Raw genomic sequence first — 250,581 nt, 5'->3', positions numbered from 1 at the left:
TCCCCGACCCCCATCCCAGGGTGTCTCTCTCTCTGTGTCTCTGTGTCTCTATGTCTCTCCACATTTCCTCATCTTCCTTTCTACCTCTCTAAACTCTGAATTTCTCTCCCTCCTTTTGTCTTTGTCTCATGCTCAGCCATCTCTCGCTCAGGTCTCTTTCCGTATCTCTGATCTCCTCTCCTATCCATCTCTATCCCTTTGTTTCTCTGTATCTTCTTTCCCTCACTTCCCTCGCCACCTCCCTGCTCCTCTCTCTCTCCCTCTGCACCCCCAGCCTCCCAGCCCTGCAGAGCTTCCCACTGGGAGTGAGTGCTGAATCTGTGTTTCTGAGTGCAGTTGTGAGCTGACGAGAACCATCACAGTCTCCGGCAGCAGAGCTCGCCCGAGCAGCCTCCTCCCACTGTTTCCTCACATTTCAACACCTGGGTTTTAAACATCTCCTGAGTGCTCAGCTCCGAGTCTGCCTCTAAGGCGGGGAGCGGAGGGGAGAGGGCGCTCAGATGGTCAGTGCTATTTCGGCGCTTTCCATATGTTCTCCCCAGTCAGCCTCAAATATCTGAGGTAGGTTTTAATCTCCTCATTTTGCATGCAGGGAAACTGAGGCACAGAGAGACCACCCCAGCCAGGCTGCAGTTCAAACCCAGGTCTGCCTGATTCCAAAACCCATGGGCTTTCTGATCTTCATCTTACTGGGCCCAGAAAGCTGGGTGACCTAGGCTAGCAGTGTAGCCAGCATTGGAAGCTCCAGCCCTCAAGGCACATGTGGACTAGTTCTGAGACAGGAGATGCTCACCGAGACCAGTGTCACAGGGCACCCTAAGCCAGGTGCCAAACAAGAAATCGGAGGCGAGTGCTAAGGGAGGCCAGGAGGCAGGTTTGCTGGGGTGGGGTCAGGGAAGCCTTTGCAGAGATGGCTGCACTAGCAAGAGGAGGGGGCCCTCCAGGCAGGGGGAAGGGAGTGAGTCGAGGCTCAAGGTGGACCTGCATGAACCGGGGAGAGTCGGCAGAGCTGGACCGGCTAATTAGGACCAGGCTTGGGAGGCCCCAGCACAGCCAGACAGAGGAGTCTGGGGCCATGGATTGGGAAGGGAATGCTGGGCGTTATGGTCCTCCCCTGCAGAGCTCATGGGCCTTGGAGACAGAACCCTTTGATTTGTTTTGAGATTCCAGGGACTCACTCAGCTAGGTGAGAAAAGCCCAGGACAGGCCATCACAAAGCCATGGTCCTGGGTTAACCAGCTTCAGACCTACTGTGTGGCTCCAGGCAAGTAGCTTAACCTCTCTGGGACTCTCTGTAAATTTAAATGGTAGAGCCTCATAATATCCAAAAGCCTTGCTGCCCTGACATCCTGTCGATCCCACAAAGGACAAGAAGCTCTGGGAGGTGATGATCCCTATAAACTGAGGTTTATCTGGAGCTTGGCCAGCAGGGGCCCAGGCAGAGGCCCAGGCAAGCACACATTTGCCATCAGGGAAGCTGAGGCAGGCCCCGGCTGAATGTGGGCACTCAGGCTTTCCAAGAACTTCTCCTAGAACCTCCCAAGTGCTGATCTTAGTGGTACTACTGAGAGTGGTTTCATCTACCTCTAAGCAGTATCTTCTACCAGACACACCTGCTAATGCTCTCTGGGTGGTGCTGGAGCCCCCCTGGATCTTGGTCCTCTAAGAAATACATCTGAAGGATGAAGAGGAGAGGCAGTAGGAGTAGATAGGAGTGCTGGTCTGATACCTACAAAAGGAGAAGGAGAAGGAAGGGGAATTGGGAAGAAGGCTCTTCTGAGAAGGAAGAGCCCCAGACTCAGTGCAGCTCTGGAAAAGTCCTGGTCAGCCTGAGGCAGAACCTCAAGCAAAGATTGCCAGTGGGAGGAGTACCGCATTGGGCAAACAAGGCCTGGCCCAGTACCTCCGCTGTGCACAGCCATTAGCCAGGGGCAGCCCGGGGAGAGGAAGGACGGGTGCAAATGCCATAGCAGGTCCTGAAGTGCAGCAGCTGGAAATTGTCAGCTAACCGTGTTCCTCAGGGCAGCTTCTCTCAAAGGAGATCTGAGTGGTTCACCTCTATGGCCACCATGCTGACCTCTTGAGGCCAAAGTCTTCCAGGTGTTGGCAGATCCACCCCCCACATAGGAACAGGCCCTCCTGGAGCAGCCCCAGCCCATGTTCAGTAGCCTGATCTCCCCAAGGATGGGATAGAGATATTGGCAGAAAGGCAGACTTGCTGGCTGGAGCTGAAACAGCCTGGCCTCAGAGCAGGACCTGGGTCTCCCAGGCCTGGTCCATGCCTCAGGCGCATGGTTCCACAGGTCCTGGCAGGAGCCCTGGGCCTACCAGATGCCCAGAGACTCATCACTGTAGAACACAAGGTGGGCTCCGAGTCTCTGGTCATCTCCAGTCATCCCCAGCAGTGGCTTCCTATGATGCAGATGGCTCCCTACTTGGAGGGCAACCACCTTGGGTAAGGGGTGGGGACAGGCCTGAGACCTTGCCCCCCAGCTTCAGGCTTTCTGTCATAAGTCATCAAGGAAGGAGTGGAGGTGGGGGATTCAAACTCTTGGGGGAGGGCGAGAAAGGTGTTTAGCTGAACAAAGGCCCTCAGATAGTTGACCATGTCTGACCTAGCCCTCGTCCATCATCAAGGACTTCTGCTCGGATGGCTGGAGCAGTCCCAGAATGGAGCAGACTTAAAGAAGTTAACGTCCATGACTGGAGGCATCCAGTACCCCCCGGGGGACCCCTCATCCTGAAAACCAGTGGCCACCTCTGAGAGCACGCAGGACCCTTGGGTGATTCCTAAGCTGCCTTTTAGGCCTCGTTTCAATCAATAATATTTAGTAATATTTAGTCTGAGTTTCAACGAGTTGAGCCCCAGAGATGCGATGGTGACAGACCAGATGCAGCCCCAGCCCTTGTAGCGCGTGGCCACGCTCACAACAGGGTTCACCCGCCGGCCTGTGGCATGGGCTCTTACGGAAGACGGCTTGGTAGGGATAGCTGCTCTGACTGACTGGAGCTGGGGGGTGGGGCAGAGTGGGGACAGGAGACTAGAGTCTGGTGCTATCATCTCAGAAAGACTTGGAAGTGCCCTGAGTTAGGGCCGGTGAAAGAAATGGGTTGGTTTGAGAGTAACTTGAGGCAGAGTTGATAGGATACAGTGACTACTTGATCAGGAAGAATGGGGACACTCAGGAAAACGCCAGGATTCTGGCCTGAGCAACAAATAATCCTGGCTCTCTACTTCCTCACTGAAACCTACTTAACCCCTCTGTGCCTGTTTCTTCATCTCTATGACAGTGATCATACTACCTATGTCACAGACTTGTTTTAGGGTTAAATGAGCAAGTGTGTGTACACTGATTAGAACAGTACCTGCCACCAAGTAAACCCTCAATAAATATAAACTATTATCATCATCATTATTGTTGTTATGAGAAAGAAATGGATGGATGGATGGATGGATGGATGTGTGGATGGATGGATGGATGGATGTGATTTGGATGGATGGATGGATGGATGATGATAGATGACGGATGGATGGATGGATGGATGGATGCAGATGGATGGGTGATTGATGATGAAGATTGATGATGATGCATTGGATGGATGGATGCATTTAATATTTGACATTTGGATGGATGGATGGATGATGGATGGATGATGATATGGATGATGATGATGATGGTGATGATGGATGATGGATGGATGGATGGATGATGATAAGTGGGTGATGTGATGGGTGGTGGGTGGATGGGTAGTGGTGGGTGGATGATTGAAACAGTCATCAGGAACAGCTGATCAATATGTATCAGCAGTTGACAGCCAGAATCTCTTCTCTTTCATCACATAGTTCTATTTTCCCTCCCCAGGACTCCTCTTCCTCAAGCAGGCTCTCCTGTGCCAAGACACCGTAGCCCTAGTTACCATCCCACCATCCTACCGAGAGAAAACTCCTTTCCACCCAGCAAAACCCAGGACGAGCTCCCACGGCTGTGGCCTGACATTATTGTTAAGACCAGTTTAGAGGATCTGGCCCCACTAAAAATGATAGGACTGAGGGAGAGGGTGGGGTGGGGGGTCCAAGAAAAATCCATGTGTTGGTAGCCAAAGAAGGTAGAAGGGTGTTGGGCTGGTACCCCACAGCTATTTGCTTCATGGTTTGACATTGAAGGAATAGAGTGGCACCCCAAAGGCTTGTCTAGAAAGAGGAGAGGAGACCCAGTAGAGTTCAAAGTCTCAGACACCATGAAAAAATCAGGTTTCTAGGAGAAGGGAGTGGTCGCCATATCAGCTGTGGCCACTAGTTTAGCCACCAGTGATCAAGAGTGACTATTACCACCAAGGTGAAGCCATCCTGGACAGGGATGGTGTGTGTGGGGGGGGGTGCGAGGATACCTAGGAGTGGGCAGCAATAAGAGAGGGTGATAGGGGACAAGGACAGGGAGCCAGAGGTAGAAAGAGGATGAGAGGAACAGGGGAAGAAATAAGGTGGGACAGGAGGGCTGCCAGGGGGACAGAATAGACTAGCTGGCCCCCAGAGGAGGGCCAGAAAAAAAAAAATGAGACAAAGGAAAAGGAGAAAAGAAACGCCACCTTCCTCCCCTCCCCCAATGCCAAAGTTAAAAATAGATCGTGTGGTGAAAGGGAGACAGAATGAGAGCAGTCGTCTAAGGAGAAGGAAGTAAAGGAGCTGGGGACTGGGAGGAAAGTCCCCACAGGCCTCAGCGAGGATGAGAACGACAGCGACAGCACAGAGGCGGCTGCATCTCTCCCCTCCCAGGCAGTGACCCGAGGCTGAGGATCATCATTCAACCCAGCAGGGGCCTGGGAGGACCTCAGGATAAGAAGGCCCATCCACGCATGCTCAGCTACCTTACTGAGCCCGGGGTCTGGGCACCCGGACCTGGCAGGGAGGGAATTACAACCCCACTGTACAGTTAAAGAAACTGAGGCTCAGAGTCTCAACAGACTTACTGACCCCTGGATACTACCAAGGAAACCTGACCACAGAAAGGATGCCCATGGGATTCCCCAGGCTCGGAATTGAAGACACAGGAGTATGCTGAGTGCATTCCCGTGCCAGCACCCAGCATCAAGGAAAGCAGGAGAAAGGGCGGGTGAGGAATTCGAAGGTGATCTGGCCACACATCCCATGATGCCGCACCACCTTTCTGCACCAGCAGCTCTGGTGGAGAAACTGAGGCCTTGAGAGGGCAGGCGATCTGCCCACCTGCTCACAATAGCGGCAGAAGTAGGTGCTGAGAACTAGCAGAGCTTTCTGTTCCCAGCCCAGCCCCGCCCCAAACCTGCTGGGTGGCCAGGTAGACACCCCCTTCTCCTCTGAGCTTCAGCTTTCTCATCACCCTGTGTCCTTCCTGCCTGGCTCCTGGGCACGCCTGTGGAGGAACTAATGAGTGGTTGGTTTGCAGAAGCAAAGCCCCACATTAACAAACACGCAGGGTTATTAGCCCTCTGAGCCCGAGAGGAAGACCAGCTAGGAGCTGCCCTATGCTGACAGGGCTGGTTTTCCTGCCCAACTTCAGGGCGTCATTACTTTTGTTAGCAGACAGCGTGATTATTGGATGTTGTTAATTATCTCTTGTGTTTATAGATGGCCTTTCTTCCAAGGATCTTAAAGCTCTTTTACATTTAGCTTCCCCTCATTGCCAGGAGGTCAATACCACAGCATGGAGAAGCATTTCTCTCCATGTTTTTATGAGGTACAGAAAGGTTAGGCCACTTGTCCAGGTGCACACAGCAAATTGGCAACAGAGCTAGAATCAGTAGCCACAGTCTCCTGGTCCCAGGAAGGATCCATGCACGTTCTGGACACTCGCTGATTCTCTTGGCCTCACTCTGACCATCGCAGGGCAGGCCCACTCCTTTTACACTTGTGCAGTGTTTTCTTGCAGATTTGACCCCATTTGATCAAGACTTAGCTGGTGGAATTATTACCACATTGCAGGTGAGGACACGAAGGCCCAGAGAAGTGAGATCACAGGGTAACGGGCAGGGAGAGGACTCAGATCCAGGTCTCTGGACTCCCCATCCAGTGCGCCAACCCGGCAACAGCTGCCTCCACTCACCCACAATGAGCTGTGGAGGCTCCAGGAGCAGCGCTGAGGTGGGTCTGGTACCTATGGGAAGAGGAAGGCCCTGTTCTGTTAGTCCCATTAGTCCTTCCTACAGGGGACTGAGCCAGGGGCGGCCAGGGCAGCTGTCTCTCTCCCTTGGCCCATGGGTGGTACTGAAGGAGAGTGAAGAGAAATAGGGTGGCCCAGACTGAGAGGAGCTCCTCAGTGGCATGAGTGACAGGGCATATGGCTCCCGTCCTGTACCTCCATTTCCACAATTGCCATATGAGGATGGGGCTGGGCTAGGTGAGTCCTAAGGTTCCTTCCCGTTCTGAGGTTGCCGAGGTCTCTAAGAAACTGAGGTCTGCCAGCAGGGGCCAGCCCACCAGAACCCCTCTGGGACCTTGGGTAAGAGGTGGGTGGGACGGCCAGCCCTGCCCAGACTCTCACATGTCTAGATGGCCTACTGTAGAGGGAAGGAAGGACTCAGTGGTAAAGCAGGAGATCAGGGCCCTGGCCCACTATGCCACAGCTAGCAGTGACCTTGGGCTAGTCCCTCGCCCTCTGGTCATCTGCCTCCTCATTTATCGAATAAAGTATTTCCCTAATGTCCCACTCTAATGTCCCTTCTGGCCCCGGGGCAGTCACAACCAAAGCTCCTAGGGGAGCAGCCCTCACAGTTAGAGCTGATTCGAGTGTACATGAGTCTGATTCAGACAGTGATAAACATTGATCACACAGCCTCCCCAAGTCACTGGACTACAGAGAGACACCAGATAAGCCATGTTCATCTTCCTTCAAAGCTCTGAGCTCCAGGCCAGTGTCCCTGGGCCTTGGGAGGTTCAGCTGGGGAGGGCTGGTTTCTCTCAGGCCTCAGCTCTAGACCATGATGGCAGCCCAAATTCCTGGTTAATGAAGACAGATGGGCTCGCCTGGGATGCAGGGGAGGCAGGGCAGGCCTAGGACTAGAGGGAACTGTTGAATGGGCCAGGCTGGAGGAGAAAAGTGGTTAATTATTGAGAAAACTGAGAAAAAGAAACTAAAGCAGGAAGGATGATCCCAAAGCCTCCTCCTGAGAAACTTGCTGCTGGGGTATACAGGGCTGCAGCCCCAGAGGGCACCTATGTAGGGTCTCGGGGTGGACAGGGCCCCATATCCCTCTCCTCCTCTGACTTTGGGAAGAGAAAGAACAGCAGATTCGATCTCAGCCAAAAGTCCAGAAGTAGGGGGCGAATAAAGCTAGCCACGACTCCCTCATCGCCAGGCAGAGCACTACAGTTTGCCAATGAGCTTTCAGAGGACGTCGCTGGAGCTTCACAGTCACTCCATGATACAGGGGCTGCCACTTCATTTTACAGCTAGAGAAACTGAGGCCCAGAAATGGCCCAAGACCTTTACCACGTCACCCAAACTGGACCTGGGCTTGACTGTGGGCTCAATGACTCCCAGCCCAGGAGCCCCCACCCACGCCTGCCTTCTGATCTGTAATCTGAATAAGCAGGAGGTCTGTGTGCCGGTCGACAGTACAACCTCCCCATGGCTGCTTCCTGGGGAGAGGGATGCTCCATCGAAGCATCAGTGACCAAGAGCATTGGCCAGCCCTTTGTCACCCACTCTGATAACAGACAGGAGGTTCTGTGGGGGAGGAGGGAGGAAGGTGAAGGATAGGGGGAGTTCAATCTTTTCCTAAGGGCGTGTTACAAGGTCAACCAAAAATGACTGTGTCAGCCCAGTCGAAGTTGGATTCTGAGCTCAGAATCTAACCTCTAAGGCAGGAGCCCACAGATTGGGCACACACCTTGCTTGCTCCCCCACTCCTACAGAGAACAGAGATAGACAGTCCAGTCGAACCTACCTTGGTCCCTGTCTTGTACTGGGAGGGAGGGCTGAGCCTCACCTGGCTGGGGCCTGAGTTGGAGACCAGAAGAGGAAAGGGAGGGAAGGGGGAAACTTGGTTAGAATCCTTGGCGTGTTACTGGTACAGGTGGCACTCACCACCTCAACTCCCCACTGGGCACCCATGGGATCTCCGGACAGCAAAGCAGGCATCAGGAGAGCAGACAGCTCCCCCCACCACCCCTTATATCCATGAGGCTTCCATAACGCCCCACATCTGAGTCCTCCTCTCCATTCTGTGGCCGTGGGCTGTGGAAGGGAGCGGGGGTGGCGGTGCTGGCTGTCGGGGGGAGCCAGGGCTTCAGGAAAGCATCGGCCTGAGTTTGAATCCCAGCTCTGTGACTTCGGAGCTGTGTCTCTCTGAGCCATAGTCTCCTCACCTGTAAACAGGGACATAACACAGCCTCCTTCACAAGACCTTAGCAAGGATTAATTCAGACAAAGTATGTCATGTTTGGCACTTGGTAAGCTGGGCTCCTGCCTTCACAGATTGGCCTTAGCCAAGTTCAAGTCCTGGTTGCTTTTTCATAAAAATTCTCCTGGCTGATGTCCCCACTCCAGGCCTCTGTCTCCTCCATTTCTTCCTCCACCCTCTGCCAAGGTGGCTTCTTGAAATGCTAATCTGATCCTGGATATTCCTGGGCCTAAGAACCCATCAGTCCTGGATGAGGAATAAAATTAAAGAATGACTATTAACTTTGTTCAGGTGTGATCGTGGTGTGTTTTACAGAGTCCCTAATTTTTAGAGATACATCTGAAAGTATTTATATATGAATTGATACGCGATTTGCTTCCAGATGATCTGAGGGTGGGAGGAGGCAGTCAGGCTAGAGCTGACACAAAAAGCCGTTGAGCCAAGTGGTGCGCCTGTGAGAGTCCCGACAGAGCTCCTGCTTGTTATGTATGTGTGAAATTTCCTATAATAAAAAGTTTTTTAAATGTGGAGGGAGAATGGATGAAAAAATTGCAGACGGGATCGCTGTTGGTGGGCATATGGGGGGGCGGGTTACGCTACATACTTTGGTGTACATTTGAAATTTTCCCGAATGAAATTTTTCTTTGATTTTTTTTAAAGAACATCTGTCTGCTCCTCAATGTTGCCCCAGGATGAAGCTCGTTAGCACCACTCCAGAGCCCCCTGTGCGCCACGCCCACAGCCCCACCACACCTCTCACAGTCCCAGCACCCCTTCCGTTTATGCTCGTCCCTCCGTCCCTCTGGGATCCGGAGCTGCAGTGCAACCAGACTCTCCAGGCAGTGTCACCTCCATGCATCACTATCTGTCCCCTCCGGGTGGCGCATGTTCCCACCCTGTCAGCTGAGAGGGCAACTTCTCTTGGTCTCTCTGAAGAATCACCTCCTCTAGGCAGCGGTCTTACTTCTCTTTTGGCCTCCACCCTGAAAGAACTGACCGCTGCTCCTTGCAGTCCCCCAATCCATGTGGCCTGGGACACAGGTTAGAAGGGGTGGGGTTTGTCTTGGTGCACTCAGAGTCCAACATGAAGCCTGATGCTCAGTATTACAAGCTCTCACCGAACGCGGGACTTAAACCAGCAACCTAAATCCCCCCAAAATGGTTATCGTTTCCTGAGGTCGCCCTGCCCCCTGTTGGTGGAAAGAAGCATTGCAGGGATGGCTGGAAGCAAAACTGGATCCCTGCCTGTGCTGCCTGCCACCCCCACGCCCCACTCCCCCCATCCAAGTCCGCCCTGGTCATTAAGCAGAACTCTGAACTAGGCTCTATGGGGGAAGCCCGCCACAGAAACATACAGAGCCTGTCACCATCAGCCTCTCTTGACCCCTCCAGGCCCAGTTCCGACAAGGCTCCCACGGCAGCCCACTGAGGACTCGCCTCAGGAACAGGCCACAAGCCCTTACTCAGGACACTTGATATTTGCTCAGGCCTCCTCCCTGCCTGGAGTGCTCATACCCCACACACATACTCCCTGTCTGCTTGGCCGACTAGTGACTCTTCAAAGTATACACCAAATATCCCCTCCATGTGGATAACACAGTCATCTAAATGTAGTTACTCTGTGTCATTCTGTTACAGCCCACCTACGTGCCTCTATGATAGCACTTGTCACCTGCATTAGTGGCATGAAAAATAAAAAAAAATAAATGGAGCTGCCATCCCAGAGGAATTGCCTTGCATGTCTCAAACTTTCGGAATGTTAAAACAGTGCAAAATAACCTTTAGACTGGGACTAAGGCAACACTGTGTCCCAAACAACTGTTTGCAAGAATAACAAAAAAGCAGATATTATGACTGCCTGACTGATAACTACCAGACTGAAAATTAAAAACATTCTTTAGAACTAGCAACACTATGTTAGCTTATCTGCCAATGATGTAATTGTTCCCCTTCCCTTTCTCATAAATATCCCTTGCCTTATCTTCTAATCCGAGATCCATTTGGGTTTCTGCCTGAATCAGTGATTTCAGAATAGCTATTCTTTTTTATCTCCAGTAAATGTTTGTTGTCTCTCTCTTCAAAAGGCCTTTTTACTGCAGCCATGCTACCCTGAACAAGCCCGATCCCGTCTGATCTCTGAAGCTAAGCGGGGTTGAGCCTGGTAAGTACTTGGATGGGAGACCACCTAGGAAGACCAGGTGCTGTAGGCAAAAAAAAAAAATTTTAAATAAGGGATTGTAAGCTGACAAGGTCCTTGCAATCTGTGAGGTCAACCAAGGGTTGCCTCACCAAAAAAAAAAAAAGGCCTTTTATTCTTAGGTTGACAGTAGTATGCTCATCTCCTACCTGAGACTAGAGGGTCCTTGAGAGAAAACACTGAGTTTCAGTGTGGCTGAGACCGATTAAGAACTGTGTGTTTGGTTTCTTCCACTGTTGCCAATATTTCCCTTCTGTCCTTGGGAAGGAAGAATGACTCATCAGAAAGGAAGAGATGGCAGTTTTTGCCCCTCTAAGGAAGAAACTAGGACTTCCTATTTCTAATGTCTAGACCTGTGCTGTCATATGGCAGCTGCTAGTCACATGTGGTCCTCAGACAGTTAAGGGTCTGACCTCACCCTCACCTTTCATCTAGAACTTCTGCACAGAGGGCTGGAGCTGTCGCGGAATGTCGTGGACTTAAGGAGTGAGTGCCCCGTGAATGGAGGCATTCAGCGTACCTCAGAAGATACCTCATCCTGAAAACCTGTGGCCACCTTCTAGTGTGCTCAGGACCCTTGAGCTGTCTGTCTTTCAGGCCTCATTTAATTCAACTACATTTAGTAAGTGCCTGGCTGAGCTGAGCCCCAGGAACGTGATGGTGAAAGATCAACTGTCCCCTGGGGGAAAAAAATCACTGCCACAGCCACCACCCTGATTGAGAACCACCATTCCAGACTCTTCTAATAGGTGATCACGGTCCTTTGTGAGAGGTGGGTGGAAAAGAGTCATTTGTGTTGGGGGCGGAGGAGAGAAGCCGCTGCGGGGGGTGGGGGCTTCGAAGGTGGCCAGAGGTGGGCCGTTTCAGGGGTTCATCACCAGCTCTGGGGCTGTGTGCCCTTAGAGCACTGCTGAGAGGGCCCGAGAGGGGCAGCCTCAGTCCCCGGGCTCTCCTTTGGGGCACTCTCAGAGAAGGCTGGGTGCTGGAGCAGAAGCATCAGCAGCAGAGCAAAGGCCCAGGACCAAGAGGGGCACCCTCTGCAGGAAACAAACGGACAGCAGCCAGGAACGAAGTGGGACTCAGCTCACTGAGAGGAGAAGGCTTCCTTCGGTTCTGTGCAAGCTCCTGGGTTTCACGAACTGCCTAGGGAGGTAAGGTGGAGGAGGAGCCCTAAAAATATATATTGCCCTTCCAGCCATTTTGGGGGAGGCATCTCTGCCACATTCTAATTTAATTTAAGGATATTTTAAGTGATGCTACTTGCATCCCAAGGGTGTGAAGCATTTATACCTGCAACTATCACCTCAATATCTCCTTCTCAGCACTTGGCGCAGCCCTTGGCATGTAGCAATTAAACAAGTTCAGAAGAGGAAGCAAAGGAGGGAGGGAAGGAAGAGAACTTGCCATTGATTATCATGCAATTGCGGAGAAATGGCATGAAACAGACACAGGAAACAGAATTACGAACTTGTAGAAATTTATAGAAGAGATCTAAGAACTATCTGATTAAAAGCTCTGCCCACACAGCCGACAGCAGCCCTAACAGGGTTGGTGCATTCAACTCCCGTCACCCAGGTACCGTGGAGCTCCCTGCTCTGGAGGGGGATCCATCTTGTGTGGGACAGGAACGACTGAGTCAAAGTTCTTCTAATCCATGGAAAATATTAGAACTAAATAGAGAGTTAATCAGCACGACGGGAGACAAAATAACATCAAAATTCACACCTCCCCTATACACGCAGCAATAGCCAGTTAGAAATGTGATGGGAAAAATAGACCACGCACAAAGGCCGACCCAGACTATAAAACACCCAAGACTCAACTTAATGAGAAATGTCCAGATCCAATATTAGGAACACAATAAAACTTTACTGAAGGACATAAAGAAGGCTTGAATAAATGGAATGATATATCACACTCCAGGCTGAGAAGACTCAATAATATGAAGATGTCAATTCCTCCCAAATTAAATCTATAAATTCAATGCATTCCCAATCAGAATCCTAAAGAGATTTTTATAGAACTTGACAAGCTGATTTCAAAGCTCATCTGAAAGAGTAAACAAGTAAGAATAGCTAAGAACATTTTGAAAACGAAGAAAAATGAGATGAGACTTGACCTACCAGATATCAAAACACACTATAAAGCTAGAGTAATTAAAACAGGGTGGAGTTGATGGATCAAAGGGACAGAACAAAGAACCCAGAAACCAAGCCACAGGGGTTATGGGAACTTGGCATAATACAAAAGTAGCACTCGAATCGGTGGGGGAAAGATAGACTAGTCGAGGTATTAAAAAAATAGTACGTGATGATTGTCTAGCCACTTGGAAAATAAAATAATATGCGTTGTTGTTGTTATATTGCATATGATGTCCGAAAGTAAATTCCAGAGAAATTAAAAATATGAACACTTTTTACCAACTGTCAAAGTATTGGAAGGAGACAGAGATGTGGAAACTTTCACAGGTACTTGACATGAAACATCTCATCCAGTCCCTTAAAAAAATCCTGCAAGGCAACTATTTTTATCCCATTTTACAGGTGAAGAAACTGAGGCTCCAAATGGTTAGATAACTTGCTCAAGACCCCACAATTAGACATGGGGAGGAGCCAGACCTCAGAGCAGCCACTGCCCCCAGTTCCTGTGGTTGCCTCTGCATGGCGACTGGGCGTGTGCAGAGCGGGGTGGGGAAGTTAGTGTTTCCCTTTCATGCCCGATCACTTTATCCCTGCTTTTTTTGTTTTATTGTTGTTGTTGTTGTTATTATTATTATTATTATTATTATTAGCATGTGGTTTTTCTATAATTTAAAAAGAGGTGGTGATTTGTTTGTTTGTTTTTATTTTTAGACTCTTAGCCTAGGATCTGGCAAAAAAAGAATTAGTACTAATAAACGTTAGAGTCACAGAGTTGTCATTGTCAGACGGTACTTCTTGAGTACAGTGTCTACGTTGTTCAGTAGCCATTTCAGCTCCAAAAAAAAAACAGCACGCGAACATAGCTTTGGGAAACATTGCTGAGAGGGTATTAAGTATAGGCAGAGTGCCAGACACCATGGGGGATTCAGAGGTGCCGTTTTTTTCATCCTTTAGGATCAAAGGAAAGAAAAGAAATGAGTGCTGAGGAAAGAGAGGACATGAAGAAAGGATGGTCAGGAACTGGCGGCGGAGGGAGTGGAGGTGTTCTGCAGGGCAGGTTCCCTGGCAAGCAACAGGTTAAGCCCCTTGTCTTTTGTCACTCCAACTTTCCCTATGTCACACTATTCCCGTTGGTTGTGTTAGAATAAATTGTTGGGTGTGTTTGGGGATCAGACTAAGGGCAAGCTGAGTTGGGGATACTTGGATTTAGATAGATACATGAACGTGAGTCTCAGTCATGTCCATGTCTGGGTTACTTATTACTAGCCCTCCTGGTTATAGGAACGTTTTCCAGAAGTATCCCCACCTCCGGCAGTCCCGACTCGCCCAGCATTGTGACATAAAGTTGCAGGGCCAGCATTGCAAGTGGTATGAGTGTGTCCTGTGGTCCCAGACAGAGAAGCCTGTGGGTAATGAAGGGGAAATAAGGCTCGATGTGTCCAGAGTCAGCATCTACTCTCTGGAAAATTTTTCGAATCATCAGATGTGTAATATTTGTAAGCAGACAATTTCCTTTAAAAAAAAATATAGTTTGTGAAAAGCTTTTGAGTGTGGCTTCTGTCACTTAGCATAATGCTTTTGTGAGTTATCCATGTTTTTGCATGGGCCAGCAATTCATTCCTTTATGTTGCTGAGTAGTATTCCAGTGTCTGAATGGACCACCTTTGTTTTTTCATTCATCTGTTGATGGATACTTGGATTATTTCCAAATACAGCTGCCATACACATTTGCATACAGGTATTTTTGTGTGGATATGCTTTCATTTTTCTTGAAGTGGGACTGCTGATTCATAAGGTAAGTATATGTTTAACTCCATAAGGAATTGCCAAATTGTTTTCCAAAGGGGCTGAACCATTTTTTTTCCAACCAGCAATGTACGAGAGTTCCAGTGACCCCACATCCTCTTCAGTACATGATACCCTCAGGTGGCATTTTTTTCCCAGTCCTTCCATACTCGCCCTTCACCATTGGTAGACAGACTACTATTGTTGCAGCTGAGTGCTAAGTTCAAGGTCGTGGAAGGGGTGGGCTCTCTGTTGTCCCGGGCGCTGGAGCTTCCTCATTGTTCCTGACCATCTGCCCCCCAACCCACCCCACACATGGCAGCCAGACCACCTTCTCTCTGCGGCTCTTGTGCGGGAGTTTCCCACTCCTTCCGAGGTAGAAGACCTCTAATGGTATTGACATAGGATCCCCCACCCGGAACTGGAACTGTTTGCCGCTCCTCCCCCAGGGCAGAGGGACTTTTTTCTCTTACCAGAAATAATAGGATTTGCTGGCTCTCTCCTAGGAACTTAAGTCTTTTTCTCCTTTAAGACGAGACTCTGGAGAGAAAGGTGAGGTTTGGCAGTTTTCCCACAGCAGCAGCCAATCCCCTCTTAACCCTGCCTGCTTGGCTGAGGGGGTCTCATTCTCATCTCTTGCCCTTCCCCCATTCTGTCTCCCGAGAACCCAGTGAAGGCCTAGAAATAAAAACTGCTTATGTGTGCAAACTCTCCCAGCCATCTAGACTGATGCGCCAGCACACACCTGGCTTCCAACAATTTAACATTTTAACTGATTTCTTACTCACTCTTAGGGAAGCTGTGTGTCTTCCCCGCTCTCTCCTTGAGTGCTAGGGCAGGTGAGCCAGTCTGAACATCCTGTCTCTCTTCGGAGGTGCCTGCCTCTCTTGAATTCAGGCTACTTGGTTGTCCTGTGATCTCAGCGCCTTGGTAAGCTGAAGAAAGGTGGTGATTTTGTAGTATATCCAAGCTTTTCTCATCATTAGTGTAGGAGCAACACTCCAGCTTTCATACTGGGCTGAAGTGAAATCCTTCTTACTGTGTTTTAAAACTGCCTTCTGCCTTCTACCTGCTACCATTCCTAAGCTAACACTACATTTTAGGGTGGTCTTAACACTCTATTTCCGGGTACCAATTTTTGTTCAAAAATCTATTTGTCCTATTACCTATTTCTACACAACAAACCGCCTCCAAATGTGGTGGCTTAAAATAAATATGTACCATTTCTCGTAGCTCATGGGTTGCCTGGTCTCTGCTGGGCACTGATCCCCAAGAAGCTTGGCTGGCAGATGATTAGCAGAGGCCACAAGGTGAGCACTGAGCGTCAAGGTTCACTGGAGGGCCATCTTCAGAGACTAGCTAACATCCTGCCTAACACTGTATACAAAGGGGCACCTTTCACATTTAGCTCTTAAATTTATCTAATAATAAATTTAACAGAAGAAAAGAGAATATTTTTGTGGCAGGGGTGGGAGGGACTTATCAAATAAATCTTTAATAGCACTAAATTATAAAGTAGAGGGGAAAAATTAATCTTATCACACCAAAATACAAGATTTCTGACAACAAAAGACAAAAGACATTAGTATACAAATGGCTGAATGGAAGGAGATGTTTGCAATATCTAAAACTGATAAGCAATTAATGTCTAGATATAAACTCCTGCAAATCAACTAAAAAAGAGCACTGTAAATTCTAAAACATTTGCAAAGGATATTAAAAAACAATTTATAAACAGTAAGTCCCAAGTGCTAAGAAGCATATGAAGAGGTGCTCAGAGTAGTTAGTAATCAGCAAAATGCAAAGTAAAAAAGTGAGCTATCTATTAATGTGGCAAAAATTTAAAAGCTAGATAATGCCAAGGGTGAGGTGGGGAGTTGGAAGCAACCTGATTGTCCATCACTAGTGGATCAATAAATCACAGTGGATTCTCACCAGGGAATACTAAGCAGCAGGTACAAGCTACAGATTAAGGATATGTACAGTAACGTGAATGAATATTAATTGTCCGTCTGACTTCTGTTTTGAAAGAAACAGAATGAGATATAACATACAGTACCATTTACAAAAAAAAAAATACAGATGAAACAACAACACACATTTTTATAAGAACGTGTACAAACAAAACTCCATATTAACACATTAGAAAGGTCACTATTGGGAGAGGAATAAAAGTGGAGTGTAGGGATAAAGTTTAATACAAAAAAAGTGTTTTAATGTCAGAGGACTTATATTACCTGACTTTCAGCCTTATAAAGCTATAGTAATCAAGACAGTATGGTATTAGCATCAAGATGGATAAATTGATCAATGGAACAGAATAGAGAATCCACAGATAAACCTGCACATATATGGTCCATTGATTTCTTTTTTTTTACAAAGGTACAAGAGTAATTCAGTGGAAAAAGAAACAATTTAATATCCATAGGTAAAAAGTTATTTTGGATCCATAACTCAAAGCATATAAAAAATTAACTAAAAATGGATAATAGACCTACATGTAAAATCAAAAACTATAAAATATAGGAGTAAACATTGGAAGAAAATATAGCAGGAAATCATTGTGACTTGGGTCAAAGATTTCTTAGTGCCCGCACCAAATTATCAATCCATAAAAGAAACATTTGATAAATTGAATTTCATCAAAATTAAGAACATTTGTTCTTTGCAAGACATCACAAAAATGCAAAAGAAAAAAAATTTGCAAATCACATATCTGATTAAGGGCTTGTATCCAAAATAAAGAACTCTTAAACCCAACAAGAAAACAAACACTCAAAGTTGTTTTTAATGGATAAGAAATTTGAACAAGCACTTTACCAAAGATTTGCCAATGTCAAATAAGCACATGAAAAGGTGTTCAGTATCATTAGTGATTAAGAAAATTCAAATTAAGACATGGAGATACCACTACACACCAATGAGAATGGCTATAATGAAAAAGACCTACCATGCCAAGTACTGGTGTATCTGTGAGGATGCCAGGGAACTGTAACTGCCACACACGGCTGGTGAGGATGCACAATGGTGTGACCATTTTGGCAGTTTCCTAAGAAGTTGTAAACACACATCTACCATATGACCTAGCCATTCCATTCCTAGGTGTTTACTCAAGAAAAATTAAAGCATCTATCCATACAAACACTTGTATGTGGAAGTTCATTGCAGTTCAAAAACTGGAAACAACTCAAATGTCCACTAACAAGTGAATGGATAAACAAATCGTGATGTGTGTTGTAACATCCAAAACAATGTAATAGTATAAAATAAATTTTACTTAGCCATAAAATGAAAAAAACTACTGATAACATGAAACTAGATGGGTGAACCTCAAAAGCAATTATGCGGAGTGAAAGAAACCAGACACAAAAAGAATATATACTGTATGATTTCCATTTACATAGAATTCTAGAAAATGCAATCTGCTCCATAGTGACAGGAAGCAGATCAATGGCTGTGCGAGGACAGAAGAGGAAATTTTTAGAGATGAGGGATATGTTCATGATCTTGATTGTGGTGATGGTTGCACAGGAGCATACATATGTCAAAACGCATCAAACTGCACACTTTAAATATGTGCAGTTTATTGTAGATCAATACCTCAATAAAGTGTTTTTAAAAAGAAAAAAATAATATCGCCCCCAGGGTCACACAGCTGGTAAGTGGCAAAGCGCGATTCAAACGCCTAAGTCTGCATTTGTAGCCGGCTCCCTTAACCCCTGAGCTCCCCGAAACAAGGGCACGAAGGTAAGCGCTGGAAAGGAGCCGACGCCGGTCGCAGCTGGCGGGAGTTAATGATTACGGGTGGCGCTCCTCCCCGGCTGCGTGCCCGCCCCGGGGCGGCCCGAGCGCAGCCCCGCCCTACGGCCACCCAGTGCACCCCGCGCCGCGCTCGCCCTCACCGCCGCCACCTGCTGCTCGCCCACGTCCGCGCTGCGCCCCAATATGGTGAGGGGGGATAGCGCGCCCCCGCTACCGACGCAGCCCCGTTAGGAACAGGCGCGCAGTGGGGTCGGCAGAGAGTACGGGGGCCACACGGGGTCCCAGGCCTGGCCGGCTGCAAGGACAGGGCGGGGCAGGGTGGGGGAGGGTTCCTCTGATCCCCTCCCAGACAGGCGCGCGCCCGGTGGAGAGTCGGGGTCTGCGCTTTGCTCCCATCCCCGATGGTGCCGCAGGGGTGACTGAGCCCCGGAGAGGGCCGTGGCGGGTCCAGATAACAGCCAGGCCTGCCCCTGGCTCTCAGGCCAGAGCCCCTAGGCGCCACAGTGCCTCGGGCGGGGCTTAGTAATCGCCCTAGGCGGAGGTGGGGTGGTGGGACTAGGGCCAGGGGTTGAGGGACAGATATCGTTCCCCTCCGGTTCTATTCTGTATTTGGGGAAGGGAGGTGGGGTAGGCGGAGACACCTGTGTGTGTGTGAGGAGGAAAGACTGAATTTGTGTGTTCCTCTGCATGCCTGTTTACTGCCCTTCCGGCTTGCTCTTCTGGGCGCAGGAGCTGGCCAAGCCCTCTGTGCACCCGTGTTGTCCCCGGCCTCGGAGCCAGCCCCTGGGACCTAGTTTGAGGCCTTCACCTAAGCAGTGGGGACATGATTGATTGCTCAGAATCTTCTATCCTCCAGGCTAAGTTTCCCCCAACACCGAGGGTCCCAGGCCCTGTGCTCACCTGTGCTTCGGCACCCCCACCCCAGTTAGAGAGGTGAAGGTGAGACCTGGGGGCAGCCAGAAGAGGGGTAGGCCCCAGAAGCTTTACTTCATAGCCCATTTCTTGCTTGAATGTGTTAGGAGCAGTCCAGACTGCAGTGACACCTGGGAGGGCATTTTGAAGGCTGTGGCTCAGAGGCAGAGGAGGTACTGAGTGAGGCTGACTGTGAGGTGCACCAAGGACCCAAAGATGCAGGGTGTGGGTAATCAGTAACTCCTTACACACTCTCCCAGAGGCCCAGGCCAGGCAGGCCTGGTCTGTGATTTACTAAGTAAACACCACCCCTTCACCCTCTCTGAGGGGCTTGTCGGTTCAGCCCCAGGCTGTGAGTCTTGGGGGATTCCAGAAGACTCTAAAGAGAAAGGGAGCTCCCAGGAGTACCCACCCACTCCTTTCAGAGCCAAAGAACTAAACGGTGGGCTCTGATGCCTTGGCTGACATCTGGTCATCTGGTTGCCTGGATACGTGGACCAGGCTTATCAGCCACTGAGAAAGGGCCAGCTTTGGAATAAAGATGGGGGCTGGGCATGTGATGTGGATCTCTACTGCTGTCTCTAGACTTCCGGAGCCTAGGAGAGGAGACAGACCAAGTCAGATCTTCCAGAGAGAACACGGGTTTTCAGGAGGGAGAAAAAGACCGACTCCTCAGAGTGCTGCAGTACTTTTCCGATTCTCCCCAAATCTGCCCCGCCCATCATAAGCCTACTTGCCCCAGGAAGCCTCCTTTTAAAACTGCAGATGACATTCCCTTATTAAAGTGTCCCACGGGCTCCTCGCGCTGATGTGAAGTGGAAGTTCTGGTCTCCTTTTACCCATGAAGCCAAGGAGCTGAGTGTGTGGGGTCATCTGGCTGGAGAATGGCAGAAGTGGGGCTTGAACCAGTCCTGCCAACTCAACTCATGGCTTCAAGTCTGTGGCCTGCCTCATAAATGCTAAATTTAACCTCCCTCACATTCTCTCCCCAGACCTTCTTAATCTCATCTTTCATTTAGCACTCTACAGTTTGTCCTTGGTTAGTTCTACTTCAGGAGCCTAACTCTGGGATCCCTTAAGCTCCCAGACGTGGATCTTCCCAGAGGATGAGACCTTTACTTCCTTCTGTTCTCTGAAGGTTCTGCTCATGGCCTGAACTGTACCAATTTGGGCTGCCCCGAGGGCACTTTGCACAATAGGTAAATATATGGATGGGGCACCAGGTTTGCCAGCCACTTTGGCCAAGTTACTTCCACTTTTAACAGAGCTGTGTGGCTCCAGCTTCTCAGGCCAACAGAAAAGGTGGAAGTCTGAACCCTAGGCCTGGCAGCAGGGAACCAGAGGCTGCATGGGAGCATTCTGGAGTACCTACTAGGAGGTAGTGCCAGTGGTTGTCAACTGCGATGTGGCTAAGAATCACCTGGAAGTTAAGTGCTGGGTCTTTTGCTGGCCCCAGGGAGGCAGAGGCACAGACCCACTTTGGGAACAATGCCTGTGCTCTCACTGACTGGGGGTGAGGGTGGGGAAGAGCAGTGGTCATTTCCCTCTTCAGGCCTGTTTCCTTTTCAGTACACCTGACAGTGTAACAGTAGGGGCAGAGGGATGGACTGCATAGGTCCATAATAGGAAAAGGAAGGTTGGACAGTCAGGGGGTACTCTTTTTCTGAAAGGTTGTGTTGTAATACATAAACAGCTGGGATTGGTTTTGCTTGTACTGCCTCATTAATGTGAGAAACCTAGTTTTTTGGGGAGAGGGCTCTGTAAGGCTTTGGGGGCAAGGGTGAGGGAGAAGTGTTTGTCAGTCCCAAAGATTTACATCACACCTCAGGATTTTCTGTTCTTCTGAGTGGAATGTAAAATCTAAGAACCTATCAGTGCATGAGCCAGGGCCCCACCTCCAGGGCACGGTGCCACCCTAGACACCTCCCAGACTATTGCTTTAGACCAGCTGTCCTTTGACTGTGTCACCCCACCTCCAGAGCAGCCAGTGGAAGCCGGCTCAATTCCCCCAAAGGTCTGGGGCCCTCTCGTTTGTCCTGTACAAAGAATTGCCCTTGGGCCTCTGTTTGTTCCCTTTCCTAGGCTGGCAAAGCACACAGGCTAAGTACTGAGGAGAGGGACCAGCTGCTGCCAAACCTGAGGGCTGTGGGATGGAATGAGCTGGAAGGCCGAGACGCCATCTTCAAGCAATTCCATTTCAAAGACTTCAATAGGGTATGGCACCAGGGTGGGACAGAGTTTTCTGAGACTGGGGCTAGTGGGGTCACACTCCAGAACTTGTCCTCTCCCTTAAAGTCATGTTAACCAAGACTCTCAGACACTATATTAATTCAGGAAGTGTCATCCGTGGGGATTGGAGAGTGGGTAAATGAGTCTTGGGCTCTCCAAACCTGGAACTTTGAGAAACAATCCTTAGAGGATATAGTTAAGTAGGAAACATTTTAGTAGACAGAGAAAAGATTGACCAAGACTAAACACCTTGTTAGTGACTCGAGTAACAAGACCTCCTTCCTACTCCAGAAAGACCACCTTGAACTCCAGCCTCAGAGCCAGTGGCAGAATGCCAGGCAGAATGATTAAAGCTAGAAGGGGTTTCCTTACAGGAAGCTCATCCAACCTCCTGATTGAGGCCTTACACTGGCCATATAAAGGTGCCCAGCAGTCTCTTTCTCAAAACACTAACCTAGGTCTTACTTCACGAAATAGGCTTTTGGCTTCATGACAAGAGTGGCCCTGCAGGCGGAGAAACTGGACCACCATCCTGAATGGTTTAACGTGTACAACAAGGTGAGTGATGTGTGCCTGTTGTGCTCGGCCCTGTCCCAAGTTCTGAGAACGCCACCTCATTCTGAAGGCCCCTTCCTTGGATTTCCCTGTGCCCGCTCCTCACCCATAGGTTGACTGTCCTCTCCTGCTTCATTCATCTTCCTAGAATCAACATAAACAAATACTCGGTCTCACTCTACATTAAAGAAATGCAAATTAAAACACTGTGAGATAACCTACGGTTAAAGTAGACATTAAATAGACAGCAAGATGGCAAAATCCATGGAAGGAAAGCCCATGGGAATCAGACATATTCACTGTTAGTAGCTCTACATGACTTAAATCTTTCTGGATGTACAGAAGAATGAAAAAGTAATAAAACTGAACTAAGAAGAGCCATGCACAGCAAACAGATCGGACTGGCTGCTGAATGAACCGGAACAGTCATTAGATGCCTGCCATGTGCAAACAGCTATCCTGGATTCTTTCTAAAAACGTTAAGGCTGGAAAAGATGATCTGTAAATGGATAGTGTTTAGGAGCTGGAGTTGGTTTTGGCCTAGTCTTTCACTTTTAGGTTGCTGTTGATATTTGGATATTTCATTTACCCTATAGCTAAAGTCACCATTGTTTTTGGAGATGTAGTAGAAGATAGCAATGTTATAAAAACATGTCAGGATGGCAGACCCCAGGGCAGATTGTAGTATCTGGCTATTACAGGCAGGCCACACATATACTGCGAGTCAATTCCAGCCCACCACAATGAAGTGAGTATCACAATAAAGCAAGTCACACGAAATTTTTGTTTCCCAGTGCATATAAAAGTTATGTTTGTGCTACACTGTAACCTATTAAGTATGCAAAGCATTATGTCTAAAAAACCAATGTACATACTTTAATTAAAAAATACTTTATTGCTAAAAAAAAAAAATGCTGTCTGAGCCTTCAGCAAGTTATAATCTTTTTTTGCTGCTGGAGGGTCTTTTATTTCAACTGGTAAAAAAAAAATGCAGTATCTGCAAAGCACAATAAAATGAGGTATGCCTATTTTCTGGAGCTCTTGATGTGGCTGAGCTGAACAGCTGGTGCCTCTCTTTGCCCTGAGGGTAAGTAGTGGAATCAGCAGGCCCCGAAAATCTGCTTTTGTTTCAGGTCCATATCACCCTGAGCACCCACGAGTGTGCGGGCCTTTCGGAACGGGACATAAACCTGGCCAGCTTCATCGAACAAGTAGCTGTGTCCATGACATAGACCCAGCCTTTCCGCTTTGAATTCTTCAGGGAAAGAAGTGACTGAACTGGAAATCCAGAGAGAAGGAATGGGGGAGCCCCAGAATGTGGCTACAGTCAAAATTGCCAAGTCCACCCTGCTTCCTCCATGGAGGGGTGAGTGCTTGCTGTGGAAAGAGATGCCAGCATCACTGCCGACACCAGGAACTTAGACCTTTCCCCCGCACACCACACTCTTCATCCTTGGGGCTCTATTAAATGTACACTAATTTGAATAAGATCTTCTCATTCTTTATAACTTCCCAGCAACAGCAATGATTTTCTTTCCAGGCTGTGCCTTTGCTCCCTTTCTAATTCACTTCTCAGGAAGCTGTGATAGAAGCTATGCTTAAGACAAAATCTTATCTTAGAAAAAGCCAACCCTATCCTATGTGACAGAAACACATGTGCTTTTACGCCTCAAATAAAACTATCGTTTCACTTGGCTTCAGGCTCTAGAATCTTCTTTTCCACAGGTCAGTCCAAACAGGAGTCAAGCATTTAAAGCACTTACTATGTGCAAGGATCTGGGGAAAAGGAAATCAGACCACCCTGCCTTCAAGGAGTTCATTATCATCTAGTGGAAATAAACAGGAAAACAGTTAACTATTCCAAGGCAGGATGAATTCACACTAGAAGCAAGGATAAGAAATGAGCTATGAGCTAAGAGAATGGGAAGTGATTAACAAGGGTCAATCTGGTGGCTTCATTTGAGTTATGCCGCAAAGACCTGGATTCTTTTTTTTTCCCCCCTCTTTAATTCGCCTCCCGCCTACAACACACACTTCCACCCCTGACTTACGGGTGTTGCCCATTTCCCCTTGAGAGCTGGATCTCTGAAGGCGGGGTGTCTCTTCCTACATGCTCACAGCTTGCGCCTACATCCAGGTGCACCTGGGGGGCCTGGTGCACCCGGGGTGCGAACCCAGGACCTTCTGCCTGTAAAGCAGACGTGCTAACCACTACGCTATGGAGCCAGCCCCAAAACCTGGATTCTCAAGGCAGAGATGGCTGAGAGAGCATCATGAACAAAGATAAAGGAGTGCAGGGCACCTGCAATATATGGTGAAACCTGACTAGAAAGGCAATCAAGGGCCACAGTATCAGGGAGCTTTCTAATCCTGATGGTTTCTGCACTTGCTTATAAACTTAGCCGAAGTCTCAAGGCTTGCCTGCTTTTACAGTATAAGGGCAATGACTAAATCCACAGCTTAGGAAATGACAGGCTATTTACCTTCTGAGCAGTTAAGGAACAGAGTCACAGATTGGTCCTCCAACTCAGTAACTACCTAGGACAGATTACCACAGATGTGCAAGGACTGAGAGAGGGGACAAGATCAGTGTCATCTGTACCCCATGTGCATGCCACATGGATATCATTTCGTGAATGCCATTTCATTACGCAGAGTTCTCACCTATGACTCTCTAACCTGAAGCTGCCTGGGCACTCTGCTGACCTGCAAATGCTAGGGTCACTTGGAGTGGCATCTAGCAATGTCACAACCCAGTCACCATAGTCCTGCAACAAAGGCCAGAAAAGAGGCAGTTGGTGGTTGAAATTTAAGCATGCTGTTGGTAAGAGGGGCTGTAGCAGGACTCCCTTCCCAGCCTATATGTTAGTAAGGATTACTACCTGTTAAGAGCTAGTTCTCAGTAAAGCTTAATATTAAAACCAAAAAGGTTCGGACAGTGGTCCCCCATCAGCTCCATCTCCGACTTAAATTTTTCTCAATGTGTTTTGATCTGATGATTGTGGATAAGGGGATAGAAGCTACCAGACATGGATATGGACTATGTATTATATCACCTTCTTGCCTCTGCTTATTCTCATGGATCGAAGATTGAAAAACATCAAACTAGAGAGCACTAGTTATATAAAGCGCTTTTATGTGGGACAAAGACACAAGCAACACTCTTTAGAAATAAATGTTTATTCTAAAATTAATTCAAATAATTAAAATTATAGATGATATTGAGATTATGAAAAAGAAGAAATCACAAGAAAAATGAAGCAATTAATCTTAAGAAAAAGCTCTCAAACACCTGACTTGCTTGCCCAGGCTATAGTTGGTGGCTATCAAATTAGGCCTCCATCATTACTTCTGTGACAACTGGGTCTAGCTATAAGTGGTCTGTTGCTACCAAGAACCTAGAGAAGGCAAAGGGACTCCTGGCTATAAGAAGCTGGTACAAGCATCCAGACATCATTTCTTGGATGGGCCAGGCCTCCTAACCAAGCATATCCTGGTCCCTCTCTCTCTATTGTTTACCCCAAAGCAAATAGGTGCTCATGGAACTGAGTCATTTGGCAGAAAACTATAACCAAGACTACATTCCTCAGCTTGATTCTGGCAAAGTATGAATGGGCTGAAAGCTAGAATAAAAAGCTTGGTTATCTGAATGACAGCCTTTGGAATCTGAGTGACCCTTTGGAAAGACTTTTCATTTCTTAGTCATAAATGGAATAAGACATCCAGCAGTTACAGGTGCAATGACACTCTGAGGGTTTCTATCAGCTCCCAAACCAAATGCAGGGTTTAAAGTCAGTGTCCTTGGGTTAGACAGAGCCATTGTCCAGGTAGCTGAAGACTACCTCAAATGGCTCAATCCATCATTAAGGTGTAAGTAGAAGTTGGTGATGAAGATGACAGAAAACATAAGGCAGGGTCCTGGCCCTGGGGAATTAAAGACCTGAGTTCCAGAGCGCCTTAAAACAGGTATTACCATTACTCCTGGCAGAGCTATGAAAATGCTGGGAATTGGGCAGGAGTGCTGCTCATTCATTCACTTCTTTGGCCCTGATAGCCCCACAAGGGGGCGATCTCTCACCAGCAGCCAGTTCAAGAGCTGCCAGTACCCCATCTGGGATCACACATGTGTGCCTAAATAAATAAATGAATGCAACCATCCACAACAATTATGATTTGGGACATTTAATTACTTAATTGCTTTTTAAGAGATTATTGCTGCAATTAGGTGAAGGGGTTGGTTAAAGACAAAAGATTTAAAGGGGACAAGTACCATTTTCCAAGTATTAAACAATATTAAAAGTGTCATGGTAGTATGTACAGGGGACTACTTACTTCTAATGCAGAAACAAGACAGTACAGTTTTTGCAGAGTTTGTGACATCTGCTAGCAACGTGATATCACCTAGACATTCCGGCCACCTCTGCTAGAGACTGGGTGTTACTACGTGCAGATACACACAGAATGGAAAGCCCACAAGAGTTAAGCCAAACTAAGGCTCATGATCATAAATTAAAGTGGCTACAGTAGGTCCTTTGAAAAGTACCCCCACCATCACCAACCCTACCCCACCCTGGGCAGCAATGTTGTCATAGAACAGAGGAAGGTCACGGGAGACGATAGAAGCAATGGAACACTCTGTAGGGCACATGCTTCTCCATTTTAGCAGCTGACAAACCACAGTGGTGCCTGCTGGGTGGGTCTGGGGTCCCTGGACTTCCTCCAACATAATGAATGCACTGGAGACGCAACAGACAATTCATGTACAGCTCTAACCACACCTCTTCTCAAGAGGTACCCACCAGTTCACAGCAACTGGAGGGAACATTACCCCCAAGTCCAAAAGATCTGAGTTTCTCCCTCTAACACACACACACATACGCACGCACGCACACAGCGCCCAACCATTCTTGGAACCCACAATGGACAGGAGGAAACACACATACACACCAGCCCTGCAAAGACATGCCCAGTCACAGTTTTATGCAGGAAGTACAGTGCTAAAGAACAGTTCAGACAAAAGTGGTAAGGAGCTCGGGGAAACATCTGGTTGTCTTGGCTTTCCTGGCCACCAGCATACCAGTGAGGGAGGCGAGAAGATGCTAGCCTAGAGAGACTGAATATTCAAGAGTCCCTGAGAAGGGTAATGGAACAGAGAAGTTTTTCCTGACTTATCCTAAGTATTCCCTTAACCAAATAAAAATCTCAAAGACTGATCCATCCCCCACCCCCTCCATGGCCTGGGTTAGGAATAGCCTACCACTGCTCCCTGCTGAGGAAAAAGGCACACAAGAGATATGTCATCATTAGGACAGTGGCTCAACCTAGATCCTGGCCCCATGCAGGGAAGAAGAGGGTAGGAAGTGGGTGCAGGGTTTGGTCCTGTCCCTGCACCACCCTGAGCAACTAGTCTTATGGAGAAATCCCAGACTCTAGGCTACAACTGACACCATCATGGTTTCCTATTCCAAAATGTTTATCTCATCCTAGCCAGGGCTGAGAAGCGTCCAGTACCTGAGGCTAAACTGCCATAGTACCTTTGGGAGCTGAATAAATGGGGAGAAGGCAGGAAGAACACACTAATGGAGAGAGAAATTTTTCCTTGCCTTGGGGGCTCTCTGACGCCCTCCTTGCACCATCTAGGGTAAATCAAGGCAACTTGTGAAGGTGCTTTGAGTCTCATACACGATGGCTTAAAGCACTGGGTGAGGGGAGGACCACACCAACTTTGGTGACATATATTTGCATCTGGGTGCTCATCCTACTCTGATTACTCAGAAAAGTATAGGAAAAGGTCTGGTTTCTGATCATCTTCAGCTCCGGAGAGGGCTCACGTGTGCTCCGAACACTGCCAGTTCAGAGGCAGCACTAGGACCAGGAAGTCCTACATCCTCTGGGAACCACATTCTTTTCCTAGCCCACGGAAACAAGAACAAACCGGTGAGAGCACAATTTCAAATAAGAATCTCCAAAGATGGTGGCAACCAAGTATCAAATAAGGACTGCACTCCAGAAGAGGACAATGGACCACTCCATACCCTGCCTTGACAGGCTGACCACTGCTATCCTGCATAATAGCAATAATGGCCTGATCGGTCATGTCCTGGAAAAATAAAATGAGTTACAATAAAAGTCAGTCCAAGAGAAACAACTAAACTACTCAAAGAGCCAGGCTGAAAAAGCCTCCTGCTTAGAGTATACCTAACACTCACTGGAGGAAACGTGTTATGTGACTGCTTCCCATGTGACCATCCAATCTGCCTGAGATACCAAGGAAAACCTTTTTCTATCTCATAAACTGTATCCCAGCTTCCCTAAGAAATCAGGACAGGTCAGAACTGCCACACGATTCAGTGAGGTTGAAAGTTAGAGAGGTTAGAGAAGGAAATGGTTAAAACAATTCCTAGGATGACATTTAAACCAAGGGCAAAATAATTACGTAATGGAATCCTCCAGGGTCTTCATATGAAAAAAAAACACAAAAGGATGCTGAAAGGAGGAACAAGAGTTCTGAGGATCGAGCTGTCTCGTGGTCGGTCTTCCTGTGCTCTATGGAGCAAGACCAGATGTTGAAACTGTGTGGCCTCTTCAACACCCCTAGAACCTTCTGAAGCCAGAAGTTCCTCGGGGCTCGAAAGGGTCCGGGCTCAGCGGGGTTTTGGAGTGCCATTCATCTGGCTGCCCTGAGTTACAGTGTCTGTGCTGAAAAGGCTGTCCAAGAAGATGGAGGACAATTCTGCTACCTGGTTTCTGTCGACGGTGGTTTGGGCCATGCCGTAGATAGCACCCTACAAATGCAGCCAAAGAATCGCAGTCAGTGATGAAGGGACAGGAGTGGTTATGACCTCCCTCTCCCCCAGCCTTGCCCTCCATGTGCCCCGCTCTCCCCTACCCCATTCCCACCCCTGGCTGCATTTGATCAAAAGACAATGGCTTTCATTGGTACATCTTCACAAGTACTTGCCAGTCTGCCTTTCTGCCCAAAGGAACAATCCTATGGGATTTGCTATAGAAAAAGCCACTGAATACAGGTTTATTGTCATTCCTGTGTCAAATTTTTCTTTGCAAATGGACACTATCATCAACTGCCTTTGTATACCACTTCCAAATTTATAAGGTGCTTTATATATACTATACCTCATTTGAAACTAAAAAACCCTGAGAATGGGTAAGGCAGACATCATCAGCTCCAAGTAAATAAGGAAACAGGTTTGTGGATAAGGAACAGAGACAGGAACAGACTCAAGGTCATCTGATTCTTTCAAACCACCCCTCTCCCCAACACCTAAACTTCCACAGGAAGAAAAAACCCCACGTGTCCCTACCATTCCTGTGGTCTTTGCTTTAGGGTTCTTCATAATCTGAGTGACAGATTCCCGGATGTCCTTTAGGAACTGTATGGCTACACGCTTCCGGGTGTGTACCAACGTGACGCAGAAGTGAATACTACGGGTGAAGAAAGAGACACAGAGAGGTGAGCCTTGGAAAAAGGAAAAAAAAATTCTAAAATAAAGCAGCCCCCAATAAAGGAATGGACAGGTTGTTTCTTCATGTTATTTGTGACAAGTGTAGTCATCCAAATTATACCCAGCCCTGGGCATCAGGGTTCTCAAATAAATGGGTTGTGAAGCCCGGGCTGGCATGAGGTTTTCTCAGCGTGATCGAGAACCAACCTGATAGAATGAATACAGCTGGCTGTTTTGTCCCACCCCTCCCCTCAAGAACTGTTCACCAGTAGTCCTGCACCCATGTGACCACCAGCGGGATGCTTTTATCTTAGATGATAAACCCTCATGGTGATAGGGACAAAGGCTGGGGTCTTAAAGGATGTGAGGGCAAAAAATAAACTTTAACTTCCCCTGGAGAGAGATTGGGGTACAGAACGATTGTGAAGAGGAAAAAGCAGAGTCCAGATAGGACTGGCAATGGTGCCAACATGTGAGAGGATTAGGGGTATGTGGAGGAGACCAAAGTAACCTATTCTGTTGGGTAGAGTGTTTACTTAAAGGCATCAAGGAAGATTAGGTTAGAAAAACATACTAAAGAAGACAGTAGCAGGCCTGAATGATTAGAGGCCGACTGGAAGATTTTGAGCTAAGTACTACTCAAGTAACGAGTCAGTTTAGAAGAGCCACCCGATGACAGACTGGAGAGGACTGAGCCTAGAAAGAGAGTGGGGATGGAGGGATTTTATGACTGACTGCTGATCTCAAGAGGCCGCTACCTAATTTTGCCAGAGTCTAAAGCTAATGGTCTTATTTTGATACTGAATAACTCCAGGTGACAAGACAGAAATCCTATAGATACTACAGTTGCCACTACAGTGCTGGGCTCCAGCAGTTAAGCTCTACACTCAGGTCACCTTATTACCCAAGTTCTTCAAAAGTCATGGAGCAAAGGAAGGAAAAGAAGATTCTTCCAGCTTACCTGGATGGGAACTGCAACTGGTTCAAGTTCCACCCCTTAGCAGTCATCAGGTTAAATAGTCGGTAGATGTCAAAATCACGGGAACCCAGAGCAATGACTGACAACTGAGGATTCCCCAAAACAAAGATGCCTTTGATATTTTCCAGTCTTAAAACAAACGAGAAAAGGAACAAAAAGAAAATTCAGCCACATCTATTCCTCTGGTCATCATCTCTTTTAATCAACTACTGTCTCCCTTAGAACACAATCTAACCCTTCAGGGCATTAGTATTCTCATCTTCCAAAATAAGGTGGCTAGACTGCGATCGGTGGATCCTACACTGCACAAATATTCAAAGGCTCAGACCCCACTTAGATTCAGTGAATCAAATTCACTGGCTCCTAACCCAACTCCCAAATTATGATATGCCTACCAGGGGCATCTGAGGCATAGAAGATGTACTTTTTAAAAAAAAAACCTGCAAAAATAATCTATCTCCCAGTTTTAACAAGTCATATATATAATCCCTAAAGCAAGAAATGACATAGCAGTTCTCAACAGACTGGTATGAGACATGCCCACTGGTCACTTTCATTCACCCTCGAGACGCTGAAAAAGCCTCCCCAATCCTGGTGATACACAGAGAAACAGGTGGGTAATATGTAAACAGATGTGCTAGACAAAGCACGCAGCCTAGTTCTAGCCTTAGTTTAACCTGAGATTTCATCACCCTACTCCCTGTTCCTTCTATCTCCTCATCTCCTCAACCCTCAATTCTGTTCTTAGTCCAATGATTCTCCAAGTATGATTCCTAGACCAGCAGGCATCAGCATCCACTTCCTAGGGGACTTCCTAGAAATACAAATCCTCAGACCCTCCCCCACTGTTCCAGATGTACTGCATCAGAATTCTAGGAGTGGGGCCCAGCAATCTGCATTTTAACAAGCCCTCCTGGTGATGAGGGTGCATGGTCAAGTTTGAGAACCACTGTCTTAACCATTAAACTGTCCGTCAGCACTTGGTAAGAGCTGCCAGTTAAGACATCCTTGGAAACAAGGTGGCCTACCAATGAAGGCCAGATTTGAACCTCCAAGTCACAGCAGAGCAAGGGCTCTTATCCTCCCAGCCCAGCACCACACTCTACAGCTGTGGTCCTAAACCCTTGGTCTCTTAGGAGACAGAAAATGGGCTGGGACTAGGAGTGCTCAGCCAGGCAGAGGCCTTGAGCCCAGCAGCAGACGAAGCAAGAGACAAGGTAGAATCCCAATCTTCCACACATACTCTGACTTGAGGAAGCGAGCAGTTTTGATGATCTGTTTGGTAGCTTCAACATAGCCGCTCTCACCGAAGTGCATCAAGGTAGCCCAGCAGGCTGCACTAATGCCACCAGGCCTTGAGCCTGCAATGGTTGGGGAAGCGTAGATGCCACCCTGCCAATCTGGATCAACGAAGAACTGAAAGCTCCTGTACTTCTTGTCACCGTATAACAGCACTGAAGAGCCTTTGGGGGCATAGCCATACTGAGGAGGGAAGAAGCAGACAGGTGAGTGTATAGTGCTATATGGCAGACCTGTCTGGAAACTCATCACACAAATTTCTCCTTCACTTGTTAGTTTCTCTATGTTTCCCACTCACGTTAAAAATTCAAAGTTAGAAAGTTAAAGGGTAGAAGGAACTGAAAGGATGGAGCTGAAATTCTCTATTTTAGGGATGAGGAATCTGAGGCCCAGGAAGAACAGCACCTTGACCAGTTAATCGGTTTACTTCCCCTCCCCCACCCAGTATGTGGTTTTCCTTATTGAAAACATTACTCTGGAGTGGTATCTCAGTATGGACACAAAGATAACTTTCCCCTGGAAGCCAGGGAAGGATGGAATTCAAGTCTCTTGGAACAACTGAAATCACGATCTGACTCCCTTCTGATCTTTTTTTGCTTAGTATTACACTTTCTTTTTAAGAATATCATGGTGCTCAGAATCTAGAAGCTACTTAATTCAGCTTTAAAATAAACTGATCTAGACTTTACCTCTGTCCACAAAGTGTGGCAGGCATGGACATTTCAAACATTTGACAAGTCAAACATTCAAACAATGTTTGACAAGTCAAACATTCCTGAGCATGGTAAGTTCTTCCCTTTTTCCCAAGGACTCTTCCATCAACATACTCCTGTCACTTAGCTGCAGGAGCCCCAGGAGCATGGGAGCTGCAGCGCTAACATACCTCCTTCTCTCTCAGGAATTCCAAAATCAACCTCACTTCCACCCTCACCCAAACAACCTCGAGGCTTTAGGGAATTCTTTTATAAGGGCCACTGCACTAGCAGGTCCATTACATACAGAAATTCTCTCAGCCATAAGACATAAAGATAATAGGTTCCTTTCCACTACTGCTTTTCACCTCTATCACTATACCTTATCACTTGAATCAGCTGCCCTGGTGAGAACAAGGAGCCAGATTTAATTTTACATACTGGGGGGAAGCTAATGCTTTAACCAATTATAATAGTCAAAATAATCAATTGTCAACTTTGATTAACATTTGTTCTCTTCCATAGCTCACCTTATGGGTGTCCGCTGAAATGCTGGTCACACCTTTCACCCGGAAATCAAATGGTTGCTCCAGTGGGTATCCTGCTTTCTCCATGAAGATGATGAGGAAGCCCCCCAGACAAGCGTCTACATGAAGAGGTATTTTGTATCTGACAGCCAGCTGGTCCCCAAAAAACAAAGACAACGCGAGAATTTCATTTTAGCCCTAAAACAAAAACTCTGCAAGATGTGGGTGGAAACATGGCTATAACCATAAGGCTATCATGCACCATGTTTTAAAAAACTGGCTACTTTTGACATTCCTAATAAAAGCTCATCTTTCTAATGTAGTTAGCCTTTAAAATAATTCATCAGAAATGTGGTAGCTATTTTATATTTGAATATGCAAGGCTTCCAACTCATGGCAAAATCAAGCAGGAAATGAGTTGTACTGATTTAGGCTGCCTCTGGAGGAGGAAAAAGGTTCTGCTTTATTAACTGCAGAGTACGAAAGGACCCGGGGGCGGCAGGGTGCTATGGGGCAGCATGTTGAGTACCACTCTCTGGCAGGCATGCTCCTAAATGATGATTATTTCCTAACCTGAATCGAAATGTCAGTCCTATTTCGGAATATCCAATTTAAACAAAGGCTTCTTCCTTTTATTATCTCTCCCCCATAGCAAAAGCTAACTTTCAGAGGCTCCGAACAGAGCTATAGGCTTACCACAGAGCTAAGGAGAGCCATCCATCACTACTGTGTTAAAATCTAACTCAAAATCGCTTCTATCTGCCAAGTACTGTACCATGAGATTCTATTTAAAAATTTTAATTTGACTGCCTAGGAGCCCATTCCTCTCATGTACCTTGGCCACTTCAGGGACAGGATCTATCACACCGTGAGGAAACTGTGGGGTGGAACAGACGAGCATGGCAGTGTTCCTGGAGATGGCTCTTCTCATTGCCTAGGGTTTAATGTCGAAAGGAAAATAAGCATCCACGTCACAGTTACTCTTCCTATCACTGCCGAAATTAATCTAGGCTACTAACTTAGAATTTCAGTTCCGCTAGTGCCCTCTCCTTCACCTCTCCAACCTGGGAGAAGACCACCTCCCCACCAAGGTTGTAAAAAACAAACAAGGCCAGGTGAGTCCATTTCAAGAAAATGGTCTGAGAGCACAATACAAAAACAGCAAAATCATTGTGGAGATAAAAGAATACTGGGCTAAGAAGAAAAAGAGACAAATACCCCACCTACTAGCAGTGAAACCTAGAGTAAACCACTTCGCCCAATCCGTTTCCTCAGCTGTGAACTGCAATAACACTAACAGCTTCTATGACCTTCTTGGGTATCATAAGGTTCAAGTGCAATTCTGATAGCACTCTGAAAACTGGAAAGTTCTACACAAATGCAAAGCATAGAAATAATTACTAAAGGAGTATTATTCACCCTTAAAAAGAAATCCTGCCATTTGCAACAACATGGATGAACCTGAGGGACATTATACTAAGTTAAATAAGCCAGGGACAGAAAGATAAATATTGCATGATCTCACTTATATGTGGTATCTAAAACAGTCAAACTCATTACAGCAAGAGTAGAATGGTGGTTGCCAGGGGCCAGAGCATGAGGGAAATGGGGAGATGTCAGTCAAGGGATACCAAGTCTCAGTTACGCAAGGTAAGTTCTGGAGATCTAATGTATTGCCATTTGACTATTTAACAAGTATTGTTAATACTGCATTGTATGCTTGAAATTTGCTGAGAGATCTAGTCTTAAGTATTCTAACCATTAAAAAAGAAAGAAAATGGTAACTATGTGAGGTAATGTGTATGTTACTGATTGTGATTATTTCACAATGTACACTTACATAAAATATTAACTTGTACATCTTAAATATATACAATTTTTTCTTTGTGAATTAATTTGTCAGTTAATATCTCAATAAAGAAGAGGGGGATAATGCTAGTGCTAATAAACAGGAATAGTTCAATTCTGAAAAAAAAAAAAAGGTACTATTATCATAGCAATGGTACTATAATTCATGCCAATCAAAACCACAGTGAGAGTCTCGGGCCAAGTTAGTCCATGCTCATTTTACAAACAGAGAAGAGAAAGTGATGGTACTATAAGAAAGCCCAGGTCTTTAAAGTCTCCAGTTAGAGACTAGATCACCTTCTTATTAGAATTCACCAATCTATGAAAAGATGAGGCTGCAACCAATCATCACTGCCAGTGGTCGTTTTTGCAACTGTGGCTACTAGAATCAAAGGTATTTTGAGCCGATCTGCATGTGACACTGGAAAAAATAATCAATCGGGTAGCATTTCCTGCTTCTCACATCCCAAGGCCGAAAATGGCCTTTCAAAGGAACTCACCCGAACATCCACCTCCATCATTTTGTTCAGTGGAACCCGTATAATCTTCATCCCGAAATAATGGGCTGCTTTACTAAATGCAGCATGGGCACTTTGGGGGGCCACACTAAATGACAGGGAAGAAGAGAATAACAAAATCCAGATCAAAATGAGGTTCAAGAGAGAGCATAGTTAGCAGCTAATCTAACTCATCAGGAGTAAACTTCTAATAATTTTTCCTCAAATTTTAAAAAATGCTTATATATTTACTTTTTAAACATAAAAGAAGTCAACTGATACTCTAGAGAAATCTCCCTACTATTTAGGAAACCATTTTGCAATAGGAAGAACTCAGAAGTAATCCCACAGCAAGGGATCCAAAGCATAAATTAGGCTGACAGGTAAAAGGGACAGAAACTTTGGATCAGATCAAGTGGAACCTTCTAGTGGTTGTCTATCCAAAGATTAAATAGGTACCTGAGTGGAGAGCAAGCTTCCTGAGATGTTCAAGGAAAAAAATGTAAGGTTGTGTGGCAGGGATATTACAGCAGCAGCCAAGCATCAGGTCAGTGGTCCCCTCCATCTCTGAAAGACCATGACCCTATGAAAAACTAAAATCTCCATTTTCACTACACACTTGGAAGCAGCATTTCAAATAGTATTGAAAAAGAAAAGTGAGTCACAGTTAAGTATTTGCTTCCAGACGTCTCTCAGTTGTTCAACTTTTATAATTCATCTGTTCTCTTTAAGGAAGAAAAACCTCTAATACTGAGTAAGTACCAGGCACTAAAGATTTATGTTTGAAGAAAGATGGCAGCCTGATTTGTTTTCTTAGGCTAAGTATGAATCAGCATGAGATCATATGCAACAAAACCCTTAGTCACTTGCAGGAAAAACGTTAACCCAAACAACGTAGTATAAACAAACTGTACAAGGAGGGTCTAGAGAAAAAAAATGCAACCGAGTACCAAAATTATGTCCGTGGGTACAATATGGGTAAATCTCAAAAAGATTTTGAAACATTTTACTCCCAGAAAACAGCCCTCAGGCTAAAATTTTCTTAGGGAGCACCCCAAGGCAGCCTATTATATTTAACTAACTTTCACTGAACTAAGAAAAGCAGAGAGTTTTCCTTAGGCTCCAGGTAATTTATTATAAATATCACAGAATTCAAAGATATAGTCCTGTCATTGTCACTTTTAGAAAAAGAATCTCATTCTTGCTTACAGCATATACCATATAACAAACTGGGAGGGGGAGGGGGTGATCTTGAAAATTAACTGGCTGATCCACCTAGGATTTGCTAAATATGAAGGGATAAAGGTCAAGGGCACAGGACAGAAAAAAAAGAGGACTGGACTTGCCAGAGGAAGAGAAGAAGTAGAAAACAGATCGTCAGTCTGTTTCATACAGCAGTATTCCAAATAGACAAATTTAGCGGGGTGTGGATGTGGGAGAAGCAACCACACATACATACATTTCTGGAGTTTTGATCCCATTCTCTAAGGCCAGGTCCCGATAAGCTTTGCAGGCCATCAGTATGCTTTCTGTCCCCCCAGAGGTCACCTGTAAAAAAGAAGAGATGTCATCCATAAAAGGCAGTTAGAGCTGTCAGCATGCACTTCCTGCCCTGATATCTGATGCAGAAACAGTTAACGTCTTGCATGCCACAGAATAGACACTACTATGTCTTCCAGAAGGAAAATTCTGCTTTGTTGACTAAGCACAATCTTGGCACAGGAGAAGAGTAAAAACTACAAAATAAGAATGAGCAGAAGCTCTGCACTGTCTGGACAAACTTACGTCTGCCCAGATCTGTGCACAATCCATTTCTGCATTAATTTGTCCGGCTGCAGATAAGTTAGGGCATTTCACGCCATTCAAAAGCATCAGGATTACTGACTTTGATTTAAATTTTCAATGCCCATTGAAGAATGTAAAACTGTGAAGTTACAATTCTAGTAAACTATGTAATACATTAAAAGACCAACACAGGCATTCCAAAGTGAACCTGTGGCTTTTAACAAATTTGAAAGAGAGAAAAGCAGAAGCCTCTACTTAATTTATTATCTTACTTATCTGAAATCAAAACAAAATTCCTAATGTTTTTAAAGGAAATAAAATGGTTTCCTGAAACTAGGTCTAGCCTCTCTGACATAGGCAAATTTCTTTACCAGAGTTGAAAACAAAAAGGTTCAGAGATTATTTCATTCATCCTATTGTCCTCACTGGACTACAAACTCATGAAAGTGGGGACTAATCTGTTCATAGCAATATTCCCAGCACCTACCCTAGTAGCTGACACTTAAGAGACCCTCAATTAACATTTCTTAATGCCAGATTTGACTCTTAGTAACCCTGACTAACGAAGGCACATCAGAGTCTTCTGGCTATCTTTTGCTAACATCTAAAAACAAATAATTTTAAAACAAACAAGAAAAAAAGACTCATAGCACTGAGTTAGGTAGATATTTTCTTAAATTTATCGTTTCTGAAGATTCATACAATGTTACAAACCTTTTTCATTTTACGGATGAGAAAACTGAGCCACTGAGAGACTGAAGTAATTCACCTAATGTCACCCATTACGTTTTTGTATTTAGTGTAGCTTAATATGAGATGGAATGAGAAAGGGTGGTTACTGAAATTTCCCAGAATAATATCCACATGTAGGACAAAAAGAGCATTGGATACAAAATGCCAGTGGTCAAGAGTTACATGGAAGATTAGCTGAGAAAAGTTAGGTTTTGATTCCGGAAGTCTTCATGAAACAGGTATCCAAAGTAATGTAATGAACTTGGGCACAAGATACTTATTGTAGGTTTCTGCATTTTTATGCTGGAGCAGACAAAATTCTTACAGCTGTCAGCTCTGCAAATCAGTAGCCTATTCTGTGGTCTAGCATAAAACCTCAGAATGTCACATGAGGAACCAACCCAGTTATGAAGAAAGGCAGGAAAGGACCGACAAAGTCCAGCCTCCAGGACAACGTTTCTTACTGTAGGGCCAGTAATGACCTCAGGAAAAATATTTCCAAATCCTTAGTCACTCACCTCACATATCCTATTTTAATAACTAAACAAATCAACATCATTATCTGTAAGGCTAACACCAGTGTACTTGACTGTAAAAGCAGGAACACCTTAATTCTACTTCTAATTTTCATTTCTGATCCCCAAATTCTATGTTTAAATATGCTGCTACTCTTCTATTTCTCTCTACACCCTTTACACAAAGGAAAACAAAAATTTAGTTGTAAAGTAAGAAGGTACAGACCTCAATAACTACTTGTTATGATAGTCAACTTCTTTCAACATTTATAAAAACTCTCACTCTAACACAGGATATCTATGTCAGGAAACAAGAGAAAACTCTGACCTATTTGGAAATTTTTCTTTTAGATGCTGTTTGGCCCTAATGGCATTTGCATAAGCCAAGACTGTTTTCCTTGCCAACCTAATTTCTTTTGGTATATGAAGTCACCTCTCATCTATTCTGAGGCAAATGAAGTTAATAAAAGTAAAGAAGGTTGAAGAACTAAGGAGCAGAGTTTAATACCTTAATTGGGAATACTCTAAAAACAAGCCAGCCACTTGGCTTTGTCTTCATGTTTTCGACCTTTGAATTCTGAATTTTCTTCACCAAAAGCAGCGCATCAAGAGAAAGACCAAGACAGAGAGATGTACAAAGAGAGAGGAGAGACACTGAGGAGAAACTCGAATAATCTCTGAGGTAATTAGCTATCATATAAAAGTCCTTTAGTATTAGCAGAGACTGGGGATCTTAGACTTTATCCTTCCCAATCCCTGATACGTCCATTAAAAAAGATCAGAGTGGGAGCAACATAGCTTAGCTGTACCAATACCACACACACACACACACCAAAAACAAACAAACAAAAAACACCCTAGCATTGGACTTCTGGATTAAAATTAAAAACTAAAAATTAAAATTAAAAACTTCACAGATCTCTCTCCCAATACCTGTAAGGATGAATAAAAATAAAATTAAAAAAAAAATAGTAAAAATTTGCAATAACAACCGCCAAACAAGGAAAGAAGAGGTAATCTAATGCAATAAACTTCAAATACTGGTAATGAAACAAAACAAAACAAAACAAAACAAAACAACAGAAGTTTTCAAGCCATAGCAGAGAGCAAAACACAGTTCCTAAAAACAAGCCCTAAAAATTGTCCTGGGTGAGTCATCAAAATCCTGAGAATTTTTATTAACACCCCCCCAAATCTTCAAAGAAGCAGGTGGAGGGGCCTTTCCTTATCTTCTTTCCTGATCTTCATATCAGTGAGTGGTGGACATGATGGTAAGGAGAAACAAACAAAAAGGGAAGAGAGAACATCTGGACTGATACTTTAGAATGAAGACTTCAACGACGCAGGATAGGTTAAAGAAATAATCAAAGACCAAACTAGGCAGAGTAAACTCTGGTAGATAACTTTTAACAAATTTCAAGATGAGACCTAGATATGTTCTAACACAGGTGGAACAAAACTTTAGTTGAGCCCTGCCCGCAACCAAATTCTCTCAGACAAGAAATCACCCACCATCCATCAAAACAATTAGAATGTCTAGAGAAAGCCACCTGAGCATGAGCCAACATGAAAGAAAATGGCACAGTAACTATGCAAACACATACAAAGAAAAAAAAATGGTGTGCAAAATAAAAGCTTAACTCTGAAGGTAACCACCCAAGCAACAGAAAGAAATTCCTCATAACTGTTTCTCCCTATAGGATAATATCATAAGAACATGAATTCAAGAAAACAAGAGTTGAAAGATGGGACACCGAAACAACAAAATGAGACTGCAGACTTAAAAAAAAACAAAGTACCAAACAGCACCAATACAGAACTAATTAATACATTAGGAATAGCAAGGAATAAAATTAAACACTGCTTAATGAAAGGTTCACTCAGAGGAGAGGTTTAAGGTAAGTTTAGTGAAACTAGATAAACAAGAGAGAGACTGAAAGATCAAAGTCACTACATGCTAGGAGAACTGTGTCCATCTGACTAGTTGTAGATAATCAAAAAGCATTCAAAGAATGACAAGGATAGATGGCAATTTGTGGAATCATATTCCCTAAGAAGAGCTGAGTAACCTAGGAAAAATGTGGGAAGAGACAATTCAGGGAGAGAGAGGCTTTCAAGTATACAAAGGTCTCACACACCGAAAAAAAAATTATGGAAGTTCTATTTCCAGAAATGTAGATTATATACCTCGGGCAACCCTCTTACCTCAAACAACTAAAGCCTAACAAAACATTTAAATTTTTTTTTACTTCTGCCACTGAGATAACATAGAGGAATATACCGAACTCCCAAACAAAGCAAAATCAAGAATCCTAAAAGGTAAAAGGACTGCTAAAGCTGGCTTTACCTCTTGAAGGTTGCTACCGACCCCTAGAGACCTCAAATTCTTACTCTGACAAATGAACAGGAGATAAATTTAGGGCCTGCCCAAAGTAAGTATTCTCATGGGAAATGGCTGAAAACACTGGAACTAAACCCACACTCTGAGGGGTACAAAAAAGAAACCCCACTAGTACAGAAGAGGACAGCAAGAATAATTGCTTTTCTTGACTCTGATGCTCAGGTAAAGAAAACTAAGACTCTCTCAAGAATGTATAACAAGACAGCGTTTCTGTGAGTCTGTCGTACGAATTCATACTACCTCTGCAGTAAAAAACTACAAGCTGAGAACCGAACTTAAGTTGGTTCCCATGTGGTAGCACTTCCCAGCAATTCTCCAACAACTGGCCGAATAATTACAAGTCTTCTTTGGAAGAACTTTGAACTATGCCTCAAGATTAAATTCCCAGGAAAATGAGTGGCTCGCAGTAAAAAAAAAAGTCACAACTATAAGAATATAAGACAACATAAGTGAAACCAGCAGAAACAGAAAGGTACAGCTCATAAATAATGAAACTGTCAGAGAATATAAAATAATTACGTGTAATACATTTAAACAAAATATAAGCCAAGGAACAATAAAGGACAACCAAGCAGATTAAAAAAAAAAAAAAAAAAAGAATTTTCACAAATGAAAAATATAGTAAATGAAATTGAAAAATGCAATGGAAGAACTAAAGTGTAGATTAGACACAACTAAAGAGGGAATTAATAAAACCCCTGTACTTATCACACAGCTACTGAGAATACCAGTTGTTCTAGGTTTATAGGTTAATCTATTTTTTCTGACTGCTTTAAACACCAATTAAATGTGTGTTAGCCCGTCTCATTCCATCCTTCATGTTTCTTAACCTCTCTTTTGTACTTTATATTTTTTGTCTCTCTGGATTTCTTTCTGGTTAATTTTTTTTTTTAATCAGTCTTGTTCCACAAATTTAACTAAGGAACAATGTGAATATTTTACATAGTTATAAATGAACCAGGGCTCCTTGGACAAATGGCTGATTCTGTGTCTGGAGCAAGAAATGTAGAGTGAATGTGGAATATTTCAGCAAATAAAAATATTTTGTCAAAAAAAAAAAAAGAAAAAAAAGAAAAAGAAGAAAAAAAGGAAGAAGAGGAAAAGAAAGAAAGAAAGCTTTCAAAGACCGCACTGAGTCTACAAAAGCATCCAGGAGCCAAAATTAGTAAGCTCCCACTGGCCAAAAATGGAGCAATTTGGGCATCAATCTGAGTTAACAACTACAACAGTCTGTGTACTTGTGCAGTGTGTCCACTCTACTGTTGACAGGTATTTGAATTACTTCCAGTTTTTAGCTCTCGTGAACAATGCTACTATGAATATACTTCTATCCTGATATACACAGATACTAGTTTTTCTAGGATATATCCTGAGTAGCAGAATTTCAGGGTCATAACCCACGCACCTTCAACTTTACTGGATAAGGCCAAACTGTTTTGTGGTTGTTTAACCTACAGTCTCTTAAAAGTTCACATAGTCTAATGGCACAGAAGAATACCTATGTACTGAAAAAATATCATCTCCCCTCTATGTTACCCTGTTAGTCTAATGCCGTAAGGGAACCCGTTGCTAGATTATAATCGGTTCAGTTTTTAACAGTTTTGGAATTATTTTTTGGAAAATGAATGCTAAGAATACCATTTTTATTAGCTACTGAATATCTGAACATGTCGATTTTCATGGTGCCAACATAAAGTAAAACAACACCGCTTATTGGAAAAAACAAAAAGTAACTATAAAATGTTTTTGTCTTTGGATGGGGCCTTCAATACATCTGTAGACTTTATAATGATTATAAAAGTAATTGATAGAGTTAGCACCTCTAGGTTACCATTACAACATACTGAGATTAATCCATCTATTCTGCATAAGCCAAGATTTAATTTTTTCTAGAGAAGATAATATCAGTTTGTAGTAACAAATCTTAACAAGTTTATTAATCGCAGTTCAGGAAAACTAACAAACATCTACTGGAAAGAACAGCTGAAACAAGGGATCCTCATGTGTGTCTTTAAATATAATGATACCCTCTTCCTTTATTCTGAAAGCAATGAAATGGGATACGATTTATAGCAAAATTGAAAAGTAAACTTCCAGCTCAAGTAAACTGAGAAGCTTCTCAAAAAACTACAAGATGGTTCAACAAAATTACATAGATAAGTGGGTAGAGAGGTAGGTGGGGTGGGTAGACAAAAAAGAGGGAAGGAGAAAAAGAAAGGAGCTGAGAGAGCAGATGTGGCCAAATATTTATGTTTAGTGACTTTAACATGTTCTTTAATCTATTCCAGCAACTTTACGTAGGTTTAAAGTTTTTAAAATAAAAAATCAGAGAGAAAATATCTAGAATATATGCCAAAACGTTGATACTATATGTATTACAAAAATACAGGTATTTTAAAACTGCTCTTACTCTGAATCTTTCTACAATAATCGTGTATTATTCATGTAATTAAAAAAAGTAAAATGACTTTAATAAACTCTTCTATTTTAAGCTAAAAAAATGGTTAGATGCCTCTTGCATATACTTACACATCCACAGGAATTTGGCCCCCCATTGAACAGGGAACAAGCTATCCTCACAATCTCTGCCTCTATCTTCCGTAGTCCTGGGAAGATATCAGGATGCAATGGATTACTCCATGCAAAATCGCCATAAGCCTGCAAAGAAATGCGAGCAGATATGAAGTAAGACAATTACAGCGCATAGGATCAAGAAGCACACACTAAACAAAAGTTTCCAGGTATCAAGCACAACATCAGAAACTAGAAAAATGGTAAGATATGTTTCCCAACCTAAAGAAGACCAAAATATAGTGGAGGAGACAAACTAATTTACAGTGTGGTAAGAGAGGAAGTATAAATGTATGTAGTTAAAAGCACAGACTAAAACACCAAACAAACCCAGTCTTAGCTTTGCCTGTCCCTTCAGCTGTATAATCTTAGGTTGAATAACCTCTCTGAGGCTCAGTTTCCTCATATGCTAAAGGGGATAATTATGGGACTGATCTAATAGAGTTCTAGCAATAAGCAGATAATATATAACATATGCAAAGCACTTAGTAGAGTGTCTGGCACAAAGCAGCTATTTTAAGTGCAATACCAGATGTGTATACATGACAGTAAGGGGCCTTTAAAAAGGGAATAATGAACATCCTGAGTGGTCTGGAGGTGTCTATTGAGTGGAACCGTGAGAGAAGAATGGGAATTCATTACTGAGAACAGGTGCAATAAAGGCGAGACATGAATACAACATAAGAGCAAGGTGTACTCTGTAAAGAGAAAAGGCAGGAGTTAGTGTTTATGGAGGACAGTAATAAGAGTGGTTGAAAAAAACTAGGTAGGAGCTGGCTCAGGAAGGCACTTGTATTTTGTGCTACAGAAGCAGCTTGCATTTTATCCTGTATATTATGGGAAGCCACTGAAGGATGTTTAAGCATAGAAGATTAGAAGATTATGTCAAGATATAGCTAAGCAAAACCTGTAATATTTAGCAAGGTATGAGCAGTTTCATGATTATAATAATCAAATACAAAGACCTTAGAGACCATCAGTCAATGCTAACTTTATATGACAAAATGGAATTTCAAAAATAAATTTGACTAGAAATGGAAGATGCTAAAGGCAACTGTAAAGTCAACAATGACAACAACAACAAAAAATTATTTTATAAGTGAGACTACTGCTCATCCTCAGATGATTTGATTTGAAATTCAGGTAGTATAAAAAATTATAACCAAGTATCTATCCCTTGTCTCTTCTTATCAAATGAAATGTCTTATCATTAATAATCTCAAACAATAGGACTACCTTCCCTGGTAATCTGCCTTCTACACAGAGCATCTATAAGCAATATTTTACTTTATTACAGATTAAAGATGTCTTTGACAATATTATACATATTTACCTGTTTGGGTGAAGAGAAATTTTCTAAACCGGTTTTATTTTAACAATAAACTTTTCTTAATTTTTAAATTATAAAAGGAGAAAAAGTGAGGTAATATAAACTGGCATAGACCACACACACTCTCTCTGAGTACAGGGCATTCACCTTCACCAAGAGCTCGGTGAGCTTCTCCTCCCCATTATACACCGCGCCAGAGGCTCTCCCTTCTTGCCAGAAGATATCTACAAAGAAAGTTAAGATCACTGGGTCAGTAAGCAGGAACTTTTGGGAAGACAAGTTCTCATAAAGAAATACAAGAAACCCCTCTGAGTACAAAAGACAAAAAAGTCGAGTGGCAATCCAAAAGTGGTTTTTATTTAATTACATCAAGAAAGAAAGAATTCCATTAGAGTTATCTCAGCAAAATAAAGATGAAAGATCATCAATTATAACTAACAACAGTGTGTTCATCCCCAACTGCCTTCTAACAGCAGAAGTTTTCTTCTATCTAGACACTCATTTTCTGTTCTCTGTATGGCTTAGGTTGACCTTTTTCTGCAATGTTTCCTTTGTCCCCCCCCCTTCCTATGTAATCACAGAAAGTGTGAGAACTATTATGAGCAGAGTTGGCAGAAAAGAGCAACACAAAAGTGAAATTTCAGTACACTGTATCAGGGTTGGAGTCAGGGAACTGAATCTCCGACTAGACAAGCCACAGTGACATCTTAGTCTCTCTTAGGGACTCTCTTCCAGATGAGCCCAGAAACACATACAGAATTAGCCACCTGCTTCCAGCAACATACACTATAGCATTCAGATCTGGACTACAGTCAACACTGGGATAAAGCTCTGAGGAAAGGTTCCTGAGAATATAAAGGTCTACTTTCTACTTTCTACTTCCTGGCTGAGATTCTAAATTCTACATTGTACCAACAAATCTGTTAATGTGGGCATCTTAGGTCCTTCTAATATCGCATGGCTATGCCCTATTAAAAGTGGGTAGTAAGAGCTATTATAGAAACACACTAACTGAAAACTATAATCATGGGCTCTACAAAGCAAAGATTTTTTAACTCCAACAAGAGAGCAGAGGACTGAGTAGTGAATATCCAGACTAATCCTTCAATCTCACACAATCTGCCAAACTCTGGCTTGCAGCCAGTTTGACTTTCCCACTTCTCTTAGAGGACACTGACCTACACCAGACATGTCTTCAGACCAGAGGTCATCAGACTTTCATAAATAGGATACATAGTTTCATTTCCTATTCTTTTACTGGTGCTACAGAGTACGGCAATGGACAGTGACTTAAAAATGGAAGGGAAGAAAATACAGTGGTAGCAACCAGCCCGCATAAACACAGAAATTCTTACTATACAGGTCTCGAAGTGCTAATCCCTGCTTTATATAATCTATAAATCCTGGGCTGTATCTAATTTTGTACCAGCCAATGTCAAAAACTCAACATATGTCAATTCAACATTTTAAAATATATTTGTTGAAATGCAAACGTGGTATCTTGTGTTGAGTCCCAGAACTTAAAAAAAGGACATTAGTGGAAAAACTGGTGAAATAGGAATAGAATTTGTAGTTTAGTTAATAGTACTATACCAATGTGTATTTTTTAGCTTTGATAAATGTACCAAGATTATTTTAAATGTTAATATCAGGAAAAGCTGGGCAAGGGGCACATGGGAAATCTCTGTATTATCTTTGCATTATTTTCTATAAATCTGAAATTATGCCAAACTAAAAGGCCTACTTTAAGAAAGTATTTCTAATATGACCTTAATCTGTAACAAAATTAATGATCACATTAATTTCTATAATCATTCTTTCAAGTAAGTATTACTATTATTATACCCATTGTAGAGAGACAAATTGAGGCACAGAGAAATTAAGTAACCTACCCAAGATCATATTTTAAGTAGCCAAACCAGGATGTGAATCCAGGCTGATTCCATGAGCTGTTCTCTTAAGCATTAAACTACTTGGTGCATTTGTCTTTCCTATATGTGTGCTCATGTGTGTGTGTTTATTATACAAAACACTATTAACATTCTGATAAACACACATACACACACATCATCTGTGTTTATCTTTTGATGAGAGAATTATAGTGACTTTTCTTTTGTGTCTTTATGAATATTTCACAATTTCCATAATGGATCTGTATTTCAATTAAAAATTATTTTTGTATTTCATTTTTATTACACATATTCTCTTTTAAAAAACAAATGCATCTGTTTTAGTCAGGCTCACAAAAGGAAACAAAACCAAGTTCCACTGTCTTTGAGAATTGTTTGCTGTAAGGATGAAAGATGAATCTAAACATAATTTTTAAAATATGAAATTCAACCTCTGAGACAGGAAGTGGGCCTTGCTGAGCATGTAAGTACCAGGGATGAACTGTTCTTAACCCACGCAAGCATTAAACAACCGCCCCAGCCAGGTTAATGAAGTAGGTGGTATGTATTTGTCGAGAACCGTACCCATAGAGCTGTACTCCTTGAGCTTCTCCAGAACTGCAGATGGGCTCAGACCTTGAGAAGGCAGAACTTTCACATACTCTTTATCCACTTTCAGAAATGACATGTTCTTGCTAATGTCATTCTTGACCTTGTTCAACTCATCTTGGATCTCCAAAGATAAGAAAAACAAAGTTAACGAGGAGATGGAAGAAGACAGTATACAGAGTAGAAGAACCAGTTAAGACACCAAGTCGACCGCCAAAGGCGGGGCACCACACGAGTGCTACAGACAACGGTGGTTGGTATATTTTTTTTTTCTCAAAGAGATATGGTGACAGTTTGTTCAGGCATTTTCTGGCATGTGCAACATTTTCTTAGAAGTCTGAAAAGTCACCTTTCTAAAGGTTAAAGATGCACTCAATTTCTGCCCCCTCCCAGCTCCTTCCTCTGCCAGGTCAACATCACCACTGCTTTACTCAGTTTACATTTGCTAAAGTCAGCACTTCTGTGAGGGAGATATTTGGACCTTGTTCTTGCCCTGGCAGCAGCAAGAACATGTGTGATAAAGAAACTAAGGCAGAGCCATGAACAACAGCCAGAAAACAGACCATACAACAGTAAAAGAGATTCTAGTGCTTGTGCAAATGATGAGGTCCTTCAATAGATGCACAGAGCACAGCAGGAATCTTGAGGCCCTGCATAAGTCCCCACATATAAGCTCAAGACATCCTGGGAAGTGCCAGGAAGACTGCATTCTATCTCCTCAGGTTACTGACAGCTTCTACTGTTTGACTCTTAAGTTCTAGGAGGACTATGGTCCTTTCTGCTACATAATTAATCACATAAAAATAACTGTGGTTATTTCTTTTCCATCCTCACAGCAACAACTTCTGAGACATTTTCTTTCAGTCATTCACTCAATAAATATTTGTTAACTACTACTGTGGACCAGAAATACATGGTGAACAAAACAAACTGAGGCAGTATACAGTGGAAAAAAAAATTCCTGTTCTCATGAAGCTTATTTTCAGCAGCAGCGGCAGAAAATAAGTCAGGCAATAAAAAGTATTGGGGGTGGGGAGAAAAGAATAAGGATGGTAGACTGGCAGGTGCTGCTATCTGTGCTAAGAGATGCTTGACTGGCACGTCTGGGGAAGAGTGGCTCTATGTCACAATTTGTGTGTGTAAGATCTCACTCCAAACATTTAGATTTTTCTCATCTATAGCTGTAAATGACTATACAAGAGGATCTTCTTAGATATGGCCCTCAATGAAATCATAGGGAAATCCACTTCTTTAAAAAATGTCTACAATAGTCTACTAGGCAGGCGCTGGCAGGTAGCAGAGTCCACAGTCTTGGGCAATGCCGGGACATGTGATGAACATGAAGATATTTTTTAAGTTGTAAATAAAGAATTATGCTGTATAAAGGGTGACCATGCAACAGGAACGAGCTATAAAAGCTGAGTTTGCATGCAGACTATGCTGTCGTAATAAAATAAAATGGATAAAAAAAAAAAAGATAATAAGAGGTGTCTTAGAAAGCAGAGCAAGTACTTTCCACCTCAAATTCTTGCCTCAGGACCTCTATCACACTTTAATTTCTTTGCAGCATGTATTTCAAAGTGAAATTCTTATGTACTTGTTTAATTATTTATCTTTCCTACTAAAATGTAAGTTCTACAGAGGAAGGACTTGGTCTTGTTCACGACTATATCCCTAGCATCCAGAATAACACCTGTCACTGAGCAGGTACTCAATAAACCAGTGCTGAAAAAGGAAATTTAAGTGAATGAACGAGAGAGGGGTATACATGTAATCACTCGAAAATAAATAACTTTCTGTCTCTGAGCTTCGAAGTCTGTTTCTAAAAAAATGAAAGGTGATTATGCAATTTCTAAGTCCCTTCCATTCTGTTATTTTATAATAAGATAACAGAATGGGTTCTGAAACTCTATCACTGTCTCGAAATCTGAAATTGAAGGAGCAAAGTGTAAAGAATACAGGCCAAAAAAATACAGGGCCTGATAAAAAGATATGCTATTATCCTTTGTGATCCAGTCAATCCTTTACATCTTCCTTCTTCCTTTACCCCTTACTCAATTAGGACTTAATCTTAGAACTTAATATAATTTAGGGTCAAATAAGAGCCTATCTATCTACTTTCATGCCCCTTCTCTACTCCAGTTACTACTTCTACTTCCCCAAAGGAAATGAACCTGAAAATACGGAGTTTGGAAGAGTTAGCACAATGGTGTGAACGGATTTCAGTCAAAAGCTAAAGATAACTGACATCTTTTCTGCTTTGGCCAGGAAAGGAGAAAGGGAATTGAAAACCAAAAGTAAAGGAAAACTTGAGGAAAGTTGAGAGGCAGAAAAGGGTATTGGGGAAGATAAAGATATTAAGGACTCGTTTGCCTCCCTTAGAACTCCCTTAGGCCTGCCCTGTTTATCTTCATCTGTGATAAAGAACCTGTGGGAAGGGTACAAAGGTGACTGTCTTATCCTCAGCATGGGTGAGGGTAGAGAGGATACAGGAAGGGAATACACTAGACTATGGATAGATACAAAAAGCAAGAAAATAGCCCTTCTATCTAAGTTTCTGAACCTGAGATCGGCAAACTACAGCCCAAATTTGGACTACATCTATTTTTATAAAGAAAGTTTCATTGCAAACAGCCAGGCTCATTCTTTTACCTATAGTGCCATCTCTGCGTCCCCTCTGTAAGGGCAGAGGTGAAGAGTTGTGAGAGACACGGCATGGCCTGCGAGGCCTAAAATGCTTCTTATCTAGCACTTTACAGAAAAAGTTTGCCAACCCTGATTCAAACCATGTAAGCACCCAATCCTTGGATAAATATCTAAATTCAGCCCAGCCAAATAGTGCTCCAAAGCATCATGTGACTTGTCAGGTTTTCTAATTTCAAATTCTTCCTTAACAGACATCGCCTTTCTCTTTTGGTCACGTATGTTGGAGAAAGGGTTAGTCAGGTTTCTCGGTCTTGGAGCTTCTGACGTGTTGAGCCACATAACTCTCTGTTGTGGGGGGGTTTCTTGTGTATTGTAGGATGTTTAGCAGTATCTTGGCCACTATCCACTAGATGCCAACAGCACTCCCCTCAGATTGTGATAACCAAAAGTCTCCAAACATTGTCAAATGTTCCTTGAAGGTGGGGAACAAAATCATGCCCCCACCAAGAATACTAGGTTCAGTAACTAGAAAGAGGTATTACCATGGGGGTGGGGTAGAGGAGGAAGATGTACACAGGTTCCATTTACCTTTCGACCAATAATAGGCATCTTCCTGATGAGCTTAAAGCATTTCTTTTTAAACCTTGACCATAAACCTAAAAAAGAAACAAATGGCTCTATTATCCAAATAAATTTCCATAGATGTGACAAGCCAGTCACAACGTATGAACTACTCAAATACGTCCTCCGCAATCTCACTTGCTTTCAGATCACAAAAGTAGTGTTTCCTTCCTTTAAAAAAACCTTTTAAATTTAATTTTTTAATAAGTACTGTATTTACATGGTTCAAAAAGTAAAAGAAATATAAATACACACACAGAGTTACAAGTTTCTCTCTCATCTACCCCCAGACTTTCATTGTACTCCCAGGTAAACACCACTATTAGTTTCTAGAACAACCTTCTAGAATTTCTTTATACATATACAAACAAGAATAGGTGTTCTTATATGTCTATCTTTTTACACAAAAAGTAGCATACTCTAGCACTGTACTAGACCTTGTTTTTCTACTTAGGAATATTCTCCTAAAGATCAGTGCTTCCTCATTCATTTTGTAGCTGTAGAGTATTTCACTATATAGATATCTCATAATTTATTTAATCTGCCCCTTCCTGATAGACACTTTTCTAATATTTGCTATTACAAACCATGCTGAAATATATAACCTGTAACACACACCATATCACATATATAAGAGAATACCTACAGGATAAATGTCCAGAAAAAGAACTGTTGGGTGGAATGACATATGTGTAGTCCAGAGTTCTGTACCATCCCAGGGTTTCCAGATGCCAAACATTTCTCTTCCTTCCCCCAAAACAAATGACCAACCATACTTTTTTTCCAGAATCTAGGCTCCACATATCCTAAAACTTTCTGGACCTAAAAAGGCCTTCAACATCATGAACACCAATCAGATTCCATTCTGTTTGTCAGAATATAGGACAAATATGGAATTCTGACCCTGTCATTACAATAATTATAAATATATGGCACTGAAAGACTGAAATTCATTATACCTTTAATGAATTCACATTCAATATATCTCAACTGACTCTGATTTTGAGGCTGACATAGAAGGTACTATATATACTATCCAAAGGCAACAAAGAATCAAAGCATTAATAACTTGCTCAAGGCCACAGATTAAATCAGTGATGGAGCAGGGATTTAAATGAAGTCTTTGTTTTTTTAGTAGACTCCCAAGAGTCTACACTGCTTCAAATTCACAATAGGAATTTTCAGTTATCCAAAATGTGTATAAGACCTAGCTTTCATGCATGACATGGACTGAATATGAACTGTTACTACATTCCTAGGAGATCTGGGCATTCCAATTTCTCTGGCCAGAAAAAGTGTTCTCTCAACAACCATAGAACGTATATGTGTGCGTTCTTTTGGTATTCATTATATGGATGCCTTTCATCGTTACTAGTTTTTGCTTAGGTTGTACTCGTCTTTCTAGCTCACCCTATAGTGCCTAGCACTGTAGTCAACACTCTATAAATGTCTGGGACAAAACCAGGTAACTAAGACACAGACTGAGTAAGATGACAAAGGGACTGAAACCACTTATTTGCAGTTACCTTTCTGTTTAAATTGTGGACTATTTCCTTTCAGTCTTATGTTCTACACATTGTAATACATAGCTGATATCTTGCTGTACGTACAATATTGTATACTCTTCTCACTCAGAGCACGTTCTACATTAAAAATTTTTCCTAAACATATTTTTAAATGTTACCATATAATCCATCAAGTGAGTATAATTTAGTATTGAATATTTAAGCTGCTTGTTATTTGACTATAGCACACCCTTGAACAACATGAGTTTGAACTGCGCAGGTCCAGTGACAACACGTGGATTTTTTTCAATAAATCTACAGTCCCCCACATTCCAGGTTTTCATATCCACGGGTTCAACCAACCACAGGTCAAAACCAGTGTTTGCAGTCCGCGGTTGGGAGTCTGCGGGCAAGGAGGACCAGCTGCACACACTGCTCTGTGCTATTTCACATTAAAGAACTTGAGCTTCCACACATTTTAGTACCCACAGGGGATCCTGGAACCAGTCCCCCATGGATACTGAGGGACTGTCGTTAAGTTTTTTGGGGGTTCAAAAGTTATACAGGGATTTTTAATTGTGCAGGTGGTCAGTGCCCTAACCCTCACATTGTTCAAGGGTCAACCTCATTTCTAACAATGTTAAAGCTATAAAAGATTCAGAACCACTTTCTTATTTAATAGATGAAATAATTAATTCATGAGGTAAAAAGAGGACTAAAAACCAGCAGACTGAGGCAGGTGTCCAAAAGTTCAGTAATGTGACTAGGGTGGAGGAGGAAAGAATAGACTAATTTGGTGAAAGTGATGGGATAAATGATACAGAGTAAAAAGAACAGAATACAGACTCATAGGTTCAAAAAACAATCTGATGGTTACCAGATGGGAGGGGAATGAAGGAGGGGCTCGGTGAAAAATGTGAAGAGATTAAGAAGTACAAATTTGTAGTTACAAAATAGTCATTGGGATGTAAAGTACAGCACAGGAAGTATACTCAATAATATTGTAATAACTATGTGAAGTGTCAGGCGGTTACTAGACTAATTGGGGGATTACTTCATGAAGTACATAAATGTCTAACCGCTATGCTATACACCTGAATCTAACATAAAATAAAACTGAATGTAAACTGTAATTGAGAAAAAAAAGAAGAATATAGGATCAGAGATTGAGAAACTAAAGATGAAAAGATAATGTGGTTATGACCTAAAAATATTACCTCAAAAGTCCCCAGAGGCATAGAAAGAAAAGTAATTAGAATGTTTTAAGGTAATAAAATAATACCAGTGTAAGAACAATCATGTATGGCTCTTTACAGTTTACAAATTTCTCTCATACAAATTATGCCACCTGATCCTCATACTACCCATGACTAGGTAAGGCAGCTAAAAACAGAGAGAGTTTACAACCCGCTCCTATCACATAACTGATTTCTGTTGATGAACTACAGACAATCCCAGTTAAAATCAACACAAGTTGTAGGAATTTGAGCTGATAATCACAGAGCAGAATTCGGGAAAAGAGAACACCTTAGGGAGCTGCTATGCTAACTCCTGCCCATCCTCCCACGCCCATCCTCCTCCTGCTTCTTCCCCTTCTTACATCCCCTGGCATCCATTCTGTGTTCCAAAATCACCCTTTCCCCTTCAGAAGGGTATTCAGAGTTTCAAGATCAGCAAAATTTATCATTAGTCCAGACTTTAGACTTCTCTAGGGCAATATACTAAAAATAACTCAACTATTTAGTGATGTATAGAATACTTCTACATGAGCAAGGTGCTAAAAAAAACTGAACTTTTATCAAAATGATCTCCGATGTCTGGAGGGAAGACGTTTTTATCTGAGTCTAAAATTCAAGTTGGAAGTTACAAAAGGAGTGTGCTGTGTGTGTGTATGTGTTAAACTATATAAAATGGGCAATATTCAACAATTTTTGACCTACAAAAACTAAACTTTGGTTCAACTTGATTCAGATTTAAAAAGGAATATAGACATGTAAATAGTGGTTATCTCTAGGCAGCAAGATTTTAATTTTGTTCTTATGGCTTACCCATATGTCAATTTTCTACAATAAACATATACTACTTTTGTAATAAGAAAAAATGTTATTAAAAATAAAACTGAAATGGTTTGGAGTTCATTCAGGTCACAAAGTTTAGATGGCACACACCATTTACATACTACTATTAATTTTCCTCATGGAATACTCAGAGGCAACCATATTCTTTTTTGAACACTAAAGGCGCTAAGTACCAGGACCAAAGATAGCTGTGCTTCTTCTCTTCTACCAGTTAAGCAAAATGCACATGGGCACCATGGGCCGCAGAACAGAAATAGAGGTAAATACCTAAAGCTAATACTAATCATAGCAAAGGAATATAAATTTCAAGATCTCTAACCTTAGTACGGTTTTACAAATGCACCACTCTAAGAGGAAAAGTACCTAGAATAGTGGGTGTCAGGAGCTGGGGAGAGGGGGAAATGGTTGTTATTGTTTAATAGGTACAGAGTTTCAGTTTAGGATGATGAAAAGTTCTGGATGGCAGTGACAGCTGCACAACAATGTTAATATACTTAAGGTCACTAAACTGTACACTTAAAGATGGGTAAAATGGTAAATTTTATCTTATACATATCACGATAAAAAAAGAACATTTACTGATACTCCTTAGAGTCCTCTGGAATAAGTCGCTTCACCTAGAAGGACAGGATGGTGGCACCACTGAATCAAATGCTACCCAAGAAACGAACAAGCATGAAGAGAAAGACAATGGTTGCATCCATTTTGAAACCACAGGGCAGATGCAGCAGAAGCGTCAGTCAGTCTAATTTGTCAGTTTATGAGAAAATCTTGCAAGGACTAGGAGCAGGAACTGAGGACAGGGTTTTTAAAGCTGTAATGAACTAAAATATAGATAGGGCACTCATGTCTTATTTCCACTTTAAGTGCAATGTTTACTATGCAATGTTCCTAGAATGGTTCAAAGGCTATCTGCATGGTAGAGATAAAATAGAGTCTAACTTCTAAGTTGACTTTCCTAGGAGAAGAGGAAGAAAAGCAGAAAATAGATAGTTAAAGAGCCCCTTCAAGCAGATGTTATCAGGGAAACAAACAGCTATGAAAATTTTAAACAAATGAGAAATGACAAGCACATCTCTCCAATGTTATTGGTTTCTTATCCCAAAAGAATGTTAACTTGGATATCCCTACTAAGGGTGGGCAAGGAGTACAGAGCAGTGTTACAGAACAGCCACCAGCACTCCTACCATTTACTTACCAAGCACAGCCTGTGGGGGAGAAATAATTCACAAGGAGGAAACATGCAACCATGTCTTTTTGATGCGCGGAGCGGGACCTTAGGAAGGGTAGAGGATTTACAAACTGATCGCTAATAGACTTCTCATCTTCTGCACATTGAGAAGTGGCCTTCTCTTCCTGTCAATCTGGCCCTCTGAGGTACTTCCCAGGAAGCTCAAAGTGCATTGTCCCGTGACATCAGAAGTTCACTTCCAAGAAGACAGGGACTCTCTATCACTTGTGTAGATAACTCCAGAGCTTAGCACAGTGTCTGGTACATGGCAGACATTTAAGTGATCACTGCATGAGTGCTGTTCCAATTTTACATAGTCTTCAAAGGATGTCCTCAAATGAAACAATAAAGTCCTGCTTGGGGAGTTCCAGGTGGTGACATAATTACGTTCTAGGCAAGAAACTAAAACTGAAAAAAGTTTAAGCCAAACTCTGAGATATCTATGGATCCTTACAATGACTAATTTCTCAGGAGTTTTTATGTAAGCTACAAATGCAGAATAATCAGCCTAAGCAGTAACAGTTACACAAGAATCCTATTATAACTTTACCAGTCAGAAGACAATGTCCCACTTCCCATTTAAACAGTTTAAAAAAATCAGAACCAAACAAAAAGGCAAGAAAATTATTCTAATTCATCAGTCATGAGTTCCAAAGCTAGTGAACCTCCATTATACCTTTATAGAGAGGATAGTATACTTACTCTCTGGCTGGAAGACAAACTCATATATCCAGACTATTAGCAGGGTCCACACGACACTCCATGCAATTAGCTGCCAGGGCTCATACTTAGTGCAATGCCCATTTACATAATTCTTGGCTTTTGTGAAATATACTTCCAAAATCTCGAAGTAGGGCTCAAAGGCCTTCTAGAAATATAAGGGGGGGAGAAAAAAGAAATATTACATTCAGAGAGAGAAAGGAAGATTATTCTTAGTTTGTTCTTCAAATCTCATTTTTCAAGGGCAAGGCCATTCATGATCTGGCCCTACCCTGGCAATAATCTTATCATCCTCTAAAGTCCTAAAAGCTTCTGTTTCAGTCTCTCCAGTGTACACTGCCCCTTACAAGTCATGGAGACTTTGACAAGATTTTGATATTCTGCTTATTTTGTGAAATAAAAAGTTGAGCTAGATCATCCTTTCAGCTCTAAAGCTTCTATATAAGTGTAGCAGTCACTGTCCCACTCTCCTAACTCCAATCAAGCCTCTCAATGTCTTTCTCTTCTCGACTTTATTTGAATCTTTCCCATCCTCTACTCCAGGGGTCAGAAGACTGTTTCTGTAAAATGCCAGAGAGTAAATACTTTAGGCATTGCAGGCCAAACAGTCTGTTCCAACTACTCAACTGCTGTCATAGCACAAACGCAGTCATGGGCTATGGGTAAACAGATGAACGTGGCTGTGTTCCAACAAAATTTAATTATAGATGCTAAAATTTGAATTTCATATAATTTCACGTATCACAAAATATTCTTTTTATAAAAACAATTTTTAAAATGTAAAATATCATTCTTAGTTCATGGGCTGTTCAAAAACCAGCAGCAGGCCCAATCTGGCCCATAGGCCATAGTCTGCCAATTTCTGCTCTAAGGCCTTATTTAACTAAAAAACACTTGTCAAGCCAGGGACAATACCTGGCACAAGTAAGAAAAAATCCTCTCATCTGAAAATTTACTAGAATACCTCACTCAAGACATTCATCTCTATTAAATTCTCCTCAAATACTCATTTGTGCCTCTACACAAAGCTTATCACGATGTGCCTTGCAGTCTACTCATCTGTTTCTTATCTCCCTGCTTACATGGTTAGTCCTTAAAGACAGATCTTAGTCATATTTATAAACCCCCATAGTGCCCTGTACAAAAAAAGTTCATCTGACAGTTTGTTATTCATTCACTTACTCAACATTTATTAAGCATCTCCAGTGTTTCAGGCATTAAGCTGGAGGAGCATTAAGGTAAAGACCATCGGTTCTTTCCCTTACTGAGCTTTAATCTAATGGGAGAGGTCTATAAGTGTACATGTGTATGCACATACACACACATGCATACATGCATACACAGGCACAAACATATATAAACAAATCATCAAAACTCTTCGGCATGCACACTATAAAAGGATGTAAATGAAGTGTTAAGAGAGATCACTAAGGAAGGCCTATCTAAGTCTACCTAAGAGGAGATGAGAAAGATATGACAGAATAAAATCTAAGCTGGTTAAAAGGGTAAAAGAATGATCAAAGAAAATTCTCTAAGCAGAAAAGTCAAAGGAAAAAAAGCTATACCAAGAAAGAGAAAAGCAGCTGCCAATGCATTAAAAAAAGTCTGAGAAGGGCAAAAGGCTCTGTGTGGTAAGAGGCTAAGCTGGATGAGGGCTGGGACCATACCTGTCTAATCCAGCACTAAATGCTCAATATACAGGAAAGTCCTGGCACAGAATTTGTACTGAATAAAAACTAAGTGGTTGACAATGACCAAGTAAATGAGTAAATACATCAGAGTACTGAGGCTGGGAGAAGTACTCTAAGTCCAGACTGAAAATGATTTTTATGGTGCCAGGTGAGTACTCAACTAATCAGGGGATCACTTTGTAAATTATATAAATGTCTAACCACTATGCTGTACACCTGAAACTAATACAAAATAATACTGAATGTCAATTCTAATTGAAAAATAAAAATAAAACTAAATGGTCTTGAGAATAATAAGCATGGGAGTATAAATCAATAGGTACTTTTTGTTAAGTGATTTGTCAGTGTCTGCAACATTTTAAATGTATATTTATTTTAACCCAGAAATTCCACTTTTTCTCACCTACAGACTTGCACGTGTGTATAGAGACACGGTCAAGGATACTCACTTCAGTTATAACAACAAAAGAAAAAATATAAATGTCCATTCATAAAGGAATGGTTAAATAAACTATGATACACACATTTTATATACCCATACTAGGCAGCATTAAAAAGATAGATCTAAATAAACTACATGGGAAAATTTCCAGAATATAATGTTCAGTAAAAAAAAAAAAGCAAATTACAAAACAATAATAAAAAAGTCATGAGTTATTATCAGGAGAGTAACTTTTTTTTTAACATAACTTGGTGAAAGATGAGAAGCAGGGCAGAAATTAGGGGAAAAAATTCTGTTAAGATGACTGTTGAAAAAGTCCAGGGAAAAAATAAATTGGGTTGACCTTAAACACTATGACATTAGGGACAAAAAGCAGTATCTGTTTGAAAAACATTTTTGGAGGTGGAACAAACGGGGTTTGATAACTAGTCAGGTATTGGAAGTATAGAGTGGGAAGAGTACAAATAATTCCAAATTTTCAAGTTCAAGGTTGAGAGACCAAGTAAGTGTATCACAGTTAACCATGATAGACCAGGACAGGAAGGGAAGCGGAAGAAGGTAGGAAAGATTTGAGAAAAAGATAATAATATTGGTTTGAGTTCCTGTTGGATATCTACACACAACATTCTAGCAGGAGCATGAAAGCTTAGGAGGAGGACAGGTGTTCAACAAATGTTTGTTGAAAACATGTATACCCTTAGCAATTAGGCTGCGGTATAATTAACATTAGGCAAGTACTGGGTTCCCTAGGGGGCTATCCATGGAAACACAACTTATCTACAACCCTCTCCTAGCTCTTGATGGCCATTCCCCAGAGCCCACTATTGCTATCAACAATCTCAATCCTGCACACCAGAGGCAGTGGCAATGGCAATGGCAATGGCAGGGCTGGTCAAGACCTGAGAAAAGACCAGAGGAGTCTATCACCATCGAACAAATGTCATGATTGCCATCATTATAAAGAATCTTCTACTGTTAAAGCTGTGATCAAACCAAATGGTTAAATAGTATATATGAATGGGACCATGGAAGAACAATAACTCAGATCAAGCTTTTTCTCTGGTGATACTATTTCCTAATTTACCCAGAAAATAGAGGTTATTACCAATGTCAAAAGATGACTATAGATATTATCAACTCTTCACATCTCTGAACAATAAAGTAATATAACTAGTATTAGGGAGGGAGCAAAGAATCAGCAAATGAAAATTAATATAATTTTTTTAAAGCCTATTAAGATATGAAGGCATTCCTTGCTAACATTTATAAAAGTATATTCAGCAAGAATATATCTTCTTGATAAGTGATACAAGAAGATAATGGGAGTCCTTGAATTCAAAGTCCTTGAATATACCTCCCTAAGAGGAAATATATTTTATATTCTCTTACTCCAAAGACAAAATGTTACTGTATTTGGATGGGTCCTACCAAGCTTTTTGAATAGGCAACTAATTAGTCACAGAAATTATATCTCCTGGCCTCATACCAAGGTCCAGCCTAGGCTCAGTCCCTGATGAAAAAGCAGCTTACAACACTGACAGCTCATTGCGTTATAGGGATTGGTGGGGTAATGTATGCTATCTCCTTGGAAAAAAGAATGAAGCAGTTCCTTGGGACCTTGCAAACAGCACAAATCCCAGGCTGGGTCCTGATGCAATACTCCAGCCCTTGGGAAGCATACAATATAAATACTGAAGGTAACTTCAGAGATCAAGCCCACATTTTCACTTTACAAACAGAGATCCAAAATGAAACTATGTGCCTAAGCTTCTACAGGCAGGCTTGTGTTAGAGTGAAGATTAGGAATCGAAGCCTCCTGTTTGACTCTTCCAATTCTTTATTCTCATAGGCAGAGAATTACCTAACGCATTATATTTCAGTGTCAGCCCAAGGGTTTTCTTTTCACAATTTATGTTCTTGGCAGAATCTACCTTAAACATATGGTATGGTTCATAACAACTAAAATTGTATAGCTAGGTCATGACTACTGATAAACACCCAAATAAAGATGGGACAAGAACTTATTATAATTACTATTTCCCACCATGCATTTTTGCTTACAGTAAAACATCTGTCTATATATGCCTGTATATATATTTATAATTACACCTGTATATATATTTATAATTACTTAAGCTTCTGTTTATTTCAACCTAATCTACATATTGTGTTTCTGGAAATACAAGAACTATAAATGAAGGCCACTAGCTTATTGTGTAACTCCTGGCAAATTATTTCACCAATTTGTGCCTACAATCCTTTATCTAGAAGGGACACAAAATAACAGTCACAAAGTAAATAAGGTGTGTCTGTGTATATGTCTGTAGGTATCTCCAACCCTCGTTTAACAGACAGTAGTTTTGGTAAAACTCCCACAAGTAAATAATTCCTTCCTTCACACTGTTATAAAATTGAAAATGTACTCCTCTAGAAAAAACATAACACTTTGCCCAAAGAATGTATGTCAAATGATAGTAAAGAATACCATAAGTCTTTTGAAAGTATATTATTAAAGGAAAAAACAAGATAAACCTTAGTATTATGAAGAATCAAAATTTTACCTACTTTAAGAAGCTATTACCAAATAATGATTACTAAATGATCAGACTTTCTCTTTTTATTCATTCTATTTCCAATTTAATGACTTAGGTGTTAGCTGATGCCTAAAAGACATCAAAATAGTACTCAATAATCCTAATCATTATTAGACAAAAGGCAGCTACTAGAATTTATGGGAGTTTAGTACTCTACTATTCCCAAACATAATGAACGCTTTCAGCACCCAAAACACTTTAAGGAAACAAGACACTTTCATGAATGTAACATGATAGTGGAAGTCCTCAAATTCTGTAAATTCGGGGCATGTTACTTGTTAGATCCATGAGTTTCAAACTTTTCCAAAACAGTTCCACAGAAATGTATTTTACAACACAATCTAGTACACATATCAAAAGATATAAAACCAAAAGTTTCCAAAATAATACCTAACACCTTACCTTATCACTTGCGATGCATTCACATTTCTATTCCTTCCTTCCTTCTTTTTTCAAATGCTTGATCTCACTAAATTGATTCTGCATCCATCTAAACGGATCATGATCTGGTTTGAAACTAGTGCCTTAGAGTGAGTTTGCTGCTGGCTTCCTTAAATTTAGAATGTGGTTGTGTAACGCAGTGAAGGGAGTTAATACTAAGTTTATTTTCCACTCTACACAATCTCAGTGATTTTTATACTTATCATTTATTCTCTCAACATTTTTATGTGGGCAGTAACTAAGCCCATGGAGACTCAGAATTCTTCAGTCACAAGTTACTTTCCCTATAGGTACTAGCCCACAGCTACTGCCAATGATTTTAAACTCTTTCAGTCCCTAAATCACTCCAAGAGAACAAGATTCTGTAAGCAAACTTCCATAGTGGCATTATCCACACAACCCTTCCCCCCCAAAAAAAACCTCTTTGAGAATTAGTACTGCAATTGACCAAGTGCTAGTTAGGCAGTAATATCCCCCCAACCCCATTAAATTTCTTAATTACCAATTTATACCAGGAAAAAAAAAATTCTAAAAATGAGTATCACTAAAAGAGAAAGCCATATGGCAGACATTTCCAGACCCACAGAGGATGATACTTCTTTCCCTGGAGCTGATATAAATTGTAATAATTCTTTCCCTATTGTTTAACAGAGGTTAATCATCTGTGTGTTTTATTCAAAAACAGTGGCATCTCCACTCAGGCAGCCCCTAGAGCTGCTTGCCACACCATCCTAAGAAGAGATCTGCCCTGCAATGCTGCCACTGCTACAAGCCTACCGCTGTCAAGTGTTCCCATCATGGGACGATTATTTCCTGCGTGCCCACTAGTGCATGGAACTATTTTACAGGGATGAGAGCTCACCAGTTTGTCTCGCTTAAAACTTTCTCTTCCCTTTAAACTCCAAGGATTAGATGATCATGTGATTACAGAGGGAAAAGAACTAATTAATAAAGGAGCCATAACAAACATGCATGCCAAAGGGCAAAGCACTTAAAAAACAGTATTTATTTGCAGAGGATATATGGCAATATTTATACAACTTAAAAAATTTAAACATCTTTCATGTTATTTTATTTGTACCTTATGACCTCATGAGGTTCTTAGGTTAAGAATAAACGGTTTCGCTTTATGGGTGGGGAAAACTGAAGTCAAGAAAGGTTAAGTGTCTTGCTCTATGGCAAACTGAGTAGTAAAGAGCAGAGTCAGGACTAAAACCCAAGACTTCACACTCATAGTTGAATTCCAAGACATCTGGAAACATCTCTTAGGGCTTCAAAACATTATAAGTATCTAAACATAACTGGAAGAGTATGGCCTATAAGAGTACTAAGGATCTGTAAAGCCAAGCAGAGAAACCAACAAGACTTCCCAAGGTATTTACTCCTCCCCGCTCTTCTCAAACTAAAAAAATTCAGGCTAAAGATCAAAGAAAAACATTCTCTGTCACTGATCCACTCTACTAATAATCCCTGAACTGCCACAGAGACACAGACTCCATGCCAAAGAAAAGGTAGTAATTTTGCTCAGCTGAGGATTATACAGCATTAAGTCTTCTAATGTTCTATGGTCAAAACTAAAGTCCACACAAACTAGTTTCCTTCGGCTCCAATAACAACTTGTACCTCTCAAACTTCCTGCTTGTCCAAATGCATATGGCTAGCCACAACACAGATCTGAGTTCCAAATATAAGTCACTCACTACAGAAAAGAATTCACAACAGTAATGCCTAAAAATATGACTGGAGAATCAATGTAAAATCAGCAATTCCAGGAAAGCTACTTCCTTACAAAAAAAGTTTATATCAAAGCACAATGTAATCTCTCATTTCTAATATGCCAAATATCCATATGTCTCAATTCAGATTATTTCTCAAGAGTCAATCAGGGCCAAACTGCATTGGCCAACTGAGTTGAGTTCACTTGTCCTAGAGAGAAAGCACCCTACCCCGGTGAGGGAGAGAAACAAAACGATTGTTTTAGTATCTGAACTTTCTCATGGTACCAAGTGCTGATAAGAATACTAACAAGAGGGAGGACATAAATTTTGTATCTCCTACACAACCTAGAACAACATTTTCAACATGGTAGGAATTCAACAAATATTTAACTAAAGTGAAATAATTACAATACTGCATATACTTATTAGTTTGTTTCGTAAGATCCTAGGAAGACTCTGCCTCCCCTCGATACCTCTCCCCTTGAGCCTACAGAGGAGAATGGTTTGTTATATGTCACCAGACTCTGCATACACCAGCACCCTTCTGATGAGCTCACAATATAGATCACATCATAGGCCATCTCAGCTGCAAAGGACGTTAAAGATCAATCAGTTCATGATCACTTTCTGTCCTTCATAGATACAGACACTAAGACACAAAGGTCACACAGCTCAGAACTGGCAAAGCCAGGACTCAAACCTTTTGGTTCAAAGTGTATTGTTTGTTTGTTTTTTTTCATTACATTTTCCACAGCCCAAGTTTCCAGAGCCAAACTCTCAGTGCCACAAACTATTAGAGACAAACAGATTCAAAACAATTTTCATAGTCACGTCATTTAGTTTATTCCAGGAGCCAAATTAAGAGCCACAGCTTCTCTATGGCTATCCCAACTAAGACATCATTGCCAGATTATCTGAACATTGTCCTACAAACATCAAGTACTTTCAGGGTGTGAACTGCTATTCAATGCTGCCCCTCAAACTGCAAACCTCATTCTTTTCTCAGCAAGACTTACACACGCTATTACCTGCTTCCAAAAGAAAGACTGAAAGAAATTAGTTTGAAAAGTATTTTAAGAGAGTTGTCTTCAAAATCATAAAATGCTGCTGTTCGAAGGAACCTTAGAGACCATCTAGTCCAATTCTTTTCAATCAGGAAGAAATTGAGGCTCAAAGACTTATAGTAAAATGTGCCTTCCCTGGGGTCAAACTAGACACAGTCTCCATCAGAATCTAACTTCTTGTTCAATACTATTTCCATTAAACCAGAGCAGTGCATCAAAATCATCCAAGGAACTTTTCTGAGAATACCCCACCGAGAAGTTTAGTAAGTATAAATATATATTTCTGGGCTCCAATCTGTGGAGCCCAGAAATATATATTTATACTTACTAAAATCCTCCCCAACATGATTCTGATCAGCATTCCTGGTTAAGAACCGTTTCTCTATATTATAACCTTCTCTCCCCATCCCCTTCTTTTGTGAAAATAATAATAATAATAATAATAATAATTACCCAACAGTTGATTTAATATATTATTGAAACGCAATCACCAAACTTAATGGCTATCCATCTTGGACGGGGGCTACCAAGACATCGCCAAGCTTTCCTCAACGTGTTAAAGTCAGGGCCCAACCACATCAATCAAGGAGATTAACTCACTGTTCCTGGCTAAAATATTTATTCTTTGGCCAGATACTAATGAAAACCAAATCTTCCACCCTGCGATGATGCAGAGAAGAATTTGTTTTCCTCTTCCTTCCACTTTCTTCACTTCTAACACAACTGCACAATTCAAGTCTTGGCTTTTCTAGAAGAGCCAGAAATCCAAGTTTTAAAGCAAGAAAGAGTGTTGAGGAAAAGAAAAAACCTGTTTTACCCAATTCACTCACTACCTTAAAGTCAGCAGATCAAATGATAATCTAAAGACTTGAGACTCGGGTTAGGGAGTGAAGCTAAAATATAGAAGAGACCCAAAGAGTTAAATTATTTAATCTTACTACTTCTGCCCTAAAAACACAGAAAACAAAGCTAATTGAATCTGATTCTCTTTCATGTATCACATTCTGTAGAACTTCAAAGTACAAAGTAAACAAGTAAGAAAATGCTACAGTCTTTAGAGCCCCAAAAGGCATTAAAGTTCATGGCAAAAACAGATCACAAGCCCAAAGGGAAAACACCCTTGGGTCACTGAAGTAAGAATTGAGCAACAAAGCCAGACAGACTTCCAACCAACAGTGACTGTGACATAGAAATGTGTGAAGGGACTGAATCATCATTTTTTAGGAAGTAAAGAGCAAACCATATCCCTCCCCCAAAAGTCAAGAGATCGAGTACCTGAGTTCATCTCAAAAAGTTTTACTATCTACATGTTCCCTTGCAGGCATGCCTCCTGAGTCCGACATACAAGATCAGTACTATTCCACAAACACGTGTAAGTCTAAGTGCTCTACAGTTGGCACTGGAATACTCAGGTAAAGCACCTTACCTTACCATCACTGTGATACAATCTTGGCTTCAGAAAGGAAACAGATATGCAATTCTCCAGTCATTAGGAGGGCGCTCATGGAAAATCAAAGCTTCTGAGCTTATAAAAGCTGATAGCCCTAAATACTGTCAATTAATGATTTAAATTTATTTATTTATTAATTTGTGGTTAGGACAAAGCATTAAATGAAGATGGATGTCGATTTTCTTAACTCATCACTGAGTGCCTCTCTTCTAAAATACAACAAGAAAGGCACAACAGGGAGCTTAAACTAGAAGACTAAAATACATAAAACGAAGTTCAAGAAACAGAAACAGGCTGAGGGATGTAGTGGTGAGAGCAATAATGGGTTTTCTTGGTAAATACTTTCTCAGCTCAAGACAAGTAGGTAACGTGGGAGAAAAGCACTATGCAAACTTGAAGGTATAATGTTGCAAAATTTGTTGCTATGAATTCCTAGAATCTCTTAAAATAAGTAGCTAAATGACTTATTGTGCATATGCATAGAAGTTACCCTTCAAAGTACAAAAGATGTTCATTAACCTCTGAAGACAGAGAAATGATAACTCCTTGATAACAAGCAAAGTCTAGTGGAAATAATCCCATATTCTTCCCACAAAGGAGAAGTTTTGACTTCCCTGAGCTTACCACCATCAGAGAAGAAGTCATCAGAGCTTTTCCCTTCCCATACTTATCTTAATAGGATTATCTGCCTTTGTCACTGAGTCACTAGACTTTCCAAATTATATTTAGAAATCTCCTCTTCAATAGTCATACTGTTACCAGAGATGAGAAATACTGAATATGTGCCGAGAAGTGTAACCTAAGTAAACTGCAAAAGCTACTTCTTTGGAGATCTCTAACACGTAATCCTATGCAAAAAAAACTACAGACCCATCTCTGGGTCTCTGACTGACCCTCGACTGATACAAACACTGGAAATTCTGCCTTCTAAATCTAGTCAAAAAGGAGCTACTTTTTAAAACTGAAGTAAGGCTCTAGAATTAACACAGAAGAGTTTCAGACTTTTTTGATAACCTGTTGAAGGTGCAGGAAAAATATGTGTATTTCCAATGGAAAATTATGCACTGGCTAGGACATGCCTCTGGGTTATATGATTATGATCATATAAAGTTATTTTACAACTCTGAAAGTTGTAGATAATTGATAGCGATGCAAACTAATCTTCATCTATAAACAGGCAAAATCTGCCATGTTCAGTAAAGGTTCAAATGACTTCCCTCTCTACTATGGAAAAAACTAACTTTGCCTCCATTTCATATTCATTTCATATTCATTCCTGATCTATAAATATGTCTGTTCTTTGGACATTTCCTTTGAACCAGTTATACAATGTCTCGATTCCTCACTCTAAGTAAAATAAAATCTTTAATGTGTGTTCATCTTATATCTGTGTGAGTGTCATGATTTTACCTTTTTTTGAAAATTATCTTTTAACAAAAACTAAATCTTCTCAGTCCCCTAAACTCCTGCACCAAAAAATATACTTGGGAACATAAAATCTTGCAATTAATTATACAGGGTTCAAGACATTCTGAAGGCCAGTCACTGGGGTCTATATTCCAAATAATAAACCCTTCTCTAAAAATGAATCCTAGAAGTAGCCTTAATATAACAAAATATCCTATTATATGTAAAGTATGCCAAAACCCCTATATTCCCTATGAGAATAAAAATGAAACAATACTGGATAAATCCATTACTTAAAGTTCTCCAGGAAAAGCCTTATGCCTATAATAAAAAGGAATGAAGTTCTGATCCACGCTACAACATGGATGAACCTTGAAAACATTATAAGAGAAAAAAGCTAATCACAAAAATCACATATTCTATGATTCCATATATATGAAATGTTCTGAATAAGGCAATCTATAGACAAAAAGTCATTTGATGTTGGGCTAGGGAATTGGGAAGACAGAGAAGTGACTGCTAGTAAGTACGGGGCTTCTTCTAAAAATTTTCTAAAACTGATTGTGGCGATGGCTGCACAATTCCACGAATATACTAAACATCAAAGAATTGCACATTTAAAAAAAGAACATTATGATGGAGCAATTCCATTTATGTTCTCCAAATAGTCTCTTCGCTAACACCAACTACATAGGATTATTTGGATTCGCTGACTTTCTTTAAAAAAAAAAAAAAGAGAGCCTTTCTGAAAAAAGTTCCCAAATGGGCCAAAGACAGCAGAAACTTTGCAATTCCAGAAAGAGAAGGTAAAATTTGGACTCAAATACAGCAACCAAAAGTATCTAATAACTTAGAAATTTGTAGAGCAATTATATACAATTATAGACAAAGAGGATCATTATTGTTTAAAGGTATGTACTTTGAAGAGTCTACACGTAGAATTACTAAGCACTAAAATGCTGACGTTTTTTGAAAACACTATTTTTCCTTTGGCAATTCATAAACACATACTCCAGCCACTTAACGCAGGATACCTGAAAAGGACAGCCATCTCTCAGTACTGTCCTGAACTGACACTTCATCACTACTCCTTGCGGACTCTCCGAGTAGTATTAATGCTGTTCTATAGGCAGCTGTAGTGTCCTAGAAAGTCTGAACTGGTAATCAAAGACTAAGATTCTAATTTCAGCTCTCACCTAGAAGCTGTGTGACCTTTGGCCATTACTGAACATCTATGAAACTGGATTTTGGTCATTTGCAAAAAGAGATGCCACTGTTGTAATTCAACGAAAAGTTCACAAGAAAAAAAAAAAAGATACCAGCATCCACTCACAGGGTTATTGTGAATATTAAACAAGGTAAGGTAATAAGAAAATGACTGCAGATAAGAAACACTAAATATTTAAAGAATATGAGTTCTCTGATGATAAACATTTTCCTTTCCTCTTTAGTAAACAGCAAGGGAAATAACCTTCGCAATGTCCCAGTCACACAGGTAGAGCTGGGAAAGGTTTTCAGGAGTTTGATTTATGCCTGTGTTGTATTTTCTTACACATAATGGTAATAAAATACATGTTAATAGTGAGCTGTTTCTGAATTTTGTTAGACAGATGTTAAGTCAACTCTGCCTTCGATAATCTAATTCAATTGGAAAGTTGCAAGTGACGCTTTACCCACCTACAAAACAGGATTATATCAGTTACCTACTTATGTTTACAGATCACAAACCTGATTTCAGTCATCCAGATAGATTGCTGTTGACTGCAACAGCCATGATTCTTGAGAAAGCATTTGAAATCTTAAGTTTATCAAAAACAGCTGGAGATTTCTGTAATCCTAGCCTTTCTTCCAGCCTTCCTGCAATACAGCTACACCAGGAGCACACCATGGCATTCTCATATTTGTCCAAGATTATTTCCTAGTAGATTTTGAAAAGAGAATTTTCTATTTGCCTGAAATGTCTCAAAGATTTCATAACATTAAGACTGGAACTCAAGACAGGACAGATGTATTCTTTTTGGAAAAAGCTTCCAGAGAAGGTTTCCCCAGTACTGAGCACAAAGTGTAAATATACCACGAGAGCTACTTAGATTCCAGAGTTCCAGAGTATTAATTGATTTTAGTCTTGGAATTAAATGCTACAAATGGTGTCTTACAAATCTAAATTCTGCCCTTCTAATACTCGAAAAGAACCAGGGTTGCATTGTTTCTATCAAATGTTTATTAATAATTATAAGCCAGATAAACAAGAATTAGGAAGGCTTTCATTCTCCAGGGAAATTACAGAAAAAGGGCATTTCACATTTTAAAAGTGTCTATATTACTTCAGGAAAGAATTCTTAATGCTCTCTCTAATGCTTAGTGGGGAGAAATTTAAGATCTGCTGCCTTAAGCTAAATCAAAAAGTTATGTAGTAAGAAAACTCTAGAGTAGCGTAAATTGGTACAACCACTTTGGAAACGTGTCTGGCAGTATACGTGTGACCCAGCAATTCTATTTATGTTTACCAAAAGACATGTTCAAGAATGCAGCAGTGTCACTCAACTGTAGAATGAAGAAACTGAGAAATTGTAAACATTGTAAAACTACATTGCAATATTTAAAAAAAACTATTGCTCCATAAGAGCATGGCTGAATCTCACACACAAAATGTTGAGTGAAACGGACACCCACAAAAATATATATACTGTATGTGTCCTTTTAAAGAAAGCTCAAAAATAAGCAAACTAACGTACAGTGAGAATGACAGTTTTTGGTGGGTGTCACCTGGAAGGGATATAAGGAGCTTGCTGGGATGCTGGACATATTTCAGCCTTGATCTGGGCAGTGAGTACAGTATATCCATATGCAAACATTTACTGACCTGTACAATTAAGATCTGTGCCCTTTTTGCAAGTTATACCTCAAAAAAGAAAAATGCTGTGTTTTTTATTCCAAAATGATTTATTCACTTTGTGAGATAACAGAACACATAAATAACAGTGCACCAGAAGAAACCTGCAGTTTCTGCCTATACAAAAGGGAAGTAAGTCATTTATCAAACATTTACAGTTTGCCTATTTCATAACAAAAAGCTCATGTAACTACATTAAATCAAAAAGCATTATCAGATAAAAAGACAACTTATTATGTAAGACGTAATAATTTTAAATCTATATGAACCTAGTAACAAAATGTCAAAACATACACAACAAAATTTAATAGAACTACAAAGAGAAATAGATAAATAATTGATAAGGCATAAGACTTGAAGAAGTACCCACAAATCTGGAAATCCAAATAGTCAATAAACAGTTAGACAGGACACATTAGTAATCAGGGAAATGCAAATGGAAATCAATTAGATTTCACTCCTACCGAATTGGCAAAAAATAAAAAGCCTTATAAATATCTAGACTGTCAACCTGTGTAGTTACAAAAACTCTCACATACTGTTGCTAGGAATATAAACTGTATTAATCTCTTTAGAAAAGTTTGTCATTATCTAATGAAGTTAAGGACGTATACCCTACAATCCAACAATTCCACTTCTTGGAATAAATCCCAGAAAGTGTTTTACACTTGTGAACACTTGTCATGTGCAAGAAAGTTCACAACGGTAATGTTCAAGAAAGCCCCAAGTCAGAAAAACCCAAATGTCCATCATCAGTGGAATGGAGAAATAAATTGTGGCAATCATACAATGACTTATTATGCAGTAATAAAAATGAATGAACTGAACTACATGTAAAAACATGAATAAATCTCACAAATATTGAGCAACAAAGGAAAAATCACAAAAAATACATATAAATCCATTTATATCAAGTTAAAAAAAAAACTGAATTTAGTGTTGCATACATAGGTGGTAACAATTTTTTTAAAAACAGCACAGAAATAATTATTCCAAAAATCAGAGGGGAGGGAATGTGATATAATCAAAGTAAGGCACATGGGGTGCCTATTTCTTAACCTGAGTGGTAGATGATTATTTTTATTATTATTATTAAAAATATAGATATGTGCTTCACACTTTCTGTATAAGTTTCATATAAAAACATTTTTAGTTAAAAAGAGGAGTAGGCCCTTTTTCTTTTCTTTCTTCTTCTTGCTGAATGAAACATGAACCTGATAGCTCAAGCTCAAAGCGGCTAGCCTGGACTATGAGTGGTAGAACTTTCTCAAAGACCTAGTAATGGCCATATCTGTCAGGAACACACTACTCTGGATTTCTCTTACTTTAGAGAAACTTATTTCTATCTTTTAAAAATCTTTCTTAGATTTTTCTTTTATGTGCAGCCAAACCTAACCCAAACTGATACAGTCTGTGATCTGGACAAATAAAAAATTTTCTAACAATTAAAGCTGCTCAACAATGGAAAGAACTCCCTGAGCAAGTATTCTGCACCCACTTCTGACAGAGCACTGTGGATGGATGGGATTCCTATGCTGCAAGGGAAGCTGGACTGCAGGATTTCTAAAGGCCTATCAGGCGATTAAGATTCTAAGGCTTCTACTGGAACAAAGCAGCTCTGGCCTTGCCAAAGCTGTGGCAACACTCTGCCTCTGAATCTATCCTTCTGTTATCAGCGAGAACACGCCTTTTCTATAATATTCCAGACTCTGCTCAGATACTATCTTCTCACTGCCTTTCAGAACTAACTTGACCTTGACTTCAGTATACTGGGTATCCTCCCTTTGCTCCTCCAGGTCCTCCACCCAACCTGCTCCAGCTCTGCTATGTGCTTCACAGGGCCGCCCTCTATGAATTAATTCACCCAAGGTCCCTTATCCTCTGGCTTCCAGTTAGGCCTGACCAATGAGAGGCTCTGGCAGGAGATCAGAGGTTAGAAAAAGAAAGAGTTTGAGTATTTTGTCCCTGATTCTCTTCCCGCCAGGCCACTGGTTGGCAGTGACTATATTCCTACAGGTTACCCTCTCCTTCAGCTAAGCTCTCTCAAGGTTCCGGAAACTACTCTCCTTCCTGGCTCCTTCAGGCCTTAGAGTGATAATGGCTCTTAGCCCTGAGTTGTTTCATCATGCCCTGCTGTGTCTTCCTTAACCCTGCTCAGCTTTGTAAAGAGTCCCTTTACCTCCTCAATCACATTGTTGGAGTATGCCAGGAGATAACTGATATACCCAACAAACTACTTTCTGCCTTCCCAGATGGCTCCCATCTCCCCTTACCCCATAACATGGTTTCTCTCTCAGTAATTGGATATGTTTCCACATATGGATTGAATCACTACCAATCAATTCCCTACGGAAAATTCTTAATCCCAGGTTGACTCTCAATTCTCTGCCACCAACATGTACAAACTGTGTGTAATATTAGAATGGACAAAGTCTAAATAAGAAGGTAAATGTTACTAAAAATTCCTGACACACAGTCTGCACAGCCAAGCCAAATACTGGGAATGGTAGCTATCCATTTATGACACCCCTTTTCTGTAGATTAAAAGATGCGGAAATTATCATACTTATTAGTTTTGCTTTATTTATAAGATTGAAACAATGCCAAATACACTGTTCATCCTACAATGGCCGCTCAAATTGTCAACAAAATTTTAAATGCCCTACCAGTCTCAATTAATTTTCCCTTTCTTTTAGACAATCCTACAAATAAGACACCAGAATCAAATAACAGAAATGAGCTTTTCACGTCGCCCTTTCAGCTTATTACTTAAATCCCAATTGAGATTCAGAAAAAAAAGTATCCCTGAAATAGATTCAAAGGTCAAAAATAAAGTTCTAGGATCTGGAAATATTCGATTTTTGAACCTGAAAAAGAAGACCGAGACAGGCTTACTGTTTCCAAATCAAGGAAAGAGTGCTGCAGGAATGTTGCATTTCTTAAGAATTTTACTCTAGTACAGAAGACACTGGTGTACACTGTCCAATATGTATTCCAAAGCAGCAGGGCTTGATCCACGAGTAAAATAATCCCAAGTAACACTCCAATAGACTCATTAAATTTAATGAAAAGACTCATTCCACCACGTACACAAATGCCTGGTCTATACAGATACTGTTATCTATGTTAAGGAACCCTAACCCAGGGCTTCTCAACCTGAGTTCTACTGACATTTTAAGCCAGGTAATTCTTGCTTTTGGGAAACTTATGCATATTAGAGTGTTTAACTGCACCCCCGACCTCTAGCACTCCTCAAGTGTGCCAATCAAATATCTCCAGACATTGCCAGAAGTCTGGCAAAATTACCCCTGGTAGAGAACCTCAGCCCTAGATAAACAATTATCACTCAAATCCCAACCAGGCCCAAATGGTAAACTCAATTCACCCATTTGAATGCGAAAGAGAAAAGCCACCTAAAGAGTAGACTGAGCTTTATGAAGTACTTTCTAAAAAAACTACAAGTATTTGGTAATTTGCAACCCTAGCTTAGGTGGAAGGAGAACATGGATAAAAAGAATCGTTGCCACAGTGGAGAAAGATCACTAAAAAACTGCCTGACTTGAATTACCTCAGAAAGTATGGCAATTCTCAGATGAATATACTCGCTCATCTTTTTCTCTGAGATGTAGGTAGAAAGCAGTCCGTGACATGTCATATATGAGTAAAGAGAAAAAGGCAGACAAACTACCCTAATCAAATGAGGGCAAAATTAAGGGCAGTAACACACAGAGGGCTAGCAGTCCAAGCTCCTTATTCTGAAGTATAAGGTTTGTCAAATACAGACTCCAGTTGATCTTTAAATTTTATTATCATAACATACAGTCTACGCAGGTCATTTTCAACCTTATCAAACCCAATGCCCTCTTTTTATAACAAATATTTTATAATACCCCTTTATTACTATAAAATGAAATTCAAAGATTTTAACATTATACCTACAGATAAAACTTTAAAATTTTCATAATGTCCTAATGAAATGGCTGGATATCCATTTATCAGAGATATTCTAAAAAGGATTCATGCAAATATTAGTAAAAAGTTGCATCATATGACTTCTAGGATTATTTCTAATTCTTAGATTCTACTATACACTGCCCTTCATGGAAATTATTTTTTATTAACTAGGGTCCTTTCTTCCAAGTTAAAGGGCCAAGAACGTGTCTTACACATCATATAAAGTAGCTAAAGAAACACCTTGAACTCAGATCATAAAGGTTTAGTGTACTCATTGAAAACCCAGCTCTGGTCATTGGTTCTTTACTGTTTAGACTCAAACAGCACAATACAGTCAAGGAAGGAATGACAACTTTTCCAGGTAAAGCACCTCAACTAACATGTACAGCATCTTTAGAGAGTGATGATTCTCGAGGGCCAGTCATTATTCATGTGAATAATTCCTTACACCAACAAGTAAAGCCAATATCCCTAAACATTCTAGATTAACAAATGAAGAAGTGAAAAGTAGTGGCAACAGCTAAGGAAATACTACAAAACAAAACTGATTCCAAAGTTAAGATTCTGAATAAAACCACTCACTGCTCAGGCTATTGAAGGAAACACACAGTCCTTAGAAATAATAAGCACATCTCTGGGCATGGAAATATATCCTATCTACATACTGGGATCTTAATTTACATAAACATATTGATCTATAAGAGGAAAAATGGAACGTGCCAATTGTTACAAATCACTCTGCATTAACCTTCTAAGGTGCTAACAGTGGTTATCCCTGAGTACTGGATTATTAGGGGTTGCTTCCTTTTGCTTACTTACAACTTACAGTTTTTCTAACACATTGCTCTTGTAATAAGAATTTAAAATTACATAAAGCTACTTATTAACTACTGATAATGCATGAGATTTGAGGCAAGAAACTATTTTAGGTGAAATCTTCATGGATAAACCAAGTATTTATCTACGTCTCTAAAATCATCCTTGCTCCCTGCCTCAAATCAAAAGTAGTCACAACTTAGTTCCCTTCTTTATCCCTCCCATAGACCTTACAGGTTTCAACAATATAGGAACTAAGCACCAAGTATAACAAAACCCCATTGTTATCAGATTTTGCCAATTTCCCAGTGACTGCTATCAACTCTCTGGGCTAGTGAGATAAAGAGAGGAAAAAGAATTGTTTTTAAATCCATGTTTTTGCACAAAGAGACATCAGACTGAGAGAAGTGACTTATTAAAAACTAAACACAGACACTTTTTCTATATAAGTATTTTCTACATAGAAGCCCTGGGCTCCCCACAATTCTCACACTGAAGAGACCCCATGGAATCATAAACATTCCAAGAATAAAATATCATTCTGGTAAACACTCAGGGAAATGCTATTCTCTCTGCTTGGTGAAAAAACTGCACAGAAATACCTCAGAAGAAGAAAAAGCAACCTCTACCAAAGCAGATATACTCCTCAGCCCAAGAAAAAAACTTAAATTCAAACTAGTTTGTTTCAAAAAGCAAGTGTTAAGCACTTACTATATAGAGCATCATGATAGGTTTTTATTCTTCTCTATAAAATAAGACATGCTATATGTCTTCCAGAGAATTCAGTCTGGGAGATGCTTATAAACTAATATATGGCAAACCCAGAAAAAATGTAATAGAAATTTTAAAACTGTTATAGCAGTACGGGAAGGGAGAGATTAAAACTAAGAAATCTGAAAAAGAATCTTCCTCGTTTATATTATTATATATTCATTCATTTAATTGTCATTTATCTATCTTAATCATTAAGCCCAAAATAAAGGTGGTAGAATTGCTCAGCTACCAAAAGCAAGCATCAGACGTGAAATCTACACATTCTGATCCTATGGACTAAAAATAAAACTTAAGGGACAAGTGCCTTACAACGAGGAGGATGTCTGGAAAAGACTCACCAGCATCAGAAGATCTGTACTCGGCATCTTCCTCTTCCAGCTGTACTTTCAGTATCTCCCCTCTGCAAAAGGGAATCAAGTTTGTTTACTTCTAAAGCTTTAAACTATCGCGTTGGCCCGCCTCGATTCACCAGAGCAGTCAAGAAATGGTTCTCCCCGTCCTTTGAAAGCTCGGATTTCAGTAATAGTTATCACACTCCACCCCCAGCGCCTCATACCAGCGAATCAGAACCTTGCTGGCACTGTGCTTCCCTCCGACAGCTGATCAAACGAATCCAGACTCAGCCTTCCACAAAGCAATGCCCCCAGGTAAATACCAGGGGCAACGCCCCAGCCCGCCCCCGACCAAGGCCCGGAGCCCCGAAGCTCAGCCCATACAACCTAACCCCTCGGAGAATCCGACATTAAAGGAAGCCCAGTCCCAGGGTCCAGCCACCACTAGACTCCTTTTACAAACGGGCTGGCCTCGCGCTCTACTTCATCCCTACCTCCCTAAAACCCTTTCCTCTCTGGTGAAGGAGCAGCAAATTCCGCCTGCCCCAATCCATTCCCACTCCGCCAAGGGAGTGGAGTTTCAGATCCTGCTCCTTCTCGCCCTGGCGCCCTCCGCCATCCACTCGCAAACCCTGCACTCACTCAGACCTCGGAGGTCGGCACCCCCACCTTCTGCCCGAACTCGAGCTCGCCCTTTCTCCTCTCCTCACTCTTCCCACCCAGAACCCCCTCCCCCCAAGTCCAGACCCTCCTCCCCTATCCCCTGCCAGGACCCGCTTCCCACTCAGTCCTGACTCTCCCCAGACCACCACCTGAAATCCTCCTCCCCAGTCCGGAACCAGCTTCCTTGCTTCTTCCCTCCGACGCTCTCGCCCGCCAGTGTCCCCTTCACTGCGCGACTGCCTCGTGAGTGGCGGGGCGCGGGCTCCCCCTGCCGCTGCCGCCGCCGCCGCCGCCGCTGAGATTACAGGTCCGGCCGCGAGCGGCCCCACCCCTCCCGCCGCCCGGAAATGGCTTGCTGGCCCGGCGTGCGCGGTCCCGCTGCCCGCCGCGCGCGCGCCTCGCCCCGCGGTCCACGGCGCGTGCGCGTCGCCTGCTGGCGGGGCAGGGGCGGGCCCCAGGCTCTCCTGGGAAATATGAACTGCCTTCCCCAGACAGTCAGTAGCTTCGTCAGCTGTCTTTTAATAGACCAACTTCCTGGCTACATGTGGTCACTTGTAGCCCCCGAGAGAGTTTTTCCCTGAGTTGGCCTGCAGAACTGTACAAGCTGATCTAAATAAAAACCCAAGATGGGACTCTAGAGGAGGCCTTAGGGATTTTAATGAGTGGCCTGGGGATTTTCCCTTTGTCTTTTTCCTGAAGACTTCCATCAAGGTCAGTGATACCCAGCGAATAGGGACGTGAAAACTCCCTTAATGGAGATACAATCCCCCATCCTCCCTCCTCCCGCCCACAAAAATGGAGAACGGAAACTACAGGTCTAATAATCAAACAGACATGAGACAAGATTAGCAAAAGAAAATGACCAAATTTCATTACATATATATGCATGGGAACCCCACATACTTGAGAGAGTCAAAGACCCCGTATACATGAGAGATTCAGGGACAGAAAGAGAAAATGGGTATATAGACAGTTCTGAGCTAAAGATGAGGTAAGGCACCTTAGGGCTTCAGAAGGAAATTGCAGGGAGAGCACATGTTCAGTAATTATAAGTTTGCCTTGCCATATAAATAGGTCATAAAAAGTTATTTCTGGTGATAACTGTTATCATGGGTCAGGCTCGTAACTTAAATTCTTCTGGATAGTTGAGGAGGGGAAGACATGTTTCTCTTGAGCCCACAGAGTCTCAGTTGCTTTTAGCTCAAAATCATCCTCATACCAAAGAGACACATCTTGGGATAACTTATTCTGAACTCCTACAAGGTGTTGGGCAAAATACTACCTGTACTTTATTTTTATGAGCGATGTTGTGAATAATCTAATATTTAAGTGAAAGTGACCACAAGGATCAGAAAAGTTAGCCTTCATTTCCAGATAAAATAACTAAATCTAAAATATATTTTTCATGATTTGCTTATGTTGTCATTACACTAATTCAGCAGAAGCAGAAGGCAGTGTAGTTACACTCCAGGCATGTCCTCCCCATTCCCCATCCTCCACCTCTCTGCTTTATTTTTTCTTCAGCTCCTAATATCTGCTCTCCCTAGTCTCCATCTTAGATGCCACCTCCTAACCTTTAATCTAGAATCTCTGTGCCAGCTGACTAAAGGGCAGGGCCCACATCTAATTCCTCTCTACACTTCTGCAGTACAACTTCACTGCTCCTAACACATGGTGGGCGATCTGTTGATTGTTCCCAGATGAATGAACCAATTCTATCATATTGACTAGTTCTTACTGTTATGAACTCAGGTTTGTCCCCGCCCCCTGCAAATTAATATGTTGAGGCCCTAACCCCCAATGTAATGCTGGGGCCTTTAAAAGTAATTAGGTTTAGATGAAGTCATGAGAATAGCGCTCCCATAATGGAATTATTGTCCTTGTGAAAAAAAGAGACACCGGAGTTCCCTCTCTACACACCACACACTACACACACACACACACACACACACACACAGAGAGAGAAGGTCATATGAACACACAATGAAGTATTGGCCTTTTGCAAGCCAAAAAGAAGAACTTTACCAAAAATCAAATCTGCCAGAACCTTCATCTTGGACTTCCCAGCCTGCAGAACTCTGATAAATAAATGTCTGTTGTTTAAGCCACTCAATCAACTTTGTTAGAGCAGCCCTAGTTGACTAAAACACTTCCTTTGCCAAGAACTACCCTAGGTATCTTTACATCTAAGGTCCTATTTATGTCCTAACTTGCTGAGATCAGGTGACCCTTATTATCACCCAACTTGTAAACAAGGGCTCTAAGGCTCAGAGAAAGTAAATGATCATCCCACAGACACTCAGAAGGATAGGATGGAGTTCAAATTGGGTAATTAAGGCTTCAGATTTTGTATGGAGGACCTAAAATATATTTGTCAATTAACTAGAATCAGAGAATGTTAGAGACAGAGGAGCCTTTAGCTCAACCCCATAGTATAGGCATTAAGAAACCCATGCCCAGAGAGGATCATGACTCTCGACAGCTCCTGGCAGAGCCCAGGTACCCCATACTCCCTCTGGCTGCAGAACAACACCAGGCATTACAAGAGAAGTGGCCAGAGACAAAGGATGCATGAGGATTAAGGGAGAAAACTAGCTTCCACAGGAGAATCACATAGTAGCAAAATGGGACAAAAATTCCCACTACCTACTGGTCTTACATGTCCTAGCTGTATTGGTGGGCCCTTGGGAGAAAGCAAGAGAGGAGAGAGCAAAGGAGATATAAATAAAAGACAGAGTTATAGTTCAGAGAGAAGAGGGATATGAAAAAGCAAGAAGTATTGGCTAAGGAGGGGACACATGTCAACATCCTTTCCCTCTCTGTCCAGAGACTCCCACAGGTGGGGCTTCCGGAGTTCTAGGAAGGAGGGACCTGAGAAGAGAGAGAGTAGGGCTGCCTGGGGCTTCGATACTCAGAGTGGTTTCCTAGTGAGCAGCACTGGCATCATCTGGGCGCTTATTAGAAATACAGAGTCTTAGAGCCCCACTCCAGACCTACTGAATCTGTATTTACAATTTAACAAGATCCCTGGGTGATATATATGCACAATGAAGTCTGAGAATTACTTCCTTCACCCTGCTTGCAGAGAAAGCAGTGTTTTATTAGGGTTATGTGTGTGAGATGGTGTAAGGAAATTGATGAAGAAAAGGTATGGGGGACGAGGAGGACAACTAATGCTCCCCAAGTAGGCCTTTAGTGTCATCATGGTGCCTTCCAGGATAATGAAAGATTGGGAGAGACTGGAAATGCCTATGGGGAACCAGTGAGAGACTAAAATTCCTGCTGAAGACAGGGCTTGAGGGTGGGGATTTGGGGGTGGGGCAGAGGAAGATGGTCTAGGATTTATTTTCCCCATGTGTCTTTTTTAATTTATCCTGAAAGGGTCTCACTGCAATGCTCATATCTACCAATTGTTAAAACAATCCGTGCCAGCAAATTCGGTTCTGCTTAAAATGGCTGCTATCCAGAGCTAAGTTAGTGACACACACATCCTCATACATTAGCACACACTCTCCACTCTAAAAAGCCAGCGAACGCTACCCATGCCTCCATTCCGATCTCCTGACACCCCCTACCAATTGGGGATCTTTATGGTAGCTCACTTCAGGGCAGGACTGTAAGCAGATCTTAGGAGTTTGTAGCTTCTGAACCCTTCTTGGAAAGGAATGGCCCACAGGAAAGCCCCCTGCAAGATCTCCACTCATGGAGCCTAGAATGCCCTGCCCAAGTCAGACAGGAAACCAGCCAACAGCAGCAAGCTGAGTCGATTACAACAGAACTGACCACCAGGGAAAGGAGAAGCTAAGGGCCAGCCAGATGTGGGCACACGCACAGAAAGGAGTGCATGCCCGTCATCTGCGATGAACAGCAAGATGCAGTGGATGACAGAGGTGCATGTCCCAGGTGCCAGTTCAGCCAAAAGTCAGAGTGGCCAAGCCTGCAGAGAACTAACCGTTATTTCCCAAGGAAGCCCCACCTTTCCCAAGGAAGCCCCCCCATTGCTACCCAGGATGCACAATCGCTCCTAGAAAGGCATCAAAAACAGAGAGCCACTGCGCCAAAAACCAAATAAATACAAACTTTCTTGGGCAGAAAGAAACCGCTGGGACCTGCAATAACAAAGCCCCTTTGAAAGAAGTAGACAGGCCTCCACCTAGAGATCACTGTATGGCCTCGGGCAAGTTAGTTTAACTGTCAGAGCCTGAGCTTCCTTGGTTGTAAAACAAGGGCTAACAGCCCTTAGGCCTGTGGTGGCAATTGCAGGTCCCAACCCACTGTAGGCACTTAAGAACTACTAGTGCAACCCTTACCTCATATGTCCAAAATGAGTTTGGATAAGATTCGAAGCTGAGCTCTGCGACCTGCTCACCCAAGCCCGGACTTCTTACCTTGTTTCTCTAGGTCTGATTTCATTCCCCATTAAGATCTGATTCTGACAAGTTGGTTTATCCTTCCAACATGTCCCATGTTCTATCTAAGGCAACCTAGGCCTTTGCAAGGCTTGTCTGAGAACCATGGATCTATTGTTTTCCTATAGGATTTGTTGTTTGTAGATCAATAAGTCCCAAAGCAAACAGACCCAGTACCCACTGTTAATGGTAAATATATAATGGTTAATATATTTATTAAAAATATATTTGTAATAAATAAGGAGTGCACTTCCCTACACATATAATTCTCTTACAATGCAACAGACTGTCCTAACTTTAAAAGTGAATGCCATGACAGTAAAATCATACATGAAGTTACAATGGGTAAGTATGCATTGAAGAGTAGACAATATTTGAAAACTGTCACTTTTCATTTATATTTGACATTTTGAAACAAGGGCTAAATTAAGATTTTTATATAGCTATATACAATCATCATCAATGGGAAAGCTACATGTGCAGACTAGGATAGAGGTGTTGTCTTAATGACTCAATTACTATGTGAGCAGCATTGCCATGGGTGGCATGATTTTCCAAAATGGTGGATTAAAGGTTGATAAAGTTCCAAACAAAATGAATGACTACTTACATGCAACTTTCAACATTGTAGTTGCACTCCAGGAAGAGTGTGTAATAAAACCAGGTTTAAAAAAAAAAATCCATTTCTTGTACATAAAGTGAAATGGAGTTTCTAGTTCATGTAACTATGAACTGACTCTTCATCTACATGAATATTCTGGCAGGATATTCAAAAGATGTGTAGGACTCAAGACAGTTCTTTATTGTGAGGGGCTACCCTTGCAATGTCTGCATTGCAAGATATCTAGCATCCAGCACTGAATACCAGAGGAACTACCACCATCACTGTGACAAACAAAACTTTAAAAACTTTTAGGATACATTCTAGGGAGCCAAATTGCCCCACTGAGATTTGCTATTGTGGACTGATATTAGGAATATGCCCTAGCACAAGACTCATTTTACTATCTGTAGCTGGATATCTGTCAAGCCAGAAGGGACTTAAGCATTATCCAGACCCTTACTTCCCACCTAGCAACTGAGCATCAAAATCTCCAAAGAGGTTTTCAAAACGTGCATGTCAGGGCTCTCCTACAGACCTAGCAAATAAGGACTAGGGCCCAGACATCTGTATTTTGAACACCCTCAACAAAAGCTGCTAAAGTCCATTCATTCTCATCAATTTCTATGCTTTGGTCCCACAGCTGGTGCAGACTAAACCTAGAATTCCTGACATTCCAGCCCCAGAAGCCCAGGCCCAGAAAATATAGTGAAACCTATGGGTTCTTGTGCTGGCTTTGGGACTCATGTGCTGTGTGGCTTTTTCTTGCACCCTTTACCCTCTCTGGGTCTCAATTTCCTCACCTTGAAATTGGGTGGAGAGAGGAAGCTGCTCTCTAGCTCTGTCAGTCTAGAATTCTCTATGCCCTGCTTGGGTTACACTTCCCAGAAGCCTCTGTTTGAAAATTTCACCTCTGTGTCTCCAGGTTACCAAGAAGGGCCCTCTATCACAGTCATTTGGTTGAGGAGGGTATCTTTCTGGTTCTGCTTGGAGGTTGAGTGGTGTTGCCAGGATACCCTGGGAGGCCAGGACACCTCACTCTTTCTTCCACCGGTATTGACACAGATGGGATGCAATAAAAAGGCCCAGTGTAATATAAGTCCTGGATAAATAGATGACCGAGGGGGTAATTACAAACCTTGGCCCGTGTCTACCCCTTGCTTGGCCCTGCAGAACTGGTTTCCAGACTGACTCAGAGGGGCTGGGCTTTGGATAGCTGAACACACCTGTATCCCGAGCTCAGGAGTCAGAGTAGGAGGAGAGGGCATCCATCCATATCTACAATGAATACTTTTTTATGTCCTTAAAAGTGTAATTAAAGGACTTTTCTCTAGTAGGTTTTGAAAACACTAAGGGCAGTTATTCTCCATGCCCAGGGGAACTGACCTAGGCAGAAGGATCAAGGACAGTTTGAGCTGAGGGCATGGGATGAGCAGGAGTCAACCAAGCAGAGACGGCAGAAAAGTGTTCTGGCTGAGAGAACTGTATATGCCAAGGCCCAGTGGTCCGCACAGGAAGGCAAGTATGGCCCAAGAGATAAGAGTAAGGGAAAGGGGAGGGAGAAGCTGGTGCTCAGGTTAGTAGGGGCAGATGTGTAGGGTAAGTGTGCAAATCCACATGCCTTCAGGGGCCAGGCAAGTAATGTGACTGCTACCATTTGGGAATGTAAGCCCAGGCTCATTCATTCATTCATTCATTCAACTATTAAATGCTAGGTTCAATATCCTGGGAGGGAGATGTATCATTGAGCCAACAAGATCCCTCCTCTCATGCAACTTACATTCCAGTGGAAGTCAACAGACAAATAAACATATGGTAAGTTAGAAGGTACCAAGGGCTATGGAAGAAACAGCCAAGCTGAGTATAGGAAATAAAAGTATGGGGGCTGGGGAAAGATGTCATGGATGCTGCCGATTTTAAATACAATTTAAATGGTAGGATAGGCCCCACATTTCAATTTTTCAAACAAAGTCAGAAATGTAAACTTTTTGGTAAAATCCCTCCATTTTAAAATTGTGATGTTCTAGGAGACTGTCAGAGTCAGGGACTATTCTCATTCTCTTTGCTAGGACTACTTTAGTTCTTTATGTTAAACAATGGGAACAGTTTCAGCACCCCAAGAAGCAGAACCCAGTGAAAGAATTTGTCACTGTGCCATAGAAGTAACTTTCAGAGATTGCCAACAATGCTTTCAGCTATCTGCAGAGAGCTCTTCCTTTCTTTCATATACCCAAGCTGATCAGAGCTCCTGTTTTCTTGGGGCAGACACAGAGGTGTTGCCTGCAGCCTCGGGCTTGCCCAAGTTCTGCTGGGAAGACAGGACTGTTGCTTCAGAAAGGGATGAAGCTCTCCCAAGAGCAGAAATGATAAAGAGTGCTGACACCAGTCACACCTTCTGATCTCTTCAGGGCACTTGGAGGCAGAAGCAACAGGCAGATCACTCTTTATTCTTAGTTAGCAACAGCAAACAGCAAGCCAGCATAATTTCTGGACAAAAAGAGCCAAAAAATGTAGGACTACGTCGTTTTTCTTGTTGTAATCTGCATAATTTATCTTGTGACTATGACATAATTTGCTGAATAGCCCCTGTTTGTTAATTTCATCTTTTTTTCCCCAAGATAGAGGGGGAAAAATCTCTACTTTTACAGTAATTGGCAAGAGACCTAAAGGTTATAAAAGGGAATATGACTTAGGTACTCCCAGAACTCTGGACAACTCATTCAATTGTTTCAAAGTTTTATTTTTAAATTGAAATATACCATATGTGTAGACAAGCTTGATGAATATTCACAGCATGAACATCAGTGTTCAGCACACAGATAAAGAAACAGAGCATTGCCAGTTCAATTGTTTTTTAAATAAATGCAGCTGAGGACTGGATGCAGCTGGTAAGCCTCCTGTCTGAGACCTCAGGCCCTTGTAGGATATAGTACTTTGATCTTTATCCAGAGAGCAGCAAGCGGCCATTGAGGTCATTTTAATTAAGGAGCCAACTGTATCACGTTTATCTTTTAAAACAATCACTCTGTAGAGTATGTAGAATGGCTAGGATAAGATCCAAATGGGCAGACTAGTTACAAGGCTTTTGCATTCATCTAAGCAAAGAATGAAGACGGTTCTAGGGTAGAATAATGGCATAAGTTTAGAAGATGGACTCTTGGAAAGTGAGATAACAGATTAAAACCAGATTCCCAGAGACACAGGCTACTATGGCTAGCAGGCTTTCATGTGTGCTTTCAAGCTAGGATCCTCAGGGGAGAAGTCACATTCGTAGCTCAAGGCAAACTAACCCATATCTAGTGAGCTCTACCTTTAATGTGTTACAGCAGTATTGGGGTACTTCTCCCTTAATCATAGGATTCTTTCTGACTTGATGTTTTTCCCAAAAAGTAGAGTTGGTTGCAGTACTAATCAACGGAGTGGTTGCATGCTGCTGATGCTTTTTCTATCTACCTTCATGTTATGGGTTGAATTATGTCCCCAAACAATTCATATGTCAAAGTGTTAACCCACGGTACCTCAGAATGTAACCTTATTTGCAGATGGGGTCACTGGAGATATAATAAGTTAAGATGAAGTCATACAAGAGTAGGGTAGACTCCTAATCTGATATACCTAGTGTCCTTATAAAAAGGAGAAATGTGGACATAGACATGCACACAGACAGAATGTCACACAAAGATAAAGGCAGAGATTGAGTGATGCTTTTACAAGTCAAAAAAACCACCAAAATGTGCCAAGAAACCACCAGTCTAGGGGAGAGGCCAGTCTAGGGGAGAGGCCCTCTCAACCCTCAGAAGGAATCAGCCTGGCAGTACCTGGACCTCAGACTCCTAGCCTCCAGAACTGAGACGATACAATTCCATTGTTCAAGATACCTTGTTTATGGTACTATGTTACAACAGCCCTACCAAAGCAATACACCTAGATCCCCAAACTAGCCCCAAACTTCACTAGGCTGACAAAGGAGGAACAGAAAGGGCAGGGTAAAATGACCATTCCTCAGCAGCCTCATGTCCCCTCTGAGCATCCAAGTATCAGAGCTGTTGTTGGGGTGGTGGAGCCTCCAGAAGCCCTAGGGTCCACTGCCAACTGGCTTCCTGGCGGGCAAAAGCAGCCTGAAGCTAGATCTGTTAGAGGGAACTGCCACATTTAGTTTAAGGGTGACAGATGTTGCAAGGGGCACTGGAGAGGAACCACTTACTCAGACATATTTTAAATGCCTACTTGTACTATCCACTTTCCAAGTAATTCAAGTATTTCAAATATTTAAAGCATTTCCACTGGCTGCCCATTCAAACATCTAACTCAACACTCCCTGGTTATTGCATCATCATAGAGCCAATTAAACTCATTTCATTTGAATATTCTTACAAGTCCCACCAATACACAAGTCATTCCAGTCCTACAAAGCAAGTTATTTACAGCTAGTAGTCCTACTTCTGACCAGCTATCCCCCTCCAGGGAAGCCTTACAAAGTTTCTAGTTGGGAACAAGTAGGCCCAGAAGGGATTGCTCAATGCTGTCTCAGGACACAATCTCACAACTATAAAAACAAGACAAATCCAAGGCCTAGTGGCAGACAATCAGTAGAGGACATGTATGAATAAAGATCAGCAGCTATTGTCTGGGCCACACCCCAGGCTATATGGAAAGCACCTACCTGGTAAGTCTTCCATAAATGATAACTCATAGTACCAATCATCTACCAATAGATATACTGATCCATGAATTAGATTATATCTGTAGAAGATGACTTCAAAAGGAAGACACCATAGTCAGCCCAATTAATTGAATGCTCTTCTTGAACTTGGCCCACAAGGCCCCTTATGATCAGCCACTGCCTCTCTCCACCTTCATCTCCCCTGTTTCCATATCACCCTAAGACTTTATGCCCCAGGCATACTTAGAGTGACCATATAATTTATCATCTAATCTGGGTCACTTTTGAGACTGAGGACATATTAAGTTTTCTGGGACAACAATCATAAACTGGACTATTCTGGGACTTCTAGTCTCCCCAATTGTATGGAACTACTTAAGTTCCCTAACATGCCACGGGTTCTTATATCCCCAAACTTTTCCATATGCTCTACCTTCTTCTTGGAACATCTTCTCCTCCCTGGTCTACTTAAGGCACACTCTATAGCCCACCCCTTTGTGGATCCTTCTCCAAGTCTTCTAGGTGGGCAAGGGCTCTCCTTCCTGTGTCCCCACTGTTCCTAGCACTTATCACATTCTATCTTAATTTCTCTGGCCACCCATAAGACCAAGTATTATACCTTTTCATCTTTGTGTTCTTTAGCCTACTTCATGCTGTAGGTACTCAAAAAGTATGTAAGTAATCAATGATTTTGTGATTAGTTTGGAGAAGAGGTAGGTGTGAGAACTAATTTCAAATGCCTAAAGGGTTGTTATCATAAAAGAGGGCCTAGACTTGATTTACATGACCATATGCTAGAACAAGAATATTGACTGGAAGCCTCAAGTTGATATATTTCAGTTCTAAATTGAGAAAAGCTTTCTAGCCAACAACACTGCACAGAAAACGAACAGGCAGCCTTGGGCATTAGAGAGCTCTTTGCAACTAGAGCTGTTTTGTTGACTAGCATTGTATGGGGCAAGGATTCAGGCATGTAGTGGGTGAATGGCCTGGATAACTACCTAAGACTCTGTAATTTATTCATTCATTCAATGAGTATTTACTGGGCACTAGGCATCACACCAGGAGCTTGATGAACTAGCATAAAACAAACACACCCATGTAAACACTATGCAGAGCAAGGCCCTGTGCTTGGTAATGAACAAGATAGATATAGCCTTTGACCTCTTGGAGCTTACAGGCTTGCAGGAGAGATACATGAAATAGTAAAAATTACTTGGTATTAAAAGAGAGTGTGACCAATGTTTATAGCAACATTATTCAAAGTGGCCAGGACATGGAAGCAACCGAAGTGTCTTATGACAGATGATTGGATAAAGAAGCTGTGGTACATATATACAATGGAATATTACTCAGCCATAACAAGAGATGAAATACTGCCATTTGTGACAACATGGATGGACCTCGAGATAATCATGCTAAGCGAAATAAGCCAGAAAGAAAAAGTTGAATATCACATGATATTATATCTCACTTATATGTGAGATATAAACCTAAAAGCAACAAAGGAACAGGACAAATAAACAGAGACTCATGGACATGGACTATAGACTAGTGGTTACCAGAGGATAAAGGGTAGGGGAGGAGAGTGGAGGTAGATGGGGTAAAGGGATTCAAATATAGGGGGGTAGGGGTAAGGTTAAGTGGGTAAAGGGGATCAAATATATGGTAGCTGAAAGAAACTGGACTTTGGGTGGTAAACACACAATAGAATATACAGATGTCAAATTATAATATACACCTGAAAATTATATGATTGTATTAACCAACGTTATCCCAATAAACTTAATTTTTAAAAAATTGCAAAACAAACAAACAAATAAATAAAAGAGTGTGAATAGAGAGATTGGGGTAGGGGTTAGAGAAGAGGAACTTAAGTTGAAAAGGTATGAATGTAGGAAGCTTGTTGAGTTCTATACCTTAAACCTTTCTGGAGAGCTCAGGCTTCTTCTTTCTTACTTGATGCCTGCTCTTCCAGTCAGACAACCTTCCTGAGTGCTGGCTTAGACTAGTCCATACCTGTCGGCTCCAGAGCTGTGAGTCCTTCTCAGATGGCAGGTAACCAGGGAACTCTGATCATCCCAGGGAGACAGGTGTGTCAGCTACATAGTGTCTTTAGTCACACCCCTTTCTTTCTTCCCTTCTTCTCTGAAAGACCATCAGAAGAATAGTTACACACACAGACTTTGGGACAATAGAGACATGGGCAATGCCATGGTAGGTGTACCCAGGAGCCTGGTAGAGACTCAAACTCTCAGAGCAGCCAACCTTCAACAAAGCACCCAATAGTATGAGCCACAATCCAGAACTCCATGTACAAAACACAAAAGACAGCAGGTGAGACAAGGGGCATGTGATCACAGGATTTTCTCCTCTATACTGATGAAGAATAGCACCAGGATAGTACAGCAGCCATTCAAGAAATGTTTGCTTGGTTTCACTAAACAAATTTTTAAAAATACCATTCATGAAGCCTTCACTATGGGCCAGGCACTGTGTTGGATGAATACATATGCATCATCTTATTTAATCATCAAACAGCCCCATAAGATTTGCAGAATTATTATCCCTATTTTACAGATGAAGAAACTGCGGCTTAGAAGTTATCAAAACATATCTAGGGTTATATATGTAAAGAATGGTAGGCCTGAGTATCTTCAGAGCCAGGGCTTCTGCCCTCTGTTCTTTAAAAACTTTCGTGGAGTTAAATGAAATCCCAATAAAGCAAAGTGGGTCAAAATGAGCTACCCTCTCTGAACTCCAAAGGCAGGTGATAAAGCCCTCAGCAAAGTAGCATTTTAGCAGGAGAGGAATTGAAAACTTGAGTTCACAGTGTAGGCAAAGTAAAAAGAAAAACAATGAGGTAGAAACAACTTTTTATTACTCATATTACAAAATAATAATCTAATTATAATTCATATGCCTATATAAAGAGGACTAACAACCAACAGGAAAATGGGCAAAAAATATGAACAGAGATCACAATATACACAAATAGCACTTAAACATATGAAAAGATGTTCAACTTCATTCTTTAAATAAATGCAAATTATAGCTAAACAAAGGTAGCATTTATCTCCTATAAACTTGAACAACTTGTGGGATGAAACTATTATGGCCTCGAATGTATGCTATATCGGAAAAGAAGGAAACTGAAAATCAATGACTTAAGTATCCATTTCAAGAAATTATAAAAAGAATAGCAAACTAAACCCAAAGAAAATGGAAGAAAGGAAATAAGAGGACCCAAAAACTAAACATTGTTTCTCTGGGGGAAAAAAATACCTAATAAAATTAATAACTCTTGGCAGGATTGAACAAGGAGAAAGAAGAGGGAGAGAGAGAGGGAGAGGGAGGGGAAGGGAAGGAAAGGGAAAGGAAAAGAGAGATAAAGAATAAACAAATTTAGTCCAATATCAGGAATAAAAAAGAAGATATCACTATAGTCTTTAAAGACAATGCAAATATATGGCCTATGCTATAAACTTGTAAATATAGATGATATAAAAAATTCCCAGAAAAACATAATAGATGTCAACACCAAAATAATTAGAATTATCCAACAAAGATGTGTATTGCAGCCATGATTAAAAAAAAAAAAATGCTTCAGTGAGCAGTTAAGAACACATGCGAAATAAATGGAAGAAAAACTACACATACATTTGACACTTTAGAAAAAACAAGAACTAATTTCTTTAAAAAATATAGACAGCTTACCCAATTTGAAATAGATCATTTGAATAGTCCTATAAGTATCAAGGAAATTGTCTTCATAATTTAGAAACTCCCAAAAAACAAATCTCCAGGTCCAGATCATTTCACTAGAAAAGTCGAGCAAACATTTAAAGAAAAAATACGTTTTAAACTATCTCTTCCAAAAAGTAGAGAACACTGCCTAACTCATTTTATGAAGCTAGCATTAATCTAATACCAAAACCAAACAATGAGAGCAAAAAATGGAAACTACAGACCAATATCCCTCATGAACATAGAGGCAATAATCAACGAAATGTTAAAACTCAGAAGTACATAAAAAGAATCATACACTATGTTTGAGTGAGGTTCATTCCAGAAATGTAAAGTTGTTTCAATATTTAAACATCAGTCAATGTAATCCACCATGTTAACAAGTTAAAGAAGAAAAATTACAATTATATCAAGCACTTCATAAACAAGTACTTGACAAAATTCAACACCCATCTATGATAAAGACTCTCAGAAAAATAAGAACAAAGGGGAAGTTCCTCAACTTGATAAAGAACATCTACAAAAACCTTACAACTAACATTATTTTTAATGGTTAAAGACTGAATGCTTGTCCCTTAAGATCAAGAACAAGGCAAGGATGTCCACTTGCATCATTCTTTTTTCACCATAGTATTAGAATTTCTAGCCAGTACAATAAGACAAGAAAAGGAAATAAAAGGCATACAGACTGAAAAGAAAGAAATAAAACTATTTCTATTTGCAGATGATATTATTTTCCACACAGAAAATCCCAAGAAACCTACAACATATTTCCTAGAACTAATTAGTGAGTTCAGCAAGGTAGCAGCATACAAAACTAACATACAAAAATTTATATACTAACAATACACATATCAACACTGAAATGAAAAATACAATATCATTTACAATTGCTCCAAAAAACTTACTTAGGTGTAAATCTAATAAAACACGTACAGGGTTTGTATGTTAAAAACTATGCAATGCTGATGAAAGAAATCAAATATAAAAGATCTAAATATAACATGGAGAGATATAGCATACTCATGGACTAGAAGACTCAACATAGTAAAAATGTCAATTCTCCTTATATAGCCAGGTTTAACTTGATTTCTACTGAAATCCCAGCAAAAATTTCTGTAGACATGTAGATTATTCTAAAATTTATATGAAAAGGCAAAAGAACTAGAATAGCAAAGACAATCTTAAAAAACAGAGCTGGAAGTCTATGATATTGTGATTTATAATAAGAAATATATATCTGGTCTTCATCCCCCTCCCTAGTGCAGAGCTCCTAAAATCTTTGGAATTTCCTAAGTGATTAGAGAGATAAAGGTCTCTTTTGTTATTCATAATATGCCCCTTTCAACTACTGGGTTCGCATTAATTAGGTTACTTTTAATTGGGTTGCCAGGGAAACCTTTCGGCCCTACCTCCCATATCAGGGTAGGGGAGAGGGGATGGAGATTGAATCAATTACCAACGGCCAATGATTTAATCCATCATCTACATAATGAAGCCTCTATAGAAACCCAAAATGATGGGATTTGGAGAACCTTCAGAGTGGCGAATGCATCCATGTGCTGAGAGAGTGGAGCACCCCAGCTCCACAGGGACAGAAGCTCCTGACTCGGGACCTCTCTGGACCTTGCCCTATAAACTCTTCATCTGGCTATTCATCTGTATCCTTTAGAATAGTCTTTATAATAAACATAAGCACATTTTCCTTGAACTTTCTGAGCCAGTCCAGCAAATTGTCTAACCCAAGGAGGGGATCATGGGAACTCAATTTATAACTGGTCAGTAAGTAGTACAGGTGACAACCTGGACTTGCAACTGGTGTTTAAAGTAGGGGCAGTCTTGTGGGACTGGGCCCTAACCTCTGGGGTTTTATGCTATCTCCAGGTAGATAATGTCAGAATTGAGTTAAACTTGTAGGACACCCAGTTGGTCTTCGCTGGAATGGGGAATTGCTGGGCATGGGAAAAATTGCCATGTATTTGGCATCAGAAGTATTAATAGCAGAGGAGAAAATGAGTTTTCCCTGAAAAAGGCTTGTATCACTAGATATCAAGATATATTGAAAATAACAGTTATGAAGGGAGTACGGTGTTGGTAGAATGGTAAATAAAAGAGCACTGGAAAAGCATAGAGTGTCCAGGACAAGCCCACACAAATGGACACCTGAATTTTGATTAAGATAATACTTCAGAGAAGCAGGATGTAGATAGAGTTATAAATAATGGTGGTGGGTCAAATGGATATTTGTGTGGAAAAATATATATGGCTCTTGACCCCTATCTTACAGCATACACAAAAATCAATTCCAGAATAATCATGTCTACACGTGAAAGGTAAAACAGTAAATCTTCTGGAAAATAATATAAGAGATCACCTCGGGTAAGTAGGGAGCTCTTCGATAAGACACAAACAACACCAATCTTTAAAGACAAAATTAACAAATTGGGCAATGTTAAAGTTAGGACTTTCTCTCCATCAAAAGACTGCATTTGGAGACAGAAGAGCAAGTCACAAAGGGGAGAATATATTTGCAACACATATAACTAAAGATTTCTCTGATCATCAGTTCCCTCATCTGTAGGGTTAAGTGAGATAACTTAGCACAGTACCTGGCATGTAGGAAGTGCTCCATACATTTTTATATTGCTTCTCTTAGAACAGAGTCATCCAGGTAGGAAGAATCAAACTATTTCCAGGCAGACAGAGTCTCTCCTATTTTTGACACTCCACAAAGAAAGATTTCAGAAGGGTTTCCTCAGCCATTCTTTTATAAACCTTAAACCTTACAAACCAGTGTTGAGGGCATTCCCTCAGGTATCCTTTGTTCCACTGCATGTAGACCTGGTGGACAAATAATATAGTTGGAAGGGTTAAGAGGTGTAATGGGGAAGATGAAAGTGGGTGTTACTCTCAGCTGTGTCAGCTCACACAGTGGGATCTCAAATCAGCAGGAGATGCTGGTCGGGAGGGAAGAAAGGCCTCTCTTTTTTCAAACATAGTGTTATTTATCAAAATAGTCACCAAGATTCCCAGAAGCATGAAAAAGGGGTCTTTCAGAATGGTTTCAAAGGGGTCACCACCTTCCTGCTGAGACAGGCCCAGGAGAAGCCAAAGCTTAAATGGGGGCACATTCTGACCTGTGCAGTGGAGAAGCCCTTAGGGCAAAGCCAGGATCAGATGCCACTCCCCAGCAAGTCTCCACAGCGGTTTGAATCCTCATCCCTTAGCAAAGGACTTGAGTTTGCCTCTAGCTGTTCTCCTTCCTTTCCTTCCTCTGCAGGGAGAGGTCACAGAGTCCAGAAACATCAGGCCACTAATATGAAGCCAGGGGTACTGAGGATAAGAGCCCTGAATAGGCGTGCCCTCATCAGTTTGGAGGGCCAGAGGCCTCATTCCTAGGATAGCATCAAGTACTACGTGCAAACCTTTCCGTAGTTTACAGAGTTTGTTTGCACCTCTTGCAGCCTTGACCTCACCACAGGCCCATGGACCAAGCATTATCCTTATTCCATTTTACAGGTATCTGAGCTGAACCTCAGACAAATAAAGTTAATTACCCAAAGCAGTTCTCAGGCTACTGACCTCTCCCACTTTATAATCCCACCTTCATCAAGATAACAATAATCATATCATGATATCATTTTTGAGCATCTCTTGTGTGCCAGGCATATGACTAGGTGCTTCACTTCCATTAGCTCATTTGTCTTTCAGAAGGATCTCAGAGGTAGGTAGGGGTACCCCATTTTACAGGTTCAGAGAAGGGAATAATAAGAGATCATACTTGGTGACAGGCACTGTTCTAAACACTGTCATGTACCTTGAGTCACTCAGTCTTCCCAACAATCCTGTGAGAATAAGTGCAAGTATCATCTCTATTTCAGAGACACAGGAACTGAGGCTCAGAGACATCAGAACAGTGTCTAAGGACACACATCTAGGAAGCGGCAGAACTGGGATTTGAACAGAGCATTCTTAGCACTGTTCTGCATCTCTGGCAGGCCGCTTACCTAAGGTGATATCTAGAGAATTTCAGAATCTGTTTGAAACCCCTGCCCCACTGAAAACCCAGGCTCTTCCCACCCAGTGATCATTTACAGTAGGGCTAGAGGGAGGCTCTGGGTCATGTTGGAGGCCTTCTCCTCTCCATCTAGAAGATAGCTCTGTGCAAATCAATCCGCACACACAGGATGCGTGGAGGCAGAGTCCTTCATGGTGGCATCCTGCCCAGTAGGGCTGAGAAAGCTGGGACCCAGCATGGCCAACCTTCTATGCCAGTTTTTCCCTCTCTGCCTGCTGCTCGCTGGCTGAAAGCAGCCCCTGACTCTCATTCTCTCCCTTGGTCCCCATAGAAAGTGCTGACTGGGAGGAGGAGAAGGAGCTTGGAGGCAGAGGAGAGCCCTGCCTGCCCCTCCAGAAGGGGTAAAAGGAGCTGGGTGGGGGTGAGGAGAGGGGTGCAGGGGAGTGGTTCTAGAGTTGTGGGGAAGGGGTAACCTAGCAACCTCTGGCTCATGCAGTCACAGAGCAGACAGACTTGCCCACAGAACTGACAAGCCTTCCCTTTGACCGTCCTCTTACTCCTTCCTACTCTGGCAGCAGGGGCTTCTCATCCACATGCTATAGTGGGCACTTGCCTCGGTGAGTCCAGGGATCTTTCGAGGGGAGGAAATGGACACTACAGCCAGTCTCAGGCCAGGGGAGAGCTCAGAGGAGCCGATAGAGGGAAAGGGAAGTGCTGTCCCAGGATTGGTGTAAGCGTTAGGACCCCTTATGCCTGGCTGGCTGGGAGCCAAGGAGGAGAAGTAAGTGGAGGAAAAGGCAAACCTGACCCACTAGAGTCCCTGCTGACCTCTCTGCAGCAGTCGTGGGGTGTGACCCATTAGTGGCTTATAAAATCGATTTAATGGATGTCTAACATTTATAAAAGAAAACAAGGAGGATGAAAATATCAGTGTGCATCATACGTAGCAAGGGTGAGTATTGCTTTGGATACACTCGCTTCAGTTTCACATCCACACAGAAGCACGTGTAATACGTGTGTGAATTGGGTCATGATGCAAAAATGAGTTTCTTACTATGGTCACAGTCAAAAGCATTTGGAAGTCTCTGTTCTAAACAGTACCTTTTCCTGTAGACAGGTGGTTTGGGGCTTCCGAATGCTCTGTTGTCAAGCCTACAGCCTCTAAGTGCTCTAGAGTCCAGCCCCCGTCATCGGGGATGTCCAAAGTTTCCTTCAAAGGAAGCTCTGCCAACTTTTTCTCTTTAGAGAAAAGATCAGGAGTCTTTGGGTCAGGGTTCCTGGTTCCTTTCTGTGTCACCTCGGAGTCTCTCCCCTTCCCTGACCTCAGGCAATACTGTCCCATCCCTCCACCCTAACCTGATGAAAGGCTGGCTCTGGGGGTCTTTGGGGTCCCTTGAAGATTCTGTGACTCTGAGGGTTAATTCTCAGAATGCACTGATTTCCTGTCTCAACCTTAGTTCTGCCACTTGCAACCCCCAACATTTCAGCTATACGTATATGTATATATATTCTGGCCCATAGATTTAGATTAATCACTATTCTTGGCTTTGACTCCTATCATCTTTCATCTATGTCATTTAATTAGCTTATTGAATAATATAATGGACACCAGCAAATGCACCACCCCCAACCCAATAACTAGAATACCATCACTAATACATCTTATGTGCTCCTCTGCTGCTTGATCCCCCACCACCTGCCCTCAGAAATAGCCACTAGCTGAATTTCATGCTTAGCACTTTCTGGCTTTTTTTTTTTTTTTCTGTTTCAGCACATGTTGATGATCATTTTACTTGTTTTTGAACTTTATTTTTAAAAAGGACCTGAGGCTACATGATCTTTTGCAGCTTGCTTTCCTTGACTTAGCATTCTATTTGTAAGATCAATTTATGTTGTTGTGTGTAACTGCGGTTCATTCATTTTCACTGCAATATAACGTTCAGTTGTCTGAATATATCACAGCTTATTTATCCATTCTTCTGACATTGGACACTTGGCTTGTCCCCGGGTTTTTGCTAATTTGAATCATGTTAGTTTAAATAGTCTTACACATAACCCCAGTTGCACATCTGTAAGAGTAGCTCTGGGGTATATACTTGAGAGAGGAATTGCTGGGTGATACAGCATACGAATGTTCAATTTTACAAGATATTGCCAATCTTTTCCCCCAAATGTGTCTGTTCCAGTTTACATTCCCACTGCCAGTCTATAAGAGGTCCTGATATTCATCTTCAACACTAGTATTAAGTACACTGGTCTTTATTCTGTTAGAAACCCCACAATGGCTGCAGAGGTGAAAATACAATTGGCTGGACATCCACTGATGAGGTAAGGCATCACCTATCCTGCTGACAGAGGAGGTAGTGGGAGTGGAACAGGGTAGAAGACAAAGGTGGCCTCAGTGGAACTCAACAAACTGGAGGTCCAAGAGAAGTAGTTCTTCCTTTCCCTCCACTGTCATCAGCCAGGCCCCTAACGGGTTCTCAGGCCTGAGGTAGCACAGGTCACAGGCCAGGCCTCTCCTTGGGTGGGGAGAGGATGCGGTGGCAAGAGCCAGCACTGAGCACAGAAATTCCAGGGGTTTTCAGGGAGTGACTTCCTCTGTTACTTGGGGTTATGGGAGGCCAGCTAACTGTGACTTTCAGAGAAGGTTTGCTTTATTTCTTTAAGTCCCAGATCTCTTAGAGGCGAATCCAGGACGGAACAAGAAACTCAGGGGCCTGATCAGCAAAATCCTCAGAGGGTCCTGGGGCAGAACGCCTTGCTTAGCATATCCAGAATCCATCTATACTCCTCCAGAGGGACTCCCAGCCAGGGCCACCAGGAGAAGGGAAAGCAGACAACAAGCAGGCAGGTGGTCCCACCAGGCACCAGACAAAGAGCAACCCATTTCTGGATCCTTGCTGGACCGACTTTGACCTCTTCCTCCAGGGGCAGAGGCACAGCATCCTCAGGAGAGGGAAGGGGTGCAGGGTGGAGGACAGAGAACCTGAGACAGCTTGTCTCCAGCGAAGCGAAACAAGAGCTTGAAGCTTTCCAGCGGCATTGCAGCCCTCAGAGCTGCCTCATCAGCTCGGCATCTCCTGGGAAGGGCCCTCACAAGGAAAGGACTTGCTGATGTAGTCTGGCCTTGGCAGCCAGCTTTGGCCCCAACGCTTAGTCTGGGCCAAAACTGCCCCAGATGGCGGGGGCGGGGGAGGGGGGAGTGACAGCCTGTAGCTGGCTTCTCCTGGGCTGCCAACAGTTTGGCTTGGGGAGAGGCCCTTGCTGGGGTCAGCCCTCTTGCCCTGGAGGTGTATATAATGTGCCTTTGTTCCAACCAGGTATTTGGGTAAGTAGGTAGGTCAATGGCTTCTCTTTCTGGCTTTTAAAGATGCTTTCTGGGAGAAAATTGGAGTTCTGGGAGATTCCATCTGAGTTCTCTCAGATGGATCCTAGCTCCCTGCTAAAGAGCTATAGAAAGACAGAAGGCTTCCTGGGACTGAATTGTCTCGTGGGGAAGAACCCTGGGGGAGGCTCAGCTGTGGGGCTCACGGGTGGTAGAGAAATCCTGGAAACCATGTTTCAGAGTATCTCAGGAATGGACTCTGTAATAAGCACTGGGCTCTGAGCTTGGGTGGATGCTACTTCCAGGAGGCTCCATTAGCTTCTCCTTGACCCTCTTCTTCAGTCCAAAGGCTGAGCTGAAGCCTGAGAAGAAGTCAGGGCACAGGCCAAGAAACCACGAGGATGACGGACCACAGAAAGAACTGAAGGTCCCAGGGATCGTGGATTTCGAGGTGATCCGAAAGGAATTGAAGACCCCCAAGCCCCAAACCTCTGGCACCTACCGCTTCGGCCGCCTCAGTCATCACTCTTTCTTCTCCCGGCACCATCCCCACCCCCAGCGTGTGACCCACATCCAAGGTAGGGCTGAGGTAGGCCAGGGCCTGGCCAGTGGCAGTGGGGCGATATTGAAAATTGGAAAGGGAAGACCCATCCCTTGTTTCCAGGCAGAGGCCCCGAGAGAATGGATACTTGGTCAGGGTCACAGGGCTGCTTGGCCACTTGCAAGCACTTGGCCAAGCCGAGATTTGACTTGGGGGGCAAGTTATAAGGGCAGACCGTATATCCCTACGAGATGTCCCTTGCCACCAAATCTCCCATCTTATAAATCAGAAAAAAGGGATGAATGTTCGGCCTCAGAGCTGAGCTCCGTTCTCTAACTCAGGTCATTTCATCCATCAAGTATCTGTTGAGTATGAACTATGTATGAGTCAGACATTTTTTCAGATCCTGAGAATACAACGATGAACAAGACAACTTCTGCCATCATGGAGCTGACTCTCTGGTGGGGAAGGATAGGAAATAGCTAAGGTGTCAAGAGTGTGGTAAGGGCTAAGGCTATAGAGGGGAGAGCTGGTCGATAGCATTGCATCTGAGCAAAGAACTAAAGGAAGAGAGGGTGAAACAACCATGTGGATATCAAGGGGAACAATGTCCCAGGCAGAGGAACCAGCAAGTATAAGGGCCCTGAGGCAAGCATCTCGGCTCTGTTAGAGGAACAGCACAGAGGCCAATGTGGCTGGAGCAGAGGAAGGAGGGGGGAAAGGAGATGCAGCAGAGGGGCAATGGGGACCCCATCATATGGGCCTGAGAGGACATTGTAGTCATCCTAAGCCATCTCACTGAGTCAGGTGGGAACCCTTGGAAAGTTAAGAGCAAAGTGGCAGCAGTGATCTATGGGCCTCTGTTTAGGTGATAGCTTATACCAGGGAGGTAGCAGTGGAAGACTGAGTGGCCCTGCTCCAGAGACATGCAGAAGGTAAAGGCAATGGGATTTGTTGATTGATCCAAAATGGGGTGTGAGAAGAAGAGAAGGATCAAGGTTGACTCCCAGGTTTTTGGCCTGAGTAAACTGGAAAACTAGAGTTTCATCGGTTGTGACAAAGAAAACTTCAGAAAGGGCCAGGGGAGGGCGAGGAAGGAGATTGGGACCTGGGAGATGCAAAAATGTGACATCCAGGTAGAGGTACAGAGGAAGCAATTGGGGATGGAGTTCAGGGAAGAAATGCAAATGTGAGAGTGATTCAAGGAGGGATGGTGTTGGAAGTGGCACAGCTGCATGGGATTATCCAGGAGCCTGTGTAGATACAGGAGAGGAGAACCTGGAGACTGAGCTCCAGAACTCCAAGGCTAAGAGGCTGAGATGAGGAGTAAGCAGCGAGGAAACAAAGCGTGGCTGGTGAGCTAGGAGGAGCCAGGAGAGTGAACGGGTCCTGGCACCAGAAAGAAAGTATTTTAGGAAGGAAAGAATGAGCGACGATGTTAAGTACTAACCAGGCTGGTCCTTAAAGCCTGACTATCTAAATAAAATAATGTCACACAGACCTTAGGCCAGAAGGGTCCTCAAGTGTAAACCGCCTGCCACCACCTCCAGGCTACCCTGCATTCAGCCCTGGACAGGCTGACAGATGGCAAGATGTTTTATCCAGAGGGTCTAGCTAGATATCATTCCCCGTGGTTTGAGTCCAAGTCCCTCTTGTCACGGACTATGGCTTATTGTCCCCACCCCCAGGTGCCCCGGCTTACTTCTATATGCTTACACCTGCAATCACTGCTTTGTTGTAGAAAGCCAAAAAGACCTAGGTCTAGAGTCTCTGGAAGCCTGACTCACTGCATGACCCTGAGCACTTCCCTTTGCAGTCCATTCTAAGTGTCCCCAGGGGTAAGGTCTGGGTGGTCGCAGAAGCCCTCAGGGCTCTAATGAATCTATGAACCGTGGATACTGGAAGAAGTGGGGCCAGTGCTCTCCCTGTCCACCAGCCTCTTCCTGGCCTCCTAGAGCTCTTGGGGTCCAGCCATGACTCCTTCCCACAGCCTCTACCCCTTCGCAGATCTCACCGGGAAGCCCGTCTGTGTTGTCAGGGACGAGTTCTCTCTGGATCCCTTACTTCAAACTGCACTTTCATCCCACTATCTGATGGGAATGCCCACCATCTCTGTCCCCATTGGAGACCCACAGTCCAATCAAGACCCCTGGCTTTCTTCTGGTGAGTACTAGAGCCATAGACCCTCTGCCTCGGGCACCCTCTCTCCAAGGGCTGCCCCACTGGGGCAGGTGCCTGAGAAGGAATGAGCCTTAGGTCATAGGTTGGTGAGATCTGGTGAAGTACTTCGATTTTTCTTCATTTCCTTGAGCATCTGCAACTGCATTATTCCCCACCCCACGGATCCTCAGAAATGTGCCCCTGCTTGGATTTGAGGTGTTTGAGGAGTAATAACAAGCAGAGGATACACAGATTTGGGCAATTGTCGTGTGACTTACAGCTATAAACAGGAATAATATTGGAAATATTTAGTACTTATATGTTCGGGCACCAGCCATCAGAACAATCAGCCACAGAGAGCACTGCATCAGCATTCTGGAGGCCTCTGTGCTGCCAGATCTTAACCTTTCCTTTGGGGAGGGGGGGATCTTGGGGGAGGGGCCGGGACAGACTGCAAGGCAAAGAGGTTTGGAAGACTTGCTCAGTGCTCTGTAACAAGCTCTTTAGGGGCAGTTCGATATTTTAATAACTGGCGCCGCGTATCCACTGATTCTCAGCCCTGGCTTCAATTTCCTAAAAGAGACAAAGCAAGATTAAGCCACTCGCATCTTGGCACACATAGCCAAATGTTCTCCAGTGTCTCCCAGTAAGGCCACAGGCCAGGACATCATCAGACCCCTCCACACCTACTTTCCCACCCACCAATGGTGTGATACCTAATCCTTCTTCCAAGGGCACCACCTCCCCCTTTCTCTTTAAGATATGGGCGCAAGGCTGTGGGGAGAGGAGGCTCTTCCATTTACAGCCCTCCTGACACCTGGTGCCACAGGGAGGGCAAGGAGGAGGCTCCAGACATCAGTTGGCAGGATCTTGTCTCCTCCTCCCAGAGGCCTGGAAGAAGGAGCTGAAGGACCTGGCTTCCCGGGTGGTTGTCCTCACCAAGGAGAATGAGCCGAAGAACAAGGAGGTGAGTGCAGAACAAAGGAACTGACCGGGAAGAGATGAAATGGATCCTTCCCTTTGTAAGGAAATCCCTCCCAGGTCGGTTCAACCTGACCAGCAGAAGAGCTAGCCTTTATTGAAGCGATGCTGTCGGCACTGGGGAGGAGGGGCTGACGGATACCAGTTGAAGGGAGAGGGCCACAGTGAGGGCTCGGAGGGGCAGAGAACACACCCAGGTGGAGAAAGCCAAGAAAGTTCCTAGCATAGAAGTGAAGAGGGGAGGCACCCCAGTGGGGGCCTGCAGCACAACAACTCAGAAGCTAGGAAATGCGAGACGTCTTCAGAAAGCGGAGGACTGCAGGACAGGGTACAGTGGGCAGCAAGGGGGTAGAAGGTGGGAAGGGGCCAATTTAGAATGTGGGCAAGGCCAGCTCATTGTCATTTCTGAACCCAATGTAGTGTCTACTCTCACAAAGAGTTAGAGAATCACTGATGGTTTTTAAACAGGATGGGGTGGCCTCATGGGGGCTATTTGCTGACAAAGCACTAAAAACAAGTGGGAGGCAGCTTGAAGATAGTGGAATTGGTCCTAAGACAGGCCTGGTCCTTTGTGGCGGAGTCCCATCCCCCCCTTGTATTGGGCAGCAGAGTTCTTGTCCCTGCTCTGCAGCTAACTCACTGTGGTGCTCAGGGCAACTAAGCTAAACCCTCTGGGTCTCAGTTTTCTTATTTTTAGAATGGGAAGGATACTACCAGTGTTAACGGGAGTGGTAGGTGCTGGAGACCACAGACCTTGGGCCCACAGACTTGGCTTAGGAGGGTTTCACAGGGCTAAGAAAGGATGCCAAGCTGTGGGTGCAGCCGAGCTAAAAATTAAGGTAGGTTGTGGGGGCCTTGGCACAGGATACTGTTTTCAAATCTCTGATGGGCTAGGAGGAGAGAGGCAGCAGGGAGGGTCTGCCCAAGGAGGAAGTATGTGGCCAGCATTCAACTAATTTCCAGAAGTAAGAGCTTTGGCTTTATTGGAAGAGGCCCCCGCTGGGGAGAAGGATCTAAGGACAGGGTGGGGCTGGCCTGGTGGACTTCTCGGGTCCCTGCAATGCTGTGATTCCAGGAGAGGAGGTGATGGGTGCCCTGGAGATATGACCCAGCCTCTTCTCTTCTGGCTGCCTTCTCCCTCCTCTCCCTGCTCATCTCTCTCTCTCCCCCCACCCTCCTCCCCTGCCACCATCTCTCCCATCTCCCCCATCTCCCCCATCTCTCTCCTTGCCTGGAGAGTCTGGCCACTTTTCTCCCAGCAGAAGGAGGAGCCTCAGCGGGAGCAAGGGGCGAAGTATTCGGCGGAGACAGGGAGGCTCATCCCAGCTTCCACAGGAGCCTTGGGTCGCCGCAGCTCCCGCCAGGGCCAACGGAACTTCTCTTCTAACAGAGATGGAGTCCAGACCTCCGTCTTGCAGGACCAGGAGCTGCTGGTGAGACCCTGGGAAGGCCGGTGGCTGTGGCCCTATGGAGGCCCTGGTCTGAGGGCAGAGACCAGGGTAGTACTGTTCCCAGGCTCACAGCAGTCCCAACAAGGACTCGTAAATGGCTGTGAAGTGTGGCGTCTCCCAGCGATACTTGCACCTAAGACTGTAAGACTCAGAAACCCCAGACCTGGAAGTCAGGAGCCTGAATTCTAAGCCCCTGCTGCCTCCAGGTTTCTGTGTAAGCCTTTCCCACTTTGTTAAGTCCTTTCGCCTCTTGGGGTCTCAGTTCCACGATGTAGCCAAATTGGGAGCATGAACACATTATCACAAAGGTCTGTTCCAGCTGTGGCACTTGGTGAGTTAAACGGAGCTACAGCAGTGGAATTGAGAAGCATGGAGAGGAAGTATGTCCTCAGACCATACCCCAGTACATTCCACTATCTTGCCTAGTATGTCCTCAGACCACACCCCAGTATGCTGTCCCCTACAGCCTACAAGGCTGGTCCCAGTCTGGTGACCCCACACTCTGAGAGAGGTTTGGTCTGTGCTACAACAAAGCACAAAGCCCACCACCTCCATGTTCAAGTTTCCTCATCAAAGGCCTGAGATGAGTCCATGACTCGTTCCAGTGGGTTAAGGCATTGAAAGTCCCTGTTAAAATGCACACGTGTTCTCTAGAAAAAAGCCAAACAATGAGCCAGCATCTTGACACCTTCCCCTGTGACCTGTGCTTTTAAGCATGCTGTCCCTTTGGAGCCTTACAAGAATTCAGTGAAGTGAATAGAGCAGACAGGGCCTAAGACCCCCATTCCACAGATGGGGTAGGCTGAGGCCCTTCCAGGCAACATTCTGTGTCCCAGGTCTCCAGAGAGGGAGCAGCATAGCCAGGACTAGAACACAGTACTTTCTCCACCATAGGGCGGCCTCACCTTGCCTGGAAGTAGGTTCTCGGGTTCCGTGGGGAGGGGGCACAGGGCAGGTAAGTTGGATGCCAGGAATGGAGAAGGACCCTGGGGAGAGTGGGGGTGGGGTCGCCGTAGCGGGCGGGCACCTGGGGGCGAGGCTGGGCACCCTAGCAGGCATAGGCCTGGGAGAGGCCGGGCCTAGGCCCCCCTCTGACTTCCACCGGTTCAAGTGGGGTCTCCTGAAAGAAAGAACCCCACTTTCCTAGGATACCAGGTGCTCTACTCCCCATCGAGGGCTCCAACTCCAGCCAACCATAGACACAGCCGCCATCAGCATCCCGGCCTAGGGAGTCCCCATAGCCCATCCAAGACAGAGCTGGATCTTTTTCCAATGATCCTTGACTGGAGAATGCAGTGGGGAAAGGGCCCCGAAGCAGCAAAGATGGCAGAGGCTGAGGATGCGGCTGGGAGCAAAGCAGGCATGCTGTCCAGCTGTAAGGAGCCCCGAGCTGAGCAGTTTGCAGAGCCGGCCAGCCCCACCCCTCAGGCCGCCCGAGATCATCCCACCTCTTTGCTAACATCTCCAGACTCTGAACGTGGGAACTTCAGGGTGGGGAGGCCCCTGGGATCCCTGAAATCCCCACACCAAGGACTGGGGCATTCAGGACTCACTGCATCTTTGAGGAGCTGACTGGCCAGCTCTGACTGCCTTCCCAGTGAGGGACTTTGGGGATACAACCAGCCTCTGATTTTGAGGGTTGGTTCTGCCACAATCTCCCGCTAGGTGTCCTCCTCTCTCAAGGCCTTGGATTCCTCACCTGTCCAGTAAGGGGGTTAAAAATCTTCCTCCAGGGCTGTTGGGAGAGAAAGCCCTCTGTAAAATGCCAAGCCTCACACAGAAAAGAGCCAGGAACCATCGTGGGTACCAGTTCAGCCAAGCATATGGCTCTGGGATCCCACTTTGCGGGGGCAGGCACTTGTGCTGCCTGCTGGAACATGCTGTCCAGCACACTGACCCAGGCCTGTCTTCCTGCCCACAGATCTTGGAACTTCTATGTCAGATCTTGCAAACAGACTCTTTGAATGCTATCCAGTTCTGGCTACTCTACGCTCCCCCAAAGGGTAAGACACAGCCTTGTGCCCAGGTCCTCTGAGTGGAGGCTGCTGAGGGCCCTGTCTTCTGGTTCTATAGTACGCTCATGTCATTCAGCTCCCATGCCAGGGCCTGGGCCTTCTGCCTGGGCCTCTTCTCCTTTTTGAAGCCCAAACAAACCTTCTCCAGCCAGACAACATCGCTGCTCCCTCTTCCCATTCCTCAGATTTCCGTGACCCCACTCCTCAGAGGGGACCCTTTCTCCATACTGACCACAAGTCTCAGCACCTGGGAGGGACTTAGCAGACACAGCCTCTCATCCACTACTGTGGGAAATGCATGCACACACAGATGCAAATATACACACATAAGGACACACAGGTATATGCACATGAACACATGAATGGACACCCATACATACACTGGGACAGTAGGTAGAGAGTATGTCTAAGTGGGAGGGTGAGGAGTGATAAGAGCCAGAGAGCTGATTGGAGAAGGCTCCCTGACGGGGAGAATGAAGGGGAGGATGAGGGGGTGGGCCTCTTACAGGCTTCCCAGAGAGGGCGCAGTGTGTGGAAGACAGGTGAGCCAAGAACAAGGCACAAGGAGGGAAGTGGGGTCTCCCCGTGGGGCCCTGTGGGCAGAATGTGACATAATTAGAGAAAACTGCCCTGGGCCATGGTTGCCCAGAAAAGCTGAAGGCCTTGCTTCCTGACTGTCCCATTTAGGGACAGGATGGGGGCTGGAGTCATGCCCCTGAGGACTCTGTCCCCTGGCTGTGCTTACAGAGAAAGACTTGGCACTAGGGCTCCTGCAGACGGCAGTGGCTCAGCTTCTTCCCCAGGCTCTAGACTCCATCCCAACAGAACAACTCTTGCACCAGCTCCAGGAAGTCCAGGAACCACCTCAAGAAAGGGAACAACCACTCTACAGGTGGGCTTCACACTCTTTATCTGTCCCTCTTTTCTCAGGATGGCTCCTTCATGTTTAGCACCTGTCCTTCCAGGTGAGGCTAGTGGGGTCCAGAGAAGGGAGCCTAGTGCTGGTCAAAGCCTGGGCTGACTGAGCCTGACCTGGAGGAAGAGGTCAGCCCTCTCCTGGGACCCTCCAGTGCTACTCGTACTACTCAAAGGCCTACTTCTGCCAGACTAGACTCTGGCTGCCAGCTGTGGGGATGCCTGAGGGGGTGACCTGTGTCAGCTATAGCAAGACAGGGCTGAAGAAGCCATAGCTAGTCCTGCAGAAGCTCTTGGTCTTTGGGAAGACACAAGTAGAGAAGGAATGCTAACACAAGGCAGGCAGCAGTACCTTTATGTCGGTATTAAGGGTCCTGGATGACTAGAGAGAAAGAGATGCATTCCCAGTTGTGGAAAGGAAAGGTGAGGGAAGGCTTCAGAAAGCAGGTGAGTGAGGCCTGACAGTCAGCACTAGAACTTGCGATATTGTGTGCCCACTATGTCTGCCTGACACCGCTGGGTGCTCTGCATATTTCTAGTCCATACAACCATCCATAGAGGCAGTATCACCTCCATCTTACAGATGAGAAACTTAAGGCTCAGAAATAACCGAATGACCCAAAGTCACCTGGCTGGACAGCAAAGGAGCTGGGATCAGGCTTGGGCCTGACTGACAAGCCCAGCATTACTCAGATTTGTAGGAAACTTGTCAAAAGAGCAAATTATTAAAGTCCAAGACAGCAAGTGGGGTGGGGTTGGGGCAGGCATGGGATATATATTTTTAACAATCTCCCAAGTATTTCTGATGGAGCTTGGGGAACATGACTGGGGTGGATAGAATTTGAGTGAGCAAACGAGAGGGTGGGGAGTGTCAGGAATGGAAGTCAGGAATATGTACACTTAAGGGGATGTTAAGTTCTGGGGTGGTTGGAGCAAGGTGAGCTTGGCGATAAGGGGGCAGGGTACTTGTGTTTATCTCAGACTTATTGAAGGGCTGGGTGCTTGCTCTGGCCTTGTACTTGGTTGCTGCTGTTATTTTTCACTTTGGAAGGCCAGAGGAGGTACAGAGGAAGGGAGGCTTCACTGTGACCTTGATTACGCCACCTCCCATCTGTGAACCTCAGTTTCACCTCTCAAAAGCCCCTCTCTCAAAGTTGTAGGGAGAAAAATTGCATCAGGTGCATAAAAAGCCTTGCTGAAGTGTAAAGCTGATATCAGGTAATAGATGAAAATTATTCATGCTTGTAACTAATTCATTAGCGAAGCAGGGTTCTTCCCACACAGGGGAAGGCTTCTTGTCTGCTAGGAAGCAGGAGGCCAAAAGAGGACCTGGCAGAGGGCCAGTACGGTGGCCTCCCTTACAGCTTCTGGGACAGGAGGGCCTTGGTTTCCTGTGGCCACAGCAGGCAAAAGAGTCGCAATTGTCAGGGTCCTGCTTGGGGTGGGGCCAGTCACAGACGAACACTTGCTGGTTCTCTAGGAAGGTCAGCTTCTGCCTCTCCCTGGAGCACCTTCCTCACTTCCCCGCCCATCCTGCCACTTTGCTGTGGTGTGCTCCAGCCTGACCTTTCTGAGCCCTCTCTTCTTTTTGTGGGTTACAGCCAGTCCAAGAAGACGAAGACACCCTCTCTACTAAAAAGCGAAAAACCAGGTAAGAGTCCATGCAGCAGGTCACCGGGGGCTCACCGAGACCCATCCTGGCTGGATTCCTTAGCAGATTCAAGGCTCCTTGGAGACAGGTCTCTGCCCAAGGAAGCTGCTCATTTCATCCATTCATCCATTCATTCATTCTTTTATTCAACAGAAACTTATTTAGCACCTACGTGCTAGGCTCTGGGAATCCCTGCAGAAGAATTCAAACCATTTTCTGCTGTCATGGAGTTTACAACCTAGGGAGGAGGAGTGCAGACAACCAATAAAAACATCGGAGGGGGATAGGTGCTATAAGAAAAATAAAGCAGAGCGATGCAATAGGATTGGCAAGATAGGGAGAGCACTCCTTGGGCTGAAAGACAGGAAGGATTCAGCCCTATGCAAGGCTCCCACCTGCCTGGTGTGTTGGTGAAAGAGCAGGCCAGGGTGACTGGAACTTTGTGGGTTGGGTACAGTGATACGGAGTGAGTTGAGAAGAGTGGGCAGGGCTGGCCTGTATGAAAGGCTAAGTGTGTGGCCTCATGCAGAGTGCATGGGGTCACACTGGAAGGTTATAAGCAGGGTGTAGCAATACCCCTTTGGCTTCTGTGTAGAGAATGGACTCTTGGGGGGTAGGAGGGGATGAAGGAGATGAAGGAGGAGGCTGCTGCAGTCACCCTGGTGCCTTAGACCAGGGCAGGGGGAAGGGAGTAGAGGTGGAGGGGAGAGAAGACAGGTATCCACCATGTACATTATTCTGCCACACTAGACTGTAAAGTGTCCTGAGTGGCCAGTGGAGTGCCTGCATAGGGTAGGCACTTCATAGATATGTGTTACCTGAATGTAGAAAGAAGAGGGTGGTGTGGTGAGGCTCAGAGGAGGGAGTTGGCTCCTCCCACTCACCAGAGCCAAGAGCAGAAGGTGGGTTGACTCAGGTTTTCACACCTCTCCCTCTGCTCTTGCGCATTCGCCGGGAGCCTTCTGGGGAGACGGGTCCACCCAGGTCTTCTGGGCCCCTCCCAGGTAGGGACCCAGTCCCTCCTCAACCTCTCCTCCAGTTGTGTCTCCCCTTCTTCCAGAGCATATCGGGAAAGCACAAGTTCTCCGGATGCATTCAAGCCAGGACACAGAAGAGAAAGCATCAAAGCCAATGGCAGAGTGCTGAGGAGACAGTGGCGCCTTGCCCACCTTGCTCAAGGGCCAGCCTGGAGTTCAGGGTTGCTTCCGCCCCTATCTCCTCAACAGCAATATGTACTTTCCTATCACACACGGTCTATTAAAATGCCGTCTTCCCTTTAAGAGGACAGTTCCACCTCCTGTGCAGTAGGTCTGTGCTTGGATTGTTAGTTCCTGGAGAGGGGATGAGCTGCACAGAACCATTCCCACTCCCTTGGAGAATGCCCAATGCCACCCCCCAAGTGGGGCTCATCTGGTTCTTTTAAGTTCCAAGGAACTGAAGGGAAGATTGTGGTTGGGGTGGCCTGAGAAAGGGGCTCTGCCCTTGTGCCAAAACACATAGCATTCTGGGTAGGTTAGAGCAGAGGTCAGGAACACACAGGCCTCCTTAAAATAATAATCAATACCAATTGTTGAGTTCCTACTAAGCACCGAGGCAGGGACTTCAGTAATAGCTAATGATGAACACCTTAACTGACTCGAGAGAGTCAGGAGGCTTTGGCTAGAAATAAACGACAAAGATTTACTCAAGGGTCTTAGAGTTTGCAAACTGGAAACACAACTAGGCCATACCCAGAGTGTTCCTAAGGAGAAAGAAAAGCTGAGGGTTCTCATAGTAAAAAGCTCATTCAGTTCTGCATTCTTAGGCCTTGGCTTGGTCCAAGATGGTATTCTTCAGATGTGGTCAATGGAACATTTTCTTCTTGAGGTCATTGAGATGGTTAACTAAAGACTTGATGTATGTCCAGGCATTAACACACAACTCACTGATTCTTATCCAGATATTGACGCAGGACTGGAAAGTTCAAAAGTTTAAGTTCTCATAGTCAGTTAAAACAAGAGTAATTGTTTCCTCATGCCTCAGCCCACTTAATTTTAATAATTTAGCAGCCTGACTATAATAACTCCATTTTATTTCTTCACTCTATCTTCAAACACTATGTGAATTGTTCTACATACTTTGTGGTACTATATTTGATTCTCCCAAAAGCTCTATGAAAGAGTATTAATGTTATCACTCTCATTTTATAGATAAACAGACTGAGGCTCAGAAAGGGGCCACATAGTAAGTGGCAGAGCCCAGATCCAAACCCCATACGTCTGGTTCTAGAATCCCACTGTACTCTTACAAACAGCAACCCTCACCAAAAGTTGTGGTTACATTTCTGAAAAACATAAGGGTTAGCAAAATGATCATTGGCAAGATCAAGGAGGAAAGGGACATTACATAAATGTGACCCAGATGCATTGAGGGTGTCTCTATCCTTTAAGTTCTAAAGAAGATAGCCTTGACCCTCTGGAAAGTCCAATATTTTTCTTGAGAGTTCTACAAATTTCCTGAAAGGGGGAGGGAGGCACTGATGATTTGTAATGTCATGGTCACCTGCGGCTTTGAGTTCGTACTTCTACTGAGTTCAGTCCATAGATTGTAGCTCCTTTCCATACTTTCAGCCACTTCACATCAATTCAGATGGACTTAGTCCCTCCAGGTTTTCCCAAATATCCCACTCACACAAACCTTTGCATGCAGTAGGCTTCAGTCAAGATCAGGGGCTGGATGGGGATTTGCTGTGGATCCAGCAAACAGCTTCACAGTCAGTATTAAATTGCCTTGTTTTTTGAAGTCCTCCCACTGGGGATGTTTCCCTGGTGGCAGCCTCTCGTATAACAACTATGCCCCTTGCCATCTCACTTGCTTTCTCCTTCTCTGTCCTCGCCCCTGCCAACAGTTTGCCCCCAGAAAGCCCACATTTATTTTTTTCCAATTTTTTTTATCGTGGTAAAATAGACATCACACGAAATTCACCATTTTGACCATTTTTAAGTGTACAGTTAAGTGGCAATAAGTACATTCACATTATTGTGCAACTATCACTGCCATTCATCTCCAGAAACTCTCTTCATCTTGCAAAACTGAAACTCTGTGTCCATTAACCAATAACTCCCCTGTCCCCTCTCTTCTGAGTCCCTGGCAACCACCATTCTATTTCTGTCTCTCTGACTCTGACTACTCTAGATACGTCATATAAATGGAATCGTATATGCATACATATTTGTTCTTTTGTGTCTGGCTTATTTCGCTTAGCATAATACCCTCAAGGCTCATCCATGTTGTGGCAGGTATCAGAACTTCTCCCACATTTTCTTTTTATCGATGCGGCAGTTAGGCTTCCTCCAGACTCTCTTCTCAAACTCTCCAGCCCCACATTGCCTTGTCCAACCTCATCAAGGGGCTGAACTGAACAGAAGGTCTTTTTATGGCACTGGGTCCTTGTCCCTTGGCAGTTATGGTTATGAGAGTTTATCCCTCCTCCACTACAAATAACTTTTTAAAATCCACACAGTAAAAAAATCTAGAAGATATCTACTTCCAAAATAAATCATACAACTGGCATAAAAACCCTGGCTCTTTAGGTAATCCTTCTACCTCATCTTTAATTTTTCAGGAAACAGTGCCATGAGATTATTTTCCACTGCAGATTCTCACATTTTTCTTATCCATAGAGAGTATCTCTCATCAAAATTGATTAGACCACTCCTTCAAATTTATTTATTTTGCTTTCTTTATCTTGTGTTTGCTTTTGCAACTCCCCACAAAATGCATGTGTCACTCCTTGGCCTTTGTACCCATTGCCATTGCACTTAAAGGTGACATGTTCTGGGCCTGGCTTCTTACCCATATATTTTGAGAACAGATTTTGAACAGATTTTTCTCAGCGGCCCCGCAATCTATCAAGGGAAAGAAAGATAAGGCGACTGAGTGGAACCATGTGTACATAAAACCATTGTGGAAATAAACACTATGACATGCAAATGGGACACTGCTATACTGAAAAAGCATGAATGGCCAAGCTCTGGTTGTATGGGGTGATCTGACCTCATCAATGCTCAAGGAAACCTATAAGGTAGGCATAATCATCCACTTTTACAGTAACGTGAAAGTTCACATAGCCAATCAATAGTGGATTTAAACCCAGGGCTGAGGGCTCCTCAGTCAGTGTTCTCTTTCTGCTATACTGCCATCTTGCAGGTCATATTCCAAGGACCACTTGTCTCCAGACAGAGAAGTAAACCCTTCTCTCATTTCCAGCCTGTCACCCACTCTTCCTCCTGGTTCTTCTTCCCCTGCTTCTTAGATGTGTAGCAAGACAGAGTTTGCTCTGATACCCTGGCCCTTTTTAAAGTCCCCCAATGGGGCTGCATCCTCTTCCCATGTCTGAAGGGAGTTATCGCTAATCCCCAGACAGTCACCAGAGGTTATTTGAGGGATCCAGACATCTCACAAAGCACTTGTCAGAGTTGTTGCTGGCCTTCCTGGAAATGCAGGTAGTGTCAGGCCTGCCTTCCTTGTCACCTGTACTGGGCTATCTATGCCCCTTTGATCCTGTGCAGGCCAGAGGCCAGGCTAGTGACCGGGCTTTGGGCTGTAAGTCTGTCTGGCTTTGCAGAGTATGTTCTGCTTAGCAGCACTGCCTGTCTGCAGCGGCTTGGTCCCCATTTGACTTCTGCTGGGTGTTAGGATGCCATAGCCATGTTTGGGTCACTCCTAAGTTTTCTCTGGCTCCAGGCCCTGGAATTTCTCCTCTCCTTACCCTCTGCTTCTCTGCCTGAAGCATGAAGACAGATTTTCCCTTTCAATAATATCCACGGCATCATAGTTTTGATTTATAAAAGTCTCATACACACAAAAATAAATATAAATGTATTAAAATCAAATTGTTCCTCCATGTGCCGCCTAAGTTCATCTATTGTACCACCAGAGTATGTATATTTACCACACTGTGAGAAATGGTGACTAGCATAAATTGCAGATGAGAGAGCCACCCCGAGACTTTGGGCTTAAGGACACAAGTGGGGGTTAGCGTCTCCCTGCACAGTTTGCTGGCTCAACCATCACCCCTCCCTCCGCCACACGCACTCCACTTAAATAAATGAGAAAAGGCTGGAGACTCATTTCAGCGAAGACAGGGGAAGTTCTAACCTCACTGCAAGAACCTTAGAATCCCACTGTTGTGCAATTCCTCAGAAACTCCCTAGCACCCTTCCCAGCCCATGGGAGACCCCCATTGCAGCACCTGCAACATGGTGTCCAACCTCAGATTAGACAACTATAGTAACAGGGAACTTGTTTCCTTTCCTGGCTGCTCAAACCTTAACCCTGGTCTCAGAGCCACAGAGATCAAGTCTTTCCTTCTTCCCCTGGCTATCTAATTTTGCCTGTGTCAAAACTCTTTTATAAAGTCTCGATCAGACCGCACCTCCTTTCAAATATTTATACCTTTTAAAATTTTTCTTGTCTGATTGCATTAGCTAATACCTTCAGAGAATAATGTTAAATAATAATGATGATAGTGGGCATTTTAAAATCATTTAATGGAAATAGCTGTTTTCAACATTAAGCATGACTTGACTGTTTACATATCAAATGTATATAAACTGAACAACTATTCATATATTCATAAAATTATGTTAAGAAGTGCCCTCCAATTCTTAAGTGTTTAATCCACACTAGAACCTGAGGTAGATACTATTGTTATGACAATTTTGCAGATAAGAAGCTGAAAAAAGAAGTAACTTGCTCAAGGTCTTATAATTAATAAGCAGACTCAGGAGTCAATCCTGGCAGCTTCAGTGGGCAGAGCCCACCCTCTTGACCCTGCACACCCCATAATAACTCCATGTGGTAGATATTGTTATCAGCACAATTTTATAGACAAGAATTCAGAAGAGAGGTTAAGTTATTTATCCAAGGTCAAACAGCTTGCAAGTACATCCTATTCCTGGGTTCAGAGGATGGTCCTAGAGATCACCTCTACTGCACATTGGGTTAATTTATTCTGCATGCTGTGTGATATTTCTCAAATCTGTCTCTCATTTTCTTGCCTCAGTTTCCTATCATGTCAACAATACCCTTAATATTGCTCTACTATATTTATGAACTCTGCAGTGGTATTATTTTTATCCTTGATTTCTTTTCTTAGTCCCACAACCTCCTCTCGACTCATTCTATTGCCTTGTCTCAACTTCAAACTCTTGTTTCAAAGAATCTGAGTTGTCTTTGAGAATGCAAAAACATTTCTTATCTAATATTTTTTTCTATTCCTGGGGGTATCTTCTTCCAGAATGTATACTGCATCTTTCCTTTGCATGCTGCTATTCTTCCTGTCTCCTTCTCCTTCCTTGATTCCTTCCTCCCTTTTTTTTTTCTGTAGAATTTTTGCATAGGTACAACATCAGTTTCTTTTGCTTTCGCTTACGTTGGATCTGGAACACTTCTAGCCAATCCTCCTATTTGCAATCAAGACCTCCTATGGGTTCTTGATTCTCTTGTTTGCTTACATGGACCCATGTGTGCACCCTCCCTTCTGAACTTTAGCTTGAGAACTAAGAATGTTGCTGGTTTATATTTTCCTTGTTTTCTTGGGACAGACGGGTGGGAGAAGACTGTTTCCTGGAAAGCCAGTAAGTCAACTGGGTATGTTCTCTTTATCTATAACTTTTTAAAAATAAACTTTAATTTTAGAACTGTTTTAGGTTTACAGAAAAAATATGAAAATAGTACAGAGTTCTCACATCTCACACCCAGTTTCCCCCACTAATTTTTAATATAACAGCTTCATTGAGATGTAATTCACAAACCGTAAAATCCACCTGTTTAAAATATTCAATTCAATGATTTTTAGTATTCACAGAGTTGTATAACAATTAATTCTAGAACATTTTCATCACTCAAAAAGAAACTCCTATACCCATGAGGAATCTTTTTATGATAGGTCTGCAATAGGTTTCTATACCCATTAATCACTTTCCATTTACCTCAAAGCTTCCCCTGCCCTATGCAACCATTGAACTATTTTCTGTCTCTATGGATTTGCCTATTCTGGCCATTTCATAAATGGAATCATATAGTATTTTTGTGTGTGCACGTGTGTGTGTGTGTGTGTGTGTGTGTGACTGGCTTTCATTTAGCATAGTGTTTTTAAAGTTCATCCATGTTGTAGTATGTATCAGTATTTCACTCTTTCTATGACCAAATAATATTCCACTGTATGGACATACCACATTTTTTGTGTCCGTTCATCAGCTGATAGACATTTGAGTTGTTTCTACCTTTTCTTATTGTGAATAGTGCTGCTGTGAACATTTATGTGTAAATTTTTGTTTGGATCTATGTTTTCAATTCTTTGGGGTATCTACCTAGGAGTGGAATTGCTGAGTCATGATAACACTATGCTTAACTTTTGTGGGATAGCCATACTGTTTACCAAAGCAACTGTACCATTTTACATTACCACCAGCAGTATAACACTTGTTATTATCTGTCTTTTAAAAATTATAGCCATCCTAGTGGGTGTGAAGTGCTATATCATTGTGGTTTTAGAGCCAGACTTGGCTATTCACTGTGTGACTTTCTGCAGCTACTTCCTTGCTCTGAGCCTTGGCTTCTGCTTTTATATGAGAACTGTTCCCAGCCAAAGCATTAGGTTAATCGGTCAGTGGAATATCTGGGCTCTTACTTCAATACTAGGAATCTCAAGCTCTTTTCTTTTTGCAAGTACTGTCACTTACTGAATAACAGAGGCTGTCCTGCATACAGAATTCCAGGTATGTTTTGTTAATTACGTGATCTCCCCTCAGCTGCCTACATAGAGATTGTCTCTACCTTTTGCTAGCTGTGTGACTTTAGGCAAGTGACTCAACCTCTCTGAGCCTCAGTTTATCTGTGAAATGGAGATAATAATAGCACCAACTCCATGGGGTTGTGGTAACAATTTAGGGAGATATTAGGTGAAGGTCATAGCACAGTGCCTGGCACATAGTGTATGTTATCCCTGACCCATGCAATCTGTCAGGATGGCTGTTAGAGCTGGGATGCTGGGCTCTTAGAGGTCCCACTCAGCCCATGCTACCTACCATCGTAAGGAATGCACTGTGTCAAGGGCATGTGTCCATCTGGGGCCTATGATCTCTCTCTTTGTGGGTCACCCTCTGGATAGCTGGGCCCACAGAACTCCATGCTTGAACGGTCCTGAGTACAATTCTAGTACCTATGCTAGCACCTCCCTAGGGGAGTCAGTTCCCCCTAAGGCATAACTGGGTGACCATGTGTGCACCTCTAGGCCCAAGTGGCAGCTATTTAAAAGGAGTCATTCCTAAGGAGGGGCTGTTTACAGAGGGATGTAAATGAAGCTTGGACTTGAGGGCTAGATTGCCCCACAGCCATGTGAGTGAGGTTCCTGGAGGGGTTCTCTGTGCCCTTGTCCTGGGCCTCACAAATGTTAGGGAGAAGCCTGTGACACAGTAATCCATACACTCAGTGATGGACTGGTGATGTCTGACAGCTGGGGGTGGGGGGATTGGGGGGGGCGGCGGCGTGAGGTGTGGATGGGTATTTTTAAATTGCATAGCACATTTCGGTTTCATGTGAGCCCTCCCCGTTCAATAAGATGCATCACATTTCTTCCACTGCCTATCCAGCATCAACATTCCATTTGGACTTTTCCAGGGAAAGAGTGCTTACCACCTTCCAAGGAAGTCACCCCTTACATGTTAGAACAGTTTTGCTAATTAGAACATTCTTTGCTATGCAGATCCCAAAACTATCTCCCAGGCACTTCTACCCTTAGAACCAAATTATGGATGGTGAAGCCTGAGTGGGGCCCCCAGCCCTGTCCTTACCTCTCCGTCCTTAGTCAATGCTCAGAGGAGTCCCAGAGCTAGTGAAGCCAAGGCAGGGAGGCTGAGTGTCCAGTCTTCTTGTGCCTTAAGCCTCTCTCTGTCCAGTCCCCACCCCCAATCATCTTGCTACAGCCCAGCCCGGCACATTACAGCTGTGCCTTCATTGTCCCTGACCTCTAAAATAAAGAGAAAAGAAAAACACAACACAACATTTTGGGGTCCAAAACAAAACATCAAGGACAATGTTAATAAATACATAAAAATTTAAAGATCTCAATCTCAAAGGCACAGAGTTTACACCCCTAACACAGGCAGGCTGGGTCTCAGGAAGGATTCAGTGTGTGCTCCAACATCCAGGGAGGGGCGGACAGCGGAGGAGAGGGCACCTGGGAGCCCCCTCCAGGGCTCTCTTTTTCCACTCACTTTGCCTGGCTCAGAACAGCCCCTCGCCCCTGGGAAGGAAGAACTGGGAAGCACCTCTATCCCCTGCTGAGGTGTCTGGGAGACCCTCTGCATGACTCAGAGTGAAGACCCCTGGGCAGGATCTTGGGGACTTAGGTGGCTTTCAGGGAGACAGGTTCTAGGGAAGTTACTGGCCCTTGAAAGTAACGAGGAGGTTAGCAAGTCACCACAGTGCTGTAGGTCAGTGTCTCCTATCCATTCCAGCATGGGGCAGAGGCTCACATCCTTGTCATCTCCAGGGCCCAGCTAAGAGTGGACTCTGGTCCTCAGCCCTGAGGCCTGACCTCCCCGCCCACCCCGAATCAGCACCATAAATCTATGGCCCAGCTTGAGCCACGTCGGGGAAGAAGATCCCTCACTCCAGCACCAGTGGTTGTTGGCAGAGGACAATGATTGACAGGGCATGACCTGAAGGTTCACATCTCTGTGTTCCACAAAGGCCCTTCCAGTCTCTCTCCCGTCATGCCCTGGAATGATGACAAAGTTGCCATTTCTGGGCCAGCCAGAGCTCTAGCACCAGTTGGGATATCCCTGGATGAGGAGGACACGCATTCTAGAGTATCCAGAGCCCCCTTCTTGGGTGGGCTGGGGTGAGGATGGGACACCCACCTGTAACCTGGAGGCCCCAGAAGTAACAGGAAATGCTGTCTTTGGGGGCAAAGGTGGCCATCAACACTGCTCTTCAGCTTATGAAGACAAGCTGGATCTGCTCCTTGGCCTTGGCTGGAGGAGCTGCATTGAGTTCTTCCTACGAAGAGCTGGGCCTGAGATAGTTGCCTCCCATCCACCCCAGCCCAGCAGCTGAAGCCTCAACACACACTTCACCCCCAGCTCTCTTCCTCTTGGACTACCTGCCCTGTGGGTACCCACCCCCCTTACTTTTCTTGGTCCTGCTTTGCCTCTATGGGCAGAGGGGCCAGGGCCTCTACAGAGGTCCCGCAAGTTCTGGCGAAGGCAGGCAGCCAAATGGATCAAGTGTGGGACCCAGTGGCTGTGAGGAGAGGGTGTTAGCTGGCCCTCAGTCCTGGCAGGGGAGACAGACAGGAGCCCCTGAGAGGTTCATCTTGGTTGTCTGGGCTGCTTGCTGAGGTATCTCGGGTTAAGGCTTTCCCTGATCTTTTTCATCCTCACACACTCACTTCATGAGTGAAATGCAACAGCCCCAAACTAGAATAACAAGGTGAATAATTTAAAAGGAAGTCTGTGTTTGCCCCTGCCCTGCAGTGTGTCCTCTGACAAGGGGCCTTGGGGCACACAGAGTGTAAACTTGACTAGAGAGATGGGCAAGATGGGGCTCATGTCACCAGGGAGGTGGCAGGAAGGCTAGTGCCAGGGTGCTTCAGGTCTTCCCTGAGCTGCCTTTTATTCTCTGAAGCCGGCACAGGTGTGCCGGTGGTCCAGCCCCAAGGCAGCCATTGGGCAGTGCTAGCAGAAGTGCCCTGGAATGCTTCAGGACTCATTTTCTGGGGAGCAAAGTGGCGCTGGGTCACTGGCGGCCTTGTGCCCAGAGGTCTTGGGAGCTGTGTGGCTTGGCCATGTGGATGATTGGCTGAGCCTGTTGGCTCCACAGTAGGTTCCACAGCATCTCGAGGGGCCTTGGGTCCTGGTAAGGGGCTTCCAAGAGTGGAGAAGGGTGGTGGTGAGGCCAGGTGGGGGTCTGTGCTGGCATCAGGGCCTGAGGTCTTCTTGGTACAGGACTCACAGCACAGCCGGTAGTAGCCGGAAATGGAGCAGTAGCGGTCAAGCACTTCCATCTGGCAGAAGATGGACCTGTCTCCCACACAGGGCTCCACTGCACACACAATACAAGGACTGATGCTGGAAGGAGGCCCATCAGCCAGGTGACACCAAGACACAGTCCCCCACCTCCCACTCAGCCCACCAGCTGCAGGCCTTTCATCTCTTGCCCTGGCTGGACTCACTATAAAGCTTTATCCCAGGGGGAGACAGAGGGCTGCCTGACAGGAGAGACAAGACTAAAGAACAGCCCTTATTATGTGGAAGAACAAAAATCCCCTAGAGCAATGGTTCTTAAAGTGGGGTCCCCAACCTGCAGTGTCAGCATCACTTCAAAGCTTGTCAAAAATGCCAATTCTCAGGACTCATCCAGAGCTCCTGAATCAGAAACTCTGGAAGTTGGCCCCAGCTCTGTTCTAAGAAGACCCTAAGGTGATGCCATGCATTGGGAAACCCTGAGAACCACAGCCCTTCATCATTAGCTGTTAGACTTGGCTGCTAACTGGCATCACCTGGGAAACTTTATAAATAACCGCTGTGTACCTCCCATATCCAGGGAGACTGGATGGTCTGGGTGTGGCCTGGGCACTGGGTGATTCTAATCTGCAGCAGGGCTTGGGAAGCCTGCTCTAGATGGAAGTGGGAGCCCTCGCTTCCTCCTGATCAATCCAAGGGAGTCTGATCCACCCAGCCAAGGCCAAGGTAATTCAACTTGTGACAAGCAGATAAAACTTCCTGCCACAGGCAGCACACATCTGGAACACTAAGCCCTCCACCAATAAATTTGGAATCAATCAGATGTAGGTTACAGTCAAGGCTCTAGAGGCCTTGGGCAAGTCAATCTCTCCAACCCTCAGATTATTCACCTGTAAAATGGGGATAATGCTGACATTTACCAATGAATAATAACATTATAAATAACATTTACAAAGTTCCTGGCATAGAGGGGTGCTCACTATACCAGTTTTGTTTGCTTCAGTTCATATAGCATCTAAAAATGGTTTGTGTTTCTGTGCTAACTCTGTGTAGAGACAGAACATGGAGGTGGGAGATTTATGGCCTCTAGATGGCACCAGAATTCTAGGACCAGAATCAGAACACCACCCTTTGCACTTGGGAGGAAAAGGAAAGGAAACCCAGGCACTTGCACAGTCTGAGCCTCTCAGCACAGGAGCAAAGAAGCAGCAGAGTTAGAACCAGAAAATCCTCTGAGGACATCCAGTCAGACTCCTTTATTTTACAGATGAAGTCACTGAACTCAGAGAGGTTCAGGGATTTGCACAAGATCACACAGTCAATTAATTGGTCCTCTAATTACAAGTTAGGGTCTGATCTTTCTGCTATTCATCTTGCAAAACCCTGGTTCTTGGGAAGGAGAGGAAAAGAAAGAGAAAAGGAATCTAGGAAGGGCACATACACATTTAGCCTGGTACATAGCAGGTGCTCGGTCAATATTTATTGATTGGTAGATGGGTGGATCAATTGATAAATGGATAGATGAATAGATGGGTGGTGGGTAGGTGGGTGGATAGGTGATGGGTAGATGGGTGGCTGAATAAATGGGTGGATGGATGGGTGGTGGATCCAAGGTGAATAGGTGGGTAGGTGGGTAGGTGAATGGATTGATGGATGAATAGATGGATGGATGGATAGATAGATGGGTGGGTAGAAGAATGAACTGATGGGCTCCTGATCATGAGGCAGACAGAAATAACTATTTTTTGTTAGCTCACAGCTGGACAGAATTGCATGCATTATCTCATTTAATTCTCACAACAGCCCTATGAAGGCAGCTCAGATGTATAGGTGTTTATCCAAAAATCTTGGAACCAGATATGATTCAAAATTCAGAACTTTTGATGTTACAAAAATAATATCTGGTTCATTCATATTAATAACATCCCCAGTGGAGACTGGGATGTCATCTCATAATCAAATATGGCAATGTTTCTGTATCAGAATAACTAATCTCTTATTAGTTCTGGTCAGATTTTGCTGCCAAATAAGTCTGTATCAAATTAGGGGAAACACTTGCAGATTTCAGCATTTTGGAATCGCAGATAAGGGACCAGGGACCAGTACAAGCATTATCCCCACCTCACAGCTGAGGAATCTGAGGCTCTGGGAGGCTAAGGTCACAGGGTCAGACTGAAAGCTAAGTCTGCTCCACTGCATGGCCTGCACTTGTGGCACCGTGACCACTGGAAGGTCTGGGGAGGCGGTGGGGCCCAGAGATACACTTACTTGATGATATCCTGTTAATAGGATGTAGGGGCCCAGAATGTGGTATCCACTGCCTCTCTGGGGTCGCGAGTTCCCGGATGTCAGGCCTCCCTGTAGAGTTCTGGAGATTTCCTATGAACACGGAAAAGCAGCTCTAGTATTTGGGATTTCTAGGGAGCCAGAATGCAAGCCAGGCTGGGTCTCATGTCTAGGCCAGAAGATCTTGGCCTGCCTGTTCTCCCTCCCCCCGATTCTATCTGGCTCACCTCCGCAGGCAGGCAGGCTGCAGATCTGGACAGTGTCTGGCTTGTCCCCCTCGCATTGCCCAAGACTGTTGGTATTGGTCCGGCACACCACCTGCCGCTGCTGGATGCCCTCTCCGCAGGTGGCAGAGCACTGCCATGGCGGGGGCCAGGTCAGGCCACAGTCGCCAGAGAGGGGCAGGTAGAGAGATAGAGGAAGGGGTGGTGAGCTCCAATCCAGGCAATGCCCAGCACAGAAAAGGTTCAAAGAGGGGTGCCAAGTCTCCACTTGACCAGCCTCACCAGGACAGCACACCAGTTATCAAATACTCCTGTCGCAGGTGGTAAATAGCCACCGTCCTAAGCTTAGAACCTCATGAACCCTTCTACCATGTACTAAATGGTTAACCTCATTCCAGCACCACTGTCTGCATCCACTCTGGTCTCTTTAAATATTTTGTGTATCACCATGGCAAACTCCCCTGTTACGATCCACCGGCTCTTGAGACCTAGGGCAGGTCTGTTTACTTGATGATATCTTGGTAACGTGATGCAGGGACTTGGATCATGGCATTTGCTAAACAGAGAGCTGGGTGACAGGGTCACCATGGACCCTTCTAGCTCTGACATTCATTGACTTTGCACCTCAATTTACCAAAACTCAGCTTGCAGAGGTATGTTGAAAAGTGTCTTCATGAAGAAAGGTGTGGTACAAGGAGCAAGAGCCAACTGCTTGCAAGGCCTGCCACACACAGCACCCCCTGAACCTCACACACTTCCTCTTCTGATAAACAGGTGGTGGTGGGTAAGGGCTGCTGTAAAAGCAAGGCTGCCCTGTGTGACCAGGTCACCAGGTTTTAAGCACTGACTACAGCCTCTCCTAGTAGAATAGGGAAGAACTCGCAGAGGTCCACTTCTCATACTGGCCATGCCACAACCCGAGGGAGACACAAGGGTCAAGGGCACACAGAACCACGGGTCAAAGATGGCTAATTCTCCTGGGATGAATAATTATAAACGATATCTCTCAAGGGCTTGTCATTCTTATAAGGGGCAACCATCTCCTACCATCTGTCACTTTTCTGTTAGATTTATCTATAGGGTCCTTTGTGGGACCAGCAATCTTTCTGTTTTATATTTTAAAAAGTAAATCTATATATTATGGAGAAGACTATAAAATCTGCATGAGTTTTATGGGGATTTTTGGTTATTTAAAAATACTCATTATTATGCAATATTTCAAACATACAGAAACATGAGGAAGTTGGTCGTGAAAACCTGTTCAAATACTACCTCCAGCTTTAATAAATTCAGCGTCCTGGCATATTTGCAAATATTGTATAATGCCTTTTTAAACTTTGAAAAATTGTATCCCATTGGAAGTGCTTTTTTCTTACTTCAGTGCTTTTTCTCACCTCAATTTATTTTTCTGAGGTTTTATATATGTTAATAAGTACAGTTCGAGCTTATTCATTTTTCTCGATATATAATATTTTATTGCATGATTTTTTTGTCCAATCTCTTATAAGTGAATATTTTGCTATTGTGATAAGAATCATTGGGCTTATTTCCCTGATCAAATGAGATGTTTTTACTTATGGCATGTTTAATTTTTAACATATATGAAATTTACCATTTTAACCATTTTAGGTGTACAGTTTAGTGGCATTAAGTATATTCACACTGTTTTACAACTGTCACTATCATCTATCTCTAGAACTCTTTTCATCTTCCCAAACTGACATTGTGTCCTCATTAAACATGAATACCCTATTCCTCCTTCCCTTCATCCCCTGGAAACCACCCTTCTACCTTCTGTTTTATTTAATGAATTCGACTACTCTAGGTATCTCATGGCAGTAGAATCATACAGTATTTGTCATTTTATGTCTGGCTTATTTCATTTAGCATAATGTCTTCAAGGTTCATATGAAATTAATTTTTAACAGAAAACCCAGGACATCAAAAAATGTCCCTGTGGCCACCTCTAAGGCCTAGCTACAAGCACCTGGACTGCTCTACAGCCTTCTTACTGTTTCCTTTTTTCTACCCTGGCCTCCCAACAACGAACTTTCTACCGAGCTGCCAGAGTGAGCCTTTAAACCTGAAATCAGAGCTTGTAATACCCACACTAAAACCCTTCAGCAGTTCCTCATTGCTCTGAGAATATGTTCTAACTCCCCATAAAGCCATCCTCTCCAGTGTCCTCCTACAGCCCCTGCCCCTTTTGTTAAGCTCCAGGCCCACCGTCCTTTTGGTTTCTGGAACATGGTAAGGTTGTTCTTGCCCCAGGGGCTTCTTGTGGCCCACCCCTCAAGTCTCAGCTCAAATGTCACCTCCTCAGAGAGGCCCTTTCTGATACATTAATCCATTCGCTTCCTGCATAATTCCAACTGCAACTTGTAAATGCTTTTGATATTGGTTTATTCGTCCTTTATGTCTTTCTCACTGGACTATAAGTCCTATAAGCACAAGAATCAGATCTGTCTGGCTGATGCTGGATTCCTAGCATTCCTAGTTCAGTGTGCCTGGCATGTAGCTGGCACTCAGTAAATAGTTCTTGAGTGCAAGAATGTGCTTCAATTTGCTCATCTGTAACATGGGGATATTAGCCCAAGCACTGCATGAAGGTCAAGGCAGATGGTAAATGAATGTACGGGCCTAGCCCAGGGCCATGGCCCAGTGTGGGAGCTGTTCCACATAATTTGAGAAAAAACAAATCAGATAAGGGGAGAAAAAGTTAGCCAGAAACTGCCTGCAGGGGGCACCAGAAGATCTCAGCAGTTCCACTAACCAGACCCACCCATCTGACTCTCCAGAGAAGGTGCCCCATTGGCCCAGTCCCTCCCAACCTCTGAAGACAACTCACCTGGGACCAGGCTCCTGTCCGCCACTGGGCTGGGCAGGGCACTCGGAGGCAGGGCCGCCGGGCCTCGGGTCGGTCCTCAGAGCAGGCCTTGGCTGGCATGGCCTTGTAGGTCCCATTGGAGAGGGGCAGCAGGCACTGTACCCCCCGAGTCTGCACCCCCAGCTTCCCACAGCTCCGGCTGCAGGTGCCCCACTCCTCCATCACCCACCTGGAGATAGAGCAGAAGGTGGAGGGGAGGTGGGACTGTGGAGACAATTCCTCCCAGAGTTGTTCCCACCCACCGAACTGCTGCGGGCAGGAGCCAAAGAGTGGATTTGGGCTTCAGAATGCTTGGGGGCCAAGACAACTGTCTACCCGGCTCAGCAGCTGCCAGACTGTGTGGCTCAGGGAAGTCACTTAATTTCTCCTCTGTCTCTTCATCTGAAAAATGGGTATAATGCATATTTAAATCCTGCATATCCTTGGGCAAGCTATTAACCCCTCTCAGCCTGTTACCCCATCTTTACATGAGGAATCTTTTGATACTTCATAAATATTTATTTGGGTGTCTACGGTGTGCATGCATTGTCTTAGGTGCTGAGAAAAGGTCATGTACAAAATAGATGAGAGCCATGGTTGTAGAGCAGAACCCCCTTCCATGGGGCTCTTGGGACAATTAAAGGACTTGAGATACATAAAGCACTTGGAAGAGTACATGGCATGAAGTAGGCATGTAATAAATGCAGGCACTATTACTAACACTGTCAATGCCTGCACAGTTCGGTACTCATCAGCTAAGCTGGTGGTAAACCAGGGTTCTTTGGCCAACCCCTTCCTTTAAAAATCAAAACCAAAAATCTCCAAAACTTCACTGGGCAATTTTACAGATAAGCTGGGGTGGGTTACCTCTTAGTCTTGCATGCTCTGCAATCACATACATTTGCAGGGAAAGTGGCCTGAATAACAGTGTACAGTAAGACATCAAAGGGAAGCATGGAGGGTTGAGGGGCTGGGGATCATGGCCTGGGCAGGGCACAGGGAGGGTGTGATGGGCTCTAATGCTGATCACCAACTTTAGCCCTGGCCCTGGAGCTCCCCAGCCTGAGGGAGCAGGAGAGGCCGTGGGTCAGTGAGGCCAGTTGACACCCACCACTCCACCCCAGGAAGACTCCTAGGAGGCAGGAGAATGATTTGGCTCTCTGCAGTTTCCTACTGGCCAGCTATCCTCCGCCCTGCCTGGGAGCTGAGGAGGTGCTGGGTTGGCTCAGGGACAGGCTCAGAGGCCTTACCTTGAATCTTCCACAGTCACAGCTCTTTCCTCTCCCTAAAGCCCCCTCCAAATAACCCTAAGAACATGACTCAGTGCTCAAAAGAGCCTGAATCCTCGGGCCAAGGAACTGTAATCAGGGGCTAGAAAACGGCGTGGAGCTAGTAGGGCAGACTGAGTTTGTAGCCCACACGATCAGGCTGAGAAGAGCTGGTGGAGAGTGTCTTGGCCTGGGGCCTGGAGCCTGGAAGCACTGAAATCTGCTTCATCTCCAGGATCCGGCAGATCACTGAGGGAAAGCTCTGCCCCCAAATTGGGCCTCAGTTTCCCTATCTGTAAAAGAATGCTAGGAGTGACAAAGGCAGCATCTTCCTTCTGAGAGTGGAAGTTAATCCAGAAACCCAGAGGAGATGCATGGAGAGGAGGGCAGCACTGGCCGTGGGCAGAGCCTGGTGTGAGCTGCTCTCTGCTCAGGGAGCCCTACCTGCAGGGGCTATGTCTCTAGGCCGCAGGACTGAAGGAAGCAGGTTCTGCAGGCCCTCCTCCGGGGCCAGGGCTGAGAGAAGGTCTCAGCACCCTGTCTGCAACAGCCCAGGTATGAGATCAGGTTCCTCATTCCTCCCCCAGGCACTCACTCTGGCTGGGGGCACTGGTGCCGGTTGCAGCGCCGACGGATGGGCTTAGGCCTCTTCTTGTGGTCACACAGGTGCCGCTGTACCATGTGGTGGTCTCGTCGGCGCCGACAGCCATATTTAGTGAACTGGATACCTGTGCAGGGGCAGGCTGCGATAAGCCTGGTCCTGCCAGGCCTCCACTGCCCTGACGGGGGCCTGAGGACAGTATGCTCTGGAGAGCCCGGAGGGCCAATCCCATCCACCCTGGTCCTTTGCGCTCCCTCCTGCCCACATCACTTTCGGAGGAAGACTCCTTGATCAGGCTGTCTCACAGGTCCCAGGTGTAGCACAGGTGGGGACATTGCTCTGGATGGTTGCCTTTCCTCACAGCTGTTGAGCTTTTACAGTGAAGAGGCCCTGTCCTGCATAGTGCTCTAGCACCCCAGGCCCATCCCAAAGGCCCTGCCCAGACAAGCTTCCGCATCCCAGATATCTTCAAGGAGAAACTGAGACATGAGCTAGGGACATGTTAAATGGTGACAATGTCAGCCTTCTGGCCACTCCTGTTCCTCTCCTTCTGAGAGGCTCTGGGCTGCCCCTACAAGGCAGCTGGATGGCTGGGGCAGCTGGGCCTGGGTGGGCCAGTACCTCCTCCACAGGCCTTGGTGCAGGGGGCCCAGCTCTTGAGCGCCCACTCATAGGTGTCCGTCTCCTCCAGGAGTACATTGTTGCTCCCAATAAGGGGGAGCAGGTCCTCATGGATGACATATTTGTAGGCCAGGCTGCTGCGGGGACCTCCCTCAGCTGGGGGGAGCACCTGAGGGAAGATGGAGGAGATGGTAGAAGACTAGAGAACAGAGAAACAAGGCGAGCATGTGGGGACAGGGCTGGAGGGGTCAAAGGGAAGGATGTGGGGTCAGAAGCAGAACTGGCGAAAGCCAGGAGGACACACCAAGCATGGCCTGGGGAGGCCATTCAGACCAGCAGCCCAAGGCAAACTCAGGCTAAGCACCTACTGTGTGCCAGGCCCAAGCACAGCCTGTGTTCTTTTCCCTCCCACAGACCTAGGCTCTAATAGGGGCAGGAACGATGTCTGTTGGTCTGTCCTGCTCACGAGAGCATCCACACTGCCTGACTCTAGAGAAAGTCAATAAATTATAGACTGGATACTAGACTGACCAGATACATGATTACAAACATTTTCTCCCATTCTATAGCTTGCTTCTCACTTTCTTGATAATGTCCTTTGATGTACAAAAGTTTTCAATTTCCACAAAGACCAATTTATCTATTTTTTCTTTTGATGCTCATGCTTTTGGTATCATATCTAAGAATGCAACGTCAAAAGATTTACCCCTGTTTTCTCTAAAAGTCCTATGGTTTGAGCTCTTATGTTTAGGTCTTTGATCTATTTTGAGCTCATTTTTGTATATGATGTCAGGTAGGGGTCCAACTTCATCCTTTCACATGTGGATATCCAATTGTCCCAGCACCATTTGTTTAAGAGATTATTCTTTCCCCCATTGAATGATCTTAGTAACCTTATTGAAAATCAACTGGCCATAGAGGTATGCACGGTTAATAACTATAGGGTGCATAGAAAATACATGTTAGATTGAATGAACGTACTGACACCAATAAGCCTCAGACCCTGCCCTCCAGAACCTTCCCAACTAGAGAGGGTAGCACCAGGAACAAAGCCTGTCCCAAGTCCCCAGCACTAGCTGTTACCAAGTGCACTGCAGACCGAGCCCCTACTGGTCTGGTTTCCTGGGTTAACAATCCCTGCTCTATAAGCCCTGGCCTACGGTCTAGGAAAAGGGGCTGTGCAGAGGTGGGCCCCAGCCCTGACAGTGGCCCTGTACTCCTCTCAGAAAGCCAGTGGTGCCAGACGGCAACAGTGGGTCAGTCTCCAACTCACTTTTGGCAATGCCATAATGCACGCTGATTCTGGATGATGCCAGGACAACACAGGAAATGAACCCAGGTCCCTCCCGTTCCTTCCAGGCCCCATTTGTGACCCTACATTAAGGAGAACACACTCCCTTTGCGTGGCGTCTCTAGTCTGAGAGCGAGACAACTGTTTCTTTTTCCTTCTTCACTTGCCATCCTGCCAGCCTTTAAGCACAAATGAGGAGCTGGCCTGGGATGGAGGCCACCTTGGCCTTGCCCAGGCTCCTGAAGACAATGGAACAGAAGGATTTCCACCAGGCTTGTGCTTGACAGCAGAGTCAGTGAGCTAGGGAGACTGGGCCAGGGCTGGGGTGGGGGGTGAACAGGAATCACAGTACAGGGCTGGGGCTCACCAGGACGGCGATGGCTTCAGGCAGGGGCCCGCTGGTCCTGAGGCTTTCCTTGGCATCCTCCACCGCATACTCCCACTCCAGGCCCACTGCGGTAAAGGTCCGGCTTGTAGCTTCCTTGCCCTTGGGGTTGAGGATGAAGCTGCCTGTGACCTGGTTCTTCACCACTGGTCAAGGAAAGAGAGGCACACAGATTTCTGCTCCCCTCCACAGGAGCAAGGGCCAGATCTCTTCAGGGATTTCAAGGCCTTCCCAGTGAGTTCTGCAGGATCCCCTGTCTACCTGTCACTCCTTCCCACCTGAGCCTTCCCCCAGTCAGATGGGCCACCACACTGCCTCCACACAGTGTCCCTGCCTCTGGACCCTGGTGCATACCATTCCTCCCACCCTCACTGTCTTCCCTTCTTCCTGCCTGATTAATAGCCACCTATATTTAAGGCTCAGCACAATTCTCTCCTCCTCCAGGAAGCCTTTTTGATTGTCCAGTCCTCGGGGATTTACCCTCCCTAAAGCTTCTATAGCAGAGCACAGAAGCTAAGCATACAGGTTCTGAAGTCAGATTGATCACAGGGAAGCGCCTTAGCCTTCCTGTGCTGCCTCAGTTTCACCTTTTGTAAAATGGAAATAATTGTGCCTAGATCTTAGGGCTGCTGCCCTTTGAGTACTCCCCCAGGGGCTCTTGGGACAACTAAAGGAGTTCGTATATGAAAAGTACTAGGCAGAGAGCACGGTATGCAGTAGGTACTTAATACACGGTAAGCATTATTATTATCATCAGAAAAGTGCCTGACTTTTAGCACTGCTGAGATTATAAATGTCCCGTCTCTCTCACAGCCTGCCAGCTCATCTTCTTTTCCATGTCCTTGGCCCAGCCAAGAGCCTGGCATGGAGTGAGAGCTTTTTCAATATCTGTAAATTTCTACCCCTTAAAATCCCAGTCAGCGGGTAACTAAAAGGCACTGGGTGGGAGGTGTGTCGGTGCAGACACCCTGGCAAAGGCCTGAGTTGCTGACCCAGCTGCCCTGAAAGCAGCGCGTTAGGGCTGCAGCCTGGGACTCAAGCCCCTCAGCCAGGTGGGGACAGGGAAAGGCTCCAGAGCCCTGGAGTGGCCCCTCTTGGTGCAGATTAAGATCATGGAGTATAACTGTCATACAAGAGCTAACAATCTAGAGCACTAACCACACACTGGTCACCCTGCTAACTGGCTCAGTAGACTCCTCACACATCCTGAGGTTGACACTATTCTTAATTCGGATGCGGAATCAGAGGCTCCAAGAAGGGCAGGATTTGTCTTAGACACACAGTGGGCTGTTGGCCCAGTCTCTGGAGGGCCAGCATGCCAGCTGAGGGGGAGAAGGAGAGATGCCCCCTTATCTCTGATATCACTTAGCCCTCAAAATCACTAGACCCTCTAGGATCTGAGCTGGGCAGCTCCTCAGGCAGGCCCGGCCTCAAATCTTCCAACTGCCCTTGTCTGTTCCCACATCTCACAGCAGCCGCCATTCCCACCCGCTGCTGTACGCCCCTCATTCAGAGGGGTGGTGGGCTGGGGCTCAGCGTGGACTCTACCATCCGGGCCTAGCTCAACCCTTCAGTGAACTCACCTGATAAACACACAGGCAAGTGTCCCTGCACTGAATCTACCCCAGGTGCTAGGATCTACCCCTGCCTGACCTCTATAGAAGTTGCCTGGATCACTCCCTACCTGCAGAAGATCAAGGCACTAGACTTCCAGAGATAGGGAGAGAGAAGGGGCTGGCGAGAAAGCCCAAAGGACTGCTGATATTATGGAATCATCCTTAAGGTGTAGTAATAGCCTGTGAGCTCCATCCTCTTCCTGGAGTAAATGACCCTTCTCTTCTTGCCCTCACCTCTCCCCTGGTCCTTGTTCTGGCACAATTCCCCACAGCCAAAGTGGCAAGTGGGCGGGGAGTTGGCCGAGCCAAAGCCCTCCAAACTCACACTCCCCGTGCAGCAAGGTGTGGCTGACAAGAGCAGGGGGCTAAAGACAGAAGACCTTGGCCCAGCCTGGCTCATCCCATAGGTGAATCAGGGCACATAAGCTACTTTGGGCCTCCATTTCCCTATGCTCATTGGCTGCTTGGACTACACCCTCTCAGGTGCCTTCTAGGTCAATGACAGCTGTGCTAATGTAGATGCATTTTCCAGGGGAGACAAGTTCTGCAGGAGACTTTTAAAAAATGTTTGTATTATTTTGATGATAATCTAAAAATATAAATGTCAGCATTTTTGTGATATATAAACCTGCCCAGAAAAAATATATTTTGTGTTCATATTTATGACAAGTCGATGCCAAGCAGTGTGACTTTGTGAGCATAATTGGTAGGAGGGACCTCTGTGACATCCCAAAGCTGGGTGACCTTGTAGCCCATGTGCCCTCTGTAAGGGGTATGGACACAGACGAGTATGGGAGAACCCATCCATTGCCCAAAGAGCAAGCAACAGCCGGCTGCCTGCTTGTCTGCCAGGCCCCTGCTCCAAACCATGTTTATGTTTTTTAAATTCAGATATAATTCACATACCATACAATCCACCCTTTTAGAGTGTGCAATTCAGTGACTTTTAGTATATTCACGAGGTTGTGCAATCATCACCACTGTCTAATTCCAGAACATTTTCATCATCCCCAAAAGAAATCTGAGACCCATTAGCAGTCACTCCCCATTACCCGCTCCCCCTAGCCCCTGACAACCACTAATCTATTTTCTATCTCTATGGATTTGCCTCTTCTGGACATGTTCGTTTTTTGACTGCCAACTTATTTGCAGCAAAAACAAAACAAACAAACCAACGAAACATCTTTTTCATTACACTAATGTTTGAATTTTATTGATTTATTTGGAAGCCAAATAAATCGATACTTTCATCTGTCTTGACTATACAGTTGTATAACTGTTATAAGTATAAAGGGTAGACATCTAGTTTAGTGACCATGTGTTTGTCTTTATGATGAGAATAATTGAAGGGTCCATGTGGTAGACTGCAAAAATGGCTACATATTCATCCTATTTCTGTATGCACGCCCCTTTGCTCTGTCTCACATCAAGAGATGATCTGTTTCTACCCCATGAGTCTGGGTTTGGCCACAAGACATGCTGGAGCCAATGGGACATTAAAAAGCATGACGCAAGCAGAGACCTGAAAAGTTCTTGAACACTAGGATTGTCTGCTCTTGCCTCTCCTGAGACCGATGTGACAGACACCACATGTATAACCCTGGGCTAGCCTGCTGGAGACATGACCCTGTCACCCCTGTGACCTCAGCAGACAGCCAGTACCAACCAGGTCCCTATAGACCCACGGCTGACTGCATTTGCAAGAGTGAGTCCAGGAAATCAGGTAGAAGTGGCAACCAGCTAAGCCCTGCCCAAACTGCTGAACCACAGAATAAAATAAAATAAAAATAAAAATAAAAAGGGGTTCTCTGCCATTTTCAAATTTGTGAAATCCTCCCCTCTGCTCTCCAAGATCCCTCAAACCTGTGGGCAGGTCCCAGGGCCTGGCTGCCCCTCTCCCAGCACCCTGGCACTCACCAATGTGGTGGGAGGTCTTCTCCAGCTCCTCAATCTGGATGTGCCTGGCACCTGCTGGGATCTGTACCAGTTTGAGAGCTCCTGCCACAGAGAATCCAGAAAAGCTATAAGCACCGTGAGCTGGTGGTCCCACTACCCAGCAGACCCCACTTCCCTTCATCCCTACAGGTATCCAGGAATCTCAGTTTCCTGATCTGGAGAATAGGCATGGGCCCTTCCCCACAAGGTGCTGAGAGGATCAAATGAGCTGCTGTAGCTAAAAATGCTCCATGAACTCTAAGGGGCGCCCTCGGTGTGTTAGCAGCTATTATTTCCCACTTTCTTGACCCTCTTCTTCTTTCCTGACTTTCCCTCCTCCCTTTCTTCTCACGACTTAAGCCATTGTAGGGATTTAGCAGGCCATGAAGATCCACGTGGCTGCCCTGGGCCCCCGTAGCCCTCTCGATCTGAGGCCCGGAAACAAACCTTTCTCAGGGCCACCAATCTACCCACAATAAGAAGAGGTGAGACAAAGCTGTAACATCCTCAAAAGGGAAATGGATCTAGTTCCTACTACAGTGTAAAGAACTAATATCTAGCCTTTTTAATAGTAAGTTTGGCCAAACTGGAGGTAGGGAGGGAAGTCAAGGAACTCAAAGGTACCAAGAATTCAAAGCAAGAGGCATCACAGGGTTTTTCTGTTTTTAAGTGAGACAAGAAAGGAAAAGATCACCAGTTCCATCCGAGCCACACTTTCAGACCTGTCTGAATCCTCGCTCCCACCAACAGCCCCAGAGCCAAAGAGATAGCTGAGCTCCTATCACGACACATTGCCTAGCAGGAAAATGCTTCTGAGCTCCTGGCCCCAAACCCAGGTAGCAGATCACCTAGAAAATGAGGTGACCAGGTATAGCTTCTGGTTTATCAGTCCTGGGAAGCCTGGGAAAGTCTAGAGACAGCTTCTAAGGCCCCTTCTCCCCACTGTGAACTGTGGCCCAGCTCAAAGAGGAAGGTCCTACCTGAAGGACAGCTCAGGATCTAGGAACCCTGGCTAGGCCAGAATCCCAGTCAATCCTGGTCATCCCTCCAGCCCCAGCCTGCTCACCTGCTTGTTTGGAGGCCTTGCCCAGCGTCCCCTTCACAGTTCTGCAGTGGGAGTTGTCACCGCCACAGACCCCGCATTTGTCATCTGCCTTCATGGACCCCACCTCCTTGTCACAGCCGACGGGCTGAAGCCAAAGGTGGAATCAGTGGGAGGAGGTTCCCAAGCCCCTATCACCACCCTGGGGTCAGCAGCCTGTGGCTCCCTCCCTGGTCCCCAGGCCCCAGACACCAGGGGACGCTGGACCAAGAGGCCTTCCTGGGCAGGGCTCTGCCACAAACTCCCATGTGACATGGGCAAGGTCTTAAAACTGGCCACTCCTCTCCTCTCGAATGGGACTGGATTGTTTGGAGGCCTTCCCAGCACTCCAGGGCTATGTTGAGGATATAGGGGTGTCACGGGTAAGGACAATGAGGCAATGCTTGTCTTCATAGGGAGTAGGCAGTGTAGTCCTCCAGTCCTCTGGGGCTGGCAGAGGGTGGGTGGCCCGGAGTGGGGCACCTACCACACACTCGCCACGGGCACAGATGCTGTAGGGATCCCGGTAGCTGCATCGTGTCCCATCATGGACCACCTGGTTCATGAAGACCACGTCCCCTGTGTCCTCTGACTGGCAAATCAGCTCACACTTCTGGGTGTCTATGGGGAAGGAAACCACAGTGAATGTCTAGCTGGGCCAGGAGAAAGTGGGCTGACCCAGGACAACATCAGCACATGGCCCAAGCAGAAAGTGCCGGAACCAGCTCTGGACAGAGGGGAGCACTGGGACTGGGGCTTAAAATTTCTATGTCCCTTATTTATTAGCCATGTGACCTTGGGCAAATTATCTGACTTCTCTGGGCCTTCGTTCCTTATTTCTTATCATCGATCAGTAAAATGTCCCATAAGTTTGTTGAAAAAAAATCAAGCGATAAAATAACAACAACAATAATAAGCCAACACTCAGTGAATGCTTACTGTGTGCCAGATGTTCCCCAAACACTTACACATTCTTCACATATAACTTTAATTGCTTTTTGTGAATCAACTCATTTAAAACTCTCAATACCCCTAAGGAAGTTGCTTCTGAGATTACAAAGGAGGAAACCAAGGATGGGAGAGTTTAAGGTATTAGCTCAAGGCCACTCAGCCACACAATAAGTGTGAGAGCCAGGATTCTAATCTAGGCAGCCTGGCTTGAGTCCTGCTCTGACCTCTACATACATTTCACCAGTCACACCTACGATGGAGCATCTATACATGCTTCTAACATTAGAAAGCTGCGTGAAAGACAGGCAGAACAGTGGTCTGTGTTTGGGTTTGTAAAATGGAACAGCAGTGAAAGAGGGTCCTTTCAAGTCCTAACAATTAAATGTTTTCTTCTCTGTCTCGGCTATTGATGTCCTAAAAAGGAGGTTCCAGAGAACATATAAACACTCACTGTGTTTCTTAGAAAAAGGGAGGTCGGGGCTTAGCTAACTTCCTGGAATTTGTCTAAAAGTCCTGGGAAAACCCTAAGTCCAGCCACCCCATCAGACTACACCACTCTTCACAGTCCCTCGCTGCCCCATGCTGTGGCGGCTTGCTTGGGTTCTGACTGGCTCTGCAAGGCTTTCGAAGCAAGCTCCTCTCTTGGCCAAATTTCTAAGGAACCGTCTGGCTCCTGTCCCGGTCCCCGGGCTTTTGGGTATACCTAGCACTCAGGATTCGAGTCCAAAGCCACAACATCCAATTCCACTTTGGACTTTATACACAGGAGCCAGATTCCCGGTGGGACCTAGGCCAGGGCCGAGGGGTGTGGGCTCCAACTTTCCCAAAGAAAGTCAGGACCCTGACCACTACGCCCCAAACAGCTGGGTCTTGGAGCAGCAATGGAAGCCAGCCCGCAGTGGCAAGGGAGTGGCGAGCTCCCCAGAGTGAAAGGAATCCAAGCAGAGGGAAGACATTCCACGTAAGCACGTTCCAGAGGGGCCTGTGCACTAGCAGGTAATCAGCAGGCCTCTGAGGTCCTTTCCAACTTGAAGATTATCATTCCAAACATGAGCTGAAGAGCTGCGGGTCCTACAATTGATAATCGGGACAGGGCTACAAGGTGGTGACCAGGGCTTAGGAAAGGAAAAGCCGTTCTAATCAGCACTGTCTGAAACTGAGAGCTACACGGTAGGGGTGAGCACTGTGGAAGGATAGTGCAGAGACTGGCAGGGGGAGGTAGGCTCAGAGGATTGTTAAGGGTCCTTTCAGCCTGAAGTACCATGAATCCCAGCCCTTCGATGGCTTTTCTCTGCCACTACAAGAGCCATCACTGGAAATGTTCCACAACAGATAGCACTGGCACTGGCTTTGCCACCTCTGTACAAGTCCCAAGACCCGTGTCTCTTCCAGAGAAGCCTACATGGGCTCTGTATGAGGATTCTATAGGCTCCCATCCGCCTGCCTTTCAGATCATTTTAACAGCTGAAATGGTAGTTTAATCAGTAAATCCTAAAACCATGGCATGTGATAAGTCCGAGCTTTTCAGGACATTGGTTCTGCAAAGTGAGGGGCCACTGCATCTGTACAGTGCCTTCTTGCACAGGGAAGAGCATGTGTGAAAGGCACCAACCCCAAAAGTCAGCAGGGCTGCCGGCCTCACGGCACCTCAGAGTGAAGTGCCCTTGCTCAAGACATTTTCCTGCATCTCCAGAAAACAATCATCATAAGTATATAAATCAGGGATGGCTTTGATGAGGATGGTGGCCCACAAGGTACACAACGCAAAGGCCTGCATGGACATATGTGGCAAGCCTGCCGACTGCGGTGTCCCCTTTGGAGCCCACACTGTCCCTCCACCTTCACTGGTGGGCCCAGGCAAGGGAGGTCCTGCCTGGCAAGACACAGACCCAGCAGATACCCAAGGACATGGGGGGTAGGAGGGGGAGCAGGGACTGCTCACCGTCATCAGGCTCATAGGGGACCCAGCTGTGCTTGGCATTCTGATGGATGTAGTAGGAGTTGCGCTTGGCACACTGCTGGGTCCGGAAGTCCTCGTAGGGCCCCGGACACTCCTCAGTGTTGCAGACCTGGTACTGGATCATGGGCCCTGAGCACAGTCGGCCTCCGTAGGCTGGGCTGGGGCAGGCACAGGGAAACCCAGTGACTTTGCTGGCTGGGAAGGACTGGGCTTCCCACACGTTACCAGGGGCAGTTTAGCCTTTTAGAGTAGCTAAAAGGGGCTCCACTAACATAACTAGAGAGAGATCTCAACTTTGGGGGCTGCTGAGCTCAGAGCCTGCTGGATCCCTCTGGCTCTACCCTTCAGGCATAAGTCATCTATTCTACCGTGTATGTGTGTGCGTGTGTGTGCGCGCGTGCGTGCAGGGGAAGAGGAGGAAAAGAGGGAAAGAGAAGGGGAAAGAGAGGTGAGCAAGAGATGTGGAAGATGGGAATGACTGGCCTGGGAGAGAAATCAGTCTTATTCATCTTTGTCTTATATTATTTAACTGTTACACAGGGCCTGACATACAGCAGGCACTCAAATGACTCAACTATTCCTATTTGCATTGCTTCTATTTGATATCCTAACAAACTAAAGGATGGTAACGGAGGCTTGGATTTGGAATCGGAAGCTCTGGTGAAATCTAACCCCAAGTCCTGACTGTGCGATCTCGGGTAAATCACCCAGTCTTGCTGTGCCTTTATTTTCCTTTTAAATGAGGGACCATGATACCTCTTATTTTACCTACCTCTTGGTGTGTCTGTGAAAACTAAATAAGAAAAGGTATTTTAAAGCAATCTGTACTCTCTTCTCCATGAAATTCAGAGGATGAGGTAAGATTATGGATATGTTAGGCATCCTAATTCAGGAGGTAATCTGCTCTGAGGTGACAGGAGAATTACATGGGTTTATGCAGGAAAGTGTTTAACATCCCACCTGGCACAGAGAAAGAGCTTCATATACTGTAATAATTATAACAGCAGCTGTCATTTATTAGTGCTTCATCTGGGCTGGGCATGGTGCTGAAAGTACACATATTATTTCATTTAAGCTGTATAAAATAAAAAGTTATTACAGAGAAGTTCGATAACTGATAGCTCTGATCAAGGGGATAACCATCTATCATGACTGGAAGGTGGTTTATTCAGAGTGGGCGCCACTCGGTTTCTCTAACCCCACCTTTCATACCCCCAACAGGCGGAAGTTACAAGGCAGTTCATTTTGGCTTATCTATGTGGAAGGTCAGTATAGCGATCTGACATGGGAATAGGCCTCTCAAGAAGGTAGTGGGTTTCTCAACCCTGGAGGTAAACAACAGAGTATGGGGATGCTAGAAGGAGGGTGACCACTACTAAGTCACTATGATGCTAGGATTCTGTTGTCATCATCCCATCTCTCCGTGATGAGCGGTTGGCCAGGCACTGCCCCTCAGAGGTTCAGAACCCCACACCAGCCCTGGCCAGCCCCCATCTCTCATGAGGCTGTTCTAAGCAGGCTGCTTCAGCCTGGGAGATGGAGTCTATGCAGAGCTGGTGCTCAGAAGTTCCAAAACTATGGGAGGGGTCCCCACAGAGGGGACAAAAAGGGAGATATAGAATGCTCCCCCAGAATGCTAAAAGTTGGAAGGGGGAAATGAGTCAGGGTTTGATATTAGAAAAAGGTTAAGAAAAATTAAAGGAAGTTTTGCTTCATGTGGTAGAAAACAAACTTGGGGGATTTATTCTCCCAGGACACGACTACTAAGCAATTTAGATCAGTGTTTTCTCAAAGTTTAGCCAGAGGATCAGGGTCATGAGGGGCTTGCTAAACTGACAGTTTGGGCCCCCCAGAATCTCCAGAAAAACTTTGGCACATAAGTTTGAAAATCACTGGTTCAAACACATTCTCAGATGTCAGACCCAGGTGGAAGTGATCTGTCCTCCCCTAACCCTCCCCCCACAATTTGGAGTCCTCATCAATTAGAATACACAACCACCTGCAGGGGTCCCTCTCTCTTGTGCCTTGTCCCTCATTGCCTTCCCCTCCAAGCCCCTCAGGCCTAAAGATAGGGGTCCCCTGCCCTGCCCACCCCAGCCAAGCATACTTACAGGGGATTGTCACAGTTTCGGCTACGGGATCGCACCCCGCCCCCACATGACCGTGAACATGACCCGAAGTTGGTCCAGGAGCTCCAGCCTCCATCCTGACCGTAGGTCTGCTCGGGTGACTTCCAGATGCAGTGACCTTTGAAGCACCACTGGGATGGAACAGAAGGCGTGAAGTCACCCTGGGGCCACAGCCTCCTAGCCTGCCATGGAGGGTGCCCAACCAGGCACAGGTCATAGCTGGCGGGCACCACGGATGAGCCCAAAGAAAGGGATAGTAAGAGCACAAGCCTCGGGTTACACAGAATCCCAGCCTTGGCCTGAGTTGAGCGACCTTCAACAAAGAGCTCCCTCCTCTGAGCCTATTCTTCAACTGAACAATGTGGATAATAGCACAGGGCTGCTATGAGCATTCAGTGAGGTAACACCTGGCACACACAGGCCTCCGGAAATGGCAGATAGTATTATCAATGATGGTGATAACTCTGTGTTTATTTGTTGACCACCCCAGTAGAAATAAAGGACTGATAGGGGAGAGAAGACACAATCTTCCCACACTATCTAGAGTTGATCTTGGCTCTGTACCTTGAAATTACCATCTAGGGGCCACAAGCAGATGTGTTCATGGAGGCAAGCCAGCCCCACTGGGAGGCCCGTCCATGCACCGAGTCCAAAAGGCCTGGGTCTGAATCCCAGCTCGGTCATTCCTAGCTGTGTGTGGCTTTGGAATAACTTCACCTTGCTGAGCCTCAGTTTACTCACCTGTTAAATGGGGCTGTTCTAAGAACTGAAGGTACTAACGCCTGCGAAGGCCTTAGCCCAGGGCCAGGCACGAAGTGGGGCTCAATCAAAGTTAACTCCCTTCCTCTGTCCTAGAGGGCAACAGGAAAGAAATACAGCAAAGCTCTCCAGGTCTTTTTCAAGAGATAATGCAGTGGTTCTCAGCCTTGCAGTCACTTGGGGAACTTTTAAAACTCTAGATTACTTGGCGTCACCCCAGACCAACTGAGTCAGAATCTCTAGGGGAAGGAATTTTTTAAAGAAGCTGTAATGAGAGATATACTTTACATACCATAAAATCCACTCATTTCAAGTGTAGTATTCAATGATTTTTTTCATAAAGTTACAGTGCCATGCAACTGTCACCACAATCCAATTTTAGAATATTTTCCATCTCTCCAAAGAGATAGCTCACCCCCATATGCAGTCACTCCCTGTTCTGGGGGTGGGGACTTTTGAAGCTCCCCAGATGGTTCTAATATGTGGCCAAAATTGAGAGCCACTGATGAACTGTTATGTGAAATTGTGACAGGAGAGGGCCTGGAACTCTGATAACACATGGAACGGGCATACTCAATCTCCAGAATAATAGCCTGCCAGGTTTGGAGCCCAGTGGGCCTGAACAAGGCCACAGGAAGCCCCATCCATTTGTGAAGGAACAGACCATTCACAGATGTGGGTGAGAGGAGCCTGGTGAGGGCAGAGGACAGGCTGCTGGGGGCAGGTCCCCTGTGGCTAAGCTCACAGCTAAAGCTGAGTAATCATCACGCCTCTCTTAACATCCTGCTTCTTCCAAGTTCTCTCATTTGTTTTGACATGACTCAGTAACTTCAGAACCACCTGAGGGGTGAGAAGGATGTCTGATCAGGGGTCAGCAGGAAAAGTTCAATGAATGGTCCAAGGTCACCACACAGCTATCAGAGCAGGGCCAGCAATAGAGCAGAAGTAGGTTTCAAACCCCTGCTCAGAGCTCTCACACTTGACCACAAGGTCTCGCTGACAAAGGAAGCCCTGGCCCACACATGTGTGAGGAAGCGAACACACACCAGGAAGATATGTGAAAAGTCAGGCTTACGGGGGAAGAACATGTGTGTAGGAGAAACAGCATGTGGAGGGGAGGCAGTAGGCAGAACACCTGGAGCCCTCCTTTCATCCCTTCTCTGCCAATTACTCCCATGTAACCTCCACAAGTTCCTTCACCTGCCTGGACCACACTCTCCTCATCCGCGAAATGAGAGTAAGTGTCGGCCAGATGGGCTAGGAGGTAATGAGACACTCTGCAAACTGTAGAAGCAAAGGCTAAGATGTGGGAGAGAAAAAAAGGTGTGAGTGTGTGTGAGTTCATGTGCGGCCTCCATGCACATGGGGCTCACATCTGTCCTGTAGCACCCCTACACACACATTCATTACACACTTGGAGGGGAGGCGGAGGTTCCCCAGGAAGGTCAGTCCTGCTGCAGACCCCAGTTCCACAGGTACCTTTCCTGGTGCACATTCAGTCCCGTCCAGTGGGGGCCCCTTCTTGGTCTTGCAGAAGTATGGGTTATCAGGGTGGCTGCACCACAGCTGCTTGCAGGGTTCAAAGGTCGTGAACTGCATGGCAAGGGGAACAGGGTCACTGGGCTGATTAGCTCTCCAACTCTGACGTGGTGTCTAGGGGGCAATGGACAGTGACAGAGAGAGAGGAGGAAGTAGTGGAAGCTGGGCCCCAAATGCTGCAAGGGAAGTGAGAGGGGCCAGTCCAGCCAGAGCCCTTTGCTCCCCCAAGCTTGACCCTACCCCAAGTGCCAGTGGCCTCCAGTGATGCCTCCTCTCTCCAACAGGACACCAAGAAGAAGGGGCCAGCCATAGCCCATCCTCCTCTTTTCTCATTCCCCAGGCCTCCGTCCCTGCTTTTGCAGAAGCCATTTTGTCACTAAGTAAGGACTAAGGTTTGAGGCTGTAGGGAGGCTAAGACCCTTGATGCCCCTGAGACTTTGCATGCAGGGGGCATCAAGGGAGCTGCTGGTCCGGCCGAGACCCCACAGCACCCAGACAAGGTCAGGACTCCCATCTCCCTCCAATCTCACCCAGCCATGACATAGGTTAGTAATTATGTTTCAGGTTGTGCAAGAAGCCCTCAATTTTCTTTTCTGTCCTATCAGCCCCTGGTAGCTAGACAACTGTCCTTAGAAACACAGCATTTGGGCACTGAAATCCCATACTCCAGGTTCTTTTTCTACCCCTAAAGCAGAGACCACATGTCCCAGTGTGGCCTGGGCGGTGTGGAAGGTGACCGTGCACAGGGTCTCCTGGTCCTGCAGAGCTGAGGAAGGGGCTGCAAATCTGGATGGGGGTTTGAAGCACTCAAGTCACCAAGCTCTGGCCCCCTGGAAAGCACCCTGCCCTGGGATGTCCCCTTCTCTGAGCCTGTGCCTAGACCCTGGTTAGCAGCTGTTCCCCTCTTTCTCAGGGCTAAAATATTCTTCAGCCACTGCCAAGTGCCCACCCTAACAGGTGGGCCTGGGTGGGGCAACATGTAGAAGGTGGCAAAGCCTGGACTCGGTCACCATGTATACGCCTGATGGCATCCAGCCTGTGGGCCCATCTCTAGACCACCAGCCTGGCTGGGCCAAAGGTGCTCTGTGAATGACCAGCCTGGGTTACAGAAGGATATGGCACTGGAACCCAGCTGGCAGAGGCCGATGGGAACTCACCGTGGAGCAGGTGTGGTACCCAGTGCCAAAGTCAAAGCGGCACTGCTCGTCCATTGAGTAGTCGATGCCAGGCAGCTCTGGGGGCTGGGGCCAGGAAGGCGCAAAGGGGTCGTCAAGGAGGCAGTTGTAGGAGCTGCCAGTGGAGACAGGGAGGTGAGACAGGCTGAAGCTTGAATTCCCAAGGTTGAACTAGCAAGGAAGGCCTGCAGGAATGCGCCCTGCTGCTCTGTGCTGGTCTTTCTGGGAGGGTGGCTGCCCTGAAACCCCTCTTGAACAGGACCTCACGTCCACCGACAACTGTGTCTGGGAGGCTCCAAAGCAAGGGCACCCAGGGCTGGGGGTTAGGAGTTCAGCTTGTAGCTATCTTACAGGGCAAGTTTTGCCCATGTTAGAGGGACACACTATAGTCAAGATTAAGGGTTGATTCACGGACAAGTTAAGGGCTCATTGCACTGAAGGTAGAAGAAAAGTCAGCCTGCCATGCAGAACACGGGACGCGGGGCCCTGGCTAGGGGCTGGGTGAGGTCAGTGTCTCTGTCTGCACCTGCCTCACCCAAATACACTCGTACCCATTCTCAGCATTGCGCTCCCAAGTCTAACACCTGTGCTGACCAGCAAAGCATGGAATTGAGTGTGTGTCAGGGGAGAGATGGTGTTGGGAGGGCAGATGACTTGGGGGAGATGAAGTGGCAGACTGCGTGGGCCCTAAAGGCAGAGGTGACCTACGGGAGGTAGCGGCTGAGTTCCAACTTGCTGCAGCGGGACCAGTGGAAGCGGTGGAAGGCAGCCTGCACCAGAGGCGCCATGACGCTGCCCAGGCTGGTCTCATCTGCACAGCCGTTCCCCTGACCGTCATGCTCCATGCCGAGCCTAGAGGGTTGGAGGACGACAGAGGGGAGTGCAGAGTCATGCCCAGGGAGCCCACCTCTGGGAAGACAAGAGGTGGGCCAGAAATGGGAGACCCTGCCCTGACCGTGCTTCAGACCGCCTCCTGGCCGCAGTTTCCCCACCATGCTGTGCAGAAGGCCACCCCTCTGGATGAAAGCCGAAACCCCACTCTGCCCTTCAGCAGAGCTGGACTCATTCTGCCCTGACCTCAAAGCCTTTACCCCTGCTATCTCTACTCCCAGACACCCTGCCCCCGCCTCAAGCCCCACCCACATCCTAATAGCTTCTGAGGACAGTTCCAGCCCCACTCCCCGCCCCGGGACACCCTCCCTGGCCACTTGGCTCCTGTGCTGACCTCCCATAGCAGGAGCCACCTCTATCACCATTAACAACTCGCATGCAATGAGCTGTCTTCCCAGTGAGGCAGGGTCTCATTCAGTTCAGTTCAACCTCATTTGCTGAGCCGGCCTCTTAAGCTTCTCCCAGACCCCTTGATATTTGGCATGTAGTATGCATCTACCACAGTGATAGTTTACATTTTAAAGTCTGCTCTTTATACTTGATATTTAATGTCAAAGCCCAAAGATTCTAAATTCTTAAATACTTCCAGGTGGCCGCATCTGGCCTTGACCTCTGGGTGGACACATAGGCTTCTAAGCTTGACCTCGTCTCTCTGCAGCGAAGGGCCACCACTCAGTGAAGAGTGGACATCCCCTGCCCGCCACAAACAGAAAGGCAGACTCCTGGCTCAAGAATGTGTGGAACCATCGGCTTCGAGGGCAGGAGGGGATCTCAGAGGCAGCCCTGATATCAGCCTCTATGCTGCAGATGAGGAAGACAAGGCCTAGAGAGGAGGTGCCGCCTGACCGGTGAGGGGCAGAGCTGGGATGAAATCCACATGGGACTCTTGAGCTGACAGGGCTGATGCAGAGAGGGGCACAGAGAATGTGGCCTGCTGACCCCACTCTGGGGCTGGCCCACTCCTCTCCTTCCCAGGTCCCTCGGACTACAGATAACAGCCCTCATTCTGAGTGTGGGCTGGACAGTGTGTCCCTCAGCTCTGCCCCTATGGACAGACAAGGCTGGGAGGCATGACGGTGGCAGGTGCACATCACCATCTGACATATTGGATAGAGGCTTATTGGCTTTCTCCCAGCATGCAGCTTCTTATGCGCTCTCTGTTCTGCTCTCCACTGCAGCCCCATTCCTAAACTGGGCCTGGTGCACAGTACTCAAGAAATACTGATTGAATGAATAAATGAAATCCAGGCCAAAGATCAAGCAAGCCAGCTGCCAGCCTGGCCAGTGGCCTGAGTCCAAGAGCATCTATTTATGATGGGCTTAGGCTAGCCATCCAGTGTGTGCTGAGTACCAGGTGGGCTGGAACAGGTCTCAGAAGGTCCCTGAGGTATGGGTAGGACAGAGGGATAGAGACCACCCAGACAGCTGATCACTGCCTATTATTGTACACTGCCATTGACTTACTGAAAGGCAGGGCCACATTTGGTCTCCCTTGGCCCTGGGATATGGGGGATGGGCCCAAGTCAGGCCCAGAATTGCTGTCTAGGCCCCTGGTATCCCTCCCCATCATGGCAGGGCCTCGCTATGTGGGCAGATCCTCTGGCATCTCCTAAGACACTGGGACTGGAGCCCGATCTGGGGCAAAGCCTCCCACACTTATAGACCTCCTTGGAGCTCATGGCACAGCCCACCCTCTTGCTGCCACTTACACATGACCCGTCTCATGGGCCACTACAAAGGCTGAGGAGAAGCCATCTTCATGGTTGAGGGCACAGCTTCTCAGGGGATGGCACATGCCAGTGACAGGTGCGTACCCTACAGGGAAAGAGACAGAGGGCAGAGAGATAAGTCATGCACAAGTTAGACAGGACATGATGTGGTCTGTGCCTAACAGCCTGACCTGGGCACATCCTGACCTGGTCATTGCTAGAGGGTCCCTGGAGGAAGAAGGATCCTTGCAAGGTCCCACCCACAGCAGAGCAACCTAGGCCACATCCTAAGGCTGTACGGCTTCCCTCTAGGCCTATAGCCTCCCTGGACCTGTTGGTCCCTCCTCCAAACCAGGCAGTGGGGTTTCCAGACAGACCCTGAGCCTGCACACACCCCACTTCCACACCACATCCCTCCAGCCAGCCGGTCAGTTGGTCAGTCACCAAACAAACGTATCTTATAGGAAGGTATGGGTGGCACTGTATTAGATACTACGGAAAAAATAGGAAAATCAGTTCCAAACTCCCAGCATTTCCCTGCCACAAACCCGCACATTAAGAAACAGATGGCATAGCAGAGCGACTTGGGGTTAGAGGTCAGCTTAGGTGTGGCGTGCAGGGCCCGAGTTCAAGGAGCACAGAGGGGAGTGCAGGGATGATCTGGAGGAAGAGGATGGTTTCAACTGACGGGATTGAGGGGGACCAGGGAATGACTTACGGGGGACATAGAGCTGGGCCTAGAGGACAGGTGAGACAAATCTCCAGAGGTGGGGGACAGGACACATTGTGGGGAGAACATGGGCAAAGGTCCAGAGATGGCTGTGCGAGGCCTCAGGGTGGCCAAAGCTTCATGTGTTTGCGGAGTGTTTACAGTCATACGCTGTCACGGACATTTCATGTACCCCCTCAGCCATTTTAGCAGCCCTGGAATGGAGGAAGGCAAACACTATCATTTTCCTCAATCGATAGTTGGGAGAACCCAGGGAGATGAAGTAAGCTAGGACCACTGGGCTAGAGAGGCGTGGAGCTCCAAGTAGAACATGGACTTCCTTTCCAAAGTCCACACGAGCCCGCCAGGTGCCACCTGGCTTGCAATGAGGGCAAATGAATGCGGTGCAGAAAAAAGTAACTTGAAGAACACTGAGGATCTTCAGGCAGCCAGGCTCCGGGATGGCAAGCACAGAGCTACCTGCAGGCTCAACCAAGACGGCAGAGATCACAGTGCGGACCCCTTTGCTTCTCTTGGTCTCTAAGAAATCACTACAGACTTGTCCACCTGTCCATCCAGGTTCTGTCCCCAAAGTCCCATGGACCTCTTTGCTAACAGGGAACTTGACTTCCCGGCCTCCCTGGGGTAGCCCCAGAGCACCCCAGCCCTGAGTCTTAGCCTCTGCCCTGCAGCTGCACATACCTGGCCACGGCAAATACAGTACCTTGCATACCTGAGGGCCCAAAGTCCTGCCGGGTGAGGAAGACAACGTGGTCGTGGTGCTCTGCATGGCCGGGGTCCTGGCGCTGCTGAGTGTGCGCCCAGCGACACACCTGCTCCAGGCTGCGAGAGGGGTTTCCACGTTCAATCAGGCTCAGGGACTGTGGGGGCCGAAGAGCATCAACAGTGGAGCAGTCGGTCGGAGCCCCCAGACCACAGCGGGCACCCAGGGCTTCCCTCCCACTGGCAGAGGAGAACATTGAGGCCCATGGGACTGCAGTGCCTATCCCAAGGTCACGGACTCCAGCTGCTACTGGCACGCAGCCCTCCCACTTCATGCAATGTTCACGCACCAAGCCTTGTGCGAGGGACACTTGTCTGCTGAGAACTTAACACACGTTATCTCTAATCCCTCAACTAACCCACAGGCAGGTGTGGTTCTGAGTATTTTCTCTACACTATATGTTTGTTGTCTCGTTTAATCTTCACAATAGCCTCTGGAGAAAAGTTCTGTTGTTATCCCCCTTCTGGGGAAAATAAGCAACTGGTCTAAGACGGCAGAGCCCAGGGCCCACTCACAGATGGACTTGTTTTGGTCGCTGCCCCTCTGTAAGCCCCACTTTCCCTTTGACTCCTGAGAAGAGGGACCTCAGCTGTAAGGGTATAGGGTTGTCCATGTAGCACATTGGAGGGAACTCAGAAGTCTCTGTTTACTATCCCCAAATGCCTCTGCCACTGAAGCCTCAATTTTAATAGTCTCAGAGTTCTGATTCTGGAGACCAAATGCTCCCTAGAGGCTGTCTCACCGCAGCCAAGTCCAATGCACTGGCCACGTAGCCCTTCTCCCTCCAAATCCTGCCTGCTAACAAGGGGTGTTTACCTGTCGGTAGCCGACCATAATCAAGCGGACAAGGGCAATGTTTATGTGGGCTCCCAGGGACTCGTCATGGTAAATCTCATTCACCTGCAAACAGAGAATAGAACAGTTTCAGGGCCGCAAACATTCATTATGGGCCTACTATGTAACAGGTAAGGGGCCATTTCATCCTCACCATGGCCTTATCAGGCAGGCATTCTTATCCTTACTTAACAGATGAAGAAACTGAGGTAGAGAGAGGCAAAATGACCTGCCCAAGACCATAAAGCTAATGAGCTGCACAGCTGGGATCCAAATCCTGGCCTGCCTAATTCCAACCCTAAGCTCTCTCCACAAAGGCAAGTTGTGAGGGGCCTGGTCTCAAACTCAGCCACTCTGATAAGGACTGTCATCTTTCCACAACTCTGAAGAGTCCTTCTGGAAATGTCACCTCGGTTGGGCTGCTCATCCTCACATCCTTGAGTACCTCCCCAATTGCCACTGCAGTCATCTGTCTGCCCAGTAGTGCCTGGGGACTCCTCCTCTAGGGCAAATCCTCAGGAAGTGCTCTAGGACCTTGAACCTGCAGCACCACCACCACCTGGGAGCGCATTAGAAATGCACAGCCTCAGGCCCACCTCCCAAGTCAAAGTCTGCATTTGAACAAGATCTCCAGGGCTTCTTAGGCACAGTTAGGTTTGAGGAGCATTGCATTAGATAGGTCCCTTCTCCCATAGCCCAAGTACCTGTGGGACAGTCCTTGCACAGTTCCTCGAAGAATGTATTCCCCTGTTTTCACTACTTCCATCTCTCCATGGCCTTCAGCTCATGAGCAAAGTAACCAGCCTACAACCCACAAAGGGATTGCTGTCCACCAAATGGAGAGGAACAGTGAAGCCAACCCTATATGCAAGAGTTCCTTGGGAAGGAAAAGGCCAGGAGGGGGACTGGAGGCTTCTCCTGTGCCAACACACCCCTCCTAGCCAGCCAAGGACAGAGCCAGCCTGTGGGCACAGCTACGGCAGCAGAAGCTGCATGCACGGTGGAGCTCCCGCCCACTCTTCCAGTGCCCAGAACTGGCAGCTGCCCCAGCTCATGAGGGTGCCGACCAAAGAGCAGCCAGCGTCAGGCTTCCACCAGGGTCTGCCTGGCATCCATGTCTGGACCCAACTTAGACCAAAGACCGGTGCCCATTGTGGGACAGCAGGTCCCCACGAAACTCCAACACAGGGAATGACAGGAAGTCCACTGGGTGGTGGCACTTCCTTCCACCCTCCTCTCCACCCCAGCAGAAGCGAAGGCATCATGGGAGCAAAGTGCTCAATGCATACAGAGATGATGCCCTTTTCAACCCACATGCTTTAGACTTATTCTAGAACTGCCGAGTAGAGGATTGTCGGCCACACACATTTTCTCCCTAACGGAATTCCAACCTACGGATTCTTCGCTGATCCGCAGAAATGATCATCGATCTGCATAAAATGACTCTTAAATAACCCAGACATTTCAGCCCCTCTAACACCAGAACAAGGCCTTCCTTCCACCTGGGGGGTGGGCTCAGTGTCACAGACATCCCTGACATGTCCTATAGGCATGCAGGCCAAGGATGGGGTCATGAGCGATACAGGCTCTACACATCCACATCTGTGCCCCTGGTATACACATGTAAACCCACCAGTTGCCCAGGGCCGGAGAAAGAGAGTGGTCACTGGGATACCCTGAGTCGGGGAGGGGAGTACCTGCAGGGCCTCTGGCGTTTGGAAGTAGTCAGGGCCATAGCCTTCTTGCCTTTGTCTCTCTCTGAAATGGACCAGGCAAAGTGCTGCTTGAATCTTACCATGTTACTCACTCTGTCCCCACACTCAGTAAGCCAAATCCACCCATCAAGGACTCCAGTGATTCTGCTCCAATGGTTGCCAGTTCTACCCTGGCACACTGGGAGGTCCTCACGGTGGGAATGGGGAGGGGGCTGCCTCTCTCTGAGTAGGAGATAGAATCGGAACCTGAGTTTCCAACACTGGTAGGGGATTGAGTGGGGTCTTCTGATGCCACTTCTCACTCCCAGGTAACTGGCCTAAATGTGAATCCTGAGCAAACAGAAAAGGACATGCCATCTGCAGAAACCACTCAGCATTCTGAGATAACCTGAGATCAAAGGCTTCCGGCAACTGGGATACTGAGCTCTGCAGCACAGACTCGTGCCACACCCCAGGAGCTGGGGCAACAGAAGATGGTGGAATGTGGCCAGCGGGGATTGGGGTGGTCTTGCTGGAAGAGCTGAAATGATCCCGGATTGAGAAGGTAATAGGCCCTTCGGAGGAGATGAGCAGAGAGGCCTGGTGCAGGGGAGATGAAGGCAGAAGCCACTAAAAGAGCCCCAGGGTCACTGGCAATCAAGGTAACTGAGGCCAACCCCCATGTGACGGGGAATTTCTTCCCAGCTCATGCCCACACGCTCCCAGTAATGGGGTGCTCTCTGTGCTGTGAACCCCATTCAGCCTTCCCATCTACCTCCTCCACTGGCCTCAGTCTTCCTCTTAAGTTTTATTGAGCACATCTGCTCCATTCCCGGAGACAGAAGGTGACTAGTTTCTCGGGAATTCTCTCCAAGCTCACACCAGTCAAAGAGAAAATCTTACAGGCAGCACAACAGAAGCCAGATCGGGAAGGATCATGGGCTGGGAGTAGGTTTTCAACAGAAACAAGGGGAGACAATGAAGTAACACCATCAAAGCACCAAGATAAAGAAACTGTCAACCTAGAATCCTAGACCTAGCAAACCATCTTCTAAGAACTATGATGAAATCAAGGTATTATCAAATAAACAAAAACTGAGACAGTTACACAAACCTCACTAAATGATCTGCAGGAAAGAAAGACGGAAAATTATCCCCAAAAGGAGGTCTAAGGTCCAAGAAGCAATGAATAGTTTTGAGGCTGTGATAAGAGCAGGGTTCAGCAATGGTCTTTTCTTATACTAAATAAGGATAATAAAAATAAAGCAGTTGGATTTTACCCACTTTTGCCCCATTTTTAAATAGGTAGAGTTGGCCCTGCCATTCCGAGTCCCCTGGTCCAGGCCATCTCTGGAGCCCTGGTACATTCATCTGCACACACCCCTCTCAGACTTAGTCCTTGAGTAGGGACCTCAGGGCTTTGATTCCGTTGAAGCTGCCGCCCTGAGACTTTGCACAGGCCAAGGAGGAGGCTAGTCAAGGTGGCCATGTTCAGCCAGAACTGTGCAGATCTCCTGGCACATGGGTTCCACCCATAGCCCCAAGCCCATGCTGGAGCCGCAGCCAAAAAGTACGGCTACCTGAGAGGCCCAGGACCCCAGCCCTCTGGAACACAAATACAGGCAGCACCCTGACAGGTTCCAGCCTGTCTGTGCACCCAAGGCCTGGCTCTGACAGCCTTTGCCCTCTACGTTTGCCTCCCAAATGCCAGAGGTAAGGCCAGTGAGGCAGCTCAGGGGGAACAGGAACTGCTTCCCATGGCAGCGGGCACAAGCATAACAGCCTGGATGCACTCACAGAGCAGAAAGGAACCGTGTGTCTGATCTCCCTGCTGCTGCGCCTCAGCCAAGTTCAAGGTTGTCTGCTAAGGCTCCCAGGTTTGGGTTAAGCATCACATGTTGGCTTGGGATGGCCGCTGGCTATGTACCAGAAAAACAAGCAAAGGTCAAGACTCTTTCTGGCCAAGGGTAGACAAAACAGGGAAAGGAAGCAGATAGCTAGAGAGCCTGGGATTGAAAGGATAAGCTGCTATTCACTGAACACCTACTATGTGCCAGGCTTTGCTGTTTCTGCTGTGCTGAGGGCTTTCATATCATCTCCCGATAACCTTATGGAGAAAGGAATTATTCCCTTTTCATAGATGAGAAATCCGAGACTCAGAGAGGTTAAGTAATTTGCCTAAGGTCACCCAGCTGGAAAGTGAAGGGTCAGGATCTAAACTCAGATGTCTATGACTTAGCCACTACACACAGCTGCTCTCTAGAACCAGCTTCTGTGGCAGGCTGCCTGCGGTGGGCTTTCTCTGGTCTAGGAGAGAAGATGAAGGACTTTACTACTCAGAAAGGGAAGGCTTCGGGGACCCTGGTCTCCTGAGCCCTTCAAGTACCCCGAGCACCTGAGCCTGTCTCAGCTAACCACAGCATCAGTTGGCAACAGAAAGTCACCATGCACTACCCACATTTCAGGAATGGGGAGTTGAAATCTACCTCCTAGAGGGCAGAGTATCTCCACCAATTATTTGGAATGCTTCTGCACAGAAGATTTGTTCCTTCTCCTCTACCCACTTATTTATTCAGAGATTTATTTATCAGTTTGGACTCGTGGATATTTATTTTACATTCTGGATTACAATTCAATGTTCCATTATTTATTTTGTTGTTCAAATTGTCCCAGCTTTGGCCACTGGGTGCTTTCAGTTGGTTCTTGCATCCCTTCAACATGCTCCATCATTTTTTGGTTTGGGGTTTTGGGGTTTTTTGAGCACTTCCTTACTTCCTGTCACTACAAGATGCTCATCTTGGACATGCCCCATCCCAGTTCTAGAGTCAGTCATTCCTCCAAGTTGCTCCAAGGAGCACAGTCCATTATCTTTATTCTCATGGTGAGAAAAATGGCCCAAAGTGATGGAGGAGCTACCTAAGGGCAGCAACCACAGTTGGAGTTCAAGCCCAGCTTCTGTTCATGTGCCCTCTCCAGTCACTCACTGCCTCTGGACATGGACAGAATGAGGACAGCACAGCATGCAGGCAGGAGAATGGCCACAATGACCTCCCCTGCCCTTTCTCAGTTCCGGGACCTGGGACCAGCCCTTCTCTCTCCCCAGCCCTGACGCTTCTGACAACAGGGCATGTAGTGACTGCAGTCCAGGTGCTCTAACACCCAGGTACCTGACCCATTTCATGAGTCTTAGACACTCTCTTTTTCCTACTGTTTATAGTCACAGTAGACCAGGTGACAGTTATGGTGTGTTGTCACTCCCTATGCAAGCAAGACCTGTTGTTATTCCTGGTGGCTTCATAGGACAACCGCAACCCCTTAACATTTCAGAAAATGAGTCGCTTAGGGACTATCTGAAAAAGGAACGTGAGTCCTGTTGTCTAAAAACCTCCATTGCCATTTTCCGGTAAGATCACAAAGGCATCCACATCGAAGCTTGCACGATGGGTGTCCGTGGTGGGGACAAATCCCAGAGATAAGAGTGGAGCACTCCTGCAGCATCACCCATGCTCCTGATGGCACAGGGTACAATACTGTGCAGAAAAGCTGAAAGTGACTTGGACGAGTAATATTCTGAATGTGAAGAAGTTATGGAACAGCCCGATGTCCCAGGTCGGCCTGCCTGTGCATAAAGAGCTGCAGCATGGAGGTCTGGAAAGACTCGAGCTCTGCTGTGTAATCTCACCCCTCTGAGCCCGACTCTCCTCTTCTGAGAGTGGGCACACAAACCTTGCAAAGGCCTGAGGACAGAAGGTGAGCAAATGTCAATTAGTGGCATCTGTTAGTTTAGAACTTCTACTTCCCACTTTGGGAGCTGAGGAACAGTCCCTTAGATCGCCCCAGGAATAAGAATTTGGAGTCTGACCAAAATGTCTGGTGAGATGCTGGCTACAAAAGAGCTTTGTGAACTGTAAGGCTCTCTTCGCGCATGAGGGGTATGCATTATTATGATGTCTCTCCTGCCAGGAATCCCAATACACACCTTTCTGTAATTAGACATTGTCCTCTAGCCAGGGGGCTTGCTCTGCAAATGTAAATACCTGCGTGTGGCAACTGGAGCTAATATCTTAGGGCGAGGTTTTCAACCTGGCCAGGAGGAACACTTTGACGTTGAGGATTCCCTATTGCAGGCCGACCTGCGCACTGTAGAATGGTTAGCAGCAACCCTGGACTCCCCTAACCAAGATGCCAGTAGCACCCACCCTCTCCAGCTATGATAACCAAAAAACCTCTCCAAACCTTCCCAAATGTCCCCTGGAGTGGTGGTGGGGAATTGTTCCTGGTTAAGATTCACTGCCTTAAAGTAAGTGATTTTTTTTTGTTGTTTTTAGCCTTAGGGGTCTCTGCCCTAAAAGCAGTGGATAGTTTTTTAGGGAGAAATAAAAGAGAAAGGGCAAAAAAGAGAGAGCAGGACGTACCCATCCAGTGAGCAGGGAAGATGAGCTGCTTTGGAGACTCACATACCACAAAAGAAAATGGTCTGGCAAAGCAACACTCTCTGTCAGCAGGAAAGCAGTTTCTGTGGTATTCCAAGTAGCCTTTATGAGGAATATTTAACACCTGTTATGTGCCAACAGCATGCCATCCTTCCAGGCCGAGGCCACCAAGACCCCGGTCTGACAGCCATCTGCACCCAAACCTCTGGGTCTAGAAAGGGCACCAAGTTTTTCCAAGCAGGGCATCTGAGAGACCTCAGTGCTTGGAGAGAGGCCCTGAGGCAGGTCAGAGCTAGTAGGACTCCTGCAGAGGCATCAGCCAATATATCCCTAACAACCAAGCCTAACACCTTTGTAGTGTCAGCCAGACTGGGTGGGGTGAGGAGCAGGGTAGGCAGGGAGCCCTCCACCCAGAAGGACAGGCTACCAAGAGAGGTGCAGCTGCAGACTGGCTCTGTGAGGACCAATGGAAGGGCCTCTTTGTCTCTTCTCATCCTCCCTCTGCTCCTGCTCCAGGCCCTAGGGGAACCCCCACATCCCCACATCCACCAAGGCAGCACAGTACCTGACTCATGTCTAAGGGAGTCCTTGCCCCAGAGATTCTATGCATTACCCCAGGGTAAGGAGAGAGTCTCTGACAGTGCCTAATTCTTGCCGTACCCCCAGCTGGCAGGCCTGGCCACAGGGCGAAGGATGTGAAGCTTCAGGATCCTAACTCTGCTAGGGAGACCCATCTCAGAAAGAGGCTCCTCTGTGAAGGGGGCACTCTTCCCACCTCCCAGGCCCAGGGACCTCCTTCTCCCACTTCCCCAGAGCTGCCTGCCCCAAGTTCTGCCGCAGCCGCAGTACGGGGAAAACACAAACTTTGGAATCAGACAGATCTGGGTTCAAATCCTGACTCGCCACTTATTAGCTATGTAGATTCTGTGCAAGTTGCTTGGGTTCTTGGGGCCACAGAGGTTCAAGGAATGTTGCCCGAAATAAGGCCACAGTGAGTACTCAAGGAGCACGCCTATGAAGCTCTCAGCCCTGTGCCTGACATGTGGTAGGTGCTGGAATGATAGTGTGATATTTGAGATATCCTAGATAGCTCAAGAGTCCCTGCTTCCTGGGGCTTTCCACTGCCTCATCACAGCTTTGGCTGGCCTCTGGTGTCCATCCTCTCCTTTGCCAAATCCACCTCAGGTGCCACACTCAAGCACTGTTCTTCATACTTTTTCTCCACACAAGAACCCATGCTACTGCCCGATGGGCCGTCCTGCCATAGCTAAGTCCCTGAGATTTCTCTGCAGGCCTCCATCACCTCCCCACACACCCAGGGCTGCCTTCCAATTCCTGTTTCCACAACCCTGCCATGCTACCCCCCCACCATCACACTTCCCCTGCTTGCTCTTCACCTTGCCAAAGGCTGGCTCAGCTCCAACCCCCACCAGAAAGCCGTCCTCTCTGCCCCAGTCCACAGGGACAGCTGCCTCTTCTAAGCTCCTTCGGTACCGCTCTCAGTGGTTCCCAAATTATTCCATGGGACCGAGGCTTGTTTTTGCGACTAGACCAAAGCTTCGGGAACAGGAATCTGTCTGTCAATGCCAACTACAACTGCCCTTATGTTTCAAAGCTCTCGAATGGTTCCCTAGTCCTGAGATTTGAAGAAGCCTTAAGAAAAGTGACCCAGTACAAATGGGTAAACTGAGGTACAAAGACAAGTCCATGCAGCGCCCACCAGCACGTGAGGGAGAGGTGAAAAGGGAGTCTTTGCCCAACATCTGGAGCTACGTGAATATTTATAGCACAAACCCGGGTTGATGCAAAAGAAAACTGAGAGGCAGGATGCCCCTGGGAGCTGCGGTGATGAGGGCCTGATTAGATCATTTTGAGTCTTTCACTAAGGGCTTCTGCCCCCTTCTCCCTGAGTTAACACAATGGGACCATCCAGCCTGGGAACCAGATCTCTTTCTGATCCCGCCAGGCCGCCTTGGCCCCGGAAATCAGGATCAGAAATGGTCACAGACAGACAGGCCGGCAATGGAAGGGAGAGCAAAGTGACACCCTTTTTACTGGCTTCATGAAATCCCTGAGGGAATTAGTGCTTTAAACAACCCAGCCAAATAAAAGTTCCCACACAATGCTCAGGATGAGCTGCTGGTCCCTTGGGAGGGAGAGGCTGTCAGCCGCCCATCCGCTTACCTCCAAGAGCCGGAACATGGGCGGGCAAGTCAGACCGCCACCTGCCTGCTTTTCCACTGTGGCAGCAGCAGGTTTCCACGGCGACAGCTCCCTAAGTGCAGCCCATTTCAACTCCATGGGCCACCCTCATGGGAAGCTCTGCCTCAACGGCACCCCTCATACATCCAAGACTCTTTCTGTTCCCACAGTCACAAGGGCAAGCTAACAATGAGCAGAAGACCAACCTCAAAGAGCCTTCCAGAACCTGAGAAGGCATTTACTCTCTTCCTCACCTACCTTCTGATGGGTGAAGGAAGGTAGACCCAAGGCTATGGAAACAGCAGTCCCCAAGGAAGGCCCTCCTGGCACAGTCTTTGCTGAGGACAAAGTGGAAGGCTGTGAGTCACAGGTTAGAGGTCAAAGTTCAGAAGTCAGAACGTGTTAATTTGCCCAACAGAGCTAGAACGAGTCATGGGTTTACCCTCCTCTAACTGTAAAGTCCCAGGGACATGAGGAGGGACACCAGGGGCTGGGGATGACTAACCTCTGCATCGCAAACCTCAATAACTTAGTAGAACTTCCCACCTGCTCCCCACCACCATCCATGTGGTCTCTAATAGCTCTAGATCTGAGAGATTTAACAAGACTCTTCTGAACGAACCACATTTCAGTCTGGGCAAGGCGGTGAAATAGCCAGTTCCAAAAGTCCACTTTGCTCGACAGAAAAAATAGCTCCTTGTATGATTCATCAAAAAACCTCTTCCAGTTTCCAAGGGGAGCCCCCAAATTCTCCTTGGGAAACAAGATCCTGTCGACCCTCGGCATCACCTTCCTAACTTCTCTGCCTTCAACCATACATCTCGGGAGTGGGTTCACCTTTTGTCATGGCCCCTAAGAGCAGCCCCTTCAATCTCCAGGTCACCTGAGCTAACCCTGTCAGGACCCTCTCTCTAGAGGGGCTCAGATGAGACAAGTCAGTGGGTCTGGTGGGGGCCTTGCCAAGGGCATACAGTATCCCAGAATCCACAACAGTTGGTTTCCGCCCTAAGCAGGAGCTTCAGGGACTGACACAATGTCATGGCCCTTCTAGGACACACACACATACAATCACTCATGTCCTAGGTCACTCCTGAGTGCCTGCTCCTGGCCTGTCTGGGAAGCACTCGGAACCAAAGAGTTGGTATAAAGATTATTTTAAGCTGAAGTCATTTGAGATTCAACAGATGCAGAAAGAACCCTTCTCAGAAATTCCCTTATCTGACAAAGCAGCAACTTCTGGGAAATGAGCTACCACAAATCCCCTCCCCAGGGGAATTTCATGGCCATAAAAAAGACAGAAAGACTTCTTGCACCTGTATAAACAAATAGTACCACAAATTTTCTTATTTCTCATTTGTTCCCCTAAAAATCCATTTGTCTTTCCTAAAGAAACCTATTTGTTCTTCCTGCAGAAGTCTTTTCTCCCCCCGCCCCATTAAGTTAGATATATAAGGCCCAAATTCTAACCACTGCTTTGAGTTACTTATCATTGATCATTCCCATGGGTACACACGTTACACAAGTAAATGAACTCTTTTCTCTTGCTAATTTGTCTTTTGTCAGTTTAAAATGCAGGTCCTAGACACTGAACCTAAGAGAGTAGAAGAAAAGTAGTTCTTCTTCCCTCTTCACCTGGGTCACCAGCCATAGAAAGCACCACCTGGTATGAGATTACAGACCTCTGTGCAGAGGCTGTGGGAAGAGGGTGAGCTCTGAAGCTGACAGAGCAGTGCTCAGATCCCAGCACCATGGCTGACCACAGGAGACCAGCGAGTAGAGCCAGCTCTCTGTGCCCAGTTTATGTGTAAGGATGCCGGGATACTCAGACTTCTCACGGGATTATTGGGAAATCTGAGTAAATGAGGTCACGTTTATAAAGAGTCCGACTCCCAGTGGTTGCTCAAAAATGATTCCAATGATTTCTACAGTGATGTCATTTGCAATTGTCTGTGGACACACAGCAGTGTGAGTGCTCTGAGGTAGGGACTATGTTTTCCACTCCTTCTGAGCCCTTTCCTGTAGAAGCTATCCTTTTGTCTGTAAGCTTCCCTGCCTACTTTCCAGGAACAGATCCTGCTCTAACTCACCCCTACACACATAGGTAGGCTCCACCTGGAGGCCTCAAGCCAACCCTCCAGACACCACAATTAATCTAGGACAGCCACATGACCCAACTCAGGCCAATCCTCCCTAGGAGAGCGGGAAGGATCCCTTTGCCTTTGGGTCCTACAAACAGAAGTGTTGGAATCTGGGGTTGCAAGTAACCCTGCTTCCCACCATGGGGAGAAAGCCTGTCTCCTGTCAGTCTGTATCACCAAGCACAGACAGAAAGGGAGAAAGTGTCCTAATGGGCCTGAGGCCCTACACCCATGGTCTCTGGTGCTGCCCTGTCCCACAATTCTTGTACCTACTCCGTGGGCACTGTCAAGTGCTCCATTCCAACAGATCCCCTCTTTGGCTTAAGCTAGGGCGAGTTGGGTCTCTGTCACTTACAACCGCAGAGCCCTGACTAACAACCACCGCCTCCTGCCCAATGCTTAGCACCAAGGCGGCACAGTACCTGACTCTGAACATATGAATAAATGATAGCCAAGACTTGGAGGGTGGGGCCAGCTGAGAAGTGGGGCTCCAGGAAGCCCATTCCACCCTTCCGGAATGTGCAGACCTGCTCACACTTCACTCTAACCAAGAGTCATTTAAGAAGACGCTAAGCTCAATGGAGGCACTCACATGGGAGGGTTTCTCTAACAGCGGTCTCCACCCTTTTTGGGACCAGAGACAGGTGCTCCTATGAGAATCTAATGCCTGATGATCTGAGGTGGAGCTGAGGCGGTGATGCTAGCCCTGGGGAGCAGCTGCAAATACAGGTGAAGCTTTGCTCGCTCACCTCCTGCTGTGTGGCCCAGTTCCTAACAGGCTACTGACCAGTACCAGTCCATGGCCTGGGGGTTGGGGACCTCTGCTCTAAAAGATGCTAGAAAGAATGAAGCACATGGCCCAAGGGACTTTGGTCTTCCTCAGACTGCCCATCTTCAACTACCTTAACTCTAGGTCTTCTCTCCACATCCTACTACTGCCCAGGCAGAATCCTGAAAGAGAGAGGTGGTGGTGAGGCTAACTTTGCGGGAGGGGAAGTAAAGTGGGGGAAGGTACCATCACTTAGTTGCTTAGGTGTATCACATAGCTAGAATCCAGGGTGTCTCCTGAGTGAGGCTGCAACCCCTCTAGCTCCAGGAACAAGATGGGCTTGTAAGTCAGATGGGCAGCCAGGTACCCTGCCATCTATGGAAAGGACTCTCTACCTGGGACCAAGTCCAGGCCTTACACTCAGAGAATAAAAATTTGAACTCCCATGAGAGCTATGCATTGTCTACGGCACACTTTTGGGCCTCATCTGAATCTGATTCTAGGAAGCTAATTTACAACTGAGAGCACTGTAGGTAACTAATAGCAATGCAAAATCTCTGCTATAGACAGGCCAATTCTGTCTTCCCTTCCATCCTGCGGAAAAAGCTAATATTGTTTCTATCTGTAAAAAAGCTAATATTGTTTCTATCTGTACATTCATTTCAATGTTTCTGATCCATAAATGTTTCTGTTTTTTGAGTTCTCTTTTGAATAGGTTATAATATCCAACTGCTTCCTTCACTGATAAGCGAGTAGAGCAAAATCTTTAACACACACTCGTTTTTATTTCTGCATGAGAGTTATGATTTTACCTTTTTCTGAAAATCATCTTTTAGCAAACTGAAGGGCTCTAGGGCTGTGAACTGGGCCAGACTCACACTCTTAGGGTCTTCAACCCCAGCTTTGGACCCAGGACCGAGGCTCCCAATACCCTTCTCTTCTACTCCTCTTCCTTCTCCACCTGCTGGTTCCTGGGGCAACCCAGCTCTCCCACTAATGGGATTAGTACTCAGCTGTGTGGTCAGCTGTGTGGTCTTAGGTTGGGCCAGCTATTTATAGAGCCTGGATGGGTGGTCAAGTACATCATCAAAATGAGTGTGTTCATAGCATAGTCATCCTCTCTCTCTCTTTCTTAAACAGCCCCACGTGGTAACCTTCGCTCTTTGGATCTCAAACCATATGCTACATAAGGGGTAGAAGAATTAATATCCGAACGAAGAGGTGGAAGCAGGCAGACTTTCTGGCAGCCTTTCCTCTCCCTGTGGTTCCTGTAATTGGAGCTGATTTCTACCCCTGCCCTTTTCTTAATGCTGGCATTGCAGACAGAAATCTGCTGCCTTCCCCTTTTCCCATCTAGGTGGAAGCTGGCACCTTCTCCCATAGACACCATTCACTTCCACATTTACCATTCACCTATCAGGTGTCGGGCACTGTACTGTGTGCTTTCAGGGTTCAGTAAAGTAGAAGACAAAATCTTCACCCTAAAGGAGCTCACCATCTGAGACTTTGACAAAGAACTGCTTATTTAAACACATTCAGACAAATAATAGGGCCGGAAATGACAGAATACAGTACTTGAGGACTCACTGTGTGCCAGGAGTGTGCTAGACACTTTATACATATTAACCTTCACAACAAAGCCAATAGCAGATACTATTATGAAAAAATAAAGGCTCTCAGGGGTTAAATATTGCAGCAGATACAAACTAGGGTGTCTGGCCAGCTCAGGACAATTTCTCCAGTGGTCATGCCTATGTTCAGTCCCTCTCTTTCTTTGGGAAACTCTAACTCTTTCTCTGACACATAGTGCTTGGTCCAAATGGTAGTCATGTGACCCAAAGTGAGACCAATCAGAGTCCTGCCCCAGGGATTTTTACCTGGGAATTGGAGGGAAAACTTCTTTTGTCTCTGGCCACAGAGTTATAGGAGTCAGCCTCATGTTCAAATGGCCAGAATCTGTCTTGCAGAAAAGTTAGAACTAAGATGTCACAAAGAGAAGGGAAAAAAACTGTCATTTTTCTGGAGTATTTCCTGGCAATTGTTATCAGTTTGGCTCAAATAAAATCTTATAAAAATTCTTTACAGGTCTGGGCATTTCTTAGGCCAACAAGCCAATAAATTACCCTGTTTCTCATAATCTAGTTTGAGTTGGTTTTCCATCATTTGCAACCTACACAGTCCTAAGCAATGCAGGTCCCTCGCACAAGGTAACACAGCTAAAAATGGGTTGGCTGCATGCCCTCCTGGCAGCCACCTCGCCTACTTTGTGGCAGGATTATGGATCTCAGAAAGCATAGGCGGTGTCACAGTTTTATTATCCTACAAATGTTTCCATGGGGATTGGCATGACCATGAGGTTGACACTTCTGCTCATTGACTGCTGAGTTCCCAGACACGTGTTACAACGCCCCTCATGAAAGTATTATTATCACCCACCACTTCTTAAGAGCGTATGCTGTTACCATGCTATCTGCTGTTTAATCCTCCCCCAAACCTTGGTAAGTACTGTTAACATTGTTTTAAAAGTGGGGAAAGAGATACTCGAGAGGGTTAGTAATTTGCCTCCAAGGTCAAAAGACAGGAAGGGCCAGGGCCAGACAGTGTGATCCCAAAGCCCAGGCTGTTGACCAGTTCATTAACGTTCCTCTCTATGCAGTACTGTGATCAGCTGCATATCCATCACGGCCTCCAAGAACTGTCTATGTTAGAATGAATGTAAGGTGTTCTATGCCAGCCCTGGCCCACCTACAGTCATCTTTTGGTCTGCATGAGAATTCAGTTAGCTAACTTCTTCATAGGCCGCAGGTCAGAGGACCCTAACCTTAAGGCCAGCAGAGGCTCATGCAGGGCTAGAAACTTTGGCCTTAAAAAGAGGCCCCATTTAAATTCTTCAGGACACACACACCATATGTGTGTGTGTGTGTGTGTGTGTGTGTGTGTGTGTGTATACATATATATATATACATTTATATATATATATGTGTGTATATATATATATAAAATTTTCTTTCTCAGCTCTTTGTTCTGTATAAACATTCATGATGAGTCATCAAGCTGAGTCACCTGCAGACTCACAGGTGAAGGCCCTGCCCTGTTGTCTCCTGCCGATGTGGCATTTGCCTACCCACTCCACTGCTCGTCTCCTCCTGCCTGGACTCCACAGTACAGGGTCCACTTCTGACATGTTCACCTTCCTTCCCCTTCTGGTCTCAGTTGTCTCTGCCTCTTTGGCTCAGAGGTGACCACCTGAAACCCATAGGCCAAATGTGGCATGTAGGCATGTTCTGTTTAGCATTCACAGTGGTTTTTTTTTTCATTTTAACTTTAAAAATTGTCAGTTTCACTTAGATAACTGGATTTAAATTTTCCAATAAAAGTTTTTTTAAAAAACACAAACAATGGCATTTCTGACTTTTCTTGAAATGCAGGCCTTTCTGTGACAAAAGAGCCCTATATCTCTGCACAAGAGCCACCAGCAGCAGCTGACTGGCCACCTCCCACTTTGGACAGCACAGTTCTCTGCTTCGCCAGTTCCAAATTTGCCAATGATCCTGTTTTCCCTGACTGTCAGGTCTCTATGAACACCCAAGGCTCACCCTGGAGGCCTGGGATCCCCCAGCTGATTGATAGCACCGGCCCTGCTCCCGGCCTGAGATTGTGCCTTTTCTCTAGATGAGGAGTCTCAGTCAAGTCCTGGTCATGCTGGACCTAGGTTCTAAATGTATCCAAGTCCAGAACCCACTGTCCGAGGGCACCTGAGGGCACCCCAGCACAGGCATGGACAGCTGCAGTGAGGCTACAGCCCAGGACGGATGTCAGACCAGCTTCGGCCTATTTCACCACAGAACCTACTATCTAGTTGGACTCTAGAGCAAATAAGAGATTCCTTTGAGTCAACCCTGAAAATGCCAGGCCTCAGAGAAACCGTGCATGCAGACCAGTCCTGGTGGGTCCCAACCCAGCCCCCCAATCCCAAGACTAGGAGACACTCACAATGTTCATAAGGGTGAGGACGTAGTTCTGCACGTGCTCCTTGCCGTGGAAGCGTACCACCGAGTCGTCCACCGCCAGCAGCACCTCGATGCTGTAGCTGCCTGGCTTGGCATGTCGCCGCTTCCGCTCCACTTCGCCCAGCTGGTCCCCCACCAGGCCCAGTAGGTTGGGAAGGTCGCCCAAACCAAAGGCTGGAAACAGGATGGGAAGAGATTGAGGTCAAATCCACATAAGGGGCTGTCACTGTGACACTGCCAGTCAACTCATCCCTGCCCCCCATCACATGTGCCCCTTTTCCCACCTCTGTAAGGCAAGGTAGCATAAGAATGTGTTCTTTTGCAGGTAATTCACGAGTGTGAAGTGTTTTCCTGGCACAGGGACATGGCTGAGTCTTTGAGAAAATGAGTAGCAGAGGAGTGAGAACTGGTCTGGGTCCCAGTCTCCACTCAGTCCTGTCTCACGGTGCCTCCTAGCCTCAGCCCCTTTCACTCCTCCAGGCTTCCATCTCCTCTCCTGTGACATGGAGATGAATAATCCTTGCTGTCTTGCCCTATAAGCTTGCTATAAAAATCAAAAGTGGCAGTAGGTAGAAACATCTTGATAAAGGAAAAAACTGTGACATTATTGTGGCCTATGCAGGACATTTAGGCAGGAGTATGCCCTATGACTTTCAAATCCCTCTCAATCACTGACATCGACCCAAAATTTCACCATCACAGTGGCCTTTTGGCTACAAGCAAAATATTTATCTTATTAGGATTTATTAACTTACATTATGTAATATAGGAGTTGTCAAACTTTTTCTGTAAACTAGACAATAAATATTTTAGGGTTTGTGGGTTATATGGTCCCTGTCTCAGCTACTCAGTTTGGATGTGGAAGCATAAAAGTAGCAATAGACAATGCATAAACAAACAAGTGTATCTGTGTTCCAACAACATTTTATTGACAAAAACAAGTGGTGGGCCATATTTGGCCCCTATACCTTCGTTTGCAACGACTTCTAATTTAACCTAATCTAACCTAACTTGATCCAATCCTTACAACAATTCTATCAGGTTATTGTCCCCATTATACAGGTAAATAAACTGAGGTTCGAAGTAGTTTGTCTAGGTCTGTCTGAATCAAAAGACCATGCATTGAAACATCACCATCTATATCGCTACTTAGAAAGGTAACTGAAAGTGCAATGATCAGTCATTCACACCTTAGCCTGAATAAAGACTGGAGCAACATTTGTTGGGGCGGTGGAGGGGTTGGTGCGTGAAGACACTAAAGGAAGAGCTAAGAAAGCAGGACAGGAGCCTGGGATTTCTCAGGAAGATTTCAAAGTCTTAACACTAAATGCCTTTCTTGCCATCCTACCCTAAAGTTCTGATACTTGTACCATTGATTCCTATGAACATTAATTTATCCACAGTTATTTGAGAATTCCCTAGAGAATAAGCTAGGAGCTGAAACTGAAAAGATGCCACCACTACAATCCAAGCATGTCTCCAAGGATGTGGCTGCAGGAGGGGTCCCACACTTATGAGATGATTGGGCGGTAGGTAGGTGAGTAAGGAAGGGCCCTGCCCTCAAGCCTACCACCCAGTGCAGGTGACAGATAAGATATCAGGCTGTAACAATACAGTGATGTCAAGGGCTGAGTAGGACTGACCAGGAAAGGCTTCTGCACTGAGACCCAAACCAGGAGCGGGGAGTTGGGAGAGGCTCCCGGAGGAGAGGATATGTAAACTGGGCTAGACAGGGAGCAGGAGACAACCTGCTGGGACAGGAGGAACAGAGAGTCCTGAGCAGAGGGCAGTGCACCTGCAAAACCGATTGTAAGCAAGTATGTGGAGGCACCGTCCACAGTGTGGGTGAGCCTCAGGGACGAATCAACAGGTACCTTTGCAAAGATCCAAGTTCTGTCTCTAAGTTTCTATTGACGTGGTACTTTAGAAACTAAAATCTGAGGACAGAGCAACAGGGAACCATGGGACTCAGTGCTACTGTCTTTTTATTTTCTCTTTGGTTAGTGTTGCTATGGTGCAAAGGAAAGAAAGAACTAGATGTAAGCACTAGGGTTGAAAAGATGTGTGGCCACTGGCCTACAGTAAAAACCAGAAATGGGGGCTGGCCCTCTGGTCCATCACAGCCAGTGTGTCTCTCTCAGCAAGTCACACTGCACAGGAGCTCCTGGCAGCCCTGGCTCCTGAGCCCAACAGTGACAGCCCACAGGCAGGTTCTTGGAAAAGAGGACCCTCAGGAGGGGAGAAGAAGGAGCAAGACTCTCTCCGTGGAATGAGGAGAACAAATAACAGTCACTCCCAACTTGTGAGCAGTACCCAGAGGTTTACATACTGCAAGTGAAATGTGGCACTTGACCCCTCACAGCTCTCCTTGCCAGGTCTGCCAAAGGAGGTTCAGAAAGCTTACCTGACCTATCCCAGGTCACACAACAAGTTAATGAGAAAGCCCAAAATGCACACCCAAATCTTCTATGGTCTCATTATCACACCCTATCAAGGCCCACACTGATTTCTCTCTCAGCAAAAATGGCAAGGGGAATTGGAGAGGGCCTGCTGACATCAGCCATAGACCCTGGAGATATTCCAAGCAACACCCTCTTCCATGTGTCTCACATCCTTCAGGCCAGAAATAGGTAACTCTCAAAGCAGGGAGGGACGGGGGCAGCAGGATCCTGGGAAGCTCTCAACAAGCCCACCCAAGAAGCCCCAAGAGAATATAAAAGGATGCAGCTGCTTTGAAAAACAGTTTGGCAGTTTCTCCAAAAAGTTAAACATCAAATTACCATAGGACCCAGAAATTCCACTCTTAGGTATATACCCCAAAAAACTGAAAACACATGTTCCCACTAAAACTTATACACGAATATTCATAGCAGCATGATCGTAATAGCAAAAAATGGAAACAACCCAAATGTCCATCGACAGATGACTAGATGAACAAAATGTGCCATGTCCATATAATGGAATATTAACCTGCCATAAAAAGGAGTCAAGTACTGATACATGCTACAACACGGATGAAACTTAGATGCTAAGTGAAAGAAGCCAGTCACAGAAGGTTACACATATGATTATATTTATAAGTGATGTCCAGAATGGGCAAATCTATAGAGACAGAAGGTAGATCGGTGATTGCCACGGAGTTGGGGAGGGGGAAAATGGGAGGATTGCTTATGAATGGGCACAGAGTTTTTTATGGAATGATAAAAATGTTCTGGAATTAGATAGCGATGTTGGTTCTACAACATTGTGAATATAGTGAGAAACCACTGAAGCGTATACTTTAAAGTGGTTAAAATGGTGGGTTTTATCTCAATTAAAAAAAAAAAAAGCAGCAGCCCTAAGCCCCAGCCTGGCTGGCTGCCTTGATGGGGTGAGCTGCCCCAGTGTCTGGCAGCCCTGGCCTCCCGCCAAAGAGCCGGGAACTCTGGCCACAGGCACACATGGCCCATTGGACTCCAGTTCCCTCCTCGGGAGGGATTTGGAGGATGGAAAGGGGTTGACAGAGAACAGGACTGTGGGTTAAGGAAGGAAAGGAAAGCATTAGAAGTATGGGAACATCCAGGAACAGCCTCCAAGGCCAAGGCAGGGCCCACAGGGAAGTACAGAGAGGCCAGGGTAAGGGCCAGCTCACACCTTGAGGTCCAGCCAAAGGAATTCCTACTCCCAGACTCAGAGTGGTTTAGATTTCTCACTAGAGCCCTCAAGGAAGAATCACTTAATTCTTCTTTGGGGCCCATCAAGGGTGAGTATAAATGTGGGGTATATGTGAGTAGGCAAGTATCAGTGTATGAGGTATGTGACTGTGGGTATGTGAGCGGATAAAGTGTGTTGAACTTGAGTATGTGAATGTGTGAGGTGTGTGACTGTGCGAATTTGTGAGGTGTGAATGGGTGTTGGTATGTGTGAGTGTGAGCTGTGTGACTGTGAATTTGTGAGTTGTATGACTATGTGAGTGTGTGAGGTGTGTGACTATGCATATGGGTGTATGAATGGGTATTAGTATGTGTAAATGAGTGTGAGTGTGTGTTCATTTGTGAGTCGTGTGACTGTGTAAGTGTGAGCATATAAGATATGTGACTGTGTAAGTGTGTGGGTGAGTACGTGGGTGTGTGGGTGGATGTGTTTTATGTGAGTATGTGGATGTGTTTTATGTGAGTGAGCCAATGTGTGTAGGTGAGTGTGTGACTGCGGGTTGTAGGTGAGTGAATATATATAGGTGAATGTGATTGTGTATGGGTGCATGTATGTTCTCTTCAGAAAGCAGTAGCCAAGGCCATACCTTGAGAGCCACGGGGAAGAGTCCCCACTGCCCCCTAAGTTTACTGGTGCACATCAGCCATCTCTACAGTGGAGCCCAGGTGGCAGGAGTCCCCTCAACAGGCCACAGCTCAGCCATAACATCAGTCCGATGGATTTTCTGATGCTTCCTTTCCTTTCTCCAAGAAAGCTGGATGTATCCCATGGGAGAGCAGAGCTCATGTGAGTGACATAAACATCATTAAGACTTGGTATCTGTCCTCCAGGACACCCTGGCCTGTTTGGGAGGAAAGGACAGTCCCAGGAGAAATCCATGGGGCTCAGGGATCCAGGAGAAGGGGATGTCTGAGCTGGGCTGACTACCAAGCAGGATGGAGATGGACGGAGATGGGGAAGGTGCTCAAGCTGGGGGACATTCCTCAAAAGCCTGTTTACTGTGGCTAAGCAGGTGCTGACCGGCTGGCCCGGGCATCACTCAGGCATCACTCTGTCTGCCAAAAAATGGACCCGAAGGTGTGAGGTAAAACGTTTCGTCTTCTTCAAGGATGTTAAACGGTGGCAGGCACGACCAGAAACGCTTCTCCACACACTGGGCTCAGACTCACTGCTAGTCTTAAAATAACAGAGTAAGAGTCCAGAAAGTCTTCCATTGCCCCTCGTCTTTCTAAGGAGGACCCAGATGGGCCCAGGGCATGGCATCGCCCATAGGCCCGCAGGAGTTCCAGCGGCAGCCTGATGAGGCAAGCCACATCCCCATTACTGGGCCTGAACTCCAACTCCACCAGCTTAGCAGTCTCAGCTTTCCACACAACTTTGGCTGGTTCCGGGCTCAGACCCTTGTGCAGGACTTCCCCAGGGTCTCTCCCCAAAAGGGGATTTATGGCCTTTTGATTCGGAACCAGCTCAAATAAAACAGAGCCCTATGAGCCTTGTTGTTCTTCTCTGCTACATTGGAAGGAACGGTGCCAGTCACCACCCCGCCCCTGCAATCCACCCCAGCCCTCGAGGCTTTGCCCAGCTACTCACCCCCGCTCCCCGCACCCCAGGCCTGCAGAGCCCTCCACCTCTCAGCTAGTCCTGGTGCTGCAGCTTCTCTTCTGAGCTTCAGAGGAGGCACTGTATGTGGGGACAACTGGTTTTCAGGCATTCCTTCACGCTATGCTCAACCCCGCCAGGGCCCTGGGTGGAGGATGTGGTCATTCATGGCCTGATTCCACCCAGGGCCTTCTCATGTCCTCTTGGCTAAAGCCTTCATGACGAGACTAACTTGGACTATGAACCGGCACGTGTCGCATCTACCGCTTCATTTGCTCAACCACAGGTCCTGAGTAATGCTGGTATGCAGGTTCCTGTGTTGGTCACCAGGGTACAGGGACACCCCTGTTCTCAAGGGCTTTCACCCTAACATGTCAGTGGCCACCCTAATAACAATAATGGAATAGGAGCAACTTGCCAAGCTCCAAGCTGGGATTTTTATATACACTCTCGCTGAATCACACAACCTTAGAGGTGAACAACGATCAGCTCCACTTTATGGATTATAAAATGCAGCTCAGAAACATTAAGTAACTTGCTTAGGGTCACACAGTAGACAACCTGGAGACAGGTTTTAAAAGTAGTCTAGTGGACACCAAGCGGACCCTGATGCCCTGACACCAGGCAGTCTCCCTATGAGTGCCCTAAGAATGTCCTTCTTGTGGCACCCAGGGGTTGAGTTGATTTTTAGGGGGAAGAGCTAACAGCAGCCATTCCACCTGCTACTTTGGCAGAGAAATAGCCCTGCAAAGCAACAATGAACCCCTCAGAGACCTCTGAAGTCCCAAGGACCATAGTTTAGGGGGCTCAAGTAGCTCCTCTGGTCCCCAACTATGGCCGGCTTCAGTAGCCCCTAAAATCCAATGGGGTTTCTCTGCAGGTACAGTAGGTCTACATGACCTAGTCCCATTTTACAGAGGAAAAGAGTGAGGCCAGACATTGAAAGGTTAAGGCCAGAAGTCACCCCAAAACACCCCAGAGATATGAATGGAAGCAGAGCTCGGGGCCCTGCCCACGGCCTACCTTCATTGTGAAGGTCCCCAGCAGGCTCCGTCCACTCCTGCTGGACTTCCCGGCGGTACACCACGTGTGTCCTCCCGCTGGCCTCCTTCTCCTGCTGCCCCCACTCCAAGGGCTCAATGAAGTAGTCAGTGCTGTCTGTACGAATGAGGCCCGCCTGAACCAGGCACGCAGTGAGCAGGAGGGAGAGGGGAGAGAGAAGAAGCATGAACACATGGCACAGTACAGGTGAGCAGTTGTGAATGCACACGTGCGTGACCACACGTATGCGGGCTCTTCTTCCAGGGCCTTGGGGAGCTCTGGGATCCAGAGGCAACTGGGAAGGGGTGAAAAGAGGCTGTGCAAGACAGCCATGGCCACCTCAAGCAAAGCAGATTCACTTTTACTGTATTGTGCACTCATGGGGTTCCATGTAACATTTCACGTAAACAGAGGGTTCCAGCGCTTAAAGTGGGGGGATGCGGAAAAGCCCTCACCATGAGGGCTATGCACACTCACCAGGGCACCACATTCCACCCCAAAGCACAACCACTATCATGCAGGTATGCCTTTACCTACAAGCAGACAAGAGAGGAAAATCCTATTAGTAAAACTTAATTATCCCAAAAGTGGGAGCTGGTCCTCCGCTCCAGTACAAAGTGCTATTATTTCAGATTTAAAGCATGTTGTGTATGCAAGCCAGGGAGAGCAGCTGTTTGCTGACGCTAAACAAGCCAGGACAGTGCCCCAGGAGTGCACGCTCTGTTTTCAATCTAATTTTCTGCCCGCATCAAAATATTCCCTTTTAAAAAATCAAGTGTTGGCCTTGGAAATAAAAACATATAAACTTGGCCAAGCCCAGCCAATATGTTATTAGGTCACAATGAAGGCAGTAATCCCAGAGGCAATGAAATCTATAGCTAGATGTGTGTGAATGTATATGTAGCTGCATAGTACCCCCTTCCCCCACCCCCCAGATGCACATGTCAGGTCTATAAAGTAGTAAGGCCAACCCACCTACCACAGTGCCTGGAAAATAGTAGGCAATCCTTAACAAATATAATTTGTTGAATTCCTTCACTCCTTCAACAAATATCTATTGAATGCCTACTGCATACCAGCACTGCTCCAGACACTGGCAATACAGCTGTGAACACAAAGCAGTGAATGAAGGAATCATTTTTATAAATCTGTTGGAAACTTCCCCATCTGAAATAGCAGCCACTTCTTTTTAAAGCAGCCACTTTATGAAACTAAACCCCCCTCGATTTTGCAGCTTCAGCCTGTTTTGAGATCACTTCCTAGGGAACCCCCTCCAAAACCTACTACTGAGCACTCATACTAAGTCTTTCAGCAGCAGCCAATCTTTTTCATGTCCCTTCCAGCTAGATCTGTTGATCAAACTGCAAACACCATTTTGGATCAAAACCAAGATGGCTGCCCTCTGTGCCTCATAAACAGACCCAATCAGGAGGCCAAAAACATTCTAGCAGAAAAATAGCAGCATTATACTGGAATAAGTTTGGGGCTTCCCAAGGTAACCATTGTATGAGACAATACTCAATTATATGCAGAAGTTCAAGTCTGCTTATTAAAATGTCAACTTCAAACCTTACATTGTGCACATCTCCTTTCATTCGAAGCACTTTTACTTTTCTACGTTTGCGCTTGCAATGTGCCCAGAGACATACAGATAAATAAGGCCCAGCCTTTGGCTATGAGTTGCTCATCGTCTGGAGGGAGGGGCCCACAGAGGAGCAGATGGTGGCCACATGTGCTCGGTACTATCTATGGTAGGTATACCTGAAGGACAGGTATCCATCAGGCTCTCAGTTACAACAGTCAAACATTCAACTTGAACCCTCTTGGGCCCAAGGGAAGTATACTGGCCCATGACAAACTATGGCAGGGGCAGGCACTGGAAGTAAGAAACCATTAGGTGGCAGAAAAAACCTACCTGAGCCAAAAGGGTTATGCCAAGTAGAGGACTGGGGAGGCATTCGCGCTCATGGGCAGAGGCTGAGCTTGGACCTGGACAAGTGATGGCCATATTGAAGGGCCTCTGCCATTGCAGCCCAGCAGAGGCCCCAAAGGAATGCTGTCTTCCAAGGAACACAAGGGCCGTGGGTCAAGAGGGCCCAGGGCGATCCCCCTAAAGCTACTGCAGCTCTGCTGCCACAGGGGCTTATGAAGCAATTCTCAGTCAAGTCCCATGGCCATCCCATCCGTTTTTCCATACCCCTCTCTGATACCTAGGCGGACTGTTCCTGCCTCATTCAAAGCCAAGAGAAGAGACCCTCACAACACAAGTCAGAAGGCCTGTGCTTCATCTAGGCAAAGGCACACAAACCCTGGCTCACCGAAGGCTGTAGCCTTTGCTGTCTCTGCCCATCATACCTCTGGAAGCAACCTCGCAGAAGAATTCTCCAGGCCAGGGACAGAAGACCCCACTCAGACACACCTGCACACGTGAGCATCTCACATGGCCTTCCCCATAATGAGATTAGTTAACCACCTGCACAAGGAGGATTCTTCAAAATCTGGCACTCCCTGACTCATTGCCCAGTGATCTGACGTGGATACCAGATCTCAGTACCTCATATGAGGGATGCAGGCTCCGGAATAATCTGCACTGCACGGGGCTAGGCTGGAAGGCAGTACCTTGCAATCCACCCTCCACGCCCCCACCCACGATCATGGATCACACAGGCTTTGCAAGATCACCATGCCTGTCCCAGTCTGAGGCTTCAATATCTCGACGACAACCCCAGTTAGGGGACTTCTAACTTTTGCTTAAATGCCTCTAGTGACAGAGTGCTCATTCTCTCAAGATAAAACCTATTTGAGTAAGGACATTTATAATGTTTTATGGAGCTGAAACATACTTCCCTACATTCCACCCTTTATAAACAGTCTTATTGTCACTGATATTAATAACAATACCTGCCATTTATATTTATATATGTTATTCTATCTTTAGAAGAACCCTATGAAGTAATCACAGATATTAGACCCATTTCATGGATGAGGAAACAGAGGCTCAGAATGGTTAAGTAAGTTGCCCAAAGTCACCCAGCAAATAAGTGACAGCACCAGAACAAGAACCCATATGACTCTTAACCACTAGTCTATATTACCTCAGGCCATTCTTGGGCCCTGCTTCTGCCCTTGGAGGCCTCTGGTCTGGTCTGATCTTGCAGAGCAAGCAGGATGGTCCCTTCCTACCTCTGGGCAAAGCGTACTCATGGAAGCCAGTCTACCTCCCACCATGGCGTGAGAATGAGGAGAGCCCTCCCACTCCCCAGGTGACCATCCCCCAGCCTGAAAGGATTCTCACCCTACACACCATCCTCCTCACACCCCCAGCACTGCTTCACCAGAAGCAGAAGTCCCAGGATTCCTGAGTCTGGTCCAGCGCCTACGCCCACAGGCCTCTCTCCAGAGAAGAGTTCAAGAATCCTATTTCTCCACCCCAGTCGACTGATTAGTGCAAAGACACAAGCCCCAGAAAATAAGTTTTGAGCCTCTTTGTGACGGCAGGTCCCACCAGCCCCCACTCTGGAATCAAAGGCAGAACTTCCCCCGCAGTTTCCCTTGTCCGTTTTTGTACGTCATGTCTGGCCTTGACAGGCAGTGCTTGTCCAGGCCTAGGAGACCCCTCGCTCTCTGAAACCCATCTTCTGGAGAGGAAATGGGAAGGCAGGCTCGGCCATCAGATCAGGCAGCAGGCTGGGCCACTTCCACCCAAGCGGCCCTCAGTTTCCCCACCTGCACCATGAAAGGTTTGGTCCACGATCCCCTCCAGCTCTGCCCTGACCAGGAAACCAGGCCCCACATGGGGCATACAGACTGGCAACGGGAAATTTCTGGCTCTGCCTCCTCTCCGAATTTCTCCTGTCTCTCAATTTATGAGATGTTTATGTTTCTGAAAAGTGGTGGCTAATTTTAAAGCTCTACAATTAAATCCGATTTCTATATAATCATGAAAGGAGAGAAAATAAGTTCTGGTAGGCTGGAAAAGAAATGTCAGCCCTATCTGCTTTCACCCGTATTCCTTTGGAAACAATAAATAAGTAGAAAATATATGCTAGAAAACTTCTTCATGCAATAAAAACAAAAACAAAAATAGCTGATCACATCCAATCGAGCTGCATATTATACAAGTCCTCAGGCATTTCTCAAAATGGGAGCTCTCCAAAGCGCAGGCCTGGCCCCCTAAGCCAAGCTGTAGACCCTTTAATAAAACTGCTTCTGAGGGGCCTTTTCTGGGAGGCGAGTGGCTGACTTTTCCAATATGGCTGCGACATTGTTTTAAAGGTTGCAAAGGCACGGGCCTCCGGGCCACGCTAATTGAGGTTTTCCAGTCCTGCTTCCCCTCTGGCAGGGGAAGTCCCCACATCTAGGGTGCAGTTCCAAGGCAAATGAAGGAAACAGTCACATTGTACCATGGTGACTTGGTGACATGGTGACAGGGAGGTAGGTGCTGGCTTAGAAATCACTTTGTGCCCTGCCATGGGTCATAATTGAGCAAGTTCAGTTAGTCACTGGTAGGATCATCAGGGTAAGGTCCCAAATATTTTAAAAGATAACTGAAGCCATATTATTTTGGAATTAGTATGTATGTGTGTGTATATAAATGTTTATTCTAAAATCGCATGTACTTGCATGTAAATTGGGAGGCAAAGGTACAAAGAGCCAACAAAGCAACTTCCAGGGGAGCCTCAGGGAGAGATCCCAGAGACAGGAACATGTGCCCTTGAATAGCATGGAAGTCCAGGCTTGGACAAGGGCAGGGTCCCATCTGTGCTAAGCCAGGTGCAGAGACAGTGGGCAAGGACCCAGCCTGGGGTCCAGGCAAGAGCAAGTAGCTTGGCTCTGAGAGGACTACTGCAGGCTCTCTGGGAATGGGGGATCCTGAGCCCCCTTGCTGCATCCTCAGGTTTGCTAACCTTTTTCGAATGCCTAGAAGGAAGGAGCATTTCAATATGGTGACTCCAGTGGAGGCAGCTGAGGGATAGGCCAGGTCTCCCCTTCCTTCCCCTTCTAAGGCTGGGCTATGTGGGGCCTCCCAGAGGAGAAAGGGGCGGAGCAGCCGCCTCTAACCCAACTGCCCCACCACCTCCCAAGGAGAGCACATTCTCGGGCCTGAACCTGTTCTGGAAATTTCATCACAAGGCGTTACTGCCAGCTGTGCTGTCTCAGGTTCTAGGGTTCCAACAAACTCAGCTTGAAACTGTTGCACTGTAGGAAATGAAAGAAAACCCAGCAAGTGGAGGCTGGGATAATGCACACCACTGAGAGCGTGAATCAGAAATGGCTTGCACCAGTTTCACCCCAACCCGGCAACCTGCTTCTATCCCTAGCCACTGCCACCGTGCTCCCTCCCGAGACCCCTCCCTAGACCGAATCACCTGCTCTAACCTCGGAAACCCTGACTGCAGCCATCTGCTTGCCTTCCACCACCGTCCTGCTCACCTAACTCTAGTACTCTGGCTCCAGTTATTATTAAACTTTATAGAGACCACTTTATAACTGTCGATCCTCACCCCACTGAGTCCTCACTTCCCTTCTTACCACCTTGGACTTCTTGGTGTATAATAATTCTTGTGCAAACATACATAACTCTCCCCACTGTCCCCTCCAGCCTATTCTTCCAGAGAAGCCTCTGCCCTGGTTCAACCCAACCAGGCAACCACTCCATGTCCACACACTGAGGAGGAAAACACACATGTTGCCCACTGGTCTCACTTGAAATCAGCAGCCATAATTCTCACATAGCATGATGCTGGGGATTCTGTTGCACCTCCCAGTTATGTCTGTGTTCCGCTTCTCCCAATGGCGTAGAGTTCCAACACTGCCCCCACCCTCACCCTCTCTTGTTTTCAAGGAGAAAACAGACATCATCAGGCAGGCTCTCCCCTAAACTCCCACCACCCTATAAACTCCCACTGCTATGCTCTTCCTCTCCTTCTGCACTTCCAGTGCTCAGAATCACCTCCTTCTCATCTCCTCAAGGACTTAGCTCAAGCAATTAGTACCCTTCTTTCCAACATCACCATGCTCCCTCTCCTGGATCGTTCTCACTGACACATAAGTACAGTCAGGGATCTCCCATCTGTGAAATTCCCTCCCTCTCCCCTAGCCTAGCCCAGCCCACCCCAGCCCAGCTATTACTAGGTCTCTGCTCCACAGAAGAATGAGTTGTCCACACTCACTGCCTCTACCTCCAAGCCTCATACCTCCCCTCTCCCCACCCAACAGGGGCTTATAGAGCCACCGCTTCCCAGAAACTGCTCTCATCAGGGTCACCCGTGACCACATGTGGCCAGAGACAGCAATCATTTCTTTGTCCGGGTCTTGCTCAGCTCCCCTAGTCACACATGCTCTGTGGGGATTTCCCCCTGATCCCATGCTTTAAACACCTTCTATTTGCTGCTGACTCCCAAATTCCATCCCCAGCCCTTGCCCGCTCCCCTTCCCAGAATTCATGTAGGATTGACCAACAGCCTCTTTGATATAGACCCTGAGCCTCCACGGAGCACCTCAAACTTTAAAGCAGACCTACTCCTCCCTTGCCATCCCCATCCCAGCAAATGGCACCATAATGTTCCTTTTTACTCAAGCCAAAAATCGAGGAGAGAGATAGGCCCAGGGTTCTGTTGAAGTCAGTTCAACTGGGTTGTTGTCTCTGATTCATGACAAGTGTGAGGGGCCCAACTAACACCTCCACACCCTGGAACCACTCCTGTCAGGACTTCGAGGTAGCCCAGATCCCTTCCTACCTAAGTATGTCCTTAGGTCTTCAGGAAGCATCTACTGCTGGCTAGGCTTGATGGGTGTGCAAAAAGACATGAGACCAGCCTCTATTCTCCTGATAAGGGACTTGTATCTAGAATATATAGAGAACTCTTACAACTCAATAAGAAGAAGATAAACAACCCAATATTAAAATGGGAAAAGGATCTGAGTAAATATTTCTCTAAGGAAAACATACAAATGGCCAACAAGCACATGACAAGATGTTTGAACTCATTCACCCAAACGCAAATCAAAACCACGATGAGCTATCCCTGCATACCAATTAAGATGGCTAGAATCAAAAAGTCAGACGATAACAAGTGTTGACAAGGATGTAGAGAAACTGAAACCCTTGTACATTGCTGGTGGGAATGTAAAGTGATGCAGACACTTTGGAAAACAGTCTGGCAGCTCCTCAAAATATCACACGGATTTACAATATGACCAAGCAATTCTACTCCTTGGTATATACTCAAGAGAAATGAACATGTGTGCGCACAAAAACTTTTACACAAATGTTTACTATGGCACTACTTGCTAGAGCCAAAAAGTGGAAACAACCCGAATGTGCATCAGCTGATGAACAGATAAACAAAATGTGGTATATTATACCGTGAAATATTATTCTGCTGTGAAAAGGAATGAAGAACTGATATATGCCAATAATATGGATGAATCTTGAAAACATGCTAAATGAAAGAAGCCAGTCACCAAAAGCTACGTATTATGTGATTCCATTTATATGAAATGTCCAGAATAGGGAAATCTATAGAGACAAAGAGTAGATTAGTGATTGCTGGGGCTGGGGTAATAGATTACGGGGCTTATAGCTAAAGGGTACAGGGTTTCTTTTTGAGATAGTGGAAATGTTCCAAAATTGAATGCGGTAATAATTACACAACTCTGTGCATATGATAAAAATTCATTAAATCATATATTTTAAATATGCGAATTGCATAGCATGTGAATTATATATCAATAAAGCTATGAAAAAAGATGACATACACACAGGGAGATGAGAGACATGCATGAAGATGACACATATGCATGGAAACAAGAGATGCACATGCACCAAGGTGATACACACATGAAGATGATACACACACATGCACGGAGACAACATACACACAGAGATCACACATGTGCAGGCAGACAACAGACACACACACAAGGAGCACAGGCGGCCCGCTACCACGAAAGCATGAGTCAGCATGGCTGGGATGAAAGCCTGCGGATGCTGAGACTCCATATAATTCAAACCTGATGGGGAAGCCACAAGCCACAGGAGCTCTGCTGGAGACTGGGCTGCCAGGGCCTGGGCCCAAGCCAAGGAAAGTCTGAAAGCTGATTCATCCCAAGCTGCAGCCTTGAGACAGGCAGGAGGACGAGCCCTTGGAGGATGGAGTTGAGAATTGTCAGGCTTGTCCTCAACTGGCGCACCCTGCCATGTCCCACACGGGCAGCATCAGAACTCCCAGAACAGGCTAAAGACTCGCAAGAAACACGAGGAAGCAGGTCCCAGACCCTGGGAGGTGCTGGGTGAAAGGCTACGGAGGTCTTGCTGGGCCCAGCCCGTTTGCAGCAAGAATCCTTCTCAGTGGAGAAGCAATATAGTACATGCGATAGGTCAATGCAGAGACCCTAGAGCCAGAATCTGGGCTCTGCTACTCTCAGACCATGTCATCCTGGCAAGTTATTAACATTCCTGTGCTTCAGGATTACAACACATCTATCTTATGGGGTTGCTCTGAGAAATATCCATAAAACGCTTAGACTGGTCCGACCTGGAAGCAAGGACTATGCATGTGTTTGTGTCTGCTGCCATATGACCGTCATTCAAAGAGTGCCTTCCGCCCTGGTGGCTCATGAAGGGAGCCTGTGGGTTTAGTGCTGGGAGCAGCATGCTAGAACCACAAAACAGTTTGTCTCTAACTCCTGGCTCCACTGTGACCGAGGTTTGACCTGCTTAGATCCCCTGCCTGTAACCAAGAAGAAATCCCTGAGGAAAAAAAACAGTGATTAAGCATCCTGAAGGGGAAAAGTCTTTACCAAGAGAACTGGCTGGCGTGGGATAATTTAAAGGTGAGAAAGAACATGTGCCAACAAACATCCATAAACTGAAAAATGAATGAACAAAATGTGGTATATCATACAATGAAATATTATTTAGCCATAAAAAAGGATAAAATACTGATATATGCTATAACATGAATGAAGCTTGAAAATATTTTGCTAAATGAAAGAAGTCAGTCACCTGGCTGTCAGAGAGCTGTCTCTGGGAGGTGAAATCATAGGTAATTCCCTCTCTTTAAACTTTTAGGTCTTTTCTGACTTTTTTATAATTCCCCTGTCTGAAAAGGAAAGCCAGTCCCACACAGAATATCTGCCTGCTACAATGAGTAAGTCATAACTAGATAACAATCATTTTTAAATGAAGTTTTAAAAAGAAACAAACAACATGTAACTCTCTTCTGTCATCAAAGCTCCCTGCAAAATGGTGTAGAGGCTGCTTAGGCTCCACACCAGCCCGGGTCTTCCCAGCTGGTGATGCAGACTCTCTCCAAGCCTCAGTTCCCACATCTGAAGCCAAATAGCTGCTGGGAACATGGAATGAAACAATGAAGGGGATGCCGCTCCTGAGGCCCGGCCCACAGAGGGTGGTGGCCTTTTCTTCCCTTCCTCCTTCAACCTGCCTCTCCCGGTCCCCCATGAAGTGACCCCAACTTTCCCATCGAACTCACAACAGACTTTTCCAGGACACTACGGCAGTGGGTCTCACCTCTGGATGCCCATTAGGATCTCCTGGGAGATTTGCAGAACTTCTGACGCCTAGGCCACACCCCAGACCAATGAATCAAATCTCAGTGAGTGAGGCCCAAGAATTAGGATTTTCTCAAAGCGGCTTCGGTGATTCTGATGTGCAGCCAAGGCTGGGAACCAATGATCTAGACCCTGGAAGCTTCCAAACAATGCAACGGTCCTCAAAGGAAGTGACCATCCATGTTTCACAGAGAGGACGAGGAGCATGGAGGGTCGGACCACAATGAGTTCATCATAATGCAGGACATGGGCGAGATAGATAGAGAGGGAATGAGAGGACAATGAGCGTGTGCCCTGGCCGAGGCGGGGGCAGTGTCTGGAGAGGCTGGCTACTGCGTACCTCTCCCATCGTGAGCATCCCCTACACACGCATGACCAAGGATCATCTGGACCACACATGATCTGTGGCTTATGTGCTGTCTTAGGACCTGACCACTCTCTCCTCTGAAAGTGCAACTCCACTATGAGTGAAGAATAATTTGACGAAATTGCCCTGAGCAAGGTGGGGTCTGGGAGGTGGGGGAAGTTGGCAGTGACCTGCTGGGCGGCCAGTGGCAAGTCAATGATGCCATGGTCACTCCAGCTGGGATGACCCCAGGCCAGTACCTCTGTGATGATGCTGATGATGATGAAGATGAAGGCGGTGACTGAGTCTGTCTTCTGGCCCCTGGAGAACACAGTTGCTAAGGTCTTCAAGTTTGATAAGTGCTCTTAAAGGGAAGCTGCTCACTTCATATGAGCCCCTGCCCCCAGTGGCACAGGTGCTGGCCCAGGGGCAGGGCATCACACAGTGGGCATCAGAAACTCCCCCTCTGCCGCAAGCCCCCGCCCTGGAGCCCAGCCACAGTCAGGGGCAGATCTTGCCAAGCTGGCAGCCACCCCCAGTTTCCATTCCCCATGCCCAAGGCTCTGAGGCTTCCCCCTCTGTCACCACCACAGCCCACCAAGCTTGGGCTGGGAGCTCTGCCTGGCTCCCTGCTTGGCCTGGAGCCTCAGCAGTGGTGGCTGCTTTAGGACGAGGAGACAGGAAGCAGTCCTCTCATGCCAGAAGGTGGTGTGGCTGCCAGGCCCTGAGCTGAGAAGCAGCTGCCTGCATCAAAGCCCTGAAGTCTTAATCCTACCGCTCAGAAGCAAGCCAGCTGACAATGGGGAAGCTCTAGACAAAAGACCCAGCCAGTCCCTCCCACAGCTGAGGGCCAGCCCCCAGCAGGCCACTTGTCCCAGCCAGGCCTCCCCTCTGATCCATCAGCCTGGCCCAGAAGAATGCTGACTTGGTTTTAAACCATGCCTCCCCCAGAAGAGATCATGCTTGTAAAATGTCTCCCACTGAGTCTGACGCGTGGCAGGTTTGTAGTGAGCGATAAATGAGGGCTGTGTGGTGGCGGGGTGAAGGTTCCCTACAGAACTGGGTGAGCATGGGAGGATGGAAAGGAGAGAACCTGACGACCACCTGAATTCCTGTGTCAGGCCCAGCTCTAATGAGTGACTCCTGATGACACAGGCCCTCAGGCATCCCCGCCTCCCCTGCACAGCGGGGAGGAGCACACCAATCGCTAGAAAGCACCAACAAATGAGCCATGGACTGGACTGTCCTTAATCCTGCTTGGGGCCCAGCACCATTAGCACGTTTCCTGGACTTCTTAGAACTCAGATCCTTCACCAAAGCTTGTCTGTGCTAAGGCCCATCAGTCACTAACAATGCCAACATCCCAGCCACTCGGGCCATTCACCAGGTCCCCAACTCACTTTACGTGTTTATATGCATCTCTGCAATTTTTCCCCTCCTAAAACTCTGTCTGCAATACTATTCAGCTACTCATTTATTCATCCATCAGATATTTACTGAGCAGACCCTGTTCTAGGTGCTGGGGACATAGCCAAAAATTCCTCCTCACCTGAAGCTAACATTCTGCCAAGGGATGAGACAGGCAGTCAATAAGCAAAAATATGGCATACCACATGAAAATAGTCATGGAGAAAAATTAAGCAGAAGAGAGAACTGAGAGTTGAAATTTTAAATAAGGGAGACAGGAAAGATGTCATTAAGAGGGTGACATCTGAGCAAAGGCCTGAGGGAGATGAGGGGCAGGCGCTGGCAGTATCTGAGGAGGGGTATCAGAAGAAGAGGCAAAGAAGGTCACAGGAGGACCAGGAGGAGAGATGATGACCAGGGCCTGCTCCCCAAGGAATATTGTGGGGGGACTTGGATTTAACAAGACTGTCGAGCTGCCATTGGTGAAGAGATGGCAGAAGGCCAGGATGGAAGCGGGGAGATCAGTTAGGAAGGCCAAGACCATCACCCCAGAGAAAGAGAGGGTGGCTTCAGACCACCCCAGCACTTACTGGTGTCAAGCTCTGTTTGCTTTCCTTTTATAATTATTAGCAACAAAAATCCCCCCACCATAGCCACATGGGACCTGCTCTGTACCTGGAACCATGGGTGTTCATGTGGCCCCCAGATCTTGGCCTCTGCTGTGAGTTCTGCCAGGAATGCCCTTCCTGTCCTGCTCAAATGCCACCCCATCATCAGTCCCCCTTCCATGCCCCCAGTGGCTCTTGGCAGGNAGGCCAGCAGCCTGCTGGGCTACAGAACACAAAGCCCCTTTGGGCTGGAGGAGCTAATTTGGAATGTGGGCTCCTGCCAGCCTCAAGGGGTGGAAATGAACCTCCGCTGTGGGCCAGGAGTGGCTTGAGAGTACGGGTGTTTTCTGGACAGATCAAAGGTAAAGATATTTGGTTGGCTTAAAAAGCAAAGGCTGACAAAGGCTTCAAGCAGCCCATTGAAAACAGGGATTTGCATTCAGACAACCGTGTCCTGAGAAACGTTCTCACCTTAGAGGTTTCTCCAAAAGGGGCCTGTTCAGCTGTGTTACAGAAAGCAGAAGAAAATGAGACTGCAGGGTTTTTAATGTTCCATGACAAGTAATGTGGACATAACAGCAGCCCAGTGCCCTGTAATATTTTGAAAATGGATTAAACAGCGGCAGTGCTGACTTGGGGCTAAGAAACACTAGAGGTTCCATTTGAGCTTGAAATCCCACTAACTAGGCTGTTGACATTTGTTTTTTCTTAGTTGGCTTCCCAGTTTCAGGAAAACAATGACCCTCACAGTTACTCTCGTAAACACCTCCATCTGGGACCCAGGCCCAAGGACTCCCAGGACACTCCCCAGAGGACAACCACTGGACCGATCGCTTTAGTATTCACTCTCTGAAGCTGTGGCCAGACCACTGCATCACTGGCCACCACACAGTTTATGATCTTGAGTCACTATTCATTCACATTTACTTGGTCCTTTTCCACTGACTCAGGAGAGGCCATGTGGGATACTGAGGGGAGCACTGGATTGGGAGTCAGGCCCCCACCACCCTCCCTCCTCCTCCAATCACCCACTGCATGACCCTGGGTGAGTCTCTTCCCTTCCCTGAGCCTCAGCTTCCTGGTCTGGAAACTGAAGAGAAGACCAAGGGGCTCTACAGCCTCTCCAGCCACAGCTGTACACACTCAGGCCAAAGGCAGAGGAAACTGTGGAAATGACACTGAGCTGGGATTCACCACTGGAGGTTATCATAACACAAGGATTATCTGTGCTGACAAGGAGTTCCTTGGAGCTGCCAGAGATGAGGCCGCCTGCAGGTGTTACTATTATTGTTGCTGTTGTTTCTAAGGCTTTTAAGGCAGGGCAAGATCCGCACGCTAAAAACAGAAAGCTAGGCCTGGCAGACAGTTTGGGAACTTCCCATTGCAGGATCTTGGGAAGGGAGAAGTTCCCTGGGTCCTCACCAAAGGCCCACCCTGGGCCTCTACGACACGGAGGCGGGGGGGCAGATGGAAGGCAAGTGCAGCCCCCACCACACCAGCCCCCCAGCCAGCCTGAAGTTGCCAGGGAAGAAAAATAAAATGTGCCCCCAGACCAGCCCTCACTGGAATGGGAGGCCAGCTCTACTCAAGAGGGTGGGCAGTGAGGTGATATCTGGCTTTATTCAGTATCACAAATGAGTTACTAATTCAAGGCAGACAGTGAGACACAGCTGTGGGGAGACTAGGGAGGTGAAACTCTGCAGAGTCAGACCACCTCGAGGACTGGAAACCCAACCAGGACCCAGACCCTGGAAGTTCACTCAGAGGCCCAGACAGGGTGGGACCTTCTGGGAAGCAAGAACAGCACTAGACTAGGCCACCAGCGTTCTGGAAATGGACCTACTGTGGGCCCTGCCTCAGTTTCTGTACTTATGTCAAGAGATCAACAATAATAATAAAAGCTACCACTTCTTATTCTAGGCGCTATAGCAGCACTTTAAGTGCCTGATTTCTAATCAATAAAACTACAAGATAGGGATACTCACTTTACAGATTCAGAAACTACGGCTCAGAGAGGTCGACTCACTTGCCCAGAGGCAGAATGAAAGAATGACGGCAAAGATGGCTGCAGCAACACCTCCTGTCGCTGTCCAAGTGCCTCTTCCCAGTCAGACTTTGCCACCGCTCCCTTCAACAGGTGGAGTCCATTTCCTCACTCTCGGAACAGCCAGTCTGGCGTTATGGGTCCCTCTCATTAACACAATGTACAGAAGTAACATTATTCAACTTCCTAGACGAGGCTTTAAGAGGTCCTGGAGTTCTTATCTTTGCCCTCTTGGAGTGCTTCCCCCAGACAGCATGAAAGAAGCCAGCTTTGCCTACTGGAGGGTGAGAGGCCACAGAGAGAGTTGCAGCTGCCCAGCCAGCAGGACGCATGAATGAGGCCAGCTTGGACCAGCCAGTCCAGCCCGCCCTCTGGCTACATGCAGCCCCGTGACAGCCCAGGAGCAACCAGCAGAGGAACCAACCGGCTAACCTACAGAAACGTGACAAAGACGACATCGTTATTTTAAGCTCCTCAGTTTAAGGCTGGTTTGTTACACAGCAGTAGGTAACTAATACAGTCGCTCGATCTCTCCACACCGCCTATCTCCCAGGAAAACCTGTGCTGCCCACCTCCCAGGACTTGACTAGGCTCAAGGGACCCCATCCTGACCAAGCACTGCCCCTGCCCACAGCCCCCAGGCCCTCATACCCCCCACAATCAGAAGTGGCCGCAGAGGATGCACTCTATGAAGAAAAAGAAAAGCTGCAGGCCATTTTCCATCTGAAGACCCACAGTCACCATGGTGGACTGGGTCATGAGATGTTCTCCTCTCTAAAGAGACAATTTCTTATTTTTATTATATAAACGAATTCTAAAAAGCAGACCCAGAGTTTCTCAGGTAACTAGGTTATCTGAATAGCAACATGATAAACTGGGTTGTACCCTTGGACAGGGTATGAGCCCTGGAGACCGAAACTCACTGGTAAAGGGAGTGCCAAGGGCAGGGAGAACAGGCTTCACCTTGCATGCCCACTCAGGCCCACAGGGTGTGGCTGCATGGAGCACAGGCTGGGAACGCACACTTGGGGGACAGCGTGCCACAGCTGACCTGCAATGCCTGCAGGGGCTGCAGGAGGACAAACGGCAGTGCATGGTCCACATTTCTCATTGCTGACCTAGGGGCAGATGTACAGTCAACCACAGAGAGAATGAGAGACATGTCGTCCCTTCTCACCTAAGTAGGGTGAGAAGATGCAAACGTGAGTTGTATACCACCTCGGAAAACTTTAGGCTGCCTGCTCATTCCTGCACCCAGTCAGCTCACCCAGCATCCATTGACAGCCTGCCCTGTGGCAGGCCCTGTGCTGGGGTCTTAGGGACACACAGGTGACTAAGCTCAGACCCTGCCCTTTAGGAACCCGGTGGGAATGTTCTGGGTGAGAATGAGAACTGGGGTGAGGAACAGGCTGCACTGAAAAAAACTTAGCCTGCCAGCTAAGTTTTAGCCTGACACCTCTGGGAGTGTCAAACAAACAGACAAGAGAAATGCTCTTGACTCTTCTCCTTTCCTGCCACTCATCCCCTCAGATCCAGCACATTCGACCAATAAATCGACACGCCATTTAAAGGCAACAGCTGAAGCTGCTGTATATCGACTGAATACTGAGTTAAGCCCTCTAGACATGACAATTCTATGGAGTGACTATTATTTTAATCCCCACTTTACAAATGAGGGAAACTGAGGCACAGAGAGGTTTGGAAACTGCCCCAGGCCACACAGCACGTAAAAGACAAAGCTGGGATTTCAACCCAGGCGGTCTGGCTCCAGGAGTCACGCTCCCATTCCCTGCAGACTGCCTCACCGGCAATCCATGCCTCTAGCGAACAACCCTCCTGTGCTGGGGCCACACATTGTCTTTAAAAATAGAACACTTTGCTTAAAATCATTTTTCTGATTTCTCCTTAAAATACTCTAAAGATCTTACTAACCCAAATCGGCTCTCCCTTTACACAGAACATATCCTCTCTAATTTGCACATTCTCACCTCCCCCTGCTAGTGTCTGACCCTCTTCTCTAACTCCTTCCTCCTGGAAGTATCTGAAATCATGGCTGCCTGTGTGCCATGAGCCCAGCCCTGTGCTCAGCATTGAGGGAAATGCAAAATTTTAAGACACAGTCTCTGATTTCTAGCAATTGGATGGCCAGGATGGGGATGCATCAAGCGGAGAGACGGGGAAGGCACCGTGGGAGGTGTGAACAGTATGAGCAAAGGCAGAGGGGCTGCAGAGTGAGGCGTGGACACGCCATCCTGGTTGTGCTGGGGGCGGGGGTCTACAGAGCAGAAGCCATCATCGAGGCTGGAGAGGCAGGTAGAACAAGGAGGTGAGGCCTATACATCCCTCCCAGAGTTCTTGGCACAGACTGCAGCAGCCCACAGTCCAAGATGTATGGGGATGGGCCAGCCTGGTGGTTGTGTAAGGGTACCACTTAAACTCCAGGCCCCACACTCCACATCCCCAGGGCATGGGTAGACAGTGGGGCAGAGGAGAGTTGGGGCTTCCCAAGGAGGTGCCAGGACAGCCTGCTCACTCCCCGGCCAGTAAAGAGCAGCCCCCAGAGCGAGGGTAGGTGTTGACACAAGAAAACCAATGAGCCACAGGCAAATCTGCTACATCGGCACTGCACCGGCATGCAGCAAGAAAGACACTTCCCCAATACTAATGTGACTACTGCTTACAAACCTCCCACGACTCTCTATGGCCACAGGGGCAAGTCTGAGCTCCACAGTGAGGCAGAGATTTTCCAAACTATAGTTTCACCATCTTCCCTCTCCCATGGACAGCTGGTATGACTTGCCATTTCCTGTATCCTGTGAAGATGTAGGACTTCCTTCCCTGCAGAATGCCTATAATTCCAACCTCTTGGCTTTAAAACTCCTACTGATGCTTAAAAACTCAACCTACATGTCCCCTCCCCTGAGAAAGCCTTCCTTCTCAGGAAGCACCTCTCCTTCTCAGTACTCACCTCCAGGCCACCCACTGAGTGCATTATACTTCCCTGAAGTTGAATGTGTGGTCTGTCTTATTTTGCACTGTCGACTGTGCGTGTTGGCCTTCTCTTGCTGGTGTGTTGACTGTGGGCTTCTGGAGTACAGGGAGAGAGAGCTGAGTTTCATCCCGGCATCCCCAGGACCTGCTCCTAGGTAGGGGTCTACGGATTGTTAACGGAAGTTTCCACTTAGCACCTCTCAGTATCCCCTCATCCTGGAAGGCATCTGGGGTATTACAGATCAGTCATAAAATTCACACTCCTGTGCACTGAGCAAGCACTATTTGGCCCATTCTGCAGAGAAAGCTGACACAGTAGAGAAGAAACAGGCCTTGGCCAACCTGGGAACCAGAGGTGGCCTCAGACTCATATCAAGAACGCTGATAATCTATGCACTGTTGCAATACAAGGGACTCTAACAATATATATAACATTTTTCACTATTAACAAGAACTAATGACTGTAGTAATCACTGTAAAAATATAAATATTACCATTAGTATTTATATTTAACATTATCTTATTTAATCCTCTGAACAATCCTATAGATGGTTGCTCTTCTCCCCTCCTTACAGATGAGGAATCAAAGCACACAGAGATTTAGAAACTTATTCAAGGTCACACAGCTAGTATGTACCAGAGCAAAGAGACCCCACGATTTCCACCACCCTGGACTATCTCTTCATAATTACTACTAACAATGCTTGTCATGGGCCTTTCTATGGATCAGGCACTTTTTGTAACAGCTTTTTGAGATATAATTCACATGTCATACAATTCACTCATTGAGAGCGTGGAATTCAAGGGCTTTTAATTATATGCATAGAGTTGTGTAACTACTACCACAATCGATTTTAACACATTTCATCACCCCATAAAGACACCCCATCAATCCTCAACTCTTCCCATTGTAATCCCATTTTTAAGACAAAAGGACTGAGGCTCAGAGAGCTTCTGTGATTTGCACAACATGAAGCAGAAGTAAGAAACAGGACTGAGACTAGCCTCCCCTGACCCCTGGCAGGAGGTGTGGGGAGGGACCAGTGTATCCTATTAAAAATGCACCATGTGCAGAGGGTGGAAAATGGAACCAGATGGTGACAAACCTTACACATGCAGCTGCTTCTGCGCCAGGCCTGTGACTCACAGAGGCAGTGCAGCCAAGCTCCTATCACCCCAGCACAGGGCGGCAAGGCCCAGGACTCAGGCAGGCAGGGAAGCAGCCTTTTAGGAGGCTGGCAGTCCGGGTTCTAGATGGGCACAGTGAGCACACGTCCCCACCAAGAAACAGGTGACCAACTCTACTCACCCCATTCCTGCACCCCTTACCCTTCTAGGACCCACAAAAAACTGGCTCCCACGCCAGGCCTCCATGTTCCTCCCAGCAATTCAGAGACACAATCGCTAATCGAGGGTTTGTTCTGCACCTGGCCCCCAGCCAGGGTTCCTACCCAGGTCCTCCCTGCCCATAGGCCCTCAAAGTTTGGAAGGACTGCTGCAATGACCAGCTGGGCTCCAGAGGAAGACTCTGAAGAATGCTGCATCGAGTTGCTGCTGCTGCCTGGGCACATTCTCAGTCTGGAACCCTAGGGCCCAACAACTACCCTTGACCCCAGAAGAAACACTGCAGGTAGGACTAGGCTTCCCTACATCCCTTATTGCCATCTTCCAAATATCCTCAAGCCTGCCTAAGTCAGTCGTTCTCTCTGCAGGCCAGGGGCCCAGCATTTCCTTCCTTGTTTATAAGGTTTGAAGAGTCTTGAGCCAATGCCACCTCCTCCAGGGAGCCTGCCTGGATGCCCTAACCAAAATAAATGGGTCCTTCTGCTGCTGCCTCATACAGGGTTTTAATTTGTCAGCTTTTACATGTGGGTGCCTACTAGCCTACAAATTCATCCAGGGCAGGGGTCCTGGCTTCCTCATTCCCTGGGTCCCTCCTGACCCCCTCCTCAAGCTGTGACACACCAGGCCCTCCAGAAGAACAAGTGGGAAGTGAGGTAAAGGGCCCAATGCTTAGTTCTAGGAATGAATTAACCACAATACAAAGAACCCTGCCAGTGTCTGTCCCAGGTGCCCAAAGGTGAGTGACTACATGGACAGCAGGAGAATCGAAAGGGGGTGATGGCCTCCATTGCAGGTTCCCGCTGGAAATGAGGATTGAGCCACAGGTTTAGAGATGGTGCTTCTCACCACAGCAGCTAAGATATGCCAAATGGCTGCAAGGCTGGGTCCACACAGACAGGGTTTTGTTCAGACCATCTTAAAACAGGCAGGTTTGCTCGGCACGAGGGCCAACCTCAGGACTGGTGTCTCTCCCCTCTGCATCTGCAGCCCAGCCCAGGCTTAGCATGGAGCAGGACCCAGGACTGACCAGGGAGGGAGGATTCGACATGGGTTTACAGGGGCCTGGCTTCAAACTTCTCCAACAAGCCCTGTCTTATGTCATAAAGCACCAATGCCAGAGCTGAAAGAGGAGCTGAGGCCATCCATTTCAGCCTCTGTGATACACCTAGGAGGCAAGTCAGGCCCTGAGAATGAAGGCAGCTTACCCAGGGTCAAACAGCATATCTTCCAATTCCTAGCCCAGAGTCTTTTCAGGTAATAGGCTCCCACATCCCTGCCCCAGGACCCCTCTCCCATCCTGCCCTTTCTTCAAAGTCAGACCAAGGCCCACCCGCCCAGCACATCTTCTTAGACCCCCTCCCTGGCCTCGTCCAGCATGGTACTCCCTAGTTTGATTGCTCAAGCTCTCCCTCTGCCCAGAATGTGTGCCCCACCCTTTGACCCTAGCAAATTTCTACTCATCCTTCAAGGCCTAGTTCAAATATCATCTTATGACACCATAGATAGTAATTGCTCCCATTTACTGAGTAACCATGCCCACTGTGTTCTGGAAAACCAACAAAGTAACGTTAAAACTATTTGCGAGGTCCCTCCTGCTTGACACCCAAGTTTCTTGAGGGCAGGAACCTGACTACAAAGCAGGGTACTAACGATATTTGCCTACACAGCACACAAGACTGAAGGGCTTTTCAAGCTACAAAGTCCTGTGCTATTGGAAGCTTCAGATCTCCTCCCCATGGCTCAGTTTCCTCATCTACACAATGGGTGAAGTTAATGAATGCACGTGACGACGGTATGTGTGCTGTGACAGTATGCATGCTGTGCCTGTGCCATGGTAAGTACTTGTTCCTGTTATTGTTATTATTTGTGTCCTTTTCATTTTCTTACATTTCCCTGTGGACCTTGCTCATGGTCAGTGCTCTGTATACACACATACACACACACACACACACACACACACACACATGCACATACACACATGCACACACCACGCTGAGCATATTTTCTTTGGAATGAATGACTTTGGCATTTGAGATACTGAAGAAGACAAGGTTAAAATCCAGAGACGAAATGAAGATGCAGAGTTAAATCTTATCATCAGACATTCTGCACTGTAGCCATCAAGTCCAAAGGTGGCTCAGCTGGGTCACTGTAAACAGCCACTCACCCTCATGAGACACAGGGCAGTTTTCTAGAATGGGCCGGAAGTGAGGAAATCTCTGCCCTAGGGAGGCCTCTGTGCTGGGCTGTGGCCTAGACAGGGACCTAGACAGGGAGGCCCCTCAGAGCTGGACTTAGGAACTGGCCCCTGGAGACAGTCAAAGGCACAAGCAGTGGCCTAGTATAAACAGGGACCCAGCCCAACCCTCAGTCTGTGAGGCCCACTTCTACCCCTCACCAACAGCAGGGGGACCCAGGCAAACCTCAGTCCCACTGCAGAAGAGGCCTCCAGAAGCCCATCCATGGGACAGCCTCTGAGACCTGATCTCCTTCTGCAAATGTCACACAGAGTTGATTTCCATCTACCAGGCAGCATCAAATACAGCCCCTCTTTGGGCAAATGAGAAGAGTAAAGCCTAGAGATGGAGAGTGACTTGCCCAGGTCACACTGCTGAGAACATTTACTCAGAGGCCACCAAAAGTCAGCAATATCAGCTGAGTAATGCCAGGCCCCAGGTCCACTGAGCAGCCTCCCGGCACCCTCAACCAAAATGTAGCTTGTCACTGTGAATACCGCACTCTGCGTCCATGTGACCTTGCTTCATGGGTGCTGGGTCAGAGTCCTTTGTTGCCCTGACCCCTGCATCATCTAATAGTCAGTGACCACTTATCGACAGGCTGCAGAGTTAGTTCAATGACAAGGAGGTTTTCAGGGTGCAAAGGGTATGGACAATTAATTATTAACAGTAATGACTGTTCTGACATCTATGTTTAGGTTCCCAGTGTACATTTACGGAGGCAGTCAAAGAAGTGGGAGGCCCAACCCTGTCACTGCACAGCCGACAGTCTACGTGGCTGATGACTTTAGAAGGAGTTCACCATGTCGTGCAGCCAAGCCGGTTGGCACCGGCGCCTTCTGTCTCTCCAGCTGCACAGACACTCAATCCCTGGGTGATTCCAGACATCACCTTGGATTTTCAACCAAAACTTGTAGCCACAGCATAGTGCTAGCCAGCAGGCCGACTGAGGGCTCCTGCGGCACAGAAATGCTGAGCCAGGGCGGGCTGGCAGCCAAGGCTCACCCTGGCATCAGGACAAGGTCTTAGCTTTCTCCAGCTGTCCTTACAACCTGGGTTTCTCAAAGTCTGCTCCACAGAACCCTGGCATTACAGACGATTCCAGTGCATGCTCAACTCTGAGAACCAATCACTGCCTAAACCATGCCTCTTAGTGAGGGCCTTATCACCTCCCATGGGGCAAAACTGGTTCTTTGGAAGGCAAAAAATTTAGTCTTTTTACATATAAAGCACATATATATATATATGGAGGAGGGAGTAGGTCCTAAGAAAGAGAACTCGCAGAGCAGAGCATCAGAAGGAGCAGGCTGGATTCAGGGCCAGAGGCAGTGGGGAAGGTAAAAGTAAAAAAAAAAATAATAGTGGCTAACACCAACGGGGCCTTGTATGTGCCAGGCAGGTGCCAACCACCAACCATGCTGCCCAGTGAAGTAGGTCATATGATCATCACAGCCCGTCAGCTCCATAACGGAGGGCCAGGATCGTGTCTGCCTCAGGCCTTGCCATAGCCCCCAGAGCTTGAACAGTACTGGGCATAGAGAACACGCACAGTAAATGTGTGCAGAATAAATAAGTCCTCGCTTCATAACTAAGGCAAAGAACCACAGGGAGGATAAGAAACTTGTCCAAAGACTCATGGCTAGTGAGTGGCACAGCCAGGATTCAACCCCAGCAGAGCCCACCTTTCTCACCTCTGCATGTGTCGGGGCTCAGAGATCCCTGCCAGGGTCTCTGAGATGTGGTCCCAGTGTGTCCGCAGATGGTAAGGGGATGAACAAGATAAGGCACCATACTAACTTGATCACTTCACACCTGACAGAGCATGAACCTGATGGCCAGCAGAGCATACAGGGTTCTCTCTGGAAAGCAGCACAGCCCCTGACTTGGCCCAGACCCCACGATGTGCCCACAGGAGTTCCAAACACAGGACCCCAAAGAGGAACCAAGTCAGCCTGACTCAGGTCGCCAGGGACTGGGGTGAGGGCAAAATGAAGCTTGAGGGAAGGCTGGTTTCTTACCAATCCATCACAGTTGCTGATGGCGACAGCTGCCCCTGGCATGCCTGTGACACCCCCAGTGAAGACACACTCTCGCTGCAAGGGCTGTCGGAAGAGTTCCCGAAAGTCCTCCTGCCACTCCACTGATGCTCCAGGTACCACCAGCCGCTGGTTGGGCTGCAGGCGCAAGTGCAGCTCCTCCCCAAAAACAGTAACATTGAAGTAGAGGGTAGAGCGCCCCACCCTGCCAGGCTGCGGGGTCACTCCTTCCGGGTGAAGGGGACTGCGAGCCACCCGGAGATGACCAGAGTGTGATGGTGATGCAGGTGGCCTGTCCACTGCCACGCCCCCTGCAGAGGCTGCTGCTGGGCCAGATACCACATGGGACAGGAAGTGTCCCTGAAAGTCTGTGCTGCACGGCACTGTCACACCATAGTCACTGAACTTTCTGGAGAAGTGTATTTCTGCTGGAGGAAAACAAAGTTATGTCAGTACAGGCTGTGTAGAGGTGAGGGTTAGCCGAAATCCCATGGGGGCAGAGAGGGGTCTACAACTCTGAGTGTCACCTTGGAGGGACCCCTTAGCCCAAGTTCGCCCATTCCCTATCCATTGCTTCCCGAGCCCCTGTATCTCTGCACTCGGATGAACAGTGTTCAAGTGCTTGGTAAACGTAATTGTTCCCTGGAGTTCCCAGGTCCTTTTTAAACTTAGCAGAAGAAAAGAAAATGATGCCAAACAGAATTCTGTCACTCTAGCAACAAGCCTTCCAACTGTGGGCACTGCTGAAGAAAGGACTAAAATTCTCCGGAAGCCCCCAGGACAAAGAGAGGGAAGGCAGGATCTACCCAAACGTCCCCAATGTGCTGAAGTCACCAACCCAGCCTGGGGTTAGGCCCTCCTCACTATGTTCCCAGAACACAGCTGGCACAACAAACACACCTAGAAACCCAGCGGATCCTGGGCACGTGTCAAAGAGAAAGGAGGAGCTGGAGAAGGAAGGGAGGGAATACAGGTTCTATATTTTTCCAAGTTTAGAAAGTAAACTTTTTTAAGCAGCGCAGTGGCTGCCGAGTTTCTACATGGCCCGGCCCCAAGCTGGGTAAATATAGATCTTCAAAAATAAAAAAAGACGCATGGGGTGACCTGCCCACTCAGACTGAATTAAGTGTGAGGTCATGGCCCCACGCTGCAGGCTGCACGCCAGCAGCCCCGTCCTCACACAGCTCTCCCTGAGCTCAGGCCAGGCCCGGCAGGAATGACAGCTCCCTGGCTTCCAGGCCTGGTGATTCATGGATGTGAGTTTGAGAGGAATCCTCATTTCCACCAGGCTCTATCTCTTGTCTCCCCAGCCTCTTTCACAGCACTGATAAAACCTGAAAAAATGATGTGTCCTGAAAATCCCCCATGCCCAAGGCAGTTAAGAGTACTAACTCTCCTCTGGTTTACCCATTATAGCAAAGGAATCCCCAAGACTTCAGCTAAAGGGATCTGTTTTGGTACCTGAACAGAGCTCACAGACAAGCAGCCACCCTGCCTGGAAATGACCGGAGCCACCTCCCCATGCTCAGAGCCACCAGGAGAGCACCCCATGCTGCAGAGTGAAGGTGGAATATGTCTGGTCTGTGTGTGGCAAGGTGAATGCACAGAGCGTGACGATGCTAGGAAGAGGGATGTAAGCGTGTTTCTGTGGAGTGTGAATGTTCCATGTTCGCTGCGGTTTGGGGCAACCACCTGTCAGCTTGCTTCCGCGTGTGTGACAGCCAGACAGACACATGCACATACGTACGCACACGCGTGCACACATGCATACAAGTTGGAGACAGAAAAGACGCTGAAAGAGAAAAACATACCGGGGTGGAAGAGAGAGAAACAAACACACAGACAGATGAACGGCACCTAAGAAGAGGCTCTGTGTTCCCAAATCTTCGCCTGGGGTCTCTCTCTACATCTTGTGCCAGAAAGGGAGAAAACTCGCGCGACAGCGTCGGTAGCACAAGGGAAAGAAAAGAGCTCAGCCCCAGTGTGCGCACCGCCTCCCACCCGCTCCAAAGCTGCCAGGGTCCACCCGCACCGTCCGACCACTCTGACCTGCGGGCACCCCGGGCCCCACGCGCTCCTGCGCCTCTGACCCGCACGCACCTGGGGTCGGGCTGCCCGCGGCGTCGCAGAGCGCACAGTGCAGGGGGAGCAAGCAAGACAGCAGCGCGCGGAGCGGAGCCATGTGGCCGCGCAGGGACGCGGGCCGGGCAGGAACCCGAGCTCCGTGCTCCGGGCTGCGGGAGAGGCTGGGGCGCTCCAGGGGCTGCCCAAACGCCGGCCAGTCGGCCTCTGCCGCCTCCTCCCGCCTCATCGCCTCCCTCCCTCGCGCTCCAGGTCCCCCGAGCCGGGCCGCCGCCTGGACTGTTGGCTCTGGGCGCCCGAGGCTGCCGGCGGGAGAGCGGAGCAGCCGACGTGCCAGCGCCCCCGGTGCCAACTGTCGACGGGTCGGTGCGCCCGCGCCGTGACGCTCTAGGACGCGCAGGAGCCGGCCGAGGGGGCGGCGGGGCGGGCCGAGGGTGGGCACACTGGCGGGGCGGGGCGGGGCGGGGCCCGGCGTGGGTCGGAGCTGGGGGCTCGGCGCGCTCGGGGGCGGGGCGCGGGGCTGGGGAGTGCAGAGACGTGCAGCCGGGCGGGATCGGAAGTGCCACGCGGAGCCAGGGCTCGGGCTGCGGGCGCCCTGGGCGAGGGTTGCCCCAGCCGCCAGGGCTCCGCCGGAGTGAGAGCCAGTAGCCGCTTTCCTTGGCTCCTCCGCTCCCCTTGTTTAACCACAGGACGGCTCTCCAGAGCCACTGGGCAGAGGGATGTCCGACTGCTTTTGGGTGGGGAGACGGTGAGCACCTCTCCCCACCCCCGCCCCCCCAGTCCGCAGAGAATGTCTTCTTTCTCTCCTAATAGTCTGATGCTCCCACTAACCTTCAGGCCCTTTGGATCTACCCATTTTGCAGACTACAGCTCCCTGGGTCCCACGTGCAGTGAATGGATGTGCCCCAGTCAGACAGCCCTGATTTAAACCCTAGATCTGATCCTCCATTCCTTCATTTGTGAAATGAGTGTTAATTATAGCACAGAGTAGGTGTTCAATAAATGATAACTGTCCTCTATTTCTACCCCTGGCACCAAGACACCTACTACATAGCCCAAAGTGAGAAAAACCAAAGGTCTGAGAAATGAGAGTGGATGCTGGTTTTGCAATGTTGCCAAGACCAGTTCGGTAGTCAGGCAAACAGCCCAACTCCTGCTCTGCTCCCCCGCTTTACTCTATAAATGTGTTCCTAATGATTTGCAAATGAACTGTATTTCAAGCAATCCAGAGGTGGGAATTAGAGAAAGATATATTTTCTTTTTAAGAACTGTGGAATAAAGAGTCTTTGTGTAAAGTGTATAAAGACCCACAATCTTGCTGCTTTTGAGTTCAGACATTGTATCGTAGGGCTTTCTTCAACGGAGGCCAGTCCGTGGATGGAAATTCTCTCACCAGACTTCTCTTGGGAATCTCTGGGTCCCCTGAGAGAAGACTTGGGTTCCTGGCCTCTTCTCTTCACTAGAGGTGTCCCAGTCTACACCCTTGCTGGGCTCTGAATGTGTTCCTGCCTGTGGGCAGAGAGCTGGAGTCTTCATCCTCATGGCCCCAGCACCTGGCGCAAAGGCCTTCTGAGAGGCGGTGCTTGTGGAATGAATGAGATGACATCAAGAGTTTGGAGGTCCAGTGCATTTATGAATCAGGTTCAGAGAGCTGAAGTGATGTGTCCCAGTTACATAGCTCATTTGCAACGGAGCTGGGATCAGAACCCATGGTCTAGTACTGAGTGAGAGAGACTAGGAGTCAGATGACTGTTTTAGGTTGGACTTTGCCAAGTACAGGCCATGTGACCAAGGGAAAATCATTTTCCTCTTTGGGCTGCAGTACCTCATCTGTCGAAGGGGAAATCATGAGGATCCCAGGAGCCGCAGATATAAACTCTAATCCCGTGGAAATGGAGTGTATTCTATTCTAAGCAACATCAAAGCATCCAGTTAAAATCCTCCCTCTGTATCCTCAGGGGATGGCTCCAGGACTCACAGACACCAGAATTGTGGATGCTGAAGTCTCTTATATAAAATGGCATAATATTTGCATCTAATCTGTATTTCCATACAGGCCACAGTAGGGTACACCTACACAGCACTTCATTCGCCTCGATTCAGCATAGCGCTGGGCACATGGTAAATTCAGGTTCTGCTTTTTGGAACTTTCTAGGATTTCTTTTCCAAATATTTTTGATCCACGGTTGGTTGACTTCTTGAATGTGAAACCTGTGGTGGATATGCAGAGCCAACTGTGTTTGGAAATGACGCCATCAAACTAATCTATCTTAAATTCAGGAAAGATAGAGATCGTCTTTCTCCTCTTTCTGTTCATTTAAGATCTCCGAAGTCAGTGGTCAGACTGTCGTTTTGTGTGTGAAGGCTGATGGAGCAAAAATGTGAGGGGTATGTGTGTGTCTGGGGGAACGTGGAGAAGAGGCTGTGAGATGACCAGGCTGGAAAGGTCTCCATTCCACGATCCTACAAAACGAGCTCAGGATAAAATGGCCTCCCTTCTTGGGGTCTCAGTTTTTCCAGCTGCAGAATGGGGGCCTTGCGGGGACAGAAGGGAAAAGTCATGGCATATGATTGCTAATTTTCTCCCAGAGAAAACTGCAAGGCCATTCCAGAGAAGTTTGCTAGAAAACTCAGGGTCCTGAGCCCCCTCCCCAGAGTCCACTCAACTCTTCCTGGTAAGTCAAGAGGGACATATCAGAGCTGGGATCCCAGCAGCCTGACTCGGGAGCAGTGGGCTGGGGCCTTCCCTGAAGCCAGTCTTGGCAAGCAGAGAGCAAAACCTCACCCTGGTTCTCTACCCTCACCCCTTTCCCTGGGGCTACAATGGTTGCTTTTGTTGGCAAGTATTGTATGTCCATGCTCTTTTCTACTGAGGAAGCCTTTGTTGGAAAGAGGAGACATAGGAGCATAGCTCAGAGTCTGAGAAGGTGGGGGAAATGGCTGGGTGGCCAGCCTGTTTCTGGAGAGGAACGGGGCCAAAGCAAAGAAATCTATGGGCATCAGCACCCTCCTAGGAAGGTAAATTCTGGGTCCCAGTCTCTCACCTTGGGATTTTTCACAGGAGAGAATGGCTTGGGTGTTTCTGTTGTTGACAGTCCTCCAACACTTATCCAGTACTCTTTCAGTCTACAGCCCTGGCAAGAGAGGGAGAGATGCAATTTGCACTGTGCAGAGTCAGCAACCAATTGGAAGACATAACAAGTACATGAAAAAGCCTGAAAACTAGGTAGGACAGAGAGAGAGAGGTGTGCTCTGGATGAAGGAGCAGGGTCACCAGTAAGAGCTATGGAGATTCAGAAGGAGAGGGCTCAGGGGAAAGTTCTGCAGAAGACATGGATCTGAGCTGAGCCTTCCACAGGAGAGGTGGCGAGGAGAAGTGCTCTTGCTGCAAGGACTGGCTCGAGCATGGGCATGAAGGTCGGAACGGTTCACCTTGAAATGAGCGCCCCCTGAAGAGGGAGACAGTCCTGGCCTCTGGCCCATTCTTCTTTGAGCATAGACAAAAAACCAGAGAGTTGGAACTAGAGGTACACTGAGACCGTCGCTAATCTGATGCCCATTTAACAAGTTAGGTAAACTGAGGTCTAGAGAGAGATAGGGACCTGCCCATGGTTGCACAGCTAGTTTAGAGTAGGGACGGGCCCCTGGCTTCAAAATCCGGGCACCTGCCCTCTCATTTGCAGAAGCACAGCCTCTCCCCAAAGCACCAGTTCCTCTCCCTTGCTCCCCATGGCTTCCAAGATGAAGAAGAAGTGGTTTGAGGTTGAGACAATAAAATCTCCCCATTTCATAAGGAGGCACAGACATCCCTAAGGAACTAAGAGTGTCAGTCTGAGACAAGTCTCTGCAGCAAGAGGCCAGGAAACCCTAAGGGAGGGGCATCTGGGTGACACAGTGGGAGGCATTGTTGTCACTGCTCAGGGGGCCTAGCAGGTAGCTGTCATTTGTTGAGTACCAGCTGCTATGCTAAGCACTATACATGTTACCCTGAAACACACACAGAAGATCCCTTTCTCATAACCTTTGGTGTGCCCAGTGACCAGCTAGCTGGGTTCTGACATACTAAGGAGATGAGAAAGGTAATTTTGCTCCTAGCTCAGTGAAAGCCACCACCATCCACACAGTTAGGAAGCCAGACGGCCAGAGCCACCCTGGTCACCTCTCTCACCAGCCATGTCAATCATCTCCAAGCCCTGGTATCTGTTCTAAAGGACTCCCCAAATACAGCTACTTCCTTCCATCCTGAATGCACTCGCTGCCCCTGAAACCTTTCCAACTGCATCCAGAGGAGGTATCTGAAACATATCTCAGATTACTATCCGCCTCCACCATAAAACCTACAAAGTTTCCATTGCTCTTAGGATATAGACTCCCTATCTCAGTCTATGAGGCTCCTGCCTTCACATTTCTCCAGCTAGCTCCTTGTAATGCCCCAGGTTCACCTTGCCTCAGGGCCTTTGAACAGGCCGTTTCCTCTGTCCTGAAGGCTCTATGGTCCCTCTTTACCCAGTCAACCCCTGCTGACCTTTTGGATATCGCTTTGGTCGTCACTTCCTGAAGCCTGTTCTGCCCCACCAACTAGGTCAAGTCCCCCTGCTGTGGTACCTACCACCTCCATCTCCTTCACAGCACTTCTCACTGTTGAGTTTCACCTGATTCTGTGCAATTCACAAATGAATGTCTGCTTCCCCCAACCCCCAGACCATGAGTTTCACAGGGAGCAGGAACCTTGTCCAGATTTTTCCCCTCATTGTATCCCCCGTACCTGTGCTGTGTTTGGCACCTAGTGGGCCCTCTGTCAATATTAGTTAAATTAATAATCAAAGGAATGGGAGTTGGAGAAAGAATAGTTCATGGAAAATTTGAAGAGTTAAGCATTTCCCAGAATCATTCCAGGGGAAAACTTGAGACACACTTGTAAGTTCTGATTCCACCAACAACTCGAAGGTCAGCAAGCTCCACAGCCAGGCAGGGATGTCATGTCTCCCCAAGCCTTGACAAGGTATTAAAAAAATAACAAAATCAGTCCTCACAGCTGCCACTTATTGGCCAGGCACCTAACATATTTTCCGCAGTTCTCGCAACAACATTGCAAGTTGGTCTCACCTCTGCTTGCAGGCTTTGCAAGGTTAGGCGATTTGCCCCAGTACTCACAGCTGATTAATATCGGAGTCATAATGACACCCAAGTCAGATTTCAACTCACAAGCTTCTGAGGACACCGTGGTGCCTGCACAAGATTTTCCCGCCCTCAGCCCCTTAGAGGTCACCAAGTTAATTTTGTCTTCTTTTTTTATTTTAAAAAATATTTTGGTTGTGAACATCATAACACACACAGAAAAGTGCCCATTTTACAAAGGGGCAAACCAAGGCCCAGGGAACAGAGGTGAGTTCTCTGAGGCCAAACAGTGAGGTCGTTCAGGGGCAGGATAATACCCCAAGGCCTGGTTCCTAATCAGATGGATCTTAGGGCATCTCCACTCTTGGCCCCTCCCACCCAGGACCACAGACCCTTTGGCCTTTCATCATTGGTTCCCACTTCAACCCAAAGAGAAGAAGAAATGTGCATCTCTACCTTCTGATACCTAAAAACCACAATCCTGCTAAAAAAAAAAAAATTCTAGGCCAGTAGTTCTCAAATTGGGGTCCACCAGACCAGCAGAATCAGCATCGCTTGGGTGTTTGTCAAATTTGCAAATTCTCAGGACCCAGACCTACTCAATCAGAAACTCAGGGGTTAGGGCCCAGCAATCTGTGTATTAAACCATCCAGGGGATTCCGATGCATCCTTAAATTTAAGAATCATTGTTCTGAGCAAAGACTTGAAAACCGGGGCCAAATTAAGACTGAGAACAAACTCACTGAGGACCTATGACCTGCTCCAAATTAAAGGCTGCTACCCTCACCTCCCCTCCCAAGCTCCTAAGCCTGGGCTCGAGCTGCATCTAACTTTGAGTCTGAACAGAGCTCCAGGAGCATCCAAGGGAACCAGAGACCATGGCTTGTGGCCCTTCTCCACATCACCCTTCTCCTTCCCCACCCTGCCCCCAGTATTCTCTGTGCACATTTTTTGGCAAGTGTTTAATGACCATATCTAGGAGAAAGGGATGGGTTAAGTTAACTACAGTGATTTGTCATGCATCACAGAACAGCTGATACTCCTGAGACCAGCTGAACCATGAGATCAGTTAGAAAAAATGCTGTTTGTGCCCTGTGTATAGACACCGTGTGGTTGTGGTTACTGCATGTTGAAGGGTTCAGGGAGAGGAGGTCCCCTTGTCCTCATAAGGAAGGATGCCAGAAAGGCCAGCTGTCCTTCAGGAACTATTTCTGTCATTTCCTCTTCCAAAACTGTAGGTCTGTGATTGCAACATAAGCATCCTTCTAAACAAAGTCCATTGCAGCCCCTGACATTGACCTTTTGGGGTTCAATAGAGGTAGACAGAAAGCAAAGACCTCTCCCATTTCCTGGAGTCCCTTGGGTGTGATAAAAGGACTCAGAGATTTGGGAAGGACCCATTTTTCACAAGACTTTCTTCTAATCCTAGTGTCCTCTTAGATGCCATGGGTGGCATTCTGCAGCAAAAAGGGGCCAAGGTTCCATTCTGTTCTTTTCTCTAGATCAGCTGGGTTACATGTAACCAAAAAAAAAAAAAAATCAAATATGGCTTAATTTATTATCCCGTATAATATAAAATACTGAAGCAGGCCTGTTGTGGCTTAATTAATTTGGCAGTCAAATAGAGTCCTCCAGTTCCTGCCTCTTTCCACTCTGCCATGTTTAGTGGTTAGTCTCATCCTCAGGCTTGTCCTTTCTTAGTCACAAAATGGCTGCATTAGTGCCAGGCAACATATGTCCACCAGATGCAATGGTGATCAGAAGCAATGGAAGAGGGAATTCTTTCCTGTTCCCTCTTTTTGAAAAATTTCATTATGCAAATTTGCAAATATACGCAAAAGAAGGCAGAATAATATGAAGACTCCCTCCATTTACCCGTAATCCAGCTTCAATCATTCTCAGCACACGACTAGTCTTGTTCCCTGTACCCCTTCCTCTCTGGAGACACCCTGGGTTGTCTTAAAGCAAATCTCAGACATCATTTCTCATTTAGTATCAGTAGCTAATAGATAAAGATTCTCTTCTTTAAAACAAAAACAAAACAGCAACAACAAAAACAGCAATTCTTTGTCACAGCTAACAAAATTAACCATAATCCTTAAAATCATCTTATATTCAAGCATTGTTCAAACTTCCCCAACTGTCACGAAAAATTTTGTTTTGATTAGTTTTGTTTTCAAGACTTGATTTGTTCGAATCAGGGTCCAAACAAAGTTCACACATTGCATTTGACTGATGTGTCTCAGAAGACTATTTTCATCTAAACCATGGGTGGGCAAACTATACCTAGGGCCAAGTCCAGCCCAGGCCTGTTTTTGTCCACAGACCCAGCTACTTCTACTTGTTTACATATTCTTTGGTTCATTTTATGCTATACAGGCAGAGCAGGGTAGTTTCTACAGAGCCAGTATGGCCCACAAAGACTAAAATATTTATTACTTGATCGTTACAGAAAATATTTGCCAACTCCCAATCTAAACAATTTTCCCCTCTCTATTCTTCTTCTTCTCCGTAGTAGTAGTAGTAGTAGTAGTAGTAGTAGTAGTAGTAGTAGTAGTTGTTGTTGTTAAGAAACCAGGACATTTGTCCTACAGAATTCTGCATTCCATGTGCTGTTTTTGAAGAACTAAGTAGAGGCTACCAGAAGCCCTCTGGCAGCAATTTGCCCTCGAAGAGGAATTTTCATTCAAAAGGCTAGTCAGCTCTCTGTTCTGCTTCTGTAAATATGCTTGCTGCATGGGCTGTACTCAAAATTGACTAAAGACTCATCTTCCTTTTGTTTGATCTGGCTAAGCTACAAATGTAACTGTTTGTACCCCCTAACAACTCCCAAGCTTTGTAACACTTTATAATTACCGATAACCCATAGCAACTCCTCCCCTTTGTAACTCGATCTAACTATCTGCAACCATAGCAATTCCTGCCACTTTGTAACCGTCTGAGAACAAATTAACCAATCGGCCCATGCCCAAAAGGGTCTATATAAGGAATGTTGCATCTGAGCTCAGGGCCCAGATCTCCTCTGGGACCAATGGGGTAATAAACTTGAGTTCTCCAACTCTCCCAGTGCTGCTTGGTTTCTTGCCGGTCTAATTTTGGATCTTTTCTGCAACACCCTCAAGTCTCAGTGTCCAGAATTACCCTCAACCTGTTCCTTAGCCAGTCCCTGACAAGGGCGGAGGCCCTCATTGGAAGCACTGAGAAGACCTCACTCTCCTCAGCCACTCAAAGTGCAGAGCTGTTAGAGGTGAGTCTACGTTTACTCATTTCCAAGATGACCCGCCCACTTTCAAACTGGGGGCAACACAGGTACCCACGCTGTGCCTGTGAAATTCCTGCCTTCCATTTTTGCGGAGTTTTCATAAGTCTCAGCTGCAAATAGTCATTGGAAGTTGTTGTCTGTGTGTCCTCCAAAAGAGGGGAGGCCTTTCCCCACCACCCAGCCATGGAGAAGGCTGTAAACATCTACTGAACACCAAATATGTACATGGCCCTATGGAAAACACTGCACGGACGCCAGTGAGTGTCAGCCCCTCCAGTCTGCTCTCCACTTACAAACTTCAAACTAAATTCAGATGACCTGAACATATACCTGCTTGTGATTCAAGTGGTGAAGATGATGTCTAGATGTTTTGTATGATGTCTAGCATTTGCTCAGCAAAAGAAAAATCTTAGCTGGGAAGTTTGGAGTCCAGAGTTCCCATCAAAACTCTGCTGCTAACTGGCTAGTTAGGATAACTCTAAGCATCCTTTCCGCCCTCTGAAACATAAATGGGTGTGTGAGATCACCTCCATGGTCCCTCTGAGCCTCAACTATCCATGACTCAGCCCCCAGGCCTTTGTACAGGCTATTTCCTCAGCCCAGGATGACTTTCCCCCATGTCTCCACGTGGTAAGCTATGATTCTTCCTTTAAATCCTTTTTCAGTGGTTACCTCCTTCCTTAAACACTCCCAGACACAGAACCACCCCCACTCTCCCACCAGCAAATCATTCAATCCCTCCCTCTTCTGCTCCACATCTGTATCTTGGAAGAAAGTCTGTGGGACTCCCTATGCTGAAATTATTCATTGGCTTAATAACTGAACTAAAGGTCTCATTTCGCCTTTACTTACTGTCTAGCATACAGCCTGGAACATGGTAGATGCTTTATAAATGTTCAATGAATCAGTTAATGAAAGTGTTAATTAGTCATTTGTGTTTTCTTAAGCCTGTGTTGGGAGATTGCTATTATGGTTGGGAGAAAGACACATACTTCTTGTTGAAGCATTTCTTATAAATTTCTTAAGGGCAGGGGCCAGTCTTTGTTCAGGCTTTGTTTCACCAAGGCTTGGCACCCAGTAGGTGCTCAATAAAAGTGTACTGCATTGAACAGCATTGAGGTCTCCTACCCGCAGCCTTCCACCCTGGGTGAACGGCTCTCTTCAGGGGACTCAAAGATTCCTTTAAGACTTTGAACCTATCTTCCTGAGGAATGTAGATTAGTGATTTGATTAGCATAGAAAATACCTATGCTGGCACCAGTACAAGAGCTGAAGGCCAGGTTCTGGTTGGCAGGGGCTTGCAAAGAAAACCCTGCTGGCTCCAATAGCACCCCCGAGAGGACCCTTGCTACCATGGTTTATGGACCCAGGCTTAAGTCAAAAGGTCCCCAGGGAGAGAACCTCTCCTATCAACATAATAATAGTAACGATGATGTGTTTGTGGAGCAAAGTGTGGGTGCTGCAGACTGCTGCTAAGGGCTAGGCTCAGTCAGCTCAGCCTTCGACTGGGGAGTCTGGACATTCTGAGAGATAACTTCTTCCCTTAGGACCCAATGTCAGGTTAACATTGATTTTACTATCTTTATTCATGTAACCCCGATGGGGTATTTTCCCCATTTACAGAAGAGACTTAAACTAAGATCCAGAGAAGTTAAGTAATCAGGCCAAGGTCACACATTAGTAAGTGGCAGACTTGGGACTTGGAGTTAGCGTTTCAGAACCTCAAATCCATGCTCTCCACACACCTCTAGGGTCTGCAAGTATGTCATTTCTCACCAATGTTAGCTTCATAATGGTTCCTCATAGCGCATGACTCCCCAGGGTGCTTAGAACTGGGCTGGAACCATAGCCAGCTTCCAGTAGACTGTGAGAGGCTGATTAAATCCTGTGCCTTGTGTTCTCGGTAGAGATGGCCCCTGCAGCCCCAACTAGAAGGTGAGAAATTATTTCAGCCTGAAGAGATACTCAGGCCTTGGGAACTGAGTGTGGCCAGATACACATTATCTAACCCAAAACTGATGACGACACCCCAGTGGGCACCATTAATCACCCATCCACCACAGGTACTTCTGTTTTTTTATAACTCCAAGCAGCCCAGGCTCCCGGATGTTAGAGCTGCCCCACATTTAAGTTCCATAGGCCTCCAAGATATACTTGTTGGCAAGGCTTTCAGATCAATTAGCCAAGGCAGCGCTGGGAAGTTGGGAGGTTTGTGGGATGGGAACTGCGTCAGAAATCTCTCCCAGGGCCCCTGACTCAGCCACCAGATGGCTACTTAGGGCCACTGGAGCTGAGCCTTGGGCGGAGGGGTACTGAGAGCCGTGGGAAGACAAGGTCACAGAGAGAGCAAAAGGCACGGAGAATTGAAGTACAGTGTAAAGAAAGACCCAAAGCTGGAATGAGCTAAAAAAGGGCTCCAGATTGCACGTTACAAGCTGCAAAACCTGGGCTCCTGAGCTATATGCTTCTCTGAGTCCACTCCATCTGGCCAAGGAAGTGTCCTCCTACTCGGAAGTGACTGACTTTGACCGAATGTTCAAAATAGATCTGAATACCTCTGCAATTGAGAGGAGATGAGCTCTCTCTGGAGGCAGCCACACCCAGTGACCTAACTGCCTTTCTGAGGTGTGAGCACCAGGGGGAGGCAGGGAGGCAGAGCCCTGCGTCAGTCCCTGGGGAGTGGCTTTTGGAAGGTGCACCACTGTCAAAGTACAAATGCCAGAAAGCCAAACATAAGACACAGATTAGTGTCCAGAGCCATGTGAATTTATGAGTTTGGGGACTCCTTGGCCCTTCCTCCTCCTAGCTGCAGGAGTTCATGAACAACAGCCAAAGTGACAGTCAGGCAGCTTATTTCCCTGAGGAACCCTAAGTCTAGGAAATTTCAATCTCATAAGGGAGCTGTTAGCAAACCTGCCCAATCATTGCCCTGGGCACACAGCAAACAAATCTGCCCTCTGCTTTGGAGAGAGACAAAATTTTTATCTTCCAAAGCTATCTGTCATGCAAAAATCCTTTAAAAAAAATAGTCCAGAAAAAAAAGCTATACATACAGAGACCCATAGGAGTGGTCTCCCAACAGATGCTGTGGGAGCAATGCAAGCTTGGGAGCTAAGCAGGGAGAGGCCACCTATACAAGGGTGAGCAGTGAAGCCACATCCTTTTTTTTCTCTTGGCCGAGCCCTATCTTAGAATCTGGAAGCAGAATCCAAGACAATCAGTGAGGGTGGGTAGGAGGAACCAGGTACATGGGGTCCAGGAGAAGGAAGGAGGCTAGGAAAGAAGTAGACACTTTTGGGACCACATCAAACTGATAAGGTGGGTCCCCTTTTAAGCCTCTGACTTAAGTGAAACTGTTTATTACCACCTATTGGGACTTCCCTCCCTGTTTGATGCAAATTACTTCCCTGACCCTAGCAAGAGAGAAGGCCCTAGCAGAACCCAAATCTCATCCGGCAGCAGGAACCTGAAGGCTCCACAGATTGAGCCCAGAGGGTAAAGCTGGAATTGGAAGGTTGGGCTCTGGAGTCAGCCTGACCCAGATTCAAGCTCAGTGCTACCACTAACCATGCAGGTGGTACAAGTCACGTCACTTCTCAAGTGCCTCATTTCCCTTTTCTGTAAAATTAAAAGAATAAGGGCACCCACTGTGAGGGATCTTATAAGATTAATCTGCTAACCCATGGGAAGTGGCAAGCTATCGCAGATAGCAGTACCAGGAATGGTGGTGACCACTAGTATCCCAACAATTTTTCTGGTGTGAAAACCGAAGGCAGAAAGTGGAGGTGAACTGGCCAAGTCACACTGCAAGACAGTGAAGCTCTGATATTCCAACTCAAGTTCTACAACATCCTGCTCAGGGTACCCACATCAACTGAGCGTGTCCTATCGCACAACACCTTCTTTTTTCCATCACCTCTCCAACCTCAGCAGCATGGTACCCTGCCCCCAACTTTTACTTTCAGGGAGAGTCACACACTGCCCCTGGTTTGTCCCTGTCAGATGGAGGATTTGGAAGGGCTTAAGGAAGGGCTTAAGTAGTGCTGGCTTGCTGCTTACCAGCTCTGTGACCTAGGGAACATTTCTTAACCGCCTCCCCCGCCATCTCCCCGCCGCCCGAGCCTCAGTCTCCCCATTTGTAAAATAGGAAAACCACTGAGCTGGTTTATCAGACTGTGGCAAAGGTGACTGTACACAAAGTACTTAGCAGAGAGCCTGGCACATTGTAAGGACTCAACAAATGTCAGCTGTTATTCTGACTGCACTGAGTATTATTGCTCTAAACGAGAATTACAAAATACTCAGACATCCAGGTCTGGGGGCTTTGGTAGATCCCATGCTCTGTAAATGAGAAATTGAGAAATAAACAAATGAGACTGTGAGTAACTATGAAAGCCCTTTGCAAACCACACAAAGCTATGCAGGTGACAGAGGTGATGCTGACTATGCTTACATGGCCACAAATGTGCTTACATGGAAGCACAGCATGTATCTAGAGCTGCAACAGAATAAAGACATGGTGATCACAGGCTGGGCTCAGCTTTCTAAGTTCCCCCATGGGAGTGAGAATAAAGTGAAGATGACCATAATGCTAGCAGCCACCTGTCAAAGGTCCCTGCTAGGACCTTTCATAGTGACAGTGATCCTGTGTGATTTCCTGAACAGGTGGATATTAATTCTCCCACTTATAAATGTGGAAAAAGAAGTAGAGGCTTTGGCCCATGGTCACAGAGCCAGAACTGGAACTTATTCAGTAGAGCATCCAAGGTCCCAGAAATATAGGGGCCACGGTTGGGCCAGAGCCAGGTGGATCTACAGCATCTAGAAGGCATTTGTCTTACTTCTCATGGATCAGATTAAGTGTTGGCTAGGTGCATGACTAGGTGACTAACTTGTCCTGGTTTGCCCAGGACTTTTCTGGTTTTAGTATTAAAAGTCCCTGCCCTGGGCAAACTGGGATGGTTGGGCATGCACCATGACCAAGACCCACTGGCTTCCAAAGGGGGCCTATTTCCTTCCAGTGGGCCCCAGTGTACCCTCAACCGAGCCACTCTCAGCTCCTGCTCTACATCCCATACCAGCTCCACATATGCCCGGAAGACCTGCCCTGTGTAGAAGGTGGAGGTGCTAGAAAGGGGGCTGGATATGGCTGAGTCCATAGTGGTACATGGAGAGATTGAAAGGAGGGAAGGAGGAGAGACATTGTAGAGACCTATCTCTCACATTCCCTTCTCCAGCTCAGCTCCACATGAGCTGGTGCTCCATCTCTGCAACTCCGTGGCCACCAGCATGCTCCTCCTGGGCATCCTCCTCCTGCTGCTGCCCCTGCCCACCACGGTCCCCAGCCACAAAGCCATGCTCTAAGTGCCAGCGCATCTGCAGGTTTGTGCCCAGCTGGTAGCTGGCGGGTGAGTGTGTGGATGTGGCCAACCTCCTGCACTTGAGCCCCTTCCTAGCGGACGGACACATAGTACTTCCTGCTGCCTGATGACACCTACACCCTCTACCACAAAGCCCTGCAGCAGGGCCCCCTCCAGCACCTGCCCCTGCTGCTCATGGCTCACCCAAGGCTCTGGTTGCCAGCATTACCCCATCCCTAATCCCTCTTCACAAAATGACCACTATGCTGATCTCTGTTACCATAGATTAGTCTTGCCAGTTTTGAACTTCATATACATGGAATCATACAGTTTGTATTCTCTTGCGTCTGGTTTCCTTTGCTCGACATTTTACATGTGAGATTCATCCATAACGTTTCTTGTATCTGTTGTTCACCATTTTTTGTTGCTATGTAGAATTTCGTTGCATGAATATACTACCGTTTATTCATCCATCCTATTGTTAACGCACATTTCGGTTGCACTCCTCAGTGGGGAGAATAGTCACAGATTTCTTGGCCAAGATTCATGACTCTAGGGCTCCCTCTTCTGTTGTACTAAAAAATGTCTTTAAAGCATGGCTTCAGAGGAGTTTGAGAACTGCTTCCTTTAACCTTCTCAAGGTTTAGTTGGATCTTCTCTTGGCTCCTCACTGTCCTGTTCAGTTTAGATTCTACCCCCAGTCATTTCTCCCCAGTATGGGACTTTGTCTTAAAAGAGATATTTGGCCAGAGAGTTCCAACATTTCATGGCGAGATTTCATGTGCTATCGGGAGGATTAATTTACATCATAATTAAAAAGCACTTCCCAAGGTGCCAGGCAGATAGTGAATGTTAAATATGGACTATTTATAATAATTGTAATAATACTATCCATTTGTACCCTACATACTAGTCTTACCCATAAACACAAGCTATTTCCTTGTATGGGTCCCTCTTTCTTGCCTCCATGCCTTTGCTCCTGCTATTCCTCTCCCTGAAAACCTCTGCACAAACTCTGCCACCTGTCAGTCCTTCAAGAGCATCCTATTCTGGTGACTTCAGTGGGTTAACAAAACCCAAAACCACCACTCCAGACCACTGTACTCCTTATTTCTAAGCCATACATACCAAATCTCCTTTAGGATTTTATGCCAATGACCTAACTTTTATTCTGTGCAACACCCTTTACATACATTACCTCATTTAATCTCCACAGCAATACTCTGAGTAGTCTAGTAGATACAATTAGTGGCCTTATTTTACAGATGAGAACACTGAGGCTTAAAGAGATTAGGTACTCATCCAAGGCTGATTGTTAATTGTGATAAAGGTGGAATTTTGACCAGGCGGTGTGGCTCCCAAGACTATAATATCAGTCAGGCGCTAAAATTTCTCTGGATTGTAGTCTCTTTAAGGCAGTGGTCCCCAACCTTTTTGGCACCAGGGACCGGTCCTCCTGTGAGAATCTAATGCCTAATCTGAGGTGGAGCTGACGTGGTGATGCAGCTTCAAATACAGATGAAGCTTTGCTAGCTTGCCTGCCACTCACCTCTAGCTGTGCGGCCCGGTTCCTAATAGGCCATGGATTGGTACCGGTCCAAAGCCCAGGAATTGGGGATCCCTGTTTTAAGGGGTCCTGTGTACTTTGTAACTCTTTATATTTATTAGTACCTAGCAGCACCTGGCACATGGTAGGTGTTCATTAAAGACTTCATCAGTGAGTTTCACAATGAATAAATGTGCACAGCGCATTGTGCTGGTCAAATGCATGGGGCTGTGGGATTTTAGGAAGAAATCTTCCTATTTGAAAGGCAGATGGAAAAGTCTCAGACACTGCTCAATTTCTTCCAAAGACTCATTAGTCAGACTCTTTCTCAAAACTTTTTTTTTTTTCCATTCAGGTTTGATTTCAGTGGGACGTTTATGTTTTCACAAGCCTTTGACCACTGGTAACCCAGCACGAAACTTCCAGACATGACCAAGCATGGCCCTCAGAATAGTCACAAAACCTAATTTTTTAACTCCATAATCTAAGCCCATCACAGAGAAATCCTAGACTTGCTGTTCCTTAATAGAAATATTAAAAAATTGGGAACTCACTGATGAGTTAGAAATCCAATTTTTGCAGACAGAATTTCACTTGGATATGAATTTGCTAGGCATCTGTGTGTGACCTGGGCTCCTGAGAAAGCTCTGGTCTTGAGCCAGAAAATCTGGGTTTGGTTCCTGCTCTGCCATTTGTTGGCTGTGTAATGCTGGGGAAGTACTTCTTGTTGTGTCTCAGTTTTTTTCATTAAAAAAAATTAGAGATAACAACATACTGCTTATGTCACAAGATTGCTAGGCATAGATTAAATAATGTATGTGAAGATCTTTGTAAACTTTAAGGTCTTTGCTATACGCAATCAAGAGAGTGAGCCATGGGAGCCAATTGGGAATGCTGTACTGCCATTTTTCAACAGCCATGATGGAACCATTAAAGCTGATGAGTGAGCCACGAAGGTAGCCCAGTAAAAGTGAAGAATGGGGCAGAGAAAGAAGAGATGAAAGACTATGAAGTGTGAAAGAAAAATGCAGAAGACCATGAGAGAGTGAGGAGCCTGATATCTTTCTAGTTCCTATGAGTACCAGCATTCTGGATGATTCCCACAATAAGCTATCCTTATAGCAACTCTCATTATTTTAAAGGATAAAAACAAAGCAAGAAATTCTACTGTTACTACTCATTTTCATGATATGCACATTATCAATCTAGATTCATGTTTTATTAATCAATAGAGATTATTGTGGGGGAGGGCACCTCAGATCAAGGGTGTTACAAATGTCTTCTCAATGCTACTTAAGTGGGGTCGATCTCATATAAAAATGATGCCAGATGCATTTGTAACCACCATAAATCTATTCATAGCCATCATCCACTGCGAGCTTCGATCTCTTTGTTAAAACTGGAAAAAATTTCTCCTTCATCAAAAACTGTGTGAATTAACTGTTGGTTGCTATACTTATCAAAGTCTTTTGAAACTTTCGGAATAAAATAGAAAGACTAGTCTGGCACATAGTAGGCAATCGATAAATATTTATTTCATTCAATAGTTATTAAATGAAATATCTATTGAATAAATATTTATTGAGTGAATAATGTTTGTAAGATCAAATATTATAGAATAATTATTTTTAAAATCTCCCCTGCTTCAATACACCTAAATATTCTGGATTAAATATAACAACATGTATCAGGAAGCATGAATAAAATTGAAAATAAGTAAGAGAAATCCCAAGGAGCCAAAAACCAAGTAAGTAAGAACTATCGAGAAAGGCAGGCTGGCTAGCCATGGGTGCCCTGAGGGCGTGTGCCTCAGAGAAACCAGAGCCCAAGTTATAATGACCACAGGAGTAAAAGGTGGTAATGTCTTGGGGTTGAGGGTGAAGGAAAGGGAATTGAAATTGAGATCATCCCACCCAAAGCCTAAATAAATTCTCGAAGGGCTAATAATGTCAATGAAAGGGAAGACTAGAAAAACAATCCACTTACTGTGGAAGGGAGTCAAGAAAGACACTTGTTTTTCTCAGTCTCAAATTCAAATGGAAGGACAGGGTGTTTCCTAAAACATCATAACCACAGACCTACCTTCCCTACATTTGAGGTAGGAATTTACACTACTTGTATGGGTCAGAATATGTGAAGCTGAAAAATAAACATAAATAGACGGGTGGGTAAAATTGGGAGGTGCCTCACAAAAAACAAATGCAAACCTGATTTGGAGGAATATTTTCAACCCAGGCTTTGCTAGATTCCCCCAGATAAAGAGCAGCCACGCATGAGCTCAAAAGCAAAACATTCAAGTATACAAGCCAACAAGAGGGAAGGTCCAGCTGATATAACAAGATAAAAAATGAGATGCACCAAAGGCTTCAGATAGTGACAAGACTAGATGTAAAATTTTAAATGAGTATGTTTGGATGTTTTTAAAAATTTTACAAGAATAGAAGACATAATCATGAAATTTGGAACAGAATGACAGAGACTAAATAGATAAATAAATCATTAAAAGTAAAATTTTTAAAAAGTTAAAACACACGCAAAAAAGTAAAAATTAAATGAACAAAAATTTGGAAAACTACACACTCTGTAGTTAAGACTGAGGGAAAACAGGCCCACTCATGCATTGCTAGTAAGAGCGAAAACTGGTGCCAACCCTATGGATGGCATATATATCTATACGCACATACGTACACATATACACATATGTATGTATATATACATACATGCTATATAAGTATAATGTACGTATATACATATGTATGTAATATGTGTATATATGTATGTGTATAACCATATTTATGTAATTTATAACAAAAGCGAACGTGCACAATGTTCTGATCCAGCAAATGATTTATGTACAAGGTTATTCAATTGCAACATTGTTTGTGAGAGCAAAAGAATATAAATAACTCAAATGTCCATCAATAAGAAGGTGGTCAAATAAATTACTTTTCATCTGTATAATGAAATACTATGCAACTATTAAAAAAATAAAAGAATGAGGAAACTCTCTACATGCTGATTGAAAAGATCTCCAAAATATACTATTTAATAACAAAATCAAAGTACAAAGCAAGAGGTATTATATACTTCTTTTTGTGTGAGAAAGGGAGAAAATAAGAAAACATTTATACTAGTATTTCTTATATTCGTGTGGGGAAAAAACTCTTGAGAAGACACTAAAGAAACCAAGAAAGAAAAAGGGAAAAAATAACAACTGTGTAGGTAAGCTGGAATGGGGAAGATGGGGAAAGGGGCAGGAGCAAGATTATTCACTATATATCTTTTTATACTGTTTTGATTTTTATACCTTAGTAAATATATTACCTAATTTAAAAACTCAGTGGGTGGATTAAATAGCAGATTAGACACAGCCAAAGCAAGGACTGATGGATTGGAGCAAGAAACTGGAAAAAATAATGAGAACACAGTACAAAGAGTCAAAAAAAAAATAGAAAATAAGATAAAGAGTATAACAGACATGAAGTAGAGAGTGAAAAGTCTTATTATATTTCTACCTGGCATTCTAAAAGGCAAAAATAGAGAGAATAAGGGAGACAGTCTATATGAAGGAGTAATGGCCGAGATGTTTTCTAGAATGATGTAAGATGTGAATCCTCACACTTAGGAAGAATAAATCCCAAAGAGGATAACTTAAAAGAAACTCATATCTAGATACATAGTTTGTAGTGCAATTTCAAAATGGAAAGATCTTAAAAACAGTCTCTCCCACCAAAAGAAGATAAATTCTCTATAAAAGAATGAAAACAGCAACAGTGGAAGCTGGAAACAGTGAACTAACTTCAAAGTTATTTTAAGAGGTGTCTACCAGGAATAACATCAAAGTACGTCAACCAGCTAAAATTATGATTCAAGAACGAGGGCGAAATAAAGATGCTTCAGGCAAACAGAAACTGAGAGCGTGTGCTACAAGAGACACCCACTGAAAGCACTTCCAATGGGTATACGTTAAGAAAAAAGAAAATTTTCTTCAAAGGAAACTCAGAAAGAAAAGATTAATTAGCAAAGAAATTGTAAAACACGTTGACTGCATTAAATAATAGTATCAATGACAAAGTAGAGGAAAAGTAAGATAGAAGTAAAATACCGAACAAAATAACCCTCAGAATGAGAAAGGGTGATGTTAGTTAACAGCATTCTAAGTATCCCTGGAAAGGAGAACAATAATAAACATCTTTAGACCTTGCTAAGAACACGTTAGCATTTTCATGGGTAATCTCTAAAGAAACAGAAAGATTTTAAAATCTAAATCATTAGGAAAAAAATGTAATTTTTTAAAAGTTCAGTCAGTCTACACAGAAAACAGTATGGTCGTTACCAGAGGGAAAGGGAGGTGGAGGGAAGGGGAAGAAGGTAAAGGGGTCAAATATATGGTGACAAAGGAGACTAGACGTTGGGTGGCGAGCTCACAAAGCACTATGCAGATGATGTATTATAGAACTGTACACCTGAACCTTATATAATGTTATTAACCGATGTCACCCCAATAAGTTTAATTAAAGAAAAAATATGAGACAAAATTGCATTATTTTAGATCAAAAGGGTTACTACATAAAGAGTTCAATTCACCAGGAAGACAATGCAAGATTAAACTCGTTTAATAAAACAGCCTCAAAGCATATACAAAAGTTGACAGAATTCTAGCTATAGGAAGAAATCTATAGATTTTGAACAATCTTTCCTCACAATAGGAGATTTTAACATGATCCTCTCAGTAATTAGTATATCAAGAGATCATATATTTCACCATAAAACCCCGCACCTAAAATTTAGCAAATTAGATATTCTTCTCAAGTACACAGGAACATTTACAAAATAAACATTTAGTAGACCATAGAGAAAATTTCAGCGTACATCAAAGCATGGTTGTCATACAGACAACATGTTCTGACTACAGTGCAACTATGTTAGAAATCAATAACGAACAGATAGTATTTAAAATTCCATTCTCTTGAAAATGTAAAAAGCATACTTTTAAAAAAATAACTCACAGGTCAAAGAAAAATCATAAGGAACTTTATAAAATATTATGAAACTAAGCAATAATGAAAATACTTTATACCAAAGCTTTAGAGATGCAGTTTAAGATATTCTTAGAGAAATGTACAGCCTTAAATACGTATATTGAAAAAGAAGAAAGACTGATCTAGCTATTCTACTTCTGGGAATTTATTGAAAAAAAAAATAAAAACACTTACTCAAAAATATATATGCAGATATGTTCACTGCAGCATTATTTATAACAGTCAAGATATGGAAACAACCTAAGTGTCCACCAATGAATGAATAAATAAAGAAAATGCAACACACACACATACACACACACACACAGAGGAATATTTTTCAGCCATAAAAAAGGAAATCTTGCCATGACAAAGTGGATGAATCTTGAGGGCATTATGCTAAGTGAAATAAGTCAGACAGAGAAAGACAAATACTATGTGGTTTTACTTATATGTGGAATCTTAAAACAAACAAACAGAAAAAATCAAGCTCATAGATAAAGAGAACAGATTGGTGATTGCCAGAAGTGGTATCGAGGGGATGGGTGAAATGGGTGAAGGGAGTCAAAAGGTACAATTTTTAAACTAAGAAGGAAGACTGACTGAAAATTAATGACCAAAGGATTCAACTCAAGAAGTTAGAAAAAAGAACCATAAAAGAAGCCCAAAGAATATAGGAAAAGAGAAGGACATGAAAAGATAAGAATGAAATTAATAAAATGAAAAATAGTGATACAATAGAGAAGATCAATAAAACCAAAAGCGTGTTCTTTGAGGAATTTAATAAAACATACAAAGCTCTTTAACAAGACTGATCTAGAAAAAAAAGAGAAAACCATAATTTAAAAATCTGTAATTAAAAAGGGATATCACTACCGATTCAGAAAGATATTTTTAAGAGAAAGAGAGAGACTATTGTAAATAACATCATGCCCACATGTGTGAAACTTTAGACAGCCTGAAAGATTTCCTAGAAAAATGTAACTTGCCAAAAACTGATACCAGCATAAAGCCAGAAAACTTGAATAGAGCTATAACTATTGAAGACATGGAGTAAGCAGTTAAAAATCTACCCAACTACAAAAAATGAGTGCCAACCTTCCACAAACTGCCACAGAATAAAATAAGAGGAAAAATCTTTCGACTCATTTCATGAGACTGAAGATGAAAACTCAAACATAACTCTGGGTAAAACATTTGAGCAGTGAAGAAGAACCCCAAAGTTTCACAAATCTGCAAAGAACAGGGAATAAAGAATGATCACAGGATGAATGGAACAACACCTGTGACTGCATTTTGGATCTCTAAAATATGTACAATAATTATTATATAAACATTTGTTTTGTTGAAGGGCCTCTTTGACTACAGTTCCTGTCGTTTATGTAGCGGGCATAGACTATATAAGTAGATGCAATCAGGATCAGTATCGTCCTCATACATTCTATGTAGGGTATTCATGGAACTTTTCTGTCAAGAGTAAATATTTTGTAACCACATTCACATGCAAAAGAATTAACTTGGACATCTTTCCATATTCAAAAATAAACTTCAAATGGATCATAAACCTAAATGTAGGAGCTAAAGCTATAAAACTCTTAGAAGAAATTATAGGAGGAAAACTTCATGACCTTAGGTTAGGTAAAGACTTCTTAGATATGATATTAAAAGTAAAAATGACAAAAGAAAAAAATGGATAAATCAGAGTTCATCAATATAAAAAAAATTTGTGCTTAAAAGGATACCATCAAGAGAGTGAAAGACAATTTACAGAATAAGAGAAAATATTTGCAATCATATATCTGATAGGAGTCTAGAATTTAAAATGCATAAAGAACTATTATAAATCAACAATAAAAAGACAACACATTTCAAAAAAAAAAAATGGGCAAAGAACTTGAATAAAAATTTCTCCAAAAAAGATATACAACCACCAATAAACAAATGAAAAGATGCTTAATATCATTAGACATTGGGGAAATCCAAATCAAAACCACAATGAGATACCACTTCACACACACAAGAATGGCTATAATCAAAAAGCCAGATAATATCAAGGATATAGGAAAACTGGAACCCTCATACACTGCTGGTAGAAATGTAAAATGGTACAGCCACATAAGAAAGTGGTTCCTAAAAATGTTACCATGTGATCCAGCGATTCCACTCTTGTGTGTATACCCAAGAGAAATGATAACATACATCCACACAAAACTTGTACACAAATGTTCATAGCAGCAATATTCTTAATAGCCAGAAAGTGAAAACAACTGAAATATACATCAACTGATAAATAGATAAACAAAATGTGGGGCATCCATACAATGGAATATTATTTAGTCATGAAAAGGAATGAAGTACTGATACTTGCTACAACGTGAATGAACCTTGAAAATATTGTTATGTGACATAAGCCAGACACGAAAGGTCACATCTTATATGATTCTATGAAATGTCCAAAATAGGAAAAACCATAGAGGCAGAAAGTAAATTAATGCTGGGGAAAATGAGCAAGACTGCTAATGGGTTCAGGGTTTCTTTGGTGGGTGACGAAAATGTTCTATAATTGATTGTGGTTATGGGTACACAACTCTGAATATACTAAAAACCATTGAATTGTACACTTTAAATGCATGAATTGTATGGTATGTGAATTATATTTCAACAAAGTTGTTCATAATAAACCATGTATGTGGTATCTGGCAATTGAAACTTATGTACCTGAGGAAAAACTGTGCTTCAAGCACATTTCAAGTGCTAAGTTTCAACTGGAGAGGACAGCTGTCATCGGTTATGTAGGCCAAAAATAGCAGTTGTAAAACTCAATGTCTTCACTGCTCTTTAATGGACTGCCCCCCACCAGCATCTTCTGGACGGCACTAGCCACCTCATCCACTAGCAAAACCTGCTAAATGTACTTTTCATCATTAAGAATCTAAGGATTCTTAAAAATCCTAAAGTCCTTTTTTGATTTTATAGATGAAGAAACTCACTTAAATAAGGGTTGAAACTCTACTGCCAACAGTCTCGCAGCAAGTTCCCAGTGAAGCTGGGATTAGAACCTGTTCCCCCTACCTCACCTTTCTCTTCCTACAGATTTTTTGCAGAGTTTCCACGTCCCTCAAACTGACCTTCTGATCACAGTCAAAACTAAACTCCCCATAGCCTGGGCATCTGAGTCAGGCCATGGGCAGGACTAGAAAGGGGGTCAGGAGGCTGCAATTTCTGGGGAAGGCTGTGGGGAGGAGATGGGGTCAGTTCCAAGAAGGCAGGGTAAGCCCCTCTTCCCATAAGAACAGGGGACACAGGAGGGGACATGAACTCAAGAGATGAGCCATCTTATGGTGTCACACGTGGTCCAGGGTCTGTGGCTATTTGTTCCCGTAACCTACACAGTAGGAGGGTGAAAACATGAGAACAGTTCCCCACTTACCTAGATGTCTCCACCTCCGGCCAGTGTGATTTTGCCCCTTAGAAGTTGCCCTGTGAGTCAATCAACCCCTGGAAACATCACCTACTCTGATCTCAGATAGGATGATGGGTGAAGAAGACCCGGAGCCTATGGTCCCACCCAGCTCTCTTTTCCAGCAGGGTCCCACAGCTGCCCACCCACCCTGTGACTACAAACACAGGCCAGGGCGGGGGACCAGCATGGCCACTGGTTCTCCTTACAAAGTGGGGAGCAGGAGACCTTATCCTGGGGTGTGTGTTTGGGGCTCAGAGCTTGGGCTGGGATATAGGTGTGGGCAGAAAGTGGACAGGGGAGTTTAAACAATGCTTATTCCCACCCCACCCCACCTCATTGCTCAGGGAGGAAGGAATGGTCATTTGTATTAATGCTGGCTGAGGGCCAGGCACTGTTCTAAGCACTTCACACGAAGTAACTCCCCAAATTTTCATGAGCTATGGGGTCTAAATTATTGTTATCCCTATTTTTAGTTGAGGAAACTGAGGCACAGAGAGGCTATAGAAGTTTGCAAGGCCACCTAGCTAGAACACAACCAAGTTAGCCCAAGCCCGGGCAGCCCAGCTCCCAAGCCCAGGCTGTGAGCTCCTACTTTGTACTGCCTCTTATGTCTCACACATAGGACATCGTGGGTCAGAAACAGGGAAATCACCTGTTCATCAAATGCTGGCCTGTTCATCAACACCAGAGTTGAATCTTCAAATCCTCAGGCCCCTGTGTTTGCTCCATGCTAAGCCTCACTGTCTGCCCCAGGCCCCGTGCCCCGGCGCTCCAGGTTGCTCTGCTTGGAGGATGAGCCTATGGCCCTCAGAGCTTGCTTCCTGAGGGCTGTCAGCAGGGCCGGATGAGGAGGTGAGGACAGGGTAGGTGCCGGTGAGGGCGGGGAGAGAGAGGGGGACCTGTGACCACAGTTGGGGGGGCAGGGCAGGAAGTAGCAGTGATGCGAACGGTGGCCTAGTGTCAAGCTGTGTGGTAACCCTGACTGGAGAACAGACACCACCACTTCAGGAGCCTCGTGTCGGGAGAGAGGTATCCGTGTAGGAGTATCTCAACATAGGACTCCAGGTATGGAGGAAGCAGGGGGTCCGGGAGGCCGGAGTCCCTGGGTGGGGACGGAGTGGCATAGGAGTGGGGCTGCTTCTTTGGAGGAAGTGCCTGATGGAGCAGGAAGTGCTATGACCTGTAAGACAAGAGACTGGGGTTCCAGACTGTGCTGTCACTAACCCTCTGGGCTGCCTCTTGTTTACTCTGGGCCTCGGTTTCCTTATATACAAAAGGAAGAGGTTAGAATACATAGCTCTAAGGCCCCTTCAAATGCTGACAGTGAAAGCTTTTAAGAAGACTGGAAACAGGCTTCCGGGAAGATAACGGGATGAGGGCCAAGATGGAGACTGAGTTCCTTGGATTAAGGATATGAACTGTGCTGGCCTCTTAAGTGGGGTAATCTGGGGGCCTTTGAAGATTCTCTTTCTCCTATTCACCTCCCTGGGGCCTGCCATGTTGCATGGAAATCCACCATTCAAGTCACTCCTTTTGGTAGGGCACAGAGGGCTCCAGCTAGAATGCAGGGGAAGTTCCTTCTATCCATAATCCCCCGTGTCTCAGAGGAACTGGCCAGTGTTGGAGCTCAGTTTGGGTAGCAGAGAGGTTATTCCAGATCATACGCAGGAGAGCTGTGAGTCCACAGCCACCTCAAAATGAAGAAGAAACTTCTAGCTAATTGTCTAATAGTGGGCAATAGTTTGCGGTCATGACCGCGGAATTCCACACAGAATGGCAGGGAAAGCCGAAGAGGAAACTTAGCATCAGAGAGCAAGCTTAAAGGCCCCTCCCCATACAGGATCTAAGGGTGTAAGCATAATGGACAGCTTTTATTCTAGAATTTAAGCTGATGTTCTCCCATGAAGCTCAGAAAGAGGGCCCCAACAGGCAAATGGGGAGAATAAAGAGGATGTACAACTTCACTTAGGAAAGAGAGAGAACGAGAGAGGTGGGGAGGGGAAAGCACGACTTGTTCTGAGGCCCAAAATGGCACTTCTCCAGAATCCAGTCTTCTCCAGAGGCCCCAGGTACCTCCCCAAATCTGCTACAGTCCCCTCCTCTGTGCACGAGCCTCCTCCTCACCAACAGCCACTATGGTCTGGGGATGGAACCATCAATCTGGATCTCCATTAGGCCTTAAATAGTGAAATCCTAGCAGTGGGCTTTTTCTGGCCGTGTAATTGTTGGGCAAGTCACTTCCTCGCTCTAGGCACAGCTATACAATGTGTTTTTTGCGGAGGTTGGGGAGACCAGGTTGGTAAAGGCCATTCCAGCTCTGACATTCAATGACTTAATGGATATCCCATTCCTTTCCCATTCTATAGTGTTTGGTTATCCGCCTCTGGGGGAAGGGGTCAGCCATCCTCCACGCCTCTGCCCCCAGCCTTCCCGATCCCAAACGCCTCCTTGTCTCCGCAGCAACATGGCTACCTGTGTGCTCCTCTTGGGCATCCTCTTGCTGCTGCTGCCCACGCCCGTCCCTGCCCCCTGCCGCACTGCCGCCCGCTCTGAGTGCCGACGTGTTCGCAAGTTCGTGCCTGGCTCATGGCTGGCGGGGGAGGGCGTGGATGTGACCAGCCTCCAGCGCTCAGGCTCCTTCCCGGTGGACACACAGCACTTTCTGCGGCCCGATGGCACCTGCACCCTCTGCCACAACGCCCTGCAGCGGGGCGCCCTCCAACGCCTGCCCCTGGCACTTACCGACTGGCGGGCCCAGGGCTCAGGCTGCCAGCGCCATGTGGTCAGAGCCAAGCTCAGCTCCACGGAAGCCGTGGCTGAGAAGGCGGCCGGCAGCATCCGCAACGACTGGCAGGTGGGGCTGGACGTAAAACCCAAGCCCAGCAGCAGTGCTCGCGTGACAGTGGCAGGCTCGCATTCCAAGGCGGCAGATTTCGCCGCCCAGAAAACCCACCAGGACCAGTACAGCTTCAGCACTGACTTGGTGGAGTGTCGCTTCTATAGGTGAGTGCTGGGGGTGGAGGTGGAGAGGTCTCCAAAAATGGGACTTGAATTCAGGGTGGTCTCGGATCCCTAGAATGGCAGGATGGGGATGCAGAGGCTGCTTCCGCCAGGGGGAAACCACAGTCCTGGTTCTCACACACCAGGTGGTCCAGTGCCCTGTGGCCCTGATCTGGAAGAACCCTGGGGAGGGAACCCTGTTGAAGGGAAGCAAGAAAGCTGTGCTGAGAGCTCCAACACGGTACCTTCGGCCCTACTGAGCACCCAACCCCCTCTTTCCTGGCACTGCCAGTCACCTGTGGGCAGGAGATCTGGTTACGTCCCCCCATACCTGGGCCTCCTTCATCCACTATTCATTCCTGCCCTGTCAGGCACTGTGCTGGGAATTAGGGCTACAGTGCTAAGCAAGAGCGGTCACACCGCCAGCCCTCAGGGCTCTAGGTCCCACACCTGAGCAATGCATGGTCTCCAGGAGCAGCCCAGAGTCACCTGTCCTGATTCCTCACACTAGGAGGCCAAGTTTCCCCCGCGGTGAGACAGGGCTCCTCCTGCCTCTGTGGCCAGAGCTGTCTGGAGCCCAGCCATACTGGGCCCAATCCAGGGGACAAACAGATCGAGGCCACAGGGCTAGGTCCTAATGCTAGAATACCATCAGTGTGGTATCATTTCCTTAATAAATAAATAAATGAATGAATGAATGAATGAATGAATGAATGAATAAAATGAAAGAAAAACTTATTTTGAAAAGGAAAAGTGACTACGGCCTTGCCACCATGAACAAGCCCCCTCTGATCTCGAAAGCTAAGCAAAGTCAGGCCTGGTTAGTACTTGAATGGGAGACCACCTAGGAAGACCAGGTACTGTAGGTGTAAAAAATAAAAAAATTAAGGGATTTTAAGCTGACAAGTTCCTTGCAATCTGTGAGGTCAAACAAGGGTTGCCTCGCCTAAAAAAATTTTTTAAAGAATGAAAAGGAAAAGTGAAAATCCCTATACAAAATAGGTAGGTCACTGAGGGGCTGCAGACAGAGTGGGTTTCCTGGGTTCACACCCTAGTTCTGCCGATTACATGCAACCTTGAGCAATGTTGAAGGAGTTATGGAATGCAGGAAAGACTACCCACTGCCGGGCCCACCTGATGTCTTCCTCTCCCCACAGTTTTCACCTGGTACACTCTCCCCCACTCCACCCCAATTTCAAGAAGGCTGTCAAGGCCCTGCCCCCCGACTTCAACACCTCCACAGAGTCTGACTACTTCAGGCTCATCTCCAATTATGGTACCCATTTCATCCGCTCCATGGAACTGGGCGGCCGGATCTCGGCCCTTACCGCCCTGCGTACCTGTGAGATGGCCCTGAAGGGCTCACAGCTGACGAGGTGGGAGACTGCCTGGCCGTCGAGGCTGAGGTCAGCATAGGTGGCCTTGCCAGCGCCTCATCGAAAATCAAGGCCTGTGAGGAGAAGAAGAAGCAGCTCAAGATGACAGACTCCTTCCACCAGGCCTACCGGGAACGCTACTCCGAAGTAGTAGGCGGTCACCACACCTCCGTGCATGACCTGTTGTTCGGGAACCACGCTGGGCCCGAGCAGTTCTCAGCCTGGGTGGCCTCGCTGCAGGACAGCCCCAGCCTAGTGGACTACACTCTAGAGCCTCTGCATGTGCTCTTGGGGAGCCAGGACCCACGGCGGGAGGCACTGAGGCAAGCCGTGAGCAAGTATGTGATGCACAGGGCACGCTGGAGGGACTGCAGCCGGCCCTGCCCTCCAGGGCAGCAGAAGAGCCCCCACGACCCCTGCCAGTGTGTGTGCCATGGCTCAGGGGCCACCGACAAGGACTGCTGTCCCCGGAAGAGGGGCTTGGCCAAGCTGGAGGTTATGAACTTCCAGGCCAGTGGTCTGTGGGGAGACATATTCACTGCCACAGACGCCTATGTGAAGGTTTTCTTTGGAGGCCAGGAACGGAGGACGGGCACAGTGTGGAATAACAACCACCCCCGGTGGGTGACAACGCTGGACTTCGGGGACGTGCTCCTGGCCACAGGGGGGCCCCTGAGGGTGCAGGTCTGGGACGCAGACAATGGCTGGGACGATGACCTCCTCGGCACCTGTGACCAGACTCCACAGTCTGGCTTACAAAATGTGGAGTGTAACCTGAATCACGGTCACCTGAGATTCTCCTACCGTGCCAAATGCTTGCCTCATCTGACAGGGAAAGCCTGCCTGCAGTACGCCCCCCAAGGGCTTCTGGGGGAGCCTCCGGGAAACCGGAGTGGAGCAGTGTGGTGAGAACAGTGGGTCTTGCGAGGACCAGTATGCTCAGACTGAAGGGATTCTCACAGCGTGGACCAGGGCCCATCTGTCTTCGTATCCCCATTAGACTGATGGGAAACTGAGACTTTTCATCTCAGTGAGGTGGTTGAATTTATAGGCCAGCCCTGAGCCTTCCTGTCCAAACTGCCTCGGCTCTCAGATATTCTCAAGCCCAGAAATTAAGCTTAGGCCAACAGGCTATTCCTACCAGGCTGCTTGGTGTCATTCAAGACTTTCCCTTGCAGCCTTTTCTAGCGTGGTGAATTCTTCATTTTATTAGACCTAACTCCCAGCTGCTCTGTTTGCGCTGTCTTCTTTGCCCACCAAGCTTTGTCTTCCAGACAAACTAAGAGATATCTTGACCTGTCTTGTTGTGCATACAACCAGATAGAGGACCAATAAATGTGATGTGATGGCAATCGTGATGGTGGTAGTTGTGGCAGAGGAGAGGATGGGGACAAAACTTCGACTCTAGCAACGCTATACAACGGGTCAGGCAGTTCAACCCAGGGACAGGCGGGTAATATTAATAAACATTTTTTCCACTTTTGTTGGAAATGTAGGGACCCGAAATATTTTACTTTCCTCAGAACTCTCAAATTTGAGAATCAGCAGCATAAACTCAGTGATAAATGGCAATGGACATTCAGCTCCAAGCCGGGAGACAATAAGGAATGGTGAGGACTGTGGTGAACCGAAGGGCACGTGTCTTATCTAGAGGGGGCTGCAGCTCTGCACCGGCCAGACATTCTCAAGAGTGTAAGCCCAGTGTTGCCAAGTCTTCTAAATTCTTAACGTAACCAGAAATCCCAATTTGATTCCTAATTGTTGGCAATTTGTTTCACCTTGTAAAAATAAACCAATGTGGGAAAACATGGTACAAGGCAAAAATGCAGACCATAATCTGGAGCAATCAGTTTGGAAACTCTAACTTCAACAGAACCTATCTGACAGGCTGAGCAGCTCTCCCCCGTCCCACAATCTGAGGAAAGAGAGCAGTGGTTCCAACAGGTGGTGTCTGAGGGCCTCCTGGCCTTGGCATACAGTAAACGCCAGAGCCTCAGGGTCTGATATAAAATGAAATGGTCTTTGTTCCATGCGCCTGCAACATAGACCTCAAAACAGTCCCATGGGGTGGATGGCAAGATTCAGGGTGGCCTCTTAGATGTAGTGGGTTTTGTCGGCACGGCCGTGGTCAGAGGAGCTTAGAGTTACCAGCACATCCCTCCTGATTCTCTTTGAAACTCTCTACAAATTAAGTCCCTTGAGGTTTATGTGGACCCTTAGGCTCAAAAGCCCCGAAGTGGTATTACACTGACCCTGACTCTCTTAGGGACTGGTGAGTTCTAAAAACCTGCTTGAAACCACCATTCTTACCTGTTTCCGTTCACAGCCACACACACAAACAAGAACAAAAGAGAAATCTCGAAACTTCACACTGGCTACCGCACTACTTTAAAATAAACATGGGTGGAGGCTACACAGGCGGGGGAAAGCGGGGACAGGGCGGGCTTGGCTCAGGGGACAGCTCTGACAAAAATGGGAGTCTCGATCGAGTACCCACATGGTCAGTGACCTCCAGGAAGGCCCTCTGCTCCTAGGGCCTTGGTTTCCCCAAAAGGACAATCTTTGTTTCACCCCCTTCTCAGGACTGTTTGGAAGGGGGCAATGAGCCTTTCTAGAAGGTCAGTGCTATCTATGGAAGGGGTCCTGAAAGGACATCTGATTTTACCTATAGGGAAAGTGAGGCCCAGAAGAAGAGATTTAACTGTGGTTACAGAGGTTACTGGCAGAGCCAGGTCTCTTCGAGTCGTAGGCCCTCCAGTCTGAGCACCGCTTTGGAGAGGCCAATAGGACTCAGAAAGGTGGGCTCTTGGGGAGAAAGGTGGGATATGGATATGGCCAGGGAGAAGGAATGGCTCGCTCTCGTTGAGGGTCCGCTGCGGAGCCCTTGCCCATGACTGAAGACCCAACACGTTTTTGTTTCCATTCCACTCGGGAAATTCCCCACTTTAGCAACTATCTTCCCTTGGCCCTCCAGATCTTGCCTTCACCCTGCTTCACCCTACTCTGGCCCGGGAGGCTGACCTGTCTGAGCCTGCCTGTCACTGGGCAGGCGATTAGAGGGAAGGAGGCAGTGGGAGTTAGGCGTTTTCCCCTCTCAGTGTCTCTCAGTGAAGCAGCCTTGGGCTCGCTGTGCCCCTCTTCCTCCCCAGGGGGCCTCTGCATGGCTCTCTTTTCCTTCTGAGTTTCAGCAACCACCCCTCCCTCCATCCCTTCAGCCCCAGGGGTAGTAATAGCTCTGCCACTGTGAATCTTGTGCCTCCCTCCAAACCCTACACCTTTATAAATAGGCCCTTTATAAACAAACTTCCCACAAATTATTACAATTTGAATATGCCATTGGCTTCTGCTATGGTCTGAATGTTTGTGTCCCCTCAAAATTCATAGGTTGAAATCATAATCTCCAAAGTGGTGGTATTAGGAGGTGGGGCCTTTGGGAGATGGCTATGTGGGATTACTGCCCTTATACAGAAAGACTCTGCCCCTTCCACCATGCGGGAACAGTGTGAAGGCAGCGTCTACGAACCAGAAAGTGGGCCCACTGAATCTGCCAGCATCTTGACCTTGGACTTCCAGCCTCTAGAACTATGAGAAATAAATTTCCGTTGTTTATAAGCCACCCAGTTTATGATATTTTGTTATAGCAGCCAAAACGGACCACCTAAGAGTTCCGGTGGGAATCAGAGCCACTTCCCCAACCCAGAAGCTGAACATGCCTGATTCTCGCTTCCCCAGCCTCCCCTGTTAACTAGAAAAGGATGTGTGACTGAGTCTGCTGGTCTGATGCATCCATCCCAGGTGTGGGGTTGCTTCAGAAGCAGATGCTGAGACCATGGGGGTAATTTATGTGGGAGGTAGTCCCAGGAAGCTCCAGGAGGGAAGAGAGAAAGGGGGCCAGAGAAGGGAGGGTGACCCATCAAAGGTACATTACCCATCAAGTCATCGCTGTGGGCAACCAGACCCAGTGAGGAACTCGGACCTCAGAGTCATCGAAGCTGGGGATGGAAGGAGCCGGGCATCCATACACAGCCTGCCATCGATCATTGCTGGCAACTCTAAACCCTGGTTGATGACACCACCCCATCTCTTCTCCCTCGCTGCTTCAACAACCCATCCCCTTTTCCAACCATCCTCCCCCACCCTGGTGGGTTCATGTCCTTAGAACAACCACTCAACTGTCCCCAGCACCTCCCTCCTCCTCATTCTCAAGGACATGAAGCATAGAAGGGCAGAGACCATTCACAGTTCCATCATTCAACAGACTGAGCACCTGCTGCGGGCTAGTCCTCAGGGGCCAGTGAACAAGCCATGCAGAGCAACTGTCCTCATAAGGCCCATGTGTGACAGGAGACAGATATGGGCATGGCAGAAGATAAGGAAAGCAGGGTGACATTCATGAAGCATGAAGCATAGAAGGGCAGAGACCATAGAAGGGCAGGACCCCAGCTGGATTGCTTTTCTCTCACACACACACCACACACACACACACACACACACACGCACACACACACACACCCAGGCTGGTGCTGACAACAGCCCATTTTTATTATTTAAGCAGTTGCCCCAGCACCTTCATCTTTCTTTAAACGTGCTTCGTGGTCTCTACAGGAGGGCCCCCAAGTGCCCTGGGGTCTGTGCCAGTGTCTCTGATGCATGTGAGCAGAGGAGGACTGTGGGAGCAGCAGCAGTGTGAGGCTGCGGAGAGCCCTGGGAGGTGCAGGAGGCCCTTGCAGCTTTGAGAGTCTGCGAATGCTCTACAGTGTTCCTCATTCCTCCACATCTGTCACCAGGCCAGGCACCTCTGCATCCTGACATTGTCTCCTTCTCCCATAACCACACTCTCCCCAGCTTGGGCCACAAACATCTTCTTGCTGGGGCAAGTCTTCCTGTTGCCTCCTCCTTGATTTCCAGGTTCCCATAGGCCCCTCCCTGTCCCTCCACCCCACAGCTAAAGTAGTGCTAACCCATGTCCCCTCAGGTCCCACTCCAAGCTAGCCCCTGCATCTCTGCCTGAAGGCCCACGATGCAGCCCGCTCTTTCTACCCCATTGGAAGACCACAGTGCTGGGGAAGTGTCCATGCCCTACTCAGCCCAGAAAAGCCTTCAGTGGCCAATGGATGTGGTATATATAAATACCCACCTCCCTCCCCTTGTGAGGAATGACTCTAAAGGATCTTCTATGCTGACTTCCAGAGTCCCCTGGTAGGGATAAGCTCCAGCCCCTACAGTGGTGACTTGCTTGACCACACACGCTTCTTGGCCGACTCCCTTCCCTGTCTCAATTCCTCACTGCCCTACTGGTATTTTCTGGAATCTCCTCCCATATAAACTATCTGCCTAGGAATTCCTGTCTCCAGGTCTGCATCTGGGAAAACCAGCCAAGAAGCACATCTCACCACATTGTCACCTTGTTTAAAACCCTTGATTGATTCCTTGTGGCTCTTGGGATAAAGCTCACACATGCTGATCCCACTCTCAACTCTGTTACTCTCAATAAGCCCTCCCTCACTGAGCTCATTTGTTCCTCTGTTGGCCTTGCTCTCTCTAGCCCTTCACACATGCTGTCTCCTCTTTCTGGAACTTTTCTCTTCTATCCTAAGTCCTCCTCAGCCTTCAGGCTTCAGCTTCAAATGTGGTTTCCTCCAGGAAGCCTTCCTTAACTTCTAGGTCTAGTTCATGGTCCCCTATTCCCTGCTCCAATATTTCCCGAGGGCCAAAGGCCATTTCTATCTTATTCACAGTTGAATCGATTAGTCCAGCACCTGGCATAAGTTTGGTGCTTAAAAAATATTGAGTGGATGATTAGAAGGGTGAATGAATGAATGAATGAATGAATGAATGAATTGAATCCACCAAGGAATCTTCCAGCCTCTGCCCAAACTTTCCCAGAAGCAGAGAGCTCATTACCTCTGGAGGTAGCTGTTCTACATATGGAAAGTTCTTACCATGAGCCATCGTTTTACACAGAAAACTGTCTCCTTATAACCCTAGCCCTGGTCGTGGTTCAGGGATTCTGTGTGTCTATACCTCTGGTCCCATTGCCGAGTTGGTTGGGCCGAAGAACCACTGGGCTGATCCCAGTCCAGGCAGCCGCTGCCCCTCACTCACAGAGGGGACACACACTGCCCGGGTGGAAGTGGAAGAGGGACTGGGCTGGCCCCCTCCTCTCTGTTACTGACTACAGAAACAAGGACCTCTCATGGCAGGTAAGGGGGTGCCTCTTGACTCTTATCTACCCAGGCCTCTCCTTTCTCAATAGACCCTGTCACCAAGTGGGTCAGTTCCAGCTGGGGTAGCTCCTTCTCTGGGCCCAGCTTGTGCTCACTTGGCCTAAATAAATCGTGACCCCAGAAGGGCTAGGTCCACCACCTTAACTTCCCCTGCCCCTTCCCAGCTGCCTGATGAAGTCTTTTCCAGCCAAGACACCCCAGGCAGTCACACACACAGGCAGTAGCAGACTGTGTCTGCTTGGCTTTCCACTGTTCAGGATGGGAGTAGCTCTGGTGCAGCTGAGACCAGGGACATGGGTGAGGTTCTCATGGGGTGGTTAGGGTTAGTGTTGCACAGAAAGAGATCAATCCCCCTCATAGACAGGACCCTCAAGAGCAGCCAAAGACTGACATAAAACTCACAAAGAAAATGACCCCGCCATACACGGACCCAAGACTAGCCATACAGACCTATCACGTGACCCTTGATTTTGATCTGAGACTGATCCCCAACCACAATCGGTTCTCTTAGTACATTGCAGTCACATAAAACTGCCCTTGCAAACTCTAGGCTCCCCAGCTGTAAAATGAGGGCCTAGAGCCATGATTTCTGCACGGCTTGCCCGCTCAGAGGGGCTAGGCCCTGATTCCACAAGCAGTCTAGTCCCTGACGCTCAGTGCACATGGCCAAAGGGACACAACAGCACCATCACACAGAACCCGCTCAGTGGACATACCCCAGAAACATCACTTTCCTGATCTTCGAAGAAGCTGGGCTCCATTTTTCTTTTTCTTCCCAAAGGCCCAGATATGCCACCCTGGAGGCCAGAACCAGAACAGCTGTTGTTTTGCAGGGTATAATCGGAATTTGCTTACTGTGGGGCTCTGATTGTACATCTGGGCTCAAAGTTAATCTCCAGAACAGCTGGTTCCTGGTTTCATCTTAAAAAGGCAGTCACGTCAGCTTGTTGGCAGGACATTGGCTTTTCCCTGAGGAAACCTAAAATCCCGGTGAGACTAATCGGTCACGCAATAAGGTCGGCCTCCAGGAGAATGTCTTCGTCTCGCATTCCTCTTTATTCACAGGAATCCTCATCTTTAGAAATGGGATCTCCACCCAAGGTCTCCACCATGGCGGTGGGTCCGGGCGGGGGTGGGGGGGGCAGTAACTATGCGAGGACATCATTCCCGCCCACCCCCTCAGTCCCCATGGTAACAACACGGGACTTGTCGTGATTTCATTTGTAAAGCATCTTTCCAAGTGGGAGAAATTGAGAGAGACCTTACTCCCTTTCTTTGCTTCTTCACTTCCCTTATTTTTCTCTCACCAATACTAAGAAATAACATTTCTTAAGTGCCTACTGTAGTGTTTCAAGGACTGAACAGGTACTGGTGCCTTTAATCTTCCCAACAGCCCTGTGAGAAGGAGGTACTCATGCCCATTTTAGAAACGAGGCATTCCAGAAAGTCGAGGACCTGCCCTCGCCTTTGTTCTCGCAGCTTCTCCACCTTCGGACTCTTGAACATCGAGAGTGTAGTGTGCGCTGTCTCTCCTCACAGTCCTCACAACCGTCGTCAACACACTGCCTTAAAGTGGCTGACAAGGACCCACTTTAGAGGGATGCTCTCAGGGGGAGCGCTCTCTCCATGCCGCCCTGCCATTCACTTTCTTAAAATGTGATAAAATATGCATAGCATAGTATTTATCATTATAACCACTTATAAGTATACAGTTCAGTGACATTAAATACATTCACAATGTTGTGTAAGCATCACCCCTATCTATACCTGACGCTTTTTCATCATCTCCAACAAAAACTCTATATCCATTAAACAATATCCGCCCCCCACACACACCAGCCTCTAGTAAGCTACATTCTATTTTCTGTCCTATTCTAGGTACCTCATACAAATAGAATCAGAAAATATTGGTCTTTGGGTCTGACTTCTTTCATTTAGCATGTTTTTAAGTCCATCCACGTTGTAGCAGCGTCCTGCATTCCTTTTATGGCTGCATAATACTCTATCTATTTTGTTTATCTATTCACCCTTTGATGGACACTTGTGTTGTTTCTACCTTTTAGCTATTGCGAATGATACTGCTATGAATATTGGGGTAAGAGTATCTGTTTGAGCCCTGCTTTCACTTCTTTTGGCTATATACCTAGGAGTGGGATTGCTGGGTCACACGGCAGTTCTGTTTATCCTTTTGAGAAACCACCAAGCTGTTTCCACCGCCCGCCACTAGCTTCTTAGCTAGCCTCTCTGCCTTGACCTTCCTGTGCCCACCTTCCCACCTATCAAATCAGGACTTGAGCACAGATCCAGCTCATCTCTCCAGCATTGGGAAGACCATCCTCACACTCACGGCTGGTCCATGGCAACTCCAAGCCTTCCAGGCTCCAAGGACCCAGCCCTGCCCCCCACTCCACCCTCCCTTTAGAGATCCTCTCTGGGCAGTGGTCACCAGCCAGTGGGGGCAGGGAGTAGAAAGAAAGCTGAATGGGTGGGCAGCTATTACTGGGCCTCAGGGTTCTCTTGCCTGGTACACTATCTCATTCTGTCTTATTCATCACTGTTTCCAGAGCCCCTAGCACAGGCTGGGCCTGGCACATAGTATGTGATCAATAAACCTTATTGAACGAACGAATGAATGAATGAATGTTAACATGTATCCTCCCACCTAAGCCCCCCACCACACACACACACATACACATAGGACTGTGAGCTCACTGGATAGCCATGGCCTATCCATCTCAGTGTCCCACCAAGTCTGGTGTGAAAGGGAAATCACAAACAAGAAAACAGTTTGTGGAGCCAAAGCCAATTAACATGACTGAGAACAGACCAATTAGGTGGGTAGGGTGGGCAATGAGACTGGGGGTGGGGGTGGCTGGGGGAGAAAGAGAAAGAGAAGTTATATGAGCACTGGAGCCCTGCTCCTGAGAAAGACAGCTAAGAGCTGAGGCCGAGCTAGAGGGAAAGCTTCTGGCTCCTCACTCCTCACCTTTCTCGTGCCCAGGAGCAGCCCCCCAACTCCTCCTCCCCCCAAAAAGGCCAACGGCACCCCAGCTCTTTGCCCTTTTACCTCAAAACAATTTGAGACCCACAGTGTGGGAGCCCATATGTTTGGAGAAAAGGGCTTCTGACCAGGCCCAGCCTAAGTGCCCCTGCCCTCAGGCACAGGTGCACAAGAGGTACAAACTCAGAATAAAAGTCAAGGTGAGTATGGGACTTCAGGGTTTCTTTTTTGTTTTTATCTTTATTTACCATTTCTTAAGTGCCTATTGTGAGACAGGCCCGGTAAAATATGCATAATTTCATTTAATTTTCCTAAGACCCCCACTTTACAGATGAGGATACAGCCTAAGAAAGATTTGCTATCTTGCCCAAAGCTTAATGCTGGGAGAGTGAGATTCGAGCTAGAGTTTCTGCTGCCAGTGGCCCTGGGTATGTGTCCTGCTCCTGCTCCCAGTCCACGCCCCTCCAATCTGTCTTCCCTTGACATCCACCCCTCAGCTATTGCAGACCTGAGGCAGTGCCCAGGTACCCTAAATCGCTCCTTTCTTCCCAGTCAGGGCAGAGGGCTCTCATAGGCCCTCCCTTCCCTCTGGGTCCTCACTCCTTCCACTCTGGCCATCTTGCACCATAGGATCTTAGCCTACCCTGGCTGTGCCCCTTTGCTCTCCTCAGCATTTAGAAATGACTCCCACAGGATGTACGTAGCTTTCCAGGGGCTAGAATGAGGGGCACACTTGGTTTCCCTACCCAGGGCACTCACTGAGCCATATCCCAGCTCCCATGCCCACCCTCTGGACCAGAAGATGATGGGGAAAGCTAAATTGGGAATTCTAGGGAGCTTGAAGAAAAAGAAAAAGAAAGAAGTAGGAGCATGAGTTTACTGAGCATCACTCCGTATCAGACACCATGCTAGGGACACTTCCGTCACTCTAACCCCTTCAGCTGGAAGGTCACTCTAACTCCATAGGCAGGACAGGAGAGGGGGTTGCTCAAAGCCATGCAGACTGGTCCAGAAGACCTCACTCCTTAGCAGCCACTCCCTTCCATTCCCAAGGGCCCTGGCCTTCCCCAGAAGGCCAACTGCTGAGACATCAGTCAATTCCTGGAGACGGCCTGGGGATCCCCCGACCCCCGCCGCCCCTTAAACAGCAAGCTGGGCAGAAGTGAAATAAAGAAGCCTATGTTTAAGCCGGAGCCAGTTTCCAAACATAAACATCTGTTTATGATTTCAAAAACAAAACAAAAATATGGTTTGCTGAGCCAATTCACAGGGCAGAAGAGATGACAGGAAATTCTATAACTTTGTTAAGAGCCCAAACTGCTTTTCAAGTCCTTTGGAAACCATTTAAACCATGCAAATGTGCTTGTTAAGCAAACTGTGCAAATTAGCTTGTAAGCCATGGGTAATCCCTCGTGATTCTTTTGCTACCTTCAGCAGGTGCCACAGGGACCCCAGCTGCGTCGTACAGTAGCTTATTCTTGGCTATCATCTGTGCTGTATATGAAAATAACATTAGGGCTTTCATTAAAAAGGTTCAGTGATTTAGACATTCTGGTCATTTCTTCTCTAAGTATGTCCCCCAGCCATTTCCAAAAAGCATTTGTTTGTTTACTGTCTTTGTTGCAGCAACAAAACTGGGCCGACGGGCTCAAATTGGTACCATCTGGAGTGCACAGCATTGCCAAGGCCTTTCAAGACCAGATGTGTACAGCGGCCTACGCCCTTACTTGCTAAGTGAACTTGAGCAAGTGGCTTCCTCCCACCCCGAGTCCCTGGTTTTATGTGTGTCACCTGGACACACTAACAGCTAAGTCGGGGGTTCAAATCATACGTGCTCCCATGTGTGGGAGGGGAGCTGATGTGGAAATGGCTACAAATGCGTTGGCCAGCAGCACTAAAAGGGGGTGCTGCCCATGGGGCGACGCCCGTCCTGCCTCAGAGCCCACAGACGGCGGGGGAGCCTAGCGCACTCTCAAAGAGGGTGTCCAGAGCTGGGGAGCACTATCAATTCCATTTTAGAGATGAAGAAACTGAGGCTGGAAGGATTGAAGCGATTTGTCAGGCACATATTACATGCTCAATATTATCTGTTCATTCAAGAAACACTCAGAGACTCTACTGTGTGTGGAGCTGCAGGGGCTGAAGCACACCCCGATCTGTAGCTCGGTATGCTCTGATACCCTGCTTTCACTCCCCACCAAGACACCCACTCCTGCTAGGACACTCTTTCCTCCTCAGCAGACCTTCCCTGGAAAATGTCTGTATGAAGCTGCGATCCTGCCAAAGATAGAGTAGCCCAGCGGGGAGAATGCCGACCTGTGTGCTGATGGGGGAACCCAAGGCAGGAGAGACAAGGGCCTGCCGCATGCAACAACCTAGTGCAAAAAGGAGGGAAGGACGGACCAGGAAACCCAAAGGGAGTGGGGTCGCTCGCAGGGCCACAGCCCCTCCCCCGCCCCGTGCTTTCGTGGCCCCCCCACAATCCTCCCTCCACCAGGGCTTTCACACCACCCCCCCACATTCACACCCAGAGCTTTCCCTCCAAGGAGGTAAGAGACAGAAGGTTGTTTTGGCCACTCAGAGTCTACATTCTTCAGATTCTCTCCCATAACCCTTGGGAGGAAATTTAGCCCAGTGGACATTGGCATAACCTCCTCTCGTGAAACACATAAACACACTCGAGTTTATTCCCATGTCATAAGCCCAGGGAACAACCAATCGCACCTGCTTTGGTGGAAATGCCACTCAGGGATGGAACAAAACCCACGCCTGGCCACCCAGCAGCGCCTTTAGGGAAAACCCTGGAGAGGAAAGGAAACGAAGCTTTCTGGCACAAACTCTGACCGACTGCTTCTTCAGGTAGGGTGACACTTTCAAAGACATGTCCACACTGACATTTTCAGTAGAGGGCAAAGTGGACAAAATAAGGACAAGTGTAGCCTGTGTTAAAGCTACTTCATCTGATTCGAAGGCCTATCACTGCCCTCCCATGCCGCCCCCCCCCGAGAATTTGTCCTTGATTTAGAGGAGTTAAAACATCCTTTAATATGATAATATTGTAATGGTGGTTAATTTCTTTTTAATGGGGTTACTTTGCAAAAATGTGCATCCTAATATTCTTTTGAAAATTCCATTCGTTTCTGCAATCAAAATGTTTGGGGAACAGCTAGAGAAAACACAAAAGGGAGTCTCCCCCGTCCATTTTGGGGGGTCATGGTTTTTGTATTTGCTTTGAGAGCCTGATGTAAACTCTGGATCCTCTCCTGAGAAAAGTATATAAACACAGTTTCGCATGCAACTTCAAGCCTCTGATACCCACGGACCTCTCAGTGAGGAAGGAAGAAGAATGTCTCCATCAGCACATGCCTGAGAGACACCCATAGACCCAAATGTTCTTAGGAAATGTGATTTTTCTCGGTCTCCAGGCTCTGGGTTAGTGAATGGTACTGATCCAGATACTCGAGTGCATCTGGAGAGGAAAGGAAATGAAAGCTCACTGGGCAGCGAGTCAGCACACTGGCTCTGACCTTGGCTCCCTGTATGATGTTAGCCCCTCTAGCCTCAGGTCCTTCATCTGCTAAGGGAAGAGGTTGGTTGAGGTGAAGCACAAGCATCCCTTCAGGGGTCATATTCCAGAAGTGAATGAATTTCCAGTAGTGAAATCCACTAGTAAGAAAACAGTCACCAAATGTTCATTCACTCACTCTTTCAAAATATATTTCTTATGCCTGCTAGTTGTCAGGTCCTAAGACATTCAGAAATGTATAAAACCCAGTCTCCAGCCCCAAGCAGTCTCGAGTCTATGGAGAAGGCACGGGTATATCAGCAGCAGCATGGACTTGGTTAAAGGGCATCTTGACGATCTGACTCCCAGCTCACTCAGGGATATGTGACCTTGAATACATTATGAAGCCCGTCTAGTCTGTAAAACAAGAGACAGTAACCCCTGCCTCACCTGATTGTGAGGCTTTGGTGAAGTAATAAATGCAGTACCCCGACACGATGGAAACCACCATGTAGGCATTCAATAAATACAAGTCTCCTTCCTCCTTTCCTAGGAAACACAAATATTTTGTGAATTACTGATCCGTCAGACACTTACTGACCACCTTCTGTGTGTCAGGCACTAATAGACCCTGAAGGCAAAAAGACAAACCACATGCAGCCCTTCTCTTTAAGGAATTCGTAAATTAGTGAGGATTGTAGATAAGGAAACAGACAATAGTATGAGAAGTGCTTTTGAGAAGTGGGCACAGGGGCACATGGGTGTTCTCTATACGATTCTTTCAAATTTCCTGTAAGTTTGAAATTTTTCATAGTAGAACTATGGCCACAGCATGCTTGAGAAGTCAGAACCCTTTCTGTAGGTACCTTGAGAGACCGGAATCAAGCTGAATTTGGAAGCATGTGAAGGAGTGAGCTAGAGAAAGTAGAGAAGGCACCCCAGGCAGAGGGGAGCCAGAGGTAAGTTCTGGAGGTGTGAGAGAAAGGGAAGGGGCGCTGCGTCAGAGGGTGCCTAGGCTGCCTCCTCCGTTAAATGATAATAATATGCCTACCTCCTCAGGCTGCCAAGAAACAGCTATAGGTGATGACATACATTAAGTGCCAGGAAAAGGGCTGTGCTGATGATTCCCTGTATCTCCCCCACCCCCATCTCTGGAGGCTGCCCCTGTGGACCATGTCGCTCGGATCCCCTTTGGTCAAAGGAAGGCATTGACAGTAGATCAGAGGATAAGAGCAGATAGGTCAGGATAATTACCCCACCTCCACCAGCCCTGCATTCAGTGATGCTGATACGGCTGTGGTGGTCCCCTCTACAACTCAGTTCTTATTGGACGATACCCCGAGTCCCCTAAAGATACCTGTAGCAGGCTCAGGTAACACTGTGCTGTCTCCCTCGGGTCCAGGGGCAGTTATCACTTTACCCTGTAACTAGTTCCTGGGCACCTCACCATTCCAAGCCGGTTCTCTCAGTCCTGCCCAAACCTCTGTAAATGGTCCTTTCATTAAATTCTCTTCACCATCTGAGCTAAGGTCGCCGTCCCTCCTTTCCTAGGAACTTAATTGCTACAGTGCCTGGCGCATAGTGTATTTTTATATTAAAAGTATAATTAAATATGTGCTCTAGTTTCCTCTTCCCAACATAGCATCCTCAAAATGTCTTTAAAAGTATCTATTTTTAAAATTCTATGCCAGTGCTGGAATAAGAAGAGGTCAGAAATTGTGAGGAGTTCCTGAAAGACAGAAAGCCAGTGGGATCAGATGGGCAGGAGAGATGACAGTCCTCAAGTCATAAAAGTGAATGCTTGTGTGAGAGGAGGGATTAGCTTCAAGAAGATTCCGGCTCAGAGATATAGAGCTAAGAAGGAGGAGGAAGCCTGGGCCACCACAGGGCATGAGTCAGAGCTGGTGGTGGCCCAGAGCTGGAGAGTTTGGCTCTCCCTGTGCCCCTCAGTAGTCCCAGGCCAAGGTGGGGTAGTGGTGCTCCAGGCAGGGCACTTAGGGCAGCATCCCAGGACTGTTATACACCTAGCAGCAAAGTGGCTGTCCAGAAGGGCAGCCACTGGCACACACTATTGTCAGCACGTCTCATCCCTTCCTTGTAGTTGCCAGTTCAGGTTGCGCTAAATATGCACAGATCTTACAAACAGGATCACCTGAAATCTCAAGACAAAGATAAATGCACAACAAAAATCACCTACCACTGACAATATTAAAGACAGCACCAAACTCATTGAAAAAGAAGAACTAACATCCAAAGAAAGACATAACTGGATAAGTCTTCAAGTAAGAATAATATTTTCAGAGAGATGAGGCTTATTCAACCCTAAAAAAAAACAAAAAACCAAAAAACAAAAAACTGGAAATCTTACAAATTAAAAACGTGACCTGTTTTGTATGGGTGGAGGGAACCTACCACGCTCCAATCAGAATGGTAAAAATTCAAAAGACTGACCATATCAAGCGTTCATAAAGATATGGAGGCATTGGAAGTCTCCCATGCTGCTGGTGGGGATGAAACTGTTGGGAAAAGTTTGGCAGTTTCTTAAAAAGTTAAATACGCATATACTATATGATTCAGCCACTCTGCTCCTTGGTACTTACCCAAGAGAGATAAAAGTATACATTTACACAAAGACTTGTACATGAATGTTCATAACAGTTTTATTTGTAACAGCCAAAAACTGGAAACAACCTAAATATCCAACAAAGTGGGTTAACCAACTGAGTTATATCCATACAATGGAATACTACTCCGCAATAAAAAAAAAAAATGAACAAGTGAAGTACATTAAACACAGACGATTTCAAAATAATTATGCTGAATGAAAGAAGTTAAATAAAAAGGAGTACAGACTAATGGCCCCGTTTATATAAAACCCTAGAAACGGCAAACGAATTTATGGTGACAGAAAGCCGATCAGTGGTTGCCTGGGAAGAGGGATGGTACAGAGAAGTCCAGGAAGGACGAATGACAAAGGGACGAATATATCATTATCTTGTTATAATTTCACATGTGAATACATATGTCAAACTTATCAAATTATATATTTTAAATATGTGCAGTTTATTTCATGTCAGTTGTACCTGAACAGAGTTGTTTTCTAAAAGCTCATGGAACCGCACACACACAAAAAAAGGTATTTTATATTAGAAAAGGAATGTTAAAATGAACAATATTTTTCTCACTCACTTTTGAGTATGTTGGGTTATACAGAGTACCTCCAAGTGAAAGAGTAAGAGATATAATTAGTAGTCATTTGACAAGTCTTAGAATTTGGGGGGCAGGGGCATATTTTTCAGAAAATGAGAGAGTTAATAACTCCATTACCCAGGTAATAAACCTTTTTGCAATTCAGGAGTTTTCCAATTCTCTGCTTGTAACAAAATTACAGGAGTACATAACTGAATTAGCAGCTAACGAAAACATTTCTTAATGTTTTAATGAGAGATCATGGTGTGATTTTTGGCATATTACTTAGAAGAGGTTCATAAAATCAAGTGGCGTTACTCTAGCAAAAGTTCACCTCCACCTACTAGTTTATTGAATACAAATTCCCAGTGCCTACATTTATAAGAATAAAAATGGATTATCTGAAAATAATAAAATAACTTGCAAATGTAACCAAGAAAAATATGTAAGATACTCATAAACATTAAAATTGAGGAGACAATTACTGATGCAGAGGAGGCTTTTAAATATTTAGGAGGATAATACATATGATTTTACATTAATATCTTGACAGAAGATATTCTGCCCATGTATTATTGTGGAAAAATGTTGGTAGTTTACCAAAATTGACCCAAGGAAAACTAAAAATCCTAAAAATGCTAGTAAACATAGAAGAAACAGGAAATTTTATGAAAGACTCATCCCTAAAAAATACCAGCCCAATTTTAAGAGTTCTATAAAACCTTCATGAAACAGATTATACATGAGTTACATGAACTGTTACAAAATGTTGAAAAAGATAGAAAGCCACCCAACACAATTGTAAGGCTATCACAACTCAAACAACACTAAAAAGGATAATTAATATAAGAAAAAGAAAAATAATTATGAACATAGATGCAAAAATCTTTTTAAAATATTAGGAATTCAGATTCAGCAAGAGGAAAACATCATGACCAACTAATATTTACTTAGAAATGGATTATTCAACATTTGAAGACCTTTTGATGTACTTTCCAATGTTAACATATTTTTAAAAATCTGTCTCAATAGATGCCAAGAAAACATTTTAAAGTTTAAAATCCATTCAAGACTTTTTAAAATTAGCAAACCAGGAATGAAAGGAAATTTCTATAACATGATAAAGTATTTCTATTTGGAAACTAGATCAAGAAATATATTTAGTGGTGAAATATTAGAACTATTTCCATTAAATTCAGAAAGGAGTAAAGATTATCATATCTCAAACATTGTACAGGAGGGTCTTATTGCATAAGACAAGAAAAATAAATACTAATTACAAATACCAAAAAGAAATTAAACAGTTATTATTTTCTGGTAATATGATCATCTATCTCCAAAATGTGAGAGAATTAAGAAAAAAAGACTATTAGAGATATTAAGTAAGTTCAGAAATGTGGCCAAATTTAAGCAAAAAAAAAAAAATTAGTTTTTTCTTCATCGGCAATGTTCAATTAGAAACTGTAATAGAACAAAATTCATAATTGCAAAACACTATTTAAAAAACATTAATAAACTCAATGATAACTGGTATGACTTATAGGAAGAGCATTAATAACTTTTATTGAAAGACATAAAAGAAATCTATTCCTTAAAAGGGAGACTCAAATAGTAAAAGAATCAATTCTCCCTGTGTTAACCAATAAATTAAATGTAATCCCTATCAAAAGTTCTTGGGGGACAGCAATCTGGCTCTAGGCATGATGTGATACAGAAACTCAAAGTCAGAGATGGTTACTGGAAGATGAATGGATGCCAGGGGCAATGACAATCACATGTCTACTCTATCGACCCACGTATACATGGGAATCTAATGTGTGACTGTAGTTAAGGAGTTCAATAAATAATGTGGTGCCCAAAGGATATCCACTTGGAAAAAAAATAAATTATATTCTCTACCTCATGTCATTCACAACATATTTATTCCAGATTAATTAAAACACAAAATAAAAGATAACACTGTATCAGTATTCAAAGAAAATATAGGCAATAAATACACAACTTTGGGTAGGGAAGGTCTGCTTACAAAGACATAAAATACAAAATGCATACATCTGATTTTATCATAACTTACAACTTCTCTATGACAAAATACAGTCTTTAAAAGTTACAAGATGAGATAAACTGGGAGAAAGAATTAGCTGTCTATCTATCTATTCCTATAAATGAAACAGATTGTTTAAAAATTAATGCCTATTAATTTAAAAAAGACGATCCAGTAGAAAAATAACTGAATACATAAGAGAAAATCCAAATGGCCAATAAACGTATGAAGATTGGCAAAATTAAAAAGACTGGTGACCTCAAATGTTGGGGTGGGAATGGGGAAACGGGTGTTTTCATAAACTATTGCTGTTTAATTCAGCCCAGAAGATGGCCTCATTTAGTTCAAAGAAAGAATTAAAATTACTTTTGGACAGTGGAGACCCACTGTCACATAGGGTTTATGGATGAGTGAGGTGGGTGGATGGTAGAAAAAGGAAAGAATAAACTAAGAGGAAATGCAAAATGAAACTTAAAAGGCCCATGTCATATATAATCTATCAGTGTGACTCACAGGAAAGAAACATTTCTTGTGGGTGTTGAGGGGGACCTCTTTAAAGTACACAGGGGTTCAAACAACATCGAGTCCGAGAACCACAAGACCTCGAGAGAGGTTTTTCGAAGTAGTCATGCTTTCCCCTCACCACCTCCCCAACCCACCCCAGCTAGGGCACTCTTCCAGGATTGACATTTCTCTCCACCATCATGGAAAATGTCAGAGAGGATTCCAGTTCTCAGAGCTGCCGCCAACATCCACCTCTGAAATGAGCAACGGGGCGGAATCAGACACTCTCTGGGCCGAGGGACCCCATCTATAAATAGGGATCATAATACCTTGTGTTATTGTTGGAGTTTTCAATGGGATGATGACTCTACACAAAGCCAAACACAGTGTCTGACAAAGTAAGTACTCTAATAAAGAACATAATAAAATAAGCAAAGGTTATTGACCTGGTAACAGATCAGGCGCAGTGTGGACCAAAGGCACAGAGAAACAGAGATGACAGGCTCTAAGGGAACATGGGTGTCTGCTGATATTTTAAAGCTAACAATAATCTAACATATGAGAAAGTGTTACCATCTTTACAAATCAATAAGAAAAAGACAAACATCCCAAAGAAAAAGTCAGCAAAGGACAATCATAAAAAAGAAAAGATAAATGACTGATAAACATTAAAAAGTTCAGACCTCACTATTAGTTTAAAAGAAATATAAAATTAAACAAGTATGAAATTCTATTTTGAATCACCAAACTGGCAAGAACTTTTCAAAAAATGTAATAGGCAGTCTCGCAGGAGTTAGGAAACGGCATGTTCATAACTGCTATTTGAGACTGTAAAATAGGACATTTCCAGAGGACAAATGAAGGTGCATTTCAAAAACCTTTAAAATGGGTATTCCCTTTTAGGAAATAATCAGGTTTGCACCACCATGTGCAGATTTGGAGGTATCGACCACAACCTCCTCCATCCTCCCTCTTCCCCATACACACATCTATGGGGAAGGTTGAGCAACAATTTCCTGCCCCTCTGGGCACAGCCCACAGGACAGGTGGCCCCCACACCTAAGACGGGAGCGCAGGGCAGTGCAGGAGAGAGAAAGACAACTTCGTCTGGCTGAAACTGTAACGTATGAAGTTGGAAATGGGGGTGGTCATTTTCCCCCAGCAGTGTCAGAGAAGATTGACCTTCACCAGAAAGGACGCGGCAGCTGCCCAGAGAGGCGGGGACAGGGGTGAGGGTGTACTGTTCAGGTCCTCAGAGCTGCGGACACCAAGATGGGATATGAAGTGCAAAATGTTTACTTGGAGAATTTTCTGTGAAGGGTAAAGGAGGAAAAGGCAGGAAGGGCCTTCGGACCACGATGCGAGTCTGACACTGTGGAAGGAGAGCGGCAAGGAAGAGCCAGCCCACACTGCCGGTGGCTCCGAGCAGACCGACAGGGAGGCCCCACGCAAGGCTGCCAGGGAGACAGAGCCGCAGAGGGCTTCTGGGCTCCCTGGACAGTCTTCCAGTTCCCAACTCTGGTCACCCCCAGGCCCCACTGCATTCTTACCAAGGCTCCCATGAGATCTTTCCACTGACCATATTTTTACGATCCCCTTATTTGCTTAAGGTAGCTGGGGCTGTTTTCAGTAATATGCAATCCCAGGAGTTCTAACTATTACCTACACAAAGACTTGTGTTTGATAATGTTCTTTGAGCTATTGTCTATAAATTTTAACATTAAAAATAACCCACATGTAAGGTTGTCTATCTTGATAGTCGTCTGGGTCACACAGATATATGCATTTGTAAAAACTCATCAAGTGGTAGACTTAAGATTTGTGTTTTTTGGACGAGACCTGTAGGTAAGTGGGGGACTACTCCCGAGCACCCCCAAGGGCTTGGAGAGAGACTTTACAAAGTTGGTTAAAAATGATTATGTGCTTACTATGTGTCAGGCACTGTTCTAAAGTTTGACATGTATTTGCTTGTTCATCAGAGGCCATTGACCAAAGGAGCTACTGAAATGTGAAAAAGTACTGTCCGTGCCACTAGATGCCCTTTGCAGGCTGGAGAGGGCCTGAGGAGCTTGGGGGACACACCCATGAACACATCACCCACTCCTGTGAATTCCCACCCAGACCCCCTCACCTCAGGCAGAGAGAACTGCCACATCCACTCTTTCTCTCTCTCTCACACACACACACACACACGGACACATGCACACACCCTGGTGCATACACCTCTACATTTGCATTCAAAAACCACACAGAAGCATCCTAAGACTCGGCTGTGCTGGGAAATAACCCGGGGAGGCCTTCTCTCCCAGCCTGGGGAGATGACCAGCTCTAGAGCAATGGGTGCTCTGGGTTCCATTCTGATCACCCCAGCTGACCTTGGAACTATATCCCACAGGGCCTTGTTCTCCTATTCCTGGAAGGGCTTTGGTAGAAGCCCGGGTCTGTGCTCTCTCTGCCTTACTATCCCTACTGCCTCTTTATACAGCAATCTCTCAATGTAAATGTGTTCAAGCATCTAGGGGCCAGAAAGAGCCGAAAAGAGATTCCAAGGGGAGTGAGTGAGAGGAAGAAGTAGAGGCTGAAGTTCATCCTCCTTCATAGCCCCTGAACTGCCACCTTTTTTCATTTCCCTAGAGATAATAATCCTTCACACTTTAGTGTGAATTAGGCTGTTATGGTGCTTTCTTCACTGAGAGGCTCAGCATGATAGCCCTGGGCATCCTGAGTGAACTTGTAAGACACCATTGCAGATGTGAGGAAGAAGAGAGATGTCTGTAAAAACCCACCTTCTCTTAGAATGAGGAAGGCCAAGGGCAGGTACTCTAGACTCACCCTGCCCACCGACATTTACTCTGAAGGAGCAGGGACCCCAGCTTGCATCTATGATGCCTGCCCCACATTGAAGACAAATCAGCAGCCAGGCGCACTTCACATTTAGCTGTTTTTAATACTCGAAAGCTCTGTATGAAAAAAAAAATCACAAATGAATCCTCACAACATCCCTGTGAGGTAGGTAAGCAAGTATTATTCTCCCATTTTACAGACGGGAAAACTGAGGCAGAGAGGTGAAGCGACTGGCCAGTGGTCCCAGCACAGCTGAAAGTCAGGGACAACTGTGAGAACACAAAGGCTCCCTCCCAGTTAAAACCCAACCTCTGACCCCTCACCTAAACCTTGTCTGCAAAGAAATTAAAACTTTTAACACATGCAAAAATAATAAAAATGAAAATAACAAATCTGAAAAGGTAGTGAACAGATATACAGTAGTTTTGCAAAAGAATTCAGCCAAGATGGTCAAATATTTTCCAATACTAGGTAGATATGAACAACTTCAGCCTCTTCTCTTCTTTCCAAACATGACCGGGGACACATCCACCTGTTTTTCCATAGAAGTGCATGCACCCAACCAAAGAGAGGCCTCCCTGGCCCCACTGAGTCAGCCCAGGAGGACTGCTTCCCCACTCTTCAACCTCCCAGCCCCCAGAAGAGCTGCAAGGTTCAACTCAACACCGCCTGCCTCTCCTGCCTCTTCTGAACAGCTTTCCCACTGTCTAGATGGAACAGATCCTGGAGGCCTCTAACTCAGAAGCACTTAGCCCCTTCTGCTTCCACTGGAATGGTCCTCAGCAAGGACGGTCTGAAATCCAGGTGACTCCTCATACCATGCTTGCTTAGCCCACTCTCACACAATCCACTGTTCACTCAGGTAGCCTAGCTGAGTGAGGGGCTCCTGCTGCGACAGGTGTGAGTGGGGAGGGGACTGATGACATACCGGACCATCTTGGGCTGGTGGGGCAGGGAGGAGGTATGGAGGGACCCACAGCTGGCAGTTTTGGCTTCTTTAGTACCTCCCATCTGGGCCTCCAGAAAAATGGAGCTGGCTCTTCCACAGGGCTACACCCACCTTCTGAAAGTTCTTTCTTCCTCTTGAAAGGAGCTCCCTGATGTTACCAACTCCTTGGAAACACATACAGTCCTGGGCCTGGGGGGAGGTGCAGGGGGAGAAAGAGGGGAAAGGAAGGCAAGGCCTCTGCCAGACCCATCGGGCCATGTGGTTAGGGTCCTCCTTGAAGCCTCCAGGCTGGAGATGGGCATGAAAGGTGAGAAAACAGGGTAAAACTGCCTTCAAGGTAACAAAGCCAAGCAGAATACTGCCCACTCCCCAGGGAGGCGAGGGCCCGAAGAGCAGTGCTCAGGCAGCTAGCTAACTTAGAGAAGCCAAGAGGGAAAGCAGCAAAAGAATGAAAGAGAAAGAAACCGAAGCTGACCTGTTACTCTGCTCCACGGTCTTGTCAGACTGCTGAGATGGGACAAGAAGGAGAGGATGGAAGTGGAGGTGGCAAGTAGCTTTGTTTGGCAACTTGGGAAGTGAGCGCCTTGGAAGGCTGATGCCAGCCCTCCCTGGAAGGCGTACGCACTGGGTTTTTCTGGAGGCCGTCCACATACCCGTCACTTACAAGGTATGACCGTGTGCTAACTGTCTGATAAAAAGCTCTTTCAAAAAAGGGGTCCCAACCCCAGTCTCTCTGGGAAGCTGGGGGACCATTTCCTCAGGGCCACTTCAGTGCAGGCCACCTTGGGCACCCCCAGCCTTCATCGGGCCCTACAGCAGGGAGCAGCGGCAGGGGGAGCACCTTCTACAGGGAGTCCCCGGCAGTGAAGGGCTCCAGGCTGCGGCTCGGCTCCTGCCAGCGGCAGCGCAGTCTCGAGAAAGGCTGGTCCTCCACGCTCTCTAGCTCAGGGAAGCCCAGCTGGTTGAGGATCTCATAGACTCCAGCCTTCGACGCCACCTGGGGAAGACAGCAGAGATACGGGCAGCATTCCAGCATTTGGGTCACCCTGCCCCACTTTGTGTCATCTGGGCTCTGAAGGACACAGGCGAGCCTGGGGCCCAGCACTGCTTCCTACCAGCTCAGCAACCTGAACAAGTTTGTGTTTTGACTGCGATTAACGGCTCTGAGCTTCAATTTCTTTATCATGGACTTAATAGTCTCTACCTCCCAGGACTACTGTGGAGAGCTCCATAACCACCGAAAGCACTCAGCAGATGGAGAACAGTGTGGGAGGCCAAGCACGCCCGGTGCCTGTGTAGCCCTGACACTCCTGCAGGGATGGATTCTCAGGAACACAGGCTCCCAGCATTACAGCGAGGGCCCGCAGGGAAGGCTGAGGGAGGCAGCAGGGACACAGCAAGAGCCTTTTGGCTGTGAGTTTCAGCTATGGGCCTCCACACAGGTGGGTTAGCTGGGGCCTCCCTAGACACCCCCCAGGAAGCCCTGTTGTCCAGTGGCCCAGGCCCTGGCACTAGACCCAAAACACCCAGGAAGCAGCCCCCTTGTCACCCCACCATTCTGGGAGGTGGAAAGGATGCAGGACCCACTCAGAACAAAGGTCCCTCGGTGCCCCTCACCCCCATCTGCCATTCATTCCCAGGGGAGAGGGGCCCTGAAGCTGGAACCCACACTGCTCACTGGACCAGCAGTTCTCTCTTTCCTTGGCCTCCCCCAACGCCCACCACCCAGGTTTAGATGGGGAGGGGATCGAGCTCCTCTCCAGCCCTTGGCTCCCCCGATTCCCACTCTCCATGCAGAACGCAAGCAGAAGTGTCCTGGGACCCCACCCAGGGGCTCAAAGAGGAAGCTGAGCCCGGGCCTGCTCAAGAGGGTGGCCCCGACGTGGCCTTGGTGCGACCCATGTCCTATCAGGTCTCCTGACTCAACACTCATCCACCCGAGGGCCACGCTCAAGGCTAGTCTTCAGCGCAACCACCTAGCAGCCACCATTCCTGCCGCCAGGCACGACAGTGGCCTCCTTGCCTCCGTTCCCTCCCAGCTCGGACCCCACCCGCACACCCGCCTAAGCCCATCCCCTTCCTATACCCAGTCAGACCAGAGTTCCTGGCTCCCTGTGCTTCCTTCCACCTGCCTGCCCCATAGGAGCTAATGCCGGCCTCGAGTCCAGATTAGAACCGCCAGGACGGGCTGGCGAGGCTAGGAGGGGCCAGCGTCCTGGTGGAGAGTAATTACAGGCCACTGCAGGGGAGGGAAGGAGGCCGCTCTCCTGACCTAGAGGTGCCAAGGCAGCAGCTCTGCTTATAAAACCAGCCAAGCCAGGGGAAGAGCCAGGAAGAGCCAGGAGAACGAGCAGAGAGAGACGGTGGAGGTAGAATGCAAGGGCAGTGTCTTAGGCCACACATGGTGGTCCTTGGGGCCAACCAAATGGCTCTAACACTGACCGCAAATGAGGTACTTAACCTCTCTGTGTTCAGTCTTCTCCTCTGCAGAATGTGAGAGCAACAGTTGCCATGGAAGGCAGAACTTCTTAACACAGGGTCTGGCAGATGGCCACTACTTGAATCTCATGGAACCCCCCACCACAGCCCTTCTAAAGTGGTGCTGACAGTATCCGTGTTATTTCCATTTCAATGTTGAGGGCTGTAGGATAGAAGGGTTAACTAACTTGTCCAAGGTCATACTGAAAGATGGCAGTGGCTGGGCCACCTTGCCTCTCGTAGGGTGAGGGCTAACACATAATGGGCATGTAGCAGCCAGGCAATGTTGGCCTGGGGGTCACAAGGAGCAGGGGCCCAGCCTGACACACGGCCCCTGTTTAGTGCCCCACACGCCTCGTCTCCTCCCTCCTCTTCATTCATTTATTCATTTACTCCTCAAACTTTTACTGACTGCCCGCCAAGCACAGACACTGTGCTAGGGACCAAGGTCAAACAAGACTGCTTCCTGGTTAGCAGGAGCCTGTCACTGGGGTCCCCACAGGTGATGCTCAGGGCGGCCTCCGCCTCCCGCCTCTCACCTCCCGCCTCTCACCTCCCGCATCCAGGTGCTGAAGGGCCTCTGCCAGGAGTCGGCCTTCTCCAGGTGGAGGTAAGCATTGAAGAGCACCAGGTAGACATAGCGCTCCAAGTACTGCAGGCTCCGCAGCTGCAGCCTCTGGACCTCCTGCTCTGATTTGGCTGCCTTCGCCTGGAAGATGGCACGGGGCTGGAGTCAGCATGGGTGTTCATCTCCCCACCACACACACTCACACACAGCACACAGCACACACCACACACATCACACAGATACACTCACACCTATCACATACGCCCCCCCACACCCACTCAGACACACATACCACCTACACTCACACCATACACACTCAGACACATACTCACATACCACGTAAACCCCTACACCACTAGACACACACACACAACACATACATATACACCACATACCCACTCACGCACACATACATGTCATACAGACACCCCTTACACACACACACACTTCTCACTCGCTCATCAACATACACACACACACACACCCTCTACTGCCCTTAGCACCAGGGTGGGGACAGAGGAAGGGACTCAGATGGCAAGGCCAAGGATGTTGCTCCTGCCTGAGAGTCAGATGGCCACTCCTGGGAGGCGTGGGCAGGTCACCCGGCCTCCCTCGACCCCCACTTCCTCACTGTGAAATTATAACCATCATCCTGTTCCGAGTAGCAAGCAGACGAGGACACAAGAAGGCTGCCACAGGAAGGCTCTGTGCAGGTATTGCGCTTGAGGTGTGGAGAGCCCCTACCACATGGCAGGCCCCGCAGCCCGGACACCAGCTCTAACCACCAGAGAGGACTCTTACCGCCAACTCCTGTCAGCCCCAAGTGAGGACATCTCCTCCCCAGCCCCGCACCCTCCCGGGACTAGAGGAAAGACTCTTGACTCCTCTCTCTTCCAAACCCTTGAGCCTCCCTTGTGGAGCAGTAGATATGAGGTCTCTCAACAATGGCCTGGGCTCTGGCCTCCAGCTGCTCTGGGGTGAGTTCCCCTCTGCCTGTGCAGAGTGAGAAACCCCAGCTTGACCTCTGACCCTGACTGGTCCCTGAGTTTGCCTGTTTCTCAAATGGTTCAGGATCAGAGATAAAAAGGCATCCCTATGAAGCTCAGACCCCAGCCCTTTCCCTCGCCAAGGCTGGGGACAGAAAGGCCACCAGGGCCAAGATGCAGCAGCTTAGGGAAGGGAGAGCGGGAACAGCCAAGCAATTAAAGATGGGTTTCCAGAAAGTGTGAGATTCAGCTGGGCTGTGAGGGCCTGGGTAGATTTGGATGGAGAGAGTGAGCACCAGGTGGGTGGCAAGAGGTGAGGATGGTGCCCAGCAAGTGGGGAGCAGAGAGGGGCCGGCCTGGCTAGAACGAGGATGTGGTAGGACAAGGGGGACTCTGCTGGCACCCTGACACCTCGGAAGTTGACTCTCTGCCGGATTCCCAACCCTCTCATGCAGATGCCTGAGCCCCATCCAGACCAATCATATGAGACTCTCCGAGGGGTGGGCCTGGGCGTCAGGACTGGGGAAAACTCCTGGGTGAGTCTCTGTGACCAAGGTTGAGGGCTGTGGCCCTAGCACTGGGAGCCAGAGAAGGTTTAGGGGAAAAGTGACCTGTTAACATAAGACTCATGGGAAACGAATGCTCAGGAGGAAGGGGACTTAAGGGGTCCCCTCAAGGTTCTCCTAGCTGTAGGGGTCAGGGGCAAGCCAGGGGCCAGGGCCAGGACAGACGGAGCCAGTTCTCCCCCTGCAGGGTCTCTGCCCCGTACCTGACTGTGCTCTCCCACTCACCACAGATGTGCTGCCCACCCTAAAGAGAACACCATACCTCACCTTGCACCCATATCCCCAGGGCCCACCACACCAGCTATAAGGAGAGCTGGGGGCTTGGGGATGGTAGAAGGGTGGAAGTTAGACAGAGATAGGGCCCAGGAGGGTCCAGAGACCCACAGCCAGCGCTCTGACTCCCTCGAAGATATGAACCGGGTTCTGGTCCCGGTTCTGCCATTTAAACTCTCAGCATCCCCTCACCACCACCCACCATTTCTGGAGGTGGGGTTGCTCAGTAAAGCAGAGTATGAGGAAGCACCTGGAAACCATGAAGAGCCACAGAAGTCCATTCATTTATGGAACAGGAGGGTGGGCTATGACACACACGCACAGGCCCAGCCCGTGGAGACCTGGCGATGACGGTGGTTGTGGGGGTGGAGGTGGGGGGTGGAACAGAGGACAGATGCAAAGCACCCAGAGGGGCCGGATCATGGGATCAAGGCAGGGCAGGGAGCTGGACTGGGGAAGGCATCGAAGAGGTGATATTGGAGGTGGGTTAGGAGAAAGGGGGGCAGAAAGGGAGGGGAGGTGTTAGAGAGCGAGGTGTCTCTGAGGTAGACCGAGGGGGAGGCGTGGATGGCAGCAGGGGTGGGAGTGATTTGTGGAAGCAACACTCAGAGGCCAAGCCAAGCCACGGCCCTATAAACAAAGGGGCCAATGAAGGCTTCCGGTGGATATGAGGGTGAGAATGGCTCCCATGGCTGCTCCAGGAAGATGGGGAGGGGTGCAGTATGCCTATTGTTTTAATGATCAACAAACAAACCAAGTGTTCAAAAAACATGCAATTTTGTTTAGAATTGGACCAAAAAAAAAGAGAGAAAGAAAGAAAGATATTCAAATACAAACTGTGGCAAATAGAGTGCAGCAGCTCTGGTTCTCTACGGGTATTTCATGCTGCACAGTGCTGGAGGCATTCACCACCGCCATCCTGTACGCCGCTTCCCAATGGGCCTGGAGCCCATTTAAATCCATTTTCTTAGAAGGAAGGAAAGGTCATCGCCCGCAGGCCCAGCAGGCAAGAGCCATTTTAAACTACTTTCAATGAAAGCTCAGGAGAAAAGTCCTGAGAGCATGCAAAGCCCTCAGCTCAGGGCCTGGCCTGCGCACACAGCCACGCCAGCCCTGTCCTCTCTGTGCCCCCGCTCCAGTGGCGACGGAGGCCTGCTGCCCCCAGAAACACCAGTGAGGATTGGTTCTGAGCAATATTAGGGGTGGAGAGGATAAGTGATTCTTTCTGAGGCCTACTGACAAGGCAGGGTAGAATTATCTCTAAATTCAGACCACTGGCTGGGTAAAGGTTCCATGGGCACATCCTGCCCAAAGTCTGTAATTTAAGACAATGACCCATCTTCCTATCAAGGCCCTAGTTTCCTTAAAATCACCCATGTTGGCAATGTCTGAGGAGGAGGACAGGCCAGCCACCTCCTACTGATAAAAATAGCGGAGCTGTTTTTAAATGGCCTGGCAGGCCAGGTTGTCATTAGCTGTGGTGCTGCGGGCAAGACCTTCTCGACCACTGGGACTGAGCCCTAAAATAGAAGGGCCCCGGGAAAGGGGGCCGGGGCGCTGGGCATTTCAGGCCTCTCAAACCTGTGGCCAATAGTGGTTTTCTTGAAGCTCTGCTCTTTGCTGGGCCACCTGGCAGAGACTCACCGAAGCAGGGTTGACGAGCCTCCCCAGGTGTGTCCAGGGCCACTGCATGCCACGTGCTGGGCTGAGCATATCACATCCAGGTCTGTTTATTAGATTCTAATCTGCTCTCCCAGAAACCATATGAAGGAAGAGGGATATCGCATTTCACAGGTGAGGCTCTGCAAGGTTAGGTAACTACCCAAGGTCACTCAGTTCCAAGCTGGGACACAAACTCCAAAATCCCAACTCCCCTACCACCCTCGTCAACCACTCCCTGCCTCACTCTTGCCTCAGTACTTATACCCTTCTCTTCTCCTACCTGGAAAGCCTTTTCCTCTGCCAGCCTGGCTGTGCTCGGCTTGTCTCTCCAGGCCCAGGACAAGTCCCCACTCTATTGAAGTCTGCTCTGAGCACTCCGGACCCAACGCCTACCCTTCCCAGCCTCCTCTGCTCCCCAAGACATGCCTGGCCTTGACAAGGTAAACTGGAGGACAGGCGCCAGATGATAAGCAGGTTTGTATCTCCCTCCTCCCCACCACCCCGAATGTGAAGTAGGGTTGGTACACAGCAGGTGCCCGGTTGGTCAATGAGTACTGACTCCCTAGGCCATCTCATCTGGTCTTACACTTCCACTGTCATCTAGAACCTAGATTCCCCCACATGTGCACCTGGGAATCCAAATGTAAATATGCAACTGCCTGCTCAGGGCTTCTCAAATGCACCAAACATGTCCCCGGCGAACCTGCCCAGCTCTCCCCAAACCTGCCGCACCCGCAAGTTTACCCAACTTAGTGGCGACTCCACCCTTCTCGCCACTCAGGCCCAAACATGACACCCCTCTTCGACCTTCCTTCCTCCCTCAACCTCACACCCAGCCAGTCAGGGAATATGATCGACGCTATTCAAAACCCTTCTAGAAGCTGCTCACCCTTCCCCCGCGGTCCAAGCCACCTCATTTCAGTGACAGCGCATGACTGGCCTCCCTGCCACCAGCCTCACCCTCATTCCTGCTGCCTGTTCTCAACACAGCACAAGTGACTCTCCCAGAACATTTAGTCGGCTCCTCTGTTCAACACCCTGCACTGGTGCCCACCAGCAGAGTAGAGGCTGAAGTCCCTGTAACCGCAGACCAGCCCACTTCCGGTCTGCCCCCACACCCGTGTCCTCCAATCTCCTCTCCTGCCCCTCCCTGCTCTCTCCTTTTGCCCCTCGAACACACCAGGCAGTTCTCACCTCAGGGCCTTTGCACTTGCCATATCCTCTACCTGGATGTCAGCATGTAACTCTCCCTCATCTCCTTCAAGTCTGTGTTCAAATGCCGCCTTTTCACCATGCCCCTTTCTGACCCAGACGCTATGTAAAACTATAAGCCCCTCCCCCACAGACATATCGCTTCCCAACTTGCCATGACTTTGAATTGTTCCTCGTGTGTCTGCCTCACTGGAGTGTGAGTTCCATGAGGGCAGGGACCTTCATGTTCTGTTCATGAGGCCTCTCCAGCGCTAGCACAGTGCCTGGCACTGAGAAGGTACACACTAAATGTTTGTCAAATCAATGAATGACTAAATGCTGACATCTTATATATTTTCATTAAGCCCTGCATCAGACCGTCTGGGGTCACCTAGATCAACCCCTTTGCTTTCCAGAAAGGGAGACCGAGGTTAAAGAGGTGAACTGACCCCCAGGGTCATATGGAGAACTGGATGCAGGCACAAGCTCCAGGAAACAGAGCCCCGGAGGAGAAACAAGAGGAGCGAGAGTGGCCAGGCTCAGGACCTGTGTCAATCCAAGCCAGACGACATCCCGCTACTGGAGCCTCCCTGCAGCCCTTTCCCCTACCCGCTCAACAGGAACAAGCATGGCCTGGTAACCTCTGCCCTCCAGCGAGGTGGAGTCCAGGCTGAGTGGGCAGCAGAAGACAGTCCTCAAAGATGGCTTTAAGGGGCGGGGTCCCAGAGCTCAGACGCCACTTTCTCAAAATTCGAGGCCGCCCCTCTCCTTGGCAGACATTGGCACCCAAGCAATCAGAGCCAGGTGCTTCCAGGGGCTTTCCGTGAGTCCTTGCAAACTCTGTCCTCAGGCCTGTGTGGTGGGGGGGCCTGGAACAAAAGGAAGCTTTCTGTACCTTGTCCTCAGAAAGGGAGAAAATGCCCCTTGGCCTATAGCCAGGTAACTGGTTTTCCAA

The 250,581-nt window shown here is 46.2% G+C and overlaps 6 protein-coding genes and 1 pseudogene across 21 annotated transcripts in view; 4 read left to right on the top strand and 3 right to left on the bottom strand.

Annotated features, from left to right (window-relative positions):
- The first annotated feature begins 10,470 nt into the window (after positions 1-10,470).
- Positions 10,471-10,589, top strand: LOC120609934 (uncharacterized; annotated as a pseudogene).
- A 7,773-nt stretch (positions 10,590-18,362) lies between these two features.
- On the top strand, positions 18,363-23,655 carry PCBD1 (pterin-4 alpha-carbinolamine dehydratase 1). The gene is made up of 4 exons (XM_039872048.1): positions 18,363-18,450; positions 21,259-21,390; positions 21,883-21,963; positions 23,094-23,655. The coding sequence occupies exons 1-4, from the start codon at positions 18,448-18,450 to the stop codon at positions 23,190-23,192; spliced, it is 315 nt and encodes a 104-aa protein (XP_039727982.1). The 5' UTR covers positions 18,363-18,447; the 3' UTR covers positions 23,193-23,655.
- A 2,471-nt stretch (positions 23,656-26,126) lies between these two features.
- SGPL1 (sphingosine-1-phosphate lyase 1) lies at positions 26,127-76,457 on the bottom strand. Of its 3 annotated transcripts, none has more exons than XM_039872046.1 (15): positions 76,333-76,457; positions 75,481-75,542; positions 55,881-56,046; positions 50,332-50,399; positions 47,074-47,221; positions 44,747-44,823; positions 43,228-43,356; positions 36,725-36,813; positions 35,269-35,374; positions 33,756-33,854; positions 32,924-33,073; positions 31,646-31,884; positions 30,385-30,531; positions 29,283-29,403; positions 26,127-28,745 (listed from the first exon to the last, which is right to left on the bottom strand). In XM_039872046.1, exons 2-15 carry the CDS (start codon positions 75,505-75,507, stop codon positions 28,605-28,607), a joined length of 1,707 nt encoding a protein of 568 aa, XP_039727980.1. In that variant the 5' UTR covers positions 75,508-75,542; positions 76,333-76,457; the 3' UTR covers positions 26,127-28,604. The 3 variants fall into 3 exon arrangements, with proteins under 3 accessions (XP_039727980.1, XP_039727979.1, XP_039727981.1); XM_039872045.1 differs by having other exon boundaries at positions 76,287-76,444; XM_039872047.1 differs by having other exon boundaries at positions 76,322-76,433.
- Positions 76,458-85,337: 8,880 nt separating this feature from the next.
- On the top strand, positions 85,338-108,119 carry TBATA (thymus, brain and testes associated). 6 transcript variants are annotated; one of them, XM_039872041.1, is made up of 10 exons: positions 85,338-85,813; positions 95,847-95,903; positions 97,246-97,481; positions 99,452-99,607; positions 100,492-100,571; positions 101,845-102,018; positions 103,958-104,039; positions 104,799-104,943; positions 106,568-106,617; positions 107,678-107,882. In XM_039872041.1, exons 2-10 carry the CDS (start codon positions 95,857-95,859, stop codon positions 107,761-107,763), a joined length of 1,056 nt encoding a protein of 351 aa, XP_039727975.1. In that variant the 5' UTR covers positions 85,338-85,813; positions 95,847-95,856; the 3' UTR covers positions 107,764-107,882. The 6 variants fall into 6 exon arrangements, with proteins under 6 accessions (XP_039727975.1, XP_039727976.1, XP_039727974.1 ...); XM_039872042.1 differs by having other exon boundaries at positions 85,341-85,813; positions 101,848-102,018; XM_039872040.1 differs by lacking the exons at positions 85,338-85,813; positions 95,847-95,903 and adding an exon at positions 96,124-96,914 and having other exon boundaries at positions 101,848-102,018.
- Positions 108,120-115,155: 7,036 nt separating this feature from the next.
- On the bottom strand, positions 115,156-191,890 carry ADAMTS14 (ADAM metallopeptidase with thrombospondin type 1 motif 14). 6 transcript variants are annotated; one of them, XM_039872033.1, is made up of 22 exons: positions 191,512-191,890; positions 189,394-189,839; positions 166,805-166,958; positions 160,473-160,663; positions 145,226-145,309; positions 144,350-144,506; positions 142,917-143,022; positions 141,025-141,168; positions 140,299-140,431; positions 139,082-139,195; positions 136,826-136,974; positions 134,697-134,872; positions 132,291-132,424; positions 131,789-131,912; positions 130,705-130,785; positions 127,154-127,317; positions 125,496-125,664; positions 124,869-125,001; positions 122,988-123,195; positions 120,143-120,272; positions 119,898-120,008; positions 115,156-117,708 (listed from the first exon to the last, which is right to left on the bottom strand). In XM_039872033.1, exons 1-22 carry the CDS (start codon positions 191,720-191,722, stop codon positions 117,212-117,214), a joined length of 3,816 nt encoding a protein of 1,271 aa, XP_039727967.1. In that variant the 5' UTR covers positions 191,723-191,890; the 3' UTR covers positions 115,156-117,211. The 6 variants fall into 6 exon arrangements, with proteins under 6 accessions (XP_039727967.1, XP_039727969.1, XP_039727968.1 ...); XM_039872035.1 differs by having other exon boundaries at positions 144,359-144,506; XM_039872034.1 differs by having other exon boundaries at positions 189,394-189,836.
- Positions 191,891-216,134: 24,244 nt separating this feature from the next.
- Positions 216,135-220,987, top strand: PRF1 (perforin 1). Its single transcript, XM_039872032.1, is given in 4 exon segments — positions 216,135-216,328; positions 217,724-218,266; positions 219,421-219,614; positions 219,617-220,987. Coding segments are annotated over 3 exon segments (1,665 nt in total). The 5' UTR covers positions 216,135-216,328; positions 217,724-217,727; the 3' UTR covers positions 220,549-220,987.
- Positions 220,988-242,095: 21,108 nt separating this feature from the next.
- The window catches only part of PALD1 (phosphatase domain containing paladin 1), a 76,089-nt gene continuing 67,603 nt past the window's right edge, over positions 242,096-250,581 (bottom strand). For all 4 annotated transcript variants that reach the window (XM_039872028.1, XM_039872030.1, XM_039872027.1 and 1 more), the window contains 2 exons: positions 244,934-245,089; positions 242,096-242,899 (listed from right to left, as the gene is read on the bottom strand). In XM_039872028.1, coding sequence (XP_039727962.1) covers positions 242,842-242,899; positions 244,934-245,089 — 214 coding nt within the window. In that variant the 3' untranslated portion in view covers positions 242,096-242,841. The remainder of the gene's footprint in view (positions 242,900-244,933; positions 245,090-250,581) is intronic.

This window comes from Pteropus medius, unplaced genomic scaffold (assembly GCF_902729225.1).
Source record: "Pteropus medius unplaced genomic scaffold, Ma_sr-lr_union100, whole genome shotgun sequence".
NCBI lineage: Eukaryota > Metazoa > Chordata > Mammalia > Chiroptera > Pteropodidae > Pteropus > Pteropus medius.
Note: the sequence above shows the minus strand (reverse complement) of the source record. Positions and strands in the feature narration are given on the sequence as shown.

Bases quoted from the DNA above. Each gene is read 5' to 3' on its own strand.
- SGPL1 (XM_039872046.1), bottom strand. From the start codon at position 75,507: ATGCCGAGTACAGATCTTCTGATGCTG. The intron at 43,357-44,746 runs GTGAATGCCCTG...ATTTCTTTGCAG, and splicing joins TCACCGAGCTCTTGGTGAAG to GCTTATGGCGATTTTGCATG. The intron at 33,074-33,755 runs GTACATGAGAGG...TTTGGGGACCAG, and splicing joins CTGTCCCTGAAGTGGCCAAG to CTGGCTGTCAGATACAAAAT.
- ADAMTS14 (XM_039872033.1), bottom strand. From the start codon at position 191,722: ATGAGGCGGGAGGAGGCGGCAGAGGCCGACTGGCCGGCGTTTGGGCAG. The intron at 144,507-145,225 runs GTAAACACCCCT...CGGCCCCCACAG, and splicing joins TTATGGTCGGCTACCGACAG to TCCCTGAGCCTGATTGAACG. The intron at 132,425-134,696 runs GTGAGCAGTCCC...CCTTCCCCATAG, and splicing joins CCCCTATGAGCCTGATGACG to ACACCCAGAAGTGTGAGCTG.
- TBATA (XM_039872039.1), top strand. From the start codon at position 96,757: ATGGCGGGGGCGGGGGAGGGGGGAGTGACAGCCTGTAGCTGGCTTCTC. The intron at 100,572-101,844 runs GTGAGTGCAGAA...CTTTTCTCCCAG, and splicing joins ATGAGCCGAAGAACAAGGAG to CAGAAGGAGGAGCCTCAGCG. The intron at 104,944-106,567 runs GTGGGCTTCACA...TGTGGGTTACAG, and splicing joins AGGGAACAACCACTCTACAG to CCAGTCCAAGAAGACGAAGA.
- PCBD1 (XM_039872048.1), top strand. The intron at 21,391-21,882 runs GTATGGCACCAG...TTCACGAAATAG, and splicing joins ATTTCAAAGACTTCAATAGG to GCTTTTGGCTTCATGACAAG. The intron at 21,964-23,093 runs GTGAGTGATGTG...CTTTTGTTTCAG, and splicing joins GGTTTAACGTGTACAACAAG to GTCCATATCACCCTGAGCAC.